Genomic DNA, 288,358 nt, shown 5'->3' on the forward strand with positions numbered 1-288,358 from the left:
ATAAATAAAGGTGACTGTTTTCCCTCTCTGGTCGTGTCTCAGATCTGGAAGCCCCTTTATTCTCCTTTATTGGGCCCCCTTAGCACCGCACTGGATGTCTCCCTGGGAAGGGACAAGGTCCTGCTATGTCAATTGGTTATCAATCACCCTATTTTATTTTTCTATTTTTAATTTAAAAATTCATTCGTTCATTCATTTTTTGGCCGCGCTGCACAGGCCTGCGGGATCTTATTTCCCCAACCAGGGATTGAACCCGCGCCCTCCCCAGCGAAAGCGCGGAGCTCTAACCACTGGACGGCCAGGGAATTCCCTATCACCCTATTTTAAGCCTGGAATGGGGGAGACGCTGCTGACAGGGCCAGAGACACTATTTCCACCTCCTGATGAATCTGAGCCTTTGTCTCTTCAATAGAAAATCATCCAAAAATACTCCCTGAGAATTTTCTAGGCATTATTGTCCTCATAGCATGCATTGCTGATGGGAGACTAATTGTTTTTGAACATCTATCCTGGCTTGTCTGAAAGAGATAAAATGTTGGAAGTTGGGCGTGCTGTGACCCCATCTTCCAGGCTCCCCACCTGCTGGTGCAGTGCTTCTAGGCTGCAGGTGTTGGAAGCACAGCCCGCGTCCGCTGGACGTAGCTGGGAGGCGGGGCGGCGCCGACCGCAGTGAAGAGACCACGGAGGAGGAGAAGCGCCCTCCTGTGGCCGAAAGTAAGACTGCCCGCAGAGAGAGGCGCGCCCAGGGCGCGGGGAGGAAATGTTTTCTCTGCAAATGCCCTTCCCTGCGGATGGAAACAAGGCAAACCCAACCTTCAGCCTCTGCTGCTCTACCACCTTGACTTCCTCTTTCTCAGATGGGAGAATGATGGACGCTGGGGAAGGAAAAGAAAAAGCTAAGGATTTTTCCTGTTTCGGCTTTTGTCCCCCTTCTCCCCACTCTACCTCCTCCCAGCCCACTGGCTGACCCAGACCTTCTCTGGATACCACCCTCCCCTGTTTCGCCTCCTTGTCTGTCATAAGTGTTATTTCATTTTGCCTCTCAATGAAGTAAGTGGTTCATTTGCCTGCCTCCTCTTCCAGACGGTATTTCCTAGAGGACACAGGTCACATCCTAGTTACGCATGCATGGGGCATTGCATACTCCATACAGTATGTGCTGGAAATAGGCTCGTAGCACATCGAATGGCAGAAAGGAATTTCTTGGTTATCTGGGGAGAGTCTTGTATGATTGTCTGACTGCAGGTTAGGATTGTCAGTCGTGGTGAGCCAAGAGCACAGGCTGATTTTAAATGTTGGTTCTACCAGCTCCCTCCGTGGACTTAGTTTTACACAACGTCCTAGCTCACGTGGTTTCATTGGAAACATTCCTTTTGCCTTCGAAACAGCTGAGTGAATTAGATGGGGTGAATGTGACTATCCTTATTTTTATGTTTTTTAATTTTATTTATTTATTGGCTGCACCGTGTGGCTTGCGGGATCTTGGTTCCTGGACCAGGGATTGAACCCAGGCCTTCGGCAGTGAGACCACGGAGTCCTAACCACTGGACCACCAGGGTACAATCCTTATTTTTAGATAAGAAAAATGTTCAGAAAGTGCAAGTGACTTGCCCAAGGTTGTCTGGACAGTGAGTCACAGCTCAGACTTGGCCCTCTTGCCTCTCTGCCCAGAGCTCTGACATTCTTCATCAGGCTACCTTTCAGGGCTCATGCCCTCTGGGTAAGTAAATGACCTCCACGTTCTCACCCAGGGTCCTCAGTGAGTTGGGGTAGCTATCTTTCCCCATCACATTTGGTCCTATCCCCAGCGGGCTGGTGACTCATTGAACATATGACATCGGGCAAGTCATTAACCTGTACCTACATTTCAGTTCCTTCATCCTGAAAATAAAGATGACAATAGAGGCTGGCTGCCTTAAATGGTGTGAAGATTAATGAGACCATGCAGGGAAGTGCCCTAAGCTTCTGGGATGAAAGGCTTAGCAGAGGTACAGAGTCTAATTATGATTTCTCAACAGTTTCAAAGGAGCCTCTGGGAAGGCTAGTTCTTGCTTCTAAAGTTAGAGAGGATGCCTATGTGGGGTGGAGGCCCTCTACTTGTAGTCCCAGCAGTCTGCTTGTGCTGGTCTTGAGGGCTCTGCTCTGATCCAGCAGCTCCACCCTTGATCCAAGGTCTACCCTTGGATCTCATCAACAATGGATGCTAGAGGCCTCCAAAGGCACTGCCCCCATCTTCCATGCCCATAGGAAGGAACAGGAGAAATCTATACATCAGATGGGCATCTTTAACTTTAGGTAATCCGGACACAGTCCTTAGTCTAAGGGAAGGCACGTAGTTAGTATAGATCAACAAGACTATAAGAAGTCTGCTGGGACATTTCAGGAAAGGTTTTTCCTCCCTGGTAAGAGGAAGGTCCAGAAGAGAACCTGTCCTAGCCCTGTCTTTGGCTTCCTGCCCTTGAACCAGTGCAAGATCTGATCCTTGGAGCTACTGCTGCCATCCTGCAACCTGAGAATTGTAGCAATATTGACCTTGGCAGCACTGAGTCACTGAGGCAACATGGGAGTTCTTATTTGTGAGAAAAAGAAATCTTTGCTTAGGTCACTGTTAGTACACCTTTCTGTTACTTAGGGACATAGACTCCTAAATGACACGTGGCCGTATCCACCACGATGTGGGCCAGGATGAGGAGGTAGTTGTGGATCTCTGACCTGAAATGTTACTGTAGAGGTTTTGGAACACTGGATTTTACACGGATAATCTTTGGCTTTGCTCACTTTATACCCTGTTTTGACTTCCTGGTGGCCATTCTCTCCCCCAGCTCCTCTCAAATGCTCTATCCTGAATGCGGAAATAAAATCAGCGTGAGAGCCAGCTTCCAAAGAGTGGGGAGGTGAGCTTTGTCTCCGCTCTTTCCCAGCCAGATATCCAGAGCCCCTCACGGCCCTGACTCCCTACCCTGTTCTCACCTGTGTCTATGCCTCCTGGTCCAGGCATGCTCTCCCTCATGCAAACCCCTCTCTCTCTCTCTCTTTTTTTTTTTCGGCTGCACTGAGTGGCTTCTGGGATCTTTGTTCCCCAGCAGGGATCGAACCTGGGCCCTTGACAGTGAAAGCACAGAGTCCTAACCAGTGGACCACCAGGGAATTCTCCAAATCCCTCTCTTTCATGTCCTAGTTCTTCAGAGCCATAATTGGGGGTGGCGTAGTGTGTCACCTTCACCCGTGGCACCAACATTTTCACATAGTGGAGATGATTCTAGGCACAGTTGACCCTCTCACTGCGCTTTTCTGTTCTCTTCTTTACTCTACTCATAAAACCTTTCAAGCATCTAGTGCTTTCTTGCTGTTCAGTGGGGTACCGCTCTTAACTCTAAGGGACTCAGTTGTCTTATTTCTGAAATAGGGACCACAGTGTTCTGTCTGATCAGAGATTGAGGAATCTTTACTCTCTTTTGGGTGCTCTCTGGCTCTACATTCTGGATATATAGACCCAGGCACCATCAGAGCCCTTTTCTTCCTGGCTCTGCAAAAATTTCCATCACTTCTGTGCCCTCATCAATGCTGCAATGGAAAAAAAAAAAAGTCTTGATAAAGAGGGTTTATCTCCCTCAGGTTATTTGCATTTTGAGTAAGGACCTGTAGGGGAAATGCTGAGAAGTTAGAGACCTTTTCTGGAACCCAATGTGAACAGTCAACTACTTTATCTTTATGACCAGTCTCTTCCTGTTCCGGGTATAGGAAAATCCACGGGCTAGCTTTCAGTTGATTTTCCCTTGTTTCAGATTTATGGTGGATTAGGGCGCCCAGAATTAGCTAAGGCCTTCAACATTTCATGATTAGTGGTGGAAAGGAAATAATAAGATGAAATGCTCGTCTCAGAAAGCCGTAGAACTTTGAAAGCAAATACACATTTCCTAGCCACCTCTAGGGAAGGGGCCATCTTCCTGAGACCTGTAGGAAGCTAACAGATACTTTCAGATACTTAAAGGAATGATAAACCAGCTGAGCTAATTAAAACATCCCCCAAACACCACAACTCGGGAAGATTAATGCTAAAAGATTAATTTGTCTGTAAGGGATATGATTTCAAATGATAGAGTTGACTGGAGAACCTCGCAGGCATTAAGTATTTTGGGAGAAGACCCTCAGTTGGGTTTCTCTGTGTGTGAGACAGAACTCTGTGTTTTGGTTGCATTTTAATACAGTGAAACTTAGTCCTCACTAGATTGAAATGTGCTAGTTCTTAGGTAATCAGGACTTTTTCCCAGCCCAAATGAGCAGATTGGCTTTGCCACATGCTTGGGAAGAAAGTCGAGTATATGTGGAAACCAGCTGATACCTTACCTGGGTGCCAACTCATTGAGGTAAATAGCAAATGAATAAATAGAAATTCTGTTGCGGGATGTGGTATGTGTACACAGTCATTGGTGACACAGCTATATGCACGTGGAGTCTCACTTTTGCAGATTAACTTATTTTTGCCTCTTAAGTCTTAGGTTTCTTGTTTTGTCCTCATTGATTAATGATGGTCTATTACTTCAAACACCCCAAGTCTGGCTCTGGTCGCTGACTGTTCCATTGGTTGCTCTGATGTAATCATTGATGGGAGTGACATTAATGGACCATGGCATAGTGGGCACCAATGTATGGATGGTCTGATTGGCTACCAGAGTGACCCAGTTAACTGTCAGGTAATTGGCCATGAAGTGAGCCAACACTCACAGACTTAGTAATTCAGTTTTCCTAAATCACTGCTTAGTATGAGATGACAGGTGCAGAAAGAAAAGGAGTAATATCCAATGTTTGTCCTATACTTTTTTAAACAAATATAGTGGAGGCCTTGTTGTGGGCCAGGTGCTGTGCCAAGTTCTGAGAAGGTGTCAGAGGAGGGATTAGAAGATAAACAAGAGAGGGGATCTTCAAGGTGGCGGAGGAATAAGACGTGGAGATCACCTTCCTCCCCACAAATACATCAGAAATACATCTACACGTGGAACAACGCCTACAGAACACCTACTGAAGGCTGGCAGAAGACCTCAGACCTCCCAAAAGGCAAGAAACTCCCCTCCACGTACCTGGGTAGGGCAAGAGAAAAAAGAAAAAAACAGAGACAAAAGAATAGGGACGGGACCTTAACCTCAGGGAGGGAGCTGTGAAGGAGGAAAAGTTTCCACACACTAGGAAGCCCCTTCACTGGCAGAGACGGGGTGGGGGGGCGGCTGGCGGGAGGGGGAAGCTTCGGAGCCGCGGAGGAGAGCGCAGCAACAGGCGTGCAGAGGGCAAAGCGGAGAGATTCCCGCACAGAGGATCGGCCGACCAGCGCTCACCAGTCCGAGAGGCTTGTCTGCTCACCCGCCGGGGCGGGCGGGGCTGGGAGCTGAGGCTTGGGCTTCGGAGGTCACACCCCAGGGAGAGGACTGGGGTTGGCTGCGTGAACACAGCCTGAAGGGGGTTAGTGCGCCACAGCTGGCCGGCAGGGAGTCCGGAAAAATGTGTGGACCTGCCCAAGAGGCATGAGACCATTGTTTTGGAGTGCACGAGGAGAGGGGATTCAGAGCACCACCTAAATGAGTTCCAGAGACGGGTGTGAGCCGCGTCTATCAGCGCGGACACCAGAGACGGGCATGAAACGTTAAGGCTGCTGCTGCAGCCACCAAGAAGCCTGTGTGCAAGCAATTACAGAAAGAACAAAAAAACCCCAAAGTTAGCAGAAGGAAAGAAATCAGAAAAATCAGATCAGAAATAAATGAAAAAGAAATGAAGGAAACGATAGCAAGGATCAATAAAACCAAAAGCTGGTTGTTTGAGAAGATAAACAAAATTGATAAACCATTAGCCAGACTCATTAAGAAAAAAAGGAAAACACTCAAATCAACAGAATTAGAAATGAAAAAGGAGAAGTAACAACTGACACTGCAGAAATACAAAGGATCGTGAGAGATTACTACAGGCAACTATCTGCCAATAAAATGGACAACCTGGAAGAAATGGACAAATTCTTAGAAAAGCTCAACCTTCCGAGACTGAACCAGGAAGAAATAGAAAATATAAACAGACCAATCAGAAGCACTGGAATTGAAACTGTGATTAAAAGTCTTCCAACAAACAAAAGCCCAGGATCAGATGGCTTCACAGGCGAATTCTATCAAACATTTAGAGAAGAACTAACACCTATCTTTCTCAAACTCTTCCAAAATATAGCAGAGGGAGGAATACTCCCAAACTCATTCTACGAGCCCACCATCACCCTGATACCAAATCCAGACAAAGATGCCACAGAAAAAAACACTACAGGCCAATATCACTGATGAACATAGATGCAAAAATCCTCAACAAAACACTAGCATACAGAATCCAACAGCACATTAAAAGGATCATACACCATGATCAAGTGGGGTTTATCCCAGATATGCAAGGATTCTTCAATATACACAAATCAATCAATGTGATACACCATATTAACAAACTAAAGGAAAAAAACCATATGATCATCTCAATAAATGCAGAAAAAGCTTTTGACAAAATTCAACACCCATTTATGATAAAAACCCTCCAGAAAGTAGGCATAGAGGGAACTTACCTCAACATAATAAAGGCCATATGTGACAAACCCACAGCCAACATCGTTCTCAATGGTGAGAAACTGAAACCATTTCCTCTAAGATCAGGAACAAGACCAGGCTGCCAACTCTCACCACTATTATTCAAAATAGTTTTGGAAGTTTTAGCCACAGCAGTCAGAGAAGAAAAAGAAATAAAAGAAATCCAAATCGGAAAAGAAGCAGTAAAACTGTCACTGTTTGCAGATGACATGATACTATACATAGAGAATCCTAAAGATGCTACCAGAAAACTACTAGAGCTAATAAATGAATTTGGTAAAGTAGCAGGATACAAAATTAATGCACAGAAATCTCTTGCATTCCTGTACACTAATGATGAAAAATCTGAAACAGAAATTAAGGAAACACTCCCATTTAGCAGTGCAACATAAAGAATAAAATGCCTAGGAATAAACCTACCTAAGAAGACAAAAGACCTGTATGCAGAAAACTATAAGACACTGATGAAATAATTTAAAAATGATACAAACAGATGGAGAGATATACCATGTCCTTGGATTGGAAGAATCAACATTGTGAAAATGACTATACTACCCAAAGCAATCTACAGATTCAATGCAATTCCTATCAAACAACCGATGGCGTTTTTCACAAAACTAGAACCAGAAATCTTAAAATTTGTACGGAGCCACAAAAGACCCTGAATAGTTAAAGCAATCTTGAGAACGAAAAACAGAGCTGGAGGAATCAGGCTCCCTGACTTCAAACAATACTACAAAGCTACAGTAATCAAGACAGTATGGTACTGGCATAAAAACAGAAGTATGATCAATGAAACAGGATAGAAAGCCCAGAGATAAACCCATGCTCATATGGTCACCTTATCTTTGGTAAAGGAGGCAAGAATATACAATGGAGAAAAGACAGCCTCTTCAATAAGTGGTGCTGGAAAAACAGGACAGCTACATGTAAAAGAATGAAATTAGAACACTCCCTAACACCATACAGAAAAATAAACTCAAAATGGATTAAAGACCTAAATGTAAGGCCAGACACTATCAAACTTTTAGAGGAAAACATAGGCAGAACACTCTATGACATAAATCACAGCAAGATCCTTTTTGACCCACCTCCTAGAGAAATGGAAATAAAAACAAAAATAAACAAATGGGACCTAATGAAACTTAAAGGCTTTTGCACAGCAAAGGAAAACATAAAGAAGATGAAAAGACAACCCTCAGAATGGAGAAAATATTTGCAAACGGAGAAACTGACAAAGGATTAATCTCCAAAATATACAAGCAGCTCATGCAGCTCAGTATCAAAAACACAAACAACCCAATCCAAAAATGGGCAGAAAACCTAAATAGACATCCAAGGAAGATATGCAGATTGCCAACAAACACGCGAATGGATGCTCAACATCACTAGTCATTAGAGAAATGCAAATCAAAACTACAATGAGGTATCACCTCACACCAGTCAGAATGGGCATCATCCAAAAATCTACAAACAATAAATGCTGGAGAGGGTGTGGAGAAAAGGGAACCCTCTTGCACTGTTGGTGGGAATGTAAATTGGTACAGCCACTATGGAGAACAGTATGGAGCTTCCTCAAAACATTAAAAATAAATCTACCATAGGATACAGGAATTCCACTCCTGGGTATATATGTGAAGAAAACAAAAACACTAATTTGAAAAGATACCTGCACCCCAATATTCATAGTAGCGTTATTTATAATAGTCAAGACCTGGAAGCAACCTAAGTGTTCATCAACAGCTGAATGGATAAAGAAGATGTGATATATATAATGGAATATTACTCAGCCATAAAAAATAATGAAATTTTGCCATTTGCAACAACATGGATGGACCTGGAGGGTATTACGCTTAGTGAAGTCAGACAGAGAAAGACAAATACTGTATGTTTTCACTTATATGTGGAATAGGAAAAATAAAACAAACAAGTGAATATAAGAAAAAAAAAAAGAGAGAGGGAGAAGATGAACAAGATATTGCTTCTGATCTTGGTAGGGATTATTTGGCTAAAGAAGAGTTTAGGCCCTGTACCTATTTTATTCAACTCAGAAAGAGTCTCAGAAAGCACTGAGCTTTAAAATGCAGGAACGTGCAGGTCTTCGTGTAAAGACACATGGTAAAAATGTCAGGCAGGCTGAGGAATGGTAGAAAGTATAGTTAAAAGTCACTGTAGTATTTCCTTAGTGTTGCCGTAACAAAGTACCAAAAACTGGGTGACATAAAACATCAGGACTTTAATCTTTCATAGTTCTGGAGGCCGGAAGTCCCAAATCAAGGTGGCAGCAGGGCTGGTTCCTTCTTGGGGGTCCAGAGGCAGTATCTGCTTGTGCTCATCTCCCAGATTCCAGGAGTTGCCGACATCACTTGGCGTTCCTTGGCCTGTAGCTGCGTGATCCGATCTCTGCATCTGCTGTCACACGGCTACGTTCCCTCTGTGCGTGTCCATCTATGGGCACAGTGCTGTTTTATTCTTTAATCTTGAAAATGTGTGCTGTTAATTTTGAGAAGAAATGGAAAAAAGATGAATTGGTCAACAAAATCCACTCTTACTCATGGTAAGAAACAACCAGGGCACATGTATTTTGGAGGAGGCATCGGTAGTCATCATGCATACCAGTCATACCAGTTGGTTAATTCCTCTTCTTAAGGGAAGTTAACAGTTTTTGTCATTGTCATGTTAGTCTGGATAGGCAAAATTATACTGTGGTAATAAGTAACTCCAAAATCTCAGTCACTTAACACTGTGAAAGTTGGTGTGTCTGTCCTGTGACAGCTCTCATTTCAGCTCAGGCTACAGGCCAGCAGGAGGACCCTACTTAATACGGTCACTCACACCTAGGCAGAAAGAGGTTCCATTTGGCACAGACTTCAAAGATCACTGCAGCAGGAAGGGGCAAGGAACCAGCAGATCCCACACTGGCTGTTACTCCTGCTCATGTTTCCTTAGCTCAGTGCAGTCACGTGGTTGGATACAACCGTAACCTGATGGAGAAGTTCAGACCCATGTGTACCTAGATGGAGGGTAATTGGAATATTTGTGACCTGCCCCAATGTCGACCACATTGAGATGCACATTTCTTCAGCTCCAGAGTTATTACCCGTTGATATTACCATTCTTTTCAGTTTGGGAGAGGGCGAATTCTCCCCTGCAGGATGGAACTTTGGCCAAACAACTGAATACAATGCTGAGCAAACTCTTAGAACGCGGCCATGTGTAATAATGCCATTCATAAGCAAAGACTTAGAACAGAACGATACAGGATGTATGGTCATCCCTTGAATAGTCTTATGATCAGTATTCAATAATTTAGGCTCCCAAGTGTGCTAGTTAATATAGAAGTTATAAAAATAATCTATCTACTAAACTTGCTATTTATCTAGTTTATCTATTTAGGCTTTATTAGAAAACTTGGCCAAGGATGACCAAGTAATACAATTAATGTGAACCTCATTTAGATGATCACATTTCTCCTGTGTTGGCATTTTTTAATCTAGTTTACTTTTGGCTAGAGGGACCCTATAGAAGAGATTTTTGTCTATGCTGTTAAGTTCCTATTTCTGCAGCTTTAAGTGTCTTTTTGCTTTTTCTCTTTGAGATAAAATGAGAAGGTTCCATCATTTCCTTTTCCTTCAAAGGAAAGTGTTTAGTCAGGAGGGAAACAAACCAACTAGGATGATGCTAAAGGATGATCCCTAATCAAGTTATATTTTAATGGAGTTTGAAGATTTACTGATGGACTCAGTGAGGATGGCACTGAAACGGAAAGAGAAAAAATAAGCTCTAGCCTTACATTTCAAGAAGTCAAAAATCTGTGCCTTTTTTTTTTTTCTTCAAAATAAAAGGATTGCACTGGAGCAATTTCCACTTTTTCTGTTCTACATCTGCAACAAAAGAACAACTTTGAATAATGAACAGCCTACCTTCACAGTAGGAAACTAAGCTACGGAAAGGCTCTCAATAATGTACTTAATAATTAGAAGTATGAGCAGGAACTGACCTTCCAAGATGGATATATTATTATTCACTTTACCTGCTCACTGTCACAGTGGATGCTGTCACCGAGACTGTGACTAAAAACTCTGATCAAGACATCTCTGCCAAGTCCCATAAATAATCTGTTTGCTCATTGTGCCTGAGGTGTACATGGCATATGCTTAGATCTATGTGGGAATCTGGATGTGATAAGTGGCTTGGAGTTTACAGAGAATTTGTACCCAGTTTGTAGGTAAGGGACACACTGTAAATATGGCAGTGTGCCAGTGTTCTCCAGAAATAGCCTCCCGCTCCTTTGAGAGGAGATTAACCTGGGTTATGTAAGGTTCCTGATAATGAAGTCCTCTCCAATGATATCTATTTTTTAAAAATCTTCACATAATAGTGAAATATACATACTTTCTGGAAAGAACATAGGACTGAATTTCAAAAGCATGGTCACTCCCTATTTCTCAGATGATGCTTGTCAGCTGTCCTCACCTGGTTTCGCTGCCCACTTGTAGGCCAGTATTCAGTTCTCTAGGGTTTAATGTAGACGGGATATCCACAATCAGTGGTGAAGGACGTATGCAGAGCTCCTTACATGTTATAGCTCCCAGAGGAGCCAATGGTATCAACATCTGAGGTGAGTGTTTCACAAATGGCTCTGTGTTCTTTTCTGGTTTTAGGTCTGTGCTCTGCTCATGTTTTCAACATGATCACTAGTGTAAAAGCACCTGGCACTGTGCCGGCATACAGTAGGTGCTCAATAGTTGGCCATGACCTTCTCCTTCTCTTTGCTTCAGCTCAGCAGCAGTGACGTCTGCCTGGAGCATGCTGATGAGGCCGAGTCCCCTCTTGGGTGTAACAAATATTCATCCTCAGGTAATGCCCTGCATTTAAGAATCTCATCTCACACCAACCATCATACAGTCCAATAGCCACAGTCCCAAGAAGTCATGGGCAAAAGTAAAAATTTGAGGTTGATGAGACCAGTCCTGGAGGTAAACACGGGGGTAGACTGTTGGTGCCCCACCCTCCCCCAGTAGGCTAGTGAAGACTAGCAATTAGGATGAGTGAATTTCACTGCATATGGGCCTGGCAGGGAAACACAGAGGATTGTATCTGTTTCCCCGGGGCAGCAGGGGAATATCAAGTACAAGAGACAGAAGGAAACCACGCAGCCTGCTCTTTGAAGGTTAATTCTTTCACTCTGCTGTGCAGCTCTTCACTTGCAGAGTCATGCCAAGGGTACATATGCTCCGTATTGCGGGCGAGTGGGGGACACCTCTCTGAATGCTGTCCTTTTGCTGTGCTGCCTGAGGACCAATGGGCACTTAGCGCCGTTTTCAGCAGCTCCTGCCTTCTCTGCTTTCTCTGTAACCTCTCTGCACCGCCCACATCAGTGGGGTCATATGAATGGAAGTGCCTCTTCTCAGCCATCTGGTGATTCATTCTTCCCTCCCCCTTGCCTGCAACTGTGAGAGCTGCTTGCAGGCTGCCAAGTCAGCCGGAGAGTTCTGCTGCTGCCTGAGACCTGCCAGAGAGCAGGGCATCTTCAGAGCCCTCTCCATACACTCCAACCATGTGCAAAGGCTGAGTCGAAATAAAAAAAGATCCTGCAAAACGAACACACTAATTAGTTAGTTAATTAATTAATAAGCAACCGGGTGTGTGGATGTGTTTTAGATCCAGCCAAAGTGACAAGGACATGTAAAGGGTTCATACTGAGTTATTTTTTATGTTAAAATAGATCTTAAAAAATGTATTATATAAGGCTTCTATTGGTTTCGTAGGGCAGCCAGAACAAATTGGGTGGTTTAGAACAACAGAAAGGTATTCTCTCACACTTCTGGAGGCTAGAAGTCTGAACTCAAAGTGTGGGCAGGGTTGGTTCCTTCTGGAGGGAGCATTTGTCCCATGCCTCTCCCTATCTTTTGGTGTCGCTGACAATCCTTAATACTCCTTGGCTCGCAGATGCATCTCTTCGATTGTCTGCCTCAGTTGTCACGTGGCATTCTCCACTCTGTGTCTCTGCTTCTGTGTCTAAATTTCTCTCTTATAAAGACACCAATCATCGGTCCAGTGTGACCTCAAGTCCATTTGATTACATCTGTAAACAAAGATCCTATTTCCAAATAAGGTCACATTCACAGGTACTGGGGGTTAGGACCTGAACATATCTTTGTGGCAGACACAATTCAACTCACAACAAAGGCAATGCAGTAAAAAAATTGATAGCCTTTTTCAATAAATGGTTCTAGAACAATTGGATATCCATATGCCAAAAGAGAAAAGAAAAACAGAGCTTCAGTTCATACCTAAAAATCTACAAAAATAAATCCCAAATGAATTATAGACCTAATGTAAAACCTAAAACCACAAAAGTTCTAGAAAAAAAACATGGAAGAAAATATTTGTGACCTTGGGTAGGCAAAGATTTTTTTAGAAATGACATTGAAAGCACAATACAAGAGAACAAATTGATGAATTGGGATTTCATCAAAATAAAAAAACTCCTGCCCTTCAAAAGACATTGTCAAGGGAATGAAAAGACAAGCCACAGACTGGAATAAAAATCTTTACAAAGTCTGTACCTGATAAAGACTCATATCCAGGAAATAAAAAGAAATCTCAAAACTCAACAATAATGAAACAATTAAAAATGGGCAAATACCTCTGGGTACTCCACCAAAGAAGGTATCTGGATAGCAAATAAACATGTGAAGAGATGCTCAGCATTATTAGTCATTAGGATATTACAAACTAAAACCACAGTGAGATACTACAACATTTCTATTACAATGACAAAAATGAAAAAAAAAACAGCCCATACCAAGTACTGGTGAAGGTGAAGAGGAAATGGAACCCTCATATACTACTGGTGGGAATTTGAAATGGTAAAAAGACTTTGGAAAATAGTTTGGCAGTTTAAAAAAACCAAAACAAGAACTGAAAACATATACCTACCATATGACTCCAGCCATTCCACTCCTAAGCATTTATTCAAGAGAAGAGAAAATATATGTCCATACAAAGACTCACATGCAAGTGTTCTTAGCAGCCTAACTTGTAACAGCCAAAAGCTGCAAACAATCAAAATGTCCATCAACATATGAATTGTTATGGACTGAATTGTGTCCGCCTCCATGACCCAAATTCATATGCTGAAGCCCTAACCTCTAATGTGACTGTATTTGGAGTAAGGAAGTAATTAACTAAGGTTAAATGAGGTTACATGGCTGGGGCACTAATCTGATATGATTAGTGTCCTTATAAGAACAGACACCAGAGAGCTCACTTGCTCCTGCCACCATGTGAGGATACAATGAGAAAGTGGCCATTTGAAAACCAGGAAGCAAGTCCTCACTGGAATTTGACCATACTGGTATCCTGATCTTGGGCTTCCAGCTTCCAGAACTAAGAGAAAATAAATTTCTGTTATTTAAGCCGCCCAATATAGGGTATTTTATTTTGGCAGCATAAGCAAACTAATACGTGAATGAATAAACAAATTGTGGTTTATCTACACAATGGAATACTGCTTATCAACAAAAAGCAATGAACGGTTGATATACACAGTGGCATGTATGATACTCAAACTAATAATGCTGAGTGAAAGAAGCCAGACCCCCTCCCCCATCCTCCACACACAAGAAAGAGTATACTCTGTATGATTACATTTATATAAAACTCTAGAAAATGTAAACAAATCTACAGTGATAGAAGGCACACTGGGGGTTGCTTGCTGTTGGGGGAGGTGGTTGGCAGGGATGGGAGAGAGGTACTACAGCAGGGTATGAGAAAACTCTTGAAGGTAACAGATATATTTACTATCTTGAATGGGGTGATGGCTTCATGGGTGTATACATATGTCAAAACATTAAATAATATGCTTTACCTGCAGTTTATTATATATTAATTATACTTCAATAAAAATATATTGTGTGCCTTTTATATATCAGATATTTTGCTAAGTATTTTCATGAAATACTCATTTATTTCTGAAAGTAGTACATGGTAGGGATAAAACTGAATTTTGGAGAATAATATACCTATAAAACAAGAATGTATTCTATAGAGAGGAGGGGGAATGGAAGAGAGAAAAGAAATGGTGAATGGAATCCAAAGTGATGCCTGGAATAGAGGAAGGAGGCAGAGTAGAAAAAAGGGAAAGACAATATAGCTGATTGGGGACTTCCCTGGTGGCGCAGTGGTTAAGAATCCGCCTGCCAATGCAGAGGACACGGGTTCGAGCCCTGGTCCAGGCAGATCCCACATGCCGCAGAGCAACTAAGCCCATGCGCGACAACTACTGAGCCCGCGCTCCACAACTACTGAGCCCACGCACCACAACTACTGAAGCCCGTGCACCAACAGCCCGTGCTCCACAACAAGAGAAGCCACCACAGTGAGAAGCCCGCGCACCGCAACGAAGAGCAGCCCCCGCTCGCCACAACTAGAGAAAGCCTGTGTGCAACAATGAAGACCCAAAGCAGACAAAACAAAACAAAAAACAGAAAAATAAAAAAAAGATTGTCGTTTTACACCACTAAGTTTAGTGTCTTTTTATGCAGCAATGGTGGTAAAACAGTTGATATGAAGAAGGGGAAGAAGTGGAAATAATAAAAGAAAAGCTAGTATCCAAACTTCCTGAAAAATAAGAAAAGACTCATAGGTAGTTTTACTAGCTTTTGGAAGTGTGCCCTCTCAGAGAAGAGGTCTAAGGTTTTCTGGGATGGAAAGTAGCCCTTGTCATCATGGGTACCAGGAAGGTGGTCTCAGCGGCTAAAATGTTGGAGTGGAAGAAACAGCCCCGTCATCAGTCATATGGAATCCTTACAAACCAAAAGTATGGACAAACACATGGGGTAGGATTTGCCAGCTTCCCGTCCCAGGAGGAAAGATTTAAGAAAAATTGTGTTTTTGGTTGATGTTGTAGTTAATTACACATACTATAAATTAGTACTCACAATTTTTGCACAACATGAATCACAAGAGACAGATATGTCTCATTAGTAGGTCATTTTAAAAAGAAGATTCCTTGATCTAATTTTGTCCATTCCCTGTACCAGAACCTTGACCCTCAGGGTCAAGCAGAAGCCTCCCAAATCCAGGTATTTACCCATAAAAATATCTTGAAAGTTCTTTATTATGAAGATGACAAATGGATTTGAGAATGAGTCCATCTGAGAAAAGAACTGCTTGCAAAGTGTATCCCGTGCTCATGTATTTCCAGCGCTAGAAAGGAAATACTGGGAATTTTGACATCAAGGTTTAGTTCTCGATCACTAGTAAACTAGTAACAATGCATAGTCAATGTGCCTGTACTGATTTTGGCTTGTTTGAATTCGTTTTCAGGATTTATAGATTCTTTCTTGTGCAAACTACTCCCTTCTTTGCCTTTGCTATCTGCCATGTTGGGATATTCTGCTTTTATGATTTAGAAAATTCATTGCTAATCTTTATCTTTGCTTGTGTTCTTGTTCAGAATACCGTTCCAGACAAAGTCTTATCAATTGATTTCCACAGATGTTCCTTTTCCCTCTAACATAAATTAAAGGCTAGCTGCTTTACCTGTTTACAAATAAATGGCTGGATAATTTTACAGCTCTCTTTTTTAACCTGATCACACTGCATTCTGTCTGGTGACAATGATGTTTTATTTTCAGATGAACCAGCATTTGTGGTAAACTGTGGCAGTGGAAAGGGAATTCTAAAACTCATCTGGAAGGAAGAGTCTCTATTAGCTTAGAGTGTGAGTTGAAATGGATCTCCTATTCTGTGCTTCTCTCACACTTCCTGTATCACACCATTAAACATCTTCCCAGGGACCAGAAGCTCCAGGAGATTCTGCTTAAGCACTTCATGCCCAGTATCATGGGGGGCCACATTTGCAGGATGTGGGGCAATGATAATCCCCTGTGGTTAGGATAACAGCTGTTCCCAGTTTTTAAAACAAGCAACACGGAGTGAGCTAGTCAAAAAACTATCCTCAGGGCTAGTGACAGAAAAGAATGTTATAATGGTCAATTTGCCCACATTCACATAACTGGTATGTTGTAAAGCCTAGTTTGGACTCAAGTTCATGTTTTTTCTTTTTCCTTGCTAAGTTTATTTATTTTTACATCATACTTTACCCTCAAAGAGCATGTATGAGAGCTGCCTTTCATGGAGGAAAGGGTTAGTATGCTGAAGGTTGAAGATGAGAACTTGCCTAGCTATTAGTGTACCACGTAATAAAGCATGAAGCACATCCTGCTGGTTCCCAGACATCCATTAGCCTTCTCACATGTTTCTGCCAAACTCTCCTTTTTACTGGAAAAGAGATTCACAATACTATTCTACTGATGGGGTAGGCCCCAGTGCAATCTAATCTTTCTATATTTGAGAAAGCGTGACCATATACCAAAGGTTCTCAAAGTGTGGTCCCTGGACCAGCAGCATCAGCATCACCCAGGCACTTGTTAAAAATGCAAATCGCCCCAGATCAACTGAATTAGAAACTTTGTGGGTAAAGGCCCAACAAGCTATAGTTTAACAAGTGATTCTGTTCCAAGTGATTCTGACAAACATTAAAATTTGAGAACCTTTAACCGAGACATTCAGAAAACTATTTTGTTCACAATTTGTTCCCAATGGTGAGGATAACTGTGTAAAATATCCTTTAATAATACGACGTCAAAGAAAGAGATCCCTTCCATCGTGTACCCATTAAGCACTTATTAAGTACCCACTCTTAGCTACTGTGGGGAAAGGAAACATGAATAAAATATGGCCCCAGTGTTCTGTGAGCTCATCCAGTATTGACAAGATGTACATATTTGTACATATTTTTGGTACATATTTGATTTGCCAACAGAACAGAGATGAAAGTAGCACAGTGGCCTGCTTCATTGGTGGCTGTGTGCAATACACTCTCACAAAACAAAAAAAATATGGGTTAAACTCACTATTGTATCGCTGGTGTTATCAAACCATCCTTTGCTCTTTTAAGGGATGGGGAAATGAAAAATATTCATGAAAAGCTTTACAGCTTTACAGTTTAAACCATACGTTCATCTGATCAGTGACCGAAATAGAATGCACAGCCTCATACTTCTGTGCTGTTGTCTTTGTTTTATGAATGAGCCCCAGCCCCAAGAACCTGAGACTAGGTCAGGATCACAAAACCTTACCTGCTCAGCAATTAAACACATGTGCAATAGACTTTCCCTTCTATTTAACTTTTATTAAAAGAGATGCTAAGGTACTGAGATGCAGTACATCATATTTATTACCAAAATTATTAACAAATATACAAAACTTATACATGTAATTTTCTTACATCCATTCTCTATAATACTGATTTGTGTTCAAGTAGGTTATCTACAGTATGTAAACATCCCTTGAATTGACCTCACACAGATTAGGAAAGCCCTCTAACCCATGCTTTTATCAGATACTTCTTTTTTTTGGCTTTCATTTGTAGAATCTAATCTTCACATTTGGCACATGGAAGAGACATCTACAGTGCAAAAGAGGCAGATTTTCTGGTTTCCTTCTGAATAATTTTGCAGGGGCACAGTTAAAGAGCTGAGAGAACAAGAGCACTCTTACTCCATGGAGGTGGATTTGTTGTAATGCCAACAACTCTTGGTTCAGCCATTAAACTTGAGCTTAAGGTCAATGCCTCTTCCTTCTCCCACCCCCCTGCCCACCCCCCATGCAAGGTCAATTAGGCCTTAACCTTGTCTTAAAAGTATTAAAAGAAATTCCATCCATCCCAGAACAAGTAGGTTAATTTCACCGAGGAATAATTTTTCAGTGTTCTTTTATGGGGGTTGGTTTGTGCAGTGTGATGAGCCAGCAAAACTTTTAAATGGAGAAAAAAACATGATTAAAAATAAAAACAAAAAACGGATAGGAGAGTAGAACTTTCTATTTGCTTTCAACTGCCACCTCTGCAATGAAAAGCACAGCCTCTCTGAGGTGGCAAAATGACCAAGTGAAAGGCGGAGAAAAGTCAAGCCCGCCATACTTAACCTTGGACTCCACGCCTTTGAATACAGTATCACAAAAACTAAAAAAGAAGAAAAGGTCATTGGAGATTCTGCCCCCCTCTTCCTGTGTTTCCTTTTGATTATTTAACTTAATCTAACCAAGTAAAGCTGATTCAGAGAGAGCTCCGCTCGCCCGCTCCCCCCGCAAACTCACTCTCCAGCAGTCTTGCTCTTGCGGTTGCGGCGCCTCTTCCGCGAAGCCTCCGCCCCAGAACGGCCGGGTTTGGCCGCGCGCCGGCCTCCCGGCTTCCGTCACCACAGGGGCGCGGGCCCCTCCGACGCCCCGTAGAGCTCCGCCAGCTTCCGGAAGCGGGGTCCCCAGTCCGTCAGGAAGTCGAAGCTCTGCTCCGAGTCTGAAGTGGCCGACTGCAGGGAGCTCAGAGACCCGGCGACCGAGCCGTCCCCCTCGAACATGTACGTTTGCAGGGAGTCGAAGGGCGCGGCCCACAGGTCCATGTCGGCCTCGTAGAGTTTGGCCAGGACGTAGCTGTGGACGGTGCTGCTGACGGCGCACGTCTGAGGCACGTAGCGGGAGAGGCTCTCGATCTCGGGCAGCATGTCCTGCCGCGTCTTGGAGGCGCCGCCCGCCTGCGCCTCCCGTGGGTTCCACATGGCTGCGATGTCGAAGGCCTCGGTGTCCTCCTCGCCACCGCCCTCGTCGTCGTAGCGCACGATGTTCTCGTGGATGTTCTCCTCGTCGTCGATGATGTATGGCTGCTTCCGGTGCCTCCGCATGGACAGGATGAGCAGCACCAGCACTGCCGGAAACACAGAGGACCGGGTGTTGGCGGAAGAGCCCCGGCCGTGTGGGCCGAGACCAGAGCTCTTGAGTAACACAGGTAGGGCGAGGGCTGTCTGGGTGGGGAGAGCAGGGGCAGTGTTTGGATATGTGACCTCACAGGGTCTACCCTGTTCTCACTCTTCCTGCACTGTTGGAGAGTCTGTGGGCGAGTGAACGCTACTTGACATGATTGATTCCACGTGGTTTAAGTAGAAGTTGCATGTAGAGGCTCTGCACACACCTTATCGCTTTGAAATGTGTGTGCGTTTGTACACCCAGCCACCCAGTGTAACATCTCATTAACAAAGCACGAAGCCCTGTGGCCCCGTGGAGTATATGCTAAGGATCAGATCATGTTTTCTGACTGCGTAAGGACGAATACGTGTTTCTCCATTATAATGTGAAAACCTTACTGTGTAGGTGGAATCCTGCTTTTTTACATTGGCCTCTCAATAGGATCCTACTTTGTAAATATACAGTGGACCCTGGAACAACATGGGTTTGAATTACTGGGGTCCACTTAGCTGTGGATTTTTAAAAATAAATACATATTGCAGTACTACTGCAGTTGGTTGCTACAAATGCTGAACCATGGATACTGAGGGCCGACTATAAGTTATTCACAACTTCAGGGCAGGTCTAAGCCCCTAACCCCACCCCACCATTGTTCAAGGATCAATTGTGATCATATATTAATTAAATGAGTATAGACACATGTGTTAAATATGAGCCAAAGTCTTAGTCTTTCTATGTTTTCTCCAAAAAATAAGAGAGCATAAATGACCATCTTTGTCCAGTTAACTCAGATTCCTCAGAAAAGCCTTCCATTAGAGAGGAGGTTGTGACTTTCTAGATCTAAGGATGTTCATGGAAGAGAGGGAATGAACAGTGACATTTTGTATAATTTCATCATGTTATCAAAGGCGCACCACACTGTTAGATGTGCCCTTGCAGGTTTGGATGAAAGTTTATCCCGACGTATGTTTTTTTTTTTTCCCCCAGGATGTGTTCACTGGGGTTTAAAGGAGGGATGGAGGTAATCCCATTGAACCATTTATCTCTGTGAGTAAAAACGTTTTCCAGGAAGTGTGTTGAGGTTTTGGCTGTAGAACTTTTTTTTTTTTCCTAGCATGCTTTGTTACAGCTGGTGAACGGTGACAGCTAGACAACACTGCACAATAAGAGCCCAGTTTATCCAAGGGGTGGGGGGGGGAATGGAGTACAGTCATATGCCCAGTAAGATTATGGACTAACTTAAAAAAATAACAATAATGGTTTTTTAAACTTGAATGTGGAATGTGCTTTTTGTAAATTGCAGTGAATGATGTTAATACATGATATTTTCCTGAATAGCTCGGGTGACAAAATGCACACACAGGAAACAGTTATATACTCTTGTATTTTATCTCTGTGCAAAAATGTAACTCATAGGCTAGAGGACTATGGGATTTCAGAGAAGTGGACTAATAGGACTTTGATGAAGTGGGGGCTTGAACTGGGCATTGGAGGTTGGGGTGTGATTTGGATGGATGCAGGGTGGAGAAATGGGATTCTGAGTGAACTTGCTGTGTTTGTGGGATTCAGTAAGGAGTTACTAAACTCAAATATTTTTTAGACATTATCTGAAGCAAAACAGAAACCAAGTAGAATATGACATGATTTCTGTTTTTACAAGCATGCAGTTGAAGGAGATAATAGACATTAATGATTAATATCAAACAGGTGGTGATAGGACTATCATAGAGCTGCAAGAGTTTTGCAGAGAATACAGAAGCAGGGCCAGTTAATTCTTCCTGGGGACCTGAGAAAACCTCCACACAGGTGACACTGGAGTGCTAGGTGTGGTATTTCAGAAAATGCTGGGAAGCAATATTAGAAAAGTCTTTGAGTTTGTACTGGAAAGAATTCTGATGATATAGAATTAGGCAGTTTATAGAGCTCTGAAAAAAATAAAGATTGCTACGTATCTTATTTTTAGGTAATCTTATATAAATATCAAGTATTATATAGTCCCCTGAAAATCAAATTTTAGGAAAAATGATCCTATTCAGCTGAAGGGCTTCCCTGACAGAAGAGAATCAGTTCTAGGGATGTTTATTCTTTAGTATCTATAGGCACAGTGCATAGGGCCTATGAGATTTTCTAGGAACTAGATACATATTTGAAACATGGAAAAAAATCCATAGTCAAAATTAATGTGTTAATATAATTATCCACAAAATGTAGTATTTGACAAATCAACTGCAGTTCAGTCTTACTCAGTTTTATGAATTATATTTAATGTGGGATGTACACTGTTAGAAGTGAAAGTGCCTAAAACGCTGAGGATTTTATGACAGCTTTGCTCGGTTTAGGTGCTGAAAACTGTCTGTTTATTCTGCGCAATTCCAAAAGCAAGACATAATGGGTTTGGGAGGCACGAAATAAATCGCCCCTTGCACACCGCTTCTAAGTTGAGAGCCTCTTTGTGCCAGCCTCTTTAAATCAGCCCCGCTGAAGTGGTGGCTCCTTCTACTGTTTGTGGGCCAGGGTGAAGTCATAATGTAGACATTTCCAAAGATAGAAGTAAGGACAGCCAGACCGGAAGTTTCTCCTAGGAGCAAGTTTCTTCAAAGGCCTCTTTCAGGGTGTCCTGTTATGCACTCAAGGACTCCCAGTGCCACCTTATGGACACTCAGGGAATTGCAAGAGGGTTTTATTTGTCAGTAAAGAAAGGGACCAGAAGCCGTAACAATTCTCTCTGATCCAGGGATCCAAGGACTTTGAAAGGTTACTTCTTCATACTGTTTTTCCCTTCATGTAGCACTGAACTACATGAAGCATATTCCACAGACCTACTAGAGATTCAATCAAGCAACTGACATTTTAGTTAGACCTTCTTTCTTTGGTCTGACTCAGTCTCTTGGTTTGGAGGTAAACCTGGGATCAGGGCTTAAATTCTAATTTTAATCCTCAAATCTTTACTCTTTTCCCTTACTAGGATTTCTTCCATATTGAATAATATTACTATCTACTAAGTCTGCTTTTCTCTAAGCAAAATAAGTATGCTGTGAATTATTTCAGTCAGAAGAGTTGGCAGATATGTACAGATAGTTTTTTGGCTTCAGGAATTGGTTTAGATGTTTTACTGTTTGTTTTGAGTGTGGATTTTGAGGATAATAGGATGAATGGCCTTAGTACAAGGGAGTTGGGAGCTGCTTTGCAGTATGACTTTAGATGAAGAGGAAAGGATCCCCTATCCCAGTAGTGCTCTCCCACTGGCCTGTCATCACATCTTTATTTCACAAGTAGAGGCAAACTGACCCTGGTTAGAGGCCACGGTACCCGGGGGGGGGGGTGCTAATGCCCCCAAACAGCTTACCCTCCCAGATATCCATGTGGTTCACTCTGCCACTTTTCAGATCTCTGCTCAGAGGTCATCTTATCAGTGAGGTCCTCCCTGACCACCCTAGTTAAACTGGCACCCACCCCTGTCTCCTGTCCTCTCAGGACTCCCTGTCCCTCTTCCCTTCTCTGTAACACTTACCACATCCTGAATCTGGGGATGAACATTTGGGGGAAAGGCCGTACTGCGCAGATACAGGGATGTGCAATGCCGGGCCTGCCTGTGTTTCAGCCCTGGCTCTGCGACTGAGATTTGGCCTTGGGCCCGTCACTACCTCTTTGTGATTTAGCTACTACTTATCTGAAATGAGGGGGTTAGAAGAGGTGATCATCATAGCCTGTCCAAAATTATTATATAGGTTCTATGATGTCAAAATGAACTTGCTTTATTTTGAATTAAGCTCTGTGAAGGCTGGGGCATTTCTGTCTTATTAATCCCAGCACCTAGAAAGGCAGCCTGGCCTACAGTAGATGGTTGATAAATCTATGTGCTTTCATTTGGCCACAGAGGCCATGAGTTCCTTGAAGGAGGGGACTGTCTCCAAGTTCTTTACTTTTTCCCAGCCTTACTCTCCCACCTTTTCAATAAGCATGGTGTGGAAAACCAGTTCTGGCCAGCTGTGTCAGTGTGATAACGGAATGGTTGCTAAGTAAGCGCTTGCAGGACCCCACAGAATGGAGAGGAGCCACTTACTCACCTAAGAGGACAAAGATGCAGGCCAGGATGGCGATGAGGGCGCCGCGGCTCAGTCTGACTGGGAGCATGTAGGCCTCGGGGCTGCAGGACAGGACGTGGCCATCGTCGTCACAGCTGCACACCTGGATAGTCAGCGTGCCCGTGCTGCTCAGCACCGGCTGCCCATTGTCCGATATCAGGATGGGCAGGTAAAAGACACTCTGCTCCTGCTGCCGGAAGCCAGACCTCCTAGTTAGAACCCGGGCAGTGTTATCTGAAGAAGACAGGGGTTCCGGGATCAAAAAAGGAGAGAGAAGAGGAAAATGAAAGAACCAACAAGAGAATTAATTTTTTGGATTGAGGGAAGCAAGGGGGCAGGAAGTGGGTGGGGAAGGAGAGAGAAGGGACAGCATGCCCTGGAGGCGGTTAGCTACAGCCACCGTTGGGTTTTTTGGGATCAGCAGTTGGATTCAGAAACCAAAATTTTTGCTTGCTTCTAGGGAAAACCCTGAGGCCTTTTTTGAGAGTCTGTCTTACCCTTTGTGACAAAGTGCCCAGGGCAAACTGTCAGACTTCAGATCTAACTGAAATGTCCCTGGGGAAACTTGACAGAAATGAACAGTCACTGGCGACTTGTGGTCCCTGTTTGTTCTGGCTCAGCAGCTTTCCAAGGCCCTGTGCTGCTTTGTGCCCCCGGGAAAAGAATGCTGAGGAGCCCACGCGGCTGTGGCACATTGCTTATTTTTGCCACTTTGGCTGGAGATCAAGTCTTCTGCTATTTTCTTTTATGCCTCTGAAATGCTGTCACCAACTCCTGTGCTTTCTGATGAACCTGCTCGTTTAGCAGAAGCTTATTTGAAATCCCCTAATCATGACACACCCTGCTGTTTCCCGCTAATTGGTGGTCTAAGTTTAAGCAATTAATATGAATTTGGTGAACATTCAATACTAGTTTTTTTCCCCCAGTTTTAAAGGGGATTAGCAAAATCGTTTGGTATGTTTCCACAAAGCTGATGTGTGTGTGTGTGTGTGTGTGTGTGTGTGTATTTATATTTGCCTAGTGTAATGTTTTGGGATCTTTTTAAATCTGTGTTCTCAAGTTTTCTTGAGTGGGTTTGACTTATAAATCAGATATATTTTCTGGAAAGCTGGTATCTTTTTCAGCAGAGGAAAAGTTTGAGAGATGTGGTAGGACGTATAATCAGTGACAAAGCTAACGTCATCAGTATATGGAAGGTCCTCTGGATGTGTTTCACATTTCACAGGGAAGAGTCTAGAACTTCACAAAAAATTCTGAGAGTCTAGCCAAAGTAAACATTATTCAGACCAATATCAATATTTCTGGACATAATAAAGGATTATACTTTTCTACCCTCTTGAATTTGGGCATGTCTGTATCATTTGCTTTAGATGATGGAAATGAGCAAAACTGATTCGTGTCACTTCCGGACAGCAGCATGTATCAATAATAGCTGGTATGTTATTCTTGTGCTGTCTTGCCTTGTTGTAATATATGAAAGAACGTTAGAGATGGAGAGCCAGGCAGCCTACACCTGGACAGCTGTCCTTGGTCGCCAGACCCACAGTCAGCTTTATGTGAGCAAGAAATTAACTTTAGTTGCGTTAAGCCACTGAGATTTTGGTGTTTTTTCCTGCAGCCTAACCTGGCCTATTCTGACTAATACATAATTCCTTAATTAACTTTTCCACCTCCTCCTCCCCCTGTTTTATCATGAGAGCAGTTGTTTTTTGAGTGCTTATGTGCAAGGTATTTAGACTTTACATGCAGTATCTCATTTAATCTTTATCACCATTTGGTGAGATAGTGATAATCTCACCCTTTTACAGTGAGAGTTAAGGCCTAGAGAGATTATGTAATTGGTTCAAAGTCACTAATTTAGTAGAAGAGCTGGGATTTGAACTCTGGTCTCTTGACTCCAAATACACACTCCTTCCATTGTGCTGTGTAACCGCTTACTTAGTTTTGTAACATTAATGTTGAAAATTATTCAGCTAATTGAAATCTCTTCCTACTTTGGTACAGGCCTTTTCCCTCTTATTTCCTTCTCAGTGGAGAAAGATAGCAGTTGGTTACCAACCTGAAGATTATATTCATATTTCCACCTACCACACAATCCATCTTCTTTTCTGTTTTCCAGATTTAATAGCTAAGTACTAGTAATTTTGCTTCACAGTTTCAGTTTCGTTTTGTTTTTGTCAGAAGTAAAGTTTTTCTCGAACAGAAATCTTTTTCATTTTTCATTTTAATCAAGGGCAGTTCATCAGACTTCGAGAAAGCCGGAGAAGAGCTGAATTTCATATAAGTATTACATTATGCCTACTGTGCATCATAGATTTCTTGATCTCAGAATTATTTAAGATTAAGAAAAAAAGATCAGAGCATCACATTGCTGAGACTAGTCCTACAAAGGAGCTGGCAAAATTTAGCCACTTGCAAAATTTTGTTGACTATTATAACTGGAGCTCGAATAACCCATTTGGGTATAGTATCCAGGGTGACACAAAGATTGTGTGTGCGTGTGTGTGTGTGTGTGTGTGTGTGTGTGTGTGTGGCTAAAACAGGAGGTCTCAACTTCCAGTCCCAATTTTAATACTTACTCCCTATTCCATGGGCCATTTACTTTCTTTCCTTGTCTATCAGATGAGACAATGAGAATCATCAGAGGCATTAGTAACTTTCTTAAGACCTTAAAGGATTATTATAAATATCAAATAAAGCAAAGTATGAGAAAATGCGTGTGAAACTGTGAAGTATATGGACAATCCTTTTCACAATGCTTTGGGGATTAAGAAAGGCTTTACTTGAAATAGTGCACTGTTGTGTTCATAAATGAATATCATGTTTTGGGCACGGGAGTTGGAGGGCTTGACAGTAGATCCACCACATCAGATGTTGGTCAGGTTTTGTTTTTTTTTTTTTTTTACTGGTACCCGGGCCTCTCACTGTTGTGGCCTCTCCCGTTGCGGAGCACAGGCTCCGGACGCGCAGGCTCAGCAGCCATGGCTCACAGGCCCAGCCGCTCTGCGGAATGTGGCATCTTCCTGGACCGGGGCACGAACCTGTGTCCCCTGCCTCGGCAGGCGGACTCTCAACCACTGCGCCACCGGGGAAGCCCGGTCAGTTTTTTAATGAGCCTCAGTAAAGGATACTCGAGGGATAAATTGTCATGAGATTAAGAGTTCATTCTTTCTATTGAAGATGTTCCAACTTCCGTTTTGAAAAAAACCTTCCAAGAGATGAGTCATTTCTTTTTATAGTCATCAGGTTCCAGGGGCCCATATTTTTAAGGTATTGGCCCCATGAATTGGTGCCCAAAGTCATTGTTAAGAAATTTGCAGCATTTTGCTATGTATTGTTTCTGTATGGATTCAGACAAATATCAGAGTGGAGGAATAGAGTGACACTTAGCTGAAAATTTGAAGAAACAGTATAATGTATTATTTTTTCCCCCAGGATTTCTACTATGAAACCTATCCTAGGGAATTCCTTGGTGGTCCAGTGGTTAGGACTCCATGCTTCCACTGCAGGGGCAGGGGCCCAGGGTTTGATCCCTGGTCTGGGAGCTAAGATCCTGCAAGCCTTGTGGCACGGCCAAAAAAAAAAAACCTATCCTGAAGGGTCTGAAACAATGTTTTGCAGGAAGGGTTTCCAAGTGAAGCAGATAAATGAATAATTCAAAATTTGACCCAGTAAAAAATATCAGGATATTTAATTGTAGCACTTCTGTTGTTATAATTTATATCACTCTTCCTTTCAGAATTATAGTGATTTGATGTAGATGATTAAACAGATGACTAAATGCTTTCCATTTAGAAGAAAACAGGTTTGATATTCTCTAGTTTTAATAGCAGAATATCGTGTGGGGTGGATTTAATACTTTAAGTCCCAAACAATTGATTTTTGGACTAAGACTAGGTATGCCTAAATCATGACTTTTTGTTAGCCTTTGTTTAGATTGTTCTAAAGTGACAGAACTTTAGAATTGGAATAAAAATGAGGCCACCACAGCCCAGAGAAGTGATGCCCTCTCTCTCCAAGGTCAGACAGCTAGTTGGTAGCAGAGTTAGCAACATAAGGGGTTCACTTGACAGATTTAAATTATTTTTTCACCTGCTCTGACCTTTCTCTGAAAATCTTCTGGCCAAAGTACAGAAGCCCCTCCTTTTCCCATCTGTGCCCAATGAAGAGTGTGCTGGGTCTGTGAACTCCTTAGCTGGTCTGAATGCTTTTTGGAATAGAGGGGTCTATAATTCCATTCTAGCAAAGATGTAGAGGGAAGCACTTTCTGGAATAGGGAACCCCACCCGACTCTTCTTTCTGAATCATTCCAAAATAATAAAGTGGTTTCAGTGCCAGAACTACTGGTTGTGTTCCTGTATTTGTCCTTTGCTCTTAAGTAACTCAAAAGTTACTTAGCCTTTGTCTCCCTTTTGTTCTGGGAGCTTTCACTGTTTCCCCCTTTGATCCTTGCTTAGAAGTGTTCAATCAGGATTTTCTCCTTGGGCCTCTTTCTGTCAGCTTTCTCAGATTCTTCCTGTAGTTAAAGAACATACAAACATGGCTGCTCTCTGTGGGGATGAAGGAAGCCTGTGTGCCTCACACAGTGTCTGGCCCAGAGCCTGTGCTCAAATGTTTGAGTGAACTGACTGAGTAGAAGTTTCAGAATCAGCAGAGGATGTTCTTTGTCTTTGATGTTCTGAAACAAAACTTTAAAAGACCATACAAATTAACATTAATGTCTTTCGTGCTATTAAAGAGCAGGTGACCTCTGACACTGTTTGCATGGTATAGTGACCCAGAGTTTCCAGCCCACGCTGTAGAGAAGCATCGGTAGCCAGCTGATTACCTTGGTTGTCCCTTACGGTGAAGTTGGGGTTGTTAGCAGCCTCAGGAGCCAAGCTGTAGTAGAAGTGCTGGCCATTGCGTGGGTCATCTTGGTCCACTGCGCTCACTGTCTGGATCAGCTGAGGGAGGGACATGAAATCAGGTGAGTCAGAGTCAAAAGAAAAGCTTCAAGGGCAGGGGGGATCCCAAACCCTGAAATCCAGTAGTAGATTGTTTTACCTAATGAGGGCATCCTGAAACTTCCCTCGGCAGTCTCTGTGCCATCACACAGTGCAGAATTGAATTTTGGTTTATTGTTGGGCCTGAGTGTGTTAACAGGCACACGGTAGATGATACCTAAATGCCTCAGATGTTAGACATCGACATAACACACTATTCTCACCCCAGGTCTGGCCCCTTTTAGGCAGTTGAAACAAGACTTCGAGTGAAATAATTCTGGGATGCCACAAGGTCCTGCCTGTTTCCCAGTTTTTTTTGTCCCCTCGCCTCACCTTCTTAGCCTCACATTTGGGTTAATATTTCATGGTCAGATTGCTATGTTTGAGAGCCCTCTATTTAAAAATGACCAGTACCTAGTGGGAAGTAAGCAGACACTACATTGATTGTGTCAGCTTAATGGAAAACAGATGTGAGGGGGTGGGTCGCAGAGCAGTCACTCTTTGTTGGCAGGAAGGGGAGCTAGGCAAAGTGTAGAGCACAAGACCCCCAGGGTGGGCTTTATAGCACAGACTGGAGTCAGAGCAAGGCTTGGGGCTGAGGAGAGGAAGAGGTGGAGTGGCTTCCTCTTGAGCTCTTTGGCCAAAATTTTGCCCTTTCCATGTGTTTTTCAAAGTCGTAAGTTACCATGAAGGTTATGAAGATCAGGATGGAAAAGTTCCTAAAGAAAACAGTGAGAAATAACACAATTGAAACACTGGCAGGCAGACTGGGGGGATATAGAACAGGTGTCGAAGGGGTGGTCTCCTTCCTGTGTGTTTGCTCTCTCGCCAACCAACGGCACAGACTCCCCCCCACCCCTCTCGGGCCTGGCCCTGTAGACACCACGCTCCTGCTGTCAAAAGCTGGCTATTAACAGGGTAGAAAATGGAACATTCAGGGTCAGCTGGAGGGCTGAGGTGGGCTTGCTTAGTCTTTCTTTCTTCATCTGTAAATTAAGGAGGTAATGCTACCCTCACAGTATGCGGAAGATTAAATAACAGAGGGGAAAGCTTCCAGCAAGGGGCCTGCTGGTAAACATGGTGTTGCTCAGACCCCCTTCAGTGAAGGACTTGATACCTTCACCTGTCAGTCTCTTTGGCAGTTGCTTCAGTTGCTGAGAGCCACCTACCCACAATCACCACATTCTTCCAGGACATTCCATATCCAGTGACTGATGCGATAGTGTAAAGCCTGGCCATCCCATTTCAACTCAGGAGAACCCTAGTCCTAGAACTCTTTGAAGTCATCCAGGGCTGTTAGTGGGTCTGCACTGCAGCTGGACTTCTCCTTTTGCCCAGTCTTGCAGAAGTTCTTCCCTTCCAAGGGCATTGGCCCCAAGGGCATGCCTTAATAAACATCTTAGACCAGAACTCCATCTCATTTATGCCTCCTGGTGAACCCAGCTGGCAGCGGGGCTCTGTTGAATCTAAAGGTCGGGGGGCTGGAGTTGCAATAAAGGAGAGGGATCAGGAGAGCACTGAAGATAAATCTGCCCCACAGTCCAGCCTGGCGTCAATGCTGCTCATACACGAGGGTCACTCCACTGCCCCATTCCTGCCGAGACAAATCCTGTACGTTCCGTCTTGTGCATGGTGCCACACACGTGATGACATGTTTCTTCATGAATGTTATAAATAGGTGATTATGTATAACTTGGAAAACAGAAAGTCATTTCAGAACATCTGACCTGTGAAATTGTATATATGTATATTGGTGAGGTGGGGACCTGAGGCATATGATGGGTTGGTTACAGGGTTTTAAAGAATGGGTGAGCGATGATACAGGTTGGGAGCACCAGAGCCTGCTCTCCTGGCCTCCCCTCTCCTGGCAGGTCCAATTTCATCCTCAGCCCTACTTGCCATTCAAGATTCTGCTCAGCAGGTTTCACGCCGCCCTCAGCCTGCACCAAAGACGTCGTCTGATTTCTTTCTGGGCTTCGTTTCTCCCTAAGAGGAAAGCACACATCCCAACTCGGCAGATACAAAGCTAACGACAGTGTCTGACAAATCTAACACAAGGAGGAGGCCTGATTCTTCATAAACCAGACATACCTACTGAGCTGTGTGCTTTTGAAAATCTTCAAAACATGTCCCAGAGCCAAAATCAAAGAGTAGGGTTTACGTATCTTGGGCTAAAGATGACAAATATGACAGACTATGATAGACTTGTGGCTCACAGTCTGAACTTGAAGTCACAGATAAACCATGCTTCAAAGGACTGTACAATAGACAATTAGAAGATGAATGTAGAAATGGGAGGTGTGCTTGTGTGCTGCAAAAACAAGAGAGGTGGTAACATGCTATTAACCTGTCCTTCTGGACTTCCCTGGTGGTGCAGTGGTTAACAATCCTCTTGCCAGTGCAGGGGACACGGGTTCGAGCCCTGGTCCAGGAAGATCCCACATGCTGTGGAGCAACGAAGCCCGTGCGCCACAACTACTGAGCCGGCACTCTAGAGCCCACGAGCCACAACCACTGAGCCCATGTGCCATAACTGCTGAAGCCTGCGCGCCTAGAACCCATGCTCTGCAACAAGAGAAGCCTCTGCAATGAGAAGCCCGTGCACCGCAACGAAGAGTAGCCCCCGCTTACCGCAACTAGTGAAAGCCCACACACAGCAATGAAGACCGAACGCAGCCAAAAATAAATAAATGAATAAATAAATAAATTTATATATATAAAAAAACCCTGTCCTTCTATTCTGAAGCCTGTTAAGAAAAGAAATGTTTCACTTTGGGGAATGAGGGGTTTAATTTATTGTGCTACTATTACTCTTTATATTACAGATTAAAAATTAGTTTCTTGTCATATTAAAATATAAAGTATTATGTTTGTCATATTATAATGATAATCTTATATAATATAAAACAAAAAATTATGTGTGGTGTTTCTGTAATATATAAGTAAATTGTCATGTTACAATAAAAATATCATTAAAGTCCCAAATCCCTTCGCTCAAATCTCAACTACCTTAGCACAGTAACTATTGCTATTTTTGCATCCTGCCTCCCAATTTTTGTTCACATGCAGATACAGTTTTACATAACTTCAAGCATGTACATGTAGTTTCTATACCTCCTTTCTTATAATAACACAGATCATTTCTTATGCTGGAAAGTCTTCATTGTAACTTTATTAGCTGCATAATATTTCAGGTCTTTCTAGATTAGAAATTCAATAGATATAGAAGTAGAATTATCTTAGACTTGTTGAAAAAAAATTTAGGCATGCTATAGACCATTGCACTGGGTTTCAAGAATCAATGGATGAGATAATTTAGATGAGAAGGACTACAGGACACATTTTTTTTTCCCCTGGAACAAGGGAGTCACTTTTTCTTTGAGTAGAATGGTGAAGATGTGTTGAGTCAATCTTTGGTGAGTTCAGGAAGCTAATAAAAGTTTTGGTTGTATAGAGAGAGTCTGTGCAGTGGGATGTTGCAGGAGAGTGAGAGAAGTGGAAGCAAAAGCCGTGTTACAGTTGGAAAACCTGAATTACCAAAGCGTGTGTCCTTGCCATGTGCACCCGACGTCCCCAAACCGGAATCCAGGACCACAAAATATGCTCGGGGGAAATACATTAGGGAGGACTGAAGAGTCTTACAAAAGCAGGAGCAGAAGAGGAGAGATTGGCTGTGATCTGAGGTATGGAAGGCTGGGCACGGGGTGGGCAGCAGCCTGACACATACATTAATAACGTGGCCATTCCAAGCACAGTTTGGATGTTTTTCAGTTACACCACTTGGGATTTAGTCAACCCAATATTCATTTAGGTTTAAAAGAAGACTTTAAAAAAATACACAAATATATCTGAAGATTATGAAACTAAAGCTGTTTCAAATAAGTAGAAATTTGTTCCTTCAGATGCCTTTCCTCTCAAAACTTTACATGACATGAGTGGTACTCATAAAATGGATGTTTTAATTGAGGGAGGGGAGAGTAGAATTACCTAGGTAGTTCTAGGTAATGAGGTGTTCTGAGAATAGGGCAGGCAGTCTGTAAACTTGCTGCCAGAAGGAAGGGAGGTAGGAAGATATAAAAACTAAACTTTCCTTACTACAAACACTTTCAAGGATGATCGCTAAAATGAGAAAAAGACTCTCCTTTTTTCTCCTATCTTCATCTCCATGGTCCCTCATTTCCAGGACCCAGAGCACATGTTACTGCAATTGGTTCCATACAGTTCAGTTACAAGGTGGGTGACTACCTGGCTTCACAGGTGAGTAAGCCACCTTGATTCACAACCTTGTTTAGCTTATAAAATGTAATGGAGGCTCGAAATAGTTGTCTTAACAAATAAACTGTTGCAACATGATATACAGAAGTTGGGGACTGTCTTTTGTACACTTAGTTTCTGGAGTCTTAAATTTCTTTGATGACAAATCTGGTTATCTGAAACAGTCGTTTCCACATGTTGGGGGTTAACCAGGGTGCACCCTCACAGGCTGCCTTACCTGCCCTGCTTTGGCATTCTCACAGACAAAAGCTTCATAGAATCTGGGGAACTTTGGAGCATTGTCATTCACATCTAAGACTTTGATTGTGACAGGAACGCTTCCAACCTGGGAAGGATTGTCTAAAAGCACACACAAAACAAACAAATACCAAAGGTGAGGAGGGTTCAGAAATGCAAGAAAGCAGCTCTTTGTTGGAATAGGTGTTTACCTCCTCATTCTGGTTTTTAAAGGAATGGATAAAGTACATGGAAATAGCAACACAAGGATGCAGGGGTTGCCTATTAAGAGTGTGGCCAGAACATAAGCATGGGCAGGACGAGTTTTGTGTTGGAGAAGGGTGTGATATCAGGAGGTTGAGGGGACAGATGAGACTCGGTGGGGGGGAGCAGGTATCACAAAATGAATCTTAAAAAGAGGTTTTGAATCTCTCACTTGGCTCATGCTTCAGATTCTAGAATTGAAGGCAGGTCGCACCCTGAGCTGTGAGAGTGGCACCAACAAGCTCTTTCCCCAGGAACTATACTTGGCATCCAGCTGCCATATCTTTGAACTGTGTCTGTGAGCATTTGTGCTTTTTTTTTGCTCATCTGTTAGCAAGATGTGTCCTAATGTAATTGCTTCTTCGTTTTACAACATTTTGCCTTACAAAAGGTTTCATAGGAACACTTTACTTTTGGATAGTGGGAAAACCTGTAATCAGTTCTTTGAATTACTGTTTCAGAAGGTTTCAAGTTATTCATGGGATTACAGATAACACTGCACATTTATTTCCACCTAGGGACTAAGGGAGATAGTATAGGACACACCAAATCTGTATCTTTGTCTGGGGTAGGAGAAGTTACTCGTAGTCACTTACGGGGAAATATGTCCTTTTGGTCTGTCTGTTGCTTGGCGTTACCACACAAAGATAATTTCACAGCCCCACTAGTGCCCCTCCTGCCTTTTTCTGTTTTGGCCACCATCCCAAGAAGACAAAATAGAAATCATAAGACAGAAATTATGCATAGTAAATAATTGCATTAAACCTCAGAATGCCCTGTTCTTTTGGTTCATTGTTTTTCTTCTCTCCCAAGAATGTCTATTCTGTGTTTTTCCCCTGAATATTTCTATTGCTTGGTTACCAAAAGTGCTGCCATATTTACATTTTTTTCATTGTAACTTGGTGCTTGTTTATACAAGGAATAATGAAAAATTCAGAAAAACGTAAGAATAAATGTGATCCATAGTCCTACCACCAGAGAGCTCCATTACATGTTATGTATTATATTACATGTGTCCAAACTCTCTAATACACACACACACACATACACACACATGCACTGAAATTAAAGAAAAGAAAAATGTTGAATTTAGAGCTTTAATATTTTAGGGCAGGATTATTCTGTATCATTGAAATATACTTTGAAAGCATGGGTATTAATATCAATATCATAGTCTCATTTTACTGTGTGGCTGTACCATAATTTATTTAATCAAACTCCTATTATTAGACATTTAGGTAATTTCCCCCTATTTTAAAATAACAATGCAGTGGACATTTGGGTACTTAAATCTTTGTTAATATTTATGATTATTTCCTTAAGATAATTATTAAAGGAGAATTCTTGAGAAAAAGAGTATGAATATATTGGGGTATCTTAATACAAAGATTAGTTACCAAATTGCTCTCATGAATGGCTGTACATACTTCTGCCAATATGTTAGTATTTGTCATTTCCCTTAATCTTTCTCATCACTAGGTGTTATGAAAAATATGCAATGTAGTAGTATATAATCTAATTTGTGTTGAGATTATAATAAATATGTTAATTTAGTTTTTGTTAGTTTTCAATTTTATTTTTAAGTTTATGTTAATAAATCTGTCTTTTGCTGTAAGATGTCTGAAATTCTTAAATGCATGTATGTGTATATGTATGTGTGTAATAAGAGTGATAAGTTATAAATGTTTCCTTTCATCCAATAATAATATTTTATACTATTTGTGCATTCCTAATCTTATTAAAGATTGAAAGCCTCTTGGAGTTCTCAGGAGTTTTCCCTTTTCTTCATATAGAAGTCTAACTCTTTGATTTAAGGATGCTATTTTTTGTGCTGCTTTTGCATGTTTTATTTGTGTGTTTTTATCTGTAGCGCAGGATTAGGTATATAGAAGATCCTCAATAAGTATTTGAATTAATATATTCATTCACTTGCATAAACCAGGATTTCCATTCCTTTCCATAAAGAAGATAATTTTTGTTTCAACAAGCTCTAGAAACTTCCACTTTCTCCAGTGCTTCTATTTTGTCACTATATGGAGAGCAGTTTTTTTGTTTTACTTACTCATTTCCATAGCAAGGACAGTGATATTATGCCAAGAAAACTCTTCTCGATCAAGAGGTCTTGCAGTCATTAGGGCACCTGTTGTAATGTCAACATAGAAGAACCTTCCAGGGTCACTGCTTCTGTCAATGGAATATCTGCAAAAACAGAGATTACACACATCGTTTTATTTGGATAAGCATACTGTGGCATATTCCATAAGAGAACTGAGTGCATGCCATGTGAAACAGGATAGTTCTCAGTTATGGGCACTTGGAAGACTGCATTGCTGTTTTATCTGTCCAAAAACCCTCCCCGCCCCCCCAAAAGAAAACCCCAAACACAAAACAACAACAAACTATTACTGCTTTGATTTCCTCATTCATAAAATGAAATAAAACAGGGTACCAAAGAGTTAGGGTAGTTTCACGCTTTTTAAAGATCAATTTCAGCTATTTAAAGCTTAAAACTGCCCTAAGACTTTTGGGACACTCTGAATGTCCGCCCCTACATATCTTTGTTCAAAAAAAATTTTATTCAAATAAGTCCAGAAACGATAAATGGGAACTGGAAAAGGTGTAGTTACGTGGTTCTGGTTCCTGTAAGTTGTATCACCTATTGAGGAGGAAAGATTTGAATCAGGTCTTTTGTAAAGATACTAATGACCTGCTGTCAAACACACTAACGGTATTTGCTAGATGGGATGTCCTTACCTATGGAATGTTACTAGCAAGATGGACCAGGTCTGTCTAGGTTGCTTATTGTAAAGAAGCCTGGAATTTATGAATTTATTGGGCGCAGCGTGCTGGAAAATGTCACGTGAGCTATGTAATTAATGGGGTATAAAAAGCAGATGTTCCAGAATCAAAATGGCTCCTTCTGTTCAAGCATTGCACTTCATCCTTTGCTTACACTTTTCATATTCAGTGTGGACCAACATGCATCCTTATACAGGAAAAAGAAGGATAGTTACAGGCACCTACACCTGACAGTTTCAGACCTCTCTAGGGAAAGAATGCTTAGCTCATATTTTGCTGTTGTTTATATCCTTTGAGTCCTTATTTACCTTGATACTGTGTAAGACCTGTAATTCCTGTTGAATCTGATTTGGCAGTCTGACCCTTTGTATTATCTCACCTAAGTTGTCTTACCTGGTTTCCATATTAGGAGATTCACTAAGTATGGAGGGAGTCTCAGGCATCTGTATGTTTAAGAACCTTCATAAGGGATTTTGATATGTAGCCATGATTGAGAACCATCCTTTAGAATCTTATATAGTCCTTGGTAATGGCCAGTAGTTATGATCGCTGCTGTTTATTGAATACTAGGCATTTTATAGCTTCTTTTTACAAAAACATGCATATATTTTTAACATCTTTATTGGAGTACAGTTGCTTCACAATGCTGTGCCAGCCTCTGCTGTACAACAAAGTGAATCAGCCATATGCATACATATATCCCCATATCCCCTCCCTTTTTTTTTTTTTACATCTTTATTGGAGTATAATTACTTTACAATGGTGTGTTAGTTTCTGCTTTATAACAAAGTGAATCAGTTATACATATACATATGTTCCCATATCTCTTCCCTCTTGCGTCTCCCTCCCTCCCACCCTCCCTATCCCACCCCTCTAGGTGGTCACAAAGCACCGAGCTGATCTCCCTGTGCTATGCGGCTGCTTCCCACTAGCTATCTATTTTACATTTGGTAGTGTATATATGTCCATGTCACTCTCTCACTTCGTCCCAGCTTCCCCTTCTACCTCCCCATGTCCTCAAGTCCATTCTGTACGTCTGCATCTTTATTCCTGTCCTGCTCCTAGGTCCTTTAGAACCATTTTTGTTTTTTAGATTCCATGTATATGTGTTAGCGTATGGTATTTGTTTTTCTCTTTCTGACTTACTTCACTCTGTGTGACAGACTCTAGGTCCATCCACCTCTCTACAGATAACTCAATTTTCTTGCTTTCTATGGCTGAGTACTATTCCATTGTATATATGTGCCATATCTTCTTTATCCATTCATCTGTCGATGGACACTTAGGTTGCTTCCATGTCCTGGTTATTGTAAATAGTGCTGCAGTGAACATTGTGGTACATGTCTCCTTTTGAATTACGGTTTTCTCAGGGTATATGCCCAGTAGTGGGATTACTGGGCCATATGGTAGTTCTAGTTTTAGTTTTTAAGGAACCTCCATGCTGTGAGAGTGGCTATATCAATTTACATTCCCACCAACAGTGCAAGAGGGTTCCCTTTTCTCCACACCCTCTCCAGCATTTACTGTTTGTAGATTTTTTTTTTTTTTTTTTTTTTTTGCAGTACACGGGCCTCTCCCATTGCGCAGCACAGGCTCCAGACGCGCAGGCTCAGCGGCCATGGGTCACAGGCCCAGCCGCTCTGCGGCATGTGGGATCTTCCCAGACCGGGGCATGAACCGGCGTCCCCTGCATCGGCAGGCAGACTCCCAACCACTGCGCCACCAGGGAAGCCCTGTTTGTAGATTTTTTGATGCTGGCCATTCTGACTGGTGTGACTTGATACCTCATTGTAATTTTGATTTGCATTTCTCCAATGATTAGTGATGTTGAGCATCCTTTCATGTGTTTGTTGGCAATCTGTATATCTTCTTTGGACAAATGTCTATTTAGGTGTTCTGCCCATTTTTGGATTGGGTGGTTTGTTTTTTTGATATTGAGCTGCTTGTATATTTTGGAGATTAATCCTTTGTCAGTTGCTTCATTTGCAAATATTTTCTCCCATTCAGAGGGTTGTCTTTTCGTTTATGCTTTCCTTTGATGTGCAAAAGCTTTTAAGTTTCGTTAGGTCCCATTTGTTTATTTTTGTTTTTATTTCCATTTCTCTAGGAGGTGGGTCAAAAAGGATCTTGCTGTGATTTATGCCATAGAGTGTTCTGCCTTTGTTTTCCTCTAAAGAGTTTTATAGTATCTGGGCTTACATTTAGATCTTTAATCCATATTGAGTTTTTGTGTATGGTGTTAGGGAGTGTTCTAATTTCATTCTTTTACATGTAGCTGTCCAGTTTTCCCAGCACCACTTATTGAAGAGGTTGTCTTTTCTCCATTGTATATTCTTGCATCCTTTATCAAAGATAAGGGGACCGACCATATGTATGTGGGTTTTTCTCTGGGCTTTCTATCCTGTTCCATTGATCTATATTTCTGTTTTTGTGCCAGTGCCATACTGTCTTGATTACTGTAGCTTTGTAGTACAGTCTGAAGTCCAGGAGTCTGATTCCTCCAGCTCTGTTTTTCTTTCTCAAAATTGCTTTGGCTATTCGGGGTCTTCTGTGTTTCCATACAAATTGTGCAGTTTTTTGTTCTAGTTCTGTGATAAATGCCATTGGTGGTTTGATAGGGATTGCATTGAATCTGTAGATTGCTTTGGGTAGTATAGTCGTTTTCACAATGTTGATTCTTCCAGTCCAAGAACATGTTATGTCTGTATCATCTTTACTTTCTTTCATCAGTGTCTTATACTTTCTGCATACAGGTCTTTTGTCTCCTTAGGTAGGTTTATTCCTAGGTATTTTATTCTTTTTGTTGCAGTGGTAAATGGGAAACACTCCCATTTCTCTTTCAGATTTTTCATCATTAGTGTATAGGAATGCAAGAGACTTTATGTGCATTAATTTTGCATCCTGCTACTTTACCAAATTCATTGATTAGCTCTAGTAGTTTTCTGGTAGCATCTTTAGGGTTCTCTATGTATAGTATCATGTCATCTGCAAACAGTGACAGTTTTACTGCTTCTTTTCCGATTGGATTTTTCTTATTTCGTTTTCTTCTCTGATTGCTATGGCTAAAAATTCCAGAACTATGTTGAATAATAGTGATGGGAGGGGGCAACCTTGTCTTATTCCTGATCTTAGTGGAAATGGTTTCAGTTTTTCACCATTGAGAATGATGTTGGTGTGGGTTTGTCACATATGGCCTTTATTATGTTGAGGTAAGTTCCCTCTTTGCCTACTTTCTGGAGGGTTTTTATCATAAATGGGTGTTGAATTTTGTCAAAAGCTTTTTCTGATCTATTGAGATGATCATATGGTTTTTATCCTTCAGTTTGTTAATATGGTGTATCACACTGACTGATTTGCATATACTGTAGAATCCTTGCATTCCTGGGATAAACCCCACTTGATCATGTGTATGATCCTTTTAATGTGCTGTTGGATTCTGCTTACTAGTATTTTGTTGAGGATTTTTGCCTCTATGCTCATCAGTAATATTGGCCTGTAGTTTTCTTTTTTTGTGACATCCTTGTCTGGTTTCAGTATCAGGTGATGGTGGCCTCGTAGAATGAGTTTGGGAGTGTTCCTCCCTGTGCTATATTTTGGAAGAGTTTGGGAGAGATAGGTGTTAGCTCTTCTCTAAATGTTTGATAGAATTTGCCTGTGAAGCCATCTGGTTCTGGGCTTTTGTTGGAAGATTTTTTTTTTTTTTTTTTTTTTTTTTTTTTTTTTTTTGCGGTATGCGGGCCTCTCACTGTTCCATTGTGGAGCACAGGCTCCGGACGCGCAGGCTCAGCGGCCATGGCTCACGGGCCCAGCCGCTCCGCGGCATGTGGGATCTTCCCAGACCAGGGCACGAACCCGTGTCGCCTGCATCGGCAGGTGGACTCTCAACCACTGCGCCACCAGGGAAGCCCCTTGTTGGAAGATTTTTAATCACAGTTTCAATTTCAGTGCTTGTGACTGGTCTGTTTATATTTTCTATTTCTTCCTGGTTCAGTCTCAGACGGTTGTGCTTTTCTAAGAATTTGTCCTTTTCTTCCAGGTTGTCCATTTTATTGTCATATAGTTGCTTGTAGAAATCTCTCATGTTCCTTTGTACTTCTGCAGTGTCAGTTGTTACTTCTTCTGTTTCATTCTATTGATTTGAGTCTTTTCCCTTTTTCCTTGATGAGTCTGGCTAACGGTTTATCAATTTTGTTTGCCTTCTCAAAGAACCAGCTTTTAGTTTTATTGTTCTTTGCTATCATTTCCTCCATTTCCTTTTCATTTATTTCTGATCTGATTTTTCTGATTTCTTTCCTTCTGCTAACTTCGGGTTTTTTTTGTTCTTCTTCCTCCAGTTGCTTTAGGTGTCAGTTTAGGTTGTTTATTTGAGTTTTTTTCTTATTTCTTCAGATGGGATTGTATTGCTATGAACTTCCATCTTAGAACTGCTTTTTCTGCATCCCATAGGTTTGGGGTCATCGTGTTTCCATGGTCATTTGTTTCTAGGTATTTTTTGATTTCCTCTTTGTTTTCCTCAGTGATCTCTTGGTTATTTAGTAGTGTACTGTTTAGCCTCCAATGTGTTTGCATGTTTTACACTTTTTTTCCTGTAATTGATATCTCCTCTTATAGTGTTGTGGTAAGAAAAGATACTTGGTACGATTTCAATTTTCTTAAATTTCCCAAGGCTTGATTTGTGAACCAAGATATGATCTACCCTGGAGAACATCCCATGAGCACTTGAGAAGAAAGTGTATTCTGTTGTTTTTGGATGAAATGTCCTATAAATATCAATTAAATCCATCTTGTTTAATGTGTAATTTAAAGCTTGTGTTTCCTTATTTATTTTCATTTTGGATGATCTGTCCATTGGTGAAAGTGGGGTGTTAAAATCCTCTACTATGACTGTATTACTGTCAATTTCCCCTTTTATGGCTGATACCATTTGCCTTATGTATTGAGGTGCTCCTATGTAGGGTGCATAAATATTTACAGTTGTTATATCTTCTTCTTGGATTGATCGCTTGATCATTATGTGGTGTCCTGCTTTGTCTCTTGTCACAGACAATTTTTATTTTAAAGACTCTTTTGTCTGATATGAGAATTGCTACTCCAGCTTTCTTTTGATTTCCATTTGCATGGAATATCTTTTTCCAATTCCTCACTTTCAGTCTGTATGTGTCCCTGGCTCTGAAGTGGGTCTCTTGTAGACAGCATATATATGGGTCTTGTTTTTGTATCCATTCATCCAGTCTGTGTCTTTTGGTTGGAGAATTTAATCCATTTACATTCAAGGTAATTATTGATATATATGTTCCTATTACCATTTTCTTAATTCTTAGTTGTAGGTCTTTTCCTTCTCTCGTGTTTCCTGCCTAGAGAAGTTCCTTTAGCATTTGTTGTAAAGCTGGTTTGGTGGCGCAGAATTCTCTTAGCTTTTGCTTGTCTGTAAAGCTTTTAATTTCTCCGTCAAATCTGAATGAGATCCTTGCCGGGTAGAGTAATCTTGGTTGTAGGTTCTTCCCTTTCATCACTTTAAATATGTCTTGCCACTCCATTCTGGCTCGCAGAGTTTCTGCTGAAAGATCAGCTGTTAACCTCATGGGGATTCCCTTGTATGTTATTTGTTGCTTTTCCCTTGCTGCTTTTAATATTTTTTCTTTGTATTTAATGTTTGATAGTTTGATTAATATGTGTCTTGGCGTGGTTCTCCTTGGATTTATCCTGTATGGGACTCTCTGTGCTTCCTGGACTTGATTGACTATTTCCTTTCCCATATTAGGGAAGTTTTTAACTACAATCTCTTCAAATATTTTCTCAGTCCCTTTCTTTTTCTCTTCTTCTGGGATCCCTATAATTCGAATGTTGGTGTGTTTAATGTTGTCTCTGAGGTCTCTGAGATTGTCCTCAATTCTTTTCATTCTTTTTTCTTTATTATGCTCTGCGATAGTTATTTCCACTATTTTATCTTCAGTTCACTTATCTGTTCTTCTGCCTCAGTTATTCTGCTATTGATTCCTTCTGGAGAGTTTTAAATATCATTTATTGTGTCACTCATCATTGTGTGTTTGCTCTGTAGTTCTTCTAGGTCCTTGTTAAACATTTCTTGTATTTTGTCCATTCTGTTTCCACGATTTTGGATCACCTTTACTCTCATTACTCTGAATTCTTTTTCAGGTATACTGCCTATTTCCTCTTCATTTGTTTGGTCTGGTGAGTTTTTACTTGCTCCTTCATCTGCTGTGTATTTCTCTGCCTTCTCATTTTGCTTAACTTACTGTGTTTGGGGTCTCCAGGTTTGTAGTTCCCGTTTTTTTGGTGTCTGCCCCCATTGGGTCAGGTTGGTTCAGTGGTTGAGTAGGCCTCGTGGTGGAGGGGACTGGTGCCTGTGTTCTGGTGGATGAGGCTGGGTCTTGTCTTTCTGGTCGGCAGGACCGTGTCCGGTGGTATGTTTTGGGGTGTCTGTGAACTTATTATGATTTTAGACAGCCTCTGTGCTAATGGGTGGGGTTGTGTTCTTGTCTTGCTAGTTGTTTGGCATAGGGTATCCAGCCCTGGAGCTTGCTGGTTGTTGAGTGGAGCTGGGTCTTAGCATTGAGACGGAGGTCTCTGGGAGAGCTCTCGCCATCGCCGATTGATATTACATGGGGCTGGATGGTTTCTGGTGGCCCAGTATCCTGAACTCGGCTCTCCCACCTCAGAGGCTCAGGCCTGACACCTGGCCAGAGCACCAGGACCCTGTCAGCCACACAGCCAGGTATGTGCGGAGTTTCTTGCCTTTTGGGAAGTCTGAGGTCTTCTGCCAGTGTTCAGTAGGTGTTCTGTAGAAGTTTTTCCACATGTAGATGTATTTTGATATATTTGTGTGGAGGAAGGTGATCTCCATGTCTTACCCTCAGCCATCTTGAAGGTCTTCTTGGGTTTAAACTTGTAATCACATAAATTTGTTAGATCTCAGAGGGGAGTCACTGCATGCCCTGCAGGGCCACAGAGGAAGGTCCAGGTTTTGGTTGGGTGGCAAAGACAGGAGCAAGAGGAAACTCTAGGCCAGAGTCTTTAATGGGGTTTCTGAACTTGAGTTTACTGGGGAATAGCAGAGAAACTGCAATTCTAGAAGGCACAATGTTGCAAGTTACAGGCCAGTCTGTGGAGAGTTCAGGATGGGCTGTATTTATCTATAGCTTCTTTTTAAATTCTACAGGATCTCTAGGATGTAGGTATTATCTCACCTAACAGGAAACTAGGACTTAGAGAAGTTAAGTCACTTTCATACAGTTACACAGCTAATAATTTGCAGCTAACAGTAAGATTTGAAACATACATGTGTTTATATATAAACTATTGTATATGTAATATACAGTAAATTATATATAAATGATTCTCTTTCTTATATATTATATATATATAAGCTATTGTAACATATTGGGTTCTAAATTCCATTTAAAGTTGCCAGCGGTTGCAAACAAACCTATTTTCAAAACAGAAATAGAGTCACAGATGTAGAAAACAAACTTACGGTTATCAAGGACAAAGTGCGGGGGGGAGGGATACATTGGGAGATTGGGATTGATATATACACACTACTATATATAAAATAGATAACTAATAAGAACCTACTGTATAGCACAGGGAACTCTACGCAATACTCTTTAATGACCTATATGGGAATAGAATCTAAAAGAGTGGATATATGTATATGTATAACTGATTCATTTTGCTGTAAACCTGAAACTAACACAACATTGTAAATCAACCATAATCCAGTAAAAATTAATTTAAAAAAAGTTGCCAGCGGAATTCCCTGGTGGTCCAGTGGTTAGGACTCCGGGCTTTCACTGCCGAGGGCCCAGGTTCAATCCCTGATCAGGGAACTAAGATCCCACAAGCTGCGCAGCATGGCCAAAAAAAAAAAAAAAAAAAGTTGCCAGCAATTGCAGTCTCTATCTTAAAGTTGTTGAAACTGGGAAATACTGCCCATTTGATGGGAGTAAGTAGTTTCTTTACTTTAGTGCATTGTTTTTCAATCTGAAATAAATATGGTGGGTTGTGACTAGTGTAGAAAGAACATGTATATGTATGCCAGACTGTATTCCAGTAAGGGTAAATATTGATGGTAAAACTTTTGTTTCAATATAAATAAATAAATAAAGTATATACCAGTATATGTATTATTTGGTAAAGTATTTTGTTTCGAGTATTTATTTTTTCCTGCAGAGATTCAGGATGACTGTTCAGAGAATTAGGAATTAAAGGGAAAGGTTACCACTAAAGGCTGGAGGAGTTGGAAACATTTCAGTTCTAACTCTCCAAGTGTTGGGAAATTTAAATAAGTAAAGTAATGCTTCTCTCTGCTTCTGACCCTGTTACTGTAGCCAGGCACTGCTCTAAACATCTTACCTGTATTGACTCATATAATACCCACAATAAACCTATGAGGTAGGTACTATTTATCATCCCCATTTTACAGGTGAGAAAACTGGAGCATGGAAAGGTTAAGACATTTACCCAAGGTTGCACGGCTGGGAATCAAACCTAGGCATATGGAATGTATGAGATTGCTTAAGGAAACAAAGCCTTAACTGTTTTTTGAAGATAGATTAAGCCATGATAGCCGACAGTTGACTATTTAATAAAGAATAAACACATGCCTACAAAGTTAATTTAAAATTAACTGGAGCGTTTTTTTTTTTTTTAGGTATAATTAGTGATTTAGTTTTAAAGTTTACTGGCTATTTTAAGATTTGAATTTATCTTAGAGAAAAAATACTGGTTGGCTCCTGACAGTCTTTTCTTTCAGCTCCCCAAACAGGAGAAAAGCCAGCCATTCAGCCCACAGAGCTGTAACCCTGATGGCAGCTCTCCAAGTTGTAGGCATAATGCTGAGGGGAGAGGCAGCCTATGATGAACCAGCTTCCTGCATTCAAACCTACAAGGCCATAGCAAATGTCACAGATGGTAGGGGAGATGGAATGATGGAAATAACTGACAGAACCCATGACAGTACTGCCGCTGACACACTGAGAGGAAACGCTGCAGGCCTGCCTCAGAGAAGCCTTCCTCAAGTGGAATTCCTCTTCCATTTCCCAGGCGGGGCCTGAATTGAGGCAATGATAGCATTCATTACTCTGAATGGGACGCTGGGCCAATTTTCAGGACTCAAGAGAACAAATTTAAAGGCATAGATACAGATAGAAAATGAGGAAATTGGGACACACTAGTGAATTACGTAGGTGGTTTTCCTTTCTCTCATCATAATATTCTCATATGTATAGGCATAACATACACATACAGAACTGCCTTCAGCCAACAGTAGCTGGTGTTCGTTGAGCTCCCTGCTTGTTTACTTGGCTGAGGACATTCTCTGAATTTAGGAGTGCTTTTGGAGGTAGGGTGTCATGGACAGGCTCCCTGAATCCATACACACTCTAGGAAGGCACAGGGCGACAAGCTGTTTCCATACGAGCAGGAGCCTATTTCAGTTGCCTAATGGTTCAGTTTCCTGCTTGCTAGAAATTCCTTGAGCATTTATTAAAAATTTAGGTGATCCAAACATTGTAATTTTCATGTACATATAACTAAATCTGGAGACTTAGTTTTGGGCTTTACTAATAAATGATGACCAGCTTATATGCCTGAACACACCATAAACTTTCTAGAAATGAGATTATAAAAGTCCTGATAATCTTTTTAAAAAGTTCAGTGACCTTTTATCCATAGCATTTGAACCTCAGGTGGTATGTTGTTTTTTGGGTGATTTAATATGAATTTTCTTTTTAGGAATGTGAACCTCATTTATTTGCAACAAAAATGCACAAGATAGACAAGTGGCATATGGCATATTCAAATTATTTTTAAAAGAAAATAACTTTTATAGTATAAATAAGGAGAAAACAAGCAATTTGGTGAAAGATAATGTAGGAAAGTACTTTCCAAATGGGTTTATTAAGTAATAGCCAGAGATTTGACTTCTAGTTGCTTTTCCTTCTCAGAATCCAGGACCCCTGGTGTTCTGCTTGGCTCCAGAGACCATTCTTTGTTCCTGTGGGACAGTACAAAGGGTCAGAGACTCTATCTCACAATATGAATTCTGTTCCTTCTTTCCAGCCGAAATGCAGAGGGACGATTATCTCTAGTTATGATAAGTGGAATTCTGCTTTATCTTCTGTGCCTGAACGCTTATCGTGTTTATCGTGTTACCTCCAGGCCTGTGGCTGTTGCCTTGTTCTTGCCAGTTTCGCTTTCAAGACCTAGAACCCTGCACTAGAATAAGCCCAGTGGACCCTGCTCTATGCCTCCCGCCTATTCACTCTTGGATTCCTCCTGACTGGGATGTATTGGACTACACAGGCACCCTACTATAGACCTCCCTGATGTTAATTGCATCAGTGCCATGCCAGCCAACTGACAGTTTTCAGTGGCTCATCATCTGAAGCAGCATTTTCGGTTAGCCAGACAGGATTCCCTCATTTTGTATCCTCATTTTGCTCCATGCCAGCAGTGGATCTAGGCCTGCTGGTGTTTCTCCTTCCTTCCTAGATATGTGTTGAGATAACGACTTTAGTCCTGAATAGTGCACATTTGCTCTAGGGGTGTGTGTGTGTGTGTGTGTGTGTGTGTGTGTGTGTGTGTGTGTGTGTGTGTGTGTGTGTGTGTGTGTGTGTGAATTTCCTTGTTTCTTGACTGCTTTCAGTCTCTTTTGCTTGTCATTTAGTAGTGTGACTCCTGACAAAATCATTTTTCCAGTGCTTACCATGTAGGAGTCCAGAATCAGTATCTGGAAAGAAGATGTGGAAGCATCCACTGGATATTCTGATTGACTCTTTTAGAAATGAGATCTGATTTTTTTCAAACTGTGCTTGTTTTATTTCAAACACTTTCCCTCCATAAAGTTTTATTGTCTAGAGTTTTTTCCCACAGTAGTGTCTCTGATATGAATAGATTAATCAGAAGATAGATATATATTCTTGGCTTCTGATATAACTATAATATTTATATTACAAATATAAATTTATAATAGAATTGGTTTCATTTGTGTTGTTGTTTTGGGGATAATATTCCACTAACTTCTATTATACATTTAGAAAGCTTAAGGTTGAAATATCACTTCTATAAAATTGTTACAGCTCATAAAGATTAGTTTTCTTCTAAAAATCAAATATCAGAATTCAAGCAAAATAATTTTAGCCATTTTAATGCCTGAAAATGTAAAATGTTTGCTAATTGGTTAGAGGAAGCAGATTTCCCCCATATGGTTAAACTCAGGAGAGACCCATCTTTATTAGACTACAAAAGCACATTTTCATTAAATACAAAATGGCATCAGGTGAGGAAGGTAACCGGCTGACAGAAAAGGCCTTTGATGAATCAGGGTGTGTTTAAAATGTGCTATCTGCACTAAAGCCCTAGATCCATTTGTGTAGCTTTCAACAATTAACGTGACAGATGGCCTCAAACAGCCTTGGAATCCTGATCTTTTGTGTCAAGCTTCAGAGGCTTGGCAGTTGCTCTGGAAGGTTGAAGTGTCAATCTGTCCACCAGCGGTTTGCACTTTGGTTCCATAGTCAACAGGAGATGGCCATGGCTATAAGAGCAGCTCTCTACCCCTCCTGAGGGCGAAGCATCTAGGTTGGAATCTTGATGTTCAAAACATACTTTGGAGAGGTTGTTATGTGGGCTTGCAATAGAAAGCCACTCTACATGGCATCAAAGCTGTTGACAACAGTAGTAGTTTCTGTGTCTGTTCTTTGTATAGTATATGGAAATATGTGTTTATATATGTGTTTTCCATTTTTTAAAGTAAAAAAATCAAAGGTTCATAAAAATTAAAAGAATGTACAGTAATCACCTTTATATTCACCACTAAGATTCAACGACTTTTAACGTTTTGACATCTATGTATCTGTCTATTTGGCAATATCTGGGGACTTTTTAGATTGTTACCACTCAGGGGATGCTACTAGCATTTTGTAGGTAGAGGCTAGAGATGCTGCTAAACATTGTACAATACATTGAACAGGCAGCCCCCTCAACAAAGAATTATCCACCCCCAAATGTCAATAAGGCCACAGTTGAGAATTGAGAGGTGTGTGTATGTGTGTTGCTGAACCAGCTGACAGTGAGTTGTAGACATAATGGCACTTCATTTTAAATAACATGAAAAGTCCACATTATTTAAGAAGAAAAGAATTTAAAGAAATAGGAGAGTGTCCAGAGATGGAAGAAGCAGAGAAAAAGTGCTAGAAAATTAGATATAAGGGAAGATTCCAGGATATAAGAGTAAGGTGAAATGTGTAGAAAAACCTGATTGAGTTGTTGGTCACATCTGGATCCTTGGCAGAAATGATCTGTATGGTTGTTCCAATTGCCACATCTTCAGGTACCTCCACAAAATAAAAGACAGGTTCAAACACAGGGGGCTCATCCACATCTTCCACACTGATGTGCACTGTGGTTGTGTCCTGAAATGGGCCTAGGTTCAGAAAACGCATCTCTAGGTGAGGATTGGCTCCCTCCACTTTTAAGGTGTAGCTTTTCTTGGTTTCAAAACTCAGGGGCTGAAAGTAATGACAGGAAAATAGATCAGTTAGGAGCATATACGTCAGGGTTCTAAAGGATGGATGATACTGCTGGCTAGTGGGTAGATTCTCAAATGCATTAAAATGGTGGAAAAGAGGCAAGAGGAAAAATAAGGGAATTTTTTCTTTTGTTCCATGGTTCTCGGAACGCGGGCCTCTCACTGTTGCGGCCTCTCCCGTTGCGGAGCACAGGCTCCGGACGCGCAGGCTCAGCAGCCATGGCTCACGGGCCCAGCCGGTCCACGGCATGTGGGATCTTCCCGGACCGGGGCACGAACCCGTGTGCCCTGCATCGGCAGGTGGACTCTCAACCACTGCGTCACCAGGGAAGCCCTGTTCCATGGTTCTTGGTCTTAATGTCACTTTCAACAATTTGGGTAAAGAAAGTAAGGAGGATGCTAAAGGAAGCCATTTTGCTGATGAAGAAAGGCACTGAACCCTGGGCAGTGCTGACTTAACTTGTCTACTCTTTAATCAGCATGGTCATCTTTAGAAATGCTTGTTCATTTGAAAAGGTGTCATGATAATTAAGAGAGAGTTTGAGTTCTGTTTCAGCATATCCATACAACTGAGGCCTAGGCTTTTCTGTTTTCTTTGAAAAAACCCAGTTCTTGAGTACAAAGGCAATAGTGATTTTATTCCAATAAACTACCAATAAACACCTCACAAAGGTTCTCAAAGCACTGTGTCAGATCAATATTTGTGTGTTTAGTTTATCGTAGACAATCTTTTTTAAAAACCTAATCCAGTACCTCATTTTACAATGAAAGAAACTGAGACTCAGCGAGCTAGCAGACTGGCCTAAGCTGATGTGGTTACGCTGTGTCAGAGTAGAAATGCTGCTCTTGATCTGTAAATTCCTCATTCAAGGCTCACCCCCAAAAGTTTAACTTTGTCTAATAAAACCCCATGTCATAAAATATAACGTTTTTGGTGTTTCCTTTTTTGGATCTATCTCTACCTTCAGAATGTTTTATGTCAAAATAAATACAGCACTTTAGGGCAGAAAGTGGACTTGAATGCCATCTCAAGAATAATCCATTTGTGTTTCTTTTTTTTAACTGACAAAAATGTATAAAAGTTTAAAGCAACACTTACCTCAAAATATCATTAATAATTTAAAAAATGATGGAAACTCAATTCTATAATTACAGAGGATAGTGAAGCAGTTACTAAAGCTTAAAAGTCACATGTCAAGTTGGTGATGACAAGTTTTTCTAGCTAAACATTTCATTCATTTGTCCCTTTTTCATAAAATGTGCTGAATGTCAGCACATTCCATGTTAGAAAGAGGCATGTGTCTAAGCAACTGGTTTGGTTTTGAGAAACAAACAGCAGTAGGAATTGCTTTAACTGAATTTGTTATTTTCAAATTCTAACAAAAAGTTTTTTGTTTGTTTTGTTGCTGTTGTTGGTTTACCACTGGTCCTGTATTTACTTAGCACCATACTTTGTACTCTTCGTTTCATGGAGTCCATCGTTCCCATTTGAACGAAGTGGCCATTTCCACCAGCCGCCCTGTGTCTGTAGTTCTTAGTCAAAAGGCAGGGTTTTCATAAACAGGGAAATCTGCCACTCAGGTTTCAATAAATTTGAAGGAATAGGTTTACCAGTTTATTTTATTTATACTACTCTTTTAAGTCTAGACATTTATCTTTCCTGGTAAATTACACTGTATTCTTTTAGAATTCTTTCCTTATGTAGAAGTAACCCAGAGTGGACACTGATTGTTTATGTTAGGTTTGAGCTAGGCAAAATATGTTGTTCCTTTAATTTTAAGTCATTTTTCTAATTTGGTATGAATTTTGTAAAAATTAAGATGTAACTTACATACATTAAAATTCATCTTTTTTAGTGTAAATTTTTGTAGGTTTTGACAAATGTATACAATTATGTACGTGTCTCCTATGATAATTAAGATATAGAACAGTTCCATCACCCCATTATGCCCTGATCAGTACCTCTTTGTGGTCAGGTCCCACCCCCCTGGCACCCATTGATCTATTTTGTGTCCCTTTTACAAGAATGTCATATAAATGCAGTCATTTAGTAGGTAGTCTTTTGAGTCTGGTTTCTTTCACTTAACATATGCATTTGAGATTCATTCATGTCATTGTGAATGTGGAGTTTGTCCCTTTTATTGTCAAGTAGTATTCCATTGTATGGATGTACCACAGTTTGTTTATCCATCCTCCACTGGAGGTACATTTGAGTTGTTTCCAATTTCTGATGGTTATGAATAAAGCTACTATGAACATTTGTATACAGGTTTTTGTGGGAACATAGGTTTTCATTTCACTTGGGTAAATACCTAGGAGTGGGATCATAGGATTATTTGGTAAGCATATTTTAAATGTTATAAGAAACTTCCAAACCAATTTTCAAAGTGGCTGTACCATTTTGCATTCCCACCAGGAATGTATGAGAGTTCTGGTTGCTCCACATCCTAGTCATTATTTGGTTTTGTCAGTTTTTCTGGTTTTAGCATCCTACTGGCTGTGAAATGGTTTCTCATTGTGGTTTTGTTTTGCATTTCCCTAATGCCTAATGATGTTGAGCATCTTTATATCTTCTTGAAGAGTTCTTTATATATTTTATATTAAAGTCTTTTATCAGACAGGTGATTTGCAAATATTTTCTCCCAATCTGTGATTTATTTTTTCACTCTTTTATCAGTGAAGAAAAGAAACTCTTAAAGTCTCATTTATCACATTTTATTTTGTAGATTGGGATTTTGGTGTCATATCTAAAAAAATTACCTAATCAGGGTCACAAAGACTTTCTTCTCTGTTTTCTTCTAGAAATTTTACAGTTTTAGTTTTTCACATTTAGGTAAATCATCTATTTTGGGTTTATTTTTGTAGCTATGAATCAAGGTTCTTTATTTTTTTTTTTGTATACAGACATACAATTTTTCTAGCACTGTTGAAAGACTAGAGCGAGTTTTTAATTATTGTTAAAATTTCTTTTTAAATAAGTTACTCAGTGATTTTTATATTATTTAAGATTATTGTCTCCCTTAAATAATTTTATTATTTAAAATTTAAAGAAAACATTGCCTTAAATACCCTAAACTTTAAATTGCCCATAATTGATATGAGTTTGACATTTCTGTCTAGAAAAGTTTTTGTACTTGTTTTTACATATTTAAATAGTAAATCAAAGAGTAGTAATGTCTGAGAACCCAAGTTAAATTCAAGAAATTTCCTAGAGTTGGAGCACGTAAAAATGAAGTTATTATATCCTTGAAAATTGAGTAATGAAGATCATGTTACAAAATAGTAATGCAGTTCCCCCTAAGCAGCATTAATCATTCCCTCTTCTTTTCCCATAGCACTTTGTCTTACTTCCGTTATGGCTCTTCTTATTTTGTATTATAAATATTTCTTTCTGTGTTGGTTGCCTTCATGATACTAAAGGGCAAAGATTATGATTTAGTCAGATTTTTATTCCCCAGTACCTAGGGAGGGACTAAAACCCAAAAATGTTGTTACATTGAGTAGTGCAAAAGTGTTTCAGTGTATTAACATGTATTGATACTAGTTGAGTGATGATATATACAGACGTTACGTTGCCATATTTCAATGATTTAAAGATACACATTTTTTTGTATTTTGACATTTTGGAAATAGGGTTGCTTCTCCAATTGATAGCATCTTATAATTGCTGCAGGCCCAACGAGAGGTAGGATATAGTTGTCACCATTTGTGCTAGCCAAACCTGGTCAAAGTCGTTCATGTACTTCGGTTGTGTTCTGCACTTGTTGGTAATACATGTGTTGAACTTTACTGCCTTCTAAAATGTCTTCAGAAAGATTGTATTATGATTCAACATTGAAACAAAAGTTGCTGTGTAGGTAAAATGGTATGGAAACAATAGCAGGGAATAAATCTGATATTAGTGAAACAAATATGTCTGTGTCTGCAAGGGCTTTTCCAGTAACTACAAACAAAGGAATGAGAAAGCATTGTATCATTCAAATTAGCAGGAGGTTTTTGTGTGTGTGTGTGTGTGTGTGTGTGTGTGTGTGTGTGTGTTTTAAGTGATATATAAAACAGTGATGGGGGATGTGTCAGGGAGGACCTTCAAGATGGCAGAGGAGTAAGACGTGGAGATCACTTTCCTCCCCACAAATACATCAAAAATATATCTACATGTGGAACAACTCCTACAGAACACCTGCTGAATGCTGGCAGAAAACCTCAGACTTCCCAAAAGGCAAGAAACTCCCCATGTACCTTGGTAGCGCAAAAGAAGAAAGGAAAAACAGAGACCAAAGAATAGGGATGAGACCTGCACCTCTGGGAGGGAGCTGTGAAGGAGGAAAAGTCTGCACACACTAGGAAGCTCCTTAACTGGTGGAGATGGGGGGTGAGTGTGGAGGGAAGCTTTGGAGCCACGGAGGAGAGTGCAGCAACGGGGGTGCAGAGAGCAAAGTGGAGAGATTCCTGCACAGAGGATCAATGCTGACCAACACTCACCAGCCTGAGAGGCTTGTCTCCTCACCTGCCAGGGCGGGTGGGGGCTGGGAGCTGAGGCTCAGGCTTCAGAGGTCAGATCCCAGGGACAGGACTGGGGTTGGCTGCGTGAACACAGCCTGAAGGGGGCTAGTGCACCACAGCTAGCCGGGAGGAGTCTGGGAAAAAGTCTGGACCTGCTGAAGAGGCAAGAGCCCATTGTTTTGGGGTGCATGAGGAAAGGGGATTCAGAGCACCGCCTAAATGAGCTCCAGAGATGGGTGTGAGCCACGGCTATCAGCTTGGACCCCGGAGACGGGCATGGAATGCTAACGCTGCGGCTGCAGCCACCAAGAATCCTGTGTGCAAGCACAGGTCACTCTCCACACCTCCCCTCCAGGGAGCCCTGCAGCCCGCCACTGCCAGGGTCCCGTGATCCAGGGACAACTTCCCTGTGAGAACAGATGGTGTTCCTCAGGCTGTTGCAACATTTTGGATTCTGCTGCCGCAGGCTCGCCCCGCATTCCATACCTCTCCCTCCCCCTGGCCTGAGTGAGCCAGAGCCCCTGAATCAGCTACTCCTTTAAACCCCTCCTGTCTGGGTGAAGAACAGATGCCAGAGGGTGACCTACGTGCAGAGGTGGTGCCAAATCCAAAGTTGAACCCCAGGAGCTGTGGGAACAAAGATGAGAAAGGGAAATCTATCTGTGCAGCCTCACGAGCAGCGTGTTAAACCTCCACAGTCAACTTGATGTACCCTGTATCTGTGGAATACCTGAACAGACAACGAATCATCCCAAAACTGAGGTGGTGGACTTTGGGAGCAACTGTAGACTTGGGGTTTGCTTTCTGCGTCTAATTTGTTTCTAGTTTTATGTTTACCTTAGTTTAGTATTTAGAGCTTATTATCACTGGTAGATTTATTTATTGATTTGGTGGCTCTCTTCCTTTTATTTTATATATATACATATATATTTTTTCCCTTTTTCTCTTTTTGGGAGTGTGTATGTGTATACTTCTTTGTGTGATTTTTGTCTGTATAGGTTTACTTTTACCATTTGTCCTAGGGTTCTATCTGTCCGTTTTTTATTAGTATAGTTTTTAGTGCTTGTTATCATTGGTGGATTTGTTTATTGTTTTGGTTGCCCTCTTCTTTTTTTTTAAATTACATTTTATTTTAATAATATGTATTTTAAAATTTTTATGTTAATAACTTTATTTTATTATTTGTCTTTCTTTATTATTTTTTTCTTTTCTCCCTTTCTTCTGAGCTGTGTGGCAGACAGGGTCTTGGTGCTCTGGCCAGGTGTCAGGCCTGAGCCTCTGAGGTGGGAGAACCGAGTTCAGGACATTGGTTCACCAGAGACCTACTGGCCCCATATAATATCACTCGGTGAGAGCTCTCCTAGAGATCTTCATCTCAACGCTAAGACCCAGCTCCACTTAGTGACCAGCAAGCTCCAGTGCTGGACATCCTATGCCAAACAACTAGCAAGACAGGAACACAACCCCACCCATTATCAGAGAGGCTGCCTAAAATCATAGTAAGTTCACAGACACCCCAAAACATACCACCAGACACGGTCCTGCCCACCAGAAAGATAAAATTCAGCCTCATCCATCAGAACACAGGCACCAGTCCCCTCCACCAGGAAGCCTACACAACCCAGTGAAAGAACCATACCCACTGGGGGCAGAACCCAAAACAACGGGAACTACAAACCTGCAGCCTGTGAAAAAGAGACCCCAAAGACAGTAAGTTAAGCAAAATGAGAAGACAGAGAAATACACAGCAGATGAAGGAGCAAGGTGAAAACCCACCAGACCAAAAAAATGAAAAGGAAATAGGCAGTCTACCTGAAAAAGAATTCAGAGTAATGATAGTAAAGATGATCCAAAATCTTGGAAATAGAATGGAGAAAATACAAGAAATGTTTAACAAGGACCTAGAAGAACTAAAGAGCAAACAAACTGATGAACAACACAATAAATGAAATTTAAAATTTTCTAGAAGGAATCAGTAGCAGAATAACTGAGGCAGAAGGACGGATAAGTGACCTGGAAGATAAGATAGTGGAGGGCTTCCCTGGTGGCGCAGTGGTTGAGAGTCCACCTGCCAATGCAGGGGACACGAGTTCATGCCCCGGTCCGGGAGGATCCCACATGCCACAGAGCGGCTGGGCCCGTGAGCCATGGCCTCTGGGCCTGCGTGTCTGGAGCCTGTGCTCCGCAACGGGGGAGGCCACAGTAGTGAGAGGCCCGCGTACCGCAAAAAAAAAAAAAAAATGATAGTGGAAATAACTACCGCAGAGCAGAGTAAAGAAAAACAAATGAAGAGAATTGAGGACAATCTCAGAGACCTCTGGGACAACATTAAACACACCAACATTCGAATTATAGGGGTCCAGAAGAAGAGAAAAAGAAAGGGACTGAGAAAATATTTGAAGAGATTATAATTGAAAACTTCCCTAATATGGGAAAGGAAATAGTCAATCAAGTCCGGGAAGTGCAGAGTCCCATACAGGATAAATCCAAGGAGAACCACGCCAAGACACATATTAATCAAACTATCAAACATTAAATACAAAGAAAAAATACTAAAAGCAGCAAGGGAAAAGCAACAAGTAACATACAAGGGAATCCCCATGAGGTTAACAGCTGATCTTTCAGCAGAAACTCTGCAAGCCAGAAAGGAGTGGCAGGACATATTTATAGTGATGAAAGGGAAAAACCTACAACCAAGATTACTCTACCCAGCAAGGATCTCATTCAGGTTCGATGGAAAAATTAAAAGCTTTACAGACAAAGAGAATTCTGCGCCACCAAACCAGCTTTACAACAAATGCTAAAGGAACTTCTCTGGGAAGGAAACACAAGAAAAGGAAAAGACCTACAATAACAAACCCAAAACAATTAAGAAAATGGTAATAGAAACATACATATTGAGAATTACCTTAAATGTAAATGGATTAAATGCTCCAACCAAAAGACATAGACTGGCTGAATGGATACAAAAACAAGACCCGTATATATGCTGTCTACAACAGACCAACTTCAGACCTAGAGACACATACAGACTGAAAGTAAGGGGATGGAAAAAGATATTGCATGCAAATGGAAATCAAAAGAAAGCTGGAGTAGCAATTCTCATATCAAACAAAATAGTCTTTAAAATAAAAATTGTTTGTGACAAGAGACAAAGCAGGACACCACATAATGATCAAGCGATCAATCCAAGAAGATATAACAACTGTAAATATTTATGCACCCTACATAGGAGCACCTCAATACATAAGGCAAATGGTATCAGCCATAAAAGGGGAAATTGACAGTAATACAGTCTTAGTAGGGGACTTTAACACCCCACTATCACCAACGGACAGATCATCCAAAATGAAAATAAATAAGGAAACACAAGCTTAAAATTACACATTAAACAAGATGGATTTAATTGATATTTATAGGACATTTCATCCAAAAACAACAGAATACACTTCCTTCTCAAGTGCTCATGGGATGTTCTCCAGGGTAGATCATATCTTGGTTCACAAATCAAGCCTTGGGAAATTTAAGAAAATTGAAATCATATCAAGTATCTTTTCTTACCACCAACGCTATAAGAGGAGATATCAATTACAGGAAAAAATGTGTAAAACATGCAAACACATTGGAGGCTAAACAGTACACTACTAAATAACCAAGAGATCACTGAAGAAATCAGAGAGGAAATCAAAAAATACCTAGAAACAAATGACCATGAAAACACGATGACCCCAAACCTATGGGATGCAGAAAAAGCAGTTCTAAGATGGAAGTTCATAGCAATACAATCCCATCTGAAGAAATAAGAAAAAAACTCAAATAAACAACCTAAACTGACACCTAAAGCAATTGGAGAAAGAAGAACAAAAAAACCCCAAAGTTAGCAGAAGGAAAGAAATCATAAAGATCAGATCAGAAATAAATGAAAAGGAAATGGAGGAAATGATAGCAACAATAAAACTAAAAGCTGGTTCTTTGAGAAGGTAAACAAAATTGATAAACCATTAGCCAGACTCATCAAGGAAAAAGGGAAAAGACTCAATAGAATGAAACAGAAGAAGTAACAACTGAGACTGCAGAAATACAAAGGAACATGAGAGATTTCTACAAGCAACTATATGACAATAAAATGGACAACCTGGAAGAAAAGGACAAATTCTTAGAAAAGCGCAACCGTCTGAGACTGAACCAGGAAGAAATAGAAAATATAAACAGACCAATCACAAGCACTGAAATTGAAATTGTGATTAAAAATCTTCCAACAAAAAAAGCCCAGGACCAGATGGCTTCACAAGCAGATTCCATCAAACATTTAGAGAAGAGCTAACATCTATCCTTCTCAAACTCCTCCAAAATATAGTAGAGGGAGGAACACTCCCAAACTCATTCTATCAGGCCACCATCACCCTGATACCAAAACCAGAGAAAGATGTCACAAAAAAAGAAAACTACAGGCCCATACCACTGATGAACATAGATGCAAAAATCCTCAGCGAAATACTAGCAAACAGAATCCAACAGCACATTAAACGGATCATACACCATGATCAAGTGGGGTTTATTCCAGGAATGCATGGATTCTACAGTATATGCAAATCAGTCAATGTAATACACTGTATTAACAAATTGAAGAATAAAAACCATATGATCATCTCAATAGATGCAGAAAAAGCTTTTGACAAAATTCAACACCCATTTATGATAAAATCCATCCAGAGAGTAGGCATAGCGGAAACTTACTTCAACATAATAAAGACCATATATGACAAACCCACAGCCAACATCATTCTCAATGGTGAAAAACTGAAACCATTTCCACTAAAATCAGGAACAAGACAAGGTTGCCCACTCTCACCGCTGTTATTCAACATAGTTTTGGAGGTTTTAGCCACAGCAATCAGAGAAGAAAAAGAAATAAAAGGAATCCAAATCAGAAAAGAAGAAGTAAAGCTGTCACTGTTTGCAGATGATGTGATACTACACATAGAGGATCCTAAAGATGCTACCAGAAAACTACTAGAGCTAATAAGTGAATTTGGTAAAGTAGCCGGATACAAAATTAATGCACAGAATTCTCTTGCATTCCTATACACTAATGATGAAAAATCTGAAAGAGAAATTAAGGAAATACTCCTATTTACCATTGCAACAAAAAGAATAAAACACCTAGGAATAAGCCTACCTAAGGAGACAAAATTCCTGTATGCAGAAAACTATAAGATACTGATGAAGGAAATTAAAGATGATACAGAAAGATGGAGAGATATACCATGTTCTTTGATTGGAAGAATCAGCACTGTGAAAATAACTATATTACCCAAAGCAATCTACATATTCAATGCAATCCGTATCAAACTACCAGTGGCATTTTTCCCAGAACTGGAACAAAAAATTTTACAGTTTGTATGGAAACACAAAAGACTCCTAATAGCCAAAGCAATCTTAAGAAAAATGGAGCTGGAGGAATCAGACTCCTGGAATTCAGACTATACTACAAAGTTACAGTAATCAAGACAGTATGTTACTGGCACAAAAACAGAAATATAGATCAGTGGAACAGGATAGAAAGCCCAGAGATAAACCCACGCACATATGGTCACCTTACCTTTGATAAAGGAGGCAAGAATATACAATGGAGAAAAGACAGCCTCTTCAATAAGTGGTGCTGGGAAAACTGGACAGCTACATGTAAAAGAATGAAATTAGAACACTCCCTAACACCATACACAAAAATAAACTCAAAGTGGATTAAAGACCTATATGTAAGGCCAGACACTATAAAACTCTTAGAGGAAAACATAGGCAGAACACTCCATGACATAAATCACAGCAAGATCCTTTTTGACCCACCTCCTAGAGAAATGGAAATAAAAGTAAAAATAAACAAATAGGACCTAATGAAACTTAAAAGCTTAAACTTAAAAGCAAAGGAAAGCATAAACAAGACAAAAAGAGAACCCTTAGAATGGGAGAAAATATTTGCAAATGAAGCAACTGACAAAGGATTAATCTTCAAAATATACAAGCAGCTCATGCAGCTCAATATGAAAGAAAACAACCCAATCCAAAAATGAGCAGAAGACCTAAATAGACATTTGTTCAAAGAAGATAAACAGATTTCCAGCAAACACATGAAAGGATGCTCAACATGACTAATCATTAGAGAAATGCAAATCAAAACTACAGTGAGGTATCACCTCATACCAGTCAGAATGGCCATCATCAAAAAATCTATAAACAATAAATCCTGGAGAGGGTGTGGAGAAATGGGAACCCTCTTGCACTGTTGGTGAGAATGTAAATTGATATAGCCACTATGGAGAACAGTATGGTGGTTCCTTAAAAAACTAAAAATAGAACTACCATACGACCCAGCAATCTTACTACTGGGAATATACCTGGAGAAAAGCACAATTCAAAAAGAGCCATGTACCACAGTGTTCATTGCAGCACTATTTACAATAACCAGGAGATGGAAGCAACCTAAGTGTCCATCGACAGATGAATGGATAAAGAAGATGTGGCATGTATATACAATGGACTGTTACTTTGCCATAAAAAAAGAAATGAAATTGAGTTATTTGTAGTGAGGTGGATGGACCTAGAGTCTTTCACACAGAGTGAAGTAAGTCAGAAAGAGAAAAACAAATACCATATGCTAACAGATACACATGGAATCTACAAAAAAACCCAAGTGGTTCTGAAGAACCTAGGGGCAAGAGAGGAATAAAGATGCAGACGTAGAGAATGGACTTGGGGACATGGGGAGGGGGAAGGGTAAGCTGGGATGAAGTGAGAGAGGGGCATGGACATACATACACTACCAAATGTAAAATAGATAGCTAGTGGGAAGCAGCCGCATAGCACAGGGAGATCAGCTGGGTGCATTGTGACCACCTAGAGGGGTGGGATAGGGAGATTGGGAGGGAGATGCAAGAGGGAGGGTATATGGGGATATATGTATATGTATAGCCTATTCACTTTGTTATATAGGAGAAACTAATACACCATTGCAAAGCAATTATGCTCCAATAAAGATGTTAAAAAAAATTAAAAATAAAACAGTGATGAGAATTCATGGCACCTTAGGTTTGATGAAATTCAAAAGTTTTCTGCATTGTGGCCTGCCTAAGAGGAGAGTGGACTTGAAACAATTGTTTATGGTATGCTGGAAGATGGAAGACATGCTGAAGACATAAGATCATGCTCATATAGAAAAAAGAACATTCTGAAAATTGTATGTTTCAAGTTATCTTTGAAAAGCATTTAAATTAAGAGACTGAAAATCAATTGATTGATTACTTAAAAGCCAAAAAAGACCCAAAGTACTGGGTAGTAATCAGTGTGGTTTTATGAAGACCCAATTCTATCAATTCAACTTGATTTCTCTTTTTGAAAAAGTGTGTGCTTTTTTAGACAAATAATAGGCCTAAGGGAAATAAAAGCAGAACATTTCTTTCAATTTTACATGACATTATTAACGACAAAGTAGGAGGATGGGTGTGGATCAAGCATCTGAGTGAATGTTGTTCCAAAGGTATAGATTGAGCAGTCAATAGCCTCTAAAGTATTTATTGTATTTGACTTGTCCATCTACTCAACTTATTGACCTCTCTTTTAATTCCATTTTCTGGCACCTCATAGGTTCAGAAGAGAAATCCAAATGACCTTGGCAAAGTTGATACATGTTTTGATTAGACATGGATATAGTTTTAGCAATGACAGTGAAAGACAGTGTTCTGTCTTACAAGGCTTAATCTTTTTTCCTGGTAAGGGAGCTGGAGAAACGACATTTTGAGGTTCCTTTCAGATACAGTCTATGGCCATACCACCCTAACCAATCTCATCATATACAAAATTATAATAGTTAATATTTTTTAAATTAATGGCTTATAGTAAGGTCTAAGATATATTCTAATAATTTGACATAAATTAATATTATTTTATTATTTAGAATTATATACTATTTAAGATATAAAATAAAATTTAAAATATATTGAGAACCTCAAAAGCTCTTCTTCTGATTGCTTAATTCTTTAAAGATAATCTTTGCATTAAAGAGATAATAATTATCCCAAACTCTGAGCTTTTACCTCGTTTATAGTTACCAGTCATGATAGGCAATGTATTATTAATTTTTAGCTTGAGGCATGCCACATAATAGGGGAGTGTTCTTAATCTTATGTCATACAACAACTTGGTATTATTATTCTAGTCACCTTTTATAAAGTATTATTAGTTCTCAAAGAATATGAGTAAAGTAAACTGCAATATTTAAATTACATCCAGATTTATATGATGGTTCCAAAGCTAATGTCAGCATTTTGCACTGTTTTGAGGTCATTGTGTGCTGGTTATAAAGATTTCTGGTTGGAGGAATGCTGGATATATCTGTTCTTTTGCTGTACGTGATTGCACCTTAAATAAATAAGGACAAACATGTGAACTCTTCCCTTCTTCCTTTCTAAAGCAGTGTTAATTCAGCTCTATGGAACAGCATAGAATAAAGTTATTATTGACACATTAACTTGTGCCACATTCTAAGTTATGACTTTGTTGCTTTTGTCAAGGTCATCAATGACCTCCCTGTTCTTAAAATCTGTGATTAATTTTCAGTGTTTTATATGACCTTTAGCAGCACTTATCACAGCAGCACTTACAGCAGTCACTCTCTTCTCTTGGAAACAGTTTCTTTACACCTTCCAGGACACCACACTCTCCTGATCTTCCTTCCGCCTCCCTGGGCTCTCCTCCTCAGTCTCCTTGCTTGTTTTTGCTCTCCCTGACCTTGTCACGTTGGGCTGCCACAGGATTTATTTCACTGCCCTCTTCTCCATCTATGCGGGATCCCTTGGAATATTATTATTTTTTATTTGCTTTAAGTACCATTTATGACTCTCAAATTATCAGTCCAGAACTCTTCTCCAAATTCCAGACTCCTATAACCAACAACTGCTATACATCTCCACTTGGGTGTCTGATAGACATTGCAAACGTAACATGCTCAGAACTGAATGCCAGTATTTCCCCATATCACTTAGTGCCATCTCTATTCTTTTTGTTGCTCAACCGACTCCTCTTTTTCTTTCATATCTTCATCCAATTTGTTAGAAAATCCTGTTGGTTCTACTTTCAAAATATATTCAGATTCTGACCAGTTCTCACCACATCCATTCCCAATACCGTAGACCAAGCCATCATCATCTCTTACCTTGATTATTGCAATAGCCTTTCAGCTGGTCTCCCTGTTTCCATTCTTGCCCCCTTATGGCCTTTTCTCAACACAGCTTACACAGTAATTATTTCATAATAAAAGTCCAGTGATGTCACACATCTGTTAAAATCCTTCAGTTCTCCACTTTAGTCAGATTAAAACCCAAAGTCCTTAATCTGCCTACAAGGTCCTAACACAATCTGTCTCCCTTGTTACTTTTCTGACCTCATCTCCTTCTGGTCTCCCTCTCCAGCCTTATAAACCCCCTTGCTGTTCTTGAAACAAGCCAGGCAGAGTCCCACCTCAGGTCGTTGACTGGCTGTTCCTTTGTCTGGAACACTTTCCTCAGTATTTCCAGTCCACTCCCTCGTTTACAGGGCTGCCATTTATGGTTCTCACTGAAAGTCATTTACAGGGCTCCTCCGAGGGTTGTGCACTGTCAGCCTGCCCAACTCTGTGCTGTGACTCTGCCCACTTCAAGTCTTTGCATAAATGTGACTTCTGTGTGAGGCCAGTCACAAGCATGCAATTAAATTTGAAGTCATGTTGGCTCTTCTGATCTTGCTTTGTTCTATTTTACACCCCCTCCCACATAGCACTTATCACTTTCTAATATCCAACTTTATTGACTTACTTGCTTTTTTTTTTTTTTTTTCCTGCGATACGCGGGCCTGTCATTGTTGTGGCCTCTCCCGTTGTGGAGCACAGGCTCCGGACGCGCAGGCTCAGCGGCCATGGCTCACGGGCCTAGCCGCTCCGCGGCATGTGGGATCCTCCCAGACCGGGGCACGAACCCGTGTCCCCTGCATCGGCAGGCAGACTCTCAACCACTGCGCTGCCAGGGAAGCCCTACTTGCTATTTTTGATTGTCTTCTTCCCCTTACTAGAGTAAACGTCAAGAGGGCAGAGGTTTTCAGTTGTTTTGCTTACTCTCTACATTAAATGCCTAGAACAGTGCCTGGCACATAGGTAGGCACTCAACAAATCTTTGTTGAAGAAATAATTTAAGATATCTTGGGTTTTAAGTTGTATTTGAAATAGAGGAGAAGGAAGATGAAATCAATACTTTTTTGAATTAATGTATTTTATCAGATATATTTATTAGGATGTTAAAACTTCAATTATTTTTAGGTTTTATCTTTCAGCTGAGTATGTCCATATGTGCTTTATGCCACAGAATCGATAGCTTACATTCAGAAAACTTATTAACTCACTATGAAAACTTATTAACTTATTATAACTCCTTACTATGAAGGAGTTCCAAGTGGTAACATCACTCAGCAGGTGTGTTTGATAAAGCCTTTCCAAGTCTGATTAGCATCTTTAGGTCTTTAAGTAGCAATTTAAAAATCCCTGCGTGTTATTTATTGATTAATAATAATAGTATAGCTTGCTTTATTGTTGTTTATGGTATACTGTGGTAAAAGTGAGGTTATTCAAATGCAGATATTGGTCAAGTCATTAACATCATTAGGGAATTAAGCTACAGCAGTTTTTTAAAGTGGCTAAGTAGTTAGCTAGAAGTGACATATTTATAATACATTTTTATCATGACTTGGTACCCTTTCTGTAAAATGATGACACAGCCAGTGTTCACATGTAAACAAAAGGAGTAAGAGGCTTTTTTCTTAATGATAGGAAAGTGTATCAGAGGATTTGAAGCAATACGTATCAATAATATAACAGTCCTTACTAATATTTCATACACATTCAAAGCCTCCATTGAAATGATTTGGAAAAAGGAGTTGGATTACCTTCTTCACAGTTATGATGCCGACTTGGAAATTGGGATCTGTGTTAATGTCGAATGCATCTGCACCATCTCCATCCACAATAGTGTACTTCATCTCTGCATTAATTCCTTCATCCAAGTCCTTGGCAAACACCCTTCCCACAGTAGAGCTAACCGGAGCTGATTCCAACACACTCATCTGATAATGTTCTGTGAAGAAGAGTTAGAACATGCATTTTTTGTAATCTGTTACTACCAAAAAAAAGCCTCTTCTGTATCACATCATGTCCACCATGCTGTGCAAAACATCTTTTTCATGGTCCAAAAGTTAACACTCGAGTTTTACAGATGAAAAAACTGAGATCCAAAGAGGCTGAGTAAATGTTATTGGGTCATAGCCTGTACTGGATGTTTGATAAGTAGGTGCCAAAATACCTTGATCATAATCCTAGGAGTAGGACAGGACAAAAGCAAAAATATTTCTTATCTCAGTGAATCTACCTTCAGAGTGGTAGGAAGTATCAGTACCTTGCTTTCCAATCTTTTCTTCCTAATGAACCATTTCCCCAAATGTTAATTACTTCTGAGAAAAATAGAAAAAACATTGTGGTCACAAAGTATGTATTTACTCTGTTCACGTTTCAAATGCCCACATTTTCCTTTGTAGCCTGGCCATGATGCTGAATGCCTCTCTCTATGACCACCTGCCCAAATTTAATGGAGACCAGTGATCTACAAAGGAGGACCAGCCATGGAGAACAAACTCCACCAGCTTCAATCTGTCCATGCACCTGGGACTGCCCATTGGCAGCTTCTTCATGGACAGATCTCTGATGCTTCTTATTCTCTTTTCCATAATAGAATGCCCATAGAGTTCTCACATATGTAAGAAACTCAGAGCCAGTAATGTTCTCCTTTTCAACTTGATATCCTGAATTCACTAATTCAGTTCATTTTTGTCTCCACGAAGTAGTATTTTCATTAACTTACATTCTCTGGGGCTAAACTTTTTGACATTCTTCATTATTTTGTCAGTCATAATGTGAATAACTAAATATTAAACAATCACATTTTCAATATGTACATGGCCTCTCTGATTCTAATATGCATTGCAAGCTGTGGGGATGTGAACCTGGGAAGTCTGGGATGTGATGGCTTGAGTCTCACAAAGATTTGGGGAGGCTGACAGCACCCAGCCAGCTCACAGCACCCTCCCCTGCACAGGAGGAGAAATGATGACTGTTCTTTGCCAGCGTGAGCCAGGAAATTGCTAATGTCTGTACTAAACTGGAGGCACTTGGATTTCATGATCTCTTTACATTCACTTCCAAAGTTGTTGATGGATTAGACTTTCTATTGCAGAACACGTTTGGGAAAAACAAATAATTTTCTCCAGGAAAGCTGTATGTTCTGTGTTGAAACAAACATATAATTTCTACACATAATGCATTATATTAGAAATAAATAGTCTGAGGTTTTTACATTCCCTTATATTTGGTTCAATTAAAGGTGACTGAGCTTGTTCAATATAAAATAGTAGGTGTGTCATTGTGTTGACACCTAATCAGTTATGATAATATTTGTGAAAAAGAAGGAAAGTGGGATTCTTAGAATGAAGAATCAGAAGATTAATAATGCCTAAGAGTTTATCCAAGGTAGGTTATGGAATAATGAGATCATTTAAACTTAGTTTTAGCAAATAAGAGAAATAATTAATGGTGAGATAAAGAAAATTTTTTATAAGCCCAAAAATAATGACTATTTTACTTTTTTTTTTTTTTTTTGTGCGGTATGCGGGCCTCTCACTGTTGTGGCCTCTCCCGTTGCGGAGCACAGGCTCCGGACGAGCAGGCTCAGCGGCCATGGCTCACGGGCCCAGCTGCTCCGCAGCATGTGGGATCTTCCCAGACCGGAGCACGAACCTGTGTACCCTGCATCGGCAGGCAGACTCTCAACCACTGCGCCACCAGGGAAGCCCAATAATGACTATTTTAGAGGAAGCAGAGATAATGTGTGAACAATGTTTAGAGACACAGAGATTACTTTTATACATTTCCATTTTGTCTTCCGTGCAACATAGTCTGTGTTTCCACTCTATTCTAGGTTCTTCATTATTTAAAAAAAATGACGACTCAAAATGTGTGCTTTAGAATGGTGTTAAGATGTTGCCTTGTGGGGCAGGACTAAAACCCCCAGTTATCACTGTATTGTGTTATGCTTCTGTGAAGCTGCCGTGTTTGGGGTGATATTGAGACAGGCTGGGACCTGGGCCCCTTTGCTGCAGGGCTGCAGTGCTTGCACCTGGACACACCTCTCCTCCAGCAACAAAAGACAGAGAAGCTATATGAGACTAAAAATAACTGGGTGCATGCACAGTTGGGGCAAATTCTGGACAAAAGATACAAAGAGACCAAAAAACCCACTGCCACTTTTGAAGGGCCCAGAGCAAAAGCAGGGTACTGCGCCTGCCCCCTGCACACAACACCACCTAAGTGGTGGGCAGACCTCCCCAGCCACCCCTCTGTCCTGACCCCTGGACACACCCCTACCCTCAACCCATATAAGGAGTGAGCTCGCCCCCGCGCAGGGAGCAAGCAAGGGAAACTGTTGTTCTCACTCGCCACTGCTGCGAGTCCCCAGTAAAGCCTTGCCTGAATTTCTTGCCTGGCCTCTGATCAATTTCTAGTGATTAAGGAGGCCAAGAGCCCTGGTAGGTAACATACAACTTCCCTGCAATATGTCCAGATCTACATACTGTGAGCTGTGTAATAACTTCGTTCTTCCCTTTATGCCTCAGAGATACTGTCTAGTGTCAAATTACAAAGCCAGATAGGATCAAGGATGTTCAAGAATCTGTAGTCTACAGTGTGCACAGTGTGAGCCATTCATGAAATAATAAAGATGGAACCCCCAGGGTCAGCAAAGCAATTAAGAAGCCAATCCATATGGCATTTCATAAACTGTTTTCATGATGCACTACTATTCTGATTTGTAGAACCAATCAACTTAGTAACCTACTTATTTGTACCACTTGTGAAATATTTAATATACTGTCTTTTAGTTTCACGAAATCTCATGGGACTTTATGGATACCAGTTGTATGTAAATATTTGAGTTCTCTTCCTCTGTTTACATAGATAAAATAGATGGCTTCTTGGTTTGACTGACTCAAAATGTAGCTATTCAGCTGATGGTCTGGTTTTTAGTTTAGTTGTTGTTGTTGTTTAACCTGATTCCCCCTGGTTAAGTCTTTCACCTGGAGTTGTGTCTGCTGCTCTCACTTCTCCAACTGCTCCCTTTTAGGTATCTGCTTCTCAAATTCACATCTCTGTTCCTGGGCTCCATTCCACAGTCATAGCTCTATATTCCACCTTCCTTAAGGACCTTCAATCTGATTGTCCTGCTGTCACTTCATATTCAAATTGGAATTTGTCTTCCTCCTTCCCTGCCACTAGTTCCATTATGTATCCTCTGTTTCTATCAGTAGTACAATTCTTCTCCCTGTCACCCAGACTTAGAACATCACTGTCATCTTTGATTCCATCTTCCCTTAGCCAAGAAATCAAGAGACAGAAATCCAAGTTTTCTTATTTGCCCCATTCCACCCCTTCTGCTGTTTCCTTACATCCTTATCAGTTCAAATCTGGACCACTCTAAAAGCCTTCTAACAGACTCTCCTGCTTCTAGTCTCCACCCCTAGCAACTAGTGCTGTACGTGGCTATCATATTAGCCTTCCTTTATGTCTCTCACTTGCTCAAAAACTTTGCAGTGACTTCCGTTAGAAATATAACAAATTTGAAACACTGAAGAGCAGGTCTTCATTTTAGGGATCTTTGAACATAAAATTACATTTGCAGCTTTATTTCTAGGTCTTTATATCCCATATCTAGAATGTTGCCCAAAGCAAATATTTTTTGAATGAATAGCTTCCCCCTTCTGGAATGTTTTCCTTTCTTCCTATTTGAATCCTTTATATTCTTCAGTCCCCTGCTGAGCTCTCTTCCTTTTATTAAGCCTTTACTCATCTTGGTTTCTTGTGAAGGCTTCATTCTACAGTAACCAAGTGGCACAGCAAATGCTGCTTCCTGGTTAACTTTTGATGAGTATTGAGTATGTACTCCCCAAGTGGACTTTAAGCTTCACAGGGGCAGAGACTGGGTTTCAGTCATCTTGTGCCCCTCATGCCCAGGGCCCTTACAGAGCAGGTGCTTGGTACCTGCTTGTGAATTGATTGGTGAAGGTGGTCAGATGGGTCACTATGTTCACCTCCAGCTGTGGCATAGTTTCCCTGCATGCATTCTCAACAAGGGCAGTATTGCCCCCTAGGGGGCAAAAATCGATTCTTGTTGGGGAGAGGTGAAAAAATCTTAGATACTTATTATATATTACAATGGTTTGTGGCTCTCTAAAGTTCAGCCCTACCCAACAAAGTCTTACTGCTTAATATTTAATTTTATGGGGAGTGGTCAGGGCATGGCAATCAAGAAAAAAAGAGTTTAAACACTGGTTTAGTGCTATGGGAAGTTGGTATCTAGAAGGGAAATAATTATGTGAGAATTGCATGATAAATGTCAGAAAGGAATCCATGAAAAATTGAACTCAAAGAGGGACTCAGGCCTTTCTCTTTCACCGCTGTCACAGCTGCATCCCTCTGGCTTGAGACCTATACTCTCACTGGTTAGGTACTCACTCTGGGGAAAGCGGGGTGGGTTATCATTGACATCTGAGAGGGTGATGTTGACCGTTGTGGTCCCAGCTAATCCGCCAAGCTGCCCTCCCATGTCCTTGGCTTGGATAATCACTTCATAGTATTCTTTGGCTTCTCGGTCCATGTTCATGAGTGCTGTCCTAATTACACCTGCAGAATAGAAATGACTTTGTTTTTAAAAACAAAACCACAAGTTCCATTTTAAAGATTGGGTTCTAGGCTTCTCCTTGTGCATTGTTAATGGCTAGAGTTGAGATGCAAGTCACATCTTTTATTAAATTTGAGGTCAGAATCCCAGTGTCAAAAAAATGCTGTGCTTAAACAAAGGGTGAATAAATAACTATTCCAGCCGGCAGAGCTTCGTGGGCCGATTTCCTTTGGCAACATTACTGAGAAAGAGCAGGAGGTGGCAGCAGTGCTTCTCTAACAGGCTGGGGGACTGGCAGTCTGAGACAGTTTCAGGCTGCTCTGTCTCACCAGACAAAACGGGCTTCGGGTCCGCAAAATAAAGCCTCATATGCCTGCAAATCTGTGATTTTAGATAATTCTCCTTTAGCTCTTTCTTTCAGCCCCTAGAGCCCTTGTAGTGTGAATGACTCTTCTTTAGGCAACTCGTTCCTAGTCTGCTTTCTCCTGCCTCCACAGTAATTGTAAGCAGGGTTGGAATTCAGATTTGCTTTTCCTTTTGTTATATGTTCATTCTGTTTTGTTAGGTTCTGCTTACCTCTGTGCTTCAGTGCATTCCGTGAGCTAAGACATGAAAGATGCTCTGTGAGTTGTTTATTTTTAACAGACATACAGGATGATCTCCCCCAGACCGTAGGTAGCAGCACTGCCGTATGATGATACGGTTTCAGTTAGGAAGAGGGATCTAAATCAAAATCCTGTGAAATGCGTTGTTTTGATCCTGCCAAGGATGTGTGGTAATGTTTTATATTCCTTTGAACACTTCAACTTAGAAAAGTTGACTTCTGTGCTCTCTAGGTAAAGATTAAAGGCTTGTTTACTTCAGGTTTACAACATGACCCTTGGCTAAGCAGACCTTTTGCATGCCAAGGGAAGGAACTGGGAACCACAAACCTGTCCCCATTTTACTCCTATAATGTATATATATTGCATTATAGTAACAACATTCTAAAGTGAAATATTTGGCATTTTCTTTTTTTAAATGGCCTATGGGCATGGCAATAACGATCTTTTCATGTATTTTTGAACTTAACACTATAGATGCCCCCTGGGAGCTGTCAAAATAATGTAAGTTTCCTCTTGGGATGTAAAGGACACATTACCGACTTCCTGTCTGTATTTTTCCTCCCTGTGGGCACCTCCTCAGTCTCCCTCCCTCCATCTGTAGAATGGTTAAAGTTACTGTTTTATGGAAGTCCCTAACAGCAACCTTTTTTCTTTCCTCCTACTAATGTATACTCCCTCACTTTCTACTTTTATGATACAGTTTTCCAAATGCCTGGTTCGCCTGAGGACTTCTGGAAAAAAATTATATCAGGTTGCTAATAGAAATGTGTTTTTTCTATTTCCTGTAAAGGGATGACTTTGAGTGTTTGTCATTGACTTTATCTCTGTGGCTGTAAGTTTCTTTACTCAAGTTTTGTGTTAATTACTCTTCGGTCCTCAATTTTCCTGTATGTGAAATGGGAGTAACAACACTTCCATATATTTCACTAGTTCACAAGACTATTGGGAGGCTCAAATATGGTAATATTTATGAATGTATTTTAAAAGCGAGAAAGTCTGGCACAAGTGCAAGATAATAATCATAATAATTGCTCTGCCCAACTTGAAAGTATTAAAGGGAGTCCTAAAACATAAATTCTGTAGTCAAAGCTCTTGGGTAAAACTGAAAACAAAACAAAACAAAAATCCCAAAGCCAAATTGATTTGTTGATTGTTGACGTGTTCTTTTGTAGCACATTGCTCCTTACCTCCTTACCCACCCAGTTCTCTATGCTGTCCTCCCTGTTAGAGTGTCCCACTTAGCACCTCCTTTTTGGGGGGCCACATTCCATGCTCTGTGCTCTCTCCCCCCTCATCACATTCATCCACTCATTCTGGCCTTGCTCTCTGCTTAGTACGGGGTGGCTCAGTGGGAAGAACATCAGACCACATGTCAGGGGACACCTCTACAACCAGAAGTACTTTGTTAGGTCTCCGTTCCCAATTTCCTTATCCTTTAAGTGAAGAGTGATGGACTGGATTATTCCCCTAAGGTTCTTCCTAGTTTCAAAATCAATTATTCTAGTTCTGTAGTGAGCCCAGGTTAATATGCCAATCCTCTTAGATCTTCTTGGCGTTATAAAAGACCTTACTCCCCGGGAATAAATACAACCATGGTATTTTTGCAGGTTAGTGAGGAGGCATACTTTTGTGTAGGCAGTTCTTTGGGCCTCTCCAATCAGACTTTATCCACTGTCTATGCATTGTGCTGCTCTTACCCACCAGGGCAGTGCTAGTTTGGTCTCTTAATCCCAAAGCTTATAACAATCCTCTCTAGTTAATACATTCCCTGGAGAGTTCTTGAAAGGAGAGTTGTGTCTGTCATAAATAGCAGTTACAAATCATTAGAGAATAAAATCAACACCTCTGACTCAAGTATTACATCACATACCTGTTTTGGAGTCCACAGAAAAATATGGCTGGCCCTGGAGGATGCTGTACATTACCCGGGCACTGTTGCCATAGGTTGGGTCATCAGCATCTGTGGCTGTCACCTGGATAACAGAAGTTCCTGAGGGAGAGAGATGGTGGAAACCTATTCAAGTTGAATTGCTAAAGGCTGAATGCAATCCTGAATGGGCATTTTTAAAGCATTTGCTTCCTTGGGAGGGCCTCTTTCTAGGTCAAGTTTCCATAACTGCTTAGTACAGAAGTACCTCTTCAGTGGGGATGGGAGTTACTTGTGTTTTAAATTCTTAGTAACTCGTAAGGACAACACAGTCTTTGGGCCCTTCATTCTTCTTTTTGATAGTACCAAAATGCTTCTCCCTTATGAATCAAATATTATCTATCTATCATCTATATTTTGTTTTGCTTTTTAAGAACCGGAACTGAATAACAATACTAAGCTTAGTATTACTACTATTTTATACTATGGCTGTCTTCATTGTCTAAGTAGCTTGGTAGAGTTTTATGATTTGTGAACTGTTGTGCACATTCTGTCCTTCTCCATGTTTAGACAGGAGGATCTTCTATAGTGGAACCGCTGTTTGTGAGAATCAGTGAATCTCCACCTTACCCACTGGTGACATTTCTGGCACAGTGGCAACATAAGGTCCATCCAGGAACTTGGGCTCATTGTCATTGATGTCTTGGATTTTAATGATGAACTCTGACTCTGGCTCCATTGGCCTGCCCGTCCGCCTGTCCAGGGCTTGAGCCCTTAAAGTGTACTGGGCCCTTTCCTCTCGGTCAAGCCTCTGAATGGCATGGATGTCTCCAGTGGTGTCGTCGATGGTAAACACGACACCTGCACCTTCTCCAGAGAGGATGTATTTGATGGATCCATCCCCCCGGTCCATGTCTGAATGAAGCTGAGGAAAAAAAGCACCGACATATGAACAGGTGTCAGAAATAAATAGATTTTTCAATATGGTCTAAATTTATGATTTCCTTTCAAACAGAAAGACTTTTTTTCACTCAGATGTTTAAAATGTCTACAGAGAACTAATACGCATTGAACATGATTATATCAAAGAGCAAATATAAGTTGATGAATAAGTAAAGTTTCTCCACATTCCATTCAGTATCCTTAACTTAGTACTGTTTTTGAAGTTCCTTTCCCTGAGAAGTATAGAAAACAGGAGTTCTGGAAAGTGTAGGTCCCAACGTGTACAATAGGAGCAAGTCTAATAAGAAGGAGTCCAGCCTTTCCATTTAATTTTTTTTTTAAGAAAAGGACAAGCTAAACATTTAAAAATTGTACAAGTGTTGATATAAATTAAGTTTTGGAATTTCAGAAACTTTGTGACAGTTCGAGTTGGCTGAGAAGCTGATGAAATAGCTAATAAATAGACCAGTGGCCACCATACTGGAAATACAAAATGACTTCCAGGGGCTCTTGAAATTCTCTGAATTCCGTAGTTTCACTCAGTGGGACTATGCTTGTTTATGTTTCAGGCATCAAAATGGAATTTTACTGCTGGTTATTATTCTTTGTATCAGTGTATCTCTCCTTTTGGTGGGACCAGTTCTTGGCCTCATAACTGAATCACTCAAATCTATATGTGGAAGGTTCTGTTAGGGACATGCTTTTATCTGTCCATCCAGCTATATTTCCTCCCAAATTACTTTGTAACGACTCTCGAAATGAGTCCGGGGCACTATTTTCATATTAAGCCTAGAAATAAACTCCTGCACCCCTAATTATAGACAATGTATATAGATGGCAAGAACCCTGGAATTTTGTGCTCTTATAATAGTCCTTCTCTAAGGGGGCAACAGAAAATTAGTTACACTTAGTCAGCTACCACCAGCTCTGTTGTTGCTGGGGTAGTTAGCACTTTGCATAGCTCAGGGATGAAGTCCATGAGATATAGTTTATAAAACAGACAGCCAGCATTAGGGTTAGGCCAGAGAGGCAAGTATATCTGGCCTGAACACTGTCTGTATCAGTTATAAATTGAGTGCCCTTGACAAATTATTTAACGCTTATAACTCTCAAGTTCCTCATATTATAAATGTAGAGGACAATGTTAATTCTTACTGTGAAGGTTTGTTGGGCTCATTAGAGATTAATGTATGTAAAGCACCTAGTACAGTGTCTTTCCCATAATAGGAAAGCTATAAATGGGGCCAATTACCATGATGATATACGTGCATAGAGAGAAGGGTATTAACATGCCCAGCTCTTCTGTACTCCCTTCAAACCTTCAGGAGTGTAGCAGAGACGGCAAAAAAACAACCTGTTGGCCTTTTTGTTATGCATAGCCCAATGGTAGAAGCTGGAGAAGGCTGCCTGAAGCATTGCTGGGACAGTGTTAGTCTGAGGATTAAATGGCACGGACACCAAGAAGACACCTGAAAGTGTATTCACGACATCCTCAGACAAGGATGGGTTTGCAGGTTGTGGCTGGTTTTGAGCTGAATCTCAAATTGACTCACGGCCAAATCACACAGGCAGCGATTTTGCTGCCTAGAGGAATTCAGCTGTGTCTTATCTACAGAAGGGAAGTAAGAGAACAAAATTGACCGAAAAAATAGCTGTGGATTTTTTTCTACTTAAAGAATTCTATTTAGAATATAAAGTTCTCCCATTTTCTCATTCCATATACAGTATTATTATTTTTTATAAAGTTCTCCCATTTCCTCATTCCATAGACAGTATTATTATTTTTTTATCGCAATCCAAATCTTCTGTTTATGCAGTTAAAAAGGCAGAGGTGCCTAGCTCTTACTGTGTAGAGTAGAAAGCCATTTTATTTGGACCCGGCCACAAAGAAATGAAAATCCATTCCATCTGGAACTGTGTTCCCAGGCAGAGGAATGGAATTGGGAGGAGGAGGACAGGGATCTAAGGATTAAAAAAAAAAAAAAATGTATATATTTGTGTGTGTTTACATATATATGTCTATACATATATAAATTTAAATATACATATAAATAACGTGTAGTTTTAAGGCATGTGGCATAGAACTTTCACTTAGGATGAAATAGGTTAATTCAGGGCATGGCAGATTATCCAGGGGAAAAAGAAAGGATAGAAGCTGACGTTAAAGAAAATACCCAGGATTGTTTTGAGGTGTTCTGTTTGTCATCTAAAAAGTTTTGTCCTATGAACCTTAAGAAAGTTAAGCATACTTGTGATCATCATAGGCCAAGTTGAAGTGCTCTGCCTATGGAGAGTACTTAATAAGTAACAGGAGGCTAGAAATCTTTGCTGCTGTAGAGAAAGTTCTGGTTCCTCAGGAGCTACTCGGCTGGCTGATGTCCGTGGAGTCTGGGCTGAACGTTGGCTCTGTTATCTTTGTTTTTGTTTGTATTGAGAGAAGAATTGGAGGAACTCTGTAGACTGTGAGTTCCTTGAAGTCAGGAACCGCGTGGCTTTCATCTTAGTGTGAATCCTCACGTGTAGCAAATGCTCAATAAAATTTTATTGAATGAGTGGTGTAGGGTGTAGTAGTAGGGTTAAAGCTTTTAGTGAAACCACGTTACCTTTGCCTTAAAAGAGCTGGCAAGCACCTTTCAGGTGCCTTCTTTGTGTGTGTGTGCTTATGGGCAAGAAAGGGGGAGCGGGGGGAAGGGAGGGGGAGGACATCCACAGAGAAGCAGGAGGGCCTCCTATGAACAGGAGGAGTACCAGCTATGTAAAGGGCCAGGATCTGCTTACACAGAACTAGTTTCTGGGGACTATACAGTTGACCCTTGAACTACATGGATTTGAACTACGAGGGTGCACTTATATGTGGATTTTTTCAATAGTATATGCTGCAAACAGTATTACACATGAATCTGTGGATGCAGAACCACGGATACAGAGTAAACGGTGATTATGGAGGAACCATGGATATAGACAGAGGGCCGACTCTAAAGTTAAAAATGTATTTTCCAGGGTGCGGTTGGGTGGTGCCCCTAACCCCCACGTTGCTCAAGGGTCACCTGAAATTGTATCAGTTCAGGACCTAGTCAGGGAACAGAGCCCACACCAGTCATTTTAGCAGAGAGAATTTAATATGAAGGATTGAAAAGGCAGAAAGGGAACATTGAGGTATCATAGGAGAGATAATAACTCCAGGAAACAGCTAGCGTCCCTCTGGCTGGGGGAGCAGAGGGCAGAAGTTGGGGCTTTTGGAATCTGGGCATTTGGAGGAGGCTGGGCCAGAGACCTCTGAGAAGGGAGTGCTGCCCCGTCAGGCTGGAGCTTCAGAGGTGCCCCCCAGCGCCCACCTCCCAAGGAGCAGAGACTCAGACTTCTGAGAAGGCGGCGCCATCCAGTGGTGCTGATATTTCTCAGCGGGTGTGATGAGGCTGGGGCTGGGAGTGTGGAAAGAATCCAGAAACTGGAATCAACTGCTGCAGGTAAAAGGAACAAGTCCCTTCTCCCTCCTCCTGCCTCTGGTTCTCCCTCTAGTGCATTCTACTCTCAGAACCCAGTGGGAGCTGGTTGGAAAAGGAGAAACTGGTTTGCAGAGTTCCAGCCCCAGCATCACAAAGTGGAGTATGGAAAGGTGAATACAGAGCTGAGACACTAGCTTAATAACCAGCACAGTACTGTGCATTTAATATTAGGTTTACCAGCCATAGAATACACATTTGGTTGTGAAAATTGAAAAGAAGAGATATTAACAGCTTTTCTCTAAGTCACTCAGCAAATTGGCACTGCAATAAAAATGTGTTTTATGTTTATCCATTCTTAATTCAGCTAACACTGACTGAGCACCAGCTCTTTGGAGGAAGGTAAGGAACTTCTGGAGTGGAGTTGGCAGCACGTGGTTATGTACTTATACTAGACAGGCAGGTGGATAGTCTACTTAACCTAACAATTCTTTAGTCTATAAGATCTTGAGCCAAAGGAGTAGTGAATGATGGGAAGTACATGAAGATCATGAAAAAATGTTAAACACAAGGGTGACTTTCACTCCTTTTGCTGTCTTTCATGGTGCCTCATATAGTTCCAGGAATGCAGCAAGTGCTTACAGTTTGTGGTTAGACAGCTTCCATGTAGTTGTTAACCTCAGTATGACTTGGGACCACAGGTTCGTGCGTAAGCACAAGCTCTCTGCATCCCCCTCTTTGCATATGTCAATATAATCTAGCTTTAACTCGACACTGCCTTGTCCCTGGAAAGCCCAGTGTGGATTTTATAAGGCCATACCAATTACAGCTGATAATTGTTACCACACTCCTTTCTGAAATAAGCAAATACTCAGGCCAGCTCTCTAAACAGACATCTTCCAGAGCTCAAGGTGACAAGCTGAAATGCCCCTGGAAGAGAGGGAATGAAAGGTGGTTGGATTCTCTTTCAAAAGAAAGTAAAGGGGAAAAGTGCCTGGGTAAGTGAATACATAATTATCTTCTTCATGTGGAGGTGACATACCCAATTCAGGGTAAAAGCTTTCATTGTTTGCTGGAGTGTTGGTTGGACAGGATGACTGTGGAGATGCGGAGGTATCCTGTGTCCTGGGTTGGGGTGATTAGGAAAGGGTGAGCACTAATCATGAGTACTAGAGGGTACTACACAGCTGTGTGCTCCCACCTTCAGGAAACAGGCTTGGTTACATTCCTGGTCTCACCGACACCATTGATGCTTCTGTGTATCTTTCAGGGCTAGGTCTAAAGTCATGGCCATGTGAAGGGCAGTGTAAAAGAAAGCCCATGGCTTCGGTTTAAGATTTCCTGTTGCCTTCTGTGTAACTTTGGGCAAGGAACGTAACCTCTCTGAGCCTTGTTCCCTACTCTAATTATCAAAATAGTGAATTATACTTACCTCGTAACATTGTTATGATGATTAAATGATCTGCTTTATGAGAATATGACTGACACATGGTACTGTGGTAGCCCAGAAACTTGTCAGATACTCTTGTCTTTCTGCATTTTTGTATGTCCAGTTCTGTGCTGGGTACTCAGTGTTAGGGAAATGTAGGGAAGGCCAGGGATGACATCTCAGTTTCTATCTTTGGGAGGAGGGAGGAGGGCGCTAAACTGTACAAATACACAAAACAATTACCGAATACAAAAACATTTTCTTAAACCTATTTTAGCGGTAGCTATGTGTGTCTAGTTGGAAGAAACGTTTTACAAATATCAAGTTGCTAGAGATCTTTGGACTCTGAATAGGTGGAAGATGTATTCATGATGGAAAAGGCTTTTAAGCTGGGGACGGTTTAACGGATGGTTAAAACCATAGGGATGACGAATCCACCCAGGGAATGAGTGTGGATAGGGAAGAGACCCAGGGCAAAGCTTACAGGACCACCAGTGGTTGGGGTCAGGCAGAGGGAGAGGACCAGCAAAGAGGCTGAGAAAGAAGGAGGAAAAATGGGCTTGTGAAGGTCATGAAGCTGAGAGAAGAATGTGAGTCGAGAAAGAGGGACTGGGCAGCAGTGTCCAAGGCCGCTGTTGGGTGGTTCCATAAAATGAAGCCATTGGGTCTGGTGGTGGGGAGGTCCTTAGGAGCATTGAAAAGACAACTTTAGTGCAGAGTGAGGGCAGAAGTCAGATAACTGGGTTGAGAAGTGGGTGGGAGTTGAGGAAAGAGCTTATGTAGACAGCTCTTGAGAAGTTGTGGTTCTCTTATTACGTGGTTCTCCAAAGTCACTCTGGAAGCAATTGGCAGAGCTGGGTTTTGAACCCACATATGTTTGACTCTGAAACCCACACTCTTAGCCTCTGTGCTAAACAAGTGTTTGTTATTTGAATGAATTATTTATTTTCTAATGAGTTCCTTGTTTCCCACTTTCTCTCATTTGGTTGCTTTTGCAAAGTGGTCTCTGATTAACATCCAAAATAAGTAAACACAGGAGAAAGCCCGGATTAAAAATGAAATGATGACAGATAAATCAAGGGAATTTGAATATAAAGTTTATAAATATAGTCATTGATTGTCTCCAACTATCCTGAAGCACAAGCTAGGATCTTCTGAAATGAATGTTTTATTCTTTTTATTTCCATTAAATTAAGGCCTCAGGCAATACCTGTGGAAATGCTTTGAAAAAAAAAAAAGGCAAAAAACCCTCTACTCCTACCTTTGCATTTCCCAGTTTATTTCTTCCCCATCCTGTTATTCCTGAGGCTGCTGCTGCCTCTGGGGGGACTTGAATGGTTCTTACAGGGTCCAAGGCTTTTCCTGCAAAAATCCAATTCCTAATATTTCCCACTCAGAACAGAGGCAAGAACAAGGAGAGAAATCTTTCCTTTCTGATCGGTATCTGACACAGCAAAAATTAGATTTCAGCTAGCTGTCAAGTAACATATATCTAGTTAAAATTGTTCTCAGGCCTTAGACTATTTGAGCTTTCATAGGCAATTCATATTCTTATTCAATGTCAATATTCAATATTCCGATCATTTATCTTTCTCTTTGGCAGTTCTTACCTTGCCGACATACAAAGGGTCAGTTCCAGTGTATTCTTCCAGAACAAAAAATTGGTTCCAAACCCAGCTCCTCTTTGTCCGAGAGTGTGACTGTGGCTTGTCTGACAGGAACGCTTCTAATTTGCCTGGCGGTGTTGGTGTGCCCGAGAGAACAGTGGTTGTAAGGTCCATCAATCCCCAGAAGTACAAGGACATGCCAAGTCCAAGCCAGCTCTTTGCATTGCTCATTCTACCAGAAGTCCACATGGGATTGCCAGGTTTTCAGAAAGTAAAGTTCAGGATGATAAAGCCACTGAACTTGAGTATTTTCCAAATAAAAAAGTAATGCAGTTTATTGAACACTTATACTTCCCAAATGAGGTCCTGATTCAAGTCAGTCTACTTGACGTTGACTTCCTGTCAAGTTAAGGAAAACACAGTGTGATGATGTCAAATTCTTTCTTGTGGGCTTACAGCAAGTTTTCAAGAAATGTTAGTAAATATTCATTTTTTCTACTCAACAAATTAAAGAGTCATAACACTGCTTTAGAAGTGTTTGAGTAATAAATAATATTTTGATAAAAAGAAGACAACTTATGTTGACATAGTCAATCCCAAACCTTTAAATATGGATTTCAGAAAGAAATAAAACTAGTGAATAAATTTCTTCTCACTGGTAACTAGAGGGCTATGCTGTATTATTGATTGGCTTGAATTAATAGTGTGCTCTTTGAAATATTTTTAAGACAGTCTCCTACATTCTGAAAAATAGTATTCATTTCCAGAATTTACAGCTAATAACTAATATTTTCATTAGCCCAACTGCTTTCATTAGAAAACTAAAAGCAAAATCTAACTATTTTTTTTGTCACCCACAATTATACTTTGTCTACTCCATGTTATTGATAATATTGGGACTCTTGGACTTCATTTATAAGCAGCCATGGCTCACTTCTGACTTTAATCATTCTCTGAGCTCATGGTGGAATTCGAGTTTCACACTCTACTGCTTCAGCTCTGAAGCACTGATAGTGGCTGCTAATGTAACCTTTCTAGGATTTGAAAGGTCAGTTAATCATTATATCATTCACAATAGACTTTAAAGTGCTATTAGTTACATGCTACCCTGGGCATGCTAAGAGAGTCTAGCCAACAGTTTTTTTTTTCTGAGCTGAAAGACTCATTTAGGCAAAGGGATGCTGACTTCTACCCTGGGGACACCTTTTCATCAAACTTCTTTTGTTGCTATGAGGTCAGATTAGCTGGTGACCTCACTCCTGGGCTATGACCTCATCAACCTTTTCTTCCTTTACTTTGGCTGGATTTAATGAGGTGGCATAGCACTCAAGCCACTCTGTCAGAACAACTAGAATGTCTTCTGTGGGCTTAGTACTTTCACTGTTAATGTGGAGAACTGCTGTCATCTTCTCATAACAAATGTGTTTATTTGGGGATTTCAGACCTATGCAACTAAGCAATGCTCCATTTCTACAAGTGGTTTAAAATGAATGCATTGCTGCTAACTCAATTACCACCTTCCACCTGTCATCATCAGAACTCGTTTTAGCTTCCTCTCAAATACTATTAAAATGAACAAAAGAATTAAAAAGATATAATCATTTCATACAATGTGCCATTTCATTTCTGTATAAGAAGTCACTTCAGTGAGAGCTGATAAAGAGGAAAAAGCTATAGAATTTCTTTAACAGAATGAGAGGCTGTGCCTCTTATCAGTTAGAGCTCTAAAGGCAGATTGATTGTCAAGTAAAAGCAAGCCACCTGTGCCTTATTTGGGGTGATGTGTTTGTTAATAAAGAACAATGGTTTGCTAGAAGGGGGGTCACCAAGTATTAGCTGTTCCCTTTCTCTTTAGACTGATCAACAGACACCCAGCTCATGTTTCTCTGATCCCCGTCTAAGGGGAGACATTTTGGAAAAAGGAACCTTAACCGCGGAGATGAATTAATGAAAGAGATTGGTGAGAATTAGCTATGCTGTTTTAGGGACTTAGAAGATGGACTAAAGGGCAATACCAAAAAAAAAAAAAAAGGTATCGCCAGAATGAATACTGGGATTGGTAACCACAATGGGAATGTTCCATATGTTGTGAGACACAGACCTATCTGTAGTTTCCCCACAGTTCACTAGACAAAGGGTCACTAGCCAGTTTGGCTCCTGGTTCTGCGTTCATCACCTCTGACGTGTTCACTTCTATGAATTTTTGTTCCTCATCTGTGAGGCAGTGAATGGTAGTTCTCCCACCTACTTCACAGGATGACTGTGAGGATCTGTTGGGATAACGTAGGTGAAAGTATTCCGTAAATGGCTTAAGGTGTCAACGGACATTTGAACAGCTACATAAGGAGCAATTACCTGGGTCATGTGTAAAAATGATGAAGCTGAGCCTGAAACATCTTGTGGGCACTTTTTGGACCAAAATTCTGAAAGAGCCTAATGTATATATATTAGTTTACAGAGCTCTGCATCAATGATAAATACTATTGGGTAGTAAATCTGGCCCAGCCCAATTCTGTAATAACCAAACTTTTTTTTTTTTTTTTTGTATGAGGAAACATCAAAGGACTATCTCTTCGAAAACTCTGTAGAATAGAGAAAATTCTCTTTTTGGGTCATACTTATCAAAGATAGAACTCAAATATATATACTCTAATGTATTTCCTTTAATGTCTGTGTTTCGTATGTGGACATTTTGTCTAAGCATTATTTTTGATGATTTTCTCTGTCTACTTTTAGCATCTTGTTTTTGGGTTCTAAGTGAGCAGGTGCATGTGTGTGTTGTGTGTGTGGAGGCGGTGCAAATATCTCCTCTCCTGTTTCCACTGGGTAAATTTTCTGGAAAGAATGAGATTTGAGGAAATTTTGAGGACTTTTAAGACTGTCCCTTATATTCCCCCATCTCTTACAAACTAGACATGCATTCTTGCCAATTCAAACCTCCTATCTTTACCTATAAGTGTGATCTGAAGAGCTCAGGAAAAAAGAAGGCATTCTATGGAATCTTTGTGATGAATATTTTGTAGGCCGTTCAGTTGCCTCAGCTTTCATCTCTCTTTCCTGTCCACTTTGGCCTCCTATACACCAGTGCAAAGCCCTCACATTCTTCCCTTTCATGGGACACGTACAAAAGTGGCTTTTGGATGTCTAGGACCTGTGGAGTCCTTGGTGATCCTGTGAAAGCTCTGGTGGTCCATGTGCCCCTTTCACATTCCCCCTGACACACCTGAAACTTCAAAGCCTGACGTGCCTGTAAACTCTCTTCTGTGTTAAATAACTTGATAGCTACAGTTGATTAGAAAGCACTTTATTCCTGCTTTCTCATGGCAGAATGCATGGAAAATACCCCCTGCCAAACTTTTCAGGAAGTAAAATCTGGGTTATCCAATAGTTACATTATGCTTTTCACAATTAGAGCTGTTTATACAAGTGAGGGGAAAATCAGTTCTGTCAAAAATACTAACCAGTCTGCAATTATTGTAAATAAAATGGTTCTCATATTCATTTTTTTTCCTATGGGATAAGAATAGCGATGATGTGTTTGAAGGTAGGCTAATTGCTGTTGTTCTTATTAAGGAAGAGGCTAATATATGTATACATGTGTATATAGGTCTGCTTTGGAAGACCACATATGCCACACGAAGACTACATTAGTGGAAATTGACTTCTGTGTTAAATGAGTCTTTTAAAAGTTTTTTTCCCCCCATCCTGCCTGAAGAAAGTAAACAGCTTGGTAATGAACACAGTAGGAAGAAATTAAAGTTGTACATAAAATGTGCTCTCAGTGAATTGTTTATTTCTTTACTTAGATTTGTTGTGATATTTAAAATGTAGGGGGAAGGGACGGTTACTGCTTTCTCCTTGAAATGAACTGGGCTTTTATGGTCTCCCTCTGATTTCTTTCTTCATTATTCCAGTTTTCCTGAGCTTTCCATGGTCAATGGAAGATGTCATTTGAGCTTTACTACTCAGTAAAGCTCAAATGACATCTCTACAGAAGGAGAAAGTCAGTCGCCTCTGCTAGTGACTCCCCCTGTGAACAGTGGGGTGTTTTAATTTTCTGTAGTCGACTCACACCTTTACAGAGGTAAATGGAGGCTGTGGTGCTGTGGTTTTAGGCAGCTAAACTTCTTATGCCATCACTTTTACTTTTACTTATAAAAAGAGTTTCAAAAATGTACTTAAAAAGAAAGACAAAACTTTGTGAAGATCGTAGGTATTAAAGTGAGATATGACTGCGTACCCGAGGTGCATCAACATTCAGTCAGAACACAGCTCAGTGTCACAACATTATCTCACCTCCCAGTCAAGGGTCTCTCTTGAGAAATATGAATAAACACATTTTACTTCAGAGTCAAATCCTTCAGATTGGAGTATAGAATCCACAGAGAACAGGTGGTCCCAGGTATAAATTGGAGTGAAAAATTGATATGCTGATGATGTTTTTGACTATGTACAGTTCACAAACAACAAGATTCCCATTGTGGAATCCCATGAAGAAAATATTTTCAGTGCTTCTGTAAACAAACTTTCAACATTCCTGGATCTGTATGTGTATGTCTGTGCTACTGACGAAAGCTTACCAGTGGGGCTCTGTTTTGGAAATGGTGTATAGTATGGTTTTGTATGCTGGGAGATGAGATAGTTCCCTGACCTGAAGTTTTTTTCATTTACTACAGGTGTTCCATCTCACTTTTCAACTGGATAGTCATTAAGTGAGTAGAAGCTCCAGTCCTCTTTTGTGGCCATCAACTCACCAGTCTACCCAAAGCTAGCCATCTGTGGAGGTGACCAACTATCAACAGAACCAGAAGAGGTTGTCCAGGTACCAGATTTCCTGGATTTGGGCTGTGCTCTCACTTCCATTCACCTACTCCACACCTTACCTGCCTCATGACACTGCCCCAAACTCCAAAGTTAACCTTTCTGAAATGGGATATATCTTAAAATCATTATGTAGATTTAATATGGTCATATTTCCTCTCCCATCCCTCAAAGAAGCTGTTAATAAATTGATGGTGTGTCTAGAATTGAAGAATTATGCTATTACCTTTTTGTTTTTGAAAAAAATCAAACAGAAGAAGAACAGAATACTTAATTTCCATGAAGAGTTCTTAGAAAAGGTAGTCATCACTCTTGTTTATTCTAATTTTGATTATTTATTATTCTATGAGTTCCTGCTCCTCCAAGTTCCTCAAAAACTGTGGAAACCCTGAGCCTAAAGGTTCAGCTCTTATGGTGTTCATTCAAGCTGTGATCAGTCTCTGAAATCCTCCCTTTCTCACCACTTGTTCTTTTTGCTCTCCTTCTCCTTCCCACCACAAAACTAGTTTAGGAGAGAGGGAGTGCTGTTTTAAGACATTGAAAAATGGAACTGTGGGGTTGATGTGGCTGAGGGGGAGGTATAGAGTAGCTCAAATGAAGATTTTAGGAACAATATATGGTCTTATGTAAGGCTAGGGGTGTGTGAGTGTGTGTGTTTCCACATGTGGGTGAGAGGAATATAACAAAAAATGATAGAAAGCTTGAATTTTATGTAATTAAGAGCTGGCTTTGAAAACCTGATCAGTCCCATAATAAAACCTGCTTTGTGTATTCTGTATATACACTGACCCTCTAGATATAAATTCCCCAGCTTGGGTCACGAATAAAGGAATTTCCACTTTAGAAATCCTTTTGCTAGAGTTCATGCCCAATTCTTTGTTTTTCATTCTCTTTATAATCAATTTTTCCAGTTGAGGGTGTCCTGTCTTTCTTTCCATATCCTCCAAGAATGGCAAATAGATTCTTACTGATCCTTTCACACATACTTAGTATCTAGTAAATGTTTTAATCCTAAAGGAGTCAGGAGGTTTTTGACCTACTTTACCCTTCCTCCAGTTTTCACTTTTAATCAAGCTAATGAAACTACATTTCAGTCCATGGGCACTTTCTTTGACTACACTTAGACAAGAATGATCAATTTTGATTTTTCAGAGTTGTCTCACATGCTCATTAATTTCTAGTCTTATGTGACATTTATAATTATATTGAATTTGTGCTTGTTTATTACAAAAAAGCATGGCTAGAATTCTTCTTTGATAAGAAATTACTTGTACACCTGAAACTATCACAGCGTTGTTAATCAACTATACTTCAATACAAAATAAAAAGTTAAAAAAAAAAGAAGTTAGAAATAATCACTACTCAGTGTTTTCTCTTATAGCTTTGACTTTGTACAGAACTTTAGGCAGGTAGGACAATTCTGCAGTCTTCACTGGACCATAAAGATTAATCCACAGGAGGAAGAGTTTGGGGGAAAAAGTTAAGTTTGCTGTCTGAAATTAAGACAATTTATTAATTTGATAAATACTTGAGCATCAAATATGTTTAATCAAAGAACGGTTCGTGAAGCCAAACAAAACTTCGTTTCAATTTTAGCCCTACCACTTCTCATCTGTGCGCTCTTGAGCAAGTGACTTAAGCTCTTTCAATTTCATTTCACCATCTAGAAACTGGAGATAATTATAGACTGTCATGGGGTGATGGTCAGAATTAAGGGAGAAAATATATATGAAGCTCTTAGCACGGTGTTTGGTAAAGCCCTGCGCTTGAAACGTAGTGAGTAGGTGCTTCCCTACTTCAAGGAATTTGCAGTTTAGTGGGGCAGATACTACCATTAATCCGAGCGTGGAAATAGTAGCAGGAGTAGGCTCAGGCATAGCACCCTTACTAGCAGTGGTGACGATCGTGCTGGAGCAGCAGCGGGAGTGACGGGAGCAATCACAGCAGAAGAACTAGCATATGGCGTGTTTACTCCGCGCCAGGCTGTGTTAAGTAACATACATTTTCTTTGTCATTTAATCTTTACAAGAATTCCATGGAAAGGTATTCTTTTCCCATTTTACAAAGAAACAAATGAATACTGGTGTGCTGGGGTCAGCTCCTTCCGGCTATCACTAAAGCCGGTTTGCACGGATCTTTCCAACTCCCTGAAATCAACCATGGTATGAATATTTGCACCACAGCCATTGACAAATGCCACATAGCGAGTCATGGGATGAACTGGAATTCTTCCTCAGGAGTGACTCTGTAGCACGTGCTTTGTACATGACTAACTATAACATGGATCTGTTTGTGATAAGGGCCCTAAGACCCATAAAAACAAAATGCTACACCTGGTCGGAAGAGGGAGAAATGATTTCTATCAGGGAGGAAAATGTTTAAGGTAGCATATGAACTAGGCCTTGCAGGATAGAAAGGAGGGCATCCAAGTGAAAGAAAATGCAAGTGCAGAGATGTGGATGCAGGATGGAAAGGGACTGTCTGGGGGAGAAAAATAATTTAATTTGCTTGGAGAATGAGGTCGATTCGGGAGGATAATGAGAGGTAAGACAGGAAATACAGGCAAAACCCAGTAGCTAGGAGCTTTGAATATTGCTGGACTGGAGTGTTTGGAATATATTTAATTGTCCATAGTGAGCAATTAAAGGGTTTTAAGCATGTCAATGTACTTGTTCAAATCTCTGTTTAGCTGTGTTGCTGGAGGGGAGTGGAGAGGGATGAGGGACTCAGCTGAGAGTCCAGGGAAGCTGGTAAGGAGACCTTCAACCAGGGATGGGGGTGGAGAAGGTCGGTGAGACATCTGAACTCCTGAGGCAGAGTCCCCAACACTTGCAAACTGACTAGATATGAAAGAAGTTGGGCGCGGGAAAACAACGACAAGGAAACTTCCATGCTTAGGTGATGGCAGGAAGTTGAGAGGAGGCACTAGTTAGAGGCAAGGTAATAAATTTGATTTTAGACTTAGGGATAAAAAATTCATTCTTCTATGCCTGATTATTTAAAGAGGCAAGAACTTCCCTTCTCTTTTTAGTCCAAAACTTCAAAGCAGCTTTGGGCATAAAGAATGTGAGCTCCTGCCTCTCCCTTGGAGCAATTATCGCCACTCCCTGAGCCTGCATGCTGAATCCAGGCTCACCGGATGAGTTGGGTGGCGGGGGGCGGGCTGGGGGCTGGGCCTGCTGTAAGTGGCTTCCTGTGGCCGACTTGAACTTCAACTTAACTAGGGACTTTTTTGACCTGTCAGTCCCCACATGTTATTCCTTTTACACAATACTGACTCTCATATTGGAGTCGTGGGTATTTTATCTTTCATTCTTCTAATGCATAAAGGATGAACACAAAGGCAACAACTGGATAATCTGTTAAAGGAAAAGAGAAACCCCTGGAAAACAAAACAAAACGAAGCAAAAGTCTCATTGATATTTATTATTTATTCTGTTAAAGGAAAAGAGAAACTTGTCTTCTAGTACATGCTTTCAAAAACAAAATCTCTCTTTGAAGGAATGGTGCATAATTGGAATCAGGACACCTTGGTAAGACTCTTTCCAGCTCTGCCATTCGATATGTGGCACATGGGTGTCGCCTTAACCTTTCTGAGTCTCAAATATGAGGATGATAATCTTCTTTAAAGGAGTATCACAGATTATCATACCTATTGCTATAGATTAAGTTCTGTTTTTATTTATCTATTTTACTTCCTATATGTTTCCCTTTTTGTCTATCTTTTTCTCAAAGCACCCTGTGCATTTCCTGTCTTGGCTTTTCATTATTCAGTATTGTAATTATTTACTTGTCTCTCTCTTCCCCATACTGTCAGCTCCTTGAAGACCCAGAGAGTGTCTTTTATCCATGTATCCTTGATACCCAGTGTAGTATTTGGCACATACTAGGTGCTTAATAAACATTAACTGAGTGCAAACGTATTTTTAAGCTATAAAAAGTATTTAACAGCTTGATATTATTCTTTCTAGGTCTTCAGGCTTTTATTTTAAGTTAATTAATATTTTTCCATGCTGATTTTAATAGCTATTCTTACCAGCAGTATATTAAGTGGTGTGTAATTAGTATAAAGGCAACAGAAGTCAAAGAAACAGTGAGATTTTACAAGTGATATTTTTGGACACTAAATGTAATAAACCTTTACATGTCAGAAGGGCTGTAGACACCAAATGTAATAAACCTTTACACGTCAGAAGTGCTGTAGATCTTGGCATCACTTGTTGTAATGTAAAGAATCCTTTGTAGAGATGCTTGGAAACCTTATGAGGGAATCGGGATTTGAAAAATTACAGTGGCCTAAAATTATGTAATATTTTGTAGTTGTTTACTTAAAGGGATAGGACCATGAAGTTATCTCTGGTGGTTTAGCTTTTTACTTCCTTAATTTCAGGGGAGGGGGGAAGGGGCTGATACGCGGTCTTTTTTCTCTAATTCTTTTCAGGGTCAACCTCCACCTGTTCCTTCACCGTTCCCCATCCGCTCTTCATTCATTGAAGAGTCAAATGGGAAAAAATAAACCTTGAAAGTCAGTAGAACACACAGAAAAACAAAACAAAAGATACTAAGAGAAGATGTAGGTGAATATTATTTTTACAATACCTTCCCAAAGTATTATCAAAGGTAGTGAAGGAAAATGTTGATAGGTTGAACTAAATACTTATTAGGAATTGTTATATTTTTATGTATAAATATTAGGCAGCATGAGTGAGAAAACAAAGGCTTATTATCCTTAGCATATTAAGGAATCTTTATGTTCAGTGTTAAAAATGAGTTATTCCAATAGAATATTATCAAATGACAATAAGAGAAATTCATAAAAGAGGAAATAACATGACCTGTAATATATGCTAAACATTTTACTTTCACAATTAGCTGAAGAATACAAGCCATTTTCAACTGATTAAGTTGAAAAACATTAAAAAATAAGCTGGCCATGTTTCTGAGAATGTGGGGAACTGCACATTCTCGTATACTTCAGACAGGATTGTAGGCTGACAACAGTTTTCTTGAAAGCAGTTTTGCAATGTGTCATGTCTTTAAAATGAATATGCAATTGATCCTAAGGAAAAAATTATGATACATATTTTATTTGAATTTAAATGCATTTATATTTATTATAGTATTTTTATTATAGCAAAACTAGACTAATCTTGATTTCCAACAACATGATTTAAAAAATTATGATATCCCATGCAAAGGGACACTATGTAACTCTGCCTTTGAAAGAAGATCAAGAATTGGTTTAAAAGCTGTCCTGAAAAACACCATTTATTATCAACTTCTTAACACATGTTGCCACACACCCTTCAATTGGAGAAACAAAATTTTGCCACTTCACAGTTTTATCAGAAAGGAAGAAATCTACTCTAGAAATACCTCAAATGAACTAATACAGTAAGTCAAGTTATGTTAGAATTAGCTGATTCTAGGCTGATGCTGTCCACTATCTGTAGATCTCAATGAACTTTTGAGAAGGTAATTGTAGAAAGCATTGTCCCTAAGCCTGAGATTCAATATTCTCTTCTCCACCTTGGTACCACTTGTATCTTGGATCTCCCCAACAGACCATGACCGGCTGGGCATACACGTATGATAAGAGTGGTTATTTGATCTGTAGGTTGCAGCAGCAACCTGTCTCTAATTACATAATAGTAATACAATCATGGGGCAGAGATTGGTTAAGTGTCCTCATTTTTCTGGGCTATTTTTATTCCCTGATTGCTCTTCAGTAGTGTTCTGTAGCTCAGTAACTGGAATCACCTTTCAAGCAAGTGTGTGAGGTGGTCTTCATTTGGACTCTGAACAGAGTCCCTGCCTCCAAAAGTCTAGTCCCATTAGCCTCTGTTAGGATTGTTGAATATATACCCGAGTTTGTATTTTTCTTTATGGAGTTCTACCATGTTAACAAGTGATGTATAAAAAAAGATTCCCAAATGGCCCAAGACAAACTGGTCTAAAACTAGGTCCTTCCAAGCAAAGTCGGGTCATCCTGAAGTGACCAGCATTCTCAGGAGGGAGAATTGTTTTGCATCCAGGATCTTCTCAGTCCTTTCAGGCTCATCAGAATCCAGTCTAGTTTTGGCATGAAGGTCATTAGCTAGCTAGGCTCAGACCTGGATCAAGAGGCACAAATGTCTCATTCAGTGAGGAAAGGGGGATCTGATCCTCTGATCTTCAATCATCTGACGTTGGACTGGATTATTTTGGCACTACTTCCTGATTTCTGGCTAGCTATTGCTATGAAACAAATCACCTCAAAATGGGGTAGTTTAAAGCAGCATTTTATTAGCTTTTGTGGTTTCTGTGGGTCAGGACTTTGGATGTGTGTCGGCTGGGTTGGTCTGGCGTGGCGTTTCTCAGGCCAGGGCTCCCACATGGGTGCTACTGCTCCCATTCTTAAAGCAGAAGCCACTTCCCCTTTCATGACCCAGCCTCGAAATCCTCTCAGCTTCACTTCTGCTGCATTCTGTTGGTTACGAGCCACTAGCAAGTCCACACACACAAAGGGAAGGGAATTAGACTCCACCTCTTAATGGGGGAGCGGCAAAGCTCCAGAAGAGCCCGTGGGATGGGAGCTATTATTGTGGCCGTTTTTAGGAAATGCAGTCTGCTACACCTGGATTGTCATTAGGCCATTCAGGGCCATTGAGTTCAGAGTGGGAGAACTTTTGTAATCTCAGAATAGCAAAGGCAAGTTTTTGTATTTAGAAGGGGATTGGTGGTGGGGGGGATAATTATTCTTTGGTTTAAAAAACATATATAGAACATATTCTGTCCAAATGACCTAATTTCCATTTAGGAATGGAATATGTTGTACAGAGATGGGTGCATCTAAAGGAGGGAGCTCTATGTGAGCTGTACATACAAAACGTTTGATTATGTCTTACCAGGCATAACAGATGGAAAGGTATGGTTCTGACTGTTCAGTACTGAGTGTCTGGAGAATTGTTATCAGTGGATCATTCTGAACTTTAGTGCATTGACAAGTGCTATTATAGTAAGTTCTGTATCAAGTGTTTAATATTCATTCATAATTTTAAGGATATCTAAAGTCATGGTCACTGAGTACTGAGATTTTACCGAAGCGAACAAGTGAAAATGATGGTGATAAAGGATGTGGCTTGGCTTTCAACACGTGGCTCTTTTGGAGAGGTGTTAGAATATAAACAGAGCAATGATGAATACAATAAAATCTAGTAACATCTGGAAATGAGAACTCATTGAACAAACATAAGATTGGTGGGTCTGGGCTTCCCTGGTGGTGCAGTGGTTGAGAGTCCGCCTGCCGATGCAGGGGATGCGGGTTCGTGGCCCGGTCCAGGAAGATCCCACGTGCCGTGGAGTGGCTAGGCCCGTGAGCCATGGCCACTGAGCCTGCGCGTCTGGAGCCTGTGCTCCGCAACGGGAGAGGCCACAACAGTGAGAGGCCCGCGTACCGCAAAAAAAAAAAAAAAAAAGATTGGTGGGTCATTGTAGATATTTCCTCCCAGTATGACTCTTAACTTTTTTCTTTGTTGAGTCTGTTGCTCTGTTTTTTTCTAACCTGGAGAACGAATGGCACTTCTAGCTATCCAAGTAGAAACTCAGAAGTCAGATTCCTTCTGTCCCCAACCCCCCCATACCTGGTTACTTAGACCTGTCAAATTCTACCAATTCTACCTTCTAAGTCTTTCTCAAATCCATCTTTCCTCTCCATTCCTGCTGTACTTGCCATAGTTCTAGTGTTTTAAATTTCATATTTTCACCACTGCGGCAGCCTCATAACTGGTGTCCCTGTTCTAATCTGTTCTCTTATCAGCCAGAGGGATCTTACCAGGCCACTCACCTGCTAAAAGGTCTCTGATAGGTCCTCATTTCTTAACTGAACTCCTTGACAGACACTTAAGGACCTACATGATCTGACTCCTACTACGATTCTAGGCTCACCTCCTGTCCCTGCTCCCCTCACTTTTTTGTCCATCAAAATAAACTACAGACTGTATGTTTGTTTGAACACTGTCATGCTTTTGCTCAGACATGAATGCCTTTCCCAGGCCCTTCTTTGCTTAGCAATCTCTCTTCCAGGGAGCATTTATTAATTACCAGACCTGCCTTTTGTGCCCTTATGCCACTCTGTCCATTCTGCCAGCACAGCCCCCATGGTCTGCTTTCCCCGCTAGCCTGTGAATTCTCTGAGGGTAGTGACTGTCACTTCTGTATCTTCAGAATTAGCACAGTGTCGGCACCAAACAGGAATATAATAAAACGTGGAATAGAATTAAATAAAAAGCGAACAACGATTCAGCCATATAACATTCTCATTTCAAAAAGAATCTTGGCACTTGTATGGCAATATTAACAGAGTAGGATCCCCAGGAACCACCAGGTGGGACTGGGATTTTCCCCAGAGCTTTGTCAGTTTCCGAGAGCTACAACCCAAAGAGGATTGGGGAGTGAGATGGGAACTTGAAGCAGGTACAGAGGAGTCATCAAGACCCTAAAGATGAAACCTACAGTATCTGAGGAAAGAAATCTTTAAGGCTGGAGGAGAAAAAGCCACGGTTCAGCTTGATAACGACATCCAAATTTTAAAAATTCATCTTCACTGAAGATAGGCATCTCCTAGGAATCAGGAGCAGGGAGCATGGCCTGAGTAGCAGAAGAGATTTAAACAAAGACAGATTTTCTGACAGTGAAGTTTAAACTGGGACAGTGTTTATGGAGATTAAGAAATCTGCCCTTTTTTGGGTGGGGGGCAGTGGGGAGCAGATAGGGGCAGGAGACTGCAGGGGAGAAGTTTCCCACTGACTTAAGTTTAGTTCTGCCGAAAGTTGGGGATGGAATCGAAGGGCCATAAAGTCTTTTACAAGTCCTTTAAGTCAATGATATTTTCAAATGCTGACTTTACATCATAGTAAGAACATTTCACTCATTTTTGCGTAGGAGAAACGTTGAATTTATAAGCATACAGTGAAAAGAATTTGTGGTCCTTCTCTAGAGAGCTATCAATCGATGATGATGCTTGATTCTAGCTATTTCTCCTTTTACTTGCTCTAAAATATCAGTAAAGAAAAGAATTTTAAAAAATGACCTGCTGATTGATCTCAGGTAACATTTGTGGCAAGATAGGATTGTTAGCTCTTCTGTCTGGAGAAATTGTGTGCCTCCCTTGCCTTTATGCTGACACTTTCCCCCCTTTCTGATATTTAAATACCACATAGGAGTGCCACAAAGATGTTCAGATGTTACCAGTGGAAACTGCATTAGCAGTTAAAATGCCTGTGTATTCTTTTTCTATGTCAGTAAAGGAATTGGGTTTCTTTGGAATGGAAAATGCTCTTATGCATCTTTGTAAAGTTTAATTTATTATTTTTCTCCTATAATCCCTTTTGTCTTTCCTATACAGTAAAAAATCATTGAAAGAAACCCATATAAACTCTACAAGTTTTTGTTCTTACACTTTAAGGCTAAGAATAGTTTAACGGGAAACAATGCATATGCTTTAATCCATATTAAGGAAGCAGATTTTGCAAATGTTTTTCTTCAAAGTACTAAAAGTAAATGAAAGCTAAAGATAGAGAGTAGCAAGAAAGGCTTATTAATGGGAAACTCATTCTGATAAATCAAACTGATTCCAATCTTAATAGTCGATTTAAATAATGGAATTTGTTAATAGCATCAAATTAGGATTAAAGAAAGAGATAAAAATCTATTTCCACAAGTTGTTTCAAAACAAGGCATTCACTGGCTGATGCCATATTATATCAATCTGATTATACACAGTAAAGCATGCCCTACAATAAAATCCTTCTGGGAGATGTGTTTAATCAGATGCCTTTGATATTATTTGAGCAAAAGCTACTTTGGATTCAAAAGACTCAGAGAAAAATCTTTAGCTCCTGCAATCAACCTTAATCCACTGTGGACGCTTGTGCTCTGTATACACCCCATCCTAACCTACTCCCAAACATAAGCATGAGCTGACTGGCTGGGATTTCAGATTTGTCTTTTCAGAAGTCACGAACAGAAATTTGTTTTGCTTAGTAACCATGTTCCACACATAGTGTTCATTTCTAAGCTTATCAGAAATCAAGTCAAGATAAAGGTTTTCTGTTGGCAGGAATTTTAGTGGACACAAGTGACTACAAGTAACAGCCACCCAATAATAATTTAGAATTACCGTCTTAGCTAGCTTTGTTTGGCTCCCACAGGAGCTAAATCGACACATTCATTTCGCAAGACAATCTTTCTATGCCACGGACCAATTTTAAACCAAATTTTGTGACGATATGTCATAGAAATAACAGCCCACATGAAAAGTTTTATAACTTACTTCTCTCCTTCTTCCACGGAGTGCACTATTTTTGCATTTTCCTGAGCTTGTCACTTTAGTTGTGGAGTTCACTTCATGCTGCCAGCTCCCACTGTATGTCAGAACAACTTAAAGTGGTCCTCCCTTTACCAGTTTGAAATTGGTCATTAAATTATAATCCGCTCTAAAGGAGGCCATCGGATGTAGGGAATTTAGTCCAGTAACTTTGAGGGCAGAAGGCTACACATGGCTAGGGCTTTTCATCCCCCTCTGCCAGTGCCACAGGGTCTGAGTCCATCTCTGGGGGGAGATAAGACCAGCCAGCTACCAAATTGCTGATGCAACCCAAAGCTACTTGGGAAGGGAGTGAGAACAAAAGGCGTCACTTATGTTAGGTGATTAGCGGCAAATGATGTATGGGGGTGGGAGGGAGTCTGGCGTATACAAGAAAGGGGGGCTGGCAGTTGCCCTTGTCTAGATGGGGGAAGGACAAAGAATTCTATCCCTGAATATTTGAGGCCCTGGGGGATTTCTTAACAGAATCAAACGGCAAAAGACTGTTAGCAGCCTTGAACAGTAAGAGCTAAAGTTCTTTGGACATGTTGGCCTCACAGACAGCTGAAAATATCTGGTGGCAAATACCTATTAGCTACTTATGTATTTCAGAAACAGAAGATAATTGGAAGGCTAACAAATTGCACGTCTTTTCCACTTACTATTGCTTAGTGTTTCCAGTAAGTAAATGCAGTATCTCAGCTGAGCTGCTCTTTCAAATTATTGTTAATTAAATAATACTCCCTAGGAAATCTGTCATTACCCGCCGCAGCCAGGAATGGGTTTGTTGAGTTTGCCTGAGGCTGTTAATGCTCTAACAATCGGGCTCTTAATTGCCATGAGAGGTCATTTCATTGGGGATTGTAGTTCACTTTTCCCAACAATTTTATGGTGTATTTTATATCTTAAACTTTTCTTTTGGGTTTCTTTGTCTGGAGTTTCATAAGGCCAGAGGGATCATTCTCTAATGATTCATCCATTGAATTAGCCATCCTTCGTAATGGAAAAAGTGCCTGTTGTTATTGAATCTGTAATTTTTACCCCTGTCTTCCATTATGAGTAAAGAGAAGCAACTAATAACAGATTTTAAAATTAGCTTAATTTTCTCCTGTTCATTTCATTACTTATTCTTTGAGATGTGTGACTTGCTGGAGAAATGATTTCTGGTATGTCAGAGACGTAACTCTGACATTATTGCTTGTCAACTTTTCCTAGTAGACAGGAGTGTTGGACGGTAGAACAATTATCATTTGATACAGTCGAAAAGGGAAAAGACGAGGGCTTTTGGCCCCAGAGAGGAACATGTGCCATGGCCTAGAATTTAAAGTGACCTTATCTTCAAACATTTTCCTTCTATTCATGAGCAGAGAATAAGGACAAATATTAAGAAAAAGTCACTTTTTTTTTCCAGTGTTATAAGAGCCTCCATATGCCATTTCAAATAGAAGGGCCATTTCAGCCTTTTCTTAAACGACCTCTTTTTCATCATTATGTAATATATTTTTTCACCTTTTGACTGGTACTTTGGTTTTTTAGTAAAGTTACATACTTGTTTCAGAAAAATTACGCTTTAGAATGCATCTTGGTGGTGTTTCATCTTAAGAGTTTCATTTGGTCGAATTAATGTGCACGTGTCCCTTAGTGAAGGGAAGAGAGAGAGAGAGGAAGTAGAAGATAGAAGAGTCCAACCTCCAAGCATAACTTTCTTCAGTTTCATATTTCAGTATCATTATAGTAACCTTTGTCTGTAATAAAAGCGTAAAACATATGTATCTACATTATGTCCGTGATTTACTGTCTTGTGGTCAAAATAGTTTCCTTTGTTCCCTCTTAACCAAGTTCACGTTTTGTTGTCTGGTGTCACTTGATAATCTTTCATTCTCCTTTTTTTAAAAATCGGGTTCTTCTCTCTCTCTTTTTCCCATTAAGATGTGAATGGGCAGGCATCTCGGCCAATATGTCTATACATGGCTGAATACACTTGGAGAAAAGCAGGGTCTCCTTTTGTCTGGACCCTGGATGGCTGCGTGTCATTCCGCACCAATGGGCAGGGGCTCCCTCACAGTAGGAACTTTGCAGTAAGTGCCAGAACAAATTGAGCTCAGGCTTACCGGTTCCTTTACTTTTTCAGTTGGAAAATGGAGGGAATGGGAGAACAAGGCCATTTTTGACCAATGACAATATAGTGTAGAAATAGATTGGATACAGCCAGTACCCAGCCGTGTTGCAGATGACAATCACGGGATACATCGTGTACAGGGATGATGAGATGCGCCCGCACGATCCCGATCACCAGGCTAACCGAGCCTTATTCTCCCCACACGCCTGAGGATCCCGGTGTACACTGTCTGCATATACAGCAGTTGGCAGGGGGATTAGTGGAACTTACACACAGGTAGCCAGCAGCACAGGCAGCCAGCAGAGGTGAGCACACATACATGTGACTGTTTGGCACATGTGTTCTTTTTGCATCTGGTGAAGACCAGCAGAAGCAATACTCAAATTGTTTTCACCAGAGAGCAATGAGAAAAATGGTCTTTGGTAAGAAAGCTGAATACAGGGGAAAGAAAGCCATTTAAAAATCAATTACATTTTTTTCCTACACACTTTTTTAAAATCAGAATCTCTGTGAGTCATTTGACATATTTCATATATGCCATTGGCAGTGCCTCTAGATCCCTCTCTGTGTTTGTTGTATATTTACATGTATATATGACTATAGGTTTTTATTAATCATTAATACCACATGCATGTAGGCAGCTGGAAACTATAATGTACATATGTAAATGCAAACAGTTTCAGTAGCAGAGGTGATTTTCTCTCTTTTGTATATATTCACACTCCACAGGTTAATTCTAAATCTACAAAATGCCACAGGCTCACTTCCAGAAATCCTTCCATCTTAATGAGAGATCGTGTTGCGTTACATGTACAATCATGACTGTGTACTGTGTTGTCGCTACAGGGCGGTCGGGAGCCATGGCTCGACAAACTGGGCTGCCGGCCTGGTGTATCAGTACTGCTAGAGCAGCCAGACCACCTGTCCATGCGACAGCCCAGCCTATATTTTCAAAATAATATTATTTAAATAAACATTTGGAAGTGTGTGTGTGTGTGAATTCTCATTCAGCAGGGGTTAAGCTTTGCTCAGCTGCTTCCAAAGCAACTAGAGGTTAGACGAGACAGCGCTACGGCCAACTGAATGCCTTTCCATCTGCCCTCTGCTTTGCTGGGAAATAACCAGCCAGACCAACGGTTTTTGCTTTGTTTGGCTTTTTTTCCTTTTTTTTTTTTTTTTCATTCTGATCTGAAGCAGAGGCTGACATGAAACAAACATGGCATTTCCTTTTGAAAATTGGATTCTGAGATTGGCTTCACCTTTCCAGAAGCACAGTGCTATTGCAGTTCTTTTCCAGTTTTGTGAATGTCATAAACAGTTGCATATAAAGCTCCAAATTTGGAGGCAGTTACCACATTAGGTTTTTTGCAATTTGTTGGGGGGAGGTGTTTGGGTGTTGGTGGACGTGAAGGGATATGTTGTAGTGGGAGGAATGGAAATGGTTTCCCCTGAACAGGAAGGGATGAAGAAAATGGAGGAAGAAATTCATAATAAAGAACGCGTCTGTCTTTTATTAGCAATTTTAAAGGAGACACAGCAAAATATGAAGTCATGAAAATGTAGCTTCTTGAAGAACTTCATTAACATCACCCACAAGCTGTAGTTTACAATAAATGGCCACAAGGGCCCCCACAGGTCATGGCCTATGGCCAGCTCACTGCAATTGAAGTGACGCTTACTGTAAGGAGAGTCCCCTGGACACAATGTATGAGGAATGGATGACACTACATTATCTAAGCCAGTCGTGCTGTAGCGGTTTGAAATTGGAAGACTTTTAATGGAGCAAGCAGGGGAAAAAAAAGATACTAGAGTTATGCAGACCATTAAAAGTCTCCTAGCAGAGAGAGACTAAATATGCTTATGTTTAAAAGGAGAGGAAAGGAAAAGATTCTTAGAAGAGAGCTACCATTATTCTTTAATATTGTGCCCTTCGTCTCCCCAAACACACTCACAGACCTACACTAGATATGAAGAGATTTCCCTCACTTATAACATCCTTAGCATATCTTGATGTCTTGAATCTTTAGGGAATATAGGGAGGAAGAGCTTTTTTAGGATGAAATAAGGATTTGAGAATCCTGGCTACCAAGATTATCATTTCCGTTCTCCACACATGCAGTGAAAAGACGAGCTACGCAATTTTAACCTGATTTCACTTTGACCTTGTGATGGAATCATGGCTGCTCTCACAGATATCTGCAGTTGAGGCATATTGACTCAATAATGAGAGCAGTCACCAAGGAGGCCCTGTGCCATCTACAGAATCAAGTGCAGGCAACCTGACCTGCCGTGCAGCTGGATTGCCTGGGTCCTAAACTTAGCGCTACTGTTTATAGGCTTAAACTGAACTTCTTTGTGCTTCCCTTTTTACACCTGGGAAATGGAGCTGATAGTAGCTGGTTAATACATTTACTGCATAGTCAGTATACATGAAGTGCTGGGAACTGGGCCTCGGCCCACTGTCGGTGCTCCATAAATACTAGCTATTAGCACTAGTGAGAGGAACGCCATGGGCCATGGGATCAGAGCAGAATCAGGTTTAGATCCTACTTCTGTGCCTTTTTTTTTTTTTTTTTGGGTGCAAATTATTTAATCTCTCTGAGGCTCTGAGAGTTTTTTCCCCAATCCACAGAGTTGCACTGTTGCTCTAAGGATGAAATCATCTCATGTACACAGCAGGCAGAGCATAGTGTGGGGAACATAATAGATGCTCATTAAAAGTTGAATTCTTTCCCAAAGTAGAAGAAACAATACACCTGTGGTGTAAACTGTAATGTTAGCCTTTTCTCATAATCATTTGGATGTTTCCCTTCATTTCTGAGGGGGAATGAACCTTTGCAGCTTGGGATTTCACAGCAACTATTGACCAGCAGTGGTGATTTCCCTGAAGATGTTGAAGTTGCAAACCCTATGTTTGGTGGATAGTGGGAAATGGAAGCTTGCTAGTAAAAGGATGTAAAATTCCTCCTGGTTTGTTAAAAGGACACTATTCTTGACATATCTGGGGGGATAAACAGACTGAAATGCTGCAAACATGCTTCTTCATTGTGATTATGTGGAAATTGTCAGATTCTCAAGAGGAGGGGAAGGAAAATTATGCTGCATAAGTCTTTCCAAATATAGAAAAAAATATGAAACATATTTTCCAATAAAATAATTTGCAAATAATTTTAATGATAGAATATGACTGGGGATATCTTAGCATCATGTCTCCCCGATGGCAGACTCATCCATTGTGTATGTAGCATATTATTAGAAACTGTCCCAGACTTGTTTTGGGGCACCTGTGCAGTATATTTCTGTCTTGTCTGTGACATGCCCCCTCCCCCAAAGGATGGGTCCCCACAGCCTTATTTGTAACAGAGGACTGTAACAGAGGACTGCCTCTCCCTTAGGCCAACACTGCCTGGAGTAGAGGCGGAGCCAGCTGCGTTCTGTTTTCTGGCAGTGCGGACTTGGGATGTGCAAGGATGGCTGGGGTGCTCCGTCCTGCAGAGGCAGTGCAGAGGAGGTCGGATGGAAAGACACCTAAGGAGGGCACGGGGAGAGAGGCTCTTCCCCCCAGCTCCTGTCCTTTGTCCCTCGAGAAACTAAGCTGAGCTTCCTGCCCTCGTATTCTGTGAGATACCAGTGTAACTGCACTGATTTCTCTCTTTTTCTTAAAACTAGCTTGAGGGAATTTTGGTTCCCTTGGACCAAAACTTTACCAGCAGGAGTCATATCTACGTCATGGAAGACTGGCTTCAAGTTGTGGATTCAGGGAAAAATCGTTTCAAGATTTTCACAGTTATTCCTCTCTCCTGACCCCTAGATTGTTTCAGACACCTTTATTAATAAGGTGAACTGCAGAATGTAGAGTCATAACAAGAATGGCCTTGGAAGAAATGGCGGTAATATCATGAGCTGCATATTCTGTAACGTTCTGTGACTGGAACATCATGTCATGGGAAGATTTATGAGTACTAATTTTTAAGGAAGTTCTCTGTGATAACAGCATTTAAGTGAAATAGTAAGTTTCTATTGTAAATGTTAGAAAGTAAGCTTTGAACATTTGTGGATAACTAAGGTAGAATTCTTTCTTGTTTTGTAAGAAGGTGGTAGAGAATCACTCTCAGAATTACTTATCTATTGTAAATCCTGCATTTGTATTTATTTCAAAAAGTGATGGACTGCGTTTCAAACAGTGAAAAGAAGTTGTTTGCTTCTCCTCAGGAATATGGCTTCATTCAGCTTTATATTGTTTAGGTGACAAGTACACCTGCTTCCCAGGGCAGATCCCTGAATCTGAGTGGGTTCCTAAGATTTTCTGTAGAATTAGAATGAGGATAGTTTTTCTTTGCCCTCACAAGTATCCACTTCTGTTTTCTGGATGCTTTGGTCTGCTATGCTGTTCAACCTTCTTGTTTCATTTCAATGTTAATTTTTAAAATGAGTTATTAAAATTCACCTGGTTTGATACAAAAATTCCAGACCATTAATTCATCCTAAGAATTAAGAATCATTTTATTTTCAAAATATGAAAGTTTTAAAATGTTTTAGAAATCAAATGTCAATTTATTTTTGCAAACCTGGCAACTCTGACCAACTTCAGGATTCTTATTGCCAGTTCTGTTTTATTTTTTTCAATGTGATGGGAAATATGTATGTTACTAGCAAAAGGTCCATATAGTTAGAAGATGGCAATGGGACCATTCTTTGTAAGAAATGGCAGTTGTAATCACTGGATGCAAAGTTATGATTGACAGAGGCCAGGGGGCCAGAGGATGACTAGAGTTAATAGATTTGGTGCTGTTCTTTTTAGTAGCTGTAGGAATACACATGTAGAAAGTAAAGAGTGCCAGTGCCTGTTGACACTGACCCTATTTTCAATTTCACTTAAAAAAAATATATCAGGGGATATTTGTGGGCAACCAGGCCAACTAGTTTCTTTCCAATGAGCTCTGTGTTGATCACGTTTGAAATATTTTCAAGGATTTACTTGGGAGTCGAAGTTGTTTGCTCTTAAAAGGCTTATTTTGAAATGATTGATTCCATTTGTGGATATTGTCATTTCCTGAAGTTAGTGATAAATCAAGATGTTGTTATACAGTGATAAATACCGTTGAGGATTTTCCCAATATGTTCAATGGCTCTATAGATTTTTTTAGTAAGAATTTTCATGTCCAGAACAAGACAGAGGGTTCCAACTGATTTCACCACAACCTCAACTTTAACTTCAGCTCTGTGCTTGGTTCATTAATATCTGCTTTCAAGTTGGAGAGGTCTATTTTTCACCCTGATGCTAATGTTTCCTTCTAATCCCAGATATTGATCAATGGGTGTGGTTGCTTTCAGCTCCCTTGTGGCATCAAGTCACAGCCCACATTCATTCCCAGCCAGTGTTTTGATCAGGGGTTCTGTGGTGAGGATAGTTTTGACAGGCAACTGTCACCTCCTGTAGCACACCCTGCCATGGCTGGTGTTCCTAGACTGCTTGGGTTGAACAGTGTGTGAGTTCAAAGCCTCCAGAAACAGATGGAAGGGGATATTCCTGGAGATTGCCTGGTCTTTGCTAGCAGTGTAACAAGGGAAAACGGAGGGAGTGTTGTGTGGAGGTGAGAGGAGGGAGGTTGGTGAGCAGCATCAGAGTTGAGGGGTGCCAAAGGGTTAGAACAGGAAGAACAGTGAGGGAAGTGATAGCTCATGCTGCAGAACGTGAGCTTTTTTTTTTTTTTAACCTTGTTAAACCCCTAAACTGTTCTTCCCTCAGATGTTCTCTTGCATTTTTTTTTTTTGAAAGTTATGTACCAATGACCATGCTGCATAAGCAGAAAAACTCTGAGCTTACCTAAAGCGTATAATGATGTTATCAATAAAATTTAAAAACAGAATTACCATAGTGGTACATATTTAATTACACACACACTTCTTACTGTGCTATATGGTAATAACAGCAAGCAAATCACATAAACAGGGTAGCTGATGTTACTTTTAATAGGGAAGGGAACTAATATTTATTGTTTCCCTAATATCTGGTGGGCTCCATGCTGGGTGCTTTACATATGTTATCTCATTTAATGTGTAGCTAAACAAGGCATTTCTAGGGTCCAATGTGGGTGAAGGAGGGAGAAGTTACACTTCCAGGCCCTTTGGAAGACCCAGGATTCTCTTTTCTTTGGCAGGGCACACATTTTCCTGATGGTTCGGGGACGTTTGCCCTCTCCCAGGTTTGGGTGTGTGGACTTCCTGGGCCCTGGAATCTTAGCCGCACTTGGACACAGTGAGGACACAACTTGTCCCCTTGGTATCTGATTGATCTTACCTTCAAGTTTTACTAAGGGCTGGGAGTTGACCTGGCAGCCTTCTTCTGATCCAGCTTCCAGATCAGAAGGTTGTTTGAATACAAGGAAGCAGAGCCCAAAGCAGCTCCTCCTTTAGTTTGAGGGAATGTGAGTAGGAACCCTGCTGTAGCCCCAGCTCTGCTCCCTCCCCCTCCCTCATGAACTGCCACACAAAGGGAGAGGAAGATAGGCAAGCCTTGTGCTTTGAGAGGAGACCTCTCCGCCTTTACCCCTCTCATGCCCTTCAAAACATGTTTATTGATAGTGCCTGACCTTTTTACTATTTAGACTATGGCTTTTTATCTTTTGGGATTAGGAAATTCTTTGAAAGTCTGATAACAATCTTGACTCCACTCCTCAGAAAAATGTACCAATATTTACACTTCAAGTGAAGACTGCTTGATTTAGAGATTCACACAAACCACTAAAGAAAACCTCTGGGAGGATGGGGAGGGTGGGTTAGGAGAGTGTATCAGCCATTTATTCTTTAGTAGGGTTATTTTATTCATTTGCTTACCTGAGATATGCCTAAGGAAGCAGGAGCTGATGAGAGAAGATGGATGGGTGGTAGTGTAAGAGATCATTTTGAAGTAAGGGACCTTGGGAGGCCCAACGGGGGAAGGTGGTGGGGATTATTTGCAGTGAAGGCCTTGGAGGACAGTCAGTCAGGGTGTACAGACTTGCAGTGTGGTCCATGGACAGCACATGGGCATCACCCAGGGGCTTGTTAGAAATGCAGGATTGCAGACCCCACCCCAGATGTACTAAATTGAATCTGCATTTTTGCAAGCTCCCACATTGAAGTTTGAGGAGCATGGGTGTATACTGAGGATACTAGGATAGGAGTGGGGAGCCGGGGTTGAGGTTAGAGGAAGCCAAGAACCAGGAGAGTGGTGCTGAGGATGCCCGTGAAGGTGCCTATGGGTGCCTGAGAGGAAGAGAAAAGGAGCCCAGACAGGAGGACAGGAAAGAGACAATGGAAAGTGGTACTCCAAGGAGAAGGTGGGAAAGTTGTAAGTCTGGAAAGAAAATGATGTATTTAAATACAGGCACAGAATTGTAACCAAAAAAAGAGTTGTTTACTACAATATGTTAAATCATGAATGGTACATAACTTAGTGTGAATTATGTTTTCTAAACATTCAGCTGGTATCAAAGAATTGTCATGCTAAGTTACTTATGATATTTATGGAGTAAATTATTTTAGGCAGGCTTCTATCTCTTCCCTTGGATGAATCTTTTGAACTTATTACTTTGTTTTCTTGAACCATAAGCCACCCAAGTAGATGGTTTACTTGAAAATCTCAAGGATCTTGAGTTATTAGGTCCTATTATTAGCAGCTATCATTGACATGCCCTAGATGCCCTTTCCTCTTTTCTAAGAGAACCTCTATCAAATACTTGTTGGGCACCTTACATTAATAACTGTTGCTTGGTTTCTAACTGTTCCTTTGTTTTGTGAAGAAGGCAGGTAAAAAGAAATGATAATTTCTGTATCAGAGAGAGAATAATACTATCATTTTGGTAATGTTACAGGTTATATTCCATCACTGAGAAAATGCTAGACACGTGTTATAGGTTGAATTGTGTGCCCTCCAAAAAAGATATGTTGAAAACCTAGCCCCTGGTACCTATGAAAGTGGCCTTATTTGGAAATAGGGTCTTTGCAGATATAATCAAGTTAAGATCAGGCCATTAGGGTGAGTCCTAATCCAGTATGACTGATATCCTAATAAGAAGAGGGGAAGACAGAGTCGCAGTAGGAGGGTGGTCATGAAACGATGGACGTTGGAGTGATCCTGCCCCAAAGCCAAGGAGCTCCTGGGGCTGCCAGAAGCTGGAAGGCAAGGAAGGACCCTCCCCTGATGGTTTGGAGGGAGCATGGCCCTGCCGACACCCTGACTCTGGACTATAGTTTCCAGAACTGTAAGACAATAAATTTTTGTTGTTCTAAGCCACCTAGTTTACGGTACTTTGTTATGGCAGCCTAGGAAACTAATATACCATGCTTAGCTATTTTTCTATGGTTAGTTATCATTTTGATCCAATTTTGAATTCACTAGTTTTGTATACTCCTGTTTGAGATGGAATGGTCATTATAAAGAAACTAAAACATTTTCTGAATTAATACTAAATTCACATCCCCTACCTGTATAGGCCACTTGTATAATTTTTATGTTATCTGTATATACTATGGTTCAAATTTACCTTTTCACAAAATGCCAAAATTGCTTTTATATTATCTTATAAAAAGATATAAATAACAATGCGATATAATTCATTAGCGCTTACTACCTGAGATAGTCTAAATAAGATTCTGATTCAAAAATACTGAAAGATATATTTAATCCTAAATCAGTAAATTATTTAAAAATAAATGAAAAAAGTATTGAATTAGAGTTTGACATTAGTAGCTACTGATGTCTAGGATTTCTACTTATTGAAAACAAAATGGCAAAAACATAAGGAAAACACAACTGGCTAAGGAAAAAGGAAACTGCAAAACAGCTTATGTAATAAATACAACATATGGTCAAGGGATGTCAGAAATCTCAGATTTATTTTGAGACCAGAGTCAGCCTGATCCTGAGAAGTACCTTCGGGAAAGGATGGGGGACCTGCCATTCACTCCCATGGATGTCTTTCCTGAGCGGGAGGTCCAGGACTGTTAAAGTGCAAAGAGAGCAGCCGATTCTGAGACGCCGTTAGCTGTGTATACGCGGCCTTTGCGGTGGTAGTTGCCCGTTTATGTTAGGACTCCCTTGTCCTGCATGAGGTTTCTGTGATTAGCTCCTCCACTTAAATTGGATGTGGTTTGGATCCTACTACACCTCCCACTTCTTGTCATTTGCCTAAAGTCTGTTGTTTTGAACTCAATGCCAGGAAGACTGGTTACATATGTATCCGGAGGAGCCTCAGAAATGGCTCTGAGATGTGAATATTATTGCAGAATTACATCAAGGTCACTTCTATTTATTTTTTCCTGAACAGTTTCTTGACTTTTAAATGCCTTTGGAATTTCCAGCTCAAAATTCTTAATTCCTTTCAGTGAGCTCAGTCTCTATGTAAAACTTGCTTCCCGCCTGCCAAATTGAAAGCATCTGGATGGAATACTGAATTTAGGTCATTTTTCCCCCAATGTGTCCTTCTTTAGAAGAAAGGAAATCAAATCCAATAACATCACACAGAGAAGAGGGTAAAATATTTCCAAGAAGAGCTTTTTGTTTCAACCGTTGGTTGGAATTAAGGGTGTGACACTTTCTGTCTTCCCTATCTCTGCCTCTCCTACAACCAGATCTCAATGGTCGATTTGAATTTTTAAAAACTTACAACCTTTTACTTTCCATTATCTCTATAGCACCATTCTCTGCTAAGGGGAGTGACTAGAGTATTCCTACTTAATTCCTGAGGTTAATCAAGGCGGACTTTCCCATCTTCCCAGTGGAGGCTCTGGGAGAGGTATAGACAGGGCTTCTCTGACTTGAAAGTGCATAGGAATCCTCTGAGGGTCTTGTTACTGTGCAGATTTTATTAGGTCAGCCTGGAGTGGGGTCTGAGCTTTTGCATTTCTAAAAAGCTCCTAGTTGGTGTAAAGAGCTGCTAGTTGGTAAACCACATCTAGAGGGGCAAGGAGTGGCCCACTTTGGAAGTATCTAGCTTCAGACTCACTTTCTTGGCTCAGTCTCTCCCCTGTAACCATTTCTGGGCTTGATATATGTTGAGTGCATATAGGATTTAGCATTGAGTAATGTCTCCCACACATGGAGGTAATCTCACCATTTACCTTTCCCTTGATTCCATTTCTTTCCCCACTAAGTGCACTAATTGAGAGTTCAAAAATCAGTGCACACAGAAGCTTGCTATTACAGAGAAGCCATTTTTAACGGAGTAGAGAGAGGGCAAACAAGGAAAGATTTGTATCTACATTGAACCTATATTCTACCATCAAAGAATTCAGAATTTAATTTTACCAGAGGTGATAGTTTCTTTAGTATTTACTTAGCATTAAGGTAAGTAATAGAATGATAACAGATTGAGGCATATTTAATTTTCAGGTTTCCAAGTGCTCTAAATTAAAGAGATTATAATAATATGACCCAAGCTGTTATATCCCCAGTGGCACTTAAGACTGATAGATATAATGTTACACTTAGGAGCTATCATGGTACAATTAACTAGATGGTATTAAAAAGAAGTTTCTTAAAACACTTAAAGTCGTAAAGCTATTCAGAAATAGATCTGTGCTTCTCAAGTAAATACAAACAAGGACTGCAGTCTTTTTAGTGGATAATACAAGAAATCAACAAGCCCAATTCTAGCTTCCCACGGATGAGATTTAAAGCAACAAATCTATGCTACTTTATGCAATTAACATAAAATATACTTAAATTTAGAAGATTTACTCTGTCATCACCTTCCCACACAACAAACACAAATCCTGGGCTAATTTGCATTCATTAATTCACATACAATTGCAGGGCTGACTTCTGCTCTCAGATGCTTAAGCACAGTCTACCTTCAAGTTAAGTTACTGCATACGGGCCCTTTAGCTTCTGTTCAGATCCTAAAGGAATCACAGGATACACACATTATGAGCCTTTCAGCCTGATTCCCTAACCCTGAGGGAGGCTATATTGATGTATGCAGAATCAAAGAGGTTTGAGGGGAACAATTTCTTGCCTATCGTCTGGCAGAGCTCGGACCCAGCTGCCTGGCTCTGAAAGGGAGGGGGATGTGATGGGCCTCATGAGAGAAGAGATACTTTCCAAGATGTCTCTTTGACAGGCTATCTTCCTGACCCTCCTTCCCCAACTAGTGTAGGAATGGGCCTAATAAACTGTGATTGAGGGCTAAATAAATCATGAAAAATTTAAGGTATTTTGGCTTTCTCTTTGGAAATGGGTATTTAGAATATTCCACTATTCTCCTTAACCAAGGAAAACCCTCTTCTGAGATAGAGTAAATATTGGTTCAATATAGTAACCACTTAGGGTAAACTAAAAGAGGATGGAGGAGCAAAGGAGGTTGTAGAAGAGAGAAGGCACCAGACGGAGAGGGTCTCATACCAACAACAAGGCAGACAGAAGGAAGGAGAAGTAGTCATGGAGAGTAGATGCAGAGGCAGAGGAAATAGCAGAGCAGAAAGACACTTGTGTTTAAACACTTGGGATATGCTCTGTGTGTTTTAAGTGTTTGAAGGAAGTCTAGTTCCTTTGCTCGTAAAAGGAGTCAATTGAGGACCCAGATTCTCCAGATTCACTGGAGAATCTGCATTTTAAAATTAGATATACAGAAGAGGGGCAGCAGCATTGTGACGCTGATCAGGAAATGGCAGTGGATGGCCATGGCAGTGGAGTCTCCAGGCCTGACTTGACAGAAAAGGGGGAGGGGCAAGGAGGCTGGAGAATCCTCAGCTTCCTCTGTTTTCAGTGTTGGTTTGGTTTGACTCTAGAAGGCACTCAATTCCTACCCAAATAGCTAGATCTTGTCGTGTGTCTACCAAACCATGTGGAGAACATAGAATACCTAGGTGGGGTCATGTTTTGTATTTGATGACCTGAAAGAAGGAAGGAAAAAATTTGAGCCTGTTACCATCAACTGTGCTAAAATTTATTATTTAGCAACCCCTTGGATCTCATACCTACCTAGGAGCAAATAAGAGCAATGGGGCTACCCAAACTATAGGTTAGAGGATTGAGGTTAGCAACTTACTGTGGAATGGTAAGTTGCCAGTCTATGAGCTTATTAAGTGATAGAGTCATGGGAGTTCATTTTTTAGAACTCTGTAGGAGAAATTCTATAGTGAAGCTGGGTGCAGAATTTAAACTTATATGCCTTTGTTAAAACATTTTCAGTAACTTATTAAAAATTCTTTCTAAAAGGGGTGCTCATCATGGAGATAATGTTAACTGTTCAATTTATATAACAAATATTAATTTGAAGTAAAATTAAAGAGTCATTTTTTCAATGCGATTTAGCACAGAATTGTAGGTGGTTGTTCTTTATGGTAAATTATGTTTTTTTGTTTGCTTGTCTAACTCACGTTCTCATAATATCTTCACATTCCCACATTTGGCAAATAATTGTATGCTTGTGGAATCTCTTAGAAGATGACAGTGTGGTCAGAAAACATTATTAAGAGAACAATATGAACTTCCAGTGGTTTTATAATTAGCCATATTGAAGACACTCAAAACATGGAATAAATTACTCAAAAACCATGTCATCACAAGACGATTTAACTATGCATATTCACATTTGAAAAGAAGAGTTGACCTCTTTTCCAAAAAATAATTTCATTAATGGCTCCAGAACCTTTATCTTACCAACTGTCCCGTTAAAACTTTTACCCATCAATCATACTTTTCAATTAACTAAACTACAGACTTTATTTAGATTTTCCCAATTTTTCCATTAATGTCCGTCTTCTATTCCAGGATTCAATCCAGTATCCCACACTGCATTTAATTGTCATGTCTCTTTAATCTCCTTCAATCTGTGACAGTTTCCTGGGTCTTCTTTGTCTTTTGTGATATTGAACAATGATCTAGCCATCATTCTTGTTGAAAATGGTTTGCAACTATTCTTTTTAACTTGGTTTTTGGTGGAAGAGTTTTGCTGTAATTCTAAGTAGTGGTAAAATATCTGTGATAAATAATAATTTTAAAAAAAGAAAATATAAAAAATCCCATAGAGAAGGTACATAAAAACAAAAATATAAAGTATGTAGAGTTTTGAAGACTAAAAATGTGTAGTGTAAATATGAAGACAATGATAAGATTCTAACAATGAATATAAAATAAGAGCTGAATGAAAGGAGGAGATGTTACTGGAATACCATGTGGTTGAAAGGGAGGTTGAAAGAGATTTTTTTAAGTTCATCTGGTGTAGCTGGGTGGCGTGAGAGAAGAGGTGAGTGGTATTTGCCCTTTTAGATACTAAATGCATTTTAAAACTATAATAATTCAATCTTTACGGTACTAAGGCCATAACACAGAAAGATCAATGAAACAGAACACAAATTTCAGAAATAGCCGACTACACACAGGAACTTAGAATACAATACATGTGGTATTTCAGCTTTTATAAAGAGAATGTTTCTCAAAATACAAATCCTAAACAGTAGTGTACCATTAAATGTTTAACAATCAGCTCTCTGAAAAAAATGTATGCAAATATATATACATATATGTAGATAAATATTATATATTTTACTAATCTAGAGGATGCATAGCATACAATTAAAAACTAAAAATCCATGATACTCTTTATTGTAAATAAATGTTATTCTGTATAGTCAATTGATTTTTTTTTTCAGAATGCTTTTTTTGATTTTTTGTCTGATTTTGAATTTGTAGTCAGTATTCAGCCATGATTTGACAAATGGAGTTGCATCTCAGTCAGCTGTTTTCTCAATAAATGCATTGTCATTAAATCTGATATGTGGCTTATTAAACTTCTTCTCACCCCCATATAAATTATTAAACTAAAAACTCGGTTTCAACATTAAATCAAGCCCTGATTTCTAGCACTTGCTGATTTCCATGGTGTAAATACTCCTATCATGACCAATTTTAAGCTACCAATGTCACTAAATGTGGAGTTGGGAAGAGATGTGGGGTAGCACACCACTATATGGTATTTCCACTATCTGCATATGATAGTCATAACTGACTTCAAAAGCATAGATAATAGTAACATTTAGTAAAGTAACTAGGAATTAGTGTGCTTTGAGTATTTATTGCTTTTGTTTTAAATATAATTTATTGTAAGTTTATGTAATTTTTAAATAATGGCTACATTTTACAACTGATTCTCAAAATTCCTAAAAATTTGGCAGTTGACTTTCAGACGTCGTTGGGCTCTTAATCCTACACATTACTGTCTCTAAGACAGGACCACAAAGTAAAATATTTGAAACTAAAATATTTAGACTGTAAACAAAGTTTAAAAATAAGATGCAGAAACAGAAAGTGGATTAATTACCTTTCTGGAGGGTAATTTAGCAATACATTACAAAATATAAGATTTACCAATTCTTTGATCAAGCCATTTCACTTTTCATTCATCCATTAATTCAACACATTTATTGAGTACCTATTATGTTACAGGAACTTCTAAGAATTAATTTTACAAGCATATAAAGATCTGTAAGATAGGAGATTTGCCACAATGTGTTTATGGTAACAAAGCATTGAAAAAACATAAATGTTCATCAACAAGGGATTGGTTAAGTAAATGATGGTTCATTGATATAATGGAGTGAACATAAACATAAAGAATGAAGCTATAATGACAAAAGTCCATGAGGTAAATATAGAGAGAAATAGACTAATCTAAATAAACAAAAGGAAAAAGCAATCTAAAAGAAAAAAAAAAAGAATGACGCTATAGATCAGTGTTCATTGTATTGGAAATATGTTCATGGTACATTTTAAGAGCAAAAATCATCAGGTTTTAAAAATGTATAGGGCTTCCCTGGTGGCGCAGTGGTTGAGAGTTCACCTGCCGATGCAGGGGACACGGGTTCGTGCCCTGCTCCGGGAGGATCCCACGTGCCGCGGAGCGGCTGGGCCCGTGGGCCATGGCCGCTGGGCCTGCGCATCTGGAGCCTGTGTTCCGCAACGGGAGAGGCCACAACAGTGAGAGGCCCGCGTACCGCAAAAAAAAAAAATTAACACTGAAACCCTTTCCTTTAAAAAGTGTTGTGATAAATACATCCAGATAAATACATTCATCTCATAAATGAAATGTTCTAGAAAAAAGACTTTAGACTTTGGACTAAAAGTCTTGTTTGGAGTACATAGTACCATTCTTTATAGTTGGGTATCTATTTGAAAAATCCCATAATTAAAAGTAAAGTTAAAAAAAGAGAGGTTTGAATTTCGGTTTCATTTCTCTTTAGCTGTGTGACCTTGATTGAGATAACTTTCCGCTCTGAGCCTCATTGTCCTTTCTCAGAGGCAGGATAGACTGTATTCTTCACTCACTGGTGACTTTGAGCCAATTCCTTAAATGTTCTGTTGTTTAGTTTCTCTGTCTGGGGGAATGATGGTAATAATGGAGATGATGGTAATAGTGGTACCTACCTCATAGAGTCATTGTATTAAATGAATTAAAATGTGTGCCTGGTATTTAACAAGTTTTGATTATTCTCATTATCTGCAGAATGGGATGATGCTAAAATACACCTGGAAGGTTTGTTGTGGGGATTAAATTAAATACTTAAATGAAATACTCACACCTAGTAAGTATTCACCAAATGCTAGTTGCATCTACATTGGAAGTAATGTAACAAAAACACAGCCTGAATACTTTTTCTTCGAGAGAATAGCCAATGTAATTTATTTATCTCATGTCATATCTGGTAACTAGATAATAGAAGATTGAATGCAAGATTCTTGATTTTGATTCATTGAAGAAAATACCCTTTCTCTGTTCAATTATCCAATATATGTTCCTATTTCAAAATCTGGACTGTCATATTAAACAACACAAATATTTGTATATAATTTTATTTCCAGAAATCTCTACTGGATCATTGTAATTCTTTATTATTCCATTAACTCAAAATAATTTGTACTGCCTCACTTGATATTCTCTGTAAATGGAGGCGATACAATTATGCTATTTTAAATAATTTAAAGTGCCATGTTCCTACCACCTATCCATTTGTATAGTATATTATTCTGTGTGCATGCCTGTCGGATGTCAACACACTGCCTGGTCTTTTAGTACAGAGCCATTAACCATGTGAGGGTCAGAAATGATGTATGTGTTAATGATATATTTTAATTTAACACATGACAGCAAAGGAAGGCTGAGTGACACCTCATATTTAGTTACAAATAAGGGAAGAACTCATTGCTTAGGAGTGTTCAAGTCATAGGTGAATAGCAAAAGGTTTTTATTCCTTCCCTGACAGAATAAATTTATCTCCTTAAAAGTCACCTTTATACTTTCTACTTATCATCAGGAAGGCTGCATTCTGTATTTCAATTTTATGTGGACAAGACATTAGTTTTAAGTGAAAGACATTGTTCTGTGCTGGAATTAAATGAGATCGTTATTGGTTTGAGTGCTAAAGATGTGTGAGGGGGGTTCAGGCTCATGTTTGGCTTTGATGAGAAAAGTGCTGTGTGAATATGGTTCTCTTGACTTCTTTGGCACCGAAAGCAAAGTATAAATGGGGCAATGAAGTTGAAAGCCATCAGTAGCCTCCCTAAGTATCTGGAGTCAGAGTGTACATCTGATATCAGATAGGGAATGTATGCAAGAACATATGGGTCCTTTCTCAGTCGAGAGATTGGTATGAGCACTTAGAATTGATTTTAGATAGAGGAACTCAAAGCGCATTAACTTCTGTTATTGAGAAAGGGACTTCAGTCATATAGTTTAAACCAAAGTTTAATCCTTTCAAGAATAATGTCTGTCCACTTCTTTTTTTTTTTTTTTGTGGTACGCGGGCCTCCCACTGCTGTGGCCTTTCCCGTTGTGGAGCACAGGCTCCGGACGCGCAGGCTCAGTGGCCATGGCTAACGGGCCCAGCCGCTCCGCGGCATGTGGGATCTTCCTGGACCGGGGCAAGAACCCGTGTCCCCAGCATCAGCAGGCAGACTCTCAACCACTGCGCCACCAGGGAAACCCTGTCCACTTCTTAAACACCCCCAGAAAGAGATTTAGCCACTCCTCCCGATACATAAATGTCATCAAATTGGCAGGACAGAGAGAAAGCTGGTGATTAGAACAGGATGAATATTTATTTATTTATTTACTGTTATTATTTTAAATAAATTTATTTATTTATGGCTGCATTGGGTCTTTGTTGCTGTGGGCAGGCTTTCTCTGGTTGCGGCGAGCAGGGGCCACTCTTTGCTGTGGTGCACAGACTTCTCATTGCCGTGGCCTCTCCCGCTGTGGAGCACAGGTTCTAGGTGCATGGGCTTCAGTAGTTTGGCATGTGGGCTCAGTAGCTGTGGCTCACGGGCTCCAGAGCGCAGGCTCAGTAGTTGTGGCGCACAGGCTCAGTTGCTCCGCGGCATGTGGGATCCCCCCGGACCAGGGCTCGAACCCGTGTCCCCTGCATTGGCAGGTGGACTCCCAAACACTGCGCCACCAGGGAAGTCCCCAGGATGAATATTTAAAACAACCTTAACACATTCTATATCTGAGAGAAAATAAATGAGGTTTTGTTCAAATAAGGCCAAGAAGACTAATTCAGCTCTACTCAGGGAAAGTTCAGGTGATTGTAGAGGAGCACAAGCTAATTATAATTAAATAGTGCCTCGTTCTACTTCCTGCCAGAGGCACACTTCCCGAAAGGGAACTTTATGTCCTTTTCACATTCTCACTTCCCGTTCACTGCAACCTAGTGATAGCTGGGTTTTGCTTCTCTGATCGATTGGAACGGCTTTTGAAACTCACCCAAGGTGTTCTTGCCCAGTCCACGGACACTTTTCAGGCTTCTGTTATTTGACCTCTCTGCTGTATATGAGAGAGCAGGAGGTTCTTACAATTATTCTGAAATACACAGTTCCCCATTGTTCCCTTAACTGGTGTCATAGGGTGAGGGCTGGGCTTTCTATACCTCCCTTCTAAATCAAGGGAGGTTGAATTGTCCTAAACACATATCTAGTTTTCTTTTCCTTTTCCTTTTGATATTTAATGAGCATTAGGTCAAGCATTGTGTTCTGTGCTTTAACTGTTATCTGATTTAATGCCCCACAATATCAATAGAAGGGAGGTAGCATCACCTTCATTTTGTAGATGAGAAAATTGAAATTCATAGTGGTGAAGTACTTGTCCTTGGTTATGTTGCTCGTAAATGGTGGAGCTTGGATTTAAACCAGCCTTGAGCCCTTGTCCAGTATAGCATAACAGAGGACAGCTGAGAGGAGCACTTCCAGGGTCAGAAATTGGCGGCTCAGGGCATCTGTTGCAGTGACAGGAGTGAAGTATAAGTGCAGGTGGTAGAATGTTACTGGGATGAACACATTGGGACTCAAAGAGTAGACTCATGTATGTGAGAGCGTCAGTAAAATGGCTTCAGACTGGCTTTGTAGGAAAGCAGAGAACAGTAAACTGAAGTCACGACGTGAACTTAGATTTAAACTTCTCTTTCCAAAGAGAATTGTTGGTTTAACTCATCACACTCATAATGACTAATTGTCTCTTCACTCCATGGATTTTGCTCACTTCTTTCATTGCTGTATTCTCAATCCATAATACAAAAACAATTAATGAATTTATTAAATGTTACAAACCCCTTTCTTTCCTCTTGAAATTCTCTGACATCTATGCAACCACACCATCCAGGTTTTCCTTCTGTCTCACTGGCTGCTCCTCATTAATCTCTTTATGTACTTTACTTTCTCTTTGACTTCCCAGGGTTTGTCAAGAATCTACCCTTAACATACATGGCAGTCTACCATACTTATATCTTAGGGGCTATAAACTCCATCCGATGGTGTTCGCTAACCTATATGTATTGCCTCCACAATCTCTAGTTCATTTTAAATTTCTCTTCTGAGCATAATAACTTTATGTTCAACTATCTTCTAGCAAACTCTACTTTGGAGTCCCTGAGGCACCTCAAATTCAATAAGTCTAATATGCCGCAACTTAGCCCCCGTATTCAAACATTTGTGTCTCTCTGTAACCATTTTTATTCCAAAGGGAGGGTCTAGAGCTTTCATTAGATACTTCAAAATTCCCATGGCCCAAGAAAAGTTTAGAACTACTGCACATTCTTCCTAAGATAAAATGCTTTCCTGTGAATCATGATCCCAGTGGTTGGGGCAGATACTGGTGTGCAGACAGAAATGTTGGCCATTGCAAGACTTCTTATCTCAATCTCTTGCTCCTTGTGGGGATAACATGATTATTTGGTCTACATATTTGGCAACTTACTTTGCTGTGCTATCATTCATCATATGGCTTACACTCTGATCTGCTTTTAGGACTGGGCTTCCTGTCAGTTTGTTTCAGGCTACTGTGTTAAGGTGAAGTGAATTGAGGCAAGAACAAATATATCCCAGGATATAAAAATGGGAGAAATTTAAAGAAAGTCAGAATAGGCAACCATATATAATCATGCAGAAATGAGAGTGAGAAATGAGAATAGGTAATGATTAGGAGGTACTTGGTAATTTCTGAGTAAATAATTTGAGAGGAATTGTGGGAAAGACAGGCTACAAGTGATAAAAAGGGAATAGATAATGAAGAGAGTGTGAAGGCGCTAGAAAAGGCAGCAGTGAAATTCATGACCATGGAACCCAAACTGAGAGATGAAGGACTTGAAGAGTATGGAGAAAGGGATTAGAGTTTTTTTTTCCTTTAACTTATTTATTTATTTATTTATGGCTGTGTTGGGTCTTCGTTGCTGCGTGCAGGCTTTCTCTAGTTGTGGCGAGCGGGGGCTACTCTTCATTGCGGTGCGCATGCTTCTCATTGCGGTGGCTTCTCTTGTTGTGGAGCATGGGCTCCAGGCGTGCAGGCTTCAGTAGTTGTGGCGCACGGGCTCTAGAGTGCAGGCTTCAGGAGTTGTGGCACACGGGCTTAGTTGCTCCACAGCATGTGGGATCTTCCTGGACCAGGGCTCGAACCCATGTCCCCTGCATTGGCAGGCGGATTCTTAACCACTGTGCCACCAGGGAAGTCCCAGATTAGAGTTTTTGATGGAGAAGGTCAAGTTCAGGAGCAAGGTAGTGAGAGAGGTGAGAGCAGGACAGTGTTAAAGAAGGTGAGCACCAGAGGCAAAATCTTGCGTTTGATATTTTCTTCGGTGATACTGAGTAAGTTGACGTGTTTTTATTTTCATGGGTAGGTTAGCAGAATGGAGGTGAAATTGATGAGAAATTGTGGGAGAAGTGTGTGTGGTAGTTTTTAACATTTTTGCAGATTATTTGATATTCTTCCCTTGAGATGTGGTCTAATACCCTTCCTCTTAAATATGAGCCATGCTTTGTGACTTCTGACAAACAAAATGCAGTGAAATGATGCTATGTGGCTTCTGGGACTAGGTCATCAAAGGTGGTACAACTTCTGTCTGGCTCTCTTGTGGGACGCCTGTCTTTGGAACCCAGCTACTATGTTTTGAGGAAGCACAGGCCATGTGGAGAGATCCACATGGAGAGGCAACTAGGCCTATGACCCTCAGCCCAGGCTGAGCTCCCAGTCAAAATCCAGCACCTACTTGGCAGTCCTGGAAGTGAACCATTGGGAAGCAGATCCTCAAACCTTTGGTTGAACTACCCCAGCTGATGTCACATGTAGCAGAGAGGAGCCTTCCCTGCTGAGCCCTGCCTAACTTGCAGATTTGAAAGGAAAATACATGATGAATATTGTTTTATGCCATTAAATCTGGGTGGTTTATATGCAGTGCAGAAAACTGGAATAGAGTTTTAGCAAGGCAGTCAACAGAGATGTTTCACTTTGAGTGATCTGAATTCAAATTTTTGACCACCAATGTGACTTGGAATAGGTTACTTAACGTTTCTGAGGCTCACTTTTCCTATCTTTAAAGTGAGAACGATTTAGACCTCGAGGGTTGTTTTGTGATTTAGAAATAATTGGTATAAAGCCAATGGCTGTTATGTAATAGTCATTCAGAAAATGGTAGCCATCCTTGTTATTGTTAGGGAAGCTTGGAAGGAGCTTGGGCTTTGATGTCAGTTATATTTGTGTTTACCTTCTGGTTCTGTTGCTAACTGTATGATTTTGGGCAAGTAATATAACTTCTCTGAATCATGCATCCGTCTTGTGTAAATGGAGGATGAAACCTACCTTGTAGGGTTGTTATAGATTGGAACCAGTGTCTATAAGACAGATTAGAAACAACATAGTGACTAGCACATGGTAGGCACTCAATAAATAGAAGACATCATAATTATAAATATAATAATGACTATTATAGCTCCGAAATTTTTTTGGCTACTTGCAGGAGTTGGGCAGACTAGAAAATTCTGAGCCAAGCATCAAAGCCTTTGAGGCAGTTGGAAGAAGGTTCTAGTAGAAGATGGTGATGAAGTTTTGGGAAGGATGATATTAATAATTGATATGTTTCAAAAGAAGGAACTTTTGAATGATGAGAGTAGAATAAAGACTTACAAAAAGCATTTAGAGTGACCCCTTTCTTCTACTAGTACTGAGAATAGGAGGAAATAGGCTAAGGAGGTTGGAAAAATAATGTTTCTAAGTATTAGAAAAGGCCACAAAACTCCAACATAATGGATCTGAAATTATGAGAGAACAAGGGAGATCAAGAGGCTGAAAGAAAAGTAGTATGATTGATAAGCAGGCTTAGTTTTAGGAATTTTAGTAAAGAAGAGGGAGATTTAAATCTCAATCATTCAACAAACTCATGGTCATAGCTCTGTTCTCTGCTCTGACATCAGCCACACACGTAGGCTTGCACAGGACTTGAGGTCATTCACTAGTCCTCTACCTTTGGGCTGAATCTCTCCTGAACTTCCTCAGGCAGGTTAATCAGCTATGCACTAGGCACTGGTCTAGACACCCTATCCTTCTGGAGCTTGTAATCTACGGTGAGGCTGGGGCGGGGGTGGCAGTAATGAGGAGATAGACAATAAACAAGTGAACAAGTTCTACTAGAAAGAACATCCATAACATGCAATATATCTCACCCAACTATGAGCCCCAAACCCTTAGGTGCCTGAGAGAGCACAGGTTTTGGGCATGCTGGGAGAAGGAAAAGAGTAATGGTTCTGGATGACTGACGGGCTGCTTGCCCATATTGTATACTCGGATCCACTGGAGTACAGGCAGGTCCTAATGCCCTGGCTTAGTCTGGGACCTTCCGCAAGCAATTTTCCAGACCCTACTGGAGTTCTACCTCCTTTCCCCTTCCCATCCCTCACAGAGTACTGGGCTTCAAGGAGCCAAGGTACTGGTTTTCAATTCTGAGATAGCATCATGAGAAGGGCCCCTGAAAGTTCCTTTCTAGAGTAGTGCTCCTCAAAATTTCATCTACAATGAGATAAGGAACTTGTGCCAGAATATAAATCGGTGCCTGTGTCTTTTGTAAGGAAAATCTCACTATGGAAAAGATGTCAGCTGAACTAAACAGTGTTTAGTGTTGGCTTCCTATCTTGCTGGAGATTGGAACAAATAATTTGTGAACAGGTGCCAATCTGTGAGCCACACTTTGAGAAGCACAGTTCTAAAGTGAATATTGCAAATTGGGGGTCCAAGTGGCTACATCTGTCCTGCAGATATATATATATATATAATTTTTTTTCCTTTGGCCTGCCACTGTTTTCAACATTTTAAAATGGAAAGATTTCACATAAAATTTCCTATTTCTAAAACCTCTTAATCACGCCTTTATTTTGTGTCCCTTCATCGTCAGATGTCTTGCGGGGTTCCACGTTCTTACATGGCGACAGTCAGATGGAACTGAGAAGTGACTGTCTCTTTTAGATAGGGCATGGACCTTCAAGGAGCCCAGTGGGCCCGTTAAACCCACTTCGTGTATTTATGTTGTCTACCACTCCCTAGAGGCGTTTGATTTCATAACCCCTAAGAATCATGGGGTGGGGTCACTGAAACAGTCATGATTATAGCTCAGTCCTGGCAGGGAGAAGAACTAGGTTGGAGTGTGATAAAGAATGCCCCTCCTCTTTCTTTCTTTATTCTTCCATCCATTCATCTTCTCTTGTACCCTCGCCAGCATAAAATTACTCAGAATTTATTGCACTGAGCCTGCTCAGTGTTGAGATTGGGAGAGAAAAGGTGATATGCATATGTTCTTTCATGCACAGCAAAGTCACAGTTCCAATCTGTTAAGCACTGTTTTTCTTGGAACCTGGGGAGCCATTAGATACATAGACCTGAGGGCAAATCGGCAAGGGGTAAGAGGGTGTCTCAGAGGCCAGCCCTGTGTACCATTGCTAACTGCTCAGAGATGAATTACTACTAACCTTCTCAAGAGAGGAGGTTATATCAAAGTGCTGCTTTAGAAAGTGCCTTTTGGTTTTCTAATGGTTCAGCGATCTTCTTATTACAAAGATTCTCGTTTCACTGCTTCCTCTAATCCTTACAAATTTTACAAAATGGTGTTTGATCTAACGTCTCTGAAAGCACACAATAGTCTCTAGTTTCAGTCAGATTTCTTGATGCTATTTTTTCATCAGTTTAAAGCCTTGAATATATTTTCTTGTGCCTTATGAAATATATTAATTAAAATTAAAGATTATCAGTGAGTATTTGTGTTGCATACCACTTGATTTTGGGTAGCCCTCATTTAGCCAGACATGGGTAAAGTTCTGGAAAACTACTGTGATGTCCTAAGATAGATGCTCTACCTGGCAAATCCCCATGAGCACTTTGCTTGGTGCTTCCTGAGTTTTGTTTGCATTTTCTTTGTTTTTATTTGTTTACTTGATACAAAATATTATAAGATTTTATGGCTCCTGAAATGAGAGGAATGGGAGGAAAAATGGGTGGAGAGTCACCTCTTCCTCAATCTAAAGCCAGCTGAGTTTAGAATTTTAAGCAAGGCATGGTGGATGGGAGAACACAAAAACAGTACAGTTTGTAAACTCCACACAAACAGGAACCCTCATTGGAGATGGCTTAATAGAGAATGTGGAGTTGTGTACATAAAAGACTTCAAAAATCACATTATAATCAATCTAGATCATATACCTTTGGGAATATAAGTGTATAAATGAACAATAAAGCATTCCCATTAAAATGTAAAATATTCTACAGAATAAACAGAATATGGGAATGTTGAAGGGACACACAATAAATGAGGAATCAAAGTTGGGTACTATTAAATGCTTAAAGGAAGGTGGCTTTGCCAAAGGTACTAGCTCCCATTGCTATCAGCATGACTGTATTTTATGGGCACAAAAATCATTCAGTGTTTCTTTGTTTCACCATCTTCAGTGCAATATATGGAATACCTCTGTGTGCAAAGTTTATATTTATTGCTTATTTGGTTCACCTAATAAAAAGAAAAGACAGTTCCTGGATGAGCTCCAGCCTTTAATTTGGTTCTTTCTTAAGTTCTACCTTCCCTGTATCTATACTGTCTGCAATGTGACTGTAGCTCTTTCCTTAAGAGGTGGAGTCGGCTTCCTCTACTTTGAATCTGGGTTGCCTTGTGACCTGCTTTGGTCAGTAGAATGCAGCAGAAGTGACAGTGGCCTCAAGCAGAAGTTCAAAGTCTAGGCCTCAGGATACCTTGTGTGCTCAGAACAAGCCTAGTCTGCTAGAGGATGAGAGACCTTGTGAGGCAGAGCTGAATAAGCCCGTCTGTCTCAGCCAAGCTCTCAGATATGTTGAAGAGTCTAGCCAAGATCAGAAAATGTTCCTAGCTGGCTTGAAGCTGACCAGAGAGGCATGAAGCTCAGCTGAGACCAGAACTGTCCAGATGATTTTAGTGTTACTGGTAACAACGAGTGGTTGTTATTATAAGTCATATATTTTTTTGTTGCTTTGTTACACAGCATGACTGTGGCAATAGGTAACTGATACAGAGGGAGTGTATCAATCAGCTTTGGCTGCAGTAAAGCCATATAATGAACAACTCCCAAATCTTAGTGGTTTACAATACTTATTTTTCTTTTTTATTTCCCTCATATCTGTTTCAGGCTGATGGTAGGGTTTAGGACTCTTTGATGTATCTATCATTCTGTGATCAGGGGCTATCCAGGACATGATTTCCTCATGACAGATGGCAGAAACACAAGAGTCAAGCCAACTTATGCAAGCAAATTTAAAGTCTTTGTTTGTATCATGCCCACTAACATTCTGTTGGGTAGAGGAAGTCACATAGCTAAGCCAGAAGTCAGAGTGGCAGTTTAGTTTACTGATACTGCTGGGCTCTGTGAAGTCACATGGCAAAGGAAATGATGTGTGATCTTATTATAGGAAAGAAATGAAGAATTAGGAACAATAATTGACCACAGGGAGAATTATTCAGAAGGCAAAATGGGGAAACTGTTTTCTGAAATACTTGATGAAACTTATCAATGCAATAAAGAGTTTGCCCCAGTAAAAGCTAAAATAACCTATTAAAGACAGGTGACAGTTAATATACTAGTGTGACTGTAGAATTGTTTTTTTTGGAAACAAATTATCTGGAATAGGAATATGTGAAAAATATTTTCATTTTTCTTGGTAAACTCACCTATTAGTTTCTCTTTATGTTCAATACAGTTGGGGGTTATGTGATGTTTCTCCTTCTCTTGGTTTTATAATGTTATCTACTCCACTTTTAAGTTTCCTTGGGTTTACAGTGTTTAAAAATAGGGAGATATCTTTCTTCTGCTCTAAGAAATTGTGAAGCCAGCAAAAAGTCATATATATGGGTGTAGGCTAATATGCACTATAATTATTCAAATGCCTTTTAGATTGAACTGTAAAATGAATTGAAACAATGAAACAAGAATAAATTAATGCTACTATAGAAATGCAGGATTCTATCTTGTATATAACAGACTACACAGGAAAATGCTCTAAATATCCTATTATATATGGCATGTTGCACTCTTCTATGAGAGTTTCAGAATCTAGACTTTGTTTTTTGTGGTTGACTGTTAACATTGCTTCTTTCATTGATAGGTCTTACCTTGCATGCTGCCACTTTATTATTTAGGAAGTGTGACAGTCAAAAATCATTTTTCTTTGTTAAAAATGAATATATACCAGTATGCAGTGTCTATAACCATTTATCAGAAAAAATTGATTTGAAATAACATATTGAAAAAAATTGAAGTACTCTATGTGTTTTTGGCTGGTTTGCCCAAAAGAGAGACCTCTGTCTGTCTTCCTGTGTCAAATATGTTGGGGTACCTGTGGCAGGAGCACATATGCTTGGGAGAGAGTCAGGGCCGTCTCCAGAACCATTCTCCACCTCCCCTGTCGTCTCTGAATCAATCCCTCTCTTTTTCCTGTCCCTATCCACACACTTCATCACATATGATGCCAGGGAAGAAATCTGTTCTGTCCCTTGGGACCAATCAATGTCAGAGGAGTTGAGGGGAAAGAAAGCAAGAGAAACAGGCAGAAGTGCAATAAAGGGTAGAGAGCTAGTGCGGGAGAACAGTGCACAAGGAGTGGGTGGAAATAGAGACATAAGTGGGTTTGAATGTAGAAACAGTAGTGACCCGTCTTCTGAGCTGAAGTACACCTGTGGAGATACCATTGATCCCACTTTCTAGCTTCAGAATATTTATTCGTGGTCATCCACAGCACTTCACTCTACTGCCCAAGTCTTCTACACTTGGTTGGGGTATCTGAGCCAAATAAAATCAATTTAGGCAATTCTGCCTTGAGATTCTTTGTGTTTGATGTTTCATCCAGCCCAACCTGGAAACACCGTGCAGATAAAATGAATAGAGAATTCACTGAGGGGAAAAAAAGAGTAGTAGAAGTAAATTCTACACTGAATATTTTTATGGATTCAGAGAATGCCAAAGCTGGGAAGGAACCTGGACATTATATTGTCCAAACTCTCATTTTATAGTTGAAACTCATGTCCAGAGAAGTACAGTGACTTGCTCCAGGTAATGTGAATGCCAGAGCCAATATCTGAACCCAGGCTTCTGACCCCAAGGTCAATGCTCTTAACCTAGAACTTCCTTTCTGCATGGCCCCTTTGGACCACTTAACAATGATTTTTGTGCAAGGAGAAATCAGGGAAATGTGACAGTTACCTGCTATGGCATCAGTGGGGTTAACGAATCCTTTCAACATGCAGTCATTTTAGTGCGCCTCTTCAGCCCTTTATTTAACAATATTTAATAATGTCTGTTGTAAGTTCCGTATATTATACAGTAAGCACACAGGGCCAATAATATTTTATGCATTCTCATCAAGAGTGGAATTGTAAGGGCCATAAATGGCCTGATGGAAGAGGATGATGAGCACGGCGGCTCACAAATCATGTTTCCTCAGCTGAAAGAGCTGAGTGACTGCGGACATGAATTCTTCTTGTCTGACAGGCCCACAGGGAGCCACCTGCCAATGGGGCAGAACATATGAAGACATCTACCATTTACATTTTGTTCTGCTCAAAGGATGTTGGTAGCAATGGAATGTTTGCCCTTGCTGCACATTAATTTTTACTGCTTGCATGTATTGAGTGTGAATAGTAACTGTTGAACACTTACTGAGTGCAGGACACTGTGCTAGGTACTTTTTAGTCACGTGTTCATTCATTGATTTCTATTAATGAATGAATTCATTCATTCATTAATAGAAATTCATTCAGCCTTCATTTATTGAGTGCCTACTATGTGCCAGGCCCCATTCTATTTCTTTTATATTCCTCACAATAACCTTAGGATGTGGATATACATGTTTACTCTTCATTTACAGCAAAGGAAACAGAGTAAGTAAAATGTCCCCAAGTCAAGCAGCATGTAGTGTGTAAGTCAGGATTTAAACCCACAGGCAGGGTGTTTAATTCCTAGCTATACAGCCTCCGCACCATCAGAAAGTCCCTAGACATAACACAAAACAGGAAGAGCCTGATTATAATTTCCTTAGCGAAGGCTAGTCTTGGGTGTGAATAGAGTTAGTAGTTACTCATGTGATGCAATTTGTAATTCTTGGGAGAATCCCATGTTCCAAATAATTTCCACTTAATGCTGTAGTGCCTAAATCCCACAAGTAGAAGTGCTTTCTTTTAGTTCATTACACTGATGACTTCCAAGTGTAAATACAGCAGCTACCCCCAGTTCAGAATTTCTACTAAACTGAAAGCTGCATTTTTAGAAGCTTTCTAGATGTTTCACAGGCATCTCAAATTCAAGGTGTCTAAAACTGAACTTCATTAGTCATTGGGAAATGCAAATCAAAATCACAATGAGATAGGTTGCACTTCACAGTCCCTAGGATGGCTAGAAAAAAAGACAGACAATAACAAGTGTTGATGAGAATATGGAGAAATTGGAGCCCTCGTACATTGCCAGTGGGAATGGAAAATAGTACAGCTTCTTTAGAAAGAGCATGTCATTTCCTCAAAAGATTTAACTCAACAGTTCCACTACTAGGCATATTCTCAGTAGAATTTAAAACATATTTCCTCACAAAAACTTTTACATGAATGTTCATAACAGTGTTATTCATAATAGTCAAAAGGTGGAAACAACCCAAATGTTGGTCAACTGATGACTGGAAGAACAAAGTGTGGCATATCCATACAATGGAATGTTATTCAGTAGTAAGAAGGAATGAAGTACTGATATGTGCTACAACACGGATGAATCTTGAAAACACTGTGCTACAAAACACCACATGTTATATTATTCCATTTATTTAAAATCTCCAGAATAGGCAAATCTATAAGTACAGAAGGCAGATTAGTAGTTGCTTAGGGCTGGTGTAGGAGGTATGTGGAAATGGAGAGGCTAACGTGTGCAGGATTTCTTTTGGGAGTGTTTAAAATGTTCTAAAATTGATTGTGTCGATGGTTGCACTACTCTGTGAATATGTTAAAAACCATTGGCCTACCCACTTTAAACGGGTGAATTATATGACATGCAAATTATATCTCTATAAAGCTGTTACATATATTTAAAAAAACATATTTTTACCTATTTTCTTGTTCTCGGGTAATGGCATCCCTCCTGCTTTCCCTGGCTGAACTGTGTGTTCTTTGCCAAGGAGAATCTGGACAGGATGAGACTCTTGGGAACCTGGGAGAAATGGGTGCATTGAAAGGAGGGAAAAGAGCAGGGTATGGGATAACGGGAGGTACTGAGGGCGTCCTGCCTACACAGTTTTGTCTGAGGTTGGCCTGTTTGTAGTATATAGTGGCACCACAGGAGGCAGTATACTATAATGGGCAGAATATCAGCTTTGCTCAAGGTCACAGAGAGAGGAAGTGATGGTGCCAGGCTGTGAACCCAACTTGGTGGCCTGCATAACTATCTTTCTCCTGCAAGCTTCTTAATTTTCTGATCTGTAGAAAAAGGATAGAAATATTTACTTCTAAGAATTGTGAAGATATAATGACAATGCATATAAAGTTGTCTGGAATATGGTGAAAATGCTTTGTTTTTATATTATTATTTTGACTTTGAGTCCTGTCCTCAAACACTATCACAGTAAAAGGCTAAACATAGAAACTGTACTGTGTTTTCTCTCTCAGTCGTTATCTCGGACACCTGAGAGAAAGTATTCTGGAAGAACCGTGAAATTGTACAAAAATTGGAATAAGTTCAATTACTATTCACTTTATGGATCAAAATGCCCACATACATTATGACTTTGATTTGTGTTATATTAATTCTTTTCATCAGTCTTAGCTTAATAATTGATGAGCTTCAGGAGGGTTTGATTCTGGTGCCTGGACTTGGTCCTGGTGTCACTGCCCATAGATGGCTCCAGGACAAGTACCACAAAGGAGAGAAGTGGGGCTCGTGTGTCAATCTCACTCTGCCTCCTATTAGCTGTGTGGTCCCTCGGTAGGTGATTGACCTCTAAAGGCCTCAGTTTTCCTGTCTGTCAGAGAAGTGAGGTCAGCATGTGAAACACTTATTACAATGTCTCATGCTTAGTAAGCCCTTAATAAATGTGCTTTAAGCTGAAGGATACTTTGAAGACACTGTCCATGTAACCAATAAACCAAACTCAGAGTTCCATACCATATTTTATAGCTATTTACCTCAAAATCAGTTCAACAGGTATTTATCATTACCTGAAATGCCAGGGACTGTACTACCTGTCCTTGTCAGGGACTTCTAATAGATGAAATGGACCAGTTAACTGACAGGAAGATTTATATATCATCAAGCCTCCTTAAATTGATTCATATACATTATGTTTATTTGTTTTTTACAGAATGCTATATGAAAATGTATTCAGAAACATATGGACTGCTTATGAAATATATCATATGTCATAGTGCAAAGGGCTCTTACTGCTATTATATTGGAGCTCTAAAAGAGTACATATGCCTATGTGTGTCCCCCCAAATGTAGCCCTCCCAGACTTTTCTCCAGGGAAAACCTAGTCAAATACTCGAGAACTCAATACTTGTTCTTTGTGTTGTATTGATTCTACCCCTGAAGTAGTTTCTAAGGTTCTGTTTTCTAAGAGTAAACAGAAATTATGCTTTCTGATTTCTTATTTCTCAACTATGAAAGCCAATACAAGCTGAATCCTTGCTCTTGAACAACACAAACAACAATGACAAACAAACAACAGTCCCCCAAATAGAATAATAAACCCCCCAAAGAGGCAGTTACTCAAATACAATTACAAAAACACTAGCCAAAATTCATACTTTGTTGAGCCATACTATATTTAGCTTGGGTTGTTCCTTGGAGCTCATTAAGCCTCTTGCTTAGTCCCAGGCCCTGATGGTGCGTCTGGGTTTGAGGATCTGGGGCTCATAAGAGCAAGGGGCTACCAAAGACATCATTGGCCCAGATGTTTTACTTTCAGTGGCCCTGTTTTTGTGTGTGAGAATGGTGATAATTCAGAAGGAAATTATAATCCTCAGGGAGTTTCTAAAGTAGTGGTAATATATGATGTTCATTAATTATTTTTTAACATATACTTTCCATCATTATATTTCAAAATAAAAATGCAACACAAAGAAATATCAAAAATGACCATGCAGATCTATATTTAATCATAAAGAGTTTTGTATTTTGTTGAACAAAACACCAGGTACCAGATTTAGAATGTGGGTATGAACTCATGTTGGAAAAATTGGTGTTATTAGCAACACCTACCATTCACTGAGCATCTATTCTGTTCTTGACACTGTCCTAGTGATTTACATATATTATCTTGTTTAATCCTAATGTAAATAATGATATAGTATATTTTAACAATATATATCATTTATCCCCATTTTACACATGTGAAAACTGAGACTTAGAAAGGTTAAGCAACTTGTTCACAGTCACACAGCCAGTATGTGTGAGAGCCACGAAACTCTTGACTCCAACAGTGCTCTGTACATTGGTACACTGCCCCTAACAGATATAGGGAAAGATACATGAAAATGTCAATAATTGTTATCTGTGGGTGTGGAATTTTTTTTTCTTTTGGCTTATCTGTATTTTCTAATTTTCTTCAGTGAGTTTATTTGCATAATAAATAAAGGAGGGAAGTAAATTGAACCATAAACAACCTCCATATTAAAGCAGGAGGTGAAGGGAGAAAGGAAAGATGAAGGGAAAGTAAGATAAGAAAAGAAAGGAAGAAAAAGGGGAGGGAAGGGGGTGGAGGAAGAGAGGAAGGAAGGAAGGGAGAGAAAGAAGGCTGTCTTCCTAAGTTGGCTGTAAGGTGGTGTGTGTATACAGCTCTGTACCATCATGCCTCCTCTTGGGGATGGCACTGAATGCAGTCCAGCACAGAGGACGGGAGCAGAGGAAAATGTCCTTCAGAACACAAGGGTTTAGGGAAGGGACTCCTACACGTTTAGAACACTGTGTTCTTTCCAGCTGTGGAAAATTGAGTGTTGTAGTACTGAACTGACTTGTAATTTGTATTGAAGACCATATCTTCTACAAAGCGTAGTCATTTAGCAAAATATTTTGAGTTATTTTGGCAGAAGACTATTAGCTACAAACAATTTTACCCTGTTTAATTGTCAAGGTATGTTTTGGGCACTGGCAGTGGAAAGGGACAGAGTAAGGATTAGCATCTGGAATGGTAGTACAGTTATGTGGGAGAACACACAAAGTACATGAGGGCAGCAGCAGGACATAGTTGGTGACCATATAATTTATCTTTCTAAATGAAGGGGGATCATGTTAATCATTAACTGGGACAGCAGACATATATTAAGACTGTCCCTGATAAACTGGGAAGTTTGATCACCCTAGAGAATCCAGATAAACAGCAGAATCAAGAACCTACAGAACCAGATAAAGGACATGGATATAAAAAGAAAAGAAAAACTTAAAAAAAAGTCCAGCCTCATTAGTAATCAAAGAAATTAAAACAACAAAATGTTTCCTTTTACTTTTCAAAATGGCAAAAATCATTTAAAAAATAATGAAGCTACCATATGTTGAATGCTTATATATGCCAGGCAATTTCTAGGCCTTTTAAAAAAGAACATGTAATAAACTTTTAATTTTAGAATAGTTTTAGGTTAACAGAAAAATTGCAAGAATATTACAGAGAGTTACCACATACCCTGTGAAACACGTGGAAGGAGGCAGGGCACAGCCTTTGAAAGGATGACATAGCCCGGGGACATGACATAAACGGATTAGAACCAAATGGGTCCAAGATGGTGGACAAATTGACTTCCACTAGACCTTGAGCCTCAAGACACTCACTGTAACACATCAGCAAGCTAAATGACACACCCACAGGCACCACAACAGTTCCAAGACTGACCATAATGATCAAAAAGTGGGAGGTGGCCCAATTCCTGGAAATCCCTGCCCCTTCCTGAAATAGCTGGAATTAGCCTATGAAATTACCCGCTCCTATAAAAACTGACAGCCTTCTGAGATGGCCCACACTCTGTCTGTGGAGTGTGTTTCTCTCTAAATAAATCCACTTCTTACCTATCACTTTGTCTCTCACTGAATTCTTTCTGCGATGAGACATCAAGAACCTGAGCTTCATTAAGTCCTGAAACCAGGTGTGTGATCCCAGTTGGAAGACTGTGGGTTTTGGCTGGGTTCGAGTCCCGGCCACATGGGTTTGAGTCCCAATCTGAGGTGCGTGGTCTCACCTGTACTCAGTTTCCTGTTATATTACTATGGTACATTTGTCACAACTAATGAATCAATATTGATACATTATTATTAACTAAAGTTCAGGTTTTATTTGGCTTTTCTTAATTTTTACCTAATGTCCTCTTTCTGTCCTTGTATTCCATCCAGGCTATCACATTATATTTAATCGTCGTGTACCCTTAGTTTCTCAGACTTCATTGTTTCTGATGACCTTGGGTTTCGAGAAGTACTGGTCAGGTATTTTGTAGGATATCCGTCAATTTGTCTAATGTTTTCCTCATAGTTAGACAGGGATTATGTGTTTTGGGGGAAGAATATCACATAGGTAAAGTGTCATTCTCCTCACATCATATTCAGGATACATACTATCAACATAGCTTATCACTGTTGATGTTAGCCTTGGTCACCTGGCTGAGGTAGTATTTCAGGCTTCCCCACTATAAGTGACTCTTTGTCCCCTTTCCATACTGTACTCTTTGAAAGGAACTTAGTATGCAACCCACAATTAAGGAATGGGAAGTTACGCTCCACCACGCTGAGGGTGGAGTACTTACATAAATTATTTGGAATTCTTCTGCATGGAGATTTGTCTCTTCTCCCTTTTAAATTATTTATTTAATCATTAATTTTTATTAGTATGGACTCATGGATATTTATCTCATACTGTAGGTTATAATTCAATACTATGCTCTTTATTTTATTGCTCAAATTGTCCCAGTGTTGGCCACTGGGAGCTCTTTCACACGGGCTCCTGTGAGTCTCTGACATGTCCCCATCATTTGTTTTCTGAGCACTTTCTTACTTGCTGGCACCAGAAGATGCTGCAGGCTCATCTTGTGTGTTTTCTGCCCCAGCCCCTTAATCAGCCATTTCTTCAAGGATCCCTGGTTCACGTTATTGGAGAATGGTATTAGAAACCAAGATATGGGCCCTAGGTGTGCTCGATGCTACGGGGGTGTTACTTCTGGCCCTCCCAGGGGACAGAGCCAGGAAAAATATATGTATATGTTAATTAGTGTATATGAATATATCTATAATTATTTCTCTGTATCCATCTGTGTCTGTATTAAGCTAAATATGAGCTATTCTTATGTCTCTGATTCTCATCCAGTTATTGCATGGTTCAGTCTAACTTCTCACTTTGCTTATCTGTAACCTCTCATTCCAACAGTGAGAAATTTCTACCACCTGCCGTTCATTGCCTTATGCTCAGTTTTGGTGAGAATGCTGGAAGATTGGCACTCTTGCACTGTTGGTGGGAGTGTTGGTACACTTCCTTTGTGGAAGGCAGTTAAGTAAAATGTGTCGGAAGCCTTAAAAGTATCAACTGGTCAAAGGGTCAAATAGTCCAGTCTCCAATCAAAAGGGACAAAGGCAAGAAAAGCAGAAGCAGATTCCCTAGTGGGGAGGAGAGCAGTAGAACTGGGAGGCAGCTCATAGATTCAGGCTCAGTCACCTTCATTTCACCCCATACTCACGTGAGAGGCAACACTTCTGATCAAAGCTTGCCTGGGGACCTGTAGCTGATGGTAAAGGCGATACAAAACATTTAATGGGTGAATGCAACAAATTCAGTTCTTTATCAGACCTGTTTTCTTGACATTTTCCAAGAGAATTGTTCATGGTTTATCTTGAAAACAACTGACTGGTAGTTGTTGAGAACTCATTTTATACCCATCACTGTTTGAAAGAAAGAAAAAAAAAAGAATACTGCTATTCCCAGAGAGTTTACAATCTAGGTACTGTGAAATTTATGCTTGTAAGTATGACTAACCTGTAAAAACAACTCAGGCATTTTCCTAAAAAACGAGCAAGCAAAAAAAAAAGATACCTAGGATAAGGGGGCAAAATTGGGAGCCAAAAATTCTGCTGTCATTATTGAATCCTTCCAGGTGCCCTGTGCTGTCACACCAGTGTGGGTCACCTATGAAGTTACAGCATCCTCACAGTTACACATATGATATGTGACACAAACTTGGGGGCTGAAGTGTAATGATTCTAGAGTCTTTTTTTTCAAAGTATCAACTACAAAGGAACATAAGTCTGAAGTAAGGGAGAGAAGCGTAGCTATAATTTGAAACAAGAAATAACAATTGTAAATCATCACTGTGTATTTGAGAAGGGCTTAGTGAAGAATTACTTCTCATAATGAACTCCCCAGAGCTTCTGTCTGCTCTTGATGTGATAGGCACGTTGCTGACTTTGAAAGAATAGCCGTGGTGGTTTAACTCTTTTGTGCTAGAGAGAATCAGGGGAGGAGAGGCCGCACATGTGTGCTGGAGAGAAGAGGAGGGAAGAGTGCTCTGTGCTTCTTTCAGGTGGTTTGGAGAAGATAAGTCAAATTCGGAAAAAAAGGTAAAAAAAAAATTAAGGTGTGGCTGCATTTGAAAACCGGGATTTCCCTTTAGAGCAGAAGTCACCGGATGTATAGAATTGGCTTACTATTTATTCGAACAACAAACATAATAATGGTGATTATTTGGAGGTTATATACAATTGAAAGGGCAAGACAAAAAACATATCTTATCTGAAAGTCAAGTTTTATGTAAGTTAGAACAGCTGAGAGAGGAAATATGACTCTAAGATGTAGGAGGTATTCTGTAAAACTTCCAGAATCAACACCCAGTGCAATGGTATGTGTTTGGAAGGAGAATAATGGAGAAACAAATGTCAAAAGATATGTGAATTAGCATTTAAAAATCTAGCACATTATGATTGTCCAAAAAGTTCCCTTGTTTGCTGTGTATAGCAAAGAAGTCACAGGCTTGTGATTCTCTGCACACCTCCACATTGCCCAGAGATTCAGATAAAAGCCCCATCACCCCCCAGATTCCCGTATAACATGATCCACTGCTGCCTGCACTAAATAGGTTACTGGGTGTAGTGTTGTGGAGGCTTACTGAAGCCTGGAATCACCGTGGCATATAGACAAATGGTGATCATTAAAAATGAAAGGAGAGGGGACGTATTGTCGAGCTGCAGGCATAATCTTGAACAGGTGTTCTAGCTTAAGCCTGTATCAGGCCTGTCTGAGGACTGGTGGGTCCATTTTACTTGAAAGAACTAAGGGGACTGGGATGATTTCATCTCAGAGGGAGAGGTGAAGTGCACATCTCAGAGAGCCTTGCACTAGTGTCTGAGAGGCGTGATTCTACCTAGAGTCCGTCGGTGTCCTTTCAACCCCGACCCTGTGAACTGAACCGAGACTTCAGTTCCGTACAAGAGAAATGAGGCAAGCACAGTGGAAAAACAAACAAACTCTAGGAGAGTTGTGATATGGAGACATTGATGGAGTTCTTCAATGGTGATAGGAAATGGAAAACTTGACCAGATAGCGGGACCTTCCTTATTGAGCACAGGAGACTCTAGTGGCCATCAGTGGCTGAGCTATCACTTACCTACATACATAAGAGAAGACATCACCACAGTGAACCAGCTCAAAGTAGGAGGAAAACAGCCATGATGTCCCATGGGCCTCAAGGGGAGTAGTTATGGAGTATACATGAGACATCTTGCGGGCACCCAGACCTCGTTGGTAGAAATATAAAGGAGGAAGAGGACCAGGGTTGCTGTAGCATGGGTAAGGGCAAAGCCCAATTAATGCTGTGACTTGACTGGAGATTCCATTTTTATGCCACCCTGACACCTCCCCACCCTATACTCAGCTGGTAGAATGGATGGCTTGGGACTCACAGTTTTCATTCCGTTTATTTCTCGAAAGGGGCTGAAGTAAGAGAGAGGAAAGAACATCTCTTCTTTTAGCTTTTTTTTTTTTTTTTTTTTTTTGTGCTACGCGGGCCTCTCACTGTTGTGGCCTCTCCCGTTGCAGAGCACAGGCTCCGGACGCGCAGGCTCAGCGGCCATGGCTCACGGGCCCAGCCGCTCCGCGGCATGTGGGACCTTCCCGGAGCGGGGCACGAACCCGTGTCCCCTGCATCAGCAGGTGGACTCTCAACCACTGCGCCACCAGGGAAGCCCTGTTCTCCTAATTCTTGATGCTCTCCTCTCACTCTGCTCTGACCCCCAATTTGCTCTGTGCCCCTTTCACACTGTTTATTCTTAAAACATGTTTCATCATTGTGGTTCCGTCAGGTCCCTGCCTAACTGACCACAGACCAAATCATTGCTCTCCTGTGTTTGGGGCTTTTTCCCTGCTTGAGTCATCCCAGAGGTCAGCAGGGCTAGTTGACGTCCTGACAGTCTTTCGTTAAGACTGCTGCTTAACTAAACAGCGAGGATGTGTCACAGGAAAGATGAGCAGCAAAGATGAGCAATGACTGCAGATGTTTATGAAAATGATGACTGACTTTCCTGCAAAGAAAATGAATCTCACAATATGCTGCTGATGCAGGCCATTAAGCCAGTCCTTGTGGGACAAGCGATATTGACCTGTCATGGAAAGAACAGTGGGAGGCAGTGGGCAAGATGTTTTAATTCTCCTCACACTCTGCCCATACAAAGGAACTGATTTACTTATGAGACTGGAGTTAGAGAGTCTTACTTATGTTTGGTCAAAAAAACAAAACAAGCAAACAAACAAACAAAAACTGCTCCCTTGCCCATTTTCTAGGTCTATTAAAAATACTGTATTTCGAGAAGATAAAGAATGCCATTTTCCTCATATAATTCCTCTCCTTTGCCCAGGCTTTGAAAAACCATCTGCAAACCCTTTCGAAATTTTATGTCTTTAGACCTCTTGTATGCCATGCTGTATTTCTTACAGAATGAATTAGTGAGGACTTACTGTGTGCCAGGCCCTTTTCTAAGAGCTTTCTGTATGTTAACTCATTTGATCCTGACAGCCACCCTGGGAAGTAGTTTCTCTTTATTCCCATTTTAAGTTGGGGCACAGAACGATGCAGTGAGTGGCAGGGTGAACATGCTCCGGGCAGGGCAGGCCTTGCTGGGGTCACCTGCTCAGCACCGCCTGAGGGGCAGTGAGGGAGGCACGGGGTGCCCCTCATTCCGCTGCCCCTCAGCTGTCCCGCACCCCCTTCTTCCTCGTTCTCTGTCTCCTTCCTTCGAGCTTCCTCTTATCTGAGAGTAGAGGCGTACACTTTCTACTCTATGGGGCAATGACAGCATCTTTCCTGGACCTTCCCACCACTTTCTGTTCATCTTTCTCTGCCTGAGAACAAATCTGAATAAAAAAGGTGAGGAAATTGTAAATACAGACCCTGCAGTCTGACATGAGCATCTCGAGGATTTTGGCTTTCCTCTCAGAAACATAATCCTCGGTTTTCTCTTGCATTTTCAGGAAGATGTTTTCAGGAGGGAAGGAGAGAGGGGGAGGGGGAGAGAGAGAAAGGGAAAGGGACTGTTGAGTAATGGGAGATATGTTAGAAGCTCTGGAATCTAATGATTAACACTGTCATTGATTCTGCCCTGGCAGGGCTGACAAGGGGGCCACTAAGGGGATATAGCCCCCTCCAAAAATTATTCTCCCTGTGCTCTAAATACTCATTCTCTACTTCTTTGGTGCTGGCCTGAGTCTGTTGACTGCATCTTTCGTGGCCCACTCTTCATGTGATTCTTGACCTGCTCAGGATTTGCCCTAGTTCCTACTTCTCCCATTGGACAAAGCCATTGCGTTTCCTCCATGCTTGATGATTTAGTTTTAACAGCTGACTAGCTTACTAAGCTTTGGCTCACTCACATGTTTTCTAAAGTAAAAACATGATTGTCAGTTTCATAATTTTGCTTAGGATGGATGCTGTGGGTAACCATTATGTGTAGTAGCTAATGCTTATTGTGATGTTGGTTAAAGGGAAAGAACAGGAAGCAATAAAACCAGGTGATAATTATAAAGTTGTGTTTTTAGTTAGTGGGTAAGCTGGTTGCTTATTCACAAGCCTTACCCTAAGTTACAAAATTAACAATTTAATTTTTTCCTCTCTTCTCTCCTGCTACTTCAGAGAAGGTTAACTTGCCTAGAAGGGGAAGAAGAGTTGCAAATGTTTTAAATTCACAGAAAATATTTCCTCCTTTGCTAATTGTTAATGTTTATAGACTCAGGACACTAAGTAAGCAAGAATAATAGAAAAACACATTGCTGTCTGTGCAGAAGAACAGTCAAGAGCAAAATATAGTCATTGGAACATATTTCCCTAGTGTTTCATAGAGTAAGTTTATGTTAAATAGATGAGTCATGGGCAGTTTTATTTATAAATTATAGGCCCTTTTACACTTACTAGTTATACCTATGAAATATGGCTATTTATAAAAATATCTATATTTAGAAATACATTCATATATTTGACATATGTTTATAAATATGTATGTATTTATATATTTACTACATATTCATAGAAATATAACATTTAACAAATATATATTTTCATTCTTATTTATAGTGTAGTCTATGAATAATTTCTATTAAAGCTCATGTAATCAAAAGCTCACAGTGTGATGATCTTTTTCAGAATCCTGGCTCCCATGCTGAGTAGCAATATTTCTCTGAGATACAGAAATAGTTTGGGTTTTTAAAAAAATGTAATTTGCAGTTATTACTATGTAGTTTTCTTCTAATAACAGCTTTTCTCAAAGACACAGAGCAAGGGTCAACAGAAATGCCTGGTTAACTAGAAAGCAATTAGAGAAATTCTCATTAATTTGGCTGTTTAATTTTTATTCACTTGTAGCAACATCATTTTTTCCAGTAAAACACTGATTTCTGATTCAACAAATAACATCAAGCAGTGGAACATGAGGTGGAGAGACAAAAAGAGAATTTGAAAAGCCATAAAGTAGCTTATAAAGAACCAGTAGTTTTCCTTTTGACTGGAAACTGCCAATTGCTTTCCCTGCAGCTGTTATCAGATGTGCTCAAAAGAATACTCTTGAAAGAGAAATGAAATATATGTTTAATTATGGCTTTAAGCTTATGTAGGGAATCACTTTTCCGTCCCGTGGAGCTCAAGAACTACTGATGTTAATTTAACAATGCACTTCATGAATTTTTTTTTTTTTTTTTTTTTACGTCCAGATTCAGGTCATGAATACATGGTCTTAAAACCATATTAATCCCAAATCAATATGCTTCTTTTGTTATTTTAGATATTAAGCACAGTAAGTGTGGTATTATATAGATTTTTAAAAAGCAGCTTAGAAAAGGAGCTCGTTTTATGATATGGACTTACTGAAAATGGAATTTGTGACTATTCAGATGAAAACTGCTTAAAAAAAGCTCATTGACACTAAACAAACCAAATTCAACTTTTCCAGTGGAATTGTTAATTCTGTGTTACCATGTGCCCTCCTGAAGAAGGAATACTTATGATAGTTACATTTTGAGACATTTGAGACCCACAAATCTAGGAATAGAGCTGGGCATTTTCATAGATATGGACTACATGATTAAACAGTGAAATCTTTAAGCTTGGTTGCCAGAGACTCAGAGACTTAGATCCTGGACTTCCTTTTTGGAATATGCAAGTAGGGGATGTGCCTCTGGTGATAGTGAATTTGCAAAGATAATAAGAGAGAATACAATGAATTTCATTAAATGAAATTTATCTTCAAGTTCAATAGATTATATTACACTACTGTTCAGTGTTCTGAGTTTGTTGTAATCTTCTTGCTGTCCTCTGTTGTGCTTTTCCGCTTCATTTACTTACAAAAAAATTCTTGAATTTTTTTTTAGACACCATTTTCGTAACTCACCACTCTTACTGTTGATCAAATAACGCCAGACTTAATCATGAGTTAGCTATTTACTTTTGGAAAGATTAAGTAAGTCCCTGACCCATTGTTTTCATAGTGGGCATACTTTTAGAATGGATTATTCCATAGAAGCTTTGGAACACTCAGCAAGAGGTGTGGCGGACTTGGAGCCAGTATGAGCACAGTGATCCCTCACTAGACTATAAGCTCTGCAAGAGAGGCATCATTTTGTCATGTGCACCGTTGTAATTCCAGCTCAGGGGCAGCACCTCTCACCTAGAATATGGTCAAAAAATCTTTTGAAAGAATATACGAACAAATCAGGGCAATGCTAGCTAATATCAGTTCCTAAAGTTACTCATTTGGTAGACTGCGTGATACTATGCATAAACTATACCTGGATTTCAGCAAGACATTGATGAATTTGTACTAGGATCTTTCACGGGGGAGACAGGTAGGTGTTAGGTCACAGCTTAGTTATGTCAGAAGCTGGACCACAGTGGTCACTCAAAAAATATTTGTTGAAAGAAACTGAAAGCTTCTGGAGAGAAGCTGTATGGCATGTTGTGCTCCTACTTAAATCTTTTTCATTGAGATGAATGAAGACATTCATAAATTAGCAGACTTAAAACAGTTCACAAAGAGCTCAATGGGCTGATAGAATAGCTAGAAAGTGAAAAGATGAAACATTAAAAGAATAATGCAAATGCTCAGCACTTAAATTCAAAAAGTATAAAAAATATAGGCTGACAAAGATGTAATTTTCCAGTAGTTAAATATATAATGTAAACTAGACTTGAGATTTAGTTGACTGCAAACTCAATGTGAATCAACAATAATGTGATATGGCTACTAAAATATAAATGTGATTTGGAGTTGCATTAATAAATGATTAACTTTGGATCTTTACTTCATGAAACCTCTGACATTGTATGCGTATTGCATGTATGTGTACCTTTTTTTTTTTTAGGAGAAAAGGTTCATACCTTTTATTGGATTCTTAATGAGAACAGTGACTCACAAAATATTAAGATCTACCGAAAGAAGATAGGTAACAGTCCTATTTTGTATACAGGTCAGGTCAAAGTACAGTTGTATACCATTATAATCAGTTCTTGGAAATACATTTGAAGAGCTACAGTGATGTGATAAACTGAAGCATCTCCAGGGGGCAAGCTAGGATAGTGAAGGGTGTAAAAACCACAACCTATAAAGGTAGGATTGAAGGAACTGGAGGGCTAGGCTTGGAAAGAAAAGATTTTAGAAATATTGCAAATGACTTTAAAAAAAGCGGTTGTTTCGGATCAGGAAAAGGCACAGATACTGATCGTATCCAGTGTTGGTGAGAATGTGAGGAAATGGAGACTCTCATAACCTGTTAGGGTCTGAGATGGTATAGTTACGTTGCATGCCAACTTGGCATGCTCAATTTTCGAAAAATGCGCATTTTAAAATGTATAGTTTTTAAAAATGCACATTTGTAGGTGATTCAGAGAAATTTTGTACACAAGTACATATGCACAAAGGTATATATACAAATAAATTTACAAGGCTCTTTAACAGTTTTGTTAATTGCCTCAAATTGGAAATATCCTAAGGATTTATCATAGGCTATACCCTTGACACAACAATGGAATACCATGCAGTGGTTAAAATTAAGGAGGCAGATCCATAAATTCTGACATGCAAAATATCATGAAGGTTTATTAAGTGAAAAAAATGTTGTATATAATATGTGTGTATTATAGTTTATGGGAAAACCCCACAAAACAATACATTTCCCTATGTGCATAAAGAGATAAAGATCTGTAATAATTCATAACAAGCTGATAATATTGATTCCCTCTGTGGGATTCAGGGAGGGTCAAGGGGCTCTTTATTTGTATAAATTCTAAATTTTACATAAAAATGTATTCAAGTGGTCTTTTAAATAAGAATAAGTGGAAGTTATAAATGAATAAAAGTAGATAAATAAAATTTTAGAGGATTTATACATGGAAAAGTGGTTAAATTCCTTTTTCTATATAGTTCCAGAGAAGAAACAGGGTAAGTTGTATTAGAAGGCTCATTTTAATTTTGTATAAGGAAGCATTTTTTAGGATTAGAAAGATTTTAAAATGGAATTGGTTGCCAATTAATGGCTCTATCTTCATTCCAATGGTTCAGCCCTTCCAAGAGTTGAAACAGCGTTTTAGATAACTAGCCTCCAAAGATGTTTTTAAAATAATCATCCTATTCAATGGGAAAAGATTACTTCTAAAATAATTTTAAATTTTGTGAGTTTATGATTCTGTGGGTACATAATGTCTAAGTACCTGTTGAGGTATAAATTCCAAAATTCTAATTTAGAATTCCTTGACCTAGCAACCAGTTTTTTACTTTTCCAAAGTGTGGGAGGCACACTACTGGTCATTCAGGAGGTGATTTTAAGTGTTACATAAATGTGTCATTAATCATACTGAATCACTAAATCAGATCATTGGTGGGAAATTGTTATTGCCCTTTTCAGTATTGATTGAAGTCAAGGAGAAAATCGCTAACATTTTTCTAGTACTTGATATTTTCCCTTTTTAACCAAGTGAGAGAAGCTTTTGGGCTTTGGACTCCAGCTATCAATAATATATATCTATCTATAATAATATTTTTTCTTGTGTGGGTTGTGATTACCTTCTGGGTTTTGGTAGTTGTGGCACAAAATATTGGTTACCTACCCTGTTTTCATTACTACCTTCTTCTTTATTAAAGGAGGCTCTTTGTTATTGGTAGTGGCAATATATCCAGCTGAAAGACTATAATCCTAGCCTTCCTTGCAGCTAGGTGTGGTCATGTGTCTTAGTTCTGGCTAGTGAGATGAGCAGAAATGCCATGTGTGACATCCAGGAAGGATGCTTAAGGAGAGCTGATTCATCTGAGAGATGCACACTTTCTACCCCAGCCCCATTCTTCTTTTCTGCTTCTCATATAGATGAGATGGCTGGAGCAACAGCAGTTGAATTAGATCATGAAACAATCTTGAGAACAAAGGACTCATGCTAAGAAAGACAAAGCAGAAGAATAAGAAGGATACTGATCTCTGATAACCAAGGCACTACCATAGCTACCTCTTGACTGCTTTTTCATGAGAGATTTATTTGTTAGTTTAAGTGGGTATATAAAGGAACACAGATACTAACAGATACAGCAGGTATCAATATTATTGGTTTTCTAATTATGTTAGTGATACACAGTTTACTTCTACAGTAATCTATTTCATTGGGATCCATTGGATCCAATTTTAGTTTTGGAGTGTATTTTTTGAACAGGTTTAGCTATTTGTAAGGATTGGTACTTCATGACTTTTATTCTTTCTTCAAAGCCTTCTAAAGAGCAAAGAGAAAATTTGCCATATCTTCTAAATAGGAAAAAACCTCATTCAATCTTGCAATTTCTGTATGAGTCCATTAAACAATTCTGTAAATCTAAGATATGAGATCTTAGTGATCTTATTATTATCATTACTTTTCATATCTTGGAACATTGTGCTAGTTTATCATCTTAGGAATTATCTCATCATTACTCATCAATAAGAATGATAGAATCCCCTAAATTTGAAGTCCTCCAAAAATGATATAATAGTAAAATAAATCATTCTTCAGCCTTCTTATTATGTTGCCCAAAGTATTGTATCATATTTCAAGAATGGTATAAGACTGAAGACATCATCTTTGTGGTCTGCTTTTAGTTTTCATTGAAAAGGTTGAGAATTCAGAATTTTACATTGCTGCTCAAAATGGCAAAGGGAAGAAATAGCGGAAACTGGTTCAAAATTGTAGGATGAATCAAATGATAAATGCAAAGAGGCAGATCATAAATTGATCATACAAACAAAATTTGAGGTTATTAGTTTTCAGATGGAGCTGTCTAGCTTGTATTTTCCCAAATTTAAAAACCATTGAGTGAACAATTTATTTCTAAGGACACAAAATAGGTCATTCTCATCTAGTTTGTTGTTCAAGTAGGAAGGACTTCAATATGCCTATATTTTGTGACAAGACTCACAAAAAGTATGTATGACAGTACTATTTCATTTTTTATGCTGTTTGCGCATCAAAATTTACGTGATCAAACGAGGTTTTTTATGTTTAAATTCTTGTGAAATTTTAAATAGTTTTAAAATTTTCTCTTTATTCTTCTGTAATTTATTTGTAAAATGACTTTAACACATAAAAAAATAAAAAGGGTCCATTGGACTTAGATGATAAACAGTGATGAGTGTTTTTTCCAGTGTACTGGGGGTTAAGCAGAAATAGCTAGCTAATCAGATAATAAATATGAAGTTAATAAAAATACTAGTTAATACATGTGCTAGAATATAGCAAAAAAATCACCAAAGAGTTTTTACATTTGGGAAACATCACATTGAAATCTATTTTCTTTAATCTAAGTTTGACTTATTAAATGATGTATTTGTACATTTGTTGATATTTTTCCTATATTTAAAATTTTTTACTATGAATAGTTATTGTTTAATGAGTGTGGAATTTCAGTTTGGGAAGATGAAAAAATTCTGGACATGAAGGGTGGTGAGGTTAGCCCAACCACGTGAATGTACTTAATGTTGCCGAACTGTACATTTACAGATGGTTAATTTTTTATTTATTTATATTTTACCACAAGTTAAAAATTAAAAAAATTTCTTACCTCTTCTCTGGCAAATTAAAACTCAAATTGTTTTCAATAGAATGCTTTAATTAGTGACTGGTTTCATTCTTACTCGTGCCTTTATTTTGGGTGGGGTGTTCTACATGTTTTAGGACAGAATTACTATTATATGGATATTGTACTATATGAATATGCATATAAGAGAGCAGATACAGCATATAGAATCCTAAATCACTTCATTTTGACACTTTTATACAATGGAGCCCATATCAATTTAAGCACACAGTATTATACTATTTTCACTTAATATTTATCTATATCTTTCTATAATTAACATCAAATTAAGCTAGCAAATGTTTAAGTACCCTAATTGCTATGATTCTTTTGGGGCTATTGTTTTGCACAATGTGAGAGTCATAGGAGACGGATACATATATATATATGACAGAGATGAATTGATTTTGGTGAGTAGCTTCTTTTGTGCTTCTCCAGTTTCTGAGTCAAGCTGCATGTAACAAGATTCTGAGCTCTTCTTACACTTGAGTATTCCATATCCAAGACCCACTGGAGTCCAAACTTTGCATCTGTTCCTTACTTGTCTGGTTTCCCACTGGTTTAATTTCATCCCATATTATCCATATTGCCATTCACACCTTCATCTGATAATACTTTAGAGTTTGATTTCTGGAATTTGATAGAGGGGCTATAAAGTCCACAAGAAAACTCATTTATAAGAATTCAAATAAAGATAATTTTGATTAAGATCAGGAAGCATGGGAGCAAAAGAGCTGAGGGAGAGGTAAAGCCATGTCTACATCAAAATTAAGTTTCTCTTGATCCACTTAGTTTTATTATGCACAAGTTTCCTGATAAACTAATTTTCTGAAGTATACCACATTATACTAAGATGTGTAGCGTTTGCATAATGAACTGTGACACAGGAAAAGTGTTTTATATATTCCCTTTGAAATTTCTTTCTATTTGTATGCCTAATGTTACTGTTACATTTCTAAGTAGACTCCAGTTTTTCCTAGGAAATTGAAATGCTTTTGTGCTCTATTCATTGCAGGGATTTTCCTGCAATTTTTTTTAAAAAACATTTCCACCAATGGGGTCCTTTCAGAACACCTACAGAGGATATAAAAAATATATTGTAGTGCATTGTATCGATGTCAACAGAAATGTGTGTTTTCATCCTGGTGTGATGTCAGAACAATGCAGGGCATCTTTCACTGTGCCAACTCACTGGAATAAAAGACCCATTCAGAGAGCAGTCCTTGGATGGTCACAGTTTTTCAGAGTTTTTATGCATGGCCACACAAGTTTACAACTTTAAATTTTTCTTACAAGGCATTATATTCTCTTCCCATTGCAGCTGAGCTTTCAAGTTGAAAAGTGAATATTTTTATGTATAGCAGCTGAAATGTGTATTAATTCTTTGGTTAAAAAAATAAACACGTTTTGTAAAATTATTGTATCCCAAGGCTAGGGTTAGCACATTTCATTCATGCTACTTTCTAAAACCCCTGGTGTTAAGATTGACAGCAGAATGTGGACTTCATAGATCCCACCATACAGATTCTAAAACCCCCAACATAACAGATTAACAGATGTGAGTGTGGACGGTATTATTGACGCTTTGGAGATGAAATTAAAACATTTTGCATTTAGATGTACAAAATAAGCATAAAGCATTTCATTTTAGGTGGTTGAGGTTTGGGGAGAAAGAGAAAATAAAGCACTCTGCCTTAGTTCCAAGAATTCTTCTCCTTGTCCCAATTCTTCATCTTGTTGTTCCTTTTAAACTTTTATTTCCCTAATTATAAAAGACAGTTGTGATTATTGAAGAAATTGGAAAATACAAATAAAGGGAAAAAATTAAACTACCTTGGAACACCCTTTCCTACTCCACCCAGAGATGTCATTGTTAATGTGTTCGTGTGTTAATGTTTTCCTTCCTTTGGAGTATATGTGTTACAAAAATAGGTCATACTAAACATGTGATATAGTAACCTCATTCTAAGCCATGGACTTTTTCCAATTTAAGTAAATATTCTAAAGTGTCATTTAAAAAAATTAATTAATTAATTTTTATTTTTGGCTGCATTGGGTCTTTGTTGCTGCGCATGGGCTTTGTCTAGTTGCGACAAGCGGGGGCTACTCTTCGTTGCGGTGTGCAGACTTCTCATTGCAGTGGCTTCTCTTGTTGCAGAGCACAGGCTCTAGGTGCATGGGCTTCAGTAGTTGTGGCACGTGGGCTCAGTAGTTGTGGCTCGCAGGCTCTAGAGCGCAGGCTCAGTAGTTGTGGCGCACGGGCTTAGTTGCTCCATGGCATGGGGGATCTTCCTAGACCAGGGCTCGAACTTGTGTCCCCTGCATTGGCAGGCAGAATCTTAACCACTGCACCACCAGGAAGGTCCCTAAAGTGTCATTTTTAATGAAAGTAAAGTATTTCATTGTAGATGAATGGTAAGTTTTAAAGCAATAGCTTGATTATGACACGTTATTTTTAATTTTTATTCGTTTATTGCTATTAAATTTTTTTTTGGACTGTACACCCCCTTTCAGCTGAATGCCATATTCCCCAGTTGATTTACTGTTGAACTATTCCTGTTTGTTTGTTTCCCTATTATAAACAAAACTGCCATAATCACCCTTGGACATATATCTTTGTGTACATGTTGAGTATTTACATAATATATCTTCCTGGAAGAGAAATATCTGAGTAATAATATTTAAAATATTTAAATAGAGAAAACCCACTTGCAGCAATGAAGACCCAACACAGCCAAAAAAATAAATAAAGAAAGAAATAGAAAAAAAATTTTAAAAAGTTTATGAGATAGTTTTCTGTGTTTTCTTCTAGGACTATTCTGCTTAGATATTTAATCCATTTGAAATTAGTTTTTGCTTAATGGTATGAGGAGGAGGGTCTAACTTTCTTTCTTTCTCAAAGAATATCCAGTTGTCGCCAAATCATTTCTATTCCATACCATCTTTTGCCACTCCTTTCAAATACCAACTTAAGATACTAAATAGTCATATCTATTTCAGTTTTTTCTCTATTCTGTTTCTTATTCAAATAATATACTGCTTTAATTTTTATAGCCCTTTAATGTATTTTGCATTTGGAAGAAAGAAAAAGACATTACCTACTTCCTCAAGTAAAATTATTGGGTCGGATTTTATGCATGGTTTCAAGGCTCCAGGAAGGCCATACCAGTTTACACTCACTACTAGCAGTAAATGCAAACACTTATTTCATTTCACCTTACTAATATTTCCACATATGTGTTTCATATATCATATATATATATTTTAAATTGCCAACTTGATAGCCAAACAGTATCTAATAAACGGTTGCACATATCTTCGATTACTAATAAGGCTGAAATCTTCTCATACAGTTATTCAGTTTTGTAATTCTTTTAAAATATTTTCAGTTCAGTTTAATGTGCTCATATTAGGGGATCTGTATGTTTTAGTAACAGCTCATGCCTTAACTAAGGAGAACATAATGGTTTTATCCAGGAGCAGGACAATTCTGCAACCAAGAACTAAGGAACTTCCTACCTCTAGGTATACAGGGTAATAGTAGCCAACTTTTTTCTGCTCTGTTCTAAAAGCTTCCTATTCCTTGACTTACTAAATCCTGTCAGCAACACTATGAGGCAGGCATTATGTTAACCCTTGCTTTCTGATGAAAAACTGGGGCTCAGGGAGATAGAAAACTTGCCCAAGGCCACATAGCTAGCAAGTGGCCCAGCCAGAGTGTGAATCCAGGCAGTGAGGCTTTGGAGTCCAAAGGCTTCCTCAAAGCGTCTCCTGAGGCCACCGTCCTTTCCCCAGGACAGCCATGAACACATGCTGAAGGAGTCTGCCCCAGGGTCAGGCCAGCAAAGACAGAAACAGTTGCCCGTTTCTTTAAAAGTCAGGGTCTTAGTCTTTGTAAAAGTGGAGGTGAGAATGCTTTGGACGTCACTTCTCCACGCTGAGAACTGTGAGGAAGACTTACATTGTTTTTGGTGACAAAATCATGTATCATTAAAAATATTCCTAAGCAATCATTTCAAATGTTTCTGAGCAAAAAATGCTATGGAGGCATAGCATAAGTTTCTTGTAAAAAGTAGTAATAGTCTCCATAAAAAGGCACCCTTACCTGGGAAGGGGTAGGTTGTAATTATTTTTAAAAAATGCAGAGCAGTAAGTTACTGCTTTATCCGATATAATTGTGCTTACTTTTAAGTTTTAACGTGGTGGATGAAGAGCTATACTAGAGTTAGAAATGTCAGTTCTGTCATTTTTCTTTTTTTAAAAAAATTTTATTTTTATTAACTTTTTTTAAAATTGGAGAATAGTTGCTTTACAACGTTGTGTTAGTTTCTGCTGTACAGCAAAGTGAATCAGTTATACATATACATATATCCACTCTTTTTTAGATTTCCTTCCCATTTAGGTCACCACAGAGCATGTCATTTTTCTTACTACTATTTTCTTTTATCTGCACTTGTCAATTTTGTGAAGTTTAGTTAAAACTATCTCAGTCCACGTGCTGCAATAGGACTCTTTAAATAAAAATTAGACAGGTGGTGATTTTCTTTTGGCTTCCACAATTGGATAAATAAAAGGACCAAAAGGTTCAGCTAAGGTTCTAGTTATCTCTTTATTTCTTGCTAGTTTGCTGTCTAAGGTTTAGGGGTAATTTGGGTGGAGTGGAGAGGAAGAAAATGAATCCAAAGCTAAATACAGGTACGAAACAAGTCTTAACGCATGCAGGTTGCACTTCATACACCGGTCTAAACTGGGGTTTGAAGTGTCTGTAGCCAATTCTATGAGGAATAATATTAGAATCATTGATTGATCATTATAACATTGATCAAGGCCCTCTGCTCATTCACTGGGAGTTGGAATTATAAGATGACATTTTAGAGGAGAGGTTGGAACTATAGATCATTTTGCCCATAACCCTCTGTCTCCCTTAGTTCTCTCTATCTGAAGAAATGGCATACCCCAACAGTTACTTACACTAAACTCCTAGAAATGATCCCTGACCTTCACTTCTCACATTCAGTAGGCCTCCAAATACTGTCAATTCTGTCTGAAAAATGCACCTTGATGACTAATTTTCTCCATCTTTGCTGCCACCATTTCCTCACTCCCCTAATCAAAATATCAGTAGCTTAAATGATATTTTAAAATAAAAAAATTTTAATTTGGAAATAATTTTATAAAAAAGTTCCAAAAAATAGTGCAGAGAGTTCTCGTATATCCTTCACCCAGCTTCCCCTAACATTAATGTCTTACATAACCAATTATGGAAACAAGGAAATTAACATTGATACAATATTATTAACTAAGGTAACAGACGTTATTCAATTTTTAGCAGTTTTCCCACTAATGTTTCTGGTCTAGGATCCAATCCAGGATCCCACATTATGGTTAGTAGTCAAGTCTCCTTTGTCCTCCATCTTTCTTTGTCTTTTATGACCTTGACTTTTTGAAAAGTACTGGTCAGTTCTTTTGTAGAATGTCCCTCACTTTAGGTTTGTCTGTTGTCTTCTACAGCTAGATTTAGGCTGTGCATTTTTGGCAAGAATTATCACAAAAGTGATGTCCTGCCCTTTTCAGTATATCATATCAAGGGGGCTAAATGTCTTGTTAAAGAAATAAATTAAATCATGTCACAGACCTTCAGTGGGGTTCTGTTTCTCTGAGAGTCTAAGACCCTGCAAAAATCTAGTCTCCTGTGGACTTTATTTATTTATAATTTATTTATTTAATGTAGTTTTTGGCTGCATTGGGTCTTCGTTGCTGCGCGCAGGCTTTCTCTAGTTGTGGCGAGCAGGGGCTACTCTTTGTTGCGGTGTGCGGGCTTCTCATTGCAGTGGCTTCTCTTATGGCGGAGCACATGCTCTATGTGTGCGGGCTACAGTAGTTGTGGCATGTGGCCTCAGTAGTTGTGGCTCGCAGGCTCTAGAGCGCAGGCTCAGTAGTTGTGGTGCACGGGCTTAGTTGCTCCGTGGCATGTGGGATCTTCCCAGACCAGGGCTCGAACCCATGTCCCCTACATTGGCAGGCGGATTCTTAACCACCACACCACCAGGGAAGCCCCTTCTATGGACTTTAATTCATGCCTCTTGCAAGGGTGAATACAAATGAAAAATAATAGGCTTAATTCTCCCTGTTGAAAATAAGGGAAGAGACTTCCTCCTACTCTCTATTCTTAGAGTACTTACTTTAGAGAACTTGTAATTGTTAAATTCTTTCTGCTGTCTCTTTGAAATGCCATCATCCAGGAAGATGGAGCCTCCATGGCCCAGTTTCTGTGGGAGGGGAGGAGGCTAACTTTGGTGGTGCCTCGCTCCAAGTTACAAAGCTACCTCTTGTCATAAAGAGAAGTTAATTTTTCCTTTGGATAAAGCCAATTAGCTAACACAGATGGTCATCCCAACTACTAAGTAAATTTAGGAAGAACTGTGTGTGACAAGTGGTACTGTCAAGTCCTCTTACTTGACTAGTTATTGTTTATCTTGAGAACATGTTTGTAAAGGGTTGATCTGCTTGGCTCTATGAAAGGGTGAGATATCTTGCAGTCTTTATACTCTCTTAGTGGATTGCTGTGATGAGTATCACATTCTGGCTTAACACTGATTCAATAATAAAGTTGTTTTCTTTCTCTTCTATGTTTGTGGAGAGGTTTCCTGGATTGGGAGAAAAATATGTTTTTAATTATATTTTCCCAATACTTCTCCATTGACTTACTTTCACATTTTGAAAAACACCAAGCTGTTGCTTGCTGTAACTAACCTCCACCTGAAATTCTCCACCTTCCTCCACCTCTTTGTCTAAGCGATTCCTTCCGTTCTTTAGGACTGAGCTCAGATATAATCTCAACTTGTAGAAGTCTTAACAAACTAGTTTTTAGCAGTGTTTGTATTGGATGAACATGTAAAATAATTATACAGAGGAAGCAACACATGAATGCAATGCATGAATATACCTCATACTTGAATAAAAATAGGTCCAAATGCTTGTTTTTCAAACAGGAAGATCTGCAATGTTTTTTAAAAAACCCACTCAAATATTTTAGGAAATCTTTCATGTTAATTCTGGATACAGCTGGGGCCATTTGAATTGTAGCACTGACTAATTGGCCAGTGTGAACATCCATTAGTCCTGAATAAAGAGCAGGAGAGGAATGCCAAGAGGGAGGAAGTGAGGATTCAGATCATTTAGCAAATCTGCTGGGAATCTTCACATCCTCATAGAGGAAGCTTTAGGGGTTATGCTGACATTTGAAGGAAGGCTGAAAATAGTGTTTCTCAAACTTGAGCATGCACTGGAGGGCTTAACACAGGTTGCTAGGCCCCATTCTCAAAGTTTCTGAGTTGGTAGGTCAGGGTGGGACCCAAGAATCTGCATTTCTAAGACTTTTCCAAGCGTTGCTGCTATTGCTGGCCTCGGCAGCACTTTGAGAATCATTGCTTTAAATTGTAGCATGACTTGAAGATGCTGATGGAATTTGTTTAAAACAATCTGTTAAGAGTTGACAGTGCCTTCTTTTTTTTTTTTTTTTTTTTTTTGCGGTACGCGGGCCTCACTGCTGTGGCCTCTCCCGTTGCGCAGCGCAGGCTCCGGACGCGCAGGCTCAGCGGCCACGGCCCACGGGCCCAGCCGCTCCGCGGCATGTTGGATCCTCCCAGACAGGGGCACGAATCCGCGTCTCCTGCATCGGCAGGCAGACTCTCAACCACTGCACCACCAGGGAAGCCCGACAGTGCCTTCTATTTAAAATTAAACAAATGTTACAATTTTTAAAAAATTGTCTCTTTTTTTGCACGGTCCCCTTTTCAGGTCCCCATCTCTATATTTCCGCTCTTATTTATTGAGCATGTACTGGTTCCACATATTATTTCATTTAATCCTTATAATCATATACAAAGGTAAATGTTATCTCCATTTTACCGAAGAAAAATTTGAGCTTCATGGTAGTTTGATTACTGCCCAGTGGTTCACACCTGGTCAGTGACAAAGCTGGAGTTGCAATAGGGCCATCTGACTCCAGGTTAGGCTTCTTTTCACTACACTGCTTCTCAGCCTGAGAAAATTCAAATTGATTTTTATCTTAAGACTAATGGGAAACACCTTGAGGTGTTATAACACTAAGGTAGAAATTACTCATGACCTTGAGATAGCCTGATCTGACAGAGAGGCTGGTTGAGATTTTTACAAAGTCCTAATGTGAAGTATAGCATCTAGGTGCCTTGCTCCCCAAGAAAGGCAGTGGACTTGCTTCCCAAGAGGGTTGGATTATTTTAAAGTTAACTCCAGAAAAACCTCATTTTCTATATGAGTCTGAGTAATTTATTTAAGTGGCAAAAACAAATTGACCTTTTTTTTTCTGGTGTAATTACCTACATGAGTCAGTGAATTCTCTATCAAGAGAAACCAAGACCAAAGAGGTTCTCCTTAATATCCCAAGAACGCATGGATCATCTCGAAAATCTCTGAAAAACTAGTAACAAGAAACAAATGACTGAGTTCATGATTGTTTCCCTTTCTCTAAGCCAAAATTGATGGCGAGTTGGAAGGCGCTGAAATCCAGTACACACTGACACTATTTATAAGGTCTTGATATTTTAGACTTGTATTGTACCATTCATCCTAGGATCGTAAAAGTGGCTGTTAAAATTTATACCATATTAGTCTGATTAACACTGAGATGGGTAAAAATAAAGGATTGAGGAGAAATATTTATTTCACAAGGGTAGGGACTTTAATATACAGAAAGCTGCATAAATCTGCAGATGTTCTAATTAGATTCAGCTGAACTGCTTCAGAATGCAGGATAACATGGATTTACTCTGCCAACAACTAAGAATAACTTTTCTGATGCAAAAAATGTTCAAGTTTCAATATTGAGACATAAAATACCCCAGCCTAGGGGATAGATTCTTTTCACATCAATTTCTTCATTGGCTTGCATTCTTCCAGCACTTAAATGTTACTTCTTTATTATAAGACTTAAACAGAATTTGCTACATGGTACCCCAATGGTACTCTTCTCAGGTCATAGCACCTGGAATCTTATTTCCTGTTAATAGTTAAACATGAACCTTAGATCACTAGAATACTGTCAGGCAAGTTATTCATACAGCGCTTAATTTACAATGAGGGAGCAGTTTAGGTCATAAGAAAATCTGGCTTATAAAGAGGATGCCATTAAGGAATCAAGGGGTCTATTTCATGGGGTGTTTTTGTCAGCTGATTTCCATTTTTCTTGAAAATATGTTGTTTTTTGTAATCTCAGAACGTTATTCCTGTTTGCTGGCAGGGTAAATCTATGTTGTTCTGCATTCAGAAGTAGTTCAGCAAATCTTATCAGAACACTTGGCGAGGGCCAAGTTATAGCCAGGGAGAGGCATCAGCCCTTCTCCATCATGGGAATCCTACTTGATCCCCAAAGGCATATAACTACTACCTTCATAAAGTTTCTTCAGCACCAAGTTTTATATTTCCATAGAACCTGGCTGTCAGATCCAACTGAGTGTTTTGATTTAACCGTTTCAGTTCTTGGAAGGCAGGTGAAGGAGAATGTTCCTTTCCAAAGGATGTCAAGGGGAAATGTGAGAGAGACTGTGCCTAGAATCTCATGTTCCATCGACTGCCCCTTAGACAAACCAACCTTTGGTCGATATTCTCTCAATTATATTTGATAAGCCAACCTATTGTCCTTAATTAAAATATTGGCAGGCAGTCTTCATGTGAATTTGTGCCAAGGATTTGTTATAGGCTCCTTGTTTTATGATTTCCCATTTTGAATAGTGAAAGAATAATTTCATAAACCCTTCTGAAGGAGAGTCTCTGTAAATGACAATTTTATCTCCTTTATAATCTTTTTGGATCCCTGTGAATTTGTGTGGAACAAAAAAAAATACACTGCCCAAATATGCTGTGTTTTAATTTCTTAATAAAAACAATATAGTTGTGAAAGGCATTTGCAGGAAATTGATTCAAAATAGGTGTTACTGTGGTGTGAGCATTAGTTTGCAACCTTAGGAACAATGAACATAAAAAATCAACATTATTACAGATGAATGGATAAAGAAGATGTGACACATATATACAGTGGAATATTACTCAGCCATAAAAAGCAACGAAATTGAGTTATTTGTAGTGACATGGATGGACCTAGAGTCTGTCATACAGAGTGAAGTAAGTCAGAAAGAGAAAAACAAATACCGTATGCTAACACATATATATGGAATCTAAAAGAACCTAGGAGCCGGACAGGAATAAAGACGCAGACGTAGAGAATGGACTTGAGGACACGGGGAGGGGGAAGGGTAAGCTGGGACGAAGTGAGAGAGTGGCATGGACATATATACACTACCAAACGTAAAATAGATAGCTAGTGGGAAGCAGCCGCATAGCACAGGGAGATCAGCTGGGTGCTTTGTGACCACCTAGAGGGGTGGGTTAGGGAGGGTGTGAGGGAGACGCAAGAGGGAGGAGATATGAGGATATAGGTATATGTATATAGCTGATTCACTTTGTTATAAAGCAGAAACTAACACACCATTGCAAAGCAATTATACTCCAATAAAGATGTTAAAAAACAACAACATTACTTATAGACTTGCCAGCTACCTATTACTATAGAATCAGAGTCAGGAATGTTATAAACTATGTAGACCCATGGCTCTGAATTTACATTTAACCCTTACTTGTCTAGTATCTAAGTGACATTTTTAATCTTTTAATCCTAATTGATATTTAAAAAAAACTGATCACTGATATTAAAAAAAAACCAAAACGAACAAAACTGGTCGCTGATGTAAAAAAATCAAACAGTACCTGTAACATAGAAAGAACTCAGTGCATGTGGGTTCTATATCCTACAGCCCCCTTTTCATTTATTGGGCATTTTTCTTTCTCTCCTCTCTTCCATCAAAGGGTAGGTTGGGAATGAAAAAGATAGAATTGGAATAAGCTCATTAGAGTGATTTGCAGTACATGATACAAGGAACTATTGGCAGATGAGTTTCAACATGGGTAAAATGAGTATGAGAATAATTAGTGCCTTTTCTCATTCCAAGACAGCTTTCTCCATTAGCATGGCTGCTGGTGATACAGCTGCATGATTGGCAGTGTCTGATATGCCAGAGCTAGGAGAAATTCCAGGGAGACCCAGTTCCTCAACAATGATCAGATATTCTCAGTCCCGGAAAGCCAATTCCTCAACTCTCAGGATATGTCCAAATGGTAGCCACTTCCTCTTCCCTTGACTCAGGCCCTGGTCGTCTGAGCTTCTAGACTGTGATAATATTCCTCCAGTCTTTATTTTTAAAAACATTTTTATTGGAGTATAGTTGCTTTACAATGTTGTGTTAGTTTCTACTGTACAACAAAGTGAATCAGCTATACATATACATATATCCCCTCGTTTTTGGATTTCCTTCCCATTTAGGTCACCATAGAGCATTGAGTAGAGTTCCTTGAGCTATACAGTAGGTTCTCATTAGTTATCCATTTTATACATATTATCAACAGTGTATATATGTCAATTCCAATCTCCCAATTCATCCCACCCTCCCTTTCCCCCTTGGTATCCATACGTTTGTTCTCTACATCTGTGTCTCTATTTCTGCTTTGTAAATAAGATTGTCTATACCAATTTTTTCAGATTCCACATGTATGTGTTAATATACGATATTTGTTTTTCTCTTTCTGACTTACTTCACTCTGTATGACAGTCCCTAGGTCCATCCATGTCTCTACAGAAGATGCAATTTCATTCCTTTTTATGGCTGAGTAATATTCCATTGTATATATGTATGTACCACATCTTCTTTATCCATTCATCTGTTGATGGACATTTAGTTTGTTTCCATGTCCTAGCTATTGTAAATAGTGCTGCAGTGAACATTGAGGTGCATGTGTCTTTTTAAAAAAATATTTATTTATTTGGTCGTGCCAGGTCTTAGTTTTGGCAGGCAGGCTTCTTAGTTGCAACTCATGGGCTCCTTAGTTGTGGCACATGGGCTCCTTAGTTGTGGCATGCAAACTTTTAGTTGTGGCATGCCTGTGGGATCTAGTTCTCTGACAAGGTATTGAACCCGGGCTCCCTGCATTGGGAGCACGGAGTCTTAACCACTGCGCCACCAGGGAAGTCCCTGAATGTGTCTTTTTGAATTATGTTTTTCTCTGGGTATATGCCCAGTAGTGGGATTGCTGGGTTACATGGTAGTTCTATTTTTAGTTTTTTAAGAAACCTCCATATGGTTCTCCATAGTGGCTGTATCAATTTACATTCCACCAACAGTGCAAGAGGGTTCCCTTTTCTCCACCCCCTCTCCAGCATTTATTGTTTGTTGATTTTGTGATGATGGCCATTCTGACCGGTGTGAGGTGATGTCTTCAGTCTTTATTTACTTAGTTCCTATTGAATGTCATTGGGACATCAAAGACTGACCCCAGTTCATCCCTTGATTCTCAATTCTGAGATATATTCACCAAGCTAGGTTTCTGTTGGGACAGTGTCCTACCAGAAAATATACAATTTTGCCTTTATTCTATGCTCTAAGGTAAATAACTTGCCCATTACTTGCTATCATTGATACCTCTAGAGAAGAACATCTGGCCCCTGTGAATTGAGTCTTAGAAATAAAAACTGTGTTGGTATGAGAGTGATGCATGTACTTGACTCTGGCAGAAGCACTTCCGAAATAGACAGCACCCTTATGGGAAGAGAGAAGAGTAGAGGTTGTGTTCCCTTTGCCACTTTTGAATTAAAGGAATTTCATTGTAATCACAGACTTTCCTTCAAATCTAGGTTTCTACACTTATTCCATCTCCCTTTGTTCATTTTTATTTGCACATAATCTCAGTTGTATGGCACATATCAGAGAAGAGAGTCTGGCATTTGCCTTTAAATCTTCCACAAGTTAACCAAAGAAAAGAATGAATTTTTAGATATTATCTCACTAATCATATCTACCCCCATGTTAAATAGTATCTACTTCACTTTGTACTGTCTAGACTTGACAGTCTAGATAGAGTTAATGCTCACTAGCAGGCTGGAGAAGTCCCCTGGATCTTCTTGGCTGGGTAATGTGATGTCACGGTTTTCTTCTTCTGATTGAATTTGGAAAGAGCTGAGACCACAGGTCAGGGAGAAGGACATGCAACAGGAAGCAGCCCTATTGTCCCCTCACTTGGTAACAGCCTCCATACAGCAACACATTCAGCTCCCAGGATAAAAGCAGGTGTTTTGCTTTAAATAAGACCAACAAAGACTTTTCTGTTCTCAATAGGCTTATATTTTTAGACACTAAGGTAAGGAGGAAGAGAACATTATCCCATTCTGTGCACAAAAATAAAGATTCAGCATGAACTGCATAATTAAGAACTGAAAGGGGGAAAATGCAATTCAATTAAAACTGGCAGAATAATACACGGAATCAATGGCTTTATTTGGTGTTTAATGATGATACTGTTTTCATTTTATTATACATGGGTCATAACCAGCTTTGCCTTAGTTTAACTGTATTCCTTACAGAGTAAACCGAAGTATGCAATTTGCAGTAGACTCATCAATTAAAAAGAGGCTTGGGCTTCCCTGGTGGTGCAATGGGTAAGAATCCGCCTGCCAATGCAGGGGACATGGGTTCGATCCCTGGTCTGGAAAGATCCCACATGCCGCGGGGCAACTAAGCCTGTGAGCCATAACTACTGAGCCTGCGCTCTAGAGCCCGCGAGCCACAACTACTGAGCCCACGTGCCACAACTACTGAAGCCCGTGCGCTTAGAGCCTGTGCTCTGCAACAAGAGAAGCCACTGCAATGAGAAGCCCGCGCACCGCAACGAAGAGTAGCCCCCGCTCGCCACAACTAGAGAAAGTCCACACGCAGCAATGAGGACCCAACGCAGCCAAAAATTAAAAAAATAAAAAAGAATAAGAAAAAAGAGGCTTATTTAAGGTGATCATAAATTGACCCCTGAGACTGAAGCTACATTTTTTCCATTCCAATATATCAGTTTATTGGAATGATAAAAAATTTTAGGCAGGGGTAGCCTGGAGAGAGGCATTGGTGGGAGAGATGAGGAGCAGTGTGCAAAGGATAAAGCGTGATTTCCATGAAGAAAAAATAATGATAGTAAGTATGTTTTCCAGTGGAGAAAATGATATGGCAATATATTTTTGATCCAGTGAGCTGAACAAAACACGATGAGATTTTAGGCTGAAGAGGAAATGCTAGATTGAGCTGCCTATATAAAATGAATCATGGTATTGGCACAAAATCGAGTGTAACACGGAGATAGCATTTCTATATATGGCCTTATATCCATAGAGATATTAAAATCGGGACATGACACTCAAGGAAAGCAGAAGAGAGGTAAGTGTTAGAAATTAGGCTACTTGAGTACGTCATGTATTAGTGGTGGGATATAGAACATTTTGCTGTTAGGCACATTAATCAGAGGAAATTTCTCAGATGTTCTACGCAGTAGGGTGGATACATTGCCAGAGCTCTGGGAATGGAGCTGAGGACCTAACGTGAATTAGCAGTGAATACTGAATGATTGCAGAGTCAGGAACCGATAGGTTGGTACTTACAAAATGCATCCACCTATGTCTTTATTCCATTAGTTGTGATAAAAGTTTTATATTCCCCATGCTTGACTAAATTTCAGTCGTAGCATATAAACAAACAGATTAAGGGACTTTTATTTACCTATAATAGCTCTGCTCTCCTCAAGCGCTGATAATGGATTGCGTCTGGGAAAATAGTAATTTTCCCCCTCATCAGGGAGTCAGGGGACCATCCTGTCCTCCTTGGATGAGCGCTGGCCACTTAGGATATTCTTATGTAGACTGGATTTTCCCATAGTAAGCACAGTCTTCAAACTCATTTCTGTTTTCTAATATCAGAATAATCTTCTTTCTGACTGGGCAGTGATAGACCAATTCCCTATGTCAATGACTCCTTTATAGTGGCTTGGAATGGACAGAGGAAAAGCAAAGTAAAGAGAAAAGCACATAAGCAGAAGCCTTGAAGCCCACAAAGCAAACAAAATAATAATGCTTGTGCTTTTAGATGTGGAGATTATCTTAAATTCATAGTAATGACTCATCTTTAAAGATCATTTTATCACTTTGTATCTTCTTACATATTTTTGCTTTTCCTTTACATTTTTTTTGGACATTAAAAAAATGTCAACATGTGGATCACCACAAAGGCTTTCAGACACTTCCATGGACTATTCCTTGAGTCAGATACTTGACTCAAATTTTGATGGACATAACCAGATATATAGGTAAATATGTACCTATAAATTATTTTTATAAACTTTAAATAATTTTTATTAAAATTATAAAATTATATAATAATTCTAAATAAAATTATTAATTTTATACATATGTAAATAATTTTAAGGAGACCAGAATTAAGTTGCTATTATATTTTTCTTCTCAGATTCTAGGATTATTGTTGGTAAAATTACACAGTTTTCATAAGATGACTAAAAACGAGAGCTATCATTTATAAAGCAGGTGAAACTATGAAACTACAGTAAATAAAACATGTCCTGTATATGATTTATATATTAACTGTGACAAACAAACATTGACTCATTCAGAATTTATGCATTCCAGACGAAAACAGCACTATTCAATTGCTAGGCAGCTACACAGGCTGAGAGATGTAGCTAGTTGCTGTGAAACAATAAATTATGCTTCCCTTTTTAAGATTCAAGCAAATGACCTTGATCTTGTTGCACTATGGTTCAGCTAATAGAGCAAGTGAGTCACAGATGTAAGACTATATGTGTTTGGACTTGTAGTATATATTTATTAATTCATTCATTCACTGGTTCTTTTATTAATTTCTATATTCAACAAATATGATTTAGGCATTATACCAATTATTAGGTACAGTACTTTGTCTAATAAACACTTGATAGCACTTACTGTGTGCCAGGTATTGACTCATTTAATTGTCATAACAACTCTATGAGTTATGTTTCCCACATTTTACAGATGAGGAAACTGAGTCACGAAGAAGTTGAGTAACTTGCCCAAGGTCACACAGCTAGTAAGTATAGAGCTGAAATTAGAACCCAGGCACATTGACTCCAAAGTTCATGCTCTTAACCTTAAGACAGATATAGTCTCTGCTGTCCTAGAACTTACAGTCCAGAGGGGATACAGACAACAAACAGGTAAACAAAAGAGAAACAAAAAAATAATGGGCTGTGATAGGGCTATGAAGGCAACAAACAGTAACAAAGGATAATGGCTGACTCCATAGGGTGGTCAGGGAAAGTTCACTGAAGAGGTGACATTTAAACTGAGGCAGGAAGGGTGGGGAGGAGGCAGCCAAATACAGGACTGAGAGAGTATCCAGGCCAAGGGAAGGTTGGGTGCTTAAGAAACTCAACAGGGGCCAGGGAGGCTAGAGCAGGCAGGTGGGTGCTTGTCACTTCAGGAGGGGAGTGAGAGCCAGAACAGGATTTCAGACAAAATGCCTGGAAGAAACTTCGTGAGATAGAGGAAACAATTCCTCTAGATGAGAAAAAAATATATATATATATATTTTTAGTTATTTCTGAGATATACATTTTAAAATAATAACTAGAATTATGACTTATTATACCAGAACATATAAGATTTTTAGAAATTTCATGTCTGAAACATTTATATTAAAATATTTCCATACAAATAACCCAAAGAAAGTTTAGTATTAGTTGTTTTTTTTTGTTTGTTTGTTTTTTTATACTGCAGGTTCTTATTAGTCATCAGTTTTATACACATCAGTGTATACATGTGAATCCCAATCGTCCAATTCAGCACACCACCATCCCCACCCCACCGTGGTTTTCCCCCCTTGGTGTCCATACGTTTGTTCTCAACATCTGTGTCTCAACTTCTGCCCTGCAAACCAGTTCATCTGTACCATTTTTCTAGGTTCCACATACATGCGTTAATATACGATATTTGTTTTTCTCTTTCTGACTTACTTCACTCTGTATGACAGTCTCTAGATCCATCCACGTCTCAACAAATGACTCAGTTTCTTTCCTTTTTATGTCTGAGTAATATTCCATCGTATATGTGTACCACAACTTCTTTATCCATTTGTCTGTCGATGGGCATTTAGGTTGCTTCCATGACCTGGCTATTGTAAATAGTGCTGCAGTGAACATTGGGGTGCATGTGTCTTTTTGAATTATGGTTTTCTCTGGGTATATGCCCAGTAGTGGGATTGCTGGGTCATACGGTAATTCTATTCTTAGTTTTTTAAGGAACCTCCATACTGTTCTCCCTAGTGGCTGTATCAATTTACATTCCCACCAACAGTGCAAGAGGGTTCCCTTTTCTGCACACCCTCTCCAGCATTTGTTGTTTGTAGATTTTCTGATGATGCCCATTCTGACTGGTGTGAGGTGATACCTCATTGTAGTTTTGATTTGCATTTCTCTAATAATTAGTGATGTTGAGCAGCTTTTCATGTGCCCCTTGGCCATCTGTATGTCTTCTTTGGAGAAATGTCTATTTAGGTCTTCTGCCTATTTCTGGATTGGGTTGTTTGTTTCTTTAATATTGAGCTGCATGAGCTGTTTATATATTTTGGAGATTAATTCTTTGTCCGTTGATTCGTTTGCGAATATTTTCTCCCATTCTGAAGGTTGTCTTTTCGTCTTATTTATGATTTCCTTTGCTGTGCAAAAGCTTTGAAGTTTCATTAGGTCCCATTTGTTTATTTTTGTTTTTAGTTCCATTACTCTAGGAGGTGGATCAAAAAAAATCTTGCTGTGATTTATGTCAAAGAGTGTTCTTCCTATGTTTTCCTCTAAGAGTTTTATAGTGTCCAGTCTTACATTTAGGTCTCTAATCCATTTTGAGTTTATTTTTGTGTATGGTGTTAGGGAGTGTTCTAATTTCATTGTTTTACATGTAGCTGTCCAGTTTTCCCAGCACCACTTATTGAAGAGACTGTCTTTTCTCCATTGTATATCCTTGCCTCCTTTGTCATAGATTAGTTGACCATAGGTGTGTGGGTTTATCTCTGGGCTTTCTATAGATGAAAAAAATATTTCTTTGAATATGGGGAGTTTGGATGGGGATGGGAAAGTATATGGAGGGGAAGTAAGGAGGGCAGAGATGTAGGTGGGTCCTAGAGAAAGTCTTAGGGGCACAGCCAACCATCAGGAAACTCAAAGATGCTGAGATCAGGGGCGATCTGTTTCCTACATCCTGGGTAGATGCCCGTAGAAGCAACAACAACTGGCAGTAAGTTAGAGCTAGGTAAATGGGGTCACAGATCGCTTCACAGAGATTCCGGTGCCCCAGCGTGGTACCAAAGCTCAAACATTTCCTGGGGCCCCAGGAATGTAAATAGGGGAGAGAACAGCCAGGTTTGATGGGATCATGCAGACAGCCATAAGGGAACATCTTGGGGAGACTTCGTGTAGATGAATGGCAGATGCCCTTTATCAGTGTCTTGCTACTATGAAAGCTCTCCCCTGTCCTCAGAAAGTTAGGCCAACCCCAGGAAAAGTGGACTTGCTGATTGCTGGGAATTAACTGCCCACTAACCCCACAGAATGGAGACTCAGAAAGGAAGTGGAATAATGGGAAAATAAAGCTGGTCTCTTGCCCATCTGGGTTTGTGGAGTGAGGCTCCTGCTTGCTTCTTGTGGAGGCCCCTTGCAGGTTTGGTAAAAATTCACCTGCATCAAATAGTCACACCATGGGTTAATTACAAACCCTAGTTTTGTACAAACCCTACAATTAAAGCCAAGGCATTTGAAGGTAACATGTGTAAACTGTGGGAGGACTGTCAAACAGAAATGAGGTTGACTCTCAGAAGTCACTGTTGATTTTGAAAATATCAGTGGACTGTGATGAGGCTGAGTTTGAAAATGTATAAGAGAATGTTTTAAACCTTCAGGGAAGAAAACAAGGTGGTCTTCAGGAGAACGAGAGAGTAGGTGAATGTACCCTTAGAGGTCTTAAAAAACTTGTTTTAAATTTTTAGTAAATTAAATTATTGATTTTTAGAAGAATACCTAGAAAGGGTGAGTTCTGAATATGAGTTTTTAAATTTATTTTATTGAAATATAGTTGATTTACAATGTGTTAATTTCTGCTGTACAGCAAAGTGATTCAGTTATACATATATATTCTTTTCCATTATCATTTATTACAGGATATAGAATATATCCTGTGCTATACAGTAGGGCCTTGTTGTTTATCCATTCTATATATAATAGTTGGCATCTGCTAATCCCAATCTCTCAATCTATCCCCACCTGCCCCCCAACCCCCTTGGCAACCACAAGTCTGTTCTCTATGTCTGTGAGTCTGTTTCTATTTCGTAGATAAGTTCTTTTGTGTCATATTTTAGATTCCACATACAAGTGATATCATATGGTATTTGTCTTTCTCTTTCTGACTTACTTCATTTAGCATGATAATCTCTAGGTCCATCCATGTTGCTGCAAATGGCATTATTTCATTCTTTTTTATGTGTGTGTATATATATCAAATCTTTTTTATCCATTCATCCGTCAATGGACATTTAGGTTGTTTCCATGTCTTGGCTGTTATAAATAGTGCTGCTATGAGCATTGGGGTGCACGTTATCTTTTCTAATTCTAGTTTTTTTCTGGATTTTGTGCCCGGGGTGGGATTGCTGGATCATATGGCAATTCTATTTCTAGTTTTTTTGAGGAACCTCCATATTATTTTCCATAGTGGCTGCACCAATTTACTTTCCCATCAACAGTGTGGGAGGGTTCCCTTTTCTCCACACCCTCTCCAGCATTTGCTCTTTGTAGACTTTTTAAATGATGGCCATTCTGAATGGTGTCAGGTGGTACCTCATTGTAGTTTTGATTTGCATTTCTCTAATAATTCGTGATGACTAGCATCTTTTCATGTGCCTATTGGCCATCTGTATGTCTTCTTTGGAGAAATGTCTATTTAGGTCTTCTACCCATTCTTTGATTGGGTTGTTTGTGTTTTTTGTTGTAGTTGTATGAGCTGTTTGTGTATTTTGGAAATTAAGCCCTTGTCATTTGCAATATTCGCAAATATTTTCTTCTAGTCTATAGGTTGTCTTTTCTCGTTTTGCTTATGGTTTCCTTTGCTGTGCAAAAGCTTAAAAGTTTGATTAGGTCCCATTTGTTTATTTTTGCTTTTATTTCTCTTGCCTTGGAAGACTGACCTAAGAAAATATTGGTACAATTTATGTCAGAGAATGTTTTGCCTATGTTCTCTCCTAGGAATTTTATGGTGTCATGTCTTGTATTTAAGTCTTTAAGCCAATTTGAGTTTATTTTTGTGTATGGTGTGAGGATGTGTTCTAACTTCATTGATTTATATGCGGCTGTCCAACTTTCCCAACACCACTTGCTGAAGACTCTTTTCCGCATTGTTTATTCCTGCCTACTTTGTCGAAGATTAATTGACCGTAGGTATGTGGGTTTATTTCTGGGCTCTCTATTCTGTTCCATTGGTCCATATGTGTGTTTCTGAATATGATCTTTGTAGCTTCTAATTTGGACTGTGATTTTTCTAAATAAACTAATAGTTACTATTTCAGGAAAAGAAAGGGCATTTTTAGCAGTACCAGCTATAGTGAGCATACTCTTCTTTAGTCTCTCTGAGATATGGCTATCAAGGTAAAAATAAATTGAGTATCCCTTCAATGGTGCTTGCTCCTAATTTTCCAATGATGTATCCTTCCACATACACACATAAACACACACAGAGGGGTAAAGATACTATGTATGTGGAGAGAGTGGGGAACCAGACTTCACTGCAAAGCTAGTGCATGGACTCAGAGGGGCCTGGTTTCTAAGATTATTGGGAAAATACGTATTCTCCTTTAAATATTTTTTGAGTTGCTTTTGTAAAAATAAGTGAACATTTTGTCATAGAATATCCCCATAAATAGGTTCCATACCTGGCAATGAAGACAAAAATGGTGTTTGGTAAGGGGGAGCAGGGTTTCAGGAAAGAACCTAAGCCTTGGAGGGTACCCATTTGCCTCTTGAAACAGACATCTATCATTGGGATTAATGACTATGACTACGGCTTAGACTGGGAACCAGAAGCCAGAGACAATGACTTACACACCCAGTTATGTGACAGTGAACAGAGTCCTGCCTATTAACACATTTAAGAGGAACAACCTTACTGTTATATGGATAACTAGTGGAAGGGAGGGAAATATTTTAAAATGTTGAACCCACTGTTCCAGTTTATATGACTTTATAAACTTATTTAGCATTGTTAACCTGGTTGAGTACTGGCATGGAGAGGAAGAATGCTAGAGGCAAATGAAGACAAGGGAAGATTGATGAGTACTGAGAGTGGCATCTATGGATTGGAAGTAATGGGAGGTGGTAGAATTTTTACGAGAGCATTTGCACAAGTAAGCAGAACGGGTTGGAGGCTGTGATCAGGGAAATTTTTTTTTTTTTAATTTATCAAGTTGGAGGAGGGAATATACAGATGAATGAAACAGAGTCCCTGGCTTCAAGAACCTGGAATTGAAGGAGGTAAAGGGGAATGGATAGAGTATGAAAAACTCAGATAACTGAAACATAAGTAGGATCTGATGAATGTTATAAGTGAGATACAAGCAGACTCTTACATAAATTAAAAGGTTATTTGAGAAGGCAAATGAGGTCTTGGAGCTCATTTGGCTTATTTTTTATTATATAGGTAAGGGAATCTCACTTCCAGAAATGTTGAATGACCTGATGAAGGTCTACCAGCTGTAAATCTGCTCTTTCAATTACACTATGTATATAAACACACTTGCAGACCTATTTTTTGTTACGTCAAATGTCTTTGAAATGTATTATTTTAAAAATTATTTCATATAACTGGTCAAGAAAAAGATTACATGAGCTTGTGAGCACAGTGGAAAATAATGTATAAAAGAAGTCACAGACATTTATATCCAGTACAGAATGACTGAGCTGTTGACTAAATATTGACTGTAAATCTTCAACCACCCACTATCCACAGGTGCCAATCTGCCTATAGTTACACACAATTTATATAATATGTATTTGATGCCAAAATACACAGTGAATTTCTTGAATTCTTTAAAAAGAAAATCATAAGCCACTTTGAACCACTATAGTCTTCTCCCTTAATGTCGTTCACTTTCCTAAGTGAGATCAGAAAAACCTAATTTGGAGAAGTGGGCTGGGCTCTACAAATAGGCCTGAATTCTTCACTGTGTTGACAGATAAACATTGGTTATTGCAATTTCAAATTTAACAAATATAATGTTGAACTGGGATCCATGGAATGAAACTTGATAATCATGGGGAGCAAAATGTCTGCCCTGAGTTTCATAGGTGGTTAGGGGTGGATTTGATGGGCTTTGTGGTGTGTCGTGTGGAAAGCCTAGGAAAAGAGAGGATGGAGAGGAAATCGTTCTTTCCCTTTTGGGTTTACAATGAAATTTCCCCAAGAAAGTGGAATTATTTTAGGGCCATGGCAAGACAGATTGAGAAGTAGAAATCTGGAATCATCAATTCAACATAGAAATTTTGATTTACTGTATGCAAATGGAAAATAGAACTGGCTTTGTTATTGACAACGCTTAGGAAATCAGGGCTCTGGGTTAGAGATGGGTCTGGTTCTTGGCATCAGAATTCATGAGGTCCTGTAAACTTGATGCAAACAGTGATCCTGCCACAGGAGATGAATCGTCCATCTTGTTTATGGCAGTGAGGAACAATAACCAGAGAATGCATTATTGATCCTCTGATTTGAGAAGAATAAATAGTAAAAAAAAATACTTCACTACTTTTTTTTAAGGAACTATTTTTTAGAGCATTTTTAAGTTCATAGCAAAATTAAGCAGAAAGTCCAGAGATTTCCCATATACCCCCATCCCCACACTGCACAGCCTCCCCTCTTATCAGCATTCCCCACTAGAGTGATGTATTTGTTATAATTGATGAACCTACAGTGACGCATCTTTATCATCCAAAGTCCATGTTGGTTTATGTTATGGTTCACTCTTTGCATTGTATGGACAAATAAATAATGGCATATATCCACAATTATAGTATCATACAGAGTAGTTTTACTGCTCTAAAGTCCTTTGTGCTCTGCCTATTCATCCCGCTCTCCCCCCAACTCTTTTTTTAAAATTCAATTTATTTATTTTTGGCTGCGTTGGGTCTTCGTTGCTGTGCGCGGGCTTTCCCTAGTTGTGGTGAGCGGGGGCTACTCTTCGTTGCAGTGCGCGGGCTTCTCATTGTGGTGGCTTCTCTTTTTGTGGAGCACGGGCTCTAGGCGCATGGGCTTCAGTAGTTGTGGCACATAGGCTCAGTAGTTGTGGCTCGCGGGCTCTAGAGCGCAGGCTCAGTAGTTGTGGCACATAGGCTTAGTTGCTCCGTGGCATGTGGGATCTTCCTGGACCAGGGCTCGAACCCATGTCCCCTGCATTGGCAGGTGGATTCTTAACCACTGCGTTACCAGGGAAGCCCTCTCCCCTCAACTCTTTTTTTTTTTTTTTTTTTGCGGTATGCGGGCCTCTCACTGCTGTGGCCTCTCCCGTTGTGGAGCACAGGCTCCGGACGCGCAGGCTCAGCGGCCATGGCTCACGGGCCCAGCCACTCCGCGGCATGTGGGATCTTTCCGGACCAGGGCATGAACCCGTGTCCCCTGCATCGGCAGGCGGACTCCCAACCACTGCGCCACCAGGGAAGCCCTCCCCCCAACTCTTGACAACAACTGATGTTTTTACTGTCTCCATAGTTTTGCCTTTTCCAGAATTCATATAGTTGGGATCATACAGTATGTAGTCTTTTTAGATTGGCTTTTTTCACTTAGTAATATGCATTTAAGTTTCCTTCATGTCTTTTCATGGTTTTCTAGCTAATTTCTTTTTAGCACTGGATAATATTCCATTGTTTGGATGTAACACAGTTTGTTTATCCATTCAGTTACTAAAGGACATCATGGTTGTTTCCAAGCTTTGTCAATTACGAATAGAGCTATTATAAACATCTGTGTGCCAGTTTTTGTGTGGACCTAAGTTTTCATCTTCTGGGGAAAAATACCAAGGAAGGCAACTGCTAGATCGTATGATAGGAGTATATTTAGTTTTGTAAGAAATCACCAAACTTTCCTCCAAAATGGCTGTACATTTTGCTTTCTTACCAGGAAAGAGAGTTCCTGTTGCTTTACATCCTCGCCAGCATTTGGTGTTGTCAGTGTTCTGGATTTCAGTCATTCTAATAGGTGTGTAGTGGTATCTCGTTGCTTTAATTTGTATTTCCCTGATAACACATGATATGGAACATGTTTTCATATGCTTGTTTGTCATCTGTATATCTTCTTGGTGATGTGACTGTTTATTGCTTTTATGGTTAAAAATCTGTGATGGATGTACTCATTTTTTAAAATAATAATCAAGAAGTTATTTTGGGTCTTGATGTTCTTATTGATTTTCAAGTAACAGAGTACCAAATCCTTATTCTTTCCTTTCCTTTTGCCCTCCCTTCCTTCCTTCATTTATATTTCAGTGCCTGATACATGTCAGTCTCTAAATTGTGTTTAATATGTATCAGTGATACATAATAGTGAAGAAAATGGAAATGGTCCTTGTTTGTCCTCAGCCTGAGGAGGGAGATAGATCATTATGATATAATCCACAAATATATAATTGCAAACTATGATAAGGTGATCAAGAAAAAAGGAAGAGAGTTATGAGGGTACATAAAGGGGGCGCGAATCTATGCTTTGTGGTTGGGAACACTTTCCTGAGGAAATGGCATCTGTGCTGAGCGTTGGAAGATGCAGAGGTGTCAACAGACATAATGTGGTGATGGGTGGTGCAGGGTGGGCAAGAAGGTTCCAGACAGAGAGCAAGTGCAAGGGACTGAGGTTAGAGTGGGTCTAGGGGAGCAGAAGAACTGAAAGAAGGCCACTGGGGGTTGGGGTACCTAGAGCAAGGGGGAGAGAGGCAAGAGAGAGAGCTAGAGGAATAAGGAGGGCCAGATTGGGCAAAGGGTAGTGAACTTTTTCAGCGAGGAGTAAGATAATCAGATACTAGCATTGTAAAACTACTCCCATGGCTGCACATGGAAATTCCATCCGCGGAAGGCCCAAGAGGAAGCTGGGGGTGCAGAAAAGAGAAGATGTTCGCTTGCACCAGAGTAATGATGGAGATGAAAGAAGGGGACTGATTCAGAAATATTTAGGAGGTAGAATAGCTCTGTAATCTTTTTTTTTCCGCTTGACATATTATGGATATCTTTCTATATTTATGTAGGTCTCCATAGTAGTTCTTTGTATGGATCAATAATGATATTTCCAATAATCTGTTGATGGGCTTTTATTCAATTATAAATGACTCTGCAAAGAATACCCTTTATATATTAATTGTCTGGTTATTCCCTTATTGTATGTTTTACATTTGATACCAGACTAACTCCCACGAACTTTGTGTTGGTTTACTGTGTCATAGGTGCATAAGAATTCTGTTTTCCATCCCCTTGCCAATCCAGTGTATTTCCAATACTCTAAATTTAGCTGGCTAAGATAATAGGCAAAGGAAATTGATATTTTAACTTACCTTCTTTTGATTACTAATGAGACTGGCTATCTTTTTACATGTTTACTGACCATTTATATTTAGTCTTTGGTGAATTATCTATTTCCTTTGCCCATTTATCTATTGGAATGTTCTTTTCCCAGTTGATTTAACAATGACAAGGATTTTGTAATCCTTTATCATATATATGATGCAAAAATGTTTGCTAGCTTTTTGTTTGCCTTTTAATCTTATTGACAGGGTTTTCTAGTTTTTTGTTGTTGTTGTTTTTACCATATACATTCTTTCACTTTAAGTTTGTCGTTGAGTTTGTCTCCAGTCAGTGTTTTTCTTTATGGTTTTAGTTTTGTTGATATACTCAAAAGGCCTTCCTCACTCCAAGGCTGTAAAATTATTTTCCAGTACTTTATTTTGTACTGTGAATTTGTTTGGAATTCAGTGTGAAGAATAAGGAAGGGTTACTTACTTATTTTGCAAGTATGTAGGCAGTTGTCCCAAGACCTTTTATTGAGTAACCACTATGTCCCTCCCTGATTTGAAGTGCAATCTTTTTTATTTACAAAATTCTTAAATATATTTGAGCTCAATTCTGAACTCTAATCTGTTTCTGAGCTCTCATCCTGTGCCAGATTCACGCTGTTTTAATTACTGTTATTTTGTAACAGTTTTTATATCTTGTAGTGCAATTTTTACCTACATTATTCTTCTGCGTCAGATCTTCCTAGTTATTTAAAAATATTTGTTCTTTAAAATGGATTTTAGATTTATCTTGCCAAGTTATACAAAAACTATCCTTGTTGCAATTTTGGTAGGGATTAAATTTCATTTATAGATTAACTTTAGCATTATGGGTCATTATACATTTTTTCAAATAGTGGTTGAAGGAATTTATATAATTTGGGATCAGTTAAGATTTAGCATATATTGTGATCCAGCCTTCAGAAATATATGAGAAATTGGCAAGCTATGTAATACATAATTCACTAAATCACTGTATGGTTCTAGATGATTTATTTTTACAAATATTTACTGAGTTAGGCATGTGGTAGGTGGTGTTCCAAGTGCTGGGGCTGGTGAACAAACAGGATCCCTATTCTCACATACTAGAGGGAAGAGACAACGGAACTTGCCTTCTACTATAGATACTGGTGGGGGTAAGAATGGGAAAAACACAGTGGCTTTAGACAGCTCTTTCCAAAAATATTTGCTTTGAAACAAAGAAAGGAAATTGGGTGGCAGTTGGTTATGGGGGCAAAGAAGGGTTTTGTTTTGTTTTCAATATGGGAGATATTAGAGCATGTTTACGCCCTTCAGAATGATCACCAGAAAGGGAGAAAAATAAATATAAAGAAGAGAAAGGAGGTGCCTGAAGGTTCCAATTCCTTGAAGGTGAGAGTAGGTGGAAGGTATTTCACAAGTGGAGTGTTAGCTTTTGATAGAAGGAGCAAATTAATAAGGGGAAATTCAGTGAGGTGTGCCCAGATACAAGTAATTTAGTGTTTATTTCACTATTGAAATTAAAGAAGTATTTTTGTATGGGCAATAATTAAATTTATAATACTCCATTTATTATTCAATTCCATAAAAAAGTAGAATGTTGTATTTCAGTGTTAAGCTTGGATGTCATAACTTCTTTGAAATTGAATTGTATACAGTGTTGAAATCAGTACTTAGAACAATGGCACGTATCTGACACTTAATATTTATTGAATAAATATGCAAGTTAATGAATGAACTGTAGTTCTATATTGCTGAACAGAATTTTCATACTGTACAGGTGATGTCATATCTCCTGTATACACTTGTACCGATTCTTAGTACTTTGGTGTCAGTACACATATTTATTTAACACTTCCATGTGGTATGTCATAAAAGGCACTGGGCTTGGAAACAGAAGGCTTGGATTTTATTATTTGCCCAGCCCCTTTATAATAGTTACTTAAAGCTGGGGCAGGGTGGTTATTTAGCTTCTCTCTGTTTTACTTTTTCATTGTTATATGAGACAGTTAGATAAATCGGTGGTTTTCAATCCTTTGAAACTATTGGGCATTTTCTTCAAATGGAAGCTTTTGTGGAGCTCAGTATGTAAAGCAGGTAATCTAGGACTCCTCAGCTGAAAATGCGGTGTGAGAAAGGAAACTGTCCATTCAGCAGCAATACCCCTCATCCTGTTTCCACCCTTCCTACATCTTGTTAGGGGCCCCTGAATGGGGCTCTTGGAGCAAAATCTAGAAACCTAATAAGATTATCTTTAAGGTCTTTAACAATTGCATAACTGATGACATGTACTTTTTTTTTTTTTTTTTTTTTGCCGTGTGCGGGCCTCTCACTGTTGTGGCCTCTCCCGTTGTGGAGCACAGGCTCCAGACGCACAGGCTCAGCGGCCATGGCTCATGGGCCCAGCTGCTCCGCGGCATGTGGGATCCTCCCAGACTGGGGCACGAACCCGTATCCCCTGCATCATCAGGCGGACTCTCAACCACTGCGCCACCAGGGAAGCCGGACATGTACATTTTTAAAACATAATATTTATTTTTTATACATATACATGTATCTATTCTTTTTCAAATTCTTTTCCCATTTCGTTATTACAGAATATTGAGCAGAGTTCTCTGTGCTATACAGTAGGCCCTTGTTGGTTATCTATTTTGACATGTACATTCTGATATGATTTTAATAATCTTGTGAAGTAAGGAATACATAGTATTTATTATTATGTCCAAATGGGAAAACTGAGGTTCAGATTTTATCACTTGCTGTAATCTCATGTCTAGTAAATAGAGGAACTAGGATTAGAGCCCCAGTCTTCTGTTCCTTGTTTGGACAGTCCTTTTGTCACTGTGAAATGATTTCCTCTAACTGGCTTTATGTTGATTCAATGGAGTCTCTGGTTGAAGTGTCTGAAAAGATTTCTGACAGAAACTATTCTGCATACTTATATTACAGTTCATATCCTCACATATGTCATAAAACCAGTTAAATATGTTTTTCTAAATGTTGTTCTATACCTGAGTTAGGTAAGTTACAGAACCTTTAATCAAATTGATAAGAAATAATGAGCTGTGGGGAACCATTATAATTTCTCAAGAGAAGTATCTAAAATGCAAATCGAATGAATTGACTGAACACTTAAATCTGTTTAAGTTTCAAATCAGTTTCATTTTTGAAATAATATTAACATTGGTACAGATGACACACGTAGACACATTTAATGTGAAACATATTAAAATAAGAAACAATCCAAATGCGTATTGAAGAATTAAAAGTTAATCAAGATTGAACATTGGGTTGGGATAGGGTGACAGTTGGGATGGCCACATCAGATAAGGGCTATGACCCCAGATTAACTGCCCTTTCCTTAGCATGTTCTGGGCTTTCATGTCTGAGTCTTTCCATGCTGCCTTCTTCCTTGGAATGTTCTTCCTCATCAGATACAAATATTACTCATTCTTCAAGGCCTGCTTCAGAAGCTAACGTTGTGGTTCCTCTTCCTTCTTCGACAGAATTCATCTTTTCTCTCATTGGGGCTCCCCAAAACTTTGTATTGTGAGGGTAGTACTCTTTATACTGTCATATACCTAGTCTGAAAACTCTCTCCTTGCCAGGTGTTAGTTTCTGCAAGGGCAGAGAATATTAAGCATTTTAATGTTTTTTTCTCCATTATAAAAGTAATATATACTTGATGAAAGAAAATTTGGAAAAATTATGAAAAGTTAAAATGAAAAAGAATCATTTCATTGATCCATTGCCCTAATACAATCAATGTTTAGAATCTGAAATAATTCATTCTAATGTTTCCCCCACCATGGACAAATAAATGTTGAGTTTAGTTGGGTAGGCATTGTTGATGCTGGAAGGTGCTAGAAGACTGTAAATCCCTTTCTGTCTTGTCTGACTCTCAATTTCCAGTACAGCACCTGGAAGACATATTTATGTTGATGTCTATGTATATATACATTATTCTATGGATATTTAGAATAAAGAGGGGATTTGTTCAAAGTATGGACAAGATTGCCTAGAAGTTATTGTGTGAAGTCACTTGACTCTGGAAATCTCATCAAGAAATTTAGCAGTTTACAGAATTCCAACCTTTTTGTCAAGTGAGAATTGCTTCTTCTTTGAACTGAACAAATGGACAGGTATCCCAAAGAGGGGGAGCCTGCCCCATAGATTCTCACAGTTAGTGGTCTGAGGGTGATTGGGGACAAGAACCAGGACTCAGTGACAGTTTTATCATTTCACTTAAGAAGGGGTTGCTTACACTTAAAGCGTAGACCCTGGCAGTTGTTTACCTCAGGCTTGCCACTCCTTGTTCCCTACTTCTTTTGGCAGGACTGACAGTTTGTACTACGATTAAGTACATGTAAAAGTATGAAATTAGATCACTCCCTAACACCATATACAAAAATAAACTCAAAATGGATTAAAGACCTAAATGTAAGGCCAGACACTATCAAACTCTTAGAGAAAAACATAGGCAGAACACTCTATGACATAAATCACAGAAAGATCCTTTTTGACCCACCTCCTAGGGAAATGGAAATAAAAACAAAATAAACAAATGGGACCTAATGAAACTTCAAAGCTTTTGCACAGCAAAGGAAACCATAAACAAGACCAAGACAACCCTTAGAATGGGAGAAAATATTTGCAAATGGAGCAACTGACAAAGGATTAATCTCCAAAATTTACAAGCAGCTCATGCAGCTCAATAACAAAAAAACAAACAACCCAATCCAAAAATGGGCAGAAGACCTAAATAGACATTTCTCCAAAGAAGATATACAGATTGCCAACAAATATTAGTGATTGAAAGAATGCTCAACATCATTAATCATTAGAGAAATGCAAATCAAAACTACAATGAGATATCTCACACCGGTCAGAATGGCTATCATCAAAAAATCTAGAAACAATAAATGCTGGAGAGGGTGTGGAGAAAAGGGAACACTCTTGCACTGTTGGTGGGAATGTAAATTGATACAGCCGCTATGGAGAACAGTATGGAGGTTCTTTAAAAAACTACAAATAGAACTACCATACGACCCAGCAATCCCACTACTGGGTATATACCCTGAGAAAACCATAATTCAAAAAGAGTCATGTACCAAAATGTTCATTGCAGCTCTGTTTACAATAGCGAGGACATGGAAGCAACCTAAGTGTCCATCAACAGATGAATGGATAAAGAAGATGTGGCACATATGTACAATGGAATATTACTCAGCCATAAAAAGAAACGAAATTGCGTTATTTGTAGTGAGGTGGATGGACCTAGAGTCTGTCATACAGAGTGAAGTAAGTCAGGAAGAGAAAAACAAATACCGTATGCTAACACATATATATGGAATCTAAGAAAAAAAAAAAAAGGTCATGAAGAACCTAGGGGTAAGATGGGAATAAAGACACAGACCTACTAGAGCATGGACTTGAGGATATAGGGAGGGGGAAGGGTAAGCTGTGACAAAGTGAGAGAGTAGCATGGACATATATACACTACCAAACGTAAGGTAGATAGCTAGTGGGAAGCAGCCACATAGCACAGGGAGATTAGCTCGGTGCTTTGTGACCACCTAGAGGGGTGGGATAGGGAGGGTGGGAGGGAGATGCAAGAGGGAGGAGATATGGGAATATATGTATATGTATAACTGATTCACTTTGTTATAAAACAGAAACTAACACACCATTGTAAAGCAATTATACTCCAATAAAGATGTTTAAAAAAAAAAAAAAATGAAAGCCAGATTCCAGAACAGCAGGAGAGGTGTGCTTGCTGAGGAGACCACAGTGATGGTCATGCGTTCGTTTACTCTAATGAACATCAACAATGTGATAGGAGCTGTTTCATTTGTGAAAGTTGAATAGAAGTATGGATGAAGATAGGTCACTAATACAGGAGCCCCTTGTGGATAAAAATTGAGATAGTCTTGAAATTTTTACCTATAGAATACCATTATATGAGACTATCTTGTTTTTTTTATAATATTTTTAAAGAGTATAACACTTATGCAGGTTTCCTGTAGGGACTTTGGAAAATGCAGAAACATGTGAAGATGTAGATCAAAATCAATCATATACCTATCATAACCTAATAGTTATGTTGATAACTATTGTCAACATTTTGATGTATTTACTTTCAGTCATTTTCCATTAATGTATAAATAGGTGGTTAGGATTGTATTATATTTAACTACGCTACCCTTTTTTCATTTAGCTTTAGCTATTTACATTTTGATATAAATCATTTTTAAGTTGTGTGAATATTCAAACAGGATTTTAGGAGTTAGCTTAATATTCTGTAATAAGAATGAACTAAAATTAATATAACCATCCCTCTATTGTTCAATAGTTAGGCTGGTTCCAATTTTTTCAAAGTTAGATATAACATTTCAAAGGATAGCTTTGCATATAAATTGTTCAAATTTCTAATTATTTCCTTAGGGTAAATGTGTAATGTTTTGAACAATGTTTTGAATTATTTGAACAAAGGGTATGAAATGTCTGAGTCTATATTTACTGATAAATTTCTGTCCAGAGAAGCTGAGACATTTGCCCTTCTACAAGTAATTATTCCAGTGTATCCTTAAAGAATTATATTTGAGGGCTTCCCTGGTGGCGCAGTGGTTGAGAGTCCGCCTGATGATGCAGGGGACGCGGGCTCGTGCCCCGGTCCGGGAAGGTCCCACATGCCGCGGAGCGGCTGGGCCCATGAGCCATGGCCGCTGAGCCTGCGCGTCCGGAGCCTGTGCCCCGCAACGGGAGAGGCCACAACAGTGAGAGGCCCGCGTACCGCAAAAAAAAAAAAAAAAAGAATTATATTTGAAATGTTTGCTATTTTGACCAATAAAATAAATAAATGTGAATATAAAGGGTGTCTCACTTTCAAAAATTACACTTTCACATACTAGTAAAGCTGATAATTTTTTCCACATATGTATCTACTTGGGGTTTTTGTATAAAGTGTTAATGTCTTTCATGTGTGGTCTTAAGGTTCTTAAGCATTGATTTGTTGTTTGCCATTCGTATGATATTGGCTGTTGGTTTAGTATAAATATAGTTTATCAGATTAAGACTGTTGCCTTATAATCTTTTTTAACTAAGAGTATAAGTAGTATATTATGATGAATTAAAGCCCAGGTTTGGAAATAAGGTGTTAGACAAATTCTTTAGTGTCTCTAAGCCTTGAGGGTTTTTTTTTTCCTTAAATCATTGCATTTTTTTTTTTCCTTAACCATAGAAGGTTTTTTTTTTTTTTTTTGCGGTACGCGGGCCTCTCACTGTTGTGGCCTCTCCCGTTGCGGAGCACAGGCTCCGGACGCGCAGGCTCAGCGGCCATGGCTCACGGGCCCAGCCGCTCTGCGGCACGTGGGATCTTCCCGGACCGGGGCACGAACCCGTGTCCCCTGCATCGGCAGGCGGACTCTCAACCACTGCGCCACCAGGGAAGCACAAGCCTTGAGTTTTAAATTGAGTTCTGTGATGCCATCTTCTGGATGGGGTTGATGAGATGGTTAAAAGAGATGATGATTCTCAACCATAGCAGAGAGCCTGGAGCATAGGAGGCATTCAGTCAATATTAGCTATTATTTTCACCGTTCTTAGGAAAAGGTGGGAATTTTAGGAAACTTCTTTTGTTCTTTTACTGAACAAATCATATTGGATTTATCTCTTGTCTACTAATAGAGTCTTATATGGATGGGATAAAGTACTTGATTGCAGTAGAATGTTATTTTTATATGTTCCAAAATTTGATTTGCTTCTCGTTGTTTTTTCAAGAGTAAATATTGATGGGGGAGCTTTTAATAATCCTTCCGCTGGAAGTTACCTACTTAAACAATTGGTTATTATTTGGAGTAAAGCCCTAAATGCTGAGAGAATCCAAAAGATTCCATAAGAAAATAAAATTATTATCTCATTGACTTATCTGTCAGCTATTTTTTTAGTGCTCACAACTGCAGTTGAAGGATAATGTCAGGCAGTCTTCTTCACTGTAAAGTCCTAGCAACGCTTCTGTTTAGACTCTCTAAGGGTTATTGGGAGGGATTAAATGAGAAAAGGTGCTACACTGTGAGAGGGCACACTAACCCTACGTTTTCTTGGCATTGGCTGGCATTTCTTTCCACCTTCAGAAGATTTATTACAAAGATTGAAATATTGAAGACTGTATTAACTTATTGTCAAAATTAGACTGAATTAGGACCATTAATCAATACAACTCTTATTTTCTTTCTCCTGATGAGGTACAGTGAAAAAGTTGTGAGTGATGATGATACATGATTTTAATCTGCTTTTAGACTGAAAATTGAGCACAACATTTTCTGAGTGATTTACTATTTTTAAAAAATCTCTAAAGCAGAGATACTTACTAGCTTGAGACAATATACCGACAAAAATTTAGTAAGCAGCTTTTACTCATTCTTTAGAAAAATGCAAAAACCATTGTCTCCTGCTTCTTTTGATTAAGGGAATAGGAATGAGTAGATTTGTTTTGTGGTCTCTTTTCAGAAAAGAGAAGAAACACATCTGTGACACATTTGTGTGCAAGGTAGGGAAGACTTATTCCAAGAGAGATCTGGCAGTCTCACAAACTGCAAGGCTGGGTCTTTATATCACTTAGAAACAGCTGAATTGTGTCCAAGTTTTCCTCACCCCAGGAACTTCCACTTAGGCTGAGCTGTCCCACGGCTATGCGCAGGAACTCCTTTCAAAAGAACCTGTCTTTCTCCCTGTCTCTTTTTTCAATTCCTAAGACATGGTGGAAGAAAAGATTTCTTTTAATATACTGAGAATAACATTCACTTAAAAATTCTGAATCTAAATGTAGTATCTCATTTTTCTGTTACTCTCAGTGGAATTGCAGATAACATAAATATTTCAGATACCTAAATTTTTTCACCATATGTTTAAGAATGTAACATTTTTGATTGCATCAATTCTCAAAGAGAAAGTGATTAAGCTTAAGCTTCCTTGCTGTCATCAACTATTTCTCTCCATTTTCACTCTCCTGCCTTTCAAGTGATTGCCACTTCTCTTTAAAAACAGGGGATAGGGCTTCCCTGGTGGCGCAGTGGTTGAGAGTCTGCCTGCGGATGCAGGGAACACGGGTTCGTGCCCCAGTCTGGGAAGATCCCACATGCCGCGGAGCGGCTGGGCCCGTGAGCCATGGCCGCTAAGCCTGCGCGTCCAGAGCCTGTGCTCCGCAACGGGAGAGGCCACAACAGTGAGAGGCCCGCGTACCCCCACCCCCCCAAAAAAAAGAAAAAACAGAGGATACAGGGATAATATTTGATGATTCAGTCTTTCAAATAAGCACTGTTGATGGTACTGTGTTGTAATAATAAAAGCTAGTGCTTCTGTGGTCACTTGCTATGGACCTGGAACTGTTCTAAGTGCCCTAGAGCATTAAGTTATTTACTTCTGCATTTACTTACATACAACTCTATGGCATAGGTATGATGATTGTCTCCATTTCACAGAGAGGTTGAGAAAATTGATGAGCCCATAAGCTAGCTCGCAGTAGAGCTGAGCTTCAAACCGAAGCAGCAGAGTCCAGAATCTGTGCTCTTAACCACCACATAATGCTCTTTCTCTATACCTCTCATGGTGGTTTACTCTGGGTTGCGAAGTACATTTGCCCCACTGTTGCGCATTTTGAGTTCTTAAACCTGTATGTTAAGGTATATCTTTAAGCTTCCTTGCTGTCATCTACTATTTCTTTCCATTTTTACTCTCCTGCCTTTCAATTTGCTACTGTTCATCAGATTTGGGCTTGGGAAATCAGAATAAAAAAGATTATTAAAATTGCTCATTGTCACTGAGTAAGAACCTGGTATGCTCTTTTATGTGAAAAGTGTGTGAGTGTTAGTACATGCATCTGTGGATTAAAAAAAAAAATCTCTGCAATAGCCTTCATCTGGATAAGGAAGAAAATCCAGTGTTTTGTAAGTGCCCAGTAATAAGAACAACAATAATAGTTATTTGTTGAGTGTCTACTGTCATTCTGCATTAAATCCTTAACCTCTGTTACCTCATTTCAGTCCCCTGCCAGCTCTTAAAGTGGGGACTATATTCCCCATACTCAGAGAGTCAGGAAGTAGAACTCTGAGAGGTTGAGACTTGACCAAATGCACTCAGCTAGTAAGCTAAGATTCAGGTCCAGGACTTCCTGACTCCAAAGCCCTTGCTTTTCTCATTCTATTCTTTTGCCCTAGGTATTACTCTATTTTCTTTAGCAAATATTATTTCTATTAAAGTAAATTTGCTTATTGTTAGCTTAATCACTATGTGTATTTAGAAGTATGTTTGGAAGTGTGAACTTAGGGAACAAAGTAGTCAGAGGCTTTATATTAGGAACAGTAGAAGAAATTTTTGAAAGGTTGTTTTAAAAATTATTCAATGGTATTTTTAATTCTAATAGCAATGAGATGGTGAATTGGAGTTAGATGTATCTAAAGCCTAGAAGTCCAGCTAGCCATTGTGATGGGGCATAAAACATCGATTAGGGCAAGGAAATGGGAATAATGAGGAAGAGACCAAGCCAAGAGACATTTTGGATATGGAAGGAACAGAAGTTATGACCATAGTAGGAGGTGGTGATGAAGGAAGAGTCAAGAATATCTTTTGGACTTCCCTGGCGGCCCAATGGTTAGGACTCTGCGCTTCCACTGCAGGGGACGCAGGTTTGATCCCTGGTCGGGGAACTAAGATCCCACATGCCACACGGCGCAGCCAAAAAACAAAACAAAACAAACAAAAAAAAGAATGTCTTTGAAGTTTCCAGTTTATTTGAATTAGTGAAAGATTTTTATACCCTGAGATGTGGAATATAAAAGATGGAACAGCTTTTGAGGGGAAAGATGTGTTTTATTTTAAACATTTTGAGTGTAATGAACTTGTGGGACATCTAGGAAGAAATGCTTGGCAGACATCTGAAAATGAGAATCTATCATCTCATTACCTTTACAGTTAACAGTTAACCATTCAATTAGCAACTTGAATGGTATTTTTGATGAAGGTGGATTGCATCCTCTCTCCCCTTTGCCTTTCTTGAAATTACTCAGATTTTCCTCTAGAGAACTCTTTTCCATTCTCAGCTGAGCTCTTTGAATAGGACTAATCCACCCACCACTCAGTAGGTAAGCCTGGAGGACTTAAGCTCATCACCACATCCATCTCCTGACTTCTCAGGATTGATTTTGTTAGGAAGCTTTGGGTAGCAAGTAACAGAATATTTGACTAAAAGTGTCACAAGAAACAGGAGGTTATTTTCCCTCTCCACAAAAAGATTTCTAGAATAAGGTGGCTCCATGGTTTTTTCCATGACTCAACAAAGTTAGTTTCTGCATCAGCCTAAGATTCTCATAATCACAAGACGGCTGCCACAGCTCCAACTATTACTTCCTTATATAATAACATCCAAAGAAGGGTAGAGAGATTAGAGATGTCTACCTAAATGTCTCTCTATTATTAGAGAGGAAAATCTTTTCCAGAGGCTTCCAGTAGACTTCTCTAAAGGTTCTGTTGACCGGAATCACTCATGCCCTAAACTAGTCACTGGAAAAAGTAGTAGTATTACCATGATTGACTTAGTCCAGTTATGGTTGGTTCATCCCTGAAGACTGAAGAAGTGGCCCACTTCCCTGAGAACATTGCTGCTCCATTCTTAAACAAAATCGAGGTTCTATTACCAAGGAGGAAGGTGGTAATAACTATTGGATAGGCCACATATAGAGTCTGTGGCACTTGGTGTGTGGCTCAGTAAGCCATAAGTAGACCTTTGCAGGGGCATCCTCCTTACAACCACTTCCTTGCTCTTCCAAGAGACTTAAAAGCATTCTTTTTCTTTGGACCATGTAACATATGGCTCTGATTTCTAAAACTGCTGCAGCCAGTATTGCTGCTGAGGGGAGTGCATCTGAGGACAAAGACAACACACAGAGCAGGGCATAGTTGTGAGAACCACAGTGAAAAACAGCAGGAGCCTTGATGCACAGTTAACTTCTGGATCAAACTATACTTGAAGCTAGTTACATTTCAGAGTGTCCAGTTATAAAAGAAAAGTCATTCTCTATTTTTGCTTAAGCCATGGATTTTCTGTTACATGCAATATGAAGAATTTTTACAATAAAAGGGCTGGGAATTTGGGCAATGAGGCTGCCCACTCCTTTCCATCCTAATGAGGAGTACAAACCTCATTTTCAGTTAAATAGTGTTGAACATGACTGGCGAATTTCTAATACGCTTTCTCTCTTTGTGGCAAGGAAATTTTATTTACTCCAGACAACTAGAGTGATACCTCTGTATTTGAAGAAGGCAATGAGGACAAGCTGGCAATATTGCCCTAGAGACACATAACTTTGAAGTTCTGTAGAAATGTAAATAAACAGACTCTTTTCAAAATCTTCTATATTTATTTAATAGAGCAATACCATTTTTCATTTTCTTCCCTGCCCAAATGATTCTTCCACACCGTACTCAAAGTAAGATGCCCTATCAGAGATTAAATGAGGCATGCATAGCACATACTTTTAAATCCATGATCTGCTCTAATTATTAGGCCTAAAAAATAATGCCTTACTTGTAAACACAAATGTCAGTGTGTCTTATAACCTCTAATTTCAGCTCCAAGCATCTTTGTCCTCTTTGAATGACTGGCAACTTGATGATATTTTATTTTCATCTTTCTTTGAAGAGTGATTTAGTTTAAAATAAGCAAACAGGGAAGCAAAAACTGCTTTAAGCCTGCTTATTCTAAGTGAGCAATGCCCTTGTCCTCAGGGGCTGTCAGATTTATGTCCTTAGATGAACAATAATTACATTAATAACTTTAAGGGCTAATTAGCATTTTATAGTAAACACATTGTTCATCACAGTAAGGGGAGGGACAGCTATATTCTTTCTGCAGAATAATTGCTTTTCAAAATCAGAACCCATTTATCTTACTTCAGCAATACGTGCCGCTAACTGACCAAGTATTTCTGTGCTGATTTTTCCCGAGCCCGAGTCTTGTTAATTCTTACCACAAAAATTGCAGAAATTCAAACAGGGAAAAATGAATTAACTGTAGCTTCTACTTGTGTGAACCAAACAAAGCAACCAATAATATCTTGTCATCTCCTCTTCACACACTTCGCTTTTTCCAAGGCTTTTCCTACTTAATTTTCTGTGGTATTTCTAATGTACGTGAAGTTTGAGACTGTACTTCCTCCCTCAGTCTCCATGCAGTGCAGGCAATTGCCATGGTTACTTCTTTATTGCATCAAGTCCTGGAAATACACTTTGATTTCACTTTAGATTTTACAAGCTCAAAGCTAACTGTAGATAAATCCAAGAAGACTTTTCATCAGGATATTGACCCTCCTCCCCAGAATCCCCCTTAAGGGGTGTTCTCTGCCTGCAGCCACTTTCAGTACTTCCCTTACCCACAGTTGCAGCAACTCAAAATCGACAGTCTTGTCAGAATGAATGATCTAAAATAAACATCCACTTGTCTGCCTGCATTATTAATCCTGACAAGGATACTTTGCTTGTATCAACTGTGAGCCCATAGTCCTTAGAAGTACTTTGCTCATTGCCTTGGTCCAGCAGCAGATGGAGAGCAGATACAAGGCCGGGAGTCTGATTGCAACTGGTTCATGACATTAAAATGAAAATGAAATTCAAATGCAATCAGCAAAAGCAAACCTACTTGCTTTCTCCATCTTGGCAGCCTTCTTAAGTAGCAGTTATCTCATTTAAGCAAAACCCTTGGTCACTCACATTAGAACATCCCTAACAATAAGCACTTTATATACAAAGACTAGATGGGGGAGATGATTATAAATCTCAAGGCCACAGTTTTGCAGACTAGGTTTCCCCTCTGATGTTTTCTTAGCTACTTAATGAACACTAAAAACTTTGATATCTTTGGGATTCATACTGGGAACTATCTTCCAGTACCAAAAACTATTAGTTAATAATAGACATTCTGTCTCTTTGGTCCTGAAGAATATTTTGTAAGTTTTTCCTTACTCTTATTAAACTATACTGTGAGCCTGAAGAATAGAAAGAGAAAGGTTGCTAAGTTTGTGTATTCTGTCTATATCTTAAGACCAAGGAAACCAATGCAGTACTATGAGGGGATTTTTCTATTAATGCCTTTAAGATTTGGTGCCCTCAATAAAGCCATTAAAATTTCGACATTACATTTTCCCAAAGAGCCTTAACAAATTTTTTAAGGGAGCATAATGATGCTTCGAGACTGCTGAAATTATATGTGCCTAGCACAAATTAAGTAGAAATTGCTTGATTATTAGGCTTATCTGATCAATTAAAATAGCCCATTGAAATAAAAGAAATCCACTCTTGTGCTGTAATTATCTGAATTATCTGATTGTGTTACGGTCTGTGTCATTATCATTTTTATACATCATTTCAAGAGATACAGACAGCCTAAAAGCTTGCAAATTAGGTTTTTAAAAGGGAAAAAACCTAACTGTGGATGTTATTCTTGAACTTTTATTTTATATCATATTTATCTAGGTATCTCAGAAAGTCTTTAATACTATGCGAAAACTACTGAGAGGGAGAGAAAAAGGCCACTATCCAAATTTATCGCAAGATCTTCTTTAATTGCTACATGTTCTCTCTCAGACTGACTATTTGCAGTATATATTTCTATTCCTGGGAAGTGGCCTGAGTGTCTCATATTAATTGTGCCTGGAGTATGGTTGTTTCCTTAAAATATATCCCAAGTCACACCTAAGCTGATGTGTCAAATGCCAGTCCTTTAGAAATTAAAAAAAAAAAAGCAAAACTGTTTTCCTCATTATCTACCTGATATTTTTGTCATACTTGATCTAATTCAGAGCTTTTACTAAAGAGAATAAAGATAGTCATCATCAGTGATGGTTAATTTTATGTGCTAACTTGACTGGGCTACAGGGTACCCAGATATTTGGTCAGACATTATTCTGGGTGTGTCTATGAGGGTGTTTCTGGATGAGCTAACATTTGAATCAGTGGACTGGGTAAAGTAGATTGCCCTTCCCAATGTGGACTGTCATCCACTCTATTGAGGACCTGAATAGAACAAAAAGGCTGAGTAAGGAGGGATTCATTCTCCCTGCCTTTGAGCTTTGACATTGGTCTTCACCTGCCTATATATGTATATATGTATCGTATTGGTTCTGTTTCTCTGGAGAACCCTGACTAATACGTCAGCTAACTAAAGTCAACATAATTCTGACAATGAAGCTATGTCATAGTTCTATTGTGTTAAGTTTTAATTTTGAATACTCACAAAAGTATTTAATCTGACCCTGGTAGATTGAACCTGTAGTGAGCAATCTGCCATTTAGCATTTTAGTCTTTTCTGAAGTGAAGAGAGCTCTACTGGCCCTTGAGAATCTGCAAGAAAGGCAGGAGCATCAAAGGAGTAGACTAGATTCCCCATAGACATATTCAGTTTGGCAAAAGGTACACATTTCTCCTTCTTGGGCAGACCTTTACTTAAAGGGAGACCTCACATTTCAAAAATGTGAACTAGGGCTTCCCTGGTGGCGCAGTGGTTGAGAGTCCGCCTGCCGATGCAGGGGACACGGGTTCATGCCCCGGTCCGGGAAGATCCCACATGCCGCAGAGTGGCTGGGCCTGTGAGCCATGGCCGCTGAGCCTGCGCGTCTGGAGCCTGTGCTCCGCAACGGGAGAGGCCACAACAGTGAGAGGCCCGCATACTGCAGAAAAAAAAAAAAAATGTGAACTAAATAACCCATTATTTGTTGGGACTGGGACTCAGTCTAATCCAAAAGATAGTAAGTGGTCTAATATGTGCAGGTCTCTGGGGTGAAGAGTAACAGAGATCCAGTACACAATTTTTTTCCCTCAAAGAAGGAATTTTGCCCCACAGTGTAAAAACAGGTAAAGAGGGGTAGGGGGAAGGGCAAGACAGGGGAGGGAATTAAGAGGTAGAAACTACTAGGTATAAAATAAATAAGATACAAGGATGTAATGTACAGCACAGGGAATATAGCTAATGTTTTATAATAACTTTAAGTGGAGTATAATCTATAAAAGATCAAATCACTGTGTTGTACATGTGAAACTAATATAATAATGTAAGTCAACTATACTTCAGTTAAAAAAAAACAGGTGACTGACAATAACTGGGGAACCCATAATAAAGTGCTCAAATAGGCACCTGGTTCTCTCCCAGTGCTGTTCTCCCCTTGTTGCTTTGTAATAGAGTTTATATGGGTACATGATTGCCCTGCTAGATATCACATTCCCCAGACTCCTTTGCAGCTAGATGTGGCCCCGAGACTCAGTTCTCTGCAGTGATATGTAAATCGATGTACCAAGTGTGACTTGTACAAGTAATTCCCTAGAACGAAATTACTGGTTGCAGATTTCCTTTTCCCACTTTCCCTATGAGAACCGTAGACTGGAAAAGGGATGTGGGGTGAACTCAACTTTGACTATGTGTATTCTAAGGGTTCCAAGTTGGAAGGAACACATGTCTCTGAATGACCTCATGGAGCAGTCCTGCCTTACTTTCTAATTGTTATAAAAGAGAAGTAAACTTCTATTCTGTATTTTTATTGTTGTTATATCAGCTTAGTCTTTATCCAGAGCAGCTAACAATCCTTGTTAATGGTACGCTAGCAGAATCCCTAGTTTATGCCATTGTCCCCTCTGATACCTCCCCTCCGTAAATAACCAGTTACATGCTTGCACACACCTATTCCTAACCATCATCTCTCTGCTGATCTTTTTGGGTGCTGTTACACCCTGAAATAGCTCGTTTGTAATATAAAGAAATGTGTGAATAAGTTAAAGTTAAACTTCCAAAGAGATATTTGAGACCTGTATTTTACCCATGGAGAAACCATCTGCAGAATAACCTTTCTTACAAAGTTCAAGGCTCAAGGTTTTTAGCATGTTTATTTTCTCTTCTTATTCTCATTCTCTCTTTCTTTGTCTCTCTTTGTCTCCCTCTTCGTCTCTGTCTCTGCCTTTCTGTCTCTCTCACACACACACACACACACACACACACAGTAGGTATTTTAATAATAATGAATTAGAACAGCTAATAACAAAACCAATAAGAGGCAATTCTTTTTAAAGAAAAGATCAGGTTAGGAAACTTCAGTTTTTAAGAGAATTTGAAGTTTTTAAGCTTCAACACCTAAGAAGCTGTCCGTTGTGTTTCATATTTAATACTAGAAATCTATCTCTTAGGTAATACCCAAAATACTACTGGTAGTTTGAGGAAAGGGACTTTCTGATGGAAAAATAATAGATGATGATATTTTATATCCAAATGTAAACTAAGTCTCATAAAAATGTACATGTAAAAATTCATCATGGCTATATAACCCCAATTCTTTTTCTTTAGAAAGGAACTGGTTGGTTTGTAAAAATGCTGCTTTTACAGAGTTGAGTAGTGCTGCCTTATATCTTTTATACATTTGATAGTAAAATCAGGATAAGGAACAAACTGCTGTGTATAGATCTGTGCATTCATTTGATGTGTGAACAGGATCTGCTGGAATAGACTTGGAGGTGAGTTGATTTCACACCTCATGATTGGCCTACAGAGAATATTGGTGGCCCTACTCTATTTTAGGGACAGAGGGCACATGCCAGTGTGCTATTATGAAGCTTCTTTTAAAAATATTTGCAAGCTAGAACTGCATTCCAGAACTTATATTAAAAAATATTCAATCAATGAATGACATAATTCAAGTCAAAAAATAAAATATGTTTATATGCATTTTATTGGTCTTTAATATGATCAAATGACTCATATTTTCAGCAGATACTTTTCTTAAGTCAGTAGGTAACTCCGTATTTTCTCTGGGTCTGATTTGAGGTCAGACTGCTTCTCTGTTGAAAAAAGAGGCTACAGAGTTAGAGAAAGTATTTATTGGTTTATGACCAATTTATATATGACTTGATTTATATATATTTATAAATATTTGTTACTAAATTATACAGTATTTATCCCACATTTGGGGTTCAGTCATTCCCAACTAACCTAATGTTTTTGCTGTCTTTATAAAGGGTCCACGTTAAAAGAACCTCTTTAAGTATTGCTAAAATCACCTAAATTGGGTGGGCAAAACTGATAAAGAATAAAATAAGATGTTATATCCAGAGTGGATAGACCAGGGAAATAGCACCCTTTCAGCTGTGCTTGCTTTGTGTAGATAGGTACCTAGTGATGTAAATCTGAAATTGTAAGGACATCTCTCCAGACATGGATTAAGACATGTGTGGGCTTTGGACTGGGGAAGACAGTTTCCTCCACATCCGACGTGGGCTCACTTGGTCCCAGATACCAAGGCAAGGAGATGGGTGGTGATTTGCTGGAAATGGGTGATTCTGGTCCCAGCAGATTTAGGGTGGTAGGCTTTAAAATAGTCATTCTAATAGCAGCTGTCGGTTATGTTTTGTGTTACACTTTCTTCTGTTACCCCTAAGCCTTTATTAAAGGCTTGATCTCATTTGTGCAGTGGGGAATCAGAGTCTGTCCCACGCTTTGGAAAGAGCAGCCAGGAGAAGAGTAGTCAACAATTCGAAGAGCAGTTACTGTGGAAGGAACGTGGGCAGCAGAGTGACACTCCCTGTGGTGGAACAGAAGTTCATTAGGGAGCTCTTGAGGACAGCAGCCTGAGAAATGATGGGTGAACCTGATGGGGGCTAATTTCTGGCAGTTAGGTGAAGGAGTCTCATGCAATAGTAATTAGATACAAAATAAGTATAATCTGCTGGGGTCAGGAATATATAGGTTGTGTATGCACAATAAAAGTTATTCCTACTGGAGAGAATTAAAACAACACACAAAACAACAAAAGAAAAACAAAGAAAACCCCCAAACTCCAAAGCAGAGTTGAGTTGGGGTAAGATAAAAGAAGAGAAGACAAAGTAAAGTCCTGCCTTAGAATGAAGAGGGATTGATTTGGCCATGCGTTTATGATGGACAGAGCTGAGAATATATGACTTGATGTATTGGAAGATGCTGCTGTCTAAATCAGGGGACCTCAGACTTTCCTGTAAAGGGTCAGTTAGTAAGTACATTAGGCTTTGCAGGCCAGTCAGTCTATCACAACTACTCAACTCTGCACTTGTAGCACAAAGGCAGCCATACACAAGCCATAAATGAGTGAGTGTAGCTGTGTTCCAATAAAACTTTATTTATGGACACTGAAATTTGGATTTCATATAATTTTTTAATGTCAGAGAATATTGTTCTTTTTTTTCCACCGCAACCATTTAAAAATGGAAAAATCAATTTTAAGCTTGTGGGGTGTATGAAAACAAGCAGTGGGCCTCTGCTCTAAATTAGAGGGTCCTGTTGGGGAGTAATTATCCCTTTGGGAGCACTTGGGAAATTTTAGGAGACATTTTTGGTCTTCTAGTGAAGTCTTTCCTGAACATTTATATATTGAAATACATGCTACTTTATTATAAAATATTTTCCTTTTACTAATAAGGGATTATCAAATTCGAAATGAGTTGAGCATTTTAATGGATCAACAGACATAGAAAACGTTTTAGCATGGGTATGTGCAACAAAGTAAAACAAAATCTAGGACTTTGAAATTATGGGGAAAAGAGATTCTGAGAAATTCTGGAGAGCTAGGAAAGACAAATGAAAATTAATAGTATAATACTCATTATTTCAAATTTTAAAACAAGTGAAACATCTTTGTTAACTATAGTGTGCACTATTTATATACACACATATTTATACATGCACAAATATCTAGTGAGTGAAAAGTGTAAGGACTCTTATAGACTTTTTTCCTGACTCTGACCTCCAGCCTCATTTTTATCTACAGTGATAGTTTCTCAACTTGCAATTTTATTCCCACAGGGATCTTTAAGTACATGACCTTCAAGTGTGAGGAGGGAATGACTACAATTGAAATATTGTTCTTGTAGTCAGTACATTTCTGAATAGCCATGCTGTTTACAGGCGGCATCCTCGACTGGAATCGTCTATTAGACATGTTGACTTGCAGCAGTGTGTACTCCTATCCCGTAATGAAAGAAGGGAGACCATTTGGAAAATGTAAGGCCAATAATCTTACTTGTCACAAATTTAGCTGTAGGATATAAAAAGTCATTGCTTTCTAGCTCCTAATGAGCTATTTTCATTTGGCCATTTATTAGCCTTTCCTGAACCTAAGCCCTCTGGGCAGCTGTCAGTCATTATTGTGTAATGACACATAGGGTATGGGTAAGAAAGAAAATACCTCATTTTTCTCTTTAAAAAAGAGAAAAAGAAGTTTTTTTTCTCCTTATATGCAAGGAAATGTATATTTTATATCCATGTGCATAAATGGATTGCAAAACCTGTGTGGCCTCATTTCCTTGAGTCTAGCCTCCTCAATTCAGTAAATGCCATGCTCCAATAATATGGATGGCAATCCCGACGAAGGTTGTAGTGATTCACTATACAACACCTATAATAAGACAGAAACCATTTCATTATCACCAGTTAATTTTTTTTCAGTAGGAAACAAAAACCCAAAACAAGCCAACCAGCACTAATGAAGAAATACTGGCCCTCTGCTTTGTCTCATCAGTTACAATGGAAGGCACTTTGACTGATGAGAAGAGCACAAATACAGCAAGTTAATTGCAGGTTACTAATTCCCATTTTTCCCCCCCAAACCTAGAAAACACTAATTCAAGGGAAGATGTCTCTTTTTGATGAATATTTCTTGTTCTTAAAATTCATTCTTAATCCAGAAGATCTGATATGAGATTATAGCCCTATAAATAAAGAGTTGAATTTAAAAGGGTGCTTTTGTTGTTCAGTAGATTTTATTACCCATCAGTAATTACTGCTGGAGCTACCTGTCTTGTCTAATATTTTTCTAATTGGAGAAGATTCCTCTGTTATTTTAAAAGAATGTCCTGATGATGGTTTTCAAGTTGAAAATTGATCTGTCATTGAATAGTTATACATTTTAAAGAAGATACTTTCGATGGTGATGCACTATTGGAGCAGCTAATATTGCGAAGAAAAAAGTAATATGGTGATCATATAACATCAGTTATGAAAACTGTCCTACATTTAGAGGTATTAGACTTAACTGGACCCGAAGCATAGATGTACCCACTTTAAAATAATCTAAATTACTAAATCAATAATACTCCAAATGCCTTGTGGAGAAGTACATGCCAGGAAGCAAGCATCCTATCAATCTCAGGACATCCTTAGATAAGATACACTACACTTAAGGTGAGAGACTTTGCGTTTTATTTCCTTAGCACAAAGAACTTACTGAGAAAATCAAAAGAACAAAACAACAGAACAAGCACTCTGTAAAGTTTTAACTGTCCTGTTAAGAGTGAAACCCTTAGTTACACAAATTCACAATTAAGAGACATCTCTTGGAGATGTAAATTTAAACCATAGGACATATATCCCTTTTAAACTATACTACCTGAAACTACTAAACTTAGCATATAACCACTAACATATAAGCTGGATATTTTTAAAGAGAATACTTAATTTGAATATATATTATGTGAAGAGTTATATACTCACATTAGAAGTCTATCCTGTAACTAAAGAGATTAGAAATCCATAGAATATCTTTTCTTCTGATTCAGGGAAGCAGCATGGAGTTGAGCATGAGCTTTGCAGTCAACAAACCTGAGTTCAAAGTCTAGTTCTGCCCCTACAAGTTATTTGAGCTTGGATAAATCATACAACTTCTCTGAGCCTGTTTCCACATTTAAAAATTCTACCTACCCTTATAGCATTGTTATTTGAAATATATGTACCATCTCATGCTTGGTAGGCCTTCATAATAAGCGATGCTGCTTCACTTTTTTCTCTTGCTTTTTTGTTTGGATTCAACCCACAAATTATAGTTTCTATAGAACATTTTCAAGTCCTAAGAACTACCTGTATTTTATGACTTATTTTCAGTAAAATTATTATAAATTAGGCTTATAAATTATTAAATGTGTGGCACAGCTTTTCTGTGGGGCTAATAGAATGGGAAAACATAATTTACAGAATTCCCAACTAATTTGGAACTTATTTGTTTCCTGGAAAAGAATTAGTCCCTATTTTATTTTTTTTTCCAGGATGGCTTTGTGTGAACTCCACATCTTTGTTATCAGTTTTTTCTCCTTGTTGACATTTGAAAAAAGGTTTGCCTTCTTCCCCACAAGAACGTTCGGGAAGTAAAGTTTATTAAATAGTGTACTTATACTTTAAATGCAATTGGTTACTAATTTGTTATTAAGAGATATGATATGTAATATTAGCACAATACATTTTTTTTAACATTATCTGGTTTTTAGATGTAATAGTATTAACCTAAAGCATAAAGTAGTCTTCTAGGACTTTTTGCTATATCCACACATATTTAAAATTTTAACTGTTTGAAAAATATTATATATATTACATCTATCTTTATAATTTCTAGAATTACTTATTTAACCCTAAAAATATATGTTGGCTCTAATTATGTTTACTAGTTGCTTCACTCCTCACTGAAACAGCAGTTCTTTCTACTATCAATTATCTAAAATATCTGAGGCATCAGCATAGAGCAAATATATCAGATTTCCTAACAAACACTTGACATTAAATAAAAAAGAGAAAGTGAGTATGATCAGTAGAATAACTCCCCCCACCACAACTCCCTGGCCAAAGATGTCCACATTCTTACCCCAGAATTTGAATACATTACATATATAGCAAAGGGGGAATTAAGGAAGCAGATGCAGTTGAGGTGGTTAATCAGCTGGCCTTAAAATAAAATGATTATCCTGGATACCCACGTAGGCCCATAGTAAACACAAGGGTCCTGTTACGGGTTGAATTGTATCCTCCCTGCCCCCCCCCCCAATTCATATGCTGAAGTCCTAACCCCCATTACCTCAAAATATGACCTTTTTTGGAAATAGGGCCTTTGCAGAGGTAATCAAGTTAAAATAAACTTATTGAAGTGGGCTCTAATTGAATATGACTGGTGTCCTTATAAAAAGTGGAAATTTGGACACAGGTACAGAGGGAAGATGATGTGAAGACACAGGGAGATGACAGTCCTCTCCCTGTGTCTTCACATCATCCCCTCACAGCCCTCAAAAGGAACAAACTTTGCCAACTCCTTGATCCTGGCCATCTGGCCTCCAGAACTGTGAGACAATAAATTTCTGTTGTTTGAGCTACCAGCCTGACGAATTCAGGTCCTTCAAATGCGGAAGAGAGAGGCAGGAGAGTCATAGAGTGATTCAAGGTGAGAAAGACTTGACCAGCCACTGCTGACTTTGAAGATAGAATGGTCCATGAGCCAAGAATGCAGGCAGCCTTTAGAAGCTGGAAAAGACAGGAAACAGATTCTATCATAGAGCCTCCAGAAAGGAATGAAGGCAGCTCTGCTGACACCTTTATTTTGGGCGAGCAAGACCCATTTAGACTTCTGAACTACAGACCTGTGAGATAGTAAATGTGCACTGTTTTAATTACTACTAAGTAGTAATTTGTTACAGCAGCCATAGAAACCTTATACGGAGAATAAGTTTAATTTCTCATAAGTGTGAAATTTGATTTCCTTAGGATCCTGCTTGGCCTCCTTTTGTTCTGGTTTTGTCTCTTGTGGATTCAGAGCTTTTGGGCTCTTGCTCATTCTTCCGTCTGCTATTTTGGAGAACATGTAAAACATTTTTAAAGGAACTCATCGTGCCTCTTCTCTTCTCACTTTCTTAAGAATTGCAAACTCCTTTAGGATGTTCACTTGCTGTACATAACAGGAAATGTTTTAAAAATGTGCACCTTTTCTAAAAAGGCTAGAGAAAACCTTTATACTAAGACACACAATAGACCCATTTTCTTATTCCTCTCTTCTTCTCTGAAATTACTTTACAATCCTTGATGTACCTGTTAAGTCACACCACAGATGGCCATTAGTATACTAAGAATTAGGAATTGACTTTACCTGTTTGAGTCCTAATATATTCATCCTGTATTCTCACAAGCCTCCTCAGTAATTCCACAGTTTTTCACAGTAATTTAGCGTTGTGTAAAGTAAAAGTTAATAGATAATCTTCAGGTAAAATACAAGCATGCCAGAAGAGATTTTTTTCACTCGTTCTGCTTTGTTTCACTATTGGAAATGAAATTAGAAAAAGGAATTATGAAAAGTTGTGTGTGTGTGTCCAGCAACGTTATAAATTTCCAAATAGCATTCACATTTTTCTAGACATAGCTGTATAACAAAAGCTTTAAAATTATAATTAAGGCATGCCTGAATCAGAGATGCTGTCTACTCATTACAGACTAATTTCATTAAAAATTAAGAAATACAACTCCCATTATTGTTGTAACCTATACCAGTTGCTATTCTTTTTTTTTTTTTTTGGCCGTGCCGCATGGCTTGCAGGATCTTAGTTCCCCGACCAGTGGTCGAACCCAGGCCCTCAGCAGTGACAGTTGCCATTCTTTAAAAAATATCAAATATCTGTTATTAAAAAACACAAGAATCTATGGGCATGTCCAGTTCTTTGATGCATATCTTGGAGAAATTATGTATGCCACATTCATATTTAAAACATTAATTTAAAATTTCTTAATGACATAACTCATGTACTTTAATAAAGTCTAAGGAAACTCAAAATGGTCAAAAGAAGGCCATAAGGGAAGCAGAAGCCCTTTCCTTCTAACTTTAAAAAACATCCTCAGTATTTGAAGTGCTTACCATAAATGCTAAGTACACTAATGATGTTGGTTTAGATTCCTTGCTTCATACCAAATGGCAGAATGGTTTATTTTTCTCTGGCCTCTGACATTTACACAAGAAATGAATAATATCTAGGATAAGAGAATTCAGGAGGCTAATTTTAGAACCAAGTGAAATTTGAGAATTTAGTATTACAGATTCATTGATACAGATCTCACAATCATTTATATTTTTGAATGATCATCATGAGGATCAAATTAGATCATGTATATGAAAACTGTAAGAGGTTTAAAATGTGCATTGTTTCAAGTAGTGTTGTTTTGTTTTTTAAGTTGTAAATGTAACAATAAAACAATATTTCTACCAGAAAGTTTTTACTTAAGGAGTTTTAAATACTTTATAAATATTAAACACATAAATCCTCCAAGGTCAATTCCATTTTGTAAGGAGTTGAAGATTTGTGATATCTAGTGTGTGGTCAAACATTGTATCACATTGAAGTGTGACTTTTACTACTTAAGTAGCTTAGAGGTTTGTAGAATCCATGAGTTCCAAGAAAACATTTACTTGCTAAGAGACTCCATTTCCAGGAATCTGTAAACTGACTATAACTACAAGAGTTTCTAGGTTTGGAAAATGTAACATCTCAACTATGTAATCAACAGCCTCCTTTCTCTGATATATGTTTGAGAACCAAAAAATAAGTTTAAAAAAGAGGTGGGGGGTGTGATTCTGAGTTGCCAGGAGAGAGTTTAAAAAATTCTTTCATTAAAGCTCATATTTTTACTCACTGGACCCTTTTTACTCATGGGACTATCACTGGAAATCCATCACTATGCCAAAGCATCTGAAAAAAGTGTGGTGGTCTGGTTTCCCTTCAGATTAAAAATAGCTAAAACTCCAAACCTTGATATAGGAATTAAAAAACCCACAGCGGCTGGGACCAGCTATTAGAGGCAAACAGTCCTGCAATCCCGAGTAGAACCCGAGGGAATCTCTGTCTTGTAGTCCAGCTCAATAATGGATGTTCAAAATGGCGTCTGACTCTTCACTGAGAGAATCTTTGTGAAGGCACTGCAGTCGTCATGGTAAGGGCACTGCTGATTCACTCCACAAGGTTATTGATCACCTCCTCTGTGCGAAACAAAGGTGAATGAAACATACCTTCTGCTCCTGAGGAGCTTATGTACAATGTACTGGGGTGGCAGGCAGATGTGAAAAGAAGTAATTTCTAGATAGAAGGTTATGTACCCTGAAAGTGGAGACAAAATACTATGGAAGCACAGGCTTTCCCTAGTAAGAAATGGGATTTCTATCCAAATTAAAATAATAAAGATAGTTTAGATGCTTAAAGATTAAAGATGGATGTAAAACCTCAACTCTTGCTTAGCTATTCGGAATGACTCATTCCCCAGACATTCCTGTAGTCATAGCTTTATCATGTTTTTTCGTTGGTTTGTTTTTTCCCCTAATAGTTAAGTTACAAATATAATTTAAGACGTTTTAATTAATTTAAAGTAATTATAGAGATGACCATTGTGAGTTGGACTAAAGGTGCAGTTCTAAGCCGTTCGGACACAATCACACTTCGGCACTGCACTGTATAATGTCACTAACACTGCCTTGTATGAAGATGAGCTTTACTAGTACTTTCTTTTCCTTCTTTCTTTCTTTCTGTCTATATTTTCTTTTTAAACAACAACATAAAGAATCACCCAGAGGAGGACTATCCATCTCATTTCATTTAGATGATGAAGTTATACACCATCGAAGACCAATTTTTCCTCTGTAAGCTACCACCACCTTTGATGTAATAAAAGTCTGTTACTACCATCCAGTGGGACAAATTCCCTGACTCTTGATTTAAGTAAGATAAAATAAAATTTTATAGACCTTCTTCATAAATCCACAATAAGTCTTATTCTCTCTGTGACATGTAGCACAAGCCCAGAAAAGTAAGCATCACTTTAAGCCACGTGAATATTCAAGATTTACAGTCTTTCAGCTAAAAGAACAAAAGTAGTTGAAATGTACTGAAGCATGCCTTTTCATTTGTTAATTAAAATAATGCATTAAGGGCTGCATGTTTTTATTTTACTGATGTCTCTTACGTTTTCCTAATCTTAATTCTTAACTTTGAGAAATACTCTTTTGTTCTGCCCCCTATAAATTAGCTACAATGGAAAGGATATTACAGCCTGCTTGTTATGTTGTTATTTGATGGAGAGTAGAATTCCCTAGTTCGAGAATTTGGGGGTCCCATAGAAAGTACACCACTTAATAAAGAGATTCCAACCCAGGGCTTTGGTAAAAACCTTCCCGGACGTGCCTGGCAGCCTTGCTCTGTCTTACAGCCAGTACTGCTTACCTTCATCCCAGATGACTCTTGGAATGGTTTAAATATGTTCTTTCTTATTACCCAAGCTGGACTGTAAACTCCCCAAAGAGGGAGGAGGCCACATATCTTTGTTTTCTCCCCAATTCAAGCACAGATCTGGGCATGTTAGGGGAGCAGGATAAACACTCGTTAATTAATCATAAAAGGTGCATCTGCTTTCTTTCATTTCTGCCCCTTGGATCATGACGAGGCAAGAACAGACATAGAACTTTTCCAGGGCATTCACACCTTCAAAGTCTCTTGTCTCAAAGGTTTTACCTTCTGCGAAGGCTGGTAAACTATGATTTTGCTCCTAATGCACTTCCATCATTGGTCAAAATTGATGACATTTTGAGAAACTCTGAATAAGTAAATTATATATGCATGTACATATTATATTAATATGTCTGTTTGAGCAAAGATTACTCTGTGATGTCTTCCATGATTACTCTACTTAAAATTTCTGTTTTCCTCTCTCTCACACTCCCCTTCCTCCTCTTTTAATCTGCATAGTGCTTATTACTGTCTGACATATTTAGTTGACTTATTTTGTATTTATCATTTGTCCATCCCCATGAGAATGTAAGCTATTAGAGGGCTGGAATTTTTGTTTGTATCCTTAACACCTAGGATAGCCCTTGGTGCACAGTAGGTGCTCAATAAATATGTGTTGTAAATAATGAAAGAGGCGGTGTTTACAAGTGGAAAGGACACAAGGTCAGGAGACATACAGCATCCATCTAACCTTGGCTCTGTCGATAAATAGCACTTATAGAGGTTCTCCCCCCACCCCACCGCCTCCTGCTATACCAGAGTAGAGTGTTTCTGTGAAACCTTTAGTAAGCTGAAATGGCATAAAGCGGAGGAGCAATTACCTTAAGACTTATCTTGCCAGCAGATGTGCAAAATAAATCGAGATAAAGCACAGATGCTCACACAGTTGAAAGCTACTGCGGCTTGATGCTGAGATGCTGAGTGTAGTTCCTGGGGAGGGAGCTTGGTGGTGCCATTCTTACTGCTGAGGGCCCACGATGCCTTTGTAACTGCTGGCTGCAAAACAAATGCTGAATGCTAATTTGATTTTCACCTTTTTTTTGTAAAAGCGAAAATCCTCTTTGGATTTTTTTAGGTTAGTGACAACAGATGCTAATGTAGGTCTTTCATCAAAGTGAAACGGCTTAAAGAGAACTTTTGAAAAGCCAGGGATACCTGTATTTTTAGGTCTCTGTTTTTCCCATCTATGTAATGGGAAGAGAGGTATGTACGTTATGGATACTTAATACCCCTGCTGGCGTGAAAGTCATGCATAAACAGAAGAGTATTTTTAAACCCTACAATTGAACCATGCCCTAAAATTAAAGAAAAATATTCCTTCCTCATGTTGGTAGATTTTCTTAAGTTTTCTGAAATGTCGTTTTTTTTTTAAGTGATGGTTTTGAGTTATGGAAAGAGAGAAAAAGCTTTCTTAGAGTAAGGGGCCACAGGTCCTTGTACTAGGTCTACCTCAGATTGGCTGTCTGACCTTTGAATGATTCACTTAACCTCTGGAGATGGATTTCTTCTTCTGTAAAATGGAGATTAACAATTAGAAAGGTTGCACTCAAGACCAAGGGAATGTCTGAAAAACATAGAGCTCTGTGCAACTGTAAATTAATATTGTAATTACTATTATTATAGGTCTGAGGATTATCTTAGGGCATCTTGAACTATCTGTGCTGATAGATCAGTTGCTTTTATTTTCTAATCTATTGTGTTCTGATGCTTTTATATAATACAATGAAAGAGACGATAGAAAAATGAAATGGAAAAAAATTGAAAATACAAGCCCCAATTTAAAATTTATTTTTAGAGCTAATACACAAAATATTTCTCTGTCAAATTGCTATAAATGTTTTTAAAGACTCCTGATTTCTGTACTTAGGTGGTCATGAACCATTGCTGGCTGCCATTTAGGCGGCCTTTAATGAGTCTTCTGGTTTTATTACTGTGACCAATGAATGATCAGAGAGGTGCATTTTATTTAATATTATTTTCTGTTCTTAGCTCAGTGGTTGTTAGATTTTCCTTTATGCAGATATTTCAAGAGGCTAATTGACTTAGATGATAAAATTCATAAACAAAATTCAAGTAAATTGAAAAATAGATAAAAGAAACAAAAGTACTAATAGAAAAAAAACCCTGTAAAATCTTCTCGAAGGACAATTTGCCCCTTAGTTTTAAAATCCCAAGTGTACAGCACTGACAACGCTGGAATCTGTTAAATATGGTTGGGGGATGTCCTTAAGCACAGGTATTTACCCCCTTCTCCTTAGCTTCTTCTATAGGCTTCTGTTACCACCGTGCTTCCAGCCAAGGAGAAGGGTAATAACCACAAAGCAGTGGGAAAAAATGAGTGGAATTTGCTTTCGCAAACTAACGGAAACACTTGTAGTCACTATACAGGGCTTGTTAGAGACATTCTGAGAAATAGTCTGAACGACAATCATATGAATTGTCCTTAGACCTTAATGATCTAGTGCCACGGACCCAGACTGAGATTTATCATGCACACTTGCTTGAAAATTCTGAGACACAAATCGTGGTAGCTTCTCCATTGCTAACATGAGTGTGGCAAATATGGTGTGATTTCTGCAAGTTGAAACTGACATGGCAAGGGAGAGTTTTGGATGTAGAAAAACATTCATGGTTTTGATGACAGCTTAAGGAAATGGTCTCCCACCATTTCTCTGCCTGCACCCAGCCCTGGGGCAGGCAGAGTTGGAAGCGTGTTGGATTTTTTGGCCTGGCTGCGCATTGGTACTCTTTGCTCCTTCTCCCTGGAATGTTCCCACCTTACTCACCAGATAAATTCTTACTCATTCTTCAGATGTTCTCTCTCTTGTGAGGCCTGACTCAGTGCCACCAAGCAGACCTTGTAGGACACCTGTCTCCAAAATGCTTGGCACAGGCTAGCTGCTCCGTAAATCTCAGCCCTACTCTCCATGGCCCCTGCTCTGCATTCCTCTATTACATGCTTGCCACTGGGGGTGGAGGCTGCTTGTGCATCGTTCAAGAGACTGAGAACTTCTACGGCAAGCATTGTTTCTTTCATTTTGTATTCTCTTCATAAATGTTAGTGAATAAAACATTTCATTCATTCATTTATTCATACGCCCATCTATTATCATCAGATTTGGAGAACAGGCTTAATTTTCAGTGCATGAGCCATGTCCCTCCCTTTTCCCCATTTAAATAGTTTGGGGCACCTTTTCTCAAAGTGTTGGTTACAGATCATCTACATCAAAACTACCTGGGGTGCTTGTTAAATGTGCATGCCCAGGTTCCACATCCCACCTACTGAATATCCAATCTTAGTTTAGCGCCATTTTCACTTCTACTTCCATGCTACCACCCTTATTCAGTGAGAGTAGAGCGAAAAGAAAAAAATGATTGCATTTTCAACAAACTCTTTAGTGATTCTTGCACCCTCTAAAATTTGACAGGCACTCCTTTCTTTGGGATGTTGTTAACCATTATTCTATTATCTCTGGCAGAGTTTACCTTGCTCAAGGGACAGCTGCCTGTGTCTGTTGTCACTCTGTGCATAGCGATGGAGCCAGGGCCCGATGCTAAATTCAGGGCATCAGCAGGGCAGCCCAGCGCTTAACCATGGAGTTGGCGCTGCCAGAGAAATAGCTGGAATGACGGATGATGCCTGATTACTAGTGACTAGAACCCATGGCCAGAAAGATCAATTTTGGTTCACCTGTAAGGAACAGCCTTTGTCTTCACACGTGTTTAATTCTTCTCAGTATATCCAAATGTTCTTGTCTCTTTAGAAAGAAACCCCAGGGTTAGGACAACTGGACGATTAAAAAAAAACAAATGTACATCTCAGGTTTCTCAAGAAGGACCTATCTCAGTTTAGCACTATTTTTATTTCTACTTTACCCAGATAATCCATGCTCCCCACCCTTATTCAGTGAAGTTAGAGTGAAAAGAAACATGAGTTCTTAGAAGATTGGTTATGAAAGGTTCTCATTTATGCCTATGAGGAAAAGGGAAAAAGATTTCTAAGCTTGGTGCAATTTTTTCTTCTTCTTTTTTTTTCCCTGCTCTCCTAGCTTTTTGTCCCTGCAGTGGGACAAGTGAATATAAAGGAAAAATCTACACCAAAAAAAATCTTTAGAAGCTTTGCGCATAATAAGTGTTAAATCTTTGGGATAAGGAAAATTGAGTCCTTCTGTAATGCTCTGCAAAATGCATTATGGGGGGATGCAAAAAAGAGATAGAATAGAAAATTCACATTAAAGTCATTTATTATATCTACCAAGTTTGAGTCAGGGACAAAAATCAGACAGTCAAAAATATTTGTATTCCAGGGTTTAGAGATTTGTTTGACAGCAGGATGTGGAAATTTAATGTTTTAACTGTTTACTTCATAAGGGATCTAGAGATGTTTGTGAAGAATTATGTAGTGTATTCTCTTGGACTTTAAGACAGAAGAGGGTGCAGGACCAATAGTCCCTAGAATACAGAGTCACTCAGAAAATGTGAAAGAATTGTTCATGGCACAAATATTTAGAATAATTAAAAGTAGAGGCTTGTAAATGAAGGCTTATAAATGATGGGAGAATCAAAGTTCCATTGCGTATACAAAACAATCGGAAAGAATTTTCTCAAATACATTTTATGACCAAGAAAATCATGCTTACAAAAGCCAACTAAACAATATAGTAATTTAAGAAAACATGAAATGTAATTTAAAAATTCAGATAGAATCAAGCAGCATTATGCTGTGACTCATTTTAGAGTCAAAGATGAGTATCTAAGAATGCAGTGAAGAGAAGGGTTGAAAATTCAGGATAGGTCAGGAAAACCACTGATCCATTTGTTAAGCCAGAATCAAACTATATTAACTCAGCATCTCCCCTGTGCTAGGCAACGTCCAAGGCACTGGATGTAGCAGGCAAAAGACGGAAAACCTCACAATTATGAGATTATGTTCTAGTGTGGGTAGATAATAAGCACAAAAACAAAAACAATAAAATATTTCAAATAACAAAAATACTATGAAGAAAATAAAGTAATACCAACAACAAAAACAAAAGAAAATAAAGAGAAAGAGAGCAACCGGAGATGGGGTTAAAGCTATGTTTGCTAGAGGGATCAGATAAAGCTTCCTGAAGGAGTTGACTTCAGTGTAGAGGTCTGAATGATGTGAAGGTATGACCCGTGCAGTCATTTGGAGAACAGTCAGGCAAAGGGAACCACAAGTGTTAAAATCAAGAGATAGGAATGAGGAAGAGGTATTTTAGAGACAGAGAGGCTAGGATGGCTGGAGCATGGAGAATGGAGTGAAGGGATTAGGAAATGAAGTAACAAAAATCCCACAACACTTGATTTTCTTGTATTGCAGTAGCCTTGTGAAATTGTCCTAAACAAGATGATGATTACTGGGTGGGTATTCTGGGAATATGATTGTTTTCCTCATTAAAAGTGACAGACTCAGCTGGCATGCAGTACTTTCATTCTTTGAGGTTTCTCTTCCTTCTTGCCTGGCATATAGACGCAGTGCCTGGAGATAGAGCAGCCATTTTGTAACTATGAGGACAAAAGCCCACATGCAAAGGATGGCAGAGCAGGAAGTCAGAATTTGGTTCCTTAATGACTTTGTTGAGCAGCTGTACCAGGCCTGCACTGCCAACCTCTAGACTTTTTGTTATGTGAGAAAAAAAACCCCAAAAACCTCTTACTTGGTTAAGGGTAAAGTGCTTACATCACTTGCTTGTCAAAGTGTTACAGTGTTTAGGCCATTATAGTTGGGTTTTTAATTCATGTAGCTAAAAGTGTAAGTGGTCAGGGCCAGATCATGTAGGGTTTATTTGCCACAGAAGATACTTTTGCATTTTATTCTCATTGCAACAGGAAGCCTTTAGACGGTTTTAAGCAAAAAAGTGATATAATCTAGTTTATTCTTGGACAGTATTCTATCTGCTGTGTATAAATTAGACAGCAGTGAGGCAAGATGGAAACAGAGGGAACAATTAGAAGGCTGTAGTAAGAGATGATGTTGTCCCTTCCATTTGTTTTACGATAAGTATTTTGGTATAGTTACACCTTCAAAAATTAGATGTTGTAATAGTATTATTAGCTAGGCTGTTTGACAGGTTCCTACGTGTCTGGGAATATAGGATTAGAGGCTACTCTTTGTAGCATATGCTTCAAGGGACTTGTGAGCAGTTCAGGGATACTTGGATATCTCCTTTTGGCTTGCAGACGTTTAAATGACGAGAGTTAATTAGTGGTTATGTACTCTGTCTCCCTGCCTGATCTAGCTTATCCTCACCATTGTAAATCTCCTTATTTTTTTTCTCTTTTTTTGTTTCCCTTGTTAGGGATCATTAAAACATTAGCCAGAGCTTTCAGCCAAACTAATTGAAGGCCACCTGCCTTAAGGATCATCCTAATGAAAAATAAGGAACTTTGAAAATTGATCGAATTGGGTTTCTTAACTGCCTGTGAATTGCTATGAGCTTGGGAATTAAGGCCCCAAATAAAATGATAACATATATTAATCCCACAAATTATGGATTAGAAAGTTGTTTTTTTCATGTATATCTAGGCTGCAGAGGAAAATAAGTATTTTCTTAAGAGATAATATATGCCTCGTCTTAGTATTGTTATGATAGGTCAATAGAAGAAAGATTTTATTGAAATAATATTTAACTTATAAATACCTAATTACAAATATCTGATTTCAAGATTAAGGAAAAAATAATCTACATGAGAAAAACATGAAAAAATAAGCAGAGGACATGAGTAGGATAATACTGTAGAGTGTCTTTAAAATGTCTTAAAAGTAGAAGGTGGATGGTATACGCTTGCTACATATTGTAGAGATTCAAGAAATAAATGACAATTCCAAAAAGTTTATTTCAATCATAATTGATAATTATATTTTCAATGAATAGAAGAAGCTTAAGTATTTCCTTCTAAACTTATATCTAGGATTACAGAATTTTAAAGCTGGAGAACTCTTGGGTTCTAGTCTGTCTGTGTAGTCTTTGAGGGGTCATGTCACTCCTTACTCCCACCCAAGTCATCCCTGGGGACAAAGATTGCTCCCTGGATGAATGAAGAAACAAGTGCAGAGATCAGGAAGGACTTGACCAAGGTTCCAGGGCTAGGTAGAGGTGGAGCCAAGACTTGGTCCCTCTCTCCTGGTTTCAGTCTAACATTATTCTTTCATCTCTTTCTTTCAGTCTTATGCTATGATCTTTATCTAATTTTTAGCTACATTAATTTATAGGACTTTTGGTCTGATTTTTGCCCAAATTTATTCATATTTCTGAAGATGAAAATCCATGAAAACAGACTTCCACATAAATCTTTGTTTTATTTTATTTTTATGTGGGCTTGGCAGTGCTACAACATCATCTTCATTTTTTAAGCATCTGCACTTGATTTTGTCTTTCCTTTTTTAAAAAGTAAGGGCTCATGTTCTGTGTTTTAGAGTTTTACAGGGATTTTGTTGGTCCAGTTGCCATAGATGAATGGCAAGTGATAATTCAAGACCACTAGGAGCTGTAGGTTTCCTACAAATTGACACTTTCACAAATAAAGTGATATATGTTGGATAACTTTCCCAAGTAAAATTGCTACATGTATTCTTTCCTTTGTTGGAATCTTAAAATGGAGATTCAAGTCATTGTGAGCTTTTCATGTACAAGGAAGACTTTTGTGAACATCCTTATATAACAATAAGAAAGTCCATATATAACAATAAGGAGTCCTTATATAACAATAAGAAAGATACTATATCCAAATTTTGTAAACTCATTTATTCTGCTCATATTTATATAATGTATACATAAATTTTATTTCCATTTGTATTGTGTTTTCTTTTTCTGAAATAAAAAACTGCTGTATTGGTCTATTTATTGAGTGCTGAAAACAGTAAGATGCTTTGAACTTAAGTAAGATATTTGTTGCTTCTCATGATAGCCTCGTGAATTAAATGGAGTAATATGGTCTGAAATTATATAAAATTTAGTCAGCATATTACTGGATTTTTGAAAATAGCTCAGTCAATCTGGGGGACGTTCTCTAGTGATGGGGCAATAGTTCTGGATATGATCTTTTATGGACAAACTTCTATCCATCCTGGGGAGCCTTGGATAGTCCCAGTTAATACTTGTGCCTCAGCATAATTTTTATAGCATTCCATTTCACTCTGAAAAGTGTCCTGGTTTGGTTGACAAATTATATAGTCACTCAATTTATAGACAACACTTAAATCAGGAGTACTTAAAGATGTGCAGGTGACTCAAACCTAGGATAGGATATCTCAAAAGATGCCAGAGTTAAAAACTGAATATCTCGATAAGCTAGATGGATGGGATAAAACAGAAGATATAAAATGTATTAGAGTTTAATGAGGGGAAGGGGGTTGCCTTTAGATCCCTAAAAGTAATCATCTAAGTACAATATGAAGGGACCTTAACTTAAAAGCTGTTCATTAAAAAAAGATCTGGGGATTCTAATTAGCCAGAGGCTCGCATGCTGTTTGCCAACAGTGTGATGTGGCTAATCACACAGCAAGGAATGGTGTCTAGACCTGCACTCTCCAACAGAACTGTCTGCAGTGATGGAAATGTTCCAAATCTGTGCTGTCCAGTATGGTAGTTACGAGGCACATGTGGCTACTGAGCTCTGGAATGTGCCTAGTAAGACTGAGGAATTGAAGTTTAATTTCATTTAACTTTCATTGATGCGAGTTTAAAATTGAATAGCCACATGTCTGGTGGCTCCTGTATTGGACAGAATAGGTCAGGATCAAGAGAGATCTAATGGGGGTTGTGGTTGGAAAACTGGAGACTAGTGGCTAAAGGGTTTTTGATAGTTTATGTGCGTTTGAGGGACCATTTAATTCAACTGAACACAGTTTTAATGAACATTAAACCATGTGCAAAGCACTGTGGTAGACACTATAGGGTATTCAAAAGCAAGTAAGGTTGTCTGTACAATTATAAATCTTGTAATGTCCTACTGAAACCAATAGGAACACAAGTAAAAAAATCATTAGTGATGGTATTGCAATACAATGTCCATTTTAAGGGAACCCGGGGGATGGAGAAGTGAATACCAACCTATGGATTTGAAAAGGTTTTGTGGAAGAGGTGAGCTTTGAAAAGTAGTCAAAGAGACAGAGATGAGCATTTCGATGAGAAAAGGCCCAGGGTCAGAAAGAGTATGGGAATGGAGAGAGGATTTGTACTGGTGTGTGTTGTACAATAGAGAACGCTGTGGGAGAGAAAGCTTGTTTGGAAGCAGATGGTGGAGATGCTAATGCTGCTCTAAACACGTTGGGCTTTGTTCTCTAGACAATTGAATGTTTCTAAGTTTCTAAATTGATGTATCAGACCCTTCTTTTGTAGAGGCACACATCGTGGAGGTGACTGGAAGTGAGAAAGCCATGGAGTAAAAACCATGGGCAGCAGATGAGGGTTACTTCAGTGGAGGCCAACTGGGAGACCATGCTGCTCTCTTTATGTATTTGAAGAGCTGTTATAGCAAAAGGGATGAGAATTATTCTGTGTAGCATGGGAGGACTGAGATAGGGTTGTGGAATATGAAGGTAGATTTTGGATCAATAAAATGAGTAAATAATGAGCACTTCTATGAATGGAACAGATAACTTGTAAAATGGTGAGTAAGCCCTTGGCCACCGAAGACTCTGTGCTGGGATGTTATAGGGAAGAGTCCATTTGGCTTCCAGATTTTGAGATTTCAAGGGCTGGTCAAAACCAATAAAGGGAGGAGTTAGAGTTGCAAAGTTTTAATTTTGCCAAGTAAGGATATTAAACACTCTTCCCAACCTAAGCATGTGGTATTATCACTATTTAAGATAGGAAAGGACATTGCAACACCCCCTGTCCCCCAAAATAGGAAGAACATAATTTTAAAATAAAGCATTTTTATTCTTTATTCCCAAGAAAAGATAGTGGTTACCCTGATTTCACCCCTACACCCATTTTCCCCCATGATGCTATGCATCTCTGAGAACTTCTACCTCCCTCTTCTCCTCTGTAGTCTGGCTAATGCTAATAAACAGTGATATTTAAGTTGAAATAATAATTAGTGTTTGTTTAACTGAGAGGCAGCTAATGCAGTCCAGCAGCTAAGGTAATTACTATTTCTTAAATTTAGATTGGGAAAATCATTATTATTGAAACAGTATTACGATAAGCCCCCAGGAATTTGACAGGGCAGTTACAGAAATGAAATGGTGGTCCAGGTACGGAATGATGTAATAATTAGTACAACAAGTGTCATTTATAAAGCCTCCAGAAATAGTAAAAAGAGAGAAATACCAGACACAAATGGTTATCACAGAGGACAAAACTATCCATTTCTTTATTATCATAAATCGTGAAGCTCCACTGATGCATATTTTATCACAGCACTCTCGCCATATGTGATCTGAAGTTTCCAGGTGTATCCCCAGGGACCACAGTTACTGATATAGATAATCAAGAATTCCTTTTATGCTTCTCTCAACACTGCCACAGCTCAAATTGAAATTAGCATCTTTTACAATGAAATACCAGTTGCTATCACAAACAGAGTTGACAGCTGGAGAGAGAGGCCTGTTTATCCAGTTATTCTTCAGGTCTTCAGTTCATTGTGGTTTATTAAGATGGGTACTGTAAGTTCCCGAATGAAGAGATGTTGAGTTTTTACACAGTGATTATCATTGGAATAAAAGTATTGAGAAGCTGTTCTCAGATGGGATTGAAGGTCAAAGATAAAAAAATCACCCGTATAAGCATCTGATTGAAATGATAATCATTTAATTCTCCCAAAATATGTCTTTCTAAGATTGCTTTTTCTCACTCACATAGTTTGAAACATTACTTTCCATTGTAGAATCATTTTGAGCGGAACTTGGTAACTGCATTGAGCACCAACTGCGTTACAGGAACTATGCTAAGAAGCTTCTATGTGTTATCTCATGACGTAGGTAGTCATGACCTCAATCTTGTGACATAGATAATAGGAATATATTTTAAAGAAAGATATGTCAAGTTACTTGGCCAAAGTCCACAGCTTGTACGTAGATTTAGGCATTCCAAAACTGCTGCTTTTTAAACTACCCCATACAACCTAAAAAATCATTTTTTAAAAATTTAATTTTGCAGTTTTCTAAAGCAATTTTTATATTATATTGGAGCATAGTTGATTAACAACATTGTGTTAGTTTCAGGTGTACAGCAAAGTGATTCAGTTATACATATACATGTATCTATTCTTTTTCAAATTCTTTTCCCATTTAGGTTATTACAGAAAATTGAGCAGAGCTCCCTGTGCTATGGGTAATCTGTTTTAAATATAGCAGTGTGTACATGTCAATCCCAAAATCCCAATCTATCCCTCCCCCGCACCCTTCCCCCTAGTAACCATAAGTTCCTTCTCTAAGTCTGTGAGTCTGTTTCTGTTTTGTAAATAAGTTCATTTGTATCTTTTTTAAAGATTCCTCATATAAGCGGTATCATATGATATCTGTCTTTCTATCTGGCTTATTTCATTTACTATGATAATCTCCATGTCCATCCACGTTGCTGCAAACGGCGTTATTTCATTCTTTTTAATGGCTGAGTAATATTCCATTGTGTATATGTACCACATCTTTTTTATCCATTCATCTGTTGATGGACATTTAGGTTACTTCCATGTCTTGGCTATTGTAAATAGTGCTGCAATGAAGACTGGGGTGCATGTATCTTTTTGAACCATGTTTTTCTCCAGATATATGCCTAGGAGTGGGATTGCCAGATCATATGGTAGCTCTATTTTTAGTTGCTTAAGGAACTTCCATACTGTTCTCCATAGTGGCTGTACCAATTTACATTCCCACCAACAGAGTAGAAGGGTTCCCTTCTCTCCACACCCTCTCCAGCATTTGTAGATTTTTTGATGATGGCCATTCTGAATGGTGTGAGGTGATATCTCATTGCAGTTTTGATTTGCATTTCTCTAATACTTAGAGATGTTGAGCATCTTTTCATGTGCCTCTTGGCCATCTGTATGTCTTCTTTGGAGAAATGTCTGTTTAGGTCTTCTGCCCATTTTTTGATTGCATTGTTTGTTTGTTTTTTTGATGTTGAGTCACATGAGCTGTTCGTAAATTTTGGAGACTAATCCCTTGTCGGTTGCATTGTTTGCAAATATTTTCTCCCATTCTGTGGGTTGTCTGTTTGTTTTGCTTGTGGTTTCCTTTTCTGTGAAAAAGATTTTGGGTTTAATTAGGTCCCATTCATTTATTTTTGTTTTTATTTCCATTACTCTAGGAGACAGCTTGGAAAAGATATTGCTGCGATTTATGTCAAAGAGTGTCCTGCCTATGTTTTCCTCCAAGAGTTTTACAATATCTGGTCTTACATTTAGGTCTTTAGTCCATTTTGAGTTTATTTTTGTGTATGGTGTTAAAGAATGTTCTAATCTCATTTTTTTTTACATGTAACTGTCCAGTTTTCCCAGCACCATTTATTGAAAAGACTGTCTTTCCTCCATTGTAGTCTTGCCTCCTTTGTCACAGATTAATTGACCACAGGTTCATGGGTTTATTTCTGGGCTTTCTATCCTGTTCCATTGATCTATATTTCTGTTTTTGTGTCAGTACCATACTGTCTTGATGACTGTAGCCTTGTAGTATAGTCTGAAGTCAGACAGCCTGATTCCTCCAGTTCCATTTTTCTTTCTCAAGATTGCTTTGGCTATTCAGGGTCTTTTGTGTCTCCATACAAATTTTAAGATTTTTTTCTTCTAGTTCTGTGAAAAATGCCATTGGTAGTTTGATAGGGATTGCATTGAGTCTGTAGATTGCCTTGGGCAGTATAGTCATTCTGACAATATTGATTCTTCAAAAACAGACAAAGACACCACAATAAAAGAAAATTACAGACCCATATCACTGCTGAACATAGATGCAAAAATCCTCAACAAAATACTAGCAATCTGAATCCAACAATACACTAAAAGGATCATACACCATGATCAAATGGGATTATCCAAGGATAATAAAAATCCAAGGAGTTTTCAATATCTGCAAATCAATCAGTGTGATACACCACATCAACAAATTGAAGAATAAAAACCATATGATCACCTCAATAGTTGCAGAAAAAGCTTTTGACAAAATTCAACACCCATTTATCATAAAAACTCTCCAGAAAGTGGGAATAGAGGGAACATACCTCAACATAATAAAGGCCATATATGACAAATGTATAGGTAACATCATACCCAATGGTGAAAAACTGAAAGAATTTCCTCTAAGATTGGGAACAGGACAAGGATGTCCACTCTTGCCACTCTTATTCAACATAATTTTGGAAGTCCTAACCATGGCAATCAGAGAAGAAAAAGAAATAAAAGGAATCTAAATTGGAAAAGAAGTAAAACTGTCACTGTTTGCAGATAACATGATACCAGACATAGAAAATCCTAAAGATGCTACCAGAAAACTACTAGACCTCATCCATGAATTTGGTAAAAGTGCAGGGTACAAAATTAATACACAGAAATCTGTTGTATTTCTATACACTAACAATGAAAGATCAGAAAGAGAAAGTAAAGAAACAATCCCATTTACCATCACATCAAAAAGAATAAAATACCTAGGAATAAACCTACCTAAGGAAACAAAAGATGAAAATTATAAGATGCTGATGAAAGAAATCAAAGATGACACAAACAAATGGAAAGATATACTATTTTTGTTGGCTAGATATTGTATAGAGGCAAACTACACATAGTCCCTATGTTCTTCTGATAATATTTGCAGTTAGCATTTATTGTGTTTCCTGTGTTTTAGTGAAGGTGCAAATACTTTATATAGATAATTCAATATTATTCCTTTGAGATTGGCATTATTACTCCCAGTTTTCAAATGAGTGAGCTTGCTTAGAAAGATGAAGTTAACTTGTCCAGGAATTTAAGTAACTTGTTCAGGGAGAGTCAGGAACAGTGATTTAAAGCAACCAGACTCCAACGCTATTGACTAATCCTCCAACCAATGCTGCAGGAGCTTATCATCAGATGGAGAGATGGACACCCCCGTTCACAGAATGTGGGATGGGTTGTGGTCAGTGGTTCTCGATGTATGATCCTGGAACCAGGATCATCAGCTGTACCCAGATTGTCTGATTCCTGAGACAATGCACTTAATATTACACAGCATTGCTATGTTGTGTCTTCTGAGAGTCATCAAGGAATTTGCATTTCATGGTATAGGTAACATGGAATTACTGACAATTACTACCCCTCTGCTATGCCACCAAATCAGGGAGTTCACCCAAACACCAAAATCCTTCTTAGTAGTAAAGAAAGGGTTGTGAGCTACATCAGAGACTGACCAGGTGCTAATGAGTCCCATTTCCTCTTCCTGGGCACACAGAAAGAGTACATTTCCCAGTCTCCCTGTTATCTTTGGGTCATGTGGCAGGGTTCTGGCCAAAGAAAGGCAGCTGGAAGTGGCATTACCATTTTCGTTACTAACTAGAAAACATTCTGAAACATCCTTCACACTTTGTCTTTGCCTCTCTGCTAACTTTGGGCAAAATTCTCTGCCCCCTAGGTGAGGCAGAGCTACAAGGTGGAATCAGCCTGAGTTTCTGAGTCACTGCTTGGAGAGAAAGTTCAGAAGGTCCACCTGACATGAAATTGAACTGTGATGTGAGTAAGAAATAGACTATTACTGTGTTAAATCACTAACATTTGGTGTTTTTGTTATAGCACCTAGCAGATATTACCCTAAATACTATTTACAGCAATGGCCTTGGGCCTTCACACTGCACCCTTTCTCTTTCCAATGCACAACAAGCTTCAGTTGTCCACTCCATAGCTACCTTGACATATCAGCTTGAGACGCCTGGGAGTCCAGCTCTAGAACCAAGGGGATTATTGAAGGGAGTACAGTCTTGTTAGAAAGTTAAATGGCCTGCTAGAAGATGAGAATAGAGGCATGGAGACCACTAATAATTTTAAGCTAGAAATTTAAACAAAAATGACAAGGGATAGAACATAAAGCAGTAGAATGGAGAGAAAAACCTAGATTCTTCAGATATTTTGTAAGACTTAACAGCAATAGACATTGCTAAACAACATGAAATTTAGCGGCCACCTAAGCAGTACAGAGGCACTTTGGCAGGGAAGGGAGAGGGGGCACTGAATGGTATTGGCAAGAACAATGGCATGTGGTCCTGGAATCCAGTCTCAGGTTAGTCAACTACTGTGTGACCACTGGGGAAGTCATTTAAACTCAGTGGGTTCAAATATCGTTCAGGGATTCCTTAATGCTTGAGTCACTCTAAATGTGACAAAACAATAATAAGCTTTATTGGTTAAAATGTCACTTTTAAGGACTGAATGTATATGTCCGCCTCAGATTCATATGTTGAAACCCTAACTACCCAGTGTGGCTATATTTGGAATAAGGAAGTAATTAGGTTAAATGAGGTCATAAGGGTGGAGCCCTAATCCCATAGGATTAGTGTCCTTATAAGAAGAGACACTAGAACTCTCCCCTCCTCTCCCCTCTTCTCCTCTCCCCTCCTCTCTCCTTCTCTCTCTCTATCTCTACTTCTGTCTCTAGACACATACACATGTGCATGCGCACGCGTGCACACACAAAGAAGAGGTCTCCAAGGGAGAGCCCTCACTAGACACCAACTCTGCTGGCACCCTGATCTTGGACTTCCATTTTCACCCCCCAGCCTATGCTATTTTGTTATGGCAGCCTGAGCAGTCTGATATGTGACCTTTGCCCTGATTCTCTAGTCATCCATTTAAATCATCAGCTCATGTTCATTTGTGAAGATATAAACCAGATTACATTGTGGCAAGCTACAGTGTGAGATTGATCAAAACATCCAATTTTGATATTTTCTTTTATCACATGCATGTGGCTATTTAGGAGTTTATATAGCACTTTGGTCTTATTTGGGATGTTGCTGCATTTGGTTTTTAGTCTTGGTTTGGAGAGGTACGGCTGGAATGAACACGTTCTGATTCTCGGTGCAGAACCTGTAGGTGCTGAATCTGTAGATATCCACGGAAAAATTATTCTTACTGTACTGTGTAGGAGAGAATCTCTAAAAAGTTCATGCTAACAACATTGAAAAGGGTATACTTCTTTACATGGTCAAAAACAGAATGGAGTCATTACAGAAGCTGTAGGAAACACTCATTATGAACTCAAATTCCTTCTAAATTAGCCTATTTCCTGGATGTCTCATATTCAGATATCTCATCCTGGGAAGACATATTTAGAGAAGTACTTGTAAATGAGTATTTCAAACTGCTAATGGTTAATAAATTTCTCTAGTTTTCCCTGGGAAGTGCCAATCTCCAGGACCTAAATCCACCTGCTCATTTTGGATTTGGGTTGGATTTGCTCGTAGGAGGCAGATCGTGAAGGTCAAACAGAAGATTTTTTACCTGGTAGGATACAGAGAACATATTTGCCAGAATGCCACCTGGTGCATGGAATTCGGAGATGGACACCATGGCTAGTTGTTCTGGTAATTCCGATGTTTCTTACAGCCAAGCCTAAAGAGCACATGTTTCAACTTTTGCAGTCTTCAACCTTTAAAGCACAGCCCACATGCAGTTTAAAAATAAGTTTTCTTTCACCAGCATGTCACAAAGCTATACCTATATTCCAAGGAGTAAACATAAGTGTAATTATTCACATGCATTTTTTAAGAGTTGAAAACTTTCCCTTTTCCACACAATTCTACTTTACTGCTCCTTCTCAAGGCCCTTCCTAACTTTCCTTTTTCTCTCCTAGTGCTAGTTGTACTCTTGTGCCCCTCACCTTCTACCTTTGTGGCTCCTCCTTTCCTGAAATGGCAATGACCCTCTGGAGTTCTCATCTTTCTGTGGCTGTGTCGATCAATGAGCTGAGGGGAGTGTGGACTTAGAACATTCCCAGCATCGAGCTGGCACAGCAGAATGTTTCAAGATGGAAAAGAAAAAATGTTGCAGGGATATCATAAAGCACCAGGCCATTGATGTTGATGAGCCCTCACCGTTCAGAGCAGGGAGCTCTGTGCTGTAGAAAAGGAAAATACCGCATCTCTCCTTTGAAGAGGTTATGACTCTTATGGGGGAGAGAAAATATACACCTGAGACAAGAACCATCACTGGTAAAAACAGCATCTCACGTGGTGCAGAAATGTAATTTGGTGTAGGGGAGAACAACAGAGTCTTGGGGGTGGGGCAGAAAAATCTATAGCTAATGGTGGTCTCCTTCAGGAAGATAAGTTTTGAGTCATCTTTTGGGAAAAAGGATCAGACATAGGTCCCAAAAAATGTGGTTTCTTCAAGAAGAGGGGGTGACGAGCAAGGCTGTGGCAGAAACAGGGGACCGAAGGAAGATTAAGGAAAGTGACTTCTTTGTCTTGGAAGCTCTGTATTTTCATTTAAAAACTTTTGTTGAAACCTAAAATGTTCCAGTGGACGAAATAAATAATATGAAATCAATTGTAGCCAAGAGAAGGGTTGTTGGCAGATGCTGCTGAAAACATGAACTAGCACATGTGGAATTAATTTGCAAAGGCAAAACTCTCTTCACCCAGGAGGTATCTTAATTGCTATAGTCATCAGCTAATGAAACTATATTGGGTTCTTTAAATGCATAGAACACTGGAGGGAGGACAAATAATAATAATTGGCTAAAAAATACACCGTGAATTTTAAGGAAACGTTAGCAACATGTCCATCTGAAAAGGAAGAGAAACATGGTCTATGGAATTTCTCAAAGTCTCTAAAAAGCTATGTTTCCCCTTCTTAATGTTATTGAGAAAACTCTAGATTATCCTGGAGGGAGGCCATGTGAGGAGAGGGTAGAGAAGAGATAAGACATACTGTGGCTGCTCCGAGGAAGATCATTATTTCAAGTTTATTGACAGCATCTCATCTCCTTAATTATAGCTTTGTTGACAGCTATTCACTTTGCATGCACGGGATCCTTTTGAAACAATTTGTATTCCAACTTGCCTTGGAACCAGAGAAATATTTAAGAGAGATGGTGTTTTTTGTTTTTGTGTTTTTGATAGCGGTAAAGAGTCTGGGGTCTGTCAGACCTGGGGTTGTGTCACTGGGGCAACTTCCTGGGTTAACCCTCTCAGCACCTCCTCTTATTTCTTGCCCTCCAACCCACACATTTATAAAATCACGGGAGCTCTAAGGGGATAGGAAGCAAGAGCAAGAATACAACCAACGAACCATCCAGTTACCTGGCGTCCTCAGCAGAAAGTAAGCTCAGCTCTGCTCTGGTGAGTATGGCCCACAAGCACCCCAGGACAAGTAGGGAGGAGCTGAGCTAAGAAAGGAGGGGGAAAAAGAGAAGTTTCTAAGCTTGGGCATCTAGACTTCACTTATGAGATTTCCTTATCTTTTTTTTTTTTCCATATAGGCTTATTTATTTGTTTTTTTTTTAAGTAAAATGAGTTTATTTATTCCTTCAAGAATGCATTAAAAAATCATCTTCAATGTTCCTATTGAGATTTCCTTATCTTTTTAAAAACTGAATTGCTAGATCCCCAGGCTTACCTGTATTCAAGTCAAAGGCCAAAAACTCTTCTTTAGTCAACTATAAATGATTTGGAATCATTTACAATTTCGCGTAATCCTGACATCCTGTTCTCTCAATTAGGGTAGCTAATGGTCATTGAATTAAACTATGCAGTTAACCTCATATCTACCTAGATTTCCCTTTTATGCCAAGCCTCAAAGAGAAATGTATGTGTCAAACTTGCATTTTATTTTAGCATTTTTGTGTTCCTTGAAAAATTCTACTTACACTCGTAAATAAAGAATACTTGTCAGAAGCTATGCTTTTCAATATTTTAAAAAACAATTTTTCTGGGCTCCTTCCATAAATTGTTTATTGTTCAATATGGCTGTGACTTTTTGATGCACTTACTTATTTTTGATGTCTTTAATTTGGCTTAAATATTTCTTTTACCCAGCACCAAATGTATGAAAGTTTTCCTTTTATCTTAAAGGTGCAAGAGTTATCTTTGGTATCTTCTGTAGGACGTGAATAATAGTAGGGTTGGGATAGGAAAGGGAAGGTAACATCTCTTTTAACTTGAAGGCTGCATATTATAATGAAACAAACTCCTAAAATGACACATTTCCTCTCTACCCTATGATATTATAAGGCCATGCCTTTGTAGTCACTCTTTTTCTCCTCTGTACTTCCTTTACTCCTGGCCCACTTATTCAGATCCCTTAGCCAGTGACTTCTAAAGGTGCCATGACTTAAGGCCGTCTATGCTTCTCAGAACTGTAAATGAGGGTACAGATTGATGCCACTTGGCTTTTGACACACATTGACTCAAGGAGCTTGAAGTCCAGGGTCAGGTACTGGCAGCAGCATTTGCCTGGTACATTCTTCAGTGCTTGTCGATGTCTCCTTCCCAGGTCAGTTCCTAATTTTTTCTGTCCAAATCCCCTGAATAACCTATCAGATCCTACATTCTGGGTAGCTCACATATGATTGAAGACATGGTTTCATGGTTTCACTCTCTATGTTCCATAATTCTTCGAGTTGTAGAGATGTTTCCCATGACTCATGTTCATTTAGGAGACGTCTTGGTTCTTGATTTAGAATATTTCCCACCATGAAGTATATTGAGAACACTCTTTTTATAAGAGTTTCCCTTTATGGAATAATGTAAAAACCTGCAGGGAAATTTGTGAATAAAACAGTGCGCTAATCTCCATTCCACTTCACAAAGTCATATAAATGTTTTTCAAGCCACAATTTGACATGGTAGAATGACACCCTGATGAGAATATGTTATGGTAAGAGGCAATTATTTTAGGCATGAGCCTTGCTGGGCTGTGAACATACAGCACAAGACTATTTCATTATCAGCAGATGACTTTGATCATCCTCTTCTTGGCACTGCAAGCCACAGGGCTCAGTGAAGCCTCCTTCCTTTTGGCAAAACAGCTACCCTGAAGAGAGCTGCATAAAATGCCACTTGAAGTTCTATAAGTGCTTGGACCCCCGCCTACAATGGCCTTGATGTTTTGCAAGAAAGATAAATATAGAATTATGGACTTCAATAAGTGCTGAAGTCATGTAAGCACTAGGGTAGCAATAAGTTTAGAAAGCAAATGCAGAAGAGTGTTTTAAGTCTTTAGCCAATTGTTGTCTGGAATGGTGGGCATGAAGCAGTACTTCCTAAGAACAGGAAGTCACCAGATTTAATTTGCAAAGTTGAAGTTATCTTCAGGTAAATCTGAGTTACAAATGGGCTGAATCCATTGCTCTCTGGCAGAATGCTTTAGAGCTTTTCAGCATCATTTTGGCACTGAAATAATAAAGGCAGAGGAAGTAGTTTTAAAATCAGTTTGGTTTTGTGAAATATCCAATAAGATAATTGTAAGACAGAAGATCATCCAACAGGATAATCGTGATCAGAAGAGAGCCTGATCTTTAATGATATAATTGGGTCAAATAACTTGACCATTAGAATTTCCAAATTTATGGAAATTCACGGTCCCGTTTTCACACTAGTACTTTCAGCCTGGAGACCTGAGTTCTAATTCTCTAATTTACAGAACAGTGTCTGAAATTCCAATACCAAGCTTTCGTCTAAAGACATCTAAAAAAAAAAAACCAAACCCTAAAACCCTATTTTGCTTATTTACTTAAAGTTGACTCATAGCATTGCACTATTTGAAGGGAGCAACATCATGGATAATAGAAAAAGCATATAATTTTTTTAAATGACGTATTTTAGTCTTTGAAAGGTGTTTTAGGTATTTGCGTTTAAATTAGCCACATGTCTCAACTCTAGAAATTGCCAACGTTTCAAACAAAATAGTGTACTCCTCCTGAAAGGATGAGGTGGTGTGCTACAGTAGTTATATTCATCTGAAAGGCATGTTTTTGAGCCCCTCAGAGGCCAGTGGCTATTTTCGATAGATATGACGCAGGTAGAGCGTGATGCATGGAACAGAATAGGACATTGCAGGTGCCCCTGACCAAGACAAAGCAAAGACAGGATCGACTCATCCCTGGAAAATGTGGGTATCAAGAGGCCTGAGTTTGAGTTCCAGCTCTGCTTTTCCTTAGCTGAGATAGGCCTTGGGCAGGCCACTCGATCTCTACATGGTTTGTTTTCCTCATCGGCATTGTTCACCGTTCATCTTATTAGATACAGCCCATCCAATCAGCCTTTTTGATCATATTTCTTCATGTAACGTATTATCTATTCCTCTGGTTTCACTAAAGTTATAAATATGGTCAGCATACTGTCAGGTGCACATCAATGCCTCTAATTAAAGGAAAATGTAATACCTGTCAAGTCTAAACAGAGGCCTGCGATAGAGCGTCCAAAACCTATCCTAGGTTAACCATAATTTCAGTCATTTATTAAAGAAGTATTTATTGAGCACTGACTATGTACAAGGTATAATGTTGGGTTCAGGGGATATTAAGATGAACAAGAGGGTTCCCATCCCTGTTCTCTGGGAACCTGGAGTCTACTGGACAATCTGTTAATTGGCATTTCTGGGTACTATGGCTTAAAGCTTTTTCAACCATTATACTGATCTTCGTTGGTACAAAAATATAATCACAGCACTCTTTTGATCCAAAGGCTCTCTTTGGGCTCCAAATGAAACAAGTTTAGTAGGAACAGAACTGATACTAATAAATGCATGTTGACTTAATTTTTCTCCCAAAGTTTTGTCTCATTTTTTTTTTAAAACAAATCATCTATAACGTGGCTAACATAACTATGAGACGTACCTATATTATTATTTAGAAAATGAATGACCTAACCTTAAGTTGAAAATGTGTGCAAAATAAGCAATACATGGAGGTTGAACTTTGCTCTGTGGCAGTGGTTCCTGATCGGGGTAATTCTGCTCCCCAGGGGACACGTGACAATGCCTGGAGACATTTTTGGTTTCGCGACTGAGAGGATGCTACTGGCAATTTGATCTCCAAATGTTTGCCAGCCCCATGAATCAGATGATAGCCTCTGTGCTTAGCTGCCTGAAGTATTACACTGAGGTGTTGAACTGCTAAATGGATTAATTTTTTAATGACTACTCAAGGATTTTATTTCCAAATGTGAGTATGCCTCATATATTTAGACTGAATAAATGTTCCCAATATTATTGAGATGAATGCATAGCCTAAGGATAAAGGTAGATACAACTGTAACACTTCAAAACTATAACTTTAATGAAGATGTGCTTTGACTGCTATATTCTATTTGCTTTAAATACAATTTGTAGTGAGATTAACGATAGCAAATAATAACAAAAATCTTATTTAATATTTATTTATAATATGAGCATCCTTGGGAGTTCTTGCCAGTTTGTGCAAAAAGTATGGCACAGATTTAGAGTCTTATTTAATATCCAAAAAAAGGTTACAAGACACATGCTCTCAAGTGTGGCTTCTTCTTTCAATGATGTGATGATGATGCCTTTGCAAATGCATACTTCAGATGAGGCCTTTGATGCAGGGGATCAAGTAATTTGAAAAAGAGAGATACTGGAACTTGTCTTGTTTTTTTTTTTTAACATGTTTATTGGAGTATAATTGCTTTACAATGGTGTGTTAGTTTCTGCTTTATAACAAAGTGAATCAGTTACACATATACATATGTTCCCATATGTCTTCCCTCTTGCGTCTCCCTCCCTCCCATCCTCCCTATCCCACCCCTCTAGGTGGTCACAAACCACCTAGCTGATCTCCCTGTGCTATGAGGCTGCTTCCCACTAGCTATCTATTTTACATTCGGTAGTGTATATATGTCCATACAAATACAAATAAAATGAAGATAAGGGAACCTTTGGGTCTGTGTAAGGGTGGGCACAGAGATGAGTGTAATGTTCAGTTGGCTTTCCCCCAAACTTAAAAAGTGGGAAGTAGGTGATACTGCCCATTCTACATGTCTACTCAAAACATTTGCATAGAAAAAGATAGTAGATGTGAAGATTGAGTGTTCACTTCCATCTGTTTGATACTCTTATCAGAGTGCTAATAATTTTTCAAATTAAAAAACACCTATTTGGTTGCCTTTAGAAATTACATCTAAATGAAATTCCTTTAGCCAATTTCTAATTAAATTGCTAAATGAAATTACTTCTGTTGGTTTTTGAAAACAAATTATAGTAAGTTCATTGATTATTTATAATATTTGAAAATTAACCCCATATTAGGAATTGATAAGGGATTCAAAGTCATTAGCTTTATAAAATGAAAGAAAGTAATAATGAATATGATCTAAAATGTACGTTATTCCTTCAGAAAAAATATTATGTGTACAATATCTTTAACCACAAATTTTTATAAATACATCTAAAATACTTATGCTCAACTGTACTCTTAAAATGTGTATCCAGCAATTTACATCAGCTACTATCTAATAAACTCTGTTTCAATTTACTGGTGGAAAGTGGAAACCAAAGTTTGGTTCCATCCAAGGATATCAGCTAGGTAACAAACAAGCTGCACTGCACATCTTCCCATCCTATTTTGACCACAACCTTAGCACCAATCCTGGTAAACAACTGCCTCTGGGAACAAGGGGTAATTGAATCTTCATGCTAATTCTAGCCTGGTTTTCTCTTGACTGTTAGCTCCCAATTATGCCAACATACTACACTATGTTCTGTTGTCTAGGAAAACACTAAGACCATCTTGTTCTTTCAACTAAGGTCAGACCTAAAAGAAAAAGAAAACAGTCTGATGATTTACCTATAGACATTTCAGTTCCTTATGGGCACCTGTTTTTCATTTTGGTGGAAGGTCAACATAGCTTGTTTTAGTTATAAATCAGGTGCAGGGGCAGATAAATGTAAGTATATTGGGCAGAAGTAATTTCATTGTAGGTTTCTGTCCTCCTGAGGGAGGTTGAACACTGCTGCAGTTGCACGGTTGGGCTTGACCATTTGGCCGTATGTCAAACAAACTTCTATGAAAACCAGAGGTAGCCATTGCCTTGGAATGAAATTATTATTTTATTAATTACCCTTTAATTAGTTGCCATAGCAGCCTTTTAGTCATAATAGGTCTAATAGTACTTCAAAGGTGGAATCTGTGTGACGGCTTCTTGAAAATAATAACCATTTGGTGGAGTGCCATCTTTGCTATGAAGAGATAACTGTGCATTTTTATCAACTTAGGTATATACATAAACATACTCAGTGGTTAGGTGAAACTAGAGAAGAGGAAAGCCTTTAAGTTTTTCCTCTTTTTTTACCTCCCTCATACCCAGACCAGAATATTGCCAGTAATTATGACTACTGGTCACAGGCATATCTTGCCAGTTTAGAGAAAGAATTTGAAGCAACAAAGATCATTCAACTATTTGACATATTATAAATTCATCTATCTTGGAAATTCCATTAATTCAATTTTATTTTCCTTATAAAAAATGAAATAATAGATATTTATTGAGAATCTACTATGTGTAAGATTCCAGCTAGGAACTATGGAACTATAAAGAAATATCTCTTCCATATAAGATACCTCTTTACTCTTAACGTGGTCATGGCATTTGTTGGAATAAATTTTAAACTTTTGATCAGATTGTCAAACATTCTTATAAATAGCAAAAATACTCCCATTTCAGGCAATGCTGTGCGTGTCTTTGACATTTGAACTTTGCATGGTATTTGCATGACCAGCCCTTACTGCTTTGGAAGAAGAAATAAGCTGTATTGCTATAACTTTACTTTGCATATATTTAAAAGATCTAACAGTTTATAGCTTCCCTTACTCTTTTATTGTAGTTATTCATTGATGTACTCCCACACCAAATGTTTGTTCTTTTATGATTCCTTAAACTTAAAAAAAAAATTATATATACCTTGAGGCAAATTGGACCATAACTGTTTTGCACTGCACTTGAGTGATGCTTTGATTTGAATATTCTTAGGGTTCTAAAATTAAGTTAATCCATATGTAATTAGGAATATTCTTAACTAGACAGTCCTGGTTAGCAGGAGATTGGCAGTTTATTCTGAAAATCTATTTAGCAAACCATGAATAGCAATTAAATGAGAAAAGGCTAAATTTCTCTTTAAAATGGATTGTTTCCATAATTTAATGTGGCAATATGATTTTCTATTTTTAATTGCTGTAGACAGTGCATTTTGTAAAGTAGAATTTTGTCTTCGGAAAACTCGATAGTTCCGTAATTTTGTACCACTTATGCTTTTTTAACATTTCAGTAAGTTTTCTTCCTTTGCAATCCGTTTTGATTCATGATGGATAAAAGAAACTAAAGGTTAGTAAGGACAGTTTTGTACCTCTTAAACTGAGACAAAATGAATATATCTTGGAGAAACTAAGTATTTCTCTCTATTGAGACTTTATGACCTTATGTAATTTATTATGCTTTCTTTGTAACATAGTGTGTTTATTCCCAGAACAATTATACTTAATGTCGACACTTAAAAATGTTCCTTTTTAAAATTCAAATAAAGAGAATTTGCTCCATATTCTATGTCAATATTGGGATTCAGGGAGGGTTTGAACTTAATGAATACATGGTTCTTCCTTTCCTCCACCCCAGACACCAGGTACTTAATGCTCTCTGTTCCCTTGCTCATTTCTTCATTGTAGAAGTCATTTCAGAAGGGATTTATGACAGTGCCATCTTTTAGTAAATAACAGTAAGTCACAGTCTACTGCCTGTAATAACTGTAGATGCTCAGCCTTTATCACTTAAAATACATTTTCTTTTGTCTCTAAATTAGTATGAAAATACAGAGGAGGCTGTTTCTTCAATTAAATGTGAAAGATTAATCACTACGCAATTTATTTCACAATAGAATATAATTAAACATCAAAAATGGAATATTTACTTCTTAAACTTTATATGTCTATGAAAAAAGTGTTGGAGAAGCACAAAAATCTAGTGCTATTTGCATATATTTTGATTGAGCTGACACTAAGGTTTGCACGTAATAAATCTATTAATTAACACTGGAGTTACCTAATGCACTCATTCCCACTGTAGTTTCCCATGCTGATTTTAGAAGATGAGAAATTTTGTCCATAACCAGAGTAGAACCTGGAGTGGGAAAAATGGCAGCAAGGGATCTTAGATCGCCAGTGTTCTCAGTGTTCTGTGGATATGAATATACTTAAAAAAAATAATAAAACGAATCAGGATTTTCCTAAATACCATCAGAGTAAAACAAGTGAAGATAAAAGTGATGTGTTACTTTTCCATTTCTCCCTTGCTCTTATTTTCGCTGCTCTGTCCTACTGATTACAACACAACCAGATCAGAATGAACAATTAACTGTCTAATTATTCTGGTCACACCAGCCCACAATGAAATCTTTATTCTGTGTTTACAGCAATCTTTGGCAGAGGCTGTCTTGCTGTTTCTAAACTAAGAAGAACTGCCCTTTGGCTCCTCTCGGCATCAGCTGCCTTGGTTTCAGCCTTGGTTGCCAATAATCAGACTTCTTTTTCTTCCAAAGTGGACATTTTTTTAAGGTTGAAAAGACCTATTCTCATCATCCCCCCATATATTCTGGCTGATTTATGTTCTAGCTACTGCAGCTCTTCCTTCCGTATCTCTTTACATTTTTCCTCTCTCCATAGAACACCATCAGGCAGAACCCCATTTTAAGTCCCAAACTGTAGAAAATGCTTAACCAAACAGTGCTCACTACTATGAGGGAAAGAAAAATACAACTGCTGGTTTATGAGTAGAGGGAAGTCAAGGAAATCCCTCCTGCTTTTCTAAACTGCTAATTTTCTAGCTCAAAAGGCATTCAATAACTTCTCCACCAGGGGAAAACATACCCACTTTTCAGTGGCTCTCTTGATTACTTCCAGCTATGTACTTAAATTTGCTAACAGCTGCACGTCTCTGAGAAGCTTCAGACCTTGGGGAATATTTACAAATATATAAGGGACTAAGAGAGTACATCTGAATCTTTTTGAAAAGGCAAGGGAAACTATTGCACTGTACAGGCAGGGAGAGAGAAGTTAACAGCCATCAAAAGATAAGAGCAAGGCAATACCTTTACCAAAGGGAGGAGGGCAAAACACCTTGGTTAGCCCTCTTTGGAACATCTGATCAAGTTCTAGTCCTGAAATAGAGGGCAGACAACAGCCGGTGCTGGGTCTATTGCCCTATACTGCTCAACTGTTTTTTTCCAGAACATTTCCCTGCTCTGCAAGGATGATAGCATCTTTCTTCCCATTCCAGTCTCCAAATCCTATGTGATGGTTCCCCTAACAACCCTTCCATCCTGCCTCTCAGCCCCCAGCACTTACTACATTCCCATTGCCTTTCCTGTGAGAACTGGGTCATAAAATTTTACTGGGGAGAAAGGTAGAAGGGGGCGTTTCAGTAGTATAAACACTGATTAAATTCCCGGGCAACTTTCCGCAAATGAAAGATAATTTTTCTACAAGTATGCACAAGAAAGTCAAGAATGCTGTCATTTTTATGTTTGTACTTTCCTTTTCTATTTTAATTTTACACTGCCACATGGCACACATGCTAAAAATGTATCTCCGTAACCTGCAGTTTAGCAAACTTTCCACAAAACATTAAAATTGAATATTTTATAGACTGTCCTTTCCCAGGATGCTCAAAGCATTTTTGGGATACACAATTAAATCATCTCACCCCCACAACTGTCCTATTAGAAAGGCACGGCTGCTCGTGCATTGGCAAATAGGGAAAATCAGAAGCACTGGCAAGAAAAGGTCATACCAAAGTCAATGGCAACAGCCGAAAGTAGACTCTGAGAGCTTGGTTCCAATTTAAACTACTTCCCATTTGCTCTTCATTTGTCTCTCTCTTTTCTCTGGCAGGAAGGGATGTGGCCAGCAAGGAGGCTTGACCTCATCTCCTGTACTTGGCTTAACTCTGACACACTGTTCTCCCACACTCTTGCCCTGTTTTCTGCGTCATCAGCTGGCCAAGCCTGCACCCTGGAGCAGCTCTGACCAGGGCCAAGCCAAGAGGAGGTGACCGCAGGTGCCCTTGTGGCTGCCTCGGGTGTTGGGAACTGGAGTCTGCCCCTGCCAGGTAACATGCCCAGTGGGATTGCGAGGGTCACGACAAGAGAAAAATGAATTTCCAAATTGTATAAATACATGAAAAGAAAAAGCTGGGTCAAGTATAGGTTCGAGACTGGCAATACCTCCACCGTTCCGGAGCCAGATGAGGCTGAGGAAGGTGAGCCCATAGAAATATAACATTCATCTTTAGCGTTGGTGCAAGCACATTGTGAAGTTGCGACTTTTTGTTTCTGTTGTTCTCAGGTAGATCCAATTCCTTAGCTGGGTCCCTGGCTCCGCCACAGCTCTGAGGAGTAATTTTCCTTGGTGGAGAGGAGCATCAGAGATTAGAGTGGGGTCAAGGGACATTTTGGGGGGGGAGGGGCAGACTTAGTTTCCAGGCGACCTATAACAATCAGAAGAAAAAAATCCTTCCTGGTATTCGTGCCAGTAACAACAGCATTAATGATAGTAATAATAAGGGCAATAATAATGGCGCGGCACACTCCGAATCTACTAGGCGACCAACCCCCCAACGCTCTGCTGCTAGCCCTTTGACTCTCTGCCTGGTCTTAGCAGAAAAAAAACAGCTCTGGCGCTGCCTCCGGGCTGCCCTCCAGGTTCCAGCTTCCACCCCCCACCCCCCCACCCCCCGCCGCGAGGTGGATAGCCAGGCAGAGGCTTTTGCTTCGGCGTAAGTCCAGCCCACAGTCTCTCCCTGTTGCTAAGGGCACGTTGCAGCTCCGCGAGAGCGTTTCCTCTACAAATCTGCAACTTTCACCCCATCTGACCCCTCGCCGCCCCCTCACCCCCGGCTCTCCCTCCACAGCAACTACAAGGAGCAAAGCCCAAACAACTCGCGCGCAATTCAGAGCTTTCCCTGGGAGTGTCAGGGCCCGGAGACAGGAAATCCGAGGAGTTGGCGATGTCCGGCAGGTGGCGGGGACGCGAGGAGTCACCACCACGTTCTCCTCCCACGGACGAACTCGGGCGTGGGTGCGGACTGGGACCAGACCCGCGGGCGCCCGATCCTCCCTGGAGCCTAGGTCTCTGGTCCCCGTCCCCGGCGCGCATCCTGGAGCCGGGGACGCGGCCAGCCCTCTCCCACCCGCTGCTGGAGAGAGGCGCAGCCGCCCCGGGGCAAGCGAGGGCGAAGGCTGGGTCAAGAGCCCTAGAGAGCCGCGCTCCTGGGTCTCCGGTCCCCGTCACCCGGGCGCTCAGCTGCGGCTGCTCGCGCGCCGCGCCCTCAGGCTGCTCCACTGCGCTCTAGCTTTCAGAGAACGGCTCCCCAGCCCAGGAAGCTCCTTCACATCCCCTTCCCCCCAGAGTACGAGCAAGTCCAACTCAGACCCGCTCGCAAGGTGGCCGCGGCGGCGGGTAGTTGCGGGCAGAGAGCGGCGCGGAGCCGGACCGCGCGCGGCGCCCGGGGTGGCTCCCCGGGGGAACGGGCTCCGGCGCCTTGCGCAGCCCTGCGCTCGGAGCCCAGGGACAAACGCACGGGGCCCCACCCGAGCTCTCCCCTTTACCTGGCAGGCCCGCGACTCTCCGGGGACGTTCGGTCCAGACTCCTCCGGGGCAGACGTCCGGCTCACATCGCTGCCTCCCCCAGCAGGCAGCCGTGTCCCGCTGGGTCCCTTCGTCCCCGCTCTCGGCGCTGCCCCCGCCCCCCCACCCCCCTACCCCCTCCGTCAAAAGTGTCACAGCTTTTCTGCCTTCGGATCTTTCTCAAAGTCTCCGCGCGGTCGCCAGGAGTTGAGCTGCGATGCCAGGCGCGCCAACCCCGCCGATGCACTGCCCCGCCCTTCCGCGGTCCCCTGCGCTCCGCCCGGCCGAGGAGAAGAGCCGCTCGTCGCGGTCACCGTCCCCAGAGCACGGCGCGCGGTCCGCTTCCCCTCCCTCGCGCCTTCCTTAGCCCGAGTGGCTGCCGCCTGCCTGTGCCGCGGGTCCTCATTCCCCTGCTCATGAATATTCTGACAGAGGCTAATGCCGTTGAAGTAAATTGAATTGGCCAATTGGTGCCAGGAATGTGTGCTCCTTCCTTCCTAGGAGCTGTCTGGAACCCCACCAGAAGAAAGCAATTAGCGTCTGCTTGGCACCCTGTGGTTTAGACCAGTGAGGGGCAAAATGGGTTAATTCTTTAAACGCAGTTTAGAACCGCATTTACATGTTTAAACTCCTCTATTGGCTGAGAGAGTAAGGAAATGTTAAGAGAGAGAGAGGGGAAAGGAAATGGGTAAGCAGGTGTACGGGGCGCTTCTACCCCCCAAACTCCCCCTGAACTTGAAATGACTTATTCTGCATAGATTATGAATTCTGGAAGAGGCAGTTGATGTGAACAGTAAAAGATGGGCAAGCCGGGTTGGAAAGGAGATGAATATCAACCTGGGTTTAACTTTGACCTTGAGGATGCTGAGTACTCTAATACTGTTCAGTAGGAGTGGGGAGAGCTGGCAGAGGGAGAGGAAAACCTCAATTATCTACTTTTAGGACTTTCTCCAAATGTTCAGATTGCCCTCCTTTGTCCTCATAGCAAAACCATAGTTTTAAGCCTTTGGGTGAAGTAGGAATGGGGCAGAAGTACCTAAAGGTCAGAAGTTTCAGAGGAGGAAGCTGAGACCACACTTGGATGAAGAGAGCCTCTCAAATCACACAGTAACCATGGCAGGGCAGTTCTAGAAGGCAGTTCCCAACTACAGTCCAAGCTTCTCTGTCTGGGGTCAAGCAGACAAGGTGGACAGGAGGAACACGCTCTCTCTTGTCCTGCCTCCTACCCTGGAATGCCAGGGCCTTCACAGTTATTGATTACAGCTTGGGTTTAGCCAGTGGGAGAGGGGGAATCTTTGCCCAGTTCTGCATCCGAATCTCTCTATAATCTTCGGGTGTTTTAATATTTCCTCCCCCCGCCCATCACCGATTTTCTAAATACAGAAAGTTATTTTGATTGAGTTGATTGTTAGTAAATGATCTATGTATATAAACAATGGATAAAACTGTGTGTATGAGTAACTGATAGAATTCCCACATATGCCAATAGAAAGAAATATCCTGGCTAAGGCAATTGTGCCATATTTTAATAGTAAGGCCTAGAATTGGAGCTCTCAGTAATAACAGTAATTATTAATGTTAGAGCAGCTAATGTTTTCCAGTTACTTAGTGTGTGACATGCATTCGCCAAGTCACCTCATTTAATCTTTCCAACTACTCTATTCAATATACACTACTATTTCCCCATTTTGTGGGAGGAGACAGAAAACTCTTCTTACTCTGAGGGAGGGGCACCCCTCTTCCTTATCCCTAGGTGTTTTTGTTTCCCCCTCCACCCCCACTCCTTTTAATTTATTTGGTTGTTCCGGAGGGAGGGGGGAGGGGCGGGTTGGGCGGGAGCTGTCTGAGGTGCTGATCTGAGGCCGGACCAGAATTCTCCCGGGAGGGTACCAGGGACTGGGTTGGGCCTGGTGCCGTGTCCAAGGTGCTAATGATGCGGGCCGACGGTGCGGGCCGCATTGTCTGTCTGTCCTTCTGTCCGGGAGAGAACTAGCGCTGGAGGTGCCTGCAGAAAAAAAAAAAAAAAACTTTATAAATTTTTTTTTATAAATTTACTTATCTGTCTATTTTGGCAGCGTTGGGTCTTTGTTGCTGCGCGCGGACTTTCTCTAGTTGTGGCGAGCAGGGCTACTCTTCGTTGCGGTGCGCGGGCTTCTCATTGCGGTGGCTTCTCTTGTTGTGAAGCACCAGCTCTAGGCACACGGGCTCAGTAGTTGTGGCGCACGGGCTTAGTTGCACCCCGGCATGTGGGATCTTCCCACACCAGGGCTTGAACCTGTGTCCCCTGCATTGGCAGGCGGATTCTTAACCACTGTGCCACCAGGGAAGCCATCATTTTAATAGATGAGGAAGGTGAGGCTCAGAAAGGTAAATCGTGTGTCCAAGTCACATAGGTCATAAGTGGTGGAGACAAATTCTGACCCAAAGCAGCCTAATTAATATGCTTGAGCCCTCAAGTCACCAGAAGCCTCTACTGCCTCCTTACCTAAAAAGAGAACCAGTCAATTGATGTTTTGTTGAAGTGACTTGTCCTTGGTGATTAATTTCTTACCAAATTTAGAGGGGAAAAAAGAGGGTTTTTTTGGATGGTATGGTTATTTTTACATGCCAACTTGATTGGGCCACAAGGTGCTAGAATATCTGGTCAAACATTATACTGGGTGTTTCTGTGAGGATATTTTTGGATGAGATTAAATTTAAATTGGTTGACTAAGTAAAGCAGACTGCCCTCCCCAGTGTGGGTGGGCCTCATCCAATCAATTGAAGGCCTGAATAGAACAAAATGGTTGACCCTCCCCTGAGTAGGAGAATTCTCCTGCCTGACGGGCTTAGAGCTGGGACATCAGCTCTGCAGATTTTGGACTTGCCAGCCTCCATAACTGCATGAGTCCATTCCTTATTATCTGTCTCCTGCTGGTTCTGTTTCTCTGGGGATCCCTGACTAATACAGATGGATACATTCAGTAAATGCTGTTATTTGTGAAATTCCCATGAATGTCTGTTTCCATCTCTCAACACATTGTCTGGTACATAGTGTACAATAAATATACATTTTTTTACTTAAGATTTTCCAGACATTATTAATAAGAGAGGAATAATTATATATATGGATGAGACTTTATTAGATTTAAATAAAATTTTACCTTTGAAGAACTGAAAGTTGGACTATAATAGATTGGCTTAAAACAAGATTTATAGATGTTATATGAGGGGAAATTTTTTATTATTACAAATTTAGGGGTAAGAATGATCAGGTTAAATCTCTGAAGTCAACAGTTGTTGAGTATCTGTTAAATGCAAGGCACATTTCTATTCAAATATTTTCTATTGAAGTTCACAGCTAAATCACTTAAAACAGTTGAGGATCTGCTGTATTTTATTCTCTGAAACTTTGGGTAGTTTAAAACCCTTTGTTAAAAAAAGTATATACTGTTTTTTCCCTGTATTAAATATTTAAGATTTTCCTTATCACGATTCCTCCCTTATAAGGCTCTGTTGGATCCTTCTTTTATGGAGAGTATCCCCTTAGGATTTAGAGGCAAAAATTCACAGAAGAGTCTTCAGCTGTTGGAATGTTTACTTATATGAATATGTTAATATGATTTTAGGGCCATCAGGATGAGTGCTTTCTATATGTGCTTCAGAGTTGCAGCAGGCAGTGTCAGGGAAGGACCTCCAAAGTCCGAAGTGGGACACTGGCACTGGGTAGAGGGGGTGGAGCAACCTTGGACCAGCCATTCACTTTGGAGTGGACCTAGTTGGTGCCTCCGCCAGGTGGAAATAATAATACCGTATATATTGGGTGCTTTGATATTTACACATTGCTCTCCCGTATACTATATCAGTCCATCCTCCTGGTAACCCTATGAATTCAGCACTGTTATCTATATTTAATCGATGAAGGAATCTCAAGCACACAGAGATTCAGTAACACTTAGAGCTTCTCCTAGGAACAGATAGAACAGGGACGTTAGTCCAGTGACAAAGTCACCTTCTCAGTGAAGCCGTCTTTGACATCTCTCTCTGTCCAACTCCCTCCCTCCTCTGCCGCTGTGCGCACACACATACACACACACACTTTTTTCCAGTAGAAATACAATCCCCTCCTTTGTGCTCCCTTAGGACTTCTAAGATGCATAAGGAAATAATTAGAACACAATGTCTTGTCTCTACCACTAACCAAAAGCACCCTGAAGTCAGAAACCTTGTCTTCATCATTTTTGTATCCCCAAATTTAGCTTAGTTGGAGGTGCTCAGAAAGCCCATGAACAGCAGTTCTGCTTGCTTTCAGACATGTGTCCCATTGACTTTGCTGGGCTATTAGGATTAAATGAAATAATTGGCAGGTGATTTGGAAATTTAAAAACAACATGTAATGATTTTATTATTATTATTAAAAGGTAGACTCAGAAATAAATACAGTAATTTTAGCCTTGACCTCTGTCTGATAAACTCCATGGGTGAGAAAGCAGTTTGATAATTTTGTCAGCTACTGTTATTTAGGACATGGATGGATAACACTTGCTCAGATTATAATCATCTGGTTAATGGTAGTACTAAACTGGCCCATTAAGCAGGAAGGTATTAGTCTGGGAAAGGTGAGTGAATGTGTGTGTGTGTGCAGTCTTTCTGCAGTTTTAAGAGTGTTTTCTATGAATGGGCAGCATCAGCCGCTAGTGTAGCTGTATTTTTCTAAGGAAGGGATCTGCTTTTCTCCTATGGGATGATCTCTATTAAGGGCTCCCAAGGTCACAGAGTTAATGACAGAGCTGGGGCGCCTGATCCTTGTTCGATGCTATTTTCACTATTCCACATGTCCCTGATTGGCAGCCACTGCCCGTACGGCGTGGTTTATGGTTTTACAATTGAGATGAGTGGATAAGCAGCTCAATACCTCGTTATAATTAGTCTCTTGAGTCAGCTAATACCCTTCTAATGGAATTTCATGATCTAGATTATTCAGTATTATCCATTCAAGATATTTTTGGATTTGAGATGATAATTATGTAGTAGAACTGATGACAATGGCAACTAAAAACACTTGGGTGGCTTCATAGCCTGTCTTACCATAAATATTTATTATGAAACAGTTGTTTTGGACACACATGCACATTCACAAAATCAGGAATTCCTGTTAATTCTATATGTTCTGTACGTTCTTTATTTTCTGTAACATTGATGTAAAAATCAGGTGATGCTTCTAGATCGACTTACAAGGCCATTTGAGGTTCCGTGTAACCTTACTTTTGTTTCTGTGTAACATACACATTCATTCTGGCCTTCGAACTTGTGGGTTAATCAGTGACTTTTAGTCATTCTCAGAAGAAATTGGTTCCCTCATTGTGGATGTCTGTCAGTTCCTGTCTGTCTCACCGTGTTTGTGAATATAATAGAGAAAAATGCACCCACCGACCATCACCTCCAAGGAGAACTAGCCATAAAACATGCAGTGCTTGTGACAGCATTCTGGAAGATCACGCTGCTGATCCATTCCGTGGAATCTGACAAACTTGCGTACAGTGTCCTTGCTATGGACAAGGTGCTGCGCCAGTTATTGTAGATGTTTCAAAGAGACATAAAACCAGTGGCTCCTCTCAAGGAAGTTATAATCTGGGAGAGGGGCCTTGATATTTAGCAAAGTGAAAGATCTAAGGCAGAAATGAACAGTTTTTATTAAAGAATAAAAAATGAAATGCTGTTGGAGCCCCAGGTAGAGAGATTATTTTCAGTGGAGAAGGGACAGAAGAATGTTCCATGGAAGGAGTGATGGTTGGTCTAGGTTCTGAAGAATGGATATTATTTGGATATGGGGAAAGGGTAGAGGGGCCTTCAATGGTCAGAGGTAGAGAGAGGCCTGGGAAAGCACAGGACGATTTTGAGGGACTGCTGTGATTGCAATCAGCCCAAGTACGCATGACATTAAAAGGACATAAAATGAGAAAGGCAGGTGGAGCCCGGAGGGCCTTGGATAGCATGTGGAGAAATGTGTATCTTTTTCCATAGACAATGAAGAAGGTATCACTTTTGAGCCAGGGAGTGACGCAGCTACAGCTGTGTTTATATTTGAGTGTGGAATGTTTTGGAGGTGGGAGGATGGGGACCAGCCGGGAGACTCACAGTAGCTGAAGCAAAATGTGATAATGGCCTGGACCAGGCATGTGGCAGCAGGACCGGAAAAGGGAAGTAGAGATAGAAAAGAATCATAGTGTGTGTGTCAACAGTACATTGAAATAATGTTTTTTTCTGCCTGTCCTGGATGCTCCAGTCTCACTCAACAATACTCTCTCTCTCTCTCACACACGCACATGCACACGTAAGCACACACCACATATACACATGCACGCAAATAGGCACACTTGCATATACACGTACACACATGCATGCATATATGCATATGCAATATACACACAGTGAGCTCCTCAAGAGTATGGTTTGCGTTTTTTCTCTTTGTATTTATATTTCAGCACCTAGCACAGTGCCAGGCATTTTGTTGGCATTAGATAATCGTTTGCTGAATGGAATAAAAAACAGTTGATGTGGGGCATCAGAGAAAATGAGGAATTGCAAAATATTGATCCTGGCTAGTGCTGGATTTTGGTAGGCAAACTACAAAAATTCTCCTGTGTCCCTTATTAATTGGCATTGGAAAAAAGAGCATGTCTGGGGTTGAAGATGACTTCTGATTATAGAAATGTCTGAGAAGATGCAAAAATTTGGTGGACCTGATGGTTGGCACAGCTGGAAAGCCTCATGCCTAGAATATGTCTCCTCTCTGAGGTCTGAAAAAACTTCTGATGTGAACTTCAGGACATTTTATCAAGGTTTCCTTTTAATTCTTTAGAAGGTGTGATGGACAGAATAATGGTCTCTCAAAGATGTCCAAGCGCTCATCCCCAGAACCTGTGACTATGTTAGGTTACATGGCAAGGGAAATTCAGTGTGCTAAACAGCTGACATTCTAACAGGGGGATTATCCTGGGTTATCCAAATGGGCTCAATGTAATCACAAGTGACCTTAAAAGTAGAAAAGGGAGACGGAAGAGGCAGAGGCAGAGTAATGTGATATGAGAGACTCTACTGGCCATTGCTGGCTTTGAAGATGGTGGAAGGGGCCAAGAGCAAAGGAGTGGGAGTAGACTCCAGAAGCTGAGAAAGGCAAGGAAACATTTTCCCTGAGATCCTGCAGAGAACACAGCTCTGCTGACACCTTGGTTTTTATCCCAGTGACACACGAGACTTCTGACCTCCAGAACCGTAAGATAATAAATTGGTGCTGTTTTAAGTCCCTAAACTTGTGGTAATTTGTCATAGCATTAATAGAAAACTAATACAGAAGGATAACCAGCATGCTTACTATTTTGGATTTATTATTAAATATTAGGGTACATGATGCCCCAGACTACATGAGTTATGGTTTGTGTCATGTCCTAGATTCAACTACAGAAATGTGTTTTGTTATAAAATACCAAATCTTGGCCTGAATATAATATTCGTGACAGCTTTAGTGGTGTGAAGGCAGAGTGTATGTCCTTTGATTATGTCATTCCGGGTACAGTGAAGAGGCTGATGGTTTTAAATTAAGCTTTCTGTGCAGTCCCTCAGATAGTACTCCTAGAAGGGCCGCTAACATCTCCCATTGTGAAACACTGCATGAATGCACAAAAATCATAGTGTGTGTTTATAACCCTGTCCGAGACACCCAAATTGTGCCTTGCTGAAACAAAACAATCATTTAAAATTTTTCATTTTTATAGTTCACTTTCAAGTGGCATGTCTTTTGGAAGAACGTGTTTGATTTCTTTTTTACTTTCGTTATTGTTATTTGTATTGCAAGTGTCATGTGAGATGAGTTAATAATTCAAAAATGATAGTAGTAATAATATTAAACATTGTATCTTCATATAAAAAAATGTAAATTTTCAGTAACTGAGTGGGGATTTCTGTGTTTTAGCAACATATGGGTTTGGCCTATCATTTAGTTTTGATGCTTTTTCGAAGAAGAGAGTAAATGGCAGAAAAAAATGTTTAAAATATATTCACTGTTCAACTCACATGGACACTCAGCATGACACATATGCATAATGATCACTCCTGATTCATAACAAATCCTTTAAAAGCTGGGCAAGGTGTATGTTATTTAAAAAAGCACCAATTCCTAAAATTAGCATGGACTATAAATTAATATTTGAATATGAGCCTCTGGTAAGTAACTCCCCAGACATAGAATTGCTGTGATTTTTGATATTCAGCTGCACCAAATGTTAAGAGAACATAAAGCAGCCTAAAAATAAGGTATAAAATAGGATGACTAATTTTATGTGGAGAGGTTTTACAGATGAAGGAAACTCAACTTGCCAGCCCCTTTGTAAGTAAAAACTATTTGTTATTCTTGACATTATTCTGAAGTCCTTATGCAACAAATAATTGCAAGAAACAGGTCTAAAAGTGCTTATTGATAACCTACTAAAGGCAAAATTGTACATGATTTAAATGAGAGGATTAGTGCTGTATCTGAAAAAATTAATAGCCACTAATTACATATTTTTCTTTCATTGAAGAGCATTAAGAAAGTGAAAGCAGTGGAACGTGGTGGCTGCTCCTGAAGTCTCACTGTTTGAATTTGAACCTTGGCTTGGCTACTTGCCCGTGACCTTGAGCAAGTTATTTAATTTTGTGCCTACATTTCCTCATCTGTAAAGTGGGCATAAATAGAACTACATAGGGTTCTTATGAGGATTAAATTAGATAACCCACAAAAATTGTTTAACACCATCTGGCACATAGTAAGCATACATTAAAGATGACCCACTATTATTAATAAAAGAGTTATACATGTGTTTCTGTAATTTTTTTTTTGATAGGTAAGAAATGGATTTATTTAGAGAGAAACACACTCCACAGACAGAGTGTGGGCCACCTCAGAAGGGGAGAAAAGGCACCAGGGTATGGGGTTGTCAGTTTTTATAGGGGTGGGTAATTTCATAGGCTAATGAGTGGGAGGAGTATTCCAGCTATTTCAGGAAGGGGCGGGGATTTTCCAGAATTGGGCCACCACCCACGTTTTAATCCTTATGGTCAGTCTTGGAACTGTCCTGGTGCCTGTGGGCATGTTATTTAGCTTGCTGATGTGTTACAGTGAGTGTCTACTGAGGCTCAAGGTCTAGTGGAAGTCGACTTGTCTGCCATCTTGGACCCATTTGGTTCTAATCAGTTTATATCATGTCTTCGGGCTGTGTCATTCTTTTTTTTTTTTTTTAATAGATCTTTATTGGAGTATAATTGCTTCACAATACTGTGTTAGCTTCTGTTGCACAAAAAAGCGAATCAGCCATATGCATACACATGTCTCCCTATCCCCTCCCTCTTGAGCCTCCCACCCATCCTCCCTATCGTACCCCTCTAGGTCACTGCAAAGCACCAAGCCAATCTCCCTGTGCTACGCTGCTGCTTCCCACCAGCCAACTATTTCACATTTGGTAATGTATATATGTCGATGTTACTCTCACTTCGCCCCAGCTTTGCCCTCCCACCCCATGTCCTCAAGTCCATTTTCAATGTCTACCTCTTTATTCCTGCCCTGCAAGTAGGTTCATGAGAACCTTTTTTTTTTTTTTTTTTTACATTCCATATATATGCATTAGCGTACAGTATTTGTTTTTCTCTTTCTGACTTACTTCACTCTGTATGACTTCACTATAGGTCCATCCACCTCACTACAAATAACTCAATTTCTTTTCTTTTTATGGCTGAGTAATATTTACCTATTTATGAAAAATATTTATCTTTATCTATTCATCTGTCGATGGACATTTAGGTTGGTTCCATGTTCTGGCTATTGTAAATAGTGCTGCAGTGAACATTGTGGTACATGTCTCTTTTTGAATTATGGTTTTCTCAGGGTATATGCCCGGTAGTGGGATTGCTGGGTCATATGGTATTTCTTTTTTAGTTTTTTAAGGAACCTCCATACTGTTCTCCATAGTTGTATCAATTTACACTCCCACCAACAGTGCAGGAGGGTTCCCTTTTCACCACACCCTTTCCAGCATTTATTGTTTGTAGATTTTCTGATGATGCCCATTCTAACTGGTGTGAGGTGATACCTCATTGTAGTTTTGATTTGCATTTCTCTAATAATTAGTGATGTTAAGCATCTTTTCATGTGCCTCTTGACCATCTGTATGTCTTCCTTGGTGAAAAGTCTATTTAGGTCTTCCACCCATTTTTTAACTGGATTGTTTGTTTTTTTGATTATTGAGCTCCATGAGCTGTTTGTATATTTTGGAGCTTAATCCTTTGTCTGTTGTTTCATTTGCAAATATTTTCTCCCTTTCTGAGGGTTATCTTTTTGTCTTGTTTATGGTTTCCTTTGCTGTGCAAAAGCTTTTATGTTTAATTAAGTCCCATTTGTTTATTTTTATTTCCATTACTCTAGGAGGTGGGTCAAAAAAGATCTTGCTGTGGTTTATGTCAAAGAGAGTTTTTCCTATGTTTTCCTCTAAGAGTTTTATAGTGTCTGGTCTTACATTTAAGTCTTTAATCCATTTGGAGTTTATTTATTTATTTATTTTTAAAAGAAGATGTTGGGGGTAGGAGTTTATTAATTAATTAATTTATTTTTGCTGTGTTGCGTCTTCGTTTCTGTGTGAGGGCTTTCTTTGTGGCAAGCGGGGGCCACTCTTCATCGCGATGCACGGGCCTCTTACTATAGCAGTCTCTCTTGTTGTGGAGCACAGGCTCCAGATGCGCAGGCTCAGTAGTTCTGGCTCACGGGCCTAGCTGCTCCGCGGCATGTGGGATCCTCCCAGACCAGGGCTCGAACCCGTGTCCCCTGCATTAGCAGGCAGATTCTCAACCACTGTGCCACCAGGGAAGCCCTGGAGTTTATTTTTGTATATGGTGTTAGGTAGTGTTCTAATTTCATTCTTTTACCTGTAACTGTCCAGTTTTCCGAGCACCACTTATTGAAGAGGCTATCTTTTCTCCATTATATGTTCTTGCCTCCTTTGTCGTAAATTAGGTGCCCATATGTGCGTGGGTTTATCTCTGGGCCTTCTATCCTGTACCACTGGTGTATATTTCTGTTTCTGTGCCAGTACCATACTGTTTTGATGACTGTAGCCTTGTATAGTCTGAAGTCATGGAGCCTGATTCCTCCAGCTCCTTTTTTTGTTTCTTAAGATTGTTTTGGCTATTCAGGGTCTTTTGTGTTTCCATACGAATTGTAAAATTTTTTGTTCTAATTCTGTGAAGAATTAGAGAACATGTTATATTTCTCCATCGGTTTATGTCATCTTTGATTTCTTTCATCAGTGTTTTATAGTTTTCTGAGTACAAGTCTTTCACCTCCTTTGGCAGGTTTATTCCTAGGTATTTTATTCTTTTTGTTGCAGTGGTAAATGGGAGCGTTTCCTTAATTTCTCCTTCTGATTTTTTATTGTTGGTTTATGGGAATGCTAGAGATTTCTGTGCATTAATTTTGTATCCTGCAGCTTTACCAAATTCATTGGTTAGTTCTAGTAGCTTTCTGGAGGCATCTTGAGGATTTTCTATGTATAGTATCATGTCATCTGTAAACAGTGACAGTTTTACTTCTTCTTTTCCAATTTGTATTCCTTTTATTTCTTTTTCTTCTCTGATTGCTGTGGCTAAGACTTCCAAAACTATGTTGAATAATAGTGGTGAGAGTGGACATCCTTGTCTTCTTCCTGATCTTAGTGGAAGTGGTTTCAGTTTTTCACCATTGAGAATGATGCTTGCTGTGGGTTTGTCATATATGGCCTTTATTATGTTGAGGTAGGTTCCCTCTATGCCCATCTTCTGGAGAGTTTTTATCATAAATGGGTGTTGAATTTTGTCAAAAGCTTTTTCTGCATCTATTGAGATGATCATATGGTTTTTATGCCTTGATTTGTTAATGTGGTGTATCACATTGATTGATTTGCATATATTGAAGAATCCTTGCATCCCTGGGATAAATCCCACTTAATATCATGTTTGTCAAGAAAGGAGATTGAAATATTGTCTTGAGTATCATTTGTATCATTGTTAAAATAATAATATCGCAGAATGTTCCAATACAAGGGGTCTTGGAGACAGTCAAACTCAGCCCTCTTATTTTATTATTGAGAAAACTGAGGTAAAGATGGTTGAAAGAACTTGCCCAAAGTCACACCATTTTTCCTCTCCATGTGAATATAGGGTATTTCTCCCTTTCATGTGGATTCGTGAACCAAATCAACTTTATAGAACCAATCAGTCTGATTCTTGCTCTTGCAAGGAGGAGCAAGCTTTGTCAGTGTGGGATACATAGAGGGGAGAGACAAAAGAATGGAAATTGAATGTTTTTCACAGGAGGGCAGCGTGCACTGAGCCATCCCACTGAGAATATTTGAAAAGGACCCCTTTTTTCTTATTGGAAAAGTGGTGAGATCATGAATTTATTGCTGTTTCTATTATCAGATGGAACTTAGGCAAAGTTCTTCTTTTCTTTTGATTGCATTTTCTCATCTATAAATCTAACATCTGATAAAACTACCTCCCAGTGTGGTCAGGATCTCAAAACAGTTTCAGCTGTGAGAGATGTACCAGAAAGAGGTTGTAGATATTACTAAAATTGCAAAAGTGGCCTAAGGAGTAGATGAAGGCATTTAGAGCTTGCGGTGGGTCCTGTTCTTACAACTTCTTGGGGTCAGTTATCTGCATGAGTGTCCTGTTTGGGAACAGACGCATTTGGATCTGACTTTTTAGCTAGGTTAGAGTCCATTAGAGTGGGAACTTGAAGAGGAGGAGACAGCAGAATGTGGAAGAGCTGGGTGAAGGTGAGGAAGGGTGAGGAATAAGAGAATGAGGAGGGAAAGGAAGGGAATGATTTCACTCCTAATGGATGCTTTGTCTGTTTTGCCTCTCATGTATTATAGGTAGAAAGGAATAGAATAAATAGAGAAGTAAAGAAAATCTGGGAAGTTTGTGAAAGAGGAAGAGAGCACCATAAACATGGCATCAGAGGTACATTTGTTGCAAGGACTCTTTTAACAAGGTGGGGGGGGAACAGCCGTCCAACAAGAGGTTATATGGCTGTGCACCCTGACTATCAGCTCAATTAGGATGAACCCAAGGGAAGTATTTTTCAATAAACCAAATTTTTCCCAATAAGAAGTTTGATGTGAGCTTTAGATCAATAGAGAATATGGATTTATTCTGGAGATCTTATAGGAGAAAAAGGGACAGGACTCAGGAGAAATTTGTTGTGATTTTACTTAGCATGTTCAGGACTAAAAATTCTCACCATTCTTTCCAGAAATAACACAGTGGGATTGAAGCAATTGAGGCTTCTTTTGGGATGGTGATATTTTTGGAAAAGAAAAAGAGTATTTAGGGATAGAGAATCAAACCCCAGGGAAGAGGGAATTAGAATGACATTCCAGGAATTTGTCACTTAAAGAACAAAGAAGGACTACAGTTTGTATATGACAGAGCTGATGATGTTGACGATGACACCAATGATAATAATATCTAGCATTTATTGCTTGTTTACTATGGCACAGAGATGGTGCCTAACATTTGTATACATTATATCATTTAAATTGTATCATCACAGTTTAAGGTGTCTACTACTATTATCCCCATAGATGAGGAAAGTGAGGCTTAGCGAGGTTGACTAATTTTACCAGAGTCCAAAGACAAATGGATTATGGGTGCAGTTTAAGAAATGATTCCAGTAAATAGACTGTTAGCAGAAGTCTTTCAGGTGTGGCGAACAAGGGCACAGCAATGATCTCTTTATATAGATGGTGTAGAGTCTTTGTGAGGAAGAAGCGTGTAATCTGCAGCTGAGGGCAGTCCGGAATGAAACTGCAAAGGACAGAGCTCGTGCCACCTACCCTTACCGATGCAACAGCGCCACCTAGAGGTAGAAGGCGAGATAGTACTAGGGGCCACAGAAAATACGGGGAAAAAAATACAGGGTTGATGGGGAGGGAAGAGAGTCATGGAAGGGCAGTGAATACCATAAAGATGAGCCAGAAGAGCTGTCAAGGATAGTGCCAGTAAGAGAGTTCCTGCTGAACAAAGGAGCTGAGAATCCACTGCTCCAGAAAGGACAGGTCCGCAATGGGAGAAAGGAAAGGAGAGACCTTTGGCAGTCATGAGCTGGGAGTGGGAGACCCAAGACAATGAAAGTGATTAATCTGTAGGACATGGGACCCTAATCCCCGAGATTAGAATAAAGGAGAGGAGAAACAGAAGAAGAGGGGGGAAGCCTTGGGAACCTAAGTCATGCATGCCTGTACAGAAACTGTAAGGCAGGTGATTCAGGAAGGTGGGAAGCTACTGGAGGCTGAGCTAGCCAGGTGTGGGGTAAGGGGCGCTCAGCCTGCGCGTTCCTGCGCACTAGGAAATTAGGCGTGTGGTTTGATGACGCTTGCCAGTAGCATTAAGTTTATGGCTAGGAATGGGCTGGTTAGGGTTGGGGTCAGAGTTAAGTCACCGATGGCCCTTTCTTGTCCACTTTCCCACTCTCTCTGTGGCTAGCTGATTGGCAAACTTCAGCTCCATCTTCAGCACTTCACTTCCTCTTCTTTTGAGACCTCTTTGATCACTTCCTACTAAAGGAGACCTCTTGGGTCCACCTCTCTGGTCCATCGTGTTTCACTGGATGCAGTTGTTTCTCTGTACATCTAGCTTCACAGTAGGGTGTGGACAGTAGGTCTTTCCATCATCTGAATATCTCAAGTATCTAGTACAGTATCTACTAGATATAGGTAGTAAATAAAGGGTTTTTGAAAAACATTTCCTAACCTCTGAATGAATACTGCATTTTTCCTTAAATTTTAAAGATAAAAGTCAAATTAATTTGAAGAATCTGGAAAATTTAGTTACTACCTGTGGTGGAAGAATAAGTTCACTTTAGAATATGTTAAAATTAAAAAATACAAGCCGAAATTCTATTTAAAAAGTCATAGAAGGGTGGAACATGTCTTAATTCAGCAAGAGAGACAGAATGTTTACAAGACGGGATGAGACTAAAGGCTTTCAAAGAAGAAATTTATTTGTATAGGAAAGCAATGAAGAAATTGATCATGAATGAATAACAGGAATCAAAGAGCAATAAAGGAAGATTTATATATAGGATGAAGTTGATGGAGAAAGAAAAGAAGTCGAGCAATGGCAAATCCATCTGATTTGCAAGCAGAGAAGGGGGTGCTTGACTGGAGAGGAAAACAAATAGATTAAATGGTGCTGAAAGAGTTAGTAACGTGAATAGTGAAGTACTTTTAAGAACCGTTTCCAGAGCAGGAAGAGCTACACTCTGAGATTAAAGGTGGTGGAGAAATGATGGAAGAAAGACCAAAGAAGTAAAGCCGTTCATGGCAAAGAAACCTTCAAGCTCTGAGAGTGGGGAAGAGGTAGCGTCTCCATAACAGGAGGGTCAGCTGGACCTTGTTGTCCTGACTCCGTTTCCTTGAGAGGCACCTGCTTTTGGGGATTTTCCTCATCATCCCACTGTTTTCACTGGGTAAACCCAGCTTACTTCATAAAGTCAAGCCCAGATACTCTAGGCTTAGAGGACAGGCATAATTACCAAGAGAGAATGTTCTAAGAGGGTCTGAGTGTACGGAGATGTGTGTGTGTGTGTGTGTGTGTGTGTGTGTATGAATGTTTTAAGGGAAGCCAGTTAGTTTCCTGCCATTGAAACAGTTCTGCAAAGAACGTTATTGACAATGTCTTTTGAAATATCATGTACTCTCAGCTCCAAGTTAGCAATGTGATCAAGTTCTTAGGGATGGCAAACAATTCTAACTTAGATGGTTTTTTTCTGCATTTTTGAAGCTGGGAAGAACAAACATTCAGAGTTCTTCATGGCACATGGGAGGGAAGTGAGATGATCTGTAGAGAGAAGGAGGATAAGGCAGGTAGTAAAATGTGATTTCATGGATATTTCCAATGCTGATTACCCAGAATTTGTGGGAGAATTCTGTCTCCTGTAAAGCTTGGCAATACCAAAGAGTGTTAAACAAGTTTCTAAGCACTTCTCCAGATCTTGTTTAAGTGGCGGCAGACAGATGACTGATGTTGGTCTTAGGGAAAAAAACAAGGGAAGGTGCCAAAGGAAGGAATTCTGTTGGGTTTAGACTGAGAACAACTTTTGGATCCGGCAAACACAGTTTTTCTTTAAGATCATTCAAAGCCAAGTTACTGTAATGTATGAAGAGTCTACACAGAAGTGAAAGGCATCCATCTTTACTCTCAATGGTGGAGAGGAAAAAAATTACAAGAATGAGAGGTGTGTTATAGCCCCTGTCATATTGTGGAGTTTGGATGTTTTTCAGAGGCAAAAGCCAGGGAGATAACCAGTTATCTCATTTAAGGTTGATGGATTGTAAAGGTGGAAAAGAAGTATTGGGTAGCCTAAATCCCATATTAACATATGTCCCGTAAGTAATAGGAAAGAATAAGAGTCAGTATATGAAATGTAAGAATTATGCCAGGAAAACTGACTGTGTGATCCTCAGACAAAGAGATAAATCCTAAAAATGTAAGAAAATGGAAAGTATTGAAAATTCTTTCAACCAGGGCAAGGATAATAGGAGTTTGGGCATGCAGTTTAGAGTGATATAAGAGGTAAAATTAAATAGAAATTGAAATAAAGATGTAGAAAAAAATATTGGACATTCACAAGCAATTATTAGAGAACACAATTTTAATTTTGTTTGTTGAAAATTTTATGTTGAGCCCTATGGGAAATCTGGGCAAATTTAATGACACATTTTGCTACAGGCTACAAGTAGTGATGAGTTGCTACTGGATTTTGTACGATTCTCTGTTAGGGGAGTGAAATGTGATGACTGGGGGGCCGGCTTCTTGTTTTACCTGCCTACATAAAGGAAGGTCTGCAGGAGAACAAATGTTTTGGACAGCAGGAAGAGACAGGCAGCTAGAGGGATGTGGCGAGGGAGACGATGCAACGGGGAGATAAAGGCTGAATTTCTTACAGGGAAAACCAGCAAAGTTTCACAAGGAAGTGTCAAAGAAGGTTAGTACTTATAAGACAGAAATTGAGGGATTTAGAGTGAGAACATTCAAATCATCCTTAAAAAGCTTCAGGAAATAGAAAAACTAGGACAGAGTATTGATGTCATAGAAGGTGTTTTATACAGCAGGTTTCTGCAGGAAGCCAACGTAATGCTCCTGAGGAGATTCCGTTCACCTAGGAAAAGTGTCAGGAGGAAGCGACAACAACACCCCATCTCCCCACGTATCACACAGTAAAATATTTTCAAGTCAAGCAGGCAAGATTATCAGGGAAAGAAGAGGCATGTAGAGTGACCAAAAGAAGGTTCTTCTTCAAGAGAAAGTACAATACGTGAAAACAACATTTGAGGTGGTGACATCCCTTTAGCTTGGTATAGCTTAAATGTGGAAGACCATGAGTGATTTAATAGACTCCAGAAGTACTAGTAAGATGGGTAAAACAAATAGAAAAGAACAGATAAAACAAGTGATGACTTAAATAAAATAGAATGTGAGCATACTGAGTTTGTAAGAAATTGATGCAGCATATTTCTAGAAATGCAGTTTTGGAAAAAATATAAATCTGTAAATTATATATAAATTATTTTTTATAATTTATCCAGTGATAGGAAATGGAGGGAGTTATTTAAATTTAAAAAATTATAAACACAAGGAATCCTCTGATATTTGGATGTAAAAGGATCCTAGTCATCCTGTATGGATCTCCACATGATAACGTTTCTATGATTAGATATGTTAAAAGTAAGATTTTTCTAACCACAGTTTTAATTAGGTTTCTCTGAAGACTCAGGCATGCTCTAGGGTGGCTGGAGATACCGCATGCCACTCAGGAGACTCCAGGAAACCTGTCAAAGTTAGACATAAATAGAAAAAAATGAGTGACCATTTCTATAACTCATACTCTATGTCAAGCCAAAGTAACAAACAACAACAAAATCCTGTCAACCAGTTATTTCATTTTGACGACCCCCAGACCATAGTTGACTAATTTTTTTCCCCATCGGAACTGGCCAAATCTTTAGGTATCATATAGAGAATATTTTTGTCTTCACTTGGAAATGTGCTCTAGTGGTTGGATTATGCCAAAAAAAAAGCCCTCTAGAAAGTTTGTTTCTTAATATAGTGAATAGTAATGTCAATTAAGAACAAATAATGGGCTGCAGTTTGGACAGACTGTTCATGAGATGAGTAAGTAATTGAAAACTGGAGCATCACAGGAAGATACTGTCTCCAGGGAGACAAGTCTCAGGTAATACGAACACAAGGTGACTGGTACGTTTGTGAGTTCTATCTAGCGTGGGGGACAACTAGATAGCCTGTTCCATCAGAAGTGAGCTGGCATGTGCACCTGCAGGCTGTTATCACAAAACCAGCTCTTCTCCCCAAGCCTGCAGAGCTCCAGCTCACCAGATTGCAGGACGAAGAGCTAGCTGCAAGAGTCCTGGGCTGTTACCCTGTGGCGGTTGTTGGCTGCACCTGTCGCTCTTGTCTCAGGGCTGTTCAGTAACGGGGTTCGTCTCTTAACACACCAGCTGGTGGATGTGAGTCAGGCTCCCACAGGAAGTGCACTCTCAGCGTGCCAGAGCACTATGTGTCGTCATCCCGGAGAAAATGAAATCCAGCGACAGCACGTTCCTCCACCGTTGGTGTGAAGGATGGGGCAGGAGCCTTGGGGCCCTGGGGAGCACCTCCAGTCTCATTCAAACCAGGCTTTGCTATGCAGATTCTCTGTCACCATCAGGCGCCTATTTCAATTGGACTTTGTCACTCAGATTGTACTTCCCGGCATTGTCAGAAAAGGCCAAGTCCTGTTTATTTTGTTTGTTTTTAAGAGAGAAATAGAAAGAAAGAGAAACTGGAAGAAAAATTATTTTTTCAATAACCTGAAGTTCAGTGTTGAAATACAAGGATGGTAGCAATAACTACAGAGCTCCGTGGAAATCAAAATTTTAATATAATTCCTCCAAAAGAGTAGTCACTCAAAACCCTTTCGTGCATCTTTTCAGGATATGGGATTTGGGGCATTCAGACAAAAGAGTCACCAATCTTTAAAGAATAAAGGATTACCATGATAGGGACAGGAGAAACAGCAAATAATGAAGATGATTAACATATTAGTTAATATTTTTACTACACACCCTTGAAATATTGCCAGTCAGTACATCTGTCTTGCCGGTGAAACTGATGAATGTGATATTCCAACACCCAGCACTGCCCAGCAATGATTGCCCTACGTTGTTGTGTTCTCTTTCAGAGTGCTAGGCAAGGATTTTTCATTAAATGCATCATTTACAGCTCACTGCAGTGGTTCCACGAAGTCAATACATATCCTTAACAGAAAGCAAAGAATGAAGCATGTGAAAGAGAAAGAGAGACAGAATGTGGGCAATTGTCAGGAGCCCTGGGCACGCATTTCACTCATTCCAGGCTCACTGCCAGCACTTCGATCGCAAGCAAAGAGGAAGGGCCTGTATTTGCATATCTATCTACCCTGTTCTGGGTTCATTTGACAGTGGGGTTCTGGATCTGGGAGTACAATGGGAAATAGTGGGCAAGTACAATTTTGAGGGAAGTTAATAGACCAGCTAGGATAGTCTCATCGCATTATAATCCCCCAAAGTAACAGGAAATATTTTGCTGAAATGGAATAAAATGACCATGAATGACTTTCTTCTTTCCCAGCAACTGTCAAAACCTAGTGAAAGGGGAAGCATAGTAAATTCCTTCTCAATCATAATTTGGGCATCAATCTATGAAAGTTTGTAATGGTTTGAGCTGACGTTTTATGAGAGAAGTTGCTTTAACTGATCATAGATCTCTAAAATGATGCCAGGTATACATCAGTAACTCAGATGATAATTCACTATTTCAGAAGCAATTTCTGAAGCATACTATGTGCCAGATACTGTGTGAGGGAAGAGGAATAAAAATAAATAGTAATAAAAAGCAGTCACTTTCCTCAAGAAACTTAGGGTTGAGCTAGCAAGCTATCATAAGGCTAGAACCATAGGAAGAAGGCATTTGTCAAGAATATTGTACAACACGGGGAATATAGCAAATGTTTAATAATAACTATCAATGGAGTATTATCTTTAAAAATTGTGAATCACTATATTGTACACCTGTAATTTATATAATATTATACATCAACTATACTTCAATTAAAAAAAGAATTCCTGACAAATAAGTGTATTAAGATAAATGTAGTTCTGTTTACAAGGACATAGTTACATCAGTAACACAGGAAATTTATCAAAAAATTTTGTCTTAATAGAAGGAAAAACTCACTCTGATTATTATTATTGTTATTATATTATTATTTTGCTTTATATAGACTGGTGTATCTATGAAAATGAAACCATCAGTTTTCTTCTATAAAGAATTTAAAATTTTTTAATGATTTAAATTTACTGTGTTATTAATATAGCAGGCAAAGTAAGTTAGCCATGTGTTCAAGGAGAAAAGAAATGAGTGTGATCCCCATGGACGTTTGTCCATAGACCTTGAGTTAATTCCTACTCTTTTAGTCTTTTCAATTTCTTTACTTTGTTTTGCTCTTGGTGGTTTGAAAACAGTGTGAAGGGACAAACCCATGGAGTGTTTATGGAAAAAGCGAGGACACCCGGAGAGCAGTATTTTAACATAAAAATCTTTCACCAGCACAGACTTACTTTTTCGTCTGGGTTCCGACCACAGCTGCCAAGGTGTCAGGGAATCTCTGGGAGAAATTGGGTTTTACAGGTGCCTTCAATGCTTTCCATTTGGCCCTGGCTTCTGAGAATTTACTAGAAAGTTGAGGGAGCGCTCTGGTGAGCAGCCTATCTGATCTGAAATAAAAAATAGAGTTAGGGTTCACAGGGGGCGATCTGGCGGCTGGCTGCTTTGACTTTTTAGTTTGCTTCTTTGTTCTCTTTCGTGCTCAGGGCCCCAGTGCGTGCCACCTTGGCAATAACCCAACACCATTTAAATCTCTGCACTTGCCGAAGCACATCCAAATGTTTTTCGTAAAAGAATTTCCCATTTGGACATAGATTTTTAAAGCCCTTTTTTCCCTTCTCTTTTCTTTAATTTTTTTGGTTACAAATTTTACCCATTACCTGCAGTCTTTGGTGGAAGATGGACGTGAGAGCGATTGCTGGTGGAGAGAAGGGCAAGAGGAAGCAGAATTTTATTATTTTGTGAAAGTCATGGGAAATATAGTAGGATGATGGCATTGGTAGAGCTACTTAGAATAATTGTCTCATGTCTTCTGAGATTCAAATATGGCTTTTAGATTTTGTTATTGGGCTTAAACCATTCAATGCAGAATTTTATTTCTGTGTTTTTAAATATGAAATGCTAAAATCTACATTAACAGAACTGCTCTGCTGTCACTAAATTATGTGTTTCTCATTTAGAAAACTTTCTAAGTTGACTATAAATAAATTAACTCTAGTTTTGAATAGATTAAGACATTTTTTGTTGGTATTCTCAAGGTGCCTTTAAGGTTCCAGGGTTTCAATGACTACTTCTCAGGTAAAAACTTTACATCTAAAACATTTTATTCATCTAAGTTAATTTTACCTTTTCAAGGAAGCAGTTTAGTCAAAATAACATTATGGACTTTAACTGCATTAACTGTTATGTTAATTATGGACTTTAACTGCATTTAACTGTTTCACACACATGCAAAGTTTCAAATGTAAAAATGGTATACGAATGATGAGAAGAACAAGAAGAACAGAGTTATATTAGAAGTGCCAGAGTTATGTTAGAAACTTAATAAATATCTGTTGAGTGAATTAATAAATGATAATGACTGACATTTTTCAAATATTAGATATGTGGCTGGCACTGTGCTAAGTATCTTTTTAGAAACAGCTTTATTGAAATATAACTCATTTACTTACAGTTCTCCCATTTAAAAGTGTAGAATTCAACAGTTTTTAGTTTCTTCATGGATATGTGCGACCATCACCACAGTCAATTTTAGAACATTTTTATCACCTCAAAAGAAATCCTGTGCCTTTAGCTATCCCATCCTTTCCCTCCATCTCAACCACCAGCCCTGAGCAACCACTAATCTACTTTCTGTCTGTACAGATTTCTCTATGATGCACCTTCATATGAATGGAATCAGAGTGTGTGGTCTTTATGACTGGTGTCTTTCACTTAGCATAATGTTTTCAAGGCTCATCCAAGTTGTAGCATGTATCAGTACTTTATTTGTGCCAAGTATCTTACAATTAATCACCATAAAAACCTTCAGAAGGGTTCCTGTTGTATTTCCACTTAACACTGAACGGAATAAGCCTCACGATAATTAGGTGACTTGCCCAAGGTCACGCAGCTAATAATTTTCCAGAACTGGCACTCTTAGCCATTCCTCTGTTGGTGAGAAGCTTCTTTAGTCCTGGGCAGTTTGAGACTTTGATGCCCTTCTAGATACTGATGCAGAGAAGGGTCTTAGGTATTCCCTGTTGTCATCGGGGCTGTCTTGGGAGAGAGCAGGGCCATAATGCCAGCTGAATCTTCATTCAGGAAATGGGAAGAATGTTCTGGGTGCACTTTGGAACACAGGCTCCTGTGAGGAGAACTGAAATAAATAGATACTAAAACGGTGATAGAGTCTTCTCAGGATTAAGGTCGCAATTTTCCCTGGGGTGTTGAAGGTAAACGCACTGTGGGGATAGAGACTGCTGGTTTGCCGTCAAGGTCATGTGGAGGGCAGTCTGAAGTGGGAGGAAATGATTCCCATTGGTACAAGAAAGACCTTTCCCATGCCTCCTCCAAAAGCTGGATTCTCATACATGCACTCAGCTCCTGCCTTCACTCACTAAAGTGAATCATGTTAGCTTTTATAAATCTCCCTGAAAATTTTTTTTGTGCTTTTTTTTTTCCCGCTTATGGCCTCTTGCTGATTTGAACCTTGTTTCACTTGCATGAGAATACTAGGTTAAAAAAAGGGTGGGGAAGACAGTGATGTCTAGACTCTCATTTGCTCAGTTCTGTGAAGGACCTGTAATACCTGGTCAATGTTACATCTTCGAGTAACTGAAGAACTAAAGAATCGAGGTGGTGTAGAACAGTCCTGGAATATCATCATGGGCTTCAGAGGGAGAAGGTCTCCCAACTCTGAAAGCCCTGCAACTCTGGAGGTGGTGGGTGTGGGGAATTGTCACTTCTCCAGTCACACTGCCTTCAGGGAAAATCCATGCCCACTAGACTTGGGTTGTGGTCCACCATCCAGGGTCCTGTTCTGGTGGACACTCCATAGAGCACCAGATTTCCATGTGACACATTTATTGGCCAGATGATTCTCAAAAGTGAAGAAATTTTTGTGGTCTTATCCACACTAACTGGTCAGTTCTCAGCAGTAGAAGATTGTGCACTTTGTTAATTCAGCAAAGACCCACTGGGCACCTTTCATATGCCAGCACAACCCCAGGCACGTGGAACATGTCTGTGAGCTAAAGAGCCCTGTTTTTGTGGAGCTGATATTCTAGTGCTTTATGAATGTCATGGCCCTTGCTTTTTTATTCCTTTTTTTATATTCTGGTCTGTATGTATTTTTTAGGCATTTCACTGATAATTAGAATCTCCATCAGAGGGGAAGTTGGTTGGGTTAAAAAAATTGAAATCATTTTTCTATTTCAGTTCTGTTAAAAAGAAATTATATGGAGTTGTGGTTTCACCTAACAGACAAAACGCTGTTTTTACATTATGCTCGTATTTCAATTATCTACGCTAACCCTTATGCCTATTTCCATGCATAATAGCTGGCTTCACTTCTGGAGCTTATTCTGAATGGGTTTCATTTTCGTTTTGCTTCAATATCACTGTCAAAAAAGAATTGGGAGATTTCCTCAACACATTAATAGAGAGGGAAAATATTTTGTAGTTCCTTTTTTCAGAAGGATGATCTAGATAAATTTGTACATATTTTATTTCTACCCATCACAGCACAGCACAACACAAGCCACTTCAATTACTTCAGCAACAAGCTAGCAATGCAACTTTATCATTTTAATTTTTCATCTTTTCTCTTTGAGTTGATGTGTGTTCTATGCAGTATATCAGCAAAATCTCATCAACCCCAGCCTCCTTTAGGCTAATAAATCTCAGTCACAAATTAATCTCATACAACAGGAAAAAGCTGATGGCCACAGTCAGTCATCACTGTATTTCTCAAACTCAATTCTCTCAAGCCATGCTGTGGGAGTTTCAGTGTCAAACTGTTATCACATTGGGCTATTACTTTCATTGTTTTGACCAACATGATTCTGTGGGAGCAACATGACCTTTGGGTAATTGTTTATTCAGCCAACGAGGTCATTGGTGTACCAATCATATTGGTGACAGTTGTTCACATAGCTTAAATGATGATTGTGTTCCCACTGAACTTGGATCTTTTACACCAGTCTTCCTTTTAATGTAAGAATTGGATACATTTCTGTCATTAAGATGGAAATTTCCCTTCAAACACCTAGACAGACCCAGAGTCTACTCCCATGGCAGTGTTAGTTTCCTCTTACTCTTTCTTGACTGGGAAACTCACTGATGTAAAAAGTCTCCAGGCAAGAGCCTACACCATCATGTATAAAGAAATGAAAAGTCATATTTTGAAATCATGGCACACTACTAAATGTCAGAAGAAACAGAAAAAAAAAATAGGATGTGGAGTGTTTGTTTCTTTTTTCTCAGTGTCCAAAGCAGAGGCCAATGTCATGAGAAAATACTGCAAATGAGGGCATTAAAATACAGCTTTGATTGCACCAACTGTGTTTTGTTAAACATAAATGATCTCTCTGGAGCATTTTGCCAAATGAGTGTGGTACAAATGTCATCATAACCAAGAGGACATGGTTACCTTTTAAATAAATCTTAAACCAGAGTCACCAAAATGTAAATCTTATTTATAACACATTTGTGTTTTTAAAAGTTCTAAAGTGGCTTTTGTCACAGGGTACTAAGATGTTTGTCAATCAAAGGGAAATAAGCCCTGAATGCATTCTTTACAATTCTGGAGAAATTTGGACTCTAATTAACGTTATATGGTATTTGAGGGGCCAAACTCAGGTTTGTTAAAAATCTTTGAAGTCACTAATTAAAAATGAAAATCATTAAAATATAAACACATGGTGTTTTCTTTCTATTTTGGTTCAGTACATGAAGCCATCAGATTAAATTCTCTGCCTTAAGCATTGTATTCAGGGTTAGCACCTGCAATTAAATTTTCTGCCGTTTGTTTCTTCAGTTCTCCCATTAATTGTGAAAAATAATTCAGAGGTGGCCCAAAGGAGACAGGATGCTGGTGTCACAGACAACCACTGATGTAACTGTAAAATGTTCTTGTTCATTTTTACATGCCTTTGTTTCTCTCTCTATCTCTGTCTCTCTCTCTCTTTCAATATAAAACATCCTTTGCATCCTCTTTGTTGTGGCCCCTGGGGTCCCTTCTTTAAATCTAATAAAGACTGAGATTAAAAACTTTTAGACATGTCAAGGACCAAAATAGCAATAGATATCTGGTAGGGCCAAAGAATGCCTGAGAAAAGCAGCATTGCAAAATACAGATGATTCCAAGATCAAAATGTAAACAGATATGGTGACAGAACTGCTACGTCTTCATTCTCAAGGTGCTAATGTGCTGGCTTCAATCCAAAATGATGAACCTATTGCTCCACAGGATTTTAAAATTTATTTTCTGCTCCTTTCTTTTTTTATTGGCTATTTGCCTTTCAGTACTGGAATTTGAGGTCTGAAGTAACAAATGATCCAGGGATTTCTTTTGACAAAGCCAGAATTTCACAATTCAGTGACCCCACTGTAGGTCATAAACTAGGTACCAGATGAAAAATTTTCCTTTTCCATGAGACTCCTAACCCAGTGAAACTCCGGAAGGGCCTTTCTGTTAGATTTCTCTAGATTTCTCTCCTGCCCATATGTGTTTATAATCCAACACAACAAGGATACAGAAAACTTACCTATGGTGTTGATATCAATCCCCTGGCATTATTTATTTAGATTATTTCAGATTCTTAACTAAATATATATATATCTCAGATAAAATATATATGTAATTAATACCTTTTTACATAAATATTTTTACATATTTATGTTTATATAGGACAAATTTCTATAATTAACTAGTAGAATGAATAAAGCATATAAATATGTTTTATTTTATAGATTCTGCCAAAAATCCCCTCCAGAAAATCTGTAGACATTTACTCTTTATATACAGAAATGTCTCTGTAATATTTTTTTGTTCTGAAAAACCACCAAAAATTTAATAGAAAGAAAAAAGTGAAGAAGAGATAGGGAATCATGCCTTTTTTGTTGTACAAAATTCGTGAAAGCCAGAGGCCAAAGGAGCTCATTTTTTTTCTGTGAAGTTTTCAAGAATTCCTCTGTGAAATAATATTCTTTTAAAAGTTTCATTTTGATTTATTTTTTATATTCCTTTCTCATCCTTTCTTTTTCTTTGGGGCGTCCTTTAGGGCTTTTTCCATATCATTGAAATAGCTATTGACATAGCTATTGTCAATAGTCTTCCACTGTTGGTTAAAACTTTTAGTCAAAAGCAGTTCTTAGGCACATGTTTCCCCCCTCTATGTAGTTGGAAGGAAGCACTCGTGGGCCTTTGCTCTTGAACAGGGAGTATCACCCAATGGCTTAGACATAGCCTGAGTACTAGATGTATTCAGGTTTAAGTATGAAAAATTTCTTCAACCATTTCTAGTTTTCTTTTCATGATAATGCTATATTTCACTCAGGCACAACATGTTGAATCTCTTTGACTGTCTAACACCATCTCCGTTGCCAGCATCCCAGCCTAAGCCACCATGTCCTTATCTGGGCCACCATGATAACTTGCTTCACTCTTGCCTATGGCCCAGCCTGGGTGGTCTGTGTAAAGCCCAAATGAAATCATGTCTCTTGCTCTAAATCCCATAGCAATTAGAAAAAAATCCTATCTCCTTTCCATGGCTTAGGAGACCCTACCAAATCTGGCCCTTGTCCGATGCTGATCACCTCTCCTCTCATTTTCCCCTTGTCCACTCGTCTTTCTGGCTCTCTCCTCAGTCAAGCTGATTCCTGTCTTGGAGTCTTTTCACTTGCTGGTCCCTCTCCCTGAACACTTCTCTTCCAGTTCCTTATGTGGCTGCTTCCTTCTCACAGTTCAGCTCTCTGCATAAGTGTCACCTCCTTTAAAGACCTTCTCAGACTACCTTATCTAAAATAACACCTTCCACTCACCACTCTTTATGCCATCTACACATTTTTGTTTTTCTTCAGAGCATTTATTAGGAACGGAAATTATATTACTTATTACTCAGTTTATATGTTCCACCTCCATATTCCTCAGAGAAGTGTAAGCTGTATGATGCAGACGTCTTGTCTGCTGTATAACCAGTATCTAAAACAGAACTGACACTTATGAATATTTATTAAATTAATTGTAATTGAAACCTCTCTCCCATATCCAATCATTTTCCTTATTCTATTAATTTTTAAAAATATTTTTTAATAGAAGTTTATTTTATTTATTTAGTTGTTTTTGGCTGCGTTGGGTGTTCCTCGCTGCGTGTGGGCTTTCTCTAGTTGCGGTGAGCGGGGGCTACTCTTCGTTGTGATGCGCGGGCTTCTCATTGTGGTGGCTTCTCTTGTTGCAGAGCATGGGCTCTAGGCACACAGGCTTCAGTAAATGTGGCGTGTGGGCTCAGTAGTTGTGGCTCACGGGTTCTAGAGTGCAGGCTCGGTAGTTGTGGCGCATGGGCTTAGTTGCTCTGCGACATGTGGGATCTTCCTGGATCATTCTAATTTAAAAATTTTAAAAACAGTATGTTGACCAAATGAGGCATGCAAGTTGGACCTAGTCCCTGGCAGTTAGTTTGCAACCTTTTAATTTATTCATAATCATGTGCTTTTTTTTTTTTTTTTTTTGCGGTACGTGGGCCTCTCACTGCTGTGTCCTCTCCCGCTGCGGAGCACAGGCTCTGGACGCGCAGGCTCAGCGGCCATGGCTCACGGGCCCAGCCGCTCCGCGGCACGTGGGATACTCCTGGACCGGGGCACGAACCCGTGTCCTCTGTATCGGCAGGCGGACTCTCAACCACTGCGCCACCAGGGAAGCCCAGTCATTTGCTTTTTAATGTCTTATTTGTCCACACATTTTTAGGACACTGAAGCCAGGGACCTTTGATACATCTTTTATCTCCTGCCATGCCTGCAACATAACAGCTACTCAGTATGTAGCTGTTGGTGGATTGATGATGCTGGCTGTGCTGTAAGGTTTATTAACTACCTTGTTTTCCCCACCATCCCTCCACCCCCAGCTCTTAATCAGAAATTATGTTTTAGAGAGGAGCAATCAAGGTTGGGTAGTTGTCTTTATGTTCCTCTAGGGGACCATCAGCGTCACATTCCTTAGAAGTGTCATTTTGGAAAAGAGATGCAAAAAAAAATTTTTTTTAAACATCTTTATTGGAGTATAATTGCTTTACAATAGCGTGTTAGTTTTTGCTTTGCAGAAAATTTTTTAAGAGGACAAAATAATTTTCAAGTTCACAGCATGTTTTTCTCTCCGCATGATCAATCAATCATCACATTATGGAAGTGGAAGGGGACCTCACAAATCAAGTATTCCAATCCTTCTCCCGGGGCAGAAATGCTGTTTACAGCCCCACGGCAGATGGCTTCTACTTGAGCATTTCCAGGGACTGGAAGCTCAATCCTTTGCTGAGAAAGCCCATTTCCTTGTAGAGCATCTCTAATTAGAAAGTCTTTTCTGATGGCTAGCTAAAATCGATGGCCTTAAACTTTGTACTTATTGTTTTTAGCTCCATTTATCTGCTTGTTGCAAACATGCACAGGGATTCAAGAAGACAAATGAAAAGGTAGTAGGAAGAAGTTGTACCAAGCCAAACTTCCCTTATGACTTGAGTTATCATGACTTCTGAAGAGATTCGTGTAGGATGTAGGAAAGATGGACACAGTCACAACGAACTCTTAATTATGCAGTGCTCAGGTTTAGGAAGCACTTTCAGTACATAAAGTTGTATGATGCTTATAACTCTGTGAGCTGTGTTACTGTCCTGATTTATGTACTCAATACCACCATTACCTCGGGTTTTCAAAAAAGGCAGTAACTTCTGCAACTTTACCCTCCACGAGGAGGGGACAGACAGCACTGGGGTCAGCCCTTCCAATTTCTCTCTGCCTTTTTATTCTCCCCTCTTTGTACACACTCTTAGCTGGAGGTCCAGGAGGCGCTACTGTGTGTCTCATAAGTATCTCCTCTTGGGTCTTTTTCAGTTTTTTCTGCTTTTATTAGATTTTATACAGATTGAGATTTTCATAAAAGCCCATTTTCCTTGATTTTCAATAGCTCTAAATAATCTCTGTGTTTACTCAAGGTCCATCCATTCTTTAAAAATAATTTAATAATTGGTACAGAAAATATTATATGGTAGGTTGTGATGTGGAATGATATGATAAAATACTTCTTAGTTTTAAATTTTATTTAACCAAATCTTTTATTGTATGCATTATTCCCTGTGTTTTTACAGTGTGGGGAGTTGGTACCAAAATGCTGGGCTGCCCAGTAGGCTTTAGATATCTGAGTGGAGGCTTGAACTGAAGGACTTGTGCTATCCCCATAGACAAATTAGGGTCCTTATTCCCATAGTCACTTCTGATAAAAAGGGTTACAACCACTTTTACATGGACGATGCTGTGGAACATTAGTTATGAGTTTTTCCTTGACACATAAAATGCCAGACTGAATAGTGGAAGTAGAAACGACTCGAACCTCAGTTCACACTACTAATAGTTCACCCAACTAATAAAGACCATGCTTAGCTTAGATGGTGCTTGTTCTGATCCCCCACAGAGATGGGGTGTACTCTTCCATTCACCCCAAATTTGGTTTGGGTGTTGTAACTGATGATGCCACACGTGCACCAAGGGGGTATGAAATGGTCTATGACTCACATGCTGAGGCTTTCTGGGGAGAACAGGGGAGGTTGCAAACAGGTCTGAAAATGGGGTGAGAGAGTAGGGAAAGGAGACTGGCTTGGCTTTAATTGTGGTTCGGGCAGGGATTGAGGTGAGGGTTCCCTCACATGGGCCAGGGCTTGCCTGTTTGAACTTTTTGCTGGCACAAAAGAAGGAGCACCTGGGCTTTCCTACCAGCTTACCTAGATGGAGAGCAGAAGTGGAAGAGGGACTGGTGGAGCTTGAAAGCTGTCTGCAGCCAAATATCAAAAATGGATCGAACTCTATATTAGTGCTAAGTTGTGCTTTTAGGTGTAATCAAACTTTTCTGGGCAGATGCACTATATCCAGGATGAAGAGCTCACAGACCTCCCACTAATTGTCTCCTTTTTCTTCTTACTACCCGTCTCCTCTTCCCCATGGGATCCTTCCTGCACCCCAACCTCAACAGAAATGTAACAGTTAATCTTACACTTTTGGCTCAGATTTTTGCTTCTCTTACTAAATTTCAATTTTTGTTTATAGATATTCATGTTTAAACAAATACGTTTGTACTGTATGTATGTGCACGTCGGTGCGCGTGTACGGACTAGAGGGAACTCAGTTTCCCTTTTCTCACCTTTGGGTTGGGAGCATGTATTGACTTTCTGGAATCACGGCAGCGAGTTGTAAATGATGAATGAACAGAACATGTCCCCTTTTGGAGGAAGTGGGACTGCAGAGAGAGCAGGAAGAGTGCAGACACTTTGCTACTTTTTAATTTTACATCTACATTGTTAGCATGATTATCTACCCCAGCTGAGGTCCTCAGTGGTGCAGTTTGGAGACTGAGCACTGAATGGAATGGGGACTCTCATGTGATTGAAGAGAGCATCATTCCCAATGCTCTGTAAAGATATGGATCAGAACCAAATTCCTTCTGAACTTGTTAAATTTCAGAAACTATGAAGGAGGCATTAAAGGAGAATTTGACTTGTACAGAGGTTATCTGATCCTATATTTTCACTAGGTTTTATTTATTTATTTTTGGAGGCAGATTCTTGTTTTCTATAGTGGCTTATGCTTGCTTCATTTCAAGTTTCATATCTTTCTCATGAAAGAAGCTCTGGATAAATGTTGGGCAAAGAAGCTACTTCTCACTCATTCCTTAGAGTCAAAAATTATTAAAAATAGAAAATAAATTGTTGAGACAGATGATACCGAGTGATTAAAGGCATTTGGAATTGAAGTGTAGCACAATCTTACTAATGATTTTAGAATATTAAAATTAGAATCTGTCAGGTGCCAGGTGCCTAAAGAACAGAGCAAATCACACAATTAGGCAAAATCTCAGGTAAAATTAACTCCATTTCAACTAATCTGTACATAAATTTAATGTATCTGCTGGGCTGAGAGACGGATTGTAGTTGAGCGTACCCACGGCATACTGCTTCGCTTGAAGATTCAAGACAAGCCCTTGGCTGACTGTTGTTACTTTCACAAAGACTATATGCCAACATTATCATTCTTGCTAGTGTAAACACAAAATGTGAGAGTCTCTACTACAGCACACTTTCACCATGGTATTTTAAAATCATTCATGTGTTTTTACTTAGCATTTGTATAATGCTTTATGCTGGGAGAACACTTTAAAGTTTCCCTTATTAATAATCTTTCAAGCAACCCAGTGAGATAGGTTAGTAGTCCTGGCACCATCTCACACCTAGGGACACAAAAGCAGAAGGAGGTTGTTGGACTTGAGCCAGATTATAACATTTTAATACAAGAAAGAGAACTAATAGCTCTGGAGTTTCCAGTCTGTTGTTCAGCCAGCTGGCTTATGGTCCTCCAAGTCTTGTTACTTTTGTGAACTCAAGAGAACTGTTAGGTCCTTGAGAGGTACATTTTAAATAGAAAGCAAATCAGAATCGGTTGAGCTCAGCACTCTCTCAAGAGAAGTACTCTTCTACTGATTACCTACTATAGAGTTACTTTCCCCCTTCAGTCCTATTTTATATTTTTCCATATATAATGCAGAAGAAAAACATCTATGGGAAGTTAGCCAGATGTTTCAGAGAATAAAAAAAAAACAAACTTCTGAAATATCTCTGGAAGGTCTTCATTTTGACAGCTCAAAGTGTTAGATTGGGGAGCTAGAGAGCCAAGAAAGAATTTCTTCAAACTAGGAGGCAGTCAGAGAAAAGACTAATGGCAGAGGTGATGAGAAACACTCAAAGGAGGGTTTTTCTGTGGTGTAGAACTTGGTATGATTAGAGCATCAGGAAAATTTGGATCAGATAATGGAAATAATTTACACAGCATTTTCATAGATATGAACTAGAAGCTTTATTAGGAAATCAAGTGTCCACGATAGAACATTTTTAGCTGCTTGGCAAAAAGCCTTGGCCACACAAAAGGAATTCAGATGCTTTTGGTGACAGCTAATGTGGAGTAACTTTTTATAGTACATGTTCTATCATGTGGCACAGTTTGTGAATTTTCTCAAAAAAAGTGACAGTCAACAGAGGCCCGTGTTTATGGGTTTAATCTGTAAAAATAAAAGGACAAGATTCCATGAAAGACAAAATTCACAACTTATCAACATTCAAAATAGAAATAAGTTTCAGTGCTGTTTTAGGGAGGATGAATGAACTGGAGCGTTGTTCATCGTGAGCTTCCAAACTTAGGGAACATAATTTAGAAAATAAAAAATGTAGTTTTGTATTATTTGTTGCCAGGGTTAGAAAGTAGTCATAAAGAGATTCCCAGGAAGCCATAAGACAGACTTCTAGGTAAATTGAAATTCTTTATTTTCTTCCAAGATTCATAATTGCAGTAGAGGACTTTCTACATGTCCAACTTGCCTCTTGTTTTGAATTACCTGTTCTTCCTTAGGCTATCTACCCATCTTTCACGTATCGGCTCACATTCTATCTCCCCTGCGTAGCCTTTATTCCCTACTTACTCCTTACGTTGGGAGACCCCAAGACCTCTCTCAAGCTTCATGCTTCACTAGAAGAACTTACAGGGATCAGAATAAGTGATTATACTCATGGTTGTAGTTTATTACAGTGAAAGGATGCAGATTAAAACAAGCAAAGGCAGCAAAGCACATGTGGCAAAATACAGAAGAAACCAGGTGCAAGCTTCCGGGTATCCTCTCCCAGGGAAATCACATGGATGTGCTTAATTCTCCCAGCAATGATGTGTGATAGCACAGGAAAAGTGTACCCACAGGGGAAGTGCACCTGCACCTTGGTGTCCAGAGTTTTTTTCGGGGTTTAGTACATAGGCATGACTGACCTCAACTACTTGGACTCCAGCCTCCCAGAGCAAAAACAGGCATTCACCATAAAGCACACTGTTAGCATAAACTATCTGATCAAATGGGTACTGGGTGGCCCAAGGCTTCAGACATACCAAAGCACTCTTATCAGGCGGAATATTCCGGAGGCTCAGAGCTTAATTCCCAGGAGCTGGCCAAGGGCCAATCCTGAAGTAGGCATTTCTTGGGAATGTGCAGGGTTTGAGTAACCCAGCTCTGCTGACTTATCTCTTTCCCACAAATTCCAGACCCGTAGCCCTTGACCTAGGATCTGTTCTTAAAGTATTCATATTTCTCTGAGCACCTACATTTAGATAGCATTTATGTAACGATATAGCAATAGTTGTTAGCATAAATATACCTAACATTTGGAGGATCCAGTGTGGGTAGGGATAAACTTAAAGAAGCAGCCAATTCATCCTGTGTAGGCATGACATACATTTTCATATATTTGTACTAATTTGGTTACTTGTACCTTGTAATAAACTTGTGCAGAACTAGTTAGCAAAGAAATCAGCAGAGGCTTAGCTTCCAGTTCTTCCTCAGTCATTTTCCATCAGTATTACATTCTGAAGAGGCTTTAACTCCATCTTCCCGTATATTTGATCATCAATATGAGAATTATTATATAACTTATTTACATAAGGCAGTTGAATCTTACTGTTAATGCCAGTATTATACCATAATGCAATATAGTCATGGTACACTTTAGTTTTATTACAGAATAAGTCAGTAAGAACTACAGAGATATTTTCGATGTCTTCCCAACAGATTGGCCCTTGCCCATATACCAGATGTTATCATGGGCAGGAATCATTAAAACTGGCCATGGTTTGGTTACTTCCGGGTTCCAAGTCAGCTGGGGACAAAGCCAGTTACCTCACCTCTGTTCAAAGTCCTGTACTGAGACACGTTTCCATTTTGTGCTCTTGTATAGCTGAACTCAACTCCCTCCTGTGGAGAGGACGTGAGTGTTACTCAGAATATTTCCTGTCCCTGCTAAATGTACCGTGGGATATATCTCATTCTGATCTATTCTTGGGGTAAGAGCAGTGAGCGTGCATCCATGTAAATTACAATTGCCCCAGAGAACTTCCCTAGGTTTGGAGATGCATAAGATCCTTTAAGTGTACCCGTTAAGTCTCAGCAGCTGAATGGAGGGCCATCGCCTCGTGGCTACTTCAGCCTCAATCTGTATTGAAACAGCTAAGAGGTTCTAGTGGGTCAGGATGCAAGCCCTTTCTCAATGCTGGGTCCTAGCGTTATCCAGCATTATTTGTTGTGTTAGCCTGGCCCCCTTCACTAAAGCCTTGTCATCTTCAGGCGGATTCCCATCCCTTGCCTTCCTCATGGGAGAGAATGCATCCATATTTTTCCTCTGAATACTGCTCCTCATTAAAAGTGAACTCAGCTATCCTATGATGTCTAGACTGGCATCTGTCTCCCTTAAAACACTTTCTGTCTTGTGGATTAGTTTTGTTTAACCCAAAATGTATGTTGCTGCCATTGTGTACTAATGGCCCGAGTACTGTTAGTGTTTTGTATCCAAAAATGTTGGGTCTCTCATGCTAGGGTTAGATGAGTGGTGGCCACACCTAGATGTGATGCAGTGTAAGTATGCCGTGAGGCCTCCCCTAGCCTTCCCCACTTCAGGGTTGAGCTACCCCCCAGGAGAATTTGCACCCACTTTGTGAAGCCTACTGCTTTATTCTTGTGAGAAACCCATTTTTTTTTTCTATTCTGTTGAATAACTTTGCACCTACAAAAATGATAATAATATGTACTTGTACACAGCACACTGTGGTATGTCAGGCATGCTGCTTCTGTTTTGTTGTTATGGGTTGTTGCCTCACTTCAAAATTTCCCAGACAGGGGGATCCATGTGTCTCTATGTTCAAACATGCCCAGACTCCAGAGGGTCCATGCAAGTTTGTTCAAGAACCCAGATGCTACATTCTGCTGTGATGAGAGAGCTGGGAGGGCTAGCCGGCTTCGGCAGTGCTACGAGTGTTCAGCCTGGGAGTAACAGGTTTCCTCCCTTCACCCCCAGTCCCCTTGAGCGTTTCTCTTGATTCCCACCCCTTTATGTGGGAGAGGTAGGTGCCCCTTCCTCTCTGCTCCCAAGGCCACCGCACTCTCCCTTTATGCTACAGACTCTACTCTCCTGCTGACTGGATTCCCGTAGGAAATGTTCGAGCAGGTTGGAACTGGTGGCAGCATCACAGTTACAATATCTCACTGACTTGGTCCTGCAGGAGGTTGTGCTTTTACAGGACAGTTCCCACGAAAGAGACTTTCTAACATGTCATATCAGATTTATTTATTCTCTTTAAAATTTTGTGTTCTCTTTAACCTGGTTCTCAGATACTAATGTTTATGGCTAATTTAGCAAGTTTGGATATTATTACATTTGAAAGAAATGGAAAAGGGTCAAGATTTCTTTCAGCTCTTCTGGAGATTTCAGGTGGGAGGACTATTTAATATTACCTTGTCTCAGCTTCGGTTGCTGTAATCATTTGGTATGCCTGTTATGAAGTGATGTGTAAACCAATCCCTGAAGATAAATGGATTTGAGTCAGTTTCATTTTTATAATTACAGTTTTATAATTTCAAGGAGGGAAGTGCTGGATTCAGAGGTTTCAATCATGTCATCCTCTCTAATTTAACTTAGCAATTTTATTTCTATAACTATGTGAGACAGAGATCTGTGTCTGAATCTAGGGATTTTTCCCATTGAGGCTAGATTATATGAAATTTTATCTCTTTTTTTTCAATACCTGCACAAATTTGGGGTTGACATATCAATCACATTCTGTTCTTTTACACGTTTAGGTGCAATGAGAGCTTCAGTGGAAAGAAGTAGCGTTTAAATCCCTGGGCTTGGTTCATACATGCCTCAGGAAGCAGGGACTTAGAAAAATTCTCCAAGTGACTCAGGTGAAAACCATTTTGGTCTAAATGAAATATTATATAGTTCATTGATGGCCCCAAATAATAACTGCAATTTTCCCATTTGCTTTCAAGATTTTCTGTGAAAAGTATCTCAGCTCATCTTTTTTCATGGTCAGATTATCCTAGAGAATAGTCATAGAGTTTGTGACATATTGCCAGGTGCTTAGATATTTTAATGAGAATGGTCTCCTGTGGAGCCATTAGACTACAAGCTTTTGGAGAACAGACATTGTGTCTTGTTTATTATTATATTTCCATTTCCTAACACACAGAGCCTGCTCTGTAGTACATGCTTAATAAGTGTTTGCTAAATGGAATCAGATTCCCGTAATTATTGAGGGCCATGCTCTGTTCTAGGTGCTGTACATGTATTAATTCATTTACATGGCACAAAAACACTTTTAAGTAGGTGCTATTATTATCTCCATTTTATGGCTGGAGAAGCTGAGGCATAGAGAATTAAGCAACTTCACCAAGTAAGTGGCAGAGCTAGGATTCAAACCCAGGTTCTGGGTCTAGGCTTGCATGCTTACCTATTACACAAGCTACTACTCTTTCTCAGTCTAAATATCAGGTGTCTTGTTAACATTGGAGAACTACATATCTGTGTCTTCCTGGTGTGCATTGGTGAAGGGGGTCAAAAGGTACAAAGTTCCAGTTATAAGTCATTGGGGATGTAATGTACAGCATGATGACTATAGTTAATAATACTGTATTGCATATTTGAAAGTTGCTAAGAGAGTAGATCTTAAAAATCCTTATTATAATGAAAATTTTTTTTTGTAACTATGAGTGGTGATGGATGTCAAATAGAAAAAAAAGTTAGAGATTTTTGGTAGATCATTGGCAGACTGAAGTTTTCTAAGGCAGGGTCTATTGTCAACAGACATTTTATCTACAGATATTTTCCCAAAAAGTAAAACTTTATACTGTTAGCATGAGGCTTTATAATCCATTCTTTTTTTAAAATAGTTTTATTTAATTTTTAAAATTTTTAAAATTTATTTTTGGCTGCATTGGGTCTTTGTCGCTATGCACGGGCTTTCTCTAGTTGCGGCGAGCGGGGGCTACTCTTCGTTGTGGTGCACAGGCTTCTCATTGCAGTGGCTTCTCTTATTGCAGAGCATGGGCTCTAGGCGTGTGGGCTTCAGCAGTTGTGGCTTATGGGCTCCAGAGCGCAGGCTCAGTAGTTGCAGTGCATGGGCTTGGTTGCTCCGTGGCACGTGGGATCTTCCTAGACCAGGGCTCGAACCCATGTCCCCTGCATTAGCAGGCAGATTCTTAACCACTGCACCAGCAGGGAGGTCCCATCCATTCTTAATTTTTGTTTAGATGTATGTGTTTTCCTCAGAATTTTCACATGTAGAATGGTGTGACATTTGGATCCATGTGCTATGCAGTTATTGCCCTCTTACTATGTTAGAGGGACGTCTTGCTTCCAATAGTCCTGTTGACCGTGGAGTCACACCAGAGCTTACTTGGGAAAGACTAGCTGCCAGAGGCCTAAGCAAAACCCCATAACTTTGAGCCATTAATGCAATTAATGCATAATAAAAAGAAAACTCCATTAGGATGGACAGATGTTTGACTGACTTAGAGCAGAGCAAAGATCCTAAGGAGATAGAAGGTAAAGAAGATTCAGATTTTCATAATGAAATAAGTAAACTATGCATTTGAGGAGAGAAAAGTGAAAAAAGGAGAAAAATGGCCAACCCAGTAGGCTCAGGAATAAGGTATGTTTATTTGGGGAGCCAGGAGGAAGTTGTATGTGTGAATTGTCATGGGAGGCTACAGTAGGGCTAGAACCGTCCACACCTTTGCTTTTCTGTTTTTTAAGCATCAGCCATACCCAAAGCTGATGCGGAAGCCCTCAGTAAAGTAGTTAATCGCAATGCTTCCATGGAATCTTTTGACATATCATATTTGAAGACTCCTCTATTAGTAATTTCAGTGATGTAGTCTTAAAATAATTCAAAATGGGGCTTCCCTGGTGGCGCAGTGGTTGAGAATGCGCTTGCCGATGCAGGGGACACGGGTTCGTGCCCCAGTCCGGGAAGATCCCACATGCCGCGGAGCTGTTGGGCCCGTGAGCCATGGCCGCTGAGCCTGCGCGTCCGGAGCCTGTGCTCCGCAACGGGAGAGGCCACAACAGTGAGAGGCCCGCGTACCGAAAAAAAAAAAAAAAAAAAAAATCAAAACGACATTGTTATCTCTTTCAACTGCCATGAAAGAACCAACTACTATAATCTGTTTAATCAAAACTGCAAGCATTCACCCACTCATTTACCATTCAGCAAATATTTATAGAGAGCCCAGGTTAAATACATAAATAACTGAAGCCAGAGCCATATTGGGAAGTTATAGCTCTTCTATGAGAAAACAGCTACTTCATTTTTTAGAGCGCTTGTTATGATTTGTAGAACTATTTAGGAAATAACTTTGAGGTTCATATAAATATAGCTTTTTATGGCTGATTCATTTTGCTGTGCAGTAGAAACTAATACAACATTGTAAAGTGACTATACTCCAATAAAAATTAATTAAAAATAAAAAAATAAAAAACAAAATAAATAAATAAATATAGCTCTTAAATCTACAAAGACCATCCTTGCAAAATTTCTGGATCTGTTTTCTGCTCCTCTAGGCCAAAGCCATTTTCTCTTTCACTTCTCTGCTCCTGATTTAATTGGCATAGTTATACTTGGATTCCGTCATTAAATCTAGGACAGTCTGGGTAGGGAACTTTTCGATGGACAATCCTGTTTAGCCGACTGTGAGAGCTTTGAAATGAAGAAGATAAGGGAAGCAAAAGTAAAATGAGAACTGAAGGCATCACTTAGGGAAATGGATGAGGCCTAGAGCTGAAGGAAAGAGGAGGAACATAATTACAGAAGAGGCCGTGCTCAAGGAGGAAAGAGGAGCAGGGAGATATCAGCTTGGACTTCCCTTTCTTCCCCCTGCTCCGATCCTGACCCTGACTCTCAGCCCACTCCTTCCGGTTGGACAGAGTTTCTGTAACTCTGACTACTGGGGATTTTTAGAGGTTAACTTGAGGCAGGAAGTACATTAACAGTGAAGTTTTTCATCTGGGAAGCACTTTCTAGGTCGTGAGAGGTGGTTTTTTTTTGCGGTACGCGGGCCTCTCACTGTTGTGGCCTCTCCCGTTGCGGAGCACAGGCTCCGGACGCGCAGGCTCAGCGACCACGGCTCACGGGCCCAGCCGCTCCACGGCATGTGGGAACCTCCCGGACTGGGGCACGAACCCGCGTCCCCTGCATCGGCAGGCGGACTCCCAACCACTGCGCCACCAGGGAAGCCCCGGTGGTGAGAGTTTTGATTGCTATGAGTTGTTACATATTGACTATCACCCTTATAATCCCAGGTGAACTTCCATTGTGTACATGTGTTTATGTGTGTGTGTGCGTGTGTGTATGTAGGTCCAGACACCCACCCAGTTAAATAATTTATCTGTTCTCCATGGTTCTGGAAGGCCAGGACAACGTGTGGTGGTGCTGAGCACTCTAAGGAATCTTCTCTTTCCTTTGTGGCAGGTTATGGAAATCTGAAGTGAAGGCTGTGATCCATTTGAGGCTTGAAATGGATGGGCAAAGGTACTGCCTGGTGTTAGAATCAGCTAACCCCTGTTATACGTGCACACATGTGTGTGTATGTGTGTTGGAAGAGCCTTTTTTTTCCTGATTTTATTATTATTTTCCATTTTTATTGTCTGTACTATTTGCACTGCTGGACCTATTGTGGTTCTTTTTTTTTTTTTTTTTTGTCAAAGATTCCAGTTCCTTTAAAAGCAGACAGCACTCTCTACAATCCTTGTCATTATCATGACAACCCATTAAGAGTAGCAACCCCTTAGTAGCCCAGTGCCTCACTTTCCACCTGTACCTCATCCCAATTAACCACAGGTAAAACTTTAGAGATTGTGGTGCCATTGAATGCCAGGAATTATCATTGCTTCAGTCATCCCATTGGAGTGTCCTAGTTAGGACCTTACTCTGCTGTTAGGTCCGTGAAGATAAGGACATTTTTTTTCAGGAGGCAGTTGTGTTTTTTTCCCATTTGGGCAGTTCTCATATTAAACACAGTGCCTGGCACACAGTGGGGGAAATCAGTAAATATTTGTTAGATGGATGAATAAATAAATAGATAAACAAATAAAAATTCTGGTTATTTTGAAATTAACTCCTGTTAATAAAATGAAACAGAAAACTAGAGTGAGAAAGTTCCCTATATATTAATATTGAAGATATTTAAAAGACATTGTTAAGTGAGAAAGCATGATATGGAATAATAACAACTAATAGTGATAATAATTATTATTACCACATTAACTTCCAGAGATGGCGCCTTATTATTTCCAGACAGCTTGCAAATTCAGCCCTCCAAATCCCATCCTGAGTGTTGGATTTTTTAGGGCCACTCTTTCTAGGGCCAGCTCTCTTAGATTTAGGTAAAAAAGAGACTTTATTGGGAGGGGGTTGTCATTCTAGAGAAGCAAAAATGAGGGAAAGAGGGAAGTGAAGTGGGGAAGGAAGCAGCAGAAATACAAGGAGGTGTGTTACTAAGTAAGACAAGCTTCCCCAAAACACAACTGGCTCTTCAGGGCTGGTAATAGAGGCAGCATTTACAGCTATAGATCTCAGAACAGTCCTTGTGAGGGGGGCAGACAGGTGAGCTATTTATTTCCTGCTTCCTTCTGTCTCACATTTCCCATTGGTTGGGATGTGCTCTAATGGACATTAACTCCCTTACATTTCTGGGTTGAATTACTGGCCTCTTCATGTAGCTCTTGGGGAAGCTTGCAGTTTCAATCTCGTCAAATATTCAGGTGCTGAGGTTTCTCCTGGCTGGTTGTTCTTTTGTATTTGCTCACATATATGCCATTTCCAGTGCTCTTCATTGCTTCCTGTGGACAGGAGTTACTATCTGGTATTATTTCCTTTAAGCCTGGTGTATTTCCTTTAGTATATCTTGTAGGGCAGTTCTGCTTGCAACAAATCTCACATTATTTTTATTTTGTTCTGGGAATGTCATTATTTCACATTGATTTTTCAAGGTTCGTTTTGCTGGAGATAGAATTCTTGGCTGATAGATTTTCCTCCTTTAGCACTTTGATTATGTGGTCCCTCTGCCTCCTGGTCCCATACTGTCTGATGGAAGTCAGCCATTATTCATGTTGTTCTTCCCTTTACATGACAAGTTGATTTTCTCTTCCTGCTTTCAAGATTTTTTTTTGTCTTTGGCTCACATCAGTTTGATTATGATGTGTCTAGGTGTGGCTGTGTTTGTGTTTATCTTACATGGATTTTGTTGACCTTCTTGGATGTGTAGATTAATGTTTTCTATCAAATTTGAGAAGTTTAAGGCCATTGTCTTTTCAAGTATTTTTTCTGTTCCTTTAATCTGTTTTCTTTTTCTAGGTTTCCCATTGCATATATGTTGGGATGCTTAATCTTGATCTTCAGTTCTCTGAGGCTTTGTTCATTTTCCTTCAGTGTTTTTCCTTTCTGTTCTTTGGACTGGGAAATTTTTATTATTCTGTTGTTCACTCATGCTTTATTCTCTGATCTCCAATCTGCTATTGATCCCATATAGTGAATTTTTCATTTGGGTTATTCTACTTTTCAACCCTGAAATTTCCATTTTTAAAATATGGGTTCTATTTCTCTATTGAGATTCCTTCTTTGTGGAATCATATTTTAATTCTTCAAACATATTTATAATAGATACTTTGAAATCTTTTGTCTGGTGCGTCCAACCTCTCAGTCCACTTGGAGTTTTTATTAAATGATTTTTTTTCCCTGAGGATGGGGTCACATTTTCTTGTTTCTTTGCATGCCTTGTAATTTTTGGTTGAATGAATCCTGGACATTTTAATTAATGTTCTGTAACAACTCTGGAGTCTGGTTTTTTTAAAATAATGTTTTTGGTAAATTACTTGTACATAATCTGTGGAATCTTGTTTTCCCCATTGTATGTAGCCACTAAAGTCTCTGGTCAGTTTATCTATTTTTGTTTGTATTTTTTAGCTAAACTTCATGAGGGTTGTTCCTATGTCTTCATAGCTTAGTGGTCAGTGAATGACTTGGGCAGAGGTTGGGCTCAAACTCTTTGAGCCTGTAAGGCTTCAACCCTCCGCTGAGGTTGGAAGTGCAAAGTTCAGCCAGTTTTAAGTCTCGGTTTTTTCGTTTCCACTGGGCTTTCTTGGGATTCCCCACCACATGCATGTGTCTTGCAATCCAAAGATGTATGGAGAGCTTTCAAAGCCCTTTAGAAGCTCCCTCATTTTTAGCACTTAACCCCATCCATAACCACAATCTCAGGCTAGAAAAGAAGTAGCTTTTTCCTGATTGCTTCCTACTGAGGCCATCATTTTTAGTGAGAAAGCCATGTGTCACCCCTTTCCCCCATCCGTAATCCAAATAAAGATTGCTCCCTTTCGGGTGGCTGGTTTTCCAGTGATCCGTACTCTGGTAAGACTACCACTCCTGTCTACTGAGTTGGGGGTTGGGTACGTGACTAACCCCAGGCAACAAGGCCATAGACCTCTTTCTGTTCTTATCGGAAGCTCTAGTGGTTCTTCAAGATTAAGTACTTTATAATGTGCTGTCTGCTTTAGGTCTGTTTCCAGAGCCCCATAATAGTTGCTTTGAACAATTTTGACCAGCTTTGCACTTTGTGTGTGTGTGTGTGTGTGTGTGTGTGTGTGATGATTTGCTGACCTCTTCACTCTGACACAACTGGAAGTTCATCTCCCAGTATACTTATGCCTGCTGTTTTTCTTTCAATCTTTCTGTCTCACTTTGTTTTAATGTATCTTTTATAAAAATCAAGAGTTGGGTGTTCCTTTGTGATCTAGTGTTAAAAGGTTTTTTTCCTTTTTATTAAGAGAATTAAACTTGTTTACATTTACTGATTTGACACATAAGTTGTATTTGATCTTAGTATTGTTGTATTATTTTATGTAATATCTTCTGTTTTTGTAATGTTTTTAAAGTCTTAACTGTGTTTCCTGTTGGTCTATTAGTTTGTGTGTGTGTGTGTGTTTTTTAATGGAATTTAGAGAAGGTTATATTTTTGTCCTAGTGGTTACCTTTATAATTAAATTATTATATAATAATAGCCTTAGTCTTATATTTCTTTAGTCAATATCTATTGATTTCTACAGCATGTAACCATGTTTCCCTTACCATTTTCTCTCTTTTTTACAACTCAATTTTAATTATTAGTATTTTCTTAGTGTTTACATTTGTATTGCTAACCTATGCTTATATTTTATCACTTTAATGATATTATTGAAATCCTTTGACTGTTAACTCTACAGGTGAAATAATAATCTTCCTGTACATCCTACCTTTTAACCTCTTTCTTCTCCAAATAGTTGTGTGATTCCTACACTGTGGGGATATATAATATTTTCAATTTCTTTTATTACCTTGATCTTCACATTTGTTCTGTTCTTAGTTTTATAATTAATTATGTTCAATTCTCATTGCCAGTCCTTTTACCTTTTCTTCCCCAAGGTATTTCTTCATTGGCGCTAAAGTTGGTTTTCCAGCAGCGTACTGGAGAAGAACCTATGAGTAGCGTACTCCTTGCATACTTGCATGTTCAAATGTTTGTAGCTTTGCATCTGAAGCTACCGTGAGTGGTTGCATACTTCATCCTTGACTTACACTTTCTTTTCTTGACTATATTTTCATATTGCCCCGCTTCTGGGACTGTATATTTCTGTAGAGACATTTGAGATCACTTTGTGACTTTTCCCTTTGTAAACAACTTAATCTTTATGCCTGGCTGTTCTGAGATTCTGTCTTTATCTTTATACTACAATAACTTTACCAGGATGTGTCTTGTTGTTAACCACACTGACAGGCACATGATGGACCCTTTGGTATGCAGATTCAGGGAACTCTTCTTGAATTGTGTGCTTAAATATTTATTCTTTTGAATTGTTTCAGTATTATTCTTTAGCATCTCCAATTATGCATATTTTGCATTTGCTTTGATTACTTTCCATAATCGTTTTTCCTCTAGGCCTTTGAAACGTTTTCTTTATTTCCTGTGCATTTTTTCACTCTATTATTTCTGTCCTTTAAGTCCCTAACAGTGTTTTCCACAGCGTTTATTTCTTCAGTGATTTTTGGTTATTCCACTGATGGCTTTTCCCTTCCCTTTTACTTATTTCCTGAGTTCTATCAGCTCACATTTTAGTTTCTTCTGTTGCCTAAAAGGTAACTCTTTTACCTGAGTTTTGCATTTCTGCTTTGTGATCTTTCTTCATAGAGGTGATGTGTTAGTTTGCTAGGGCTGTCATAACAAAGTGCCGCAGACGGAGTGGTTTAAACAATTGAAATTTATTTCCTCACATTTCTGCAGGCTAGAAATCTGAGATCAAGGTGGTGATTCCTTCTGAGGCCTCTTTCCTTAGCTTATAGATGGCTATCTACCCCCTCTGTCCTCACTAGTCTTTCCTCTGTGTTGTCAGTGTCTTTATATCTTCTTTTTATAAGGACATCATATTGGATTAGGGCCCACTCCAGTGACCTCATTTAGCTTTACCACTTTAAAGATCTTATCTCCAGATACAGTAACATTCTGAGGTACTGGGGATTAGGTCTTCTGTGTATGAATTTGGCGGGGGCTAAGAGGGATGCAGTTCAGCCCATAGCAGGTGAATGCCTTGTTATTTTTTTGAATTCTTGTTAAATTATTTAGTTTTCATTTTAATCTGCCCTTTTGACTACATCTTCTGGTTAAATATTCTTTATCTAATGGTAAAATTTACTTTTTTTCCTTCATGTTTTTTACTTATAGTATTTTCATGTTGATTTACTATATTACTCATTGAATGAGTTGAATTTTCCTGAACTGTCTTTTTGTTTAGGACTTCTGCCTGTGTATGTGGGGTGAGGTGGGTGGGAGTGGGTATGTGTGCATGGTAGCCTTCCAAAGGCTCCCTTCTGCCCTGCTCACAGAGAGGGACTGCTTTCTACAGCTGTGGCTCCTGAAAGTGAATCACTGGGGGTGCCTTCTTCCCTGTTTCTCAAAGTGAAATAAAACCCATCCAGGAGACTTCATTTTGTCAGCTTTCTCACCTCTACTTCCGCACCCATTTTAAAAAACCAGGTATATAGCCTTTGTGCTTCAGTGGTTTCACTTTAAGGAAGTTTTTTTTTTTTTTTCCCCAATACTTTATAGGATTTGTATCATTGGGCCCTCTCAGCACTCTTAGCATTTCCTTTCTGCCTGACATCCTGTGTGGCTTTTGTTTTATTTCTGCTAATTTTGGAAGGCTTTATGTATGTTTATGAGTCAGTAGATTATGAATTTCTTTTAGTTTTACTGAAAGTAGAGTTTTAAGTTGTTTTTTTTTCTTGATTTTTAGGATAAGATGTGGAAAGCTAATTCTTATTCAGCCATGTTTATGATGGAAGTCAACTAGTAATTTATTGAGTGATTACTGTCTGCCAAACTCAGGGCTAAGAACTGCATATGGATTATATCCTATTTAATTCTTATCCTAGTGATAAGAAATAGGATGATAGATATTATAGATTAGCACTTTTATTTCCATTCTCTCTCCCTTTTAGAAATGTTAAATTGCTGCTATAGCTGAAAAGTTTATTCTACATTTCTCAGACTTCCTTACAACTCAGGTTTGTGTGTGAACTGATGCGCCTCCATACTATTTGGAATCCAGACATGAGGTGAAGTCCACATGCTTTTGCTTCTGCAGGGTCTGCGGTGGAGGCATTTGTTGTTGTGTAACAGTGATAACAGGGTGGTTGTAGAGAGGGAGAGTGTAGCATCCATTGTCTGGTGATGTGTTCTGAAAGCCTACAGTTGTGGTAGCGGCTTTGGATTTCTAGATCCTAGCAGAAATGGCATGGGATTAGTAGTTGGGACAGTGGCTTCCTGATTCACTTGATTCCAAATTGTGGCCGAGACAGCAGCTCCCATGGAGGACCAGTGGTGTGGTATTGTCCTACTGGTGCCTCTTCTGAAACTCAGTCCAGAACATGCTCCTCCAGCCCTTCCTCACAAACTTTTGTAAACTCTTGTCTGACTCCAGAATCTCTCATCTAACTACTAAGATTGATCACAGATATCAAACATTTCTATAGGGTTAACTGTGTGTCAGACACTGTTTTGAGCACTTTAAATTTATTGACTCACTAACTCTCACAATAATCCTATAAGCCAGGTATTTTTTTTAATTATCTTTATTATGTATATAAGGAATTAAGAAACAGAAAGGCTGAAGAATTTTCCGGGGGCCACACAGGTCTACTCCAAAGTCCAAGTTCTTAATGACTCAGCTGCCTTCATCTCAAAAATGAGATTTGCCTTTATTTTACATTTTGAGATTTTATTTATTATTATTTTATTTTATTTATTTATTGTTTCTGGCTGCATTGGGTCTTCGTTGCTCCTTGTGGGCTTTTCTCTGGTTGCGGCGAGCCGGGGCTACTCTTTGCAGTGTGTGGGCTTCTCATTGAGGTGGCTTCTCTTGTTGTGGAGCACGGGCTGTAGGCAAGCAGGCTTCAGTAGTTGTGGCACGCGGGCTTCAGTAGTTGTGGCTCGCACATTCTAGAGCTCAGGCTCAGTAGTTGTGGTGCACGGGCTTAGTTACTCTGCGGCATGTGGGATCTTCCCGGACCAGGGCTCGAACCCGTGTCCCCTGCATTGGCAGGTGGATTCTTAACCACTGCGCCACGAGGGAAGCCCGAGGTTTTCTTTTTTTAAGATCCAGTCTTAATTTTGTGAACAGTTGTTGGATATAGGTTTTATTTTTATAAATTCATCAGCTTGGTCCTATTCAAATTCTTCCTACTAGAATATTCTGAATAGCTCTTTAATATGTTGCCCATATAATGGAAATGGCACTGTCATAGAATTATGGAATATCAGGATTAGAAGAAGACCTATTAATTATTTAGTTCAAGGATTTGGATTCTCTCTATAAATTTTTTGCCTATTTATCAGTTTGCCTGGGAGGTTCAGCATTTTCTCCAGACAGCCATTCCATCTCCAGCCAGGATCTATTAGTAAAGTCTAACTAAGATTGAATTAAATATGCATTGTTCTGACGCCCATTCATTAACTCTTGGTAAATACATACCAGCTATTATTTCTGTTTCATGTGATGGCTCTTTGATTATTTGAAGATAGTTATCATGCCTCCTGGAATCTTTCCTTTTCTTCTCTTTAGGTGACCTATTTCCAATTCCTTCAACACTTTGTCGGGATTTCCATTGGCTCCAACATACAGATTGCTCTGAATTTATTTGAACGAAGCACAGATTTAAAGTTGGGTGTGATTGGCAATGAACAGTCTAGGACCTCACCACCCTTGTCTTGGATATTGTATCCTTTGAAGAACTACATTGCATTATTGAATCATAATGAAATAAGAGTCAGTTAAATCTGTAACCCTTTTCGACTCATGCATCTGTTAGGATTGTTTCTTCCATTTCTTTGGGGCTGTTCCCTTGCTGTCTGTGCTCTAGCCACACTGGATTTCTCTCAGCTGGTTACTGTGCCATGGCCACATCTGTGTAGGGCTTTTACACAATTGTTCCCTCTGCCAGGCTGGTGTAGTCTTCTTTTTCCTGCTCCAATTCCCCTCACCCCTCTGTCATGACGCCTTCCCATTTGACTGGTTATTTGCAGCACACCCTAATGTTTTCCATGTATATGTTGTCAAGTGGGCAGCCTTTCCTGATATTCTGTCTATGTTAGGTCTCCCTAATCCATACTTCCAAGGCTCTGTGCTTCCACCTTCATGGACTTAGCTCACTCAAAATTATTTTAAATGTATAATTTTCATGTAAGATTAAGAGTTTATGACCTTTTTGTTTACCTGTCTATTCCCAGTTCCTGGGAGAGGTTCAAAATGCATATAATGACTAACTGATAATAATGGGACTTCAAATAATTTTCATTAACTATCATGTTGTTGGTTTTGACCCGTTTAGTCCATCAAGATATTTGGGATTCATGTCTGTGTCACTGAGAATATTTGCCAATGTCACTAACATATTTCATTCGCATGCCATTCATGTTCTTATCCAGTTGATGGCTAGCATCCTTTATCTTAATACTGGAAAGCTCCCTCCAGGCTGATGTCAACCCTCTGAATTATGCCCATTTAGATAAGATTGAATTCACTTTGCCATATGACCATTCAATTCACATTTCTTAGTTTGTCTACATGATATTGAGATAGACATTAATTGCCTTTTTTGAATTTTGAAAAGAAAAAATAAATCCTATTACATTTCCCTGAAATATCTTGTCTTCTAAGCTCTCAAAAATTAGTCTAACTTAATTTAGTAAACATGCAGCTGGCTTGTAGTAAACACGCTTTCTTTTTCTAAGCTCTTACTAACTAATTTTTAAACAGAATCTTGCTTAAGATTATGCTCTATAATATACATATGTATAATTTTTGCAGAACTGAGAATGAGCAAGAGTCACAAAGCACCTTTTTTGTAATTATGTTTATCACTCTCAAGAAATTTGTCATCAACATACTATCTAATACACGATTCATATTCAAATCTCCCCCATCATCACAGTGATGTTCTTCAGAGAAAGATCCAAGTAAGGCTGATATGTTGCATTTAGTTCTCATGCCTCTTTAGTCTCCTCTAATCTGGAAGTTTCCCTGCCTTTTGCACCTTTTGCAACGTTGAAAATTTTTGAAGAATTCAGTCTAGTTATTTTTTAGACTGTTTCTCAATTTGGGTTCATCTGATCATTTCCTCATGATCAGATTCTGGTTAAACATTTTTGGCAGAAATACCACGTAGGGAATGTGTTCTCAGTGCATTACATCAGGGGACGTGTGATGATCATTTATCTCATTGTTGGTGATTTTAATTTGATCTTCTGGTTAAGATGGTGTCCACCAAGTTTCTCCACTGTAAAGGTAACTTTATTTATTTGTATTTAAAAACTACTTTGTGGAGTGGTATTTTGCAGTCTGCTCATTTTCTGAAATTAGACCTTTGTGTTCTCCACAACTTTTCCTTTTAGTGACTTTTCAAGAATGTTCGTTTGTACTCTCCATAAGAGAGTCAGTGGGTTCCTGCTGGGTCGCTCCATGGTGAGAGGAATTTGACTCTCAGCTATTCTCTAACAAGCTCTTCACCTAATATGAGCTTTATTTCTCTCTTGCCAATGTCTGTTCCATGGTATCACGCTGAAGATCAATCTCTTTGTAAGCAACAAAGTTGAGTAGTCTCCTTTTTCCTCTGTTACATGTTGAAATTTCACTATAACCCAAGCCACTGTTGCTTTCTTGATATGTCCAGTTCCATCCCATTCAGCTATTTTACCAATTGTTTTGTTACCTCTGTCCTTTGCACACATTCTTGGCAGGCAGAGTACAAAGTACAAAGTATTGCACTTTGATTATTAGGTGCTACATTTGGAAATGTGTGCTATGCTTACCCACGAGAGGGTCATATTCTGGGCACTATCCTTCAGACGCTTGGAACCGAGGACAAAAACAGTAGATTTATCATTAACTCATTAGTTTTCCTGGGATGTAGGCTTATTCCTCTTTTTCCTTTCTTTTTTCTTCTGCGTTATATTCAATGGCACCATTTAACTGGAATTGCTTTTGCAAAGATCACCCAGCAGTTATTTTCTGCCTTATCTTACTGGGCAGTTCTGTACATGTGACCCTGTTGACCACTCTATCTTTCTAAAATTTCTCTACTCCCTGGCTTTCCAGACAGGACACTGTTTTATTCTCTGATAGACAACTGACCATCTCTGCTACACTATGATCGTAAGTTTTCTCAAACATTTATTAAAGTAATTGTCTCTTAAAATTTTGGCATGAAATATATTATTGCATATATATTTTAAATAATTTTTGTTTTACTTAATTGTGGAATCTTTTAATAGGACAAAAGCCCTCAAAATGATTCATTAGAAATCCTGTACGATGTCAAAGAAAAATTGCACCAGAGTTAAACAGGCAAGGAAGACTTTATTCTATCTAGACTATTGCAATAGGGGAGAGACAGTGAACTCAACTCTGCTGAAACAAAAAGTGAGAGGGTTTTTAAGCTCTGAGGTGAGCTACTGGAAAAGTACTGGAGGGCATTAGAAGGAAGTTTGGTCAGTGGGATTAGTCCATCTGTGTTGGCTAATTGTCTCTTGTTCAAATTATCAGGTATCACCGGGTTATTGGCACTTCTCCCCTCCCACAGAGACTGGGAGACAGGGGTGCTGTCTTTTCTTAATGATGACGTTTCAAAGAGATGCTCTTCCAGGTCCTTGAAACAGAAACTCCCGGGTTATAAAACTGGCAGTATGGCTTTCCTGGTGGCACAGTGGTTGGGGGTCCGCCTGCCGATGCGGGGGGCGCGAATTCGTGCCCCGGTCCGGAAGGATCCCGCGTGCCGCGGAGCGGCTGGGCCCGTGGGCCGTGGCCACTGAGCCTGCGCGTCCGGGGCCTGTGCTCCGCGATGGGAGAGGCCACAGCGGTGGGAGGCCCGCGTGCCGCAACGAAACAAAACAAAAAACAAAAAACTGGCAGGAGGCTGGAAGAAGATTTATCTACATTTCAAAGGAGCAGAGAAAGAATTTGCGTTTACAGGTTTTTTAAAAAGTAAGTGGTGTAAGAAAAGGGAGGTCAGGGGCCTGTATTCAGGAAGAAACCTGTCTGAGGTTTAGTCAAGCTGAGGGGAGCATCAAGGCATTTTGATCAGTGCAGAGTTAGGGCTTCTAGCATATCCGCCAATGCAAGAATCACCATTGACTCTGAGTTTTGAAACAAGTTCTTGCTCATATGCAGAGGCCAAGGTGAAAAAGGGAGCTCTCCACCTGAAGAGAATATTAAAGGAAGAGTCCAAAGGTGTGGACAGGGACAGGAGGTTCTGTGCTGGGAAGACAGGAGGCACCATGGCCCAGAAATTCAGTTTGTAATGATTTTGTTTCTGACCCACGGGAGGCTTTGATCTTGCCTCTGTGTGTTCCATACACAAAGAATTTTTATATTTTTATATCTTCTAATTAACTTTGAGGCCAGAGCCTTTGAGGCTGAGAAAAAGCATAGTTATTAATTCCCACACTTCACACCTCCTTCTCCTCTCACAACTTCCCTGCTGTCCTTTATGTAGGGTTTTAATATGACCTTCCTGTCTTGGTATCGTTGTTCCCATGTTTAAATCCTGTTTTATACTATAAAGCTCTTACATTGAGGCTGTAGTTTCATTATTTTAGTTTTTGTTCAAATGACCTTGAAGTACCTGTAGAGAGAGCTAAAAATTCGTAAATATTTCAAATGGTTTAGGATTTTTATGGTATTCTTTTATTTTTCCAAAGACTTGATCTCTATCCTTCTTCATTTATAAATTTCTGAGTCTGATCTTATTCAACAAAATAGTTAATCTCCATGATTTCTGGTAATCTACCATTATCTTAGCATCTGATGGGCATGTAATTGCTCATTGTATTTGTTTGGAGCCCCAAAGAACAAAGGTTTTGCAATTTGGAAATATAATTTACTCTTCCGTGACTCTTCATTTCCACCCAGATGCTGGCCCTTGTCTAAATGCAGATCAGTGGACATTGTGGGACTTGTTTAAATATGAACAAAGTCCAAAAATCTAATATGATGATAATTTTTTTCCTTATATTCTGAGGACAAACTGAAGTTTTGTGCAGAATGATGTATCGCTTGGTTAGCAAACACTGATTGTTTTCCTCCATCTTCAAGTCTCCAGTTGTTAACTGTTCAGTTTCTTTTGCTTCAAAGTTTTTGTTCTAAATTCTTTGTTTGAGATCTACACATAAGACGAAATATCTAACCAGATATTTTAAAAAGTTTTGGTAGCACTGAGTTATGACTCAAATGACTCAAAATATTTGTAAAAAATTAGTGATCAGTAGTTTTTCCCACTAGCCTGTTGCATAGATTGCAGTAATTGTTTTGGCAGGCTTCTCAAGAACAGGAAAACTCATTCAAAACACTTTTATTTTCTGTACAAAACTGGAGACTTGATACAAAGATTGGCAGCAGTAGACTATTTCATGGAGGCCTTGTCTGTGAGCAAATGTGTAGAAGAATTTAGGGTCAGTTAACATTAATTTAGTGCCTATCAAACAACAAGTAATATAGTTTTACTTATGTGATTTCATTTAATGTTTCCCTACACCATAAGCAGTGGGTGTCATCTCTATTTTACACATAAATAATCTAAGTTTGAGGAGTTGAACAAGTTCAAATTTATGCAACCAGAGCTAGCTTGGACATTTTAGATACTTAATAAATAGCTGTCACGTATTAGCCTCTTCTGTCACAAAAAAGAGCTCTACAAAATGAATTATTTAACTAGTATAAGTCCAGTCCCCACAACTGAAAAAGGTATTATTATTATCCGCATTTTATAGGTATGTAAACTGAGTGCCAGAAAGGATGAAATGGTGTACTTAAGATTAAAGAGGTGGTAAAGGGCAGAGTTATGATTGACCCCAAGAATGGCAACTCCAGAGCCTGAACTCTGACACCATGCCGACCAGCTGGATGGTGTTTCCAGCATTGTCCACAAGGCGCTTGGAGAAAATGAAGGATGAGCTCATGGTCGTACCTGTGTGGGTATCCATCCTCCCTCCAAGATGGAGTAGGTGTGGTGGGTGGGTGGGGGGAGAGATTATGCACACAGCTCTGTGCCAGGTGATTTGCTGTCCGCAGCTGCTCCTGAGTCCTCCCTAGGCTGGACTGTTTCCAAGGAAACATGAAAAGGTGTTGGAAATTTGGATATCATATTCTGATCCTTATTGACAACAAAAAAAAGTAAACACTTTGCAGTTATCTACTCCACTCAGACATTGTTTCCTACTGCTCTAGCCCCAGAACTGGGTTTTAGGGGGCAGCTGGTCAGTGGGGCTCCCGTCGCCTCTGTGTATGGAACTGGAGGATTATGACTCAGGGCCTCTTCTAATCTGTGTCTTTGCTTTCTGTATCATGCATGTATCACCAGGTTATTGGCACTTAGGCCGAAATTTGAAAGATTTCATCTGATTTAGGCTTGTGGGTCTTCTCTCTGTTAGTAATGTACCCTGTTTCACACCAGACCCAATTCTCAAGTGAACTTAAGACCATATTTTGTTCATTGCAGCCTAGATTACTACCTGGCATGATGGCATAGTGTCTACAGGTATAGACGCTGGTGCTTGGCTTCTTGGGCTCAAATCTCAGGGATCCTGTGATACCTTGTCCAGGTTATTTAAACTCTTAGTGCTTCAGTTTCCTTGCCAAAAAAATAAGGATGGTACAGTAATAGTACTTATATCACAAGGTCTAAATAAGATAATACATTTAAAGTGCTAAAGAGCAGTGCTGACAAGTCATGTTACCTTGTAAGTATTATGATCAAATGGGATAGTATTAGGGATGTATGGAGGAATAGAATTAATATATAAAAGAATTAGAATAATTACTTAATAAAATATTTAGCAAATGTTAATTGAAAATCTATTGTGTGAGACATCATGCTGGTCAAAAATGTTTATATTTTGTCTGTGCCCTGAAGGATGTTACAATTTTTAAGAAATATGTTATAAATATATTTGAGATTTACGTGCCTGATAAGAATCATTTTATGAAAACATAGGGGAGGCAGAGAGGAGTTATTTCCTGTTCTTACAGTGAGGGGAGCATCATTAATCAGGATGGGGAGAATTTCAATTGATGGTATTTGGGTTTTGGTGGAAGATACCACTGGCAGAGGAAACCGTATAAGCAAAAGCATGAGGCAATTTATATTTAGGGAATGATGCGTTCTGATAGGTGTCCTGCTGGAGAGTAGTGAAAGCCATTTGGATAAGTACAGAGACTGTGACCGTAGGGAAGCAAAGATAATAGTCACATGTGGTGTACGGGGTATGACTGGCCCTCATGGGAACAGGGCCAAGTGCTCCAGACTGTCCTCCCCATCTCTGCACTTCTGCTCTCCTCTCCTTTCTGCATTGCCAGGTTTTTTTCTTTCTTGCTCATCATTTCTTTTCCCTTCATCACTTCAGCTTGCTTTTCGGGTTGATGTAATCTTGACTTTATCTCTTTGGATCCTTTCAGTTTCAACAGCTGATGCCAACTGCTCAGCTTCAGGGCATCTAATATTCACATTCCTTGGAGGAATCTGCTTGATTACACCATCTTTTCTTATCAGGACAAGGCATAGGCCACCGCCAGCCCAAGGATTGATTGCTTTGGGTCAGGTGCTGCCCTTTGTTCCATCAGCTGTGACTAGAGGTGGCAAACTCATGTGACATAAAATATAACCTCCTAAACATCAAGGGCAGTTTCCCTTAGAACTGATGTGGGCCTGACAAAATGCTGAGGTTTGCTCTGGCTAATATACTCGGGAAAGTTATCAGGACTACAGATAGTCATTTGAATAATTCACAGAGCAATGCTGCAGTCATGAGAATGGATGGCATCACTGAAAAAATACCTTTACAAAGTATAGGTAACATTTTGGGAATAGCTACATTTAATGGGTGAGAAGAGGCAGAGGTTTTAAGGTACAGGCTGAGATGGTATAAGAAGGCATCCCCTGTCCCTGATCAGTGGTGGGAGAGGACACCGGGCCACTCCAGTTACGTCTGCAGCTGCACGGAGGAGCAAGGAACACAAGCTGGACCTGCTGTTGACCAATAAGATATGGAAGAAGGAAAGAAGCCAGCAGATCTATTTCTTGCCCTTCGTCCTCATCAAGGACTGTTTCAAGAAATAGTAGTTATATAGGCTTTGTGGAGACAACTGGCGTGATTGAGCAACCAGCTGTGTTTGTCCTGAGACTGTGGCCAGCACAGTAACACATCCCCGTGTTTTTGCTTTCTCATTTCCTCTATTACTGCTTTTTCCCCTTATTTTTGGGTTTTCCCTCTTCATTCCCCAAAGCATTAGCTGATATGTTTTTCCTCAGGCTCAATTTTCAAGGGAACCTGGGATAAAACACCTTCATTAAATATATCGACCATTGCTCACAGCATACGGGACACCCAGAGGTAATAAGTTAAACTCTAGTCTCGTGTTTCCCAAGGTGTGGTCCTTCGACCAGCAGTATCAGCATCATCTAGGGATTTGTTAGAAATACAAATTCTTAGGCTTTGCAAAAGTCTTGCTGTACCTACTGAATCAAAAATTCCAATTGATTTTAATGCCTGCTAATATTTGAAAACCACTGCTGTAGTCCAGGGGTGGGCAAACTTTTGTCTGTGAGCCAGCTGTTTGTTTTTGTGAATAAAGTTTTATTGAAATACAGCCACACTCACTTGTTTACTTATAGCCTACAGCTGCTTTTGTGCTACAAGGCAGAGTTGAGTAGCTGAGACAAATATTTACTATGTAGCCCTTTAGGAAATGGTTTGCCAGCCCTGCTGTAGTCCAACCCTGAACTTCTGTTTCCCTCGGGAGCTGACTCTTTTCAAGAGTCAGTGGTTTTCTTTCCCAAACTTGTTTGTGCCAGTGTTCTTGTTATTGCAACCCCTTAACTTAATTGCATTTATATCAACCCATGTCATATGAATTCAAAAAAGAAGTAGGGATTTGGGGTTTTGCCTTCATGAAAACTAAGTCAAATGTTTTGTAGAGGCATGGGGTTAGTAGCTAAAATATATTACTGTAAAACTAGGTGTGTCCAATATAACCATATTTACCAGAAGGAGATAATAAAAATCCAGAAGGATTTTGCATTCATTTTGTGTTTAGATTCTGACTCCACTTTAAAGGAACCGGAACTGGGAACTGAGGAAATGCACTAGGGGTGTGGTTTAGGAAAGAATGGTCTTTTAGAATATCTATCAGAAGAATCATACGCAAAAAATGGCTTAATCCTATAAAAAGATTGGTGAATGAATACATATCATATTTCAAATTAATGAAAAGTATAGATTTTTATGATTTAAGCATTAAATAACCTTCTTGATTGAGTAGTCAGGATACTGACAGAGGCATGGAAGAGGGCTTCTTGTAGGTGTATTAGAAGCACAATGTCCGCATGTCATGCCCACAGGCACCTACAACTCTGTTTCTGTCCTTCACCAGGGTACACAGAAGAGTTTCTCAAATGTGTTCTTTGAGCTTATGCAGTAGAATCACCTTATTAAAATATAGATGTTTGGAAAGATCCCTGGGAATCTTACGTTTAAAAGCCTCCGTATGATTCTTAAACATGCTGAAGAACCAACGGTACAGAATAATCACTTATTTAATTATTTACGTTCAAGTGCAAATCCACTGCAATCCAAACTCAGAAGGACTATATGAAAACAGCTAATGCTTATCTTCTCCTAATTTCACCCATTAAAATGTTGTTATTGTGTTATTTGTAGCCCTCTTTAAATTCCTTTGGTAGCAAATGATGGATAAATAGGTAGACAGGTGTTAGTCTTGCTCCCATTTACTCTGCAAAAGCCTGCATCAGACAGTGAGTTTTAGTAGTTTGAGGAGCCCCAGAATTGAACTACCTAAACCCTAAAGCTATAAAGGTATAAAGTGTAAAATAGAATATAGATGTGAGCATGAATGTCCATATGAATGCATAACAGGATGTTAATCTTTACATCTTGTCCAAGGCACCTACACAGAATAGATGTTCAATGTGAAAGTGGAGTGGCAACTCCAGGACTGAGAACTGCTGAGATGGCTGTAAATCCACGAGGAGACACTTCCGGGTGGAGAGAGTACAGAAGAGGGTTCCTTGACTGGCTCTTCTTGGGGAATTATTACTATCTTGGAACAGTGCTGCCTCCTATTTCGAGTGGGGAGCAGGGAGGGACCCCTTGCAAAGCCCAGTTTCATGGAGTTTGAGGTCTGGTGCTTGACTCATGTTTGAGAAAGTAAGAGCAACGTGGAACGTGGTGCATTAGCGGGGAGAAAATAAGGGGAGGAAGCGGGGGAAGGGGAGAGGGAGAGGGAGGGAGGGAGGGGGAAGAGGGCTGACTGGGGATTAACTACCTCCCACCAGGGAAGTGTTTCCTGAAGGCGCCCCGTGGGTGGGTGGGAGGAGAGCTAGGCTGCTGCAGCCTCCGTGGGCCCTCACCAGGAACACTAGGACGTGCGGGGACACCAGCAGTGAGAGCGTGTTAGCACAGCAGACCCGACGGCAGGACAGAAGAGCCTTGGTCAGAGAGTCCTAGCTGGGACCCTGTCAAGAATCCCTTGAAAGCTTCCACGGGAGGGAGAGTGAGCCTCAAATGGCTGTTGCAGCAGGAGAGCTCAAAATCCCTTTACTGCAGAAGCCGTTCTCAGCCAGTAAGGGTCTCCTGTTCCATTTCTTCCTTGTTTCCCCCTCTCCCAATCTCAACACTGGTGAGTAGGGGGCAAATGAGTAGAGAAAGAATGCAGACTCTGACACAGCTCTCTCCTTAAAAGGGGTGGTAAGCCTGCCTCCAACCTAAGGATGAGTCAAGAACCCTGGACCCTGGAGTTTTCATCCAGGACTGGGGAGGATCATCCCACTGAGCAAATCCAAAGGAAGTTTGGGAAAGAAAAAAATAAGCTGTATTTTAATTGCATCCACCATGTGCCTGGTCAGCATGCCAATTACTCGTGACACTTCGGAACAAAACAATTTTGAACTGCAAGGGTCCACATATACCCGGATTTTTTTTCAGTAGTAAATACTACAGTACTACTCAATCCGAGGTTGGTTGAATCCTCAGATATGGAGGAACTGAGTACGGGGAAGGCCAACTCTAAGTTGCAGGCACATTTTCGACTGCGTGGAAGGTGGGTGACCCTAACATCTGCATCGTTCAAGGGTCAACTGTACATATGTATATACATATGTACAGCATGTATATACATGCTGGTCCCCGAAGATAATGGCTGTATAAAGACATTCACAGAGCAGCCTAAGGCTCTCAACATTTGGAGGGGGGGATTTTGGAGGCATTTAGCCATGTTGCTGTCACCTGAGTATTTTTACCAAACCACTTGAAGAAAAACCTGACAAAAAAGCTTCTCTGTAGCAGTTGTGCCATGAAACCATCTTTAGGATGATCACTTTTCAGGGCAGATACAATCAATCATCTGCCTGAGACAGTCTTTAACTAAAGGTCAGACAAATTTTTCCTAGACACCGTGGAGAGAAATATTTAAAAACTCAAATCATTGTCTGCAATGTCAAAGGTATTATTTTGAGCTTACATCATTCTTCTGAACTTAGCACCATATAAATTGCCATCTTACGTCACCTGCTAAGTGATCTTGTATTTTCCTGTATTCCAAGTTTGAAAGTCACATTAATATATTCCCTTACCTGCAAATCAAGCCAACTGCCTGTACCGTGCATTTCCTGTTTGTGGTTTCATATCTGCTTTCTCCCTTTTCTCACCAGCTCTGAGGGTCTGCCTCAGGCTTCCTTGTCTTCTGGCCTCTGGTTACAGCAGGACGGAGGGAAATCTGAGTGAGGTTGGGGCATTTTAACTCAGCTCTCACCCTGAGGGGCTCCCCATGCTGACCAAGGACCCTGTTCCTGTCAGGGGTCTCTCCTCACAGCCTGGGGATGGTAACTTAGATCTGTTCCTAATGGGATTCCCTGGTATCCCTTGTGGTCCCTCACACCTTTGTATACATTTATTAAACTTTCCTTAGATTATCTAATCTGAGTGCCCTCTGCATCTGGCCAAGACCCTGGTTTATATCCTATTTTGTTTGTCATTTAGCATATAAAAGCATAATGTATATTTAAGACATTATTTTCATAAAGAGAAAAGGGTCATAGGAATCATAGGGTTTACTTATCTTTTATTCCTTTCTAACTTTCATGTTAGGATTTGAGAATGTCTGTTTCTTACTTGATCTCAGACTTTCCTGCTGTTTTCCCAACTTAACTTTGAATTGAGGCAAAACCTCAAAGTTCCAGGGATAACTTTGGAGAGGGGGGTGGATAAGAGCAGAGTGGACAAGGCCCAGGACCCTTCTTCGAAGCTTCCGCCAGAATAGCTTCCTTTTCATCTGTTCTCTAGGTTGAGCTTCTTTGTAAGAATAAGTTTGTAAGTTTGATAAAAGAATTCCACTGTTTAAAATGTGCGAAAATCAGTAGGTTAAGGCATGGAATATTCCCTGTGAAGTGTAAATCGTTGACCTGAAAGGGCTAATACCTTATTGGCCATTACCAATTAGTCAGAATCATTCCTAAGTAGGGCTTAGGAGTGTGTAGATCTGGGTTGAATTCGTCGATCTTCGTGTTTGTAGGGACTCAAGGAAGGTGATGTGGTCAAACTCAGGAGGAAAGCTGAAAAGACAAAGGATGAGTTCCCCATGTGAGGACAAAAAGATGCTGTACCCATTTTTTCCTGACTCTTAGAATGGCCAGCCTGTTGAAGACAAGGGGCTGCACCACAGGGCAGAAATGGTCTCAAGCAGAAGCAGTGCCTGATGACTAGCACTTAGGAAGTTTGTTATGAAGAAAGAGATTGGTTGGAGCTCATCATTATCTAGTCATTATTCATGCCTGAAAGCTGGAAATCATCCCCTGGGTGTCCTCCCTCAGTCCCACATCCAATCCATCATAAGGTTTATTGATTCTCCTTTTGAATATCTCTCAATACTGTTGCTTCTCTCCATGTTATTTCTTCTGCCTTGGTTCTTCTTCTTCTCTTTTGTCACTGTGCTTAAGTTTTCAGCATCAGTTAAAAGGTTACCCTTCAGAGAAGTCGTCTCTAAATCTTCTAGTTTAAATCCGTCCCCCATTATGATCTGTTATTATATTCTTTAATTTTCCTTCAGAGCTCTTGACATGAGTTTTAATTACAAATTTATTTGTGGTTACTGGTTTAGTATGTGAATCCCTCAATACTTTTACCTTAGTGAAGAAATATGACTCTTCTGGTTACCCTTGTATTCTTGGCACATAGAACAGTGTCTGGCATATAGTAGGTGCTAAGTAAATATTTATTAACTTGATGGATTAATCCTAACTTCTCTCCCTTTTACCCAAACTTCCAGGCTCCCAGTTATGTCACTTATCTCTTCTGTATCTCTCAAATTCCTCTCCTTTCTGTTCCTTCCTGCCACCTGTAATGTCACTACTGTAGGTTATGCTCCACCCTCTCTCACCTGGACAACTGTAACTGCCTCCATGCTCGACTCCCTGATTCTGCTTTTGCCTCTGCCAAGACATCTTTCACATCATAGCTAGTAGGATGCCCTCAGTAGGATGCCCAAGCCCTTTAACTTGGCTGAAGGCCCTTCTTGATTTGACAGCTGCTTCCTCTCTAGCCGTATCTCCTAGTTTATCTTCTCCAGACATATTGAACTGGTTTCTAAATCTTTGGCTCCTATTTCTTTACTTCTGAACTTGTGCACAGGCTATTTTTAAAGCCTGAAATCCTCCTTTCTTCATTTCTTCTTCCTCCTTTGCTCTCTCTTTTCTCCTTTCTTTCCATGGCTGACCCTCGTTCTTCCTTCAGGGTTCTCTTAGATGTCACTTCCTTTGGGAAGCTTTCTTTGGCTCCAGTTGCCATGCCTGGGTGTCACTGTCTCCTCTGTGGCTCTGAGAATTCCCTGTATATTTTCAATCACAGCACTTTTATACTGTCTTCCCTTTGCCAGTTCACGTGTCTCTGTCTCTCACTAGATAGGAAAGTCTATATAGCAGGTACCGAGTTGGCCTTATGCACATACGGAATACTTCCCAGTGCTGAGTACATAGGAAGTACTTAATAAATTCTTATTAATGAATGAGTGGAAGGAAGATTTTGGTGAACAGGGGCTAGGGTGTTGTTTTAGAGGTAATACAAGTAGACAAGCTATGACGGTTACTAAGATATTTATTTATTTATTATTTTCTCATCACATTTCTCCTTCCTATTTTTACAAGCAGGTATCCAGACCTTGTAATTCCTTCACTCAGGGGAAGCTTAAAGTGGGTGTTAGTCAGTAGAAGTTTAAAGAAAGAAGGAACTGACTGAAACAAAGAGAGTACATTTATTTTTTTAGAAGCCAAATCTCTTTGAAGAAGTGATGCTGTACAACTTAGAGAGAGAACATAAGGAGGGACATTCTTTGGAGGGGGTGAGAGAGGAAGGGAGAGAGTCTTCTAGAGTGTGTAAGTGGGAAGTATCTCTGAGTCCTAAGAGCAGAATTTACTTTGTGATAGAGTCACGAGAAAATATCAAGACCTCAAGGGAAAAGACGTATATAGTGTGTGTAGGAAGTGAGCCTGTGGGGATGCTAGCACGTCCAGAGTCATTGGATATGTTCTTTGGGAGACCTCATTCTTAGCGGTTGTGCAAGGAAGTCAAGTCAGATAAACAACATAAATACATTAAATATATTGTTAAAATAGTTAAAAGTCTTTTTTTTAAAAAATAAAGTTCTTTTAGGGCTTTAATATCTTAGTATCCAGCCATATTTGCAGTTGTGCTGTCTGTCTACTGGAATGCCTGTCTCAGGGTTCTGGGTCAGGTTAGTAAGTAACAAAACCTGTGTGGGCTGTTGTTGTTACTACTGTTGTCACGGGTATCCCTGATACAGTGGACTCGCCCTATTTTTCAGAAGGGGGGATTACAGACTAGAGCAGTTCAAACATAAAAGAAGGGCCACAGGATAAAGTAAAGACAACTGGGAATAAAAACATCCTAGGGTTTTTCTAAGTCGTTTTCTTTTGTTTTTTTTTTAAAATGTTTTTTAAAAAGTTTTATTTTATTTATTTATTTTTTATACAGCAGGTTCTTATTAGTTATCTATTTTATACATATTAGTGTATACATGTCAATCCCAATCTCCCAATTCATCCCCTGCCCCCCATGTAAGTTGTTTGCTAATTGTATAACTCTTGTTTGCTTTCAGATAATTAGACACATTTGGACTATTTCAGTACACTCATCTATTCATAAACATTTATCTTTTGTCTACTAGCATAAGCTAGACACTGGGGATTCAGAGCTGAATAGAGCAGGGACATAGTACATTTGAGACCAGGGATAGATATTTTAATTTCAAACCATGTTTTTAGAATGGAATTCTTACATTCTTCTTGGTCTAGAGAGGTTTATTTCATCCACAGTGCGTGCAGTAAACCAGGGGGCTGCTCTGGCAAGGGTAATGCTTTTTGGTGTTGCTTTCACTTCTGGATGACCCTACACTTTTGTAGCTGACATCAGTGATGGTTACCATGAGAATAAACTCTTCTAATCTGGCTTTGCCTACCCTCCTCTCTTCTTTCTGTACTTTTAGAGGAGTGCATGTGCACGTGCCTCCATTAGTATCTCTCTTTCTTGAAATAATATCTGCCAATTATTGAAATAGATTCAAAGGCTGATCAGATTTACCTTATGGAGGGTGAGTCACCCTTCTGATAACTAGTAGCATTTATTTCTTTGGAGAATTGATAAAAATGATCTGCAGAGGCATATTGAGTGATCTAGATATGGAAGTTTCTGGATCTCGAACAGGCTAGTTACAGAGCATACTTAATGCTACTGAGATTAACTTGGCACAAACCCTGAAAGCCAAACTACCTGATCCATGTGGAATTGATTTCCAGATAAGAGTTCGGTTTGGTTTTACGTCAGCCTCTTCAATGTCTGTAAAAATTGGTTCCTTACTTTACAATCAGGCAACCAGGATGCTAAGCAAAGGAACAAGAACAATCCTTAAAATCTGAAAAACTAAACTGAATTTGGCTTTACTTGAAAATCTCTGGCTTGATCAGAGCCTTTGCCCCCAATGTCAAGTCAGACCCCATAGGTACTAACTTTGAATTTTGTTCATCCATCAAGTTTTTTTCCTTTTTTCATTTGTTCCTTTCCAATCAGATGCTACCAAGTAAAAATAAAAACAACAGACAAACAAACCCAACAACAACAAAAACATCAAGACCATGCCAGTTCTAGAGTACTTTTAATCTGGTAATGGGAATATCACCTACCACATGACATATGTTAATACATCAAATAGCATAAATATTGTTGTCTTTAATTAGACAGAACATTAGGCAGAACTTCAGGATCATTATTGACTAGATTATTTTTCTTATTTATTCACTTTAAAATAGACTTAATAATCAAAACACAAATAAATTGATATTATTCATGCCTGCTTTTTCTTACCTCTTATAGTAGCACACTTCTGCTGCAATGAAAAGCTATAATTGCTGGTAGCATCAGTGTCAGATGAAAATAACTCAGTGTCATATTCTTATTTATGAATCACAATAATAATATAATTTAAAATATTTCTTTTCTTCCGGGGGAAAAATAATGTACTGTAACATTAAGCCTAAAAGCGCTGCTCAAAATCTAAGAGCATTGATTCATTGCTTTCCTTTTTTAAGTTTCTTTTCAAGCCTAAACTACTGTAATTCTCCTTTAACTGGTCTTCCCACTGGGCAAATATAACCTCCAAATGGTATAAAACTCTGCAGCTCATCTTTCTATTTGGAAGCTAGCTATATTTGCATATATTCTCTTCAAGGAAGAATTTACCTTGCCTTCCAGGAAAGCTCCATGGTGATTTGAAAATGTTATCATTCAGTCTTTAGAACTCTGAAGTCTGGCTTCTACCTCCAGGACCTACAGATAGTACATACCCCACAGATACTCTACCAAGAGCCTCTTAAGGACTCTTAGCATTAATCAGATAGGTTTTAGTATCAAAGCTTTTGCATTTGTTGTCCTGACACTTGGAATATTTATCCTTTAGCCAGGAAATATTTGCTCGTCTGTTTTTAAGTTTCAAACAAGATGAAAGACACTTTTCATTTGAGTTTGCTACATAAAAATGTCCTAACTAGGTTTTGTTGTTTTTGTTTTTAAAGTTGGAAACTCTGTGGGAATAAATATGCTCTGGAGTGAAGAAGGAGTGTGCCAAGCTGGAGCCTAGATTAGATTTGTGTGGGTTGTTGAGGCCGATATTCAAAATGATACTTTAGCTGGAGTTATAGGGTTTGGTGAGTATATTGCAGAGTTTGGGATAAAAATGGATTGAATGCTCATGAAAAATGCCAGAAGAAAAACACTAGCTACTCCATTCAGCTCAAGATAAAATGTATATTATAAACATTCATAAAGAAAACTTTGCTGCTTTGCTTGGGATTTATTCTCACATCACCAGGATTGTAAACTCCATCAAAAGACCCCAATGAATGATCCTGTGCGTCACTCATCCTTCACAGAGAGCTTGAATGTTACGTGCTCAGTGAAACCTTCCTAAACTCAACCCTCTTCCTCCTTCTGGAATCTCACCAAAACCCTCTTCCCACACCTCTGTACGCGGGCCTCTCACTGTTGTGGCCACTCCCGTTGCGGAGCACAGGCTCCGGACGCGCAAGCTCAGCGGCCATGGCTCACGGGCCCGGCCGCTCCGCGGCATGTGGGATCCTCCCGGACCGGGGTACAAACCCGTGTCCCCCGCATCGGCAGG

At 39.5% G+C, this 288,358-nt stretch overlaps 1 protein-coding gene and 1 long non-coding RNA gene across 2 annotated transcripts; one reads left to right on the forward strand and one right to left on the reverse strand.

Annotated features, from left to right (window-relative positions):
• Window positions 1-18,874: 18,874 nt before the first annotated feature.
• CDH20 (cadherin 20) lies at window positions 18,875-79,040 on the reverse strand (the record flags this gene model as incomplete). Its single annotated transcript, XM_079943099.1, has 11 exons — window positions 18,875-19,380; window positions 23,486-23,737; window positions 28,332-28,449; window positions 32,981-33,102; window positions 35,306-35,442; window positions 48,322-48,575; window positions 64,064-64,251; window positions 68,733-68,900; window positions 71,374-71,493; window positions 72,001-72,295; window positions 78,795-79,040. 11 exons carry the CDS (start codon window positions 79,038-79,040, stop codon window positions 18,875-18,877), a joined length of 2,406 nt encoding a protein of 801 aa, XP_079799225.1.
• Window positions 19,330-222,147, forward strand: LOC307197324. Its single transcript, XR_013831367.1, has 4 exons — window positions 19,330-19,461; window positions 83,468-83,613; window positions 216,007-216,206; window positions 221,937-222,147. It is a non-coding gene; the product is annotated as an uncharacterized lncRNA (long non-coding RNA).
• The last annotated feature ends 66,211 nt before the right edge of the window (window positions 222,148-288,358 follow it).

This window comes from Stenella coeruleoalba, assembly GCF_951394435.1.
Source record: "Stenella coeruleoalba genome assembly, chromosome: 14".
Classification (NCBI taxonomy): Eukaryota; Metazoa; Chordata; class Mammalia; order Artiodactyla; family Delphinidae; genus Stenella; species Stenella coeruleoalba.